Source organism: Schistocerca gregaria, chromosome 1, assembly GCF_023897955.1.
Source record: "Schistocerca gregaria isolate iqSchGreg1 chromosome 1, iqSchGreg1.2, whole genome shotgun sequence".
Classification (NCBI taxonomy): domain Eukaryota; kingdom Metazoa; phylum Arthropoda; class Insecta; order Orthoptera; family Acrididae; genus Schistocerca; species Schistocerca gregaria.
Window position 1 is genome coordinate 997,615,933 of NC_064920.1, and position 243,793 is coordinate 997,859,725.

At 43.2% G+C, this 243,793-nt stretch overlaps 1 protein-coding gene across 1 annotated transcript; it reads left to right on the forward strand.

Moving 5' to 3' along the window:
* Positions 1 to 95,252: 95,252 nt before the first annotated feature.
* LOC126312183 (phospholipase B1, membrane-associated-like) lies at positions 95,253 to 243,248 on the forward strand. The gene is made up of 8 exons (XM_049992239.1): positions 95,253 to 95,305; positions 136,482 to 136,689; positions 186,378 to 186,591; positions 187,086 to 187,312; positions 195,311 to 195,473; positions 225,676 to 225,830; positions 229,620 to 229,785; positions 242,742 to 243,248. The coding sequence occupies exons 2-8, from the start codon at positions 136,486 to 136,488 to the stop codon at positions 242,918 to 242,920; spliced, it is 1,308 nt and encodes a 435-aa protein (XP_049848196.1). The 5' UTR covers positions 95,253 to 95,305; positions 136,482 to 136,485; the 3' UTR covers positions 242,921 to 243,248.
* Positions 243,249 to 243,793: the final 545 nt, after the last annotated feature.

The window sequence follows — 243,793 nt, forward strand, 5'->3', positions numbered from 1 at the left end:
GCAAGCAGTGAAGGAAACAAAAGAAAAAATTGGAGTAGGTATTAAAATGCATGGAGAAGAAATAAAAACTTCGAGGTTCGCCGATGACATTGTAATTCTGTCAGAGACGGCAAAGGACTTGGAAGAGCAGTTGAACGGAATGGACAGTGTCTTGAAAAGAGGATATAAGATGAACATCAACAAAAGCAAAACGAGGATAATGGAATGCAGTCAAATTAAATCGGGTGATGCTGGGGGAATTAGATTAGGAAATGAGACACTTAAAGTAGTAAAGGAGTTTTGCTATTTAGGAAGTAAAATAACTGATGATGGTCGAAGTAGAGAGGATATAAAATGTAGACTGGCAATGGCAAGGAAAGCGTTTCTGAAGAAAAGAAATTTGTTTACATCGAGTATAGATTTATGTATCAGGAAGTCGTTTCTGAAAGTATTTGTTTAGAGTGTAGCCATGTATGGAAGTGAAACATGAACGATAACTAGTTTGGACAAGAAGAGAATAGAAGCTTTCGAAATGTGGTGCTACAGAAGAATGCTGAAGATTAGATGGGTAGATCACGTAACTAATGAGGAGGTATTGAATAGGATTGGGGAGAAGAGAAGTTTGTGGCACAACTTGACTATAAGAAGGGATCGGTTGGTAGGACATGTTTTGAGGCATCAAGGGATCACAAATTTAGCATTGGAGGGCAGCGTGGAGGGTAAAAATCGTAGAGGGAGACCAAGAAATGAATACACTAAGCAGATTCAGAAGGATGTAGGTTGCAATAGGTACTGGGAGATGAAGCAGCTTGCACAGGATAGAGTAGCATGGAGAGCTGCATCAAACCAGTCTCAGGACTGAAGACAACAACAACAACAACAACATCTCTCCGAAGGGTTTCTTGACGGATGATAAGCTGAAATAAGAATGTGACTTATATATTCATCTTCAACAAAAGCTTTCCATACTCCAGAAGTAAATTGAGTCCCATTGTCTGACAAGATTTTCTGAGGTTTTGCAACCCTGCCAAAATAGTCTCCTCTGATTTTTGAAATAATGCTCTTACTGTTTGCCTTGCGAAGAGGGTATAACTTCATGAATTTTGAAAAAACATCAACCATAAGAAAAATGTAGCAATAGCCTCCTCTGGTCTTCGGTAATGGTCCATATAAGTCGACAGCGACTAACTCGTGTTGTTCTTTTGGTAAGATGTTTTGCATCAATCCTCGACAAGTTTGGTTGGATACTTTTACTCTTTGGCACCTGTCACAACCCGTCAAAATTTTTCTATCCCTCCTGGCTATGTTGTTAAAGTACGCATTTTCTTGGATTTTCTGGATACACTTTTGAATCCCACAATGACCAAAACTTTCATGAATGTACTTGATGAGTATATTGATGTACTGTTCAGGCCAACATAATTTCCATACATCGTTATCCACACTGTTTCTCTTGAATAGAATCCCCTTATAGATTTTCTAATATTCTCCCACTTTTTCATGTCCCTTTTTCTTTAAATAACTTTTGACCAGTTTACAGTTCTCATCGTGGTTCTGATTCCGTCGGATGTCATTACAAATGTCTCTGATATCTTGTTCATTGTCCACCCCTCTTAAATACATAATTTTGAATTCTTTTTCACATTCCCCACTGTCATCTTCAAAGTCACCCCCCACAGGTAGTCTAGATAAAGCATCAGTAACTACATTATCGGGTCCTCTAAGATATTTTATTGAGTAATTAAATTGTTGTAACAAGAGTGCCCACCTGGTAATCCTTCCATGACGCAACCTACATTCTTGAATATAAATTAATGCCTTATGGTCTGTGTAGACAACTACCTGGTTTCCCAATAAATAATTTCTGAATTTAGAAAATGCCCAGTAAATGGCCAAAAGCTCTTTCTCGGTGACAGTGTATTGCCTCTCATGTTTTTTCAAGGTTCGACTAGCAAAAGCAATAGACCTGTGTTCTATTTTCCCATTTATATTTACTTCTTGGAAAAGGTGAGCACCTAGGCCATAATCTCTACTATCTGCCATAATGCAAAAAGGTAAACTTAAATCAGGACGGTACAAAATTTGACTGTTACATAACTGTGTTTTTTATTTCTTCAAAAGCAGCTTCACATTCCTGATCCCAAACCCACATTGCGTTTTCCTTCAGCAATCTGTTAAGACTTGGAGCATTTAGAGCTTGGGTACTAATGAACTTTCTGTAGTAACCGCACATCCCGAAAAATGACTTTAGTTGTTTCTTGGTCTTTGGAATTGGGAATTTTGCAATTGCCTCGAGTTTTTCAGGATCTGGCAAAATACCTTCCTCAGAAATACTGTGCCCCAGAAACTTCAATTTTTTCATACCAAACTTACATTTAGATAATTTAAGTGACATTCCCCCTTTCCTTAATCTATTGCAAACCTCCCTCAAAGTATTAACATGTTCTTCCCAAGTTTCTCCAGTGATCAAAATGTCATCTACATACACAGTTAATTTTGATAAAAGATCTTTTCCCAAAACAAAGTCAAGTGCTCTAATGAATTCGGCTACTGAGACATTCAGCCCAAATGGTACCACACAATACTGGTAACATCTTCTCCCATACAAGAAGGCAGTATACTTTCTGGAATCATTTTCTAATTCTACTTGGTGAAATCCTGATGTGAGATCTAAACTGGTCATGTATTTCATTCTTTCAAATTTATGAAGTAATTCGTCTATATTCTCGGGATGATCGGTTTCTCTTTCCAGATACTTATTTAGATGTCTTGAATCTAGTACAAGCCTGACACTGCCATCACGTTTTGCAAACACTACCAAAGGATTATTGTATTGGCTCTTACTTCTCTCAATGATGCCCCACTCTTCCATCTTTTGAAGTTCCTTTTCTACATCTTTTCTCTTTGCAATGGGTACACTATAAGGTTTTATAAAGAATGGCTCATGTGGTTTTAATCTGAGTTTACATTGATAATTCTTTACTCTGCCAGGTCTATCATCAAAAACATCACAGTAATTCCACAATAATCTTTCTACCTCTACCTTCTGTTCTTGGTTCAAATTATCTGATTCCCGTAATTTTTCTTGAACTGTATCCCCATATTCTCCATCATCATAATCCTCAGTAATTTCCTCTACACAATAACCACTGTCTTTAGAAAATGTAACGTCCCTAATTTCAATTCCCTTATCAGCACAGTTTTGAACCGACATGTCAGTACTGGAACATACTCTCGTCTTAGGATCAATAAAGGTAAACAAACTCTTTTCCCAATCAAATGCTGCATTAGCTTTTAATATCCAGTCCACACCCAACAGTACATTCTCATTTAGATCACTTATTACAAGACATCCTTGAGTAAACTGTACATCATTTATACTGAAGGACAACAACACCTGTCTATTAACAATTTTGCTCAATTTGCCGGTAATGCCTCTAATTTTTATTCCAACAACTGGTAATTCAACAAAGTCAGGATCATGCTTAATTATATCTCTTAATTTGCTTGAAATGGCACTAATTGCACTCCCTGTGTCAATCAAACAATACCCTTCCCAACCTGCAGCTTTAATTTTTATGTATGGACTACCAATAGTGGTGTTTTCCCTTTCTTCCTGTTCTTCATACAAAAGATCTTCTGCTATCTCATCATACCTCTGTTCCATATTTAGATTTTCTTTATTAGGCAATACTTTCTTCAAACTTCTAGGTCTACTGGAATTTACTGGAATGTCTGGATTACTATTTACCTCACACACATCCTGACTAGTACCCCGTTTGATGATTTCATTAGGCTTAAAAGCAGAAACTGGTTCACAAATTTCCCTTAATTTGATCTTAACATCATTGTCATCACTGTAATCTTTAAATTTGTCCCAAACAGATTTCAAAATAATCTCAGATGCATCAGCACAATCAACCCCCCTTTCTCCTGATGTATTACTAAGCTGAACTGGCACAATCTGATTCTCATGTGGAATGTAGTTAGAGTTCCTGGCACAACTATTCTCAACACTATTGCTTATAACATCCTCCTTAACTTCAACATAAACTATTCCATCCAATTCACCATCAAAATCTTCTAGTACATAATCACCATTAGCCTTAACATCAACATTATCATCATCATTGCCTGAGCTTACACTACAAACACTACTAGTATCACCAACATTACTCACAACACCATCTTCACCAACCAGATCCACATGAATATCAGACTTTCCAGAAACTTCAGCACGAACATCATTATGACAGCTTACATCTAAAACATCACCACACATAAGTTTGTACAATACAAAATTATCAAAGTTATCCTTACCTTTCATTTCAGCATTAGGTGCTTCTTCTTGATTAAATAAATTTGCAATTATATCATCTTCTAAGCCTACTTCATCAAAGGTAGCCTGGTTCCTATTACAGTTGTTTCTAGTATTTTCTCTGATGACATTCCAAAATTTCCTGTCAAATTTAATTTTTTCATTACCTCTATCTACAGATCGATCATAAGCATACTGTCTATACTGGTTAGGTCTCTGATTATAGTGCTGTCTGTTCTGGGTGAAATTAGCCTGATTTTGAAAATTCCTTGCCCCAAACTGACAGACTCCCAGTGGAGCATTTAGTCGTTTAAAGGCCTGTGTCTGTCGTTTCCCTGCCTCGGGTTACCTTCTCTCATGTCATTACCCCAGGACCTGTTTCGATTTTCCCATTCTCTGTTTGAATTAAAGTGCTGATCATTCCTACCAAAATTTCTTCTGTCATTGCTATTATAATTATCCCTGTTGCTGTTAAAGTTTCTTCATTCACTATTATTGTTATTATTTCCACGGTTCGGTTCCCACCCTCTGTGTGATGAACCTACAAAGTCGTTAAATCTGTTGTTTTGTTCAAAGGCTCTATCAAGTTTGCCCACATATTTCAAGAATTGTTCTATGGACTCATCTGGACCATATACTAAACCCCATTGTACTCTTTTCGGAAGTCTCCGTTTTAGTGCATCAATTTGAGTTAGCTCATCAAATGGCTTATCCAGATGCACTAATTTTTGCAACTGTTTTTGACAATAGGCTTTCATTGACCCATCAGATTCCCTGTAACTAGGACCATTCAAGAATTCACTTTTGATTCGAGCTTGCTCAGTTTCAGACCAAAATTTGGTTAGAAAACATTTTTCGAAATCTTCAAAGGACATTTCCGCGGAACAATTCTGATTGGCCCACGAAAGCGCCTCACCATCAAGTAATTTCTTTACAAATTTTATCTTAACACTATCTGTCATTATGGACGTGAACTGCTCCTTGCAGAATTGCATGAAGTCTTTTGGGTGTATATTCTTGTCACCGGGATAAGTTTTAATGGGAAAATTTCCCCATACCCCATTACAACTATTACTAAAACCTTTTTGCAACATAGTTTCTTGTATTTTTACAAACTTTCTGTCTACAGTTTTTTCGACATTACCTACTCTACTACAAATTTCTGTGACCTTTTTGTCAGAATCAGATTTGAAAGATTCAATTTCGCTTTCAAAAAATCGTTTTGTCTGGTCAAATTCATTTCTCAATTGAGAATTTTCCTCATTTACAAAATCAACAACTTTTTTTAGTTTTGACTGGTTATTTGAAATTTCGTTACTTAAATCAGTTTCAAGGACAGAAATTTTGCTCTCAACTGTGTCCACACGACAACTAAGTTCTTTTTGGTTTGACTCAAAAGTAATTCGCCATTCTACGAGAACCTGATTAGTGTGAGCAATCTGTTCTGTATTTGAATTTATTTCTGATTTTAAATCACACACAGCCTTCGAAATCGACCTGTCCATCTGTTGTTGTGTCTGTTCAATTTGTTGACGTAATTCGGTACGAGAATCGTCCATCTTCGAGTTTGTGTTATCCAACTTCGAGTTTAACTCTGAAAACATTTGTTTTAACATTTCCAACATTCCTACACTGTCAGAAGCACTTTCCCTAATAGGTGTACTCGCTACACCGCTGTCAGTACTGAAATCTGCGTCTTTTTTCATTATTTTAGGAAGCAGCTACTTATCTTAGTGTCCGTCGGCGGTCGTTGGTGTCCGTGTTTTGCGAAATTTCTTCAATTCCAGGATAGTTTCGCTCGGTTGATTCACTCCTCTTCTTGTGACCCCAGAATCGACGTATTTACTTCTGAAGAATGACTGGTCCGTCGTATATCCTCTTCTTGTGGTCCCAAAACAGACGTATTTTCTTCTTGTGATCCCAGAAGAGACGTATTTTATTTTGAAGAATCACTGGGTGGTCGTCATATTCTCTGCTCCCTCCACCAAATTATAACATTTAAGCTCCTCAACACCAAATTAAAACGTTCCACTTCAATTTGTTTGCACTTATAGCGATCCCAGCTTCCTCAACCAAATTAAAACGTTGCATTAGGAGGTGTCTGCTTCGTGCAAAAGGTCTTGAGTTCATATTGACGACAACAAGTAATTCTTCATTACAGACGTTTATTTACAAACAGAACTGACAGACTTCACAGACTCAACAACTGACTCTCCGAGCTAACCGCACTGCATATCCGAACTGGCAACTGACAACTCCTAGGTGTATTAATATCTTTCCAAACAATGAGAGTCTTTGACAATGTTTTGTTTACAATTCGATAGCAATTCACGACTTAAAACTAAATTAGACATTACAGAATTTTAGTACAGATTAAAGTAAGTAAAACGATCAGTACATATAAATTCTTACAAGCATAATTTCCAAATAGATTTTATAACATTTTTCTACCAGCTTCTGTATAACCTTCACCAGATTTGTCCCATGCTTCCAGAAATATCTTGACATTTGATTCTGGATATTTCTTGAGTGATTTAGAACTATTTATATGTAAAATGATTTAAATCGTGTTTCAAAACGTAAATAAATCTTTTTAGCAATATTTCTTGATACAAATCGTCTTTCGAAATTAGGTTATGAAACAGTTTTCACAAGTTTTCGTATTTTTGCGATCATAATATAGAATTTCTCCATAGAAAGTTCCAGAAGTGTGCATTAAACGTTCATTTACAGAGTTTCTCTTTAGCTGGTGAGTTTTTAAAAGTATCTTGTCCATATTATACGAAATAATTTAGCTCAAAACTGATAATTTATACAATTAATCAGAGCTACAGCAAACAGTGAGTCTTTCTTTTACAAAATGAAATATAATTACAAAATTGAATGAAAATAGGTTACTAACACTAATATATATTTACATTAATTCTATTTTTGTTCTTTCTGTGCAAAATGTCCTAATATTGACACAGTACAATATTTAAACATCACCAAAGTTTCCCTTTACATTTTGCATATCTGTATCGACATCCCCTAAAAGTCTACAGTATCGAATACTTCAATATGTTCCAATATGTCCTGTAATGTTACAAGGGGAAATATGACTTTGGCGCAAATTGTGCCCTCCGCCACACACCGATTGGTGGCTAGCGTAGTATGTATTTAGGTGTAGCAAACCAGTTACTAGCGAGACTTTCACTCCATTGGTATCGGTCATGCAGACATAATGACCAGACACAGAGGTCAAATGTCCAAAAGATAGTTATTTAACGCCAGCAACACGTCATTATAGCAGGTTAGATGGTCATTTGCCCTCTATCCAGAGGGGTCAGCGGTCCTGTCCACATCGTTGTGTTTCAGTTATGGACGGTTTTCTCCGCATCTGTATTTCTCATCAGTGCTAGAACGCCTTAAGCCGCGGAGATTGGATGTATGAAGTTATTACTCCGTATTGTAGTTTGTACAATGACATTCTGGGTGCTGACATACTGCACCGTATGCACTGCTAGTTATGGCTCTGCTTGCTGCGTGGCTCTGAATTATGAGCATTGACCTGCTTTTGCAATACTGGCACTCTTTGCATGCTCTAGATTATGATTGTGACACACGGTTTGACTCATACTTGATTCTATTACCGTCTGTGTCGAGCATAGCTTCGAAAATTTTGTCAGGGTTGCTGTGCAGCACGCATGAAAACATACATTAATCATAATGCCACAGAGTCCATATTAAACTATATCTAGGGAGTGGTAAAATGTTTGTGTAAATACCCCTTGTATCATTCGACATTGATTATAAAGAAATCTGTAAAGTCCTTTTAGTTATGTGCACAAGTAAAAATGTTTAAGATGGAAATAAAAATGACAGAGTAGATAATAGACTTTACCTAGGGAGGTTCAATAAGATCATTGTTAGGTTTCTCAGGGAGTCAAGTTTTGGAGAAGAATTCTGATAAATTTTACGAGTCAGCTCAAACGGGAGATGAGCAAGTTATCACGATTTGTGCCAAACATAATATTACTGCGCATGCACATATTAATGACAAATTCATTCGCAGTGTACGGATTCTTCCCTACAGTTGTGCTCATGGTTATATGTAAATTCAGACTTGGACTGAAGTTTTTGAAAACTGTTGAAATGAGTATGTGTTTTTCTAAAGTAGAGTTAAATTGGTTTTGAATAGGATTTTAAAGCAAACTGGTGGTTATCATTATAAGAATTTTGGTTGTAGACTGTTTATGTAAATATTTCATTTTTTAAATGAGTAAAAATTGGAAAATTGTACTGAAATCCAGGAGGATCTGCAGCGAATTGACGCATGGTTCAGGGAATGGCAATTGAATCTCAATGTAGACAAGTGTATTGTGCTGCGACTACATAGAAAGATAGTTCCCTTATCATTTAGCTACAAAACTGGAAGCAGTAAATTCCATAAATTATCTGGGAGTAGGCATTAGGAGTGATTTAAAATGGAATGATCATATAAAGTTGATCGTCGGTAAAGCAGATGCCAGACTGAGATTCATTGGAAGAATCCTGAGGAAATGCAATCCGAAAACAATTGATGTAGGTTACAGTACCCTTGTTCGGCCACTGCTTGAATATTGCTCAGCAGTGTGGGATCCGTACCAGATAGGGCTGATAGAAGAGATATAGAACATCCAACGGAGAGCAGCGCGTTTCATTACAGGATCATTTAGTAATCGCGAAAGTGGAAGACTCTGCAGGAGAGACGCTCAGTAGCTCGGTATGCGCTTTTGTTAAAGTTTAGAGAACATACCTTCACCGAAGAATCAAGCAGTATATTGCTCCCTCCTACGTATATCTCGCGAAGAGACCATGAGGATAAAATCAGAGAGATTAGAGCCCGCACAGCAGCATACCGACAATCCTTCTTTCCACGAACAATACGAGACTGGAATAGAAGGGAGAACCGATAGAGGTACTCAGGGTACTCTCCGCCACACAACGTCAGGTGACTTGCGGAGTATAGATGTAGATGTAGATAGATGTAGATGTAGAAGTAGTTGTTCCACTGGTAGTTATGCTTATACTTAATTTGTGGCACTAAACTGAGTCAGACTGTTCAGAACATTTTGCTGTCTTCAGTTTGACTTGTTTTTAGGAATAGTTTATTGTTCAAGTAAAACTGCACTTCGTATTGATCTTGACTCAAGGTGTTAATAAATGAATAAATGTTCAAATATTACTCTGAACTCAATCAATCGATTCCATCCTTTTACCCTGGCAACCGAAGCCACCACACTATCAATGGCTAAAAAAATTCAGCAGTTATCATGTGAGTAGCTGACCATCAGTGAAGACAATCAAGACAGACTTACGATGTAAGTTGCTGATAAACAGTGAAGACAATCAAAACAGAAGCTGAAATGGAATTATTACAAGGTGTGCAGAGGCAAAAACCATGCAGTTTGAAATCCGAAGTACGAGAACCAGAAGAAGCTCCTGTACAATGACCAGCTGGGTGGATGATTGGGGAATCATTCTTTCCCACTACCAAGATACAAAAAAAAGACATCTGCTAAACCTACACTGAATAAACCCTTGCAATAACTGCCAAAAAGAAACTTATTCCTTTTGAAGAAAGGAAAAAGCAAGTGTTTGTAGCAGCATTCTAGCGGTGCAACGGGCCACAAGTGGAAAAATCACTGACATGACTTTGACAAAGGACAGATCATTAGGGCCTGGTGTCTGGCGACAAACATCTCGGAAATAGCGGTCGGCTGAATGTGTGCAACTGCCCTGAGTATCTATGAAAAATGATTGAAGGATGGTGAAACCACGAGTCTGTGAGATGGTGTTGGGATCCCAGGCTTTGGAAAGCACGGTATGAGGCGACTAATAGTAGATCGGGAAGAGTACAGTGCTGCTTCTAGTGAAATGTATCGCAGCACAGCGCTTAGCGCACATTTTTGTACCTGGGGTTCTGTAGTAGATGGCCCAAACGCGTTCCCATGATGACTCTGCAACTTCGTCAGTTACGATTCCAGAGGGAATGAGATAATCGAGGTTGGACAGTGAATCAATGAAAATGTATCGTCTGATTGGATGAAAAACCGGGCCGTGTCCAGATAAGCAGTAATGCAGACAAACAGCTGCTTGAATAATGCACCACGTGCAGTCTGTTGGGGCAATGGTATGGAAAGCATATCTCTGAAATTCTCTGGGACTTCTGGTATTAATCGAAGTCACCACAATAACTGTTGACTGCGCAACAATATTACTGGAACATCTGCATCCACACATACTTGACGTCTTCCCCAACAGGATGCATGTGACAGGAGCAGAACTGTGTTACAGTGGCAGGTAGTTTAATTCTATCTCATGTAACTTGTTTAATGAAGGTAATTTTTATTTACTTAATTTACCATATGAGGAGCATGATAGTGAAACCACTTTGATGTCTTGGTTACCAAATTCGCCTGATGTGAGCCCAATGATGTGTAAAGTTGAGATGTTGGATCCTGTTAATATATGATGAAATGGAATTTGCCCAGTAAAACCCCCAGCATCTCCCACTCCTCACTCCCACGCTCCCTTCACATTTAATATGTGTTCATGTTGTGTACCCAATGGCAACATGAACCATTACGCCAGGTGCTGAGCCCACGAGACGATGATGAATGCAGTTTGGTAATGTTTGTTCTCCTCTGATTTCCATACATGCACATTTCCACTGTAGGGCAGTATTAGGAAACAGTACTCGTATGAACAGAGGATTTGGGGCCACTCGTCCTGTGGCGGCGCCCTTCTCTCTGCTGCTACTTCCGTGTGGTGTCCAGACGACGGACATTGTGACAGATACTAGACTCTGAGCTGATGTTTAAGTGACGTTGGTGGATACCAAGGTGACGGACAGGTGCGGCACCCCGTAATAAGGGCTGCTATACACCCAATAGGCGAGTCCCGACCTCTAGCCCCCTGTTATGGAGGGCTACCATCCACTCGGATCTCTGAGCGGGAAGCTATAAAATCCGAAAAGGGAAATGAAAAGGCTCAGTCTACATGCAGTTGGGGTCATTGAAATGATATGGAAAGAAGACAAGGATTTCTCGTCAGATGAGTATACGATAATTTGAACAGCAGCAGAAAATGGTATAACGGATAGAGTTCGTTATGAATAGGAAGGTAGGGTTCAAATGGCTCTGAGCACTATAGGAAGGTAAAGCAGAGAGTGTTTTACTGTGAGCAGTTCAGTGATAAGGTTGTTCTTATCACAATCGGCAGCAAACCACCATCGTCAACGATAGTTCAGGTACACATGCTGATGTCGCAAGCTGAAGATGAAGAGATAGAGAAAGCATATGAGGATATTGAAAGGGTATTAGGTAAGGGGAGATGAAAATCTAGTAGTCATGGAGGACAGTAATGCAGTTGGAGGGGAAGGAGTAGAAGAAAGGTTACTGGAGAATATGGGTTTGGTTTTAGGAACGAGAAAGGAAAAAGACTAAATGAGTTGTGTAACAAATTTCAGTTAGCGATAGCGAAGGCTCTTTTCAAGAATCACAAGAGGAGGAGATGTATTTGGAAATGGCCGGGTGATAAGGGAAAACTTCAGTTAGATTACGTTATGGTCAGACAGAGATTCCGAAATCAGATATATGAGCAGATGTGGACTCAGATTACAATGTAGTAGTGATGGAGAGCAGGCTGAAGTTGAAGAGAGTAGTCAAGAAGTGGGATACGGAAGTACTGCGGAATCACGAGATACGCTTGAAGTTATCTAAGGCTACAGATAGAGCAATAAGGAATAGCTCAGTAGGCAGTACACTCGAAGAGGAATGTACATCTGTAAAAAGGGCAATTACAGGAGTAGGAAAGAAAAATACATGTACAAAGAAGGTTACTGTGTGAAACCATGGGTAACAGAAGACGTACTTCAGTTGATCGATGAGAAAAGGAAGTACAAAAATGTTCAGGGAAATTCAGGAATACAGAAATACAAGTTTACTGACGAATGACATAAGTAGGAAGAGCATGGAAGCTAAGACGAAATGGGTGCATGACAAATGTGAAGAAATTGAAAAAGGAATGATTGTCAGAAGGATTGACTTAGAATATAGGAAAGTCAAAATAACCTCAGGTGAAATTAAGAGCAAGTGTGGTAACATTAAGAGTGCAACGGGAATTCCACTATTAAATGCAGAGGAGAGAGCGGATCAGGAGATACGGGATCCAGTATTAGAATCAGAATTTAAAATAGCTTTGGAGGACTTAAATTCAAGTAAGGCAGAAGGGATAGATAAAATTCCATCAGAATTTCTAAAATCATTGGGGGAAATGGCAACAAAACGACTATTCACGTTGGTTTGTAGAATGTATGAGTCTGGCGACACACCATCTGACTTTCGGTAAAATATCATCCACATAATTCAGAAGACGGCAAGACCTGACAAGTGCGAGAATTATCGCACAATCAGCTTAACAGCTCATGTATCCAAGTTGCTGACCGGATCAATATGCAGGAGAATGGAAAAGAAAATTGTGGAGGTGTCAGATGACGATCAGTTTGCTTTTAGGAAAGATAAAAGGCACCAGGGAGGGAATTCTGACGTTGCGGTTGATAATGGAAGCAAGGCTAAAGACAAATCAAGACACATTCATGGGATTTGTTGACCTGGAAAAAGCGTTCGTCAATGTCAAATGGTGCAAAATATTCGAAATTCTGAGAAAAATAGGGTTAAGCTATAGGGAGAGACGAGTAATATACAATATGTGCAGGAGTGGACGACCAAGAACAAAGTTCTCGGATTAATAAGGGTGTAAGACAGGGAGGTTGTCTTTCGTCCCTACTGTTCAATCTGCACATCGCAATGATGGAAATAAAAGAAAGGTTCAGGAGCTGAATCAAAATTTAAGATAAAACGATATCAGTGACACGATTCGCTGATGACATTGCTGTCCTGAGTGAAAGTGAAGAAAAGTGAAGAAGAATTACACGCTCTGCTGAATGGAATTAACAGTCCAATAAGTATAGATTATGGATTAAGAATAAATAGAAGAAAGACGAAAATAATGAGAAGTATCAGAAATGAGAACAGCGAGAAACTTAACATCAGGATTGATGGTCACGAAGTAGATGAAGTTAAGGAAGTCTGCTACCTAGGTAGTAGAATAACTAATGGCGAACGGGGCAAGGAGGACATCAAAATCAGACTGGAAAAAAGGGCCTTCTTGGCCAAGAGAAGTCTATTAGTATCAAACATAGGCGTTAGTTTGAGGAAGAAACTGCTGAGAATGTACATTTGGAGCACAGAATTCCGTGTAGTTAAACGTAATCCTTGGAAAAACCGGAACACAAAAGAATCGAAGCATTTGAGATATGGTGCTACAGAAGAATGTTGAAAATTAGGTGGCCTGATAACGTAAGGAACCAGGAGGTGGAAAACACTGACAAGGAGAAGGGATAGGATGATAGGACAGCTGCAAAGACATCAGAGAATAACTTCCATGGCACTAGAGGGAGCCGTAGAGGGTAAAAACTGTAGAGGTTGACAGAGATTGGAATAAATCCTGCAAATAATTGAGGACGTAGGTTACAAGTGCTACTCTGAGGAGAGTAAGTTTGCACAGGCGAGGAAATCGTGGCTGGCCGCATCAAACCAGTCAGAAGACACCACTGAATATCTTGAAAAAGCTGCTCTGATGTCTTTGTGATTGGACCCACTTACTCAGAGGCTGTCGCCAAATATAGGCGGCTGTAAGGCACATTCCATGCCTACATGTTACCTGTAATAGAGAGCTGCGTGAACTGAGACTCGGGTCCCTCCATAGGGGAGGGATGCTGCTAATAATTATAAGTAGTATGCCAATAAGTGGACATTACGTGCCTACGGAATTTGGTAATTGGCCAGGACCATGGTTAGAGGATCAGGTGACGTTCCTAATTGTGGGAATCACTAAAACAGAGTGCCTTAGGCTGTGAGCAAAGGACACGATATAATCCTGATATACTGCATGGCGAATTACCAATATGGGTGTTTCATACCACCACGTTCCTAGTAAAATAGTGTCACGGGCGAACTTAGCAGCTCAAACGTGCAGTGGTTTGCTTATGCTACCTCAGTGGTTATTTGTCAAACATTGCTGAACACCTAGTTGACACAAGTAATGCTACACCATGTCATAATACGAACAGAAGAGTAACATTGCAAGGTCATTTGAGGATTTGGGTAATGCAGTGGCATGGGATTCTAAAGCATTTGAGACCTTTATTGGTCAAGATGAAGTTTCTTGGCATATTTCACAGTGTCTACGCAAGAGGCTATTAGGAACTATCCAATCCCAGAGGCTTGGGCAACGGACGTTCTATGGTATATATCAAGATGTGCAGTAGAGGTTGCACTACAATCCTCGATCGGGAGTTGTCGATGTGGCGAGAGAAATCTTGCTGACATGAGCACCTTTCTTCTTGGAAGGGGAATATAGGATAACTGCTGGGGAAACCGTTTGAGGTATCAGACCACACATGCAAGTAACTAGTGTTTGAGTTCTTTTTGAGGGGTAGGATTAGCCACTTGGCAGACTGCACAGTGGCTATCCACGTTCAGGCCCGAAACTCCCTTATCCATGGTTCTCATGTCGTAGATATTCTCAGACAGTAATAGAAGAAATTGTGCTTCAAGAATCCGCGTTCCCTTGGGAGACTGTACGGTGGTTACCCTGGTTGCTGTATGACACTGTCCTATCCCTGGTCTTCATGGTAATAGGCGATATCAGACAATAACACTGGTACAGTACTCGTTGTACTTCAAGGACTCTGGGCAGTTACTTGTCAAACGTTGTGGGATCGATAAATCTATAACAGCAGTAAATGTTCTAATTCCCAGACCAGTCCATGTGGTACTTGACACTTGTCTAAGGACGTGTGGGTAACTTTTGGTGTAGTTGGGCTAAACCGGATGAGCCTGAAGGTGCCTGTGCTCGACAGTGGGAAAGTCTGGTCAAGTGAGAATTACAGATTACAATATCGACACGTTGCTCGCTGTACAGATACTGATTCTGAGTGATCAGCTAGGTGGCACACCGTCCACGTCCGCCTCCACGGGCACTGACTCTCTGTTCAGATGCAAAGAGTGTTCCTCATTGAGGGTCGGGCGAGGTAGTTCATTACCACAGAAGAAGCTAGGTAGTGGGGCCCTCCACCAAAAGTGATTCATCGCCACAATAGTAACAAGGCAGTAGCAATACATTTGTGCATTTATTTATAAGTATCGGGAAGCAGGTTGCGCTTAAAATCCATAGATTTATTACAGACATTTGACCAGTTACTATCAAATTAGACAGTTACCACGAAACTGTTTAGTAAATGTTACAGTTTTACATGAGCATACCATCCAACACGTACAAGTCCGTGTGGAGACTTGTTACATTTGAGACCACCCCATTTCGTAACTCAAGGAAAGTGACTTAGTGTTCGATCTTATGCGGCCGTGTCAACAAGATGTCTGTTCTCTCGGGCGTGTCTTGATCTCTTGCATAGCGTTGAGTATAGCCGTGCTGAACTCGTCGATTACGAGGGTCGTTCAATAAGTAATGCCGCACATCTTTTTAAAAAGTCATTAATGTACATAGACAAACGTCCCTGTTCAAAAAATGGATCTGAGCGCTATTTAACTTCTGAGGTCATCAGTCCCCTAGAACGTAGAACTACTTAAACCTAAATAACCTAACGACATCATACACATCCATGCCCGAGGCAGAATTCGAGCCTGCGACCGTAGCGGTCTCGCGGTTCTAGACTGTAGCGCCTATAACCGCTCTGCCACCCCGGCCGGCAAACGTCCTTGTTGGTGCTTCACATTTGATGTTTGTTCTCTGCAGCGTTGAAGCTTCGAACCGTTTTGGCAGATTGCAGAGCCTTAGTACAGCGTCAAAATTGCGTCTACATACGACTCACGTTACAAGCAGCGTGCTGTTATTGAACTCTTATGTGCAGAAGAAGAAACCGGGATCAGCATCCATAAACGTGTGTGTGCAGTGTAGGGCCTTGCTGCAGTTGATAGGAGTACAGTTGGGCGGTGGATAAAGAAAGTTACAGCCTTAGGAAATGCAGAGACAATGGCTCGATGATCAGCCATGCTCGAGACCTCCTGTCACAACCACTGCTCCAGAAATGCAGAATCGTGCGGATGCCGTTATACGTACCGACAGGTGCATCACAACTCGATGATTGGCTCTACAGCATTGTAAGTGCGTTTGCAATGATCGAGACACTCGGATATTCAAAGAGGTGCTCACAATGAGTTTCACAAATGCACATAGCGGACCACAACATTCAAAGAAAAGCAATTTCATTTGAATTGTTGGAGCGTTTTGAGACCGACGGAGAGACCTTTCTGTCACGAATCGTTACGGGGGACGAAAGCTGGGTGCACCACTTTGCGTCAGAAACAAAAAGGCATTCCGTGGAGTGGCATCATCCTCATTCACCACAAAAGGAGAAATTCAAGACAACCCCCTCCGCCGGAAAAGTCATGGGAACAGACTTCTGAGTTTGTGATGGCGTCATTCTCGTGGATGTGATGCCAAGAGGGTCAACCATCAATTCAGGAGTCATACGTGAAGAGTCTGAATAAACTCAAGAACCGTTTACCACTTGTTCGAACGGACAAGAATCCAATAGAAATCTTCCTCCAATACGATAATGCATGCTCACACACAACTCTAAGAAGCTGGGAACAAATCGTAAAGTTGTGTTGGACATCATTGCCTCACCCAACATACACTCCAGACCTGGTACCCTCGGACTTCCATCTGTTTGGGCCGCTTAAAGATTCTCTACGGCGAACACACTTCGAAGACGACGAGATTGTCAGTCATGCAGTGAAAACACGGCTACGCCTACAGGACAAGAACTTTTATCAGCAGGGGATACATGTTCTTCCACAACGATGCCGTACGGCAATAGAACGGAGGGAGACTACGAAGAAAAATAGGACAAGGACAAGACATGGTGTTTTATATTTTCACCAAATTCTGGCTCTTAACAATAAATATGTTCTGTGGAAAAAAAATGTGGGGCGTTACTTATTGAACAACTCTCGTACATATTCGCTTAAAATTCTTGAGCTTTCGTCCATGACCAGTAGCAATTTCCTTGATCGATAAACTGCAGGTTCGATACACTACAGTCCTGCCACTGCCGAATTGCGACACGTGCTGGCAGACGTTTCTCCTCTTCACACTAACTCATTACCCAAGTGCAATATTTCTCCATGAGAAACTTGTACGTAATCTGCCCTTATATACAGATTGTAGAAGGTGTTTCACCTATTTACTTCATTCTGTTATCATTTTCATTTCCGAGCATGCAGTACACTTCAAGCCGTTAATGCGTCAGGATTGGCCAGGAGGGGAAAGCAGTAGGCACCCGTTGAGGTGAAGAATGAAACACTGTTTAAACTGTATGAAGTTTTAATGCCGTAAAGAAAGGCAGGCCTGGAGAAGCCGCCGAGACTGAATGGGCAGCCTTCCAAGAGAGCAGGTGAGGAGGGCGTCTGATCGGTTTGGAAGCTGCCAGCAGAAGAGAGCGAACGGCGTCTCCGCTCCCGGCAGCTGGCAGTGGTTCCATCCCCACTTGACCACCTCCAAGCCTCCCCATTGGTCGGTCAGATCGTGAGGCGCGCAGTTCTGTAGCGTTCCCTCGTCAGCAACACGTGAGTTTCGCTGCTGATGGTTCAACACGTGAGTTTCAGGGTGGTTCTATCCATTTCTGGGCAACGTGACTGAGACGCTGCAACTTACCGCCAGGCAGAAGGCACTGACAAACATCAAGCGAAAAAATAAAAATCAAACTTTCTAGTAATAAATCCATTCAGTATGGGCCCTCACTGTACAATGCCATTTTGACGTCTGTTTCACGCCTCCTGTGCAGTGATGCAATTTTAATTGCTAGCAATGCATTTGCGGAAGATGATATACGGATGAATGACTGAATGAGTAAGGGAAATAAACGTTCGTGATTATAACAGGATGAAGCTCAGTCACATACTTGAAAACGTTATATTGAAAGTAACAAGGACGACAGTTTACGCTCTTACTTCTTGGCCGTAATACACTCCTGGAAATGGAAAAAAAGAACACATTGACACCGGTGTGTCAGACTCACCATACTTGCTCCGGACACTGCTAGAGGGATGTACAAGCAATGATCACACGCACGGCACAGCGGACACACCAGGAACCGCGGTGTTGGCCGTCGAATGGCGCCAGCTGCGCAGCATTTGTGCACCGCCGCCGTCAGTGTCAGCCAGTTTGCCGTGGCACTCGGAGTTCCATCGCAGTCTTTAACACTGGTAGCATGCCGCGACAGCAGTTGACGGACTTTGAGCGAGGGCGTATAGTGGGCATGCGGGAGGCCGGGTGGACGTACCTCCGAATTGCTCAACATGTGGGGCGTGAGGTCTCCACAGTACATCGATGTTGTCGCCAGTGGTCGGCGGAAGGTGCACGTGCCCGTCGACCTGGGACCGGACCGCGGCGTCGCACGGATGCACGCCAAGACCGTAGGATCCTACGCAGTGCCGTAGGGGACCGCACCGCCACTTCCCAGCAAATTAGGGACACTGTTGCTCCTGGGGTATCGGCGAGGACCATTCGCAACCGTCTCCATGAAGCTGGGCTACGGTCCCGCACACCGTTAGGCCGTCTTCCGCTCACGCCCCAACCTCGTGCAGCCCGCCTCCAGTGGTGTCGCGACAGGCGTGAATGGAGGGACGAATGGAGACGTGTCGTCTTCAGTGATGAGAGTCGCTTCTGCCTTGGTGCCAATGATGGTCGTATGCGTGTTTGGCGCCGTGCAGGTGAGCGCCACAATCAGGACTGCATACGACCGAGGCACACAGGGCCAACACCCGGCATCATGGTGTGGGGAGCGATCTCCTACACTGGCCGTACACCTCTGGTGATCGTCGAGGGGACACTGAATAGTGCACGGTACATCCAAACCGTCATCGAACCCATCGTTCTACCATTCCTAGACCGGCAAGGGAACTTGCTGTTCCAACAGGACAATGCACGTCCGCATGTATCCCGTGCCACCCAACGTGCTCTAGACGGTGTAAGTCAACTACCCTGGCCAGCAAGATCTCCGGATCTGTCCCCTATTGAGCATGTTTGGCACTGGATGAAGCGTCGTCTCACGCGGTCTGCACGTCCAGCACGCACGCTGGTCCAACTGAGGCGCCAGGTGGAAATGGCATGGCAAGCCGTTCCACAGGACTACTTCCAGCATCTCTACGATCGTCTCCATGGGAGAATAGCAGCCTGCATTGCTCCGAAATGTGGATATACTCTGTACTAGTGCCGACATTGTGCATGCTCTGTTGCCTGTGTCTATGTGCCTGTGGTTCTGTCAGTGTGATCATGTGATGTATCTGACCCCAGGAATGTGTCAATAAAGTTTCCCCTTCCTGGGACAATGAATTCACGGTGTTCTTATTTCAATTTCCAGGAGTGTGTTTAAGGATGTTGTTGTTGTTGTTGTCTTCATTCCTGAGACTGGTTTGATGCAGCTCTCGATGCTACTCTACCCTGTGCAAGCTTCTTCATGTCCCAGTACTTACTGCAACCTAACAGACTCGACTGCGAAGGCTGCAGTGGAAGAAAATGAGGGAGGGGGCATTGTATGTTATTCTTCTTCCGCCTGCATACCCTCACGTGGAGTGGTAACAGGCACGCGAGTCGTTATCACCTCGTGCATGGCTCGGCGCATTAGGCGTATGAGTGAGCATGTCGGCTGAGCGACGTTCCTCTCTTATCAGATACGCGCTTTTCGCTTCCAACGGCCGTCAGCACTGAGTCGACTGAGTCTCCAGGTGTCGTTTTCCATCACGTTTTCAACAGACTGTGGTCGGTATATTGTTTCTTGGCACAACGGAATACTTGTTTCAGTAATGCATTTGTTATTCTCTCAGTCATTCACTCTGACACACGTACTGTTCCGCACAATCTACCAAGAAGAAAAGTCTTCGGAAATGCGGAACTAATCATAAAATGTACCAAATGCACTCTTATAAAAATGTTTGTTAGTAGCACCTAAAATACAGGGTGTTACAAAAAGGTACGGCCAGACTTTCAGGAAACATTCCTCACACACAAATAAAGAAATGATGTTATGTGGACATGTGTCCGGAAACGCTTAATTTCCATGATAGAGCTCATTTTAGTTTCGTCAGTATGTACTGTACTTCCTCGATTCACCTCCAGTTGGCCCAATTGAAGGAAGGTAATGTTGACTTCCGTGCTTGTGTTGACATGCGACTCATTCCTCTACAGTACTAGCATCAAGCACATCAGTACGTAACATCAACAGGTTAGTGTTTAACACGAACGTGGTTTTGCAGTCAGTGCAATGTTTACAAATACTGAGTTGGCAGATGCCCATTTGATGTATGAATTAGCAAGGGGCAATAGCCGTGGCGCGTTATGTTTGTATCGAGACACATTTCCAGAACGAAGGTGTAGCGACAAGAAGACGTTCCAAGCAATTGATCGGCGTCTTAGGGAGCACGGAACATTCCAGCCTATGACTCGTGATTGGGGAAGATCTAGAACGACGAGGACACCTGCAATGGACGAGGAAATTCTTCGTGCAGTTGACCATAACCATAATGTCAGCATGAGAGAAGTTGCTGCTGTACAAGGTAACATTGACCACGTCACTGTATGGAGAGTGCTACGGGAGAACCAGTTGTTTCCGTACCATGTACAGCCTGTGCAGGAACTATCAGCAGCTGATTGGCCTCCACGGGTACACTTCTGCGAATGGTTCATCCAACACTGTGTCAATCCTCATTTCAGTGCAAATGTTGTCTTTACGGATGAGACTCCATTCCAATGTGATCAAACTGTAGATTTTCACAATCAACATGTGTGGGCTGACGAGAGTCCGCACGCCATTATGCAATCACGTCATCAACACAGATTTTCTGTGAACGTTTGTGCAGGCATTGTTGGTGATGTCTTGATTGGGCCCCATGTTCTTCCATCTACGCTCAATGGAGCACGTTATCATTATTTCATACGGGATACTCTACCTGTGAAGCTAGAACATGTGCCTTTACAAGTACGACACAACATGTGGTTCATGCACGATGGAGCTCCTGCACATTTCAGTCGAAGTGTTCGTACGCTTGTCAACATCAGATTCGGTGACCGATGTATTGGTAGAGGCGCACCAATTCCATGGCCTCCACGCTCTCCTGACTTCAACCTTCTTGACTTTTATTTATGGGGGCATTTGAAAGCTCTTGTCTACGCAACCTCGGTACCAAATGTAGAGACTCTTCATGCTCGTATTGTGGACGGTTGTGATACAATACGCCATTCTCCAGGGATGCATCAGCACATCAGGGATTCTATGCGACGGAGGGTGGATGCATGTATCCTCGCTAACGTAGGAGATTTTGAACATTTACTGTAACAAAGTGTTTGAAGTCACGCTGGTACGTTCTGTTGCTGTGTGTTTCCATTCCATGATTAATGTGATTTGAAGAGAAGTAATAAAATGAGCTTAACATGAAAAGTAAGCGTTTCCGGACACATGTCCACATAACATATTTTCTTTCTTTGTGTGGAGGAATGTTTTCCGAAAGTTTGGCCGTACTTTTTTGTAACACCCTATATAAGTTACTGAAACAAGGTTTCTGTTGAGCGACATAACGACGAAAGGAAAAAAAATAGCTTTATGACTCTAACTTTAGTATTTTTCTAGGTGATCTCAGAATGTTAACTCTAGTTGCTAAATTAATTCTATTGAGCATGCACGTTTTTGGCATGTTATCAAGCATTTTGTCAATCATAATTAACCATCAACACGAGTAAAATAAATAACGAAAATTCATAGTCGGCGCACAAGCGATGGGACACAACACCTCCGAAGTAGCGATGAAGTGGGGATTTTCCCTTACGACCGTGTCACGAGTGTACCGTGAATATCAGGATTTCGGTAAAACATCAAATGTGCGACATCGCTGCGGCCGGAAAAAGATTCTACAAGAGAGGGACCAACGACGACTGAAGAGAATCGTTCAACGTGACAGAAGTGCAACCCTTCCGCAAAATTTCTGTTGATTTCAATGCTGGGCCATCGACAAGTGCCAGTGTGCGAACCATTCAACGAAACATCATCCATATGGCCTTTCGGAGCCGAAGGTCTACTCGTGTACCCTTGATGACTGCGCTACACAAAGCTTTACGCCTCGCCTGGACCCGTTAACACCGACATTGGACTGTCGGTGACTGAAAACATGTTGCCTTGTCGGACGAGTCTCGCTTGAAATTGTATGGACGGACGTGTACGGGTATGGAGACAACCTCATAAACCCATGGACCCTGCTTGTCAGCAGGTAGAGGCTATAACAAGTGACACGTACGTAAGCATCCTGTCTGATCACCTGCTTCCATTAATGTGCGTTGTGCATTCCGACGGACTTGCGCAGTTCCAGCAGAACAATGCGACACCCTTACACGTCCAGAATTGCTACAGTGTGGCTCCAAGAACACTCTTCTGAGTTCAAACACTTCCGTCGGCCACCAGACTCCCCAGACATGAACATTATTGAGCGTATCTGGGATGCCTTGCAACATGCTGTTAGAAGAGATCTCTATTACCGTCGTACTCTTACGGATTTATGGACAGCTCTGTAGGATTCATGGTGTCAGTTCCCTCCAGCATTACTTCAGAAGTTAGTCGAGTCCATGCCAAGTCGTGTTGTGGCACTTCTGCGTTCTCGAGGGAACTCGACACGATATTAGGCAGTTGTACCAGTTTCTTTGGTTCTTCAGTGTATCATTGTACGACACATAGCTCAGGAGATGTCACGTAAAATACTGAGACGCAGGTTTGTAGACTACAGGTCGTCTCCTGTGAACGGAGTAAAACAACAAATTTACATTACTTCTGCACGGCTTTAATACTAATTTATTTTCAAATTGCCATCTTAATGTTAAGTTGCTGTTCCGTTGTTAGGGATGAATGAGGAAACCGAATGCTATTGAAGATTTGCTCAACGTGTTTGGCAGTAAACCGAATATGGCAGTTGCCTGGAGTTGTTCATATTTTCTATGTGAAGGCCACAGTGGAGACGTTGGAGAATTTCTGGTACTTTGGAATTATTGGTGGTCTTACAAGAATTTGGGCTTTAAAAGATTTTAGTAATTGTATCATGCTAGATATTTTACAGAATGTTTGATTGTTGTACTAAAAGTGATTCTTCAATTGCTCCCGGCGTATTTGTTGATCGATCAGTGCACGGCTTCATTGCCGGTCCGTATGTTCAACGAGCACAATAATTCGGCCATCAGGTGCGTTGATGAACTGAGCTCCCGAAGACGCGCAGCCGACTTATATCCCCTACCACCGCAGGCCGTTCCCTCCGCTGTCCGCGCCCGAGGACGTACGTCGGCTGTCGCGGGCACGCTTGCGTAGACGTCTGTTGTACCATCGTTGTAGTTGCTCACTCCGCCTTGGTCGCCAGATCTTTCTGTTTGCTGAACATATTCTTAATTTGACCCAGTACTGGTTCCGAAGACTTGATGAGAGCTCAGATCTCAAGGCACCTGACGATGGCGACATGTTGAAATATTGGTAGCCCGTGGGACACTATGGACTGACAGTACATCTGTGGAGTTTTCGATCATTGTGCTACATGTTCTAACTATTAAATGTTAGCTGTTGTTATATTTAATTTGTGCTTCGGTAACTGCTTCATGATTAGTATTAGACTTTAACTGTGTCGACTCTAAATCTTCTGGGAGCTGTTTACCAATTTGCGTTGTGATGTTAATACAGCAAAACTTTATTAATTAAAATTGTCCTCAGATTAATATTATTTAATGTTACTTATGGATTTGAAAATAAATGTGAATTGAAAAATGCAACCTTTATGTAAATTAACACAGCCCACCAAGCCAATTCTCCCTCGTAAGTTTATAGTTTCCTGATATGTGTTTTGTCGTTCAGCACAACCATAAACTGGGGCTCAGTACGTAAAACAAATGATTGGATCTACTTTCGTTTTCATTTACGGAGAAATTTAGCAAATTTATCCAAGGAATCAATGTAAATTTTAACTGCTGTTAGGTGTTCGAATAAAACGAATATTTTCTGAAAGCATGCTGAATGTGATAACAAGTGCGACAGACAGTCATCCTGACCCCACTTATATTGTTCGTGTGCTGTTTTATATGCGTTACTACTCACTAATTAATTTTGTATGACACGAATCGTGTCAATGTTCACTGTTCTCCACAAATTACGCACGTCTAATATGTGATTTCAGAATATAGTTGCGCTAAGATCTTAGGGACGGAGAAGTACACCTTCAATCTAGATGTATGCAATAAGATTAAGTTGTGACACAAAGTCGCACAGGAGGCATGTGACCATAATACGGGGTGAACAAGGACGCCTCCTACAAAATTTCGGAGACTGATCAGGGATACACAGGGTGATTAAAAAAGAAAGATCAGGTTGCAATTGTTTGTTACTGACAAACTGTGAAAGTTAGAAACACATTGCGCATATCACTGGGTAGAGGAAGGTTCAAAGTTTTATGTTCGCAGACACAGTATACCATACACTCAACACGAACACTATGCGTGACTCGATGAACATCGAAACGGTAGTCCATTTCATTCCACACACAAATCAACAGGTTGCTGCTTATTGAATCGACAGCTTCAATAATTCGGCTTCTCAGCTCTTGAAGAGTCGTGCCGTAGGAGGGACGAAGACCGAGTTGTATATGTATCCTCCTAGAAAAAATTGCAAGGTGTGAGGTACGCTGACCTATGAGAACGGAAGAAATGAACACGGCCTTATTGTCCATTTCTAACAGTTCAAAGCCGTGATATGTGTTGTTAAGATAAACGCCGTTTCTCAAGGTGAAATTGAGGTGGCGCAGTCATGGTTCACATGGTCCTAAGCACTGTGGGACTTAACACCTGAGGTCATCAGTCCCCTAGACTTAGAACTACTGAACCTAACTAACCTAAGGACATCACACGCATCCATGACCGAGGCAGGATTCGAACTTGCGACCGTAGCAGCGGCTCAGTGATGCATAAAAATGAAATCACTGGTATCTTTGTGAAATTGCGAAAGCAACCAATTTTGCAACTTGTCCAGGTATGACATTCCTATCAAAGTCTCCTTCGCAAAACTCTGTGAACCAAAACGGTACAAAACACATTCAGTTCCCCGTGAATCTCTTTAATGTTCGACGACGACAACGTCAGGATTTTGTGAACCCCAAATTCTTATTTTATGACAACTTACTTTGCCCGATGGATGAAACGTCGGTTCGTCCGGAAAGGTGAGACGTTCGGAAAAATTGTCCTCTTGCATATACTAGAGAACTGAAACGCAAAATTCGTACCTTCTGTTATGGTCGCCGGGACGCAGTTGCTGCAGTAACTGGGAGGCTTCGTAAGCTGGCGTCGCTTCAGAACACGCCACGCCATTGTTTGAAAAGATGAAATTCCTGGTCTGCCTGACTTGTGGACTTCCGAGGGCTCCGTCTGAATGCAGTTCGGATACGGTCAACATTTTCATCACACGCGCGTGACGGACCAGTGCTCTATCCTTTCCATATCCAATTTCCAAACATTTTGTATGCCAGTCATAAATCTCATCGTGCAGAGGCGGCATCTTGCTGAATCGACACGGAATGCATGGTGCACTTGACAATGGATTTACTTGGTGCAAATACCAACACAGAAAATGATTTCTCTTATGGTGTTGCTACAAACGAGGAACAGCACACATGTGTCAAAATTTTGCACCATCCCTTATCCAGTTATGTTCACAACATATTTACGTCTGTTATAGTTTGTGTGTGGTAAATACACTACTGGCCATTAAAATTGCTTCACCAAGAAGAAATGCAGATGGTAAACGGGTATTTACTGTACAGGACTAATATATTATACTAGAACTGACATGTGATTACATTTTCACACAATTTGGGTGCATACATCCTGCGACATCAGTACCCAGAACAACCACATCAGGCCGTAATAACGGCCTTGATTCTCCTGGGCATTGAGTCAAACAAAGCTAGGATGGCGTGTACAGGTACAGCTGCCCATGCAGCTTCAACACGATACCACAGTTCATCAAGAGTAGTTAAAAAATGGTTCAAATGGCTCTGAGCACTATGAGACTTAACGTCTGAGGTCATCAGTCCCCTAGAACATAGAACTACTTAAACCTAGGTAACCTAAGAACATCACACACATCCATGCCCGAGGCAGGATTCGAACCTGCGACCGTAGCGGTCGCGCGGTTCCGGCCTGTAGCGCCTAGAACCGATCGGCCACCCCGGCCGGCTATGACGATTAGTGACTGGCGTATTGTGACGAGCCAGTTGTTCGGCCACCATTGACCAGACATTTTCAGTTGGTGAGAGATCCCAAGAATGTGCTGGCCAGAGCAGCAGTCGAACATTTTCTGTATCAGAAATGCCCGTACAGGATGAGTAACATGCGGCCGTGCATTATCCTGCTGAAATGTAAGGTTTCGCAGGGATCGAATGGAGAGTAGAGCCACGGGTCGTAGCACATCTGAAATGTGACGTCCACTGTTCAAAGTGCCGTCAATGCGAACAAGAGGTGACCGAGACGTGTAACCAATGGTACTCCATACCATCACGCCGGGTGATACGGAAGTAAGCGATGACGAATACACGCTTCCAATGTGCGTTCACCGCGATGTCGCCAAACACGGATTCGACCATCATGATGCTGTAAACAGAATCTGTATTCATCCGAAAAAAAGACGTTATGCCATTCGTGCACCCACGTTCGTCGTTGAGTACACCATCGCAGGCGCTCCTGTCTGTGATGCAGCATTAAGGGTAACGGCAGCCATGGTCTCCGAGCTGATAGTCCGTGCTGCTGCAAACGTCGCCTAGCTGTTCGTGCAGATGGTAGTTGTCTTGCAAACGACCCCATATGTTGACTCATGGATCGAGACGTGGCTGCACGATCCGTTACAGCCATGCGGATAAGATGCCTGTCATCTCGACTGCTAGTGATACGAGGCCGTTGGGAGCCAGCACGACGTTCCGTATTACCCTTCTGAACCCACCGATTCCATATGCTGTTAACAGTGTTTGGATCTCGACCAACGCGAGCAGCAATGTCGCGTTACGATAAACCGCAATCGCGATAGGCTAGAATCCGACCTTTATCAACGTCGGAAACGTGGTGGTACGCATTTCTCCTCCTTACACGAGGGATCACAACGACGTTTCACCAGGAAATGCCGGTCAACTGCTGTTTGTGTATAAGAAATACACTCCTGGAAATGGAAAAAATAACACATTGACACCGGTGTGTCAGACCCACCATACTTGCTCCGGACACTGCGAGAGGGCTGTACAAGCAATGATCACATGCACGGCACAGCGGACACACCAGGAACCGCGGTGTTGGCCGTCGAATGGCGCTAGCTGCGCAGCATTTGTGCACCGCCGCCGTCAGTGTCAGCCAGTTTGCAGTGGTATCCGGAGCTCCATCGCAGTCTTTAACACTGGTAGCATGCCGCGACAGCGTGGACGTGAACCGTATGTGCAGTTGACGGACTTTGAGCGAGGGCGTATAGTGGGCACGCGGGAGGCCGGGTGGACGTACCGCCGAATTGCTCAACACGTGGGGCGTGAGGTCTCCACAGTACATCGATGTTGTCGCCAGTGGTCGGCGGAAGGTGCACGTGCCCGTCGACCTGGGACCGGACCGCAGCGTCGCACGGATGCACGCCAAGACCGTAGGATCCTACGCAGTGCCGTAGGGGACCGCACCGCCACTTCCCAGCAAATTAGGGACACTGTTGCTCCTGGGGTATCGGCGAGGACCATTCGCAACCGTCTCCATGAAGCTGGGCTACAGTACCGCACACCGTTAGGCCATCTTCCGCTCACGCCCCAACATCGTGCAGCCCGCCTCCAGTGGTGTCGCGACAGGCGTGAATGGAGAGACGAATGGAGACGTGTCGTCTTCAGCGATGAGAGTCGCTTCTGCCTTGGTGCCAATGATGGTCGTATGCGTGTTTGGCGTCGTGCAGGTGAGCGCCACAATCAGGACTGCATACGAACGAGGCACACAGGGCCAACACCCGGCATCATGGTGTGGGGAGCGATCTCCTACACTGGCCGTACACCTCTGGTGATCGTCGAGGGGACACTGAATAGTGCACGGTACATCGAAACCGTCATCGAACCCATCGTTCTACCATTCCTAGACCGGCAAGGGAACTTGCTGTTCCAACAGGACAATGCACGTCCGCATGTATCCCGTGCCACCCAACGTGCTCTAGAAGGTGTAAGTCAACTACCCTGGCCAGCAAGATATCCGGATCTGTCCCCCATTTAGCATGTTTGGGACTGGATGAAGCGTCGTCTCACGCGGTCTGCACGTCCAGCACGAACGCTGGTCCAACTGAGGCGCCAGGTGGAAATGGCATGGCAAACCGTTCCACAGGACTACATCCAGCATCTCTACGATCGTCTCCATGGGAGAATAGCAGCCTGCATTGCTGCGAAAGGTGGATATACACTGTACTAGTGCCGACATTGTGCATGCTCTGTTGCCTGTGTCTATGTGCCTGTGGTTCTGTCAGTGTGATCATGTGATGTATCTGACCCCAGGAATGTGTCAATAAAGTTTCCCCTTCCTGGGACAATGAATTCACGGTGTTCTTATTTCAATTTCCAGGAGTGTAGGTTGGAAACTTTCCTCATGTCAGCATGTTGTAGGTGTCGCCACCGGCGCCAGCCTTGTGCGAATGCTCTAGCACAAACGGCCGACAGCTTAATTGAAATGTATCCCACACCAAGTGTCTCAACATTAACGCCACAACAAGAAAATTCACCCACAGTGACGCTAGTCTCCCTACAATCACAACTGGCAGACTTGACCGCACAGGTAGCTGCATTACAAACAACAGCCAAAGGCCACGCCGCTGATGGTCACGAAGTCGTGATCGATCACCATCGCTACAGAACTTATGGTGGTACCACAAGACATTTGGTAATGATGCACGAAAGTGTACGCCACCTTGCAAGTGGAAACACGAAGCAGACACCGTTGCAGCGATAACTTATAGTGCAAACACTCGCCGACTTTTTGTGATAGACCGCGAAACAAAACTACAGTTTCTCGTCGATACAGGCGCAGAAGTGTCCGTATATCCAGCAAACCGCCTATCACGCCGGAGCTGCGACGTCTGTTACCTATACGCCGCCAATGACTCCAAAATTAAAACATACGGTCGAGTAACATTATTCCTTAACTTGGGGCTACGCTGTGTGTTTGAATGGCAATTTACAGTGGCAGATATATCACAACCTATTATCGGAGCAGATTTTTTGTCCTTCTACTACTTACTGCAAGATCTGCGACGTCAGCGACTAATAGATTTGACTACTAGTCAGCATACAACAGGAAAAGTCCGTTGTCTCACACCACTAGAGGTACGCACAGTCACAGGCGACACACCATATATACGATTACTGAAAGGATACCCCGAGATCACACACCAATCGCCTACTCTCCCACCAGTCAAGCATACAACCGTCCACCACATTTTGACCACGCCAGGGCCGCCAACTCACGCTCGGCCTAGACGTTTAACGGCCGAAAAGCTAAAAGTGGTAAAGCAGGAATTTCGCAGCATGCTGTCACAAGGTATCTGCAGAGTTTCTAGTAGCAGTTGGGCATCCCCAATTCACATCGTGCCTGAAAAGAAAAATGGATGACGCCCATGCGGTGACTATCGCCAACTCAATGCAAGGACCATTCCAGACCAGTACCCAGTTCCTCATTAAGAAGACTTTTCTGCAAATGTTCACGGTAAGACTATATTTTGTACCATTGATCTAGTTCGAGCTTACTATCAGATCCCTATAGCTGCAGAAGACATTCCTAAAACAGCGGTGACAACACCATTCGGTCTATTTGAATTCACCCGAATGCCATTCTGACTATGTAATGCCGCTCAGACCTTCGAACGTTTTATAGATGAAGTTACAAGAGATTTAGATTTTTGCTATGTGTATATAGATGATTTGTTGGTGATGTATACATGAGAAGAGGAGCACTTACAGCATTTGGCACAAGTGATTGACCGCCTATGCACACATGGACTAGTAATTAATCCTGCCAAGTGTGTTTTTGGTGAGAAAGAGACCACTTTCTAGGATATTTAGTGAATGCACAGGTCATTCGACCGCCACATAGTAAAGTAGAGGCCATAAACAAGTACCCCCGCCCTGCCACAGTCAAAGAATTACGACGATTCATTGAAGTAGTGAATTTCTACCAACACTTCATTCGCAATCATGCACTGATAACTACACCATTGAATGAAATACTTAAAGGCGCACCTAAACCTAGCCACAGTGTGCACTGGACTATCGAGGCGGACACTGCGTTTCACGCTAAAAAAAAAAGCTACAGCAGAGGCTGCGCAATTAGCACACACGGTCGCGCATGCTCCACTCGCTCTCACTGTTGATGCTTCGTCCACTGCCATTGGTGCCGTACTTCAGCAACAAATTGATCAGTTATGGCAGCCCACTGCATTTTATAGTCATAAGTTGCCACCATCTCAGCAACGTTGGGCAACATATGACCGTGAGCTGTACGCAGGTTATGCGGCAGTATAAAAATTCAGACACGCATTGGAAGTGCGACAGTTCACGATTTACACAGATCACAAACCGCTTACCTATGCCTTTAAGTAAAGCCAGAGAAAGTATCGCCCAGGCAGCTGCGACTCTTAGATTATATCAGCCAGTTCACGACCAGCATTGTGTATGTGGAAGGGAAGCTAAATGTTCCAACTGATGCACTTTCTCGCATAGAAGCAGTGTCCACAGTATCAGATGTCATCGCACAGGTGGAAGCAGTGACAAAGGCCATTTATTACGACGTCCTCACGCATGCGCAACAATGTGATAGTGTTTGCGTGATCTATTGCAACAAGACAAAGGATTGAAGCTACAGCTAGTGACAGTTCCTGAAGCAAGCATTGAGTTGTGCTGTGACGTAGCAGGAGGAAAGATATGTCCATTTGTGCCACAGCAATTCAGAACACAGGCAACTGCATCAATGCACAATCTGTCACACCCAGGAGTAAGAGCCACATTCAGATTGGTCAAACAAAAATTTGTATGGCCATGTATACACACAGACTGTAAAACATTTGTGAAGCAATGCTTGACGTGCCAGAGGAATAAAATCACACAGCACGTCAGGGCACCATTAGGCACATTTCTTCCACCAAATCAGAGTTTTGACCATGTGCATGTTGACATCATCGGCCCACTCTCGACATCGGAAGGCTACAGTTATTGCCTCACGGTGATTGACAGATTTACTAGTTGGCCTGAGGCATTTCCAATGAAGGACATCACTGCAGAAACTATAGCTCAAACATCTTTTCGTGGTTGGATTGCCCGGTTTGGAGTTCCACTGAGAATTACAACTGATCAAGGACGACAATTTGAAGCCTACGTTTTCAAAGCATTGGCTACGTTATTAGGTACGAAACGCATACGCACCACGGCATACCACCCCGCATCAAGTGGCATGGTTGAGCGTCTTTTTCGACAGTTAAAGGGAGCACTGAGATGTCACACAACACCAAATTGGACAGAGACACTACCTATCGTACTTTTGGGTCTACGAACGTCATTCAGAAGTGATCTGAAAGCAACAGTAGCAGAACTGGTGTATGGATAAACGTTACGCCTACCTGGAGAATTTCTGCACAGAACGTCACATGATACAATCACAGCCTCAGAATTCGCCACAAGATTAAGAGAGCATATACGCCAATTGAGACCAACAATGCCCAGACACCAGCTTGGAAGACACTCGTTCGTTTTTGCGGAGCTGGACAAGTGCACGCATGTGTTCTTACGCAATGATACTGTGCGTAAACCACTGCAGCCACCATATGACGGACCATATCTGGTAGTCAGTAGGGATACCAATACTTTCAGCATAATGATTAACGGTACACCCACTACAGTTGCAGTGGATCGTATCAAGCCTGCATTTCTGGACGCAACAGACACTACAGATACCGCTGAACACAGACCAGAGAAGACAGGAGAATCTACAAGATGTGTTCCTATACCCCATGAACACACCACATCGCTCAGCGAACACCAGTCACTGCAACACCAAGACCGACGTCGAGGACTACTGCACCACTCCCTGACACAACCACTGACACACGTGACGCACCGCCCGGTTTCAAGAAATTACAAGAGCTGGACCGCGTGTGAAATTTAATCTGCGGTATCGTTAGCATTAAAGGGGGGAGTGACCTATTTCTGACAATCGATCCCTACAAGTGTACAGTGCTTCATAAACATTCCGTGAAGTGTTAATTTACGAGCAGTGATATAGTTATTCTTTGACTTAGCTTTAGTTAGTTATTCCGTGCTGTTCATGTCTACACAATTCATTCATGTGTGTAGTGTTCAGTTATTGTTAAATGTATGTGGGAATAAAAGAATTGTTTTCTCCAACACTCACAAACTATTCGTTTATGGGTTTTGGATATAGACCATCATCAGAACATAAGATAAAGTAACATAATACAGAGTATCGTGTCCCATGAGCTCAGTCTTAAAAATAGTGCCCAACTGATTTATGCAATAAATTTAAATTCTCCAGCGTGAATGTTGAAATCTCACGCTGTATATCACTGGTGTCCTCAGCTTAAGGTCGTCGTTGGAGAAAATACAGCTGTAGCTTCGCAGAGGACAACACGTCGTATTTATTCAGAACAGCAGGAGGACACTAAGGTGACGATGCATACATGAATACCAACGCCCTTTGGAGAACGACTCGTTTACGTGTACGGAAGGAAGCCGTTGCAGGAAGCGTAATGCAGTGCATAAATTTTTAGTCAGAAGCAACTTACTTCTGTTCGTATTATATTCATAGTTTATTTGCTTGAGTTTCTCGCTTCTGAAGCCAAATGCATGTATTCGTAGTTAACTCGTTCCGAAAAATGAATTTTTCCGTCTCCTCTTCGTCAGCTGCTGTTCTTAGACTTTCCAAAGCCAGAATAACTTCATCAAATTGGATTTCTATGTTACACACCAATTAACAAATTAGAGTTTTCCAACCACTTTAGGCGCAGCAGCACACTCTCGCTTTCCAAATGTAACGGTTGTTTCCCGATACCCTATCCTCGGTATGCTCGCATAATTTTGTGCTTTGTTCGAGTTGGCTTGTGAATTAGTGATGAGACACTGGCCGCGAACGTGAAAGTTTCAGCTGAATGCAAACGACCGGACCACCTGGCAACATTCCAGAGTCACAAATCCCTACGGAAGTATTGGAGAAGCAGGCCGGCAGGTCGGTTGTCGGTTCCTGACGGAGCCCAGTCAGCCGTATAGGCGGGTGTAATACGTTGAAATACGATTATCTGCTAAAAGCGCGTAATAAAAGTGGGTTATATAATTACATATACATCTGATTACATACTCCGCTGGCCACCGTACGACCCGTGACGGAAGGTGCCCTTTATCTCTACTTGTCTCTTCCTTTCCTATTCCACTCGCATACAGAGTGAGAGAAAAACGAATATCGGTGTTCCTCCGTGTGAGCCCTAGATTCTCGTACCTTATCCTCGTGGTATTTATGCTAAATGTATGTTGGCAGCAGTAGGACTCTTCTGCAGTTAGCTTCAAATCCCGGGTTCCTTAAATTTCCTCAATAGTGTCTCCGGGAGAGGACTGCCTAGGGGTAGATAATCATGAGAAAAAGATTGACTAAACGACGGAAGGATAACGTTCTACGATTCAGGTGGGAGGAATATCAGAAGCTTGAACGTGGTAGGGAAGCTAGAAAATCTGATAAACAAAACGCAGAGGCTCAATCTAGATACAGTAGGCTCAGTGAGATGAAATAGAAAGAAAACAAGGAATAAGATGAGTATAGGGTAAGATGAGTAATAGGGTAATATCAACAACAGCGGGAAATGGCATAATGGGAATAGGATTCGTTGTGAATATGAAGGTAGGGCAGAGAGTGTGTTGCTGTGAACAGTTCAGTGATAGGGCCGTCACAATCGACAGCAAACCAACATCGGCAACGATAGTTCAGGTATACATGCTGAATCGCAAGCTGAAGATGAAGAGATAGAGACAAAATATGAGGATATCGAAAGGGTAATACGCTACGTAATGGGAGATGAAAATCCAATTTCAGAGGACACTGAAATGCAGCTGTAGGGGAAGGAGTAGAAGAAAACATTACAGAAGAATATGGGCTTGGGACACGGAATGAGAGACGAGGAAGACTAATTCAGTTCTGTAATAAATTTCAGATAGTAATAGCGAATACTCTGTTCAAGAATCACAAGAGGAGGTGGCGTACATGGAAAAGTCCGGGTAATACGGGTGATCAGACAGAAATTCCGAAATCAGATAATGGATTGCAAGGCTTACACAGGATCAGATATAGACTCAGATCACAGTGTAGTAGTGATGAAGTTTAAGAGATTAGTCAGGAAGAATCAATAAGCAACGAAGTGGGATAGTGAAGTACTAAGGAAAGACGAGATATGCTTGAAGCTCTCTAAGGCTATAGATACAGCAATAAGGAATAGCTCAGTAGGCTGCACAGTTGAAGAGGAATGGACATCTCTAAAACGGGCAATCACAGAAGGTAGAAAGAAAAACATAGATACAAAGAAGGGAACTGAGAAGAAACCGTGAGTAACAGATGAAGTACTTCAGTTGATCGGTAACGAAGGTAGTACAAATATGTTCAGGGAAATTCAGGAATAAAGAAATACAAGACGCTGTGGGATGAAATAGATAAGAAGTGCAGGGATGTTAAGATAAAAGGGCTGCATGAAAAACGTGAAGAAATCGAAAAAGAAATTATTGTTCGAATTACTGCCTCTGCATATAGGAAAGTGTAAACAGCCTTCGGTGACATTAAAAGAAAGGGTGGTAAAATGAAGACTGAAACGGGAATTCCACTGTTAAATGCAGAGGAGAGAGCAGATAGATGGAAACAATACACTGAAAGCCTCTATGAGTGAGAAGATGTGTCTGATGTGATAGAAGAAGAAACAGGAGTCGATTTAGAAGAGATAGGGGATCCAGTATTAGAATCGGAATTTAAAAGAGCTTTGGAGGACTTACGGTCAAAGGCAGAAGGGATAGATAACATCCCATCAGAATTTCTAAAATCATTAGGGGAAGTGGCAACAAAACGACTATTCACGTTCATGTGTAAAATGTATGAGTCTGGCAACATGCCATCTGACTTTCGCATAAATATCATCCACACAGTTCAGAAGACTGAGAGCTGACAGGTGAGAGAGTGATAGCACAATCAGCTTACCAGTCCATGCATCCAAGTTGCTGACAAGAAAAATGTACAGAAGAATCGAAAAGGAAATTGAGGATGCGTTAGATGAGGATCAGTTTGCTTTAGGAAAGGTAAAGGCACGAGAGAGGCAATTATGCCGTTGCGGTTGACAATGGAAGCAAGACTGAAGAAAAATCAAGTCAAAGGATTTTTCGACCTGGAAAAAGCGTTAGACAATGTAAAATGGGGCAAGATGTTCGAAATTATGAGAAAAATAGGGTTAAGCTATAGGGAGAGACGGATAATATACAATATGTGTAAGAGCCAATTGGAATAATAAGAGAGGACGACCAAGGACGAAGTGCCCGGATTAAAAAGAGTGTAAGACAAGAGTGTAGTCTTTCATCCCTACTTTTCAGTCTGTACATCAAAGAAGCAATGATCGAAATGAAAAAAAGGTTCAGGAGTAAAATTACAATTGAAGGTGAGAGGATATCAATGTAACGATTCACTGATGACATTAGTATCCTGAGTGAAAATGAAGAAGAATTAGGCTAATGAGTATAGACTTGGTACTGAGAGTAAATCTGAGAAAGATGACAGTAACGGAAAGTACCCGGAATGAGAACAACGAGAAACTTAACGTCAGGATTGGTGGTCATGAGGTAGATGAAATAAACGAATTCTCTACCTAGGCAGCAAAATAACTAATGAGGGACGGATCAAGGGGGACATCACAAGCAGACTATCGATGGAAAAAAATAGCGGTCCTGGCCACGAGGAGTCTACTAGTATCAAATACAGGCATTAATTTGAGCAAGAAATTTCTGAGAATGCACTACTGGAGCACAGCATCGTATGGTAGTGAAACGTGGACTGTGAGAAAACCGAAACAGAAGAGAATCGAAGCATTTGAGATATGGTGCTACAACCGAATGTTGAAATTTATGTGGACTGATAGAGTAAGGAGCGAGGAGGTTCTGCACAGAATCGTAGAGGAAAGGAATATGTGGAAAACACTGACAAGGTGAAGGGACAGGACGATAGGACATCTGTTAAGACATGAAGGAATGACTTCCATGGTAGTAGAGGGAGCTGCAGATGGCAAAAAACTGAAGACGAAGACAGAGATTGGATTACATCCAGCAAATAGTTGAGGACGTAGGTTGCAAGTACTGCTCTGAGATGAAGAGGTTGGCACAGGAGAGGAATTCGTGGTGGGCCACTCAGACCAGTCAGAAGACTGATAAATAAAAAAACAAGAAGAAAAAAATGTGTTTCGCGGAGAGAACGTCGCCTTTTCTTTCCAGGGATTCTCATTTGAGTTCCCAAAGCATCTCCGTAACATTTGGGTCCTGTTCTCACCTGCCGGTAACAAATCTAGCATCACGCCTCTGAATTGCTTCGATGTCTTCTTCTAATCCGACCTGGTGCGGATCCCAAACACTCGAACAGTACTCAAGGATAGGTCGCACTAGTGTATTATAAGCGGTCTTCTTTGCAGACGGAGCACAGTTTCCTAGAATTCAGCCAAAAAACCGAAGCCAACAATTCGCCTTCCCCATCACAGTACTCAGATGCTCGTTCCATGTCATATTGCTTCACAATGTAATCCGCAGATATTTAAACGACGAGACTGTGTCGAGCACGACATCACTAACGCTGTATACAAACATTACGGGTTTTAACTTTCATTATCTCCATGTAGAGCCATTCATCACACCAACTAGAAATTCTAACTGAGAATATGTTCAAGGATTCTGCAGGAAACCGATCTTAGAGTTATTGGTCTGTAACTTTGCGGGTCCGTTCTTGTATCCTTCTCACATACAGGAGTCTCATGCTCTTTTTTTCAGTCGCCTGGAACTTTCTGCTGGGCAGAGATTCGCAATAAATGCAAGCTAAGTAAGGGGACATTCCTGTATACTACTCTTTGCAAAACCGAACTGGGATTCCATTCAGAACTGGCGACTTATTAGTTTTCAACTTTTTCAGTTGTTACTCTGCGTCAGGAATGCTCATTACTATGTCGTCGATAACGAACTCTATGCGATGGTCAAACGACGGTATTTTTGTAGGATTCTCATGCGTGAACGTTTTATTAAACTCGTAATTTAAAACTTGGGCTTTTGTTTCGCTGCCTTCAGCTACCACACCAGACTGGTTAACGAACGAGTTACGAATGGAAGCCTTAGACCTGCTTAGCGATTTCACATAGAACCAGAATTTTCTTGGCTTCTCTACCAGGTCTTTCATTATGGTATGACGGTGGTATTTGCATGCTGCACGCATAGAGTGCAACAGCATTTGCTTTCTAAGCATTTTCTGAATTTCGTTATTAAACCACAGTGGGTCATTTCCTTCCTTAATTCGCTTATTAGGCACATACTTGTCCGGAGCACGATTTACAGTGTGTTTAACCTTTTGCCATGGTTCCTCTTCGTCCATCATACTGGAACTAAATGATTGCATTTCATTGTCTAAGTGTGGTGCTAATGACTGCTTATCTGCTCTCACTCGGTAGGTTACAGTAACCTCGAACTACATACGGACTATCTAAAGTCGTTCTAATGGATCTACCGTCTTCTTTGCGAAAAGACTACTAACAGACTCAACACTGACAATCGATCCGTTGCTCTCAAGTAAGGGCTGTATAACGTTGCAGTCTGGCTAACTAGCGGTAGAGCTGTATATATTGATGTTATATAAAAAATCTATTTGGGCTGCGTTGAAATCCCACCGAGTGCGTATTATTTGTCCCGATCACGTCAGGCAATTGCGTGCTCCCCGGCTACACGTATGGATATATCAGTTCCTATTCCGGTATTAATCATAGCTTCAGTACATATACAACACCAATATCTCCACTAAAGTTTTTCAGTCTGCTTGAGCCTAATAGTTCGTAAAAGAGATAATTTGTTAGTGCAGCAAAGAGTACTTATGGACGTCGCGTTCCTTGGACAATCATTGTCTTCGCACAGATAATTATTTACTGAGTACACAATGCTGAATGGATTGAAAGAAGTTAATAAATCAGTAATAACACTGAATGCCGGTTTATTGCACTATTTTGACATCCTAACATTGCCGTAAGGCAGTAGCTTTTCCTATCTGGATGGAATTAATGACGTATACTTCAGTCCAAGATATTATACAAGTTCCAGAGTCCATTAACTGATTTCACGAAAGTTAATTCTTTTTTTACAATTCGGTTTCAAAGTTCAGTCTCTATATCGGACCATCATTAATAGTTTCTAACTTCAGGTAATGTCCAGTCATTTATTGAAAATATTCAATTTAAGACAATTTCGAATCTTTCACTATCTGAATACCACGTGATATCCTATTTGAAGTAACTAATTTACTTCTTACAAGTTCAGTGCGTCGTAGCAGATCGCAAATCTTTAGCGTTCAAAAAACAATCTCATCGTGCCCACGTATGCGGGCACACGCTGAGGTACGACTTGCTCCGGCAAACTCTCGTAACATAGTAACAGTTCATGGCTCTTTCTTAGGTATTACACACCATTCTCAAAGAGTACTCATAAGGGGTATTCTTTGAGACCGTTCGTCCTACTCTGTAATTTATAATTACGACACTTTGCGATCTACTATGATTTTATTTTGAAACTAATGGGAATCTATCTCTTTCTTTGTTTCTTTTTCAAAACACTAAGCTACTTGGTACTGAATTTCTTTTCTATCTAGGTGCTACTATTCAAGCAACATTATTCAAAAAAGGACTTTGTTTCCTGTCCTTTTTTTCATTTATGAAATTTGGAACTTGATTTTGCGGACTTTTGGGCTTTGGGGTACTATTTTTATATTCTTCAATTTTCGTCCAGAGGAAGCGGCGTTACAGCTGCTAAGCTAATTAAGAACATTACAAAAGTTAATGCTGTTGTCACGTTACTTACACTCGTCAGTTAAGCGAATGTTGCTTGTGCTTTCTCGTTTCCTCGGGAAGAACCTACGTATTGTATGGCACAAGGAACATGGGATATAGCATCCCATGAAAATGTAACAAAAAACTTATTCAGACTAGACAGGTTTCGTTTCATTTTAAGGCAATTTCTGTTGTCACCATAACTACTATGGTTTTCTTACAACTCTGTTTGGCGAGGTCACAAATAGTTCTCATATTTTTAACTACAATTATTAAACCGTTCTCACGCTTTAAATTCTGTTATTACTCACGTTCAAAAATGGCTCTGAGCACTATGGGACTTAACATCTCAGGTCAACAGTCCCCTAGACTTAGAACTACTTAAATCTAACCAATCTAAGGACATCATACACATCCATGCCCGAGGCAGGATTCGAACCTGCGACAGTAGCGGTCCCGCGGTTCCAGACTGAAGCGCCTAGAACCGCTCGGCCACCAACGGCCGGCTATTACCCACCTCTCCAGCTCATACTTCGTCTCCTACCATTGTCGTGCAAACAAACAGATGGACGATTTATATGACTGACGCGGACTATGTTTTCACGGTTTATAAATCAATATTCATTTTGTGGATTTTGTTTAGTGGTGTGAGTTGGGTGGTCATGAGTGGTTGTGTTATACTGTGTTTGTGATGGCTAAAGAGGCTTTATTATTTACCTACTAGACGTTTTACTAGTTTAAACAGCCTATGGTTGCTATTGTATGTTTGGTAGTTTACTGTTTATTGCATTTCAAAGATTTATTTTTAATTTTGAAATTGTCTTTTACGTTTTGAGATTTTTTCTTGCCGAATCAGATTATATTCATTTCCGTCTTTAATATGTCAGGAGCGTGACTTTTACTAGTCAGAGATATTCTGCGAATACTGAAAGGCTTGTACGATATTTCGACGCTCTTTGTATCTTACTTCAAATGTCCTGCCGATTGGTCCTGTGCACTGAGCATCACAGCTGTTAAATCAAAGTTGGTAAATTCCACATTTTTGGTGCATGTCAGTGTCATCCTCCTTCTCAATACACTTACGTATGGAAATATCATTTTCGTAGGCTATGTTTATTCTCTGTTTCTTCGGGTATTGTCAGTTCACCGTGTCAGTTTGTTTCCATATGTGAGTGTGTCCCTCCTCGTGTGGTGACCTTTAGCTTTTGTGACATCGTTGAGCGTAGTGGTGTTGGTATTATCTGTGTTTCTCACGAGTGTTGTGCGTTACTAGATCTCTGTGGTGTTGTGATTTAGTTGTTTATGACTTCTCATTATCACCCACCATAGACCGCAATAAAAAGAATTGACAAAGCAATAAATAGCTCACATACACACATATATAAACACACACACACACACACACACACACGACGCATGCACCACGCACATGCACCAGTTAAGGTATGTCAAAAAAAAAAAAAAGGTTGGTCAAGCGCAGCCATACACTGAACAGCCAAAGAAACTGGTACACCTACCGAGTATCGTGCAGGGCCCTTGCTATAAAGTTATTTGTTTATGGTCCATTTAAATTTGAATAACTTTTTTGCTTTAAAATTTTCACATATTCGTACTATTTTCTGTAGATGTAAAGTAAAGTGTGCTATACTGGGGTTTGAAGATATTTGCATTGTGAGTAATGTATATAAAATACTATGTAAATTGTTTATTACGTTGTATAATTTTCTGATAACATTTTGTATCTAAAAATATCTGTGTGTATAAATTGTTCATGATGATGTGAATTTCACAATTTAAGAAATGCTCACGCTTAGGAACAATATTAGAAATAGGTGTTATGTAAAAATCTGTGTGCTGTTGTTTGAAACGAAAGTGGCTCTGGGGAGTGGAAAATATGGCAAGGCCGAATTAGCGCGTTACATAGAGCAAGGGCGGGAAGCAGGTCACACAGTCTGTAAGCAGAAGTGATTGATAAGCCCAAAGCGATTCTATCAGACAATGAGGCACAATTTACTTCTAAGTTGTGGAATGAAGGCATCGCAAGTAATGGGGTCGAAGTGATCAATAAATCAGCTTACTGTCCGGCTGGAAATCCCGCTGAGAGGTATATGCGCGAGCTAGGCCGACTTTGCCGTACCTATTGCCACCACAACCATAGAGCATGGGGCAAATATGTAGCAGAATTTGAGAGAATTATGAGCACCATGAGACACGAGTCTACGGGGTTTTCTCCAGAGGAAATCCTGTTAGATGACAGAAGTAAAAGTTTAGTGGAAGAGATAATCAAATTCCCTCCACGGATTGACAATAGTATTGGTGTGAAAAAAGATCGTTTGCGAGAAATAATGAAGCTAAAAGCCGATGCTCTCATACGTCGTCATGACGCTAAAGCACGTTTTGCTAAGTTTGCAATCGAAGACTTAGTACTTGCAAAAGCTCATGAGAAATCGAGCGAGATAGACAATGATATCTCTAAATTTAAGTTTGTTTATAATGGACTGTATAAAGTCATTGGTATATCTCACACAAATACTAATTGCTTTGAGTATCCAAGCTCTGGAAAACTATTAGGTATATGGAACATTGTAGACTTGAAATTGTACCAACCTAAGATTGATTAATACTACAGAATGGGTAATTTGTACAGTATGTAAATATAAAGTGTAAGATTTAACGATTTCCTAGGTTGCCATGCTTTTCCATGACCAAGAGGTCATTAAAGAAGTTGTAATTAATAAGTAATTAATTTTGATTAAATGATTTAAGAGTAACTGATTATTAATCAATTGAAAAATCCAAGCTGCTAGTTTAAGTTTTCAGCTGAGTCACAGTAGATTAAGGAATGTAAATATGATTATGGAACTAGCCGTAATATTTTATGAATGTGTATTTTACTAGTCATTGACCATGTACTTAGACGCTGTTTTACGTTTCAGGCTAGTACATGCGTGTGATGATGGACAATGTTGAGTTATCCATTGTGATAGTATTAATGGACCCCTTGAGATTACTCGGGAGTGAGTTTTTCCGAAAGAATTCAGTGAAACGGACGTTCTGGAAATGCCCTTACACAGGCGAGTGAGATCAAGCGTGCCGCAAGGGCGGGCGCAACAGTTCTGGCGAGGCGGAGCCGCTGTCGGCTCTTGTGAGGTCGGCATTCTTTGTACTTGCGGGTACGGAAGGCGGAGTTGTTTTTCTTCCCGGACAGCTGATGTGAAAGAATTCTGCTGTCAATATTTTTTTTCGATCTGCTGTATATTATTTCCTTGTTTAGCGTTAAGTGGACTCTCATGACGAGAATATTAATTATGAAAATGTTATATAAAATGTGTATTCTATGTAATTAATTATTAATTTGCGTATTTTGATATACCTGTTTTTTATGACCATGTACTCTGGTTAAGTTTGTAAATAGTATTCCATTTCTCGATACTTTTAGGAAATTTCCTGATTTAGACTAGCAGAACTAAATGGCTCTGAGCACTGTGGGACTTAACATCTGAGGTCATCAGTCCCCTAGAACTTAGAACTACTTAAACCTAACTAACCTAAGGACATCACACACATCAATGCCCGAGGCAGGATTCGAACCTGTGACTGTAGCGGTCGCGTGGTTCCAGACTGAAGCGCCGAGAACTGCACGGCCACACCGGCCGGCGAATAGCTATGAATTTTAATATATTGTCAACCTGTTTTCTTTTTTGTAAGATGACAGACTGGAATAAGGTCAGGAGTGTCTCCACTCAATTATTATGGTCTACAAAACTGGTTTAATGTTAATTAGCCTAATGCTAAATTTTCTTGATATTTTGAGCAAATGCAGTTCAGCTGTTTTTCTTCCTTTTGGGGTCATTTTCTGAATCTGTTTAGGTTACACGAACATCCTCAGACAATGTGCGGCACGTGTAACGCCGGAAATGCATATCCTCCTATTTCCATCTATTGTAATGTACATTTTTTTTCCTTATTTTGTTACCTGAAGATATGAAATTTCTGTGTCTTTTTATATTGTAAGTGTTATATATATATATATATATATATATATATATATATATATATATATATATATATATATATATATATATATATATATATATGTCGATGTATAATTGGTGTCTTGTGTAAATATTATTTGTATTTTTACGCTGGGTCTGGCCTAGGGAAAACTATGCTATCGAACGATTACACCGATAGTTCGTGTGGAGAACCAAAGTGTTTAGGATATTTGGTAGTGTGAACTCTGCCGCATGGAGCGCGGGCAGAGGAAGTCTGGCTGGAGCAGGGCGTTGTGACGCTGCCGCGAGTTGCCGCGCTTTCGGGATTTGGCAGCATGTAATTGCTCTAGACTTGCTCTAATAGTTTCTGACACGGTGTCGCCGACGGGAAACATTAGCTGGCGCACATCAAGAGCCCGTTTCGCCTGGTGACCGTGTCGAGAAGAAGGCGCGCCCACATTCAGCTTCTGCAACAGCGACGGCCGACAATGAGTGACGGTCGCCGCTTCCCCGACCGACGATTTCAAACCTTCAATCAACCAACAAGAAAGACTGGAAGCACATAAAGTTTTAGAACCGCATGGCACACCTCAGCTTTTGCCTCACAAAATTACAGCAACTTAGCATGAACCTTTGTTGCTCATTGTCCCAATTGCATTACCAAGCAGGGTCCCTTCCTTTTCCGGAATGAACCCGAGTGTCGTTGAAATTCGAACGCCAGCATTAAAGTAATATCATTCCGTTTCACTGCTTTTATTTCAAAGTTCAGTTAAAGTATTCATAGCTGGCTACAATATTTAGATTACACAAACACAAATTAAGAGTCCGAATTTTGTTAATTGTTCAGAACCATTGAATTCAAGTTCAAAGTTAAATCTCTTATTTCTAAATTGCGTAGATTCAAGTAGCTTTTGAAAGGATTGTTGAGGTAGCCGAAGACTAACCTTATTTTATTTAATTTCGTAGTGCTTCAGAAACAAAGTTCACTGTTAATTTCAGTCACTAAATTAACTTTCAATTTTCCGGTTTTATTAATTATTTTGCTAAATTAAGTCAGAGTGTAGCGAAATTTATTACTTCTGACAAACATTCAGTTTTCACAAAACACGTGTCAACCTTCAGTTGCCACGCTTTTAGTGCTAATTATATGTGCATTAATCTTTCTTTTTCAGTTATTATAATAACTGACGACCGCAATTTTCCCCAAATCTCAAATATCTAATTAACGCCATTTAATTGTTAACGTAACGACCGCACATTTATTTTCTTTATTAATTTTACTCTTTTCTCAAAATTAATTTCGACCAATTTCATTTGCATTTTTCCTTTCTTTTAGATGTAACAATTTCCTCCCTCTTTACCAACAAATTAACTTCGGTGACGATTGCTTTTTCCAAATTTCCATTAGGTGCACGCGGTTTAATTTTTCACTGTCATTAAGGTCGATAAGTGAGGGGGAGGTTACCATCTTCAGAGGCTTTAACGACTTAAAAAGCAGTTTCAAGTTCAGCAAGCCGAACTGCTGTACTATGTATCCACGCAACAGCCGGTTTTTGCCGTCATCAGACCGCTACCTAAGACAGAAGAGGCACGCCAGTGTATTTATGAAACTTTTAATGGGGAAGAGTTGGTGGTGATGGTGTTAATTAGTATTAAGGCTTGTAACTTACCTCATTTTAAAATCACGAAGACGACTATAATAGGAAAAAGACTGAAATTAGACAAGTTGTGGGGCTTAGGACTAAATAAAAAAGCTCTGTAACATACGTCGGCGCGACTTCGCGATCGCAGGTTCAAATCCTGCCTCGGGCATGGATGTGTGTGATGTCCTTAGGCTACTTAGGTTTAAGTAGTTCTAAGTTCTAGGGGACTGATGACCTCTGAAGTTAAGTGTCATAGTTCTCAGAGCCATTTGAACCATTTTTGAACACAAGCGACAAACATTTCTGTATATGTATTCGCATCGTCTGCTACACTGAACTGGCATCAAACATTTCGCATTGTGCGTTTGCATCAAGAGCTGCGCTACAAGTGAAAAGAAAGAATTAACGATATGAGGTGCTGAATTGATAAGATTAATAAGCGACTAAGACAACGACGTAGTCGTGACTGGTAGACAAAGACATAGCATAGAAAACGTAGGAGAATGGCATGCATGCTGTGTGAGCTGAATTTAGAATACGGTTCTCGTTTCTGTAATTTCACTGGGATTTCACCGTCTGATGTTGAAATTCTGATGATTATAGGGGCCAATTGTTTCAGGAGACAAATTTCAAAAAAGCAATTCCTGTGAAGTAACGACTTGCTGTTACTCTTCGTTTTTTGCCAACAGGAGATTTAGTATCAAAGCCTTGCATATTAGTCTCACATTTCAAAGCCTTCCATATTTCAAATAGTTCCTGCAGTTTGAGAAGCTTTGATTGAAGGACTGAAGAACTAACTATACATAATCACAGTTAATAGCACTGTAGCACGCGTTTAATTGACCATATATTTATTTTTATTTTCATAATAAAATTGATCCAAATTACCAGTTTCAATAAAGAAAACTTCTTCAGCCTGAATGTTACTCACACTCCCAGTGATTGTGACGGGGGATTCTGCAACTGATGATCCCCCTGCCACATCCACGTTTACTGCTGATTGCTGCCTCCTACATACATTCATTCTGCGTCATAGAAAGCGTCGTAATTTTTGTTCTTGTTGTTGTTGTTGTCGTCACCGCCCTTTCAGAGGGCGGCAGCTCACGTAACTTGCTGACGATAAATTTTTCCAAAGTCAGATAACGAATACTATTGTCTTTGTTGTTGTTGCTTCGGTTTTGAGAAAAGAGTGTCTTTAATTACATCACTCCTGCTGGTGCCAAGTAATGCAGCAATTTTTTGTAGGGAGATATGATTCTGTTAATAATTTTATTACTATGATTTCGAAAATTCTAGAGGCAATCCTCTGTCTCATAGAGAGCGATAAGTTCGTAAATTTTGCTTCTAGTTCACTCCATTTCGTAAAGGACACACGGGAACACAACAAGCAGTACTACAGACAGAGCAAAACCAAACACTAGCACTGCTTACCGGTATTTAGTGTTAACAGCCCACGAGTAACGTTCCTTTAATTTGTACCGACACGACCGTGAAACACTGGTTTTGTGTTGGCAACATGCTGACAACTTGTTGGGAACATTGATAGTCTAATAACATACGCGAAGAATTTTGCGAACAATACTGAAGAACATGTTTCGAACTCAGTGTAAACGCGCCTTTAGATAGCGGTATGATGACGTCACGAACCGACCGTTGCGTGAATAGATATAAATAGTTCGGCTTGCTGTGCTTGTCTACGAAAGTAACTGCTTTCTACGTCGTTAAACCGACTGAAGATCTCTACATCAATGGAAACGTAATAGTAGGCAGACAATTATGCCCATAAAACGTATATGTCAGGAATAACGCAGATACCCGTCGTGAGAGCCTGCATTACGTGATTAAATAGCTGATGGGGACTATCCGAGTGGCGTAGGCTCCGCTGATATTTGTTTCGCCATCTGCCATCTCTCATTGTCATAATTTTGATTATAACCAACAACTAACAATAACAGGCCTAACAGCATCTCCGCACAGTACCAAATTCCTAGGTGAGCAGATACATTGTCAGCTGTTATGGGGAGCCCACCTTCAGGATCTTGTCCAAATACTGAACGCTGCTGTATTTATCACCTGCAAAGTTTATGCAATAATTGATAGTCCAGTACGGGAATTACTCCGCTTTGCTTACTTTCTTTTGCTTATGACATACGGAACTGTATTGTGGCATAACTCTTCACATTTTGTAAAAGGTATTTTTGGCTCATGAAGGGGGAGTTCGATCAATGTGTGGTGTAAGTTTACGAAACTCTTGTCGACTCCTGTATAGGAGTTTAGGAATTCTGACATTTGCTTCGCAGTATACAGTTTCGTTGGCGTCGTTTAATGTCAACAGTATGAGTATAATCCCAAGAATTAGTGGCTTTGGTTTAGTTATTGCCAGGCAAAAATTCAGTCAGTGTTTGAATGGCCCCTCCTTGATTCTTGTACAGATATATATACCGTATTCTGCTGCATCTATTTTCAATAAGCTACAACAAGAGTTAAAAAATCTTAGCAGTAACCCTTGCGCTTTCAGTTATAAATTGAAGAATTTTGTCATGGCTCACTGCTGTTCTGTTGGGGATCTCGTGGAAAAAATTTAAGCAAATTGCTTTTTTGTACTGGTTACACTAATATTTACAGGGTATCCTCAATTAAAGATTCTGCTTCTAAATGCTGTAGAAAGAAAACTATTGTTCAGAATAACGTCAAATTTGAACAGTATATTATTGACACAGGGGAAACACCATGAAAAAAATTAATGATAATTTGACCAATAAATGGAACTGTAACGCGCAACATGACTACCTCTATGAAAAATCGCGAGCTTTCAGTAAAATTCTTTTACGAGAACGGTGACTATGCGTCTGAAGCCCAGCAAAAGTTCCGGAAACTCAGGGTATGCTAAGAGGCATTAGTCCGATGTTTGCTAATGGTCTGGAGAAAATCATTACGAAATTCGAAAAGACAAGTTCTTTTGGTGTGCAATGCGGCAGAGGGAATAAAGCAGCTGACCAGAGTGTGTTGAAGATGGGGCCACAGCGTTGTAGGAGGGGTCGAGTGGTGGTGTGCTAACATGCAGTGTACGCAGAATTGCCCGAAAGTAGGACGATGCACAAAATCCTACGAAACATTCTGCGCTGCTATTCATACATAGTCACCCATGTTCAGGAGATGCTTCCTGCTGACCTGCCAGCAAGGCAAATTTTCGCTCTGAAATTTCTTGCTCGCATGAAAGTGGCCAGTGAACGGTCACGGAACATTCTGTGGACAGATTTCCATCTTCAAGGAATATCAATACATAGAATTGCAGAATATGAGCAACGGAAAATCTGCACGCACATCAGCGAGAACCACTCTATTCTGTAAATGGGACAGTGTGGTAAAGGTTCACGGCATCGTTTATCGTAGCGCCGTATTTTTTCGAGGAGTTGAGTCCTGTGGGTCTTGTTTCCTGTAGCGTCACTGGTAAACGCTATGAGGCCCTTTTACACACATGCGTCATTCCAACCCTTCAACAGCATGGGTGTGTAGGTAGGATCATTTTTATCTATAAAATGTGCACATTGCACAGCTAGTGAAGTGGCTGTTGCAGAGGCATTTAGGACATGCTAGAAGTGTCAACCGTGATTTCCGAACAGCCGAACCGTCCAGATCACCTGATTTTTAATCCGTGTAACTTCCGGCTGTGGGGTTATTTGAAAGTGCTGCGTTCAGTGCTTCAATTACGAACGTAGCTGAACTGAAGGTAGTTGTTGCCCAACGCATTCTGAATGTAACCCCAGAGACATTCTGATATGTTGTGAGACATGCAGTTTCTCGATTTCAACTTGTGCTAGAAAACGGTGGACAGCATGTTAAACATGACTTGTGCTAGTGTCACGCAAGTTATAATCGATGCTTTTTATGCTGTTTCTGTGCCCAGGACAACTAAAAACCGATGAAATTTTACTTTTTAAGCGTTTTTTGGCCTCATGACTATATTAAAAACCGGTTTTCCCATGTCTAGCACGACGTTGTCTTGTAAACGTACCCATCTGTTGACTCAGGGATCGAGACGTGGCTGCACGTGCACATTAACAGACACTACGATCTGTCTATACGTATCATCGACTGTTTCTTTATTTTCCCACAGTAAATCCTCGTCTATATCCAGGTCATTCCAGAAAAAACCACCCGGCTTTGATCATAAATCCGACTTATCTGGAGACTTTTTCAGCCTGTGTTCACATACAGTTTTAATTTTAACACGTTTGTCCTGGGGCTTAGTCTGTAACTTCGCCGTCAATACCGAAACGTTATACGGTCGGACGGTAGCAGTGTGGGTTGCGCTGATCCAGAGGGAGTAATTGCAGATACTACTGGTCACATTCCTCCAGGTAGATTTCAGTTACTGAAAGACAGACCTGGTATCGTAATTATGCCAGTAACAGGAGTGAAAATTATCGGTGCTACTGGGAAGGCCAGTAAACCGGTCACAAAACAGATTTTGTCAACTTCGAGACATGTGGGGCACGATTTAAAGAAGAGTTTGTCGCCGTGTGAGACTTAACTACGGAAGTAATTATTTGATTAGATTGGCTATTAAAGTACCGTGCAGTGATTAATTGCGAAAGCAAAACTTTGACATGTACGCCACAAGATTAGTTTTGACGAGGCAGGAGATGGTGTGTATAGGCAATACCAGCCTATACACATTGTCAACTGGCCGGATGCCATTGACGTAGGTATGAATTTGAACTACTGTACGGTGAGGAATCTCGGCATTGACATTGTGTAGAAAGTGAATTGGAAAGTATTGTAGACGGTGTGTCAAACGTAACACATGAACAAAGACGAGGCCTGTATGAAGTAATAATGAGGAATAAGAGTGTGTTTTCAGACAAACCGGGACTTGTGGAAGGATATACATGCAAGTTGCATGTAATTCCGCACGAACCATTCTTCGTGAGACCGTATGCTATACCGCTGTCCTAAAAGGAAGCAGTGCAACGGGAGATAGATAAGGTGATTGAATGGGGATTGATTGAAAGAAGTACGAGTCCATACAATAACGGTTTGGTCATTGTAGGAAAATGGGATGGTTGTGTGCGTATTGTGATTGACGCACGCACGTTGAATAGGGTCGTTCAACGTGAAACAGGCAGACCAGAGAGTATGGAGAATTTGCAACACGCTTTCAATGTCCGTTCATCGTGATGTCGCCAAACACGGATGCGACCATCATGATGCTGTAAACAGAGCCTGGATTCATCTGAAAAAATGACGTTTTGCCATTCGTGCACCCAGGTTCGTCGCTGAGTACACCATCGGAGGCGCTCCTGTCTGTTCAAAATGGTTCAAAGGGCTCTGAGCACTATGGGACTTAACATCTATGGCCATCAGTGCGCTAGAACTTAGAACTACTTAAACCTAACTAACCTAAGGACATCACACAAGACCTAACTAACAGTGCCACTACTATTGACTACTAAACTTGCTTCTCCTTCTACAGAGTTTTGAAAATGGAACTTCAATTATGGATGCCCTATGCTCAGCATGTTGTCTACATAGGACTCGTGCAAATTTTGTTATTTTATTATTACAATTTCTGAAGTATATCGACACTAGACATACTCGTCTTGAGGGAGTGCTCGCGATCGTTACTTATACAAAACTGTTCGAATTCAGTCTCCAGATCGCTTTCCATTGTTGCTATACCGTCAGTTTCGGACCAGCTGCTAATCTTCAGACCCTTTAAGAAAAACATGTGGTTCCAACAGGTTGAAATTAGCAGTTTCAATTAAATTTTTTGAAATAGATATGAAGATGGGCAGCTGGCCTGAAACCGGCCAATAATTGAAAATAAAGGAAAGCGATCAGGAGACTGTATTTGGACAGTTTTTCTGAAATAATTTTATGTACTGAGGCGCTTCATGACTACATAGATTGGCTCTTCACTTTTGTCCTATGGAGCTGGACCTGTAAGTAAATACAGAAATACAAGTGTACATCTCTCAAGGAGACGTCGTCTTAATATAGCACTTTCCGTGCAGACGAAACGGTTTGTGTGTTTAAATGAAGCAGAGGGCAGTTTTGCAGCTACTGTCAGGCTCCCACTAGCGGACAGGCCTATTACAGAGAAGCCAGACGAAGAGTGCCTCACAACGTCCCATTGTTTCCTGAGTCCTACTTTCTTGACATGGAAATACAGTATAGGTGGAACTCTTTTCCATAGTGAAAGCAGCCCCCATAGGGGAGTAAACTCCTAGGAAAAATTCTGGTCCTATTGGCCGGGGGATCGGCGCGGTGTTGGTATCTTACTCCGGTAAAAACACGATTTGCTGTGTTTCCCAGAGAGGAAAAAAACCGTGTCGATCAAAAGGGGATCGAATATGGTTAAGAACAAGACCTCTGATTTATGGAGTATGGAATGTACGGGAATTGGCAAGAAAAACTGAGAATATAATCAAAGAAATGGAAGTACTGAAAAGGTATACTCTCGTAATGACAGAAGGGAAAAAGAAAGGATATGGACAAGAAATGATTGGAGAGAGTATTCTGTTTTGGGGTGGAGTGGAGAAGACTGGAAGAGCAAAGTCGGAGGTTAGCACTTTTTTAAGAAGGAAAAGGAGAAAGAAAGATTTAATTAACTGGAAGGTAGTGGTATGTTCGTATGGAACCAAACTGCTGAGGTCATTGGTAGCTAGACTTAAGCACTGCTTAACCTAACTTAAAGTAACTTACGCAAATTTTGATTACGAACAATCCGCCAAATAAGCCAGGAGTGGAAATACCGTTGTCACAGCTATTGCCTACCTACAGTGAGGCTGAAACAACATAAGGTTTAAATACTCAGAGGAGTTTGCCCGTTTCCGCCAGCACACAGATAAGGGAAACAACACGTCGAGAATATCAACCGGCAATACCGCACGGTGAAGCAACACACAATTAGTCTTTCCGTAACTCCTTAGGAAACAGTAAAACACAATAAAATCCAACATTAGCCAAGCCAGAGCATCGAAATTACATTCAATATGACAAGAAGCTGTTCAGTATGTAGAGCAAAAGTTCTTTAAGAAGTCAATCAATACGAGCATTAAGAGGCAGCAACAGGAAAAATATAGACCCATGCTCATAAATTAAGGATAATGCTGATACATGGTGAAACAAAGCTCTGGAGGACGGTTTGCGGGTTTAAATCAACTCGGGGTACGACCATGCGGTGCATTTGACCTGCGGTTGTCGCACGGTGGCGCTGGGAGCAGTCCACATAAGCAGAGGTGTGTTGGTGCATGTCAGAGTACGGTGCAGCGAGTAAGTGTGCAGACGTGCTAATGATGACTGTGTTGAAAATGGCTCAAAGAACACATATTGATGACGTTATGAGGGGTACAATGCTAGGGCGGCTGGAGGCTGGTCAAACACAGCAGGTCGTTGCACGGGCCCTCCGTGTGCCACAGAGTGTGATCTCATGATTATGGCAACGATTCCAGCAGACAGGAAACGTGTCCAGGCGCTGCAGTACGGGACGTCCACAGTGTACAACACCCAAGAGGACCGAAATCTCACCATCAGAGCCCGCAGACGGCCACGGAGTACTGCAGGTAGCCTTGTTCGGGACCTTACCGCAGCCACTGGAACAGTTGTCTCCAGACGCACAGTCTAAAGACGACTGAACAGACATGGTTTATTATTCCAGGGACCTGCAAGGTGCATTCCACTGACCGCTGGTCAGAGGAGAGCCCAGGACACAGTACATGGTCATTGGAACAGTGGTCCCAGGTTATGTTCACGGACGAGTCCACGTATAGTGTGAACAGTGGTTCTCGTCGGGTTTTCATCTGGCGTGAATTAGATACCAACCCCTTGATGTCCTTGAAAGGGATATGTATAGAGGTCGTGGTTTGATGGTGTGGGGTGGGATTAGGATTGGTGCACGTACACCCCGGCATGTCTTTGATAGAAAAACTGTAACAGGTCAGGTGTGTCCCGACGTCATTTTGCACCAGTATGTCTGCCTTTTCAGGGGTGCAGTGGGTCCCACCTCCTGATGGATGATAACGCACGGCCCCACTGAGCTGCCATAGTGCAGGAGTACCTTGAAACAGAAGATACGAGGCGAATAGAGTGGCCTGCCTGTTCTCCAGACGTAAACCCCATCGAGCACGTCTGGAATGCTTTCCGTCGACGTATCGCTGCACGTCTTCAAACCCCTACGACACTTCAGGAGCTCCGACAGATACTGGTGCAAGAACGAGAGGCTATACCTCGGCAGCTGCTCGACCCCCTGATCCAGAATATGCCAACCAATTGTGCGGCCTGTGTACGTGTGCGTGATGATCTTATCCCATACTGATGTAGGGGCATATGCACAGGAAACATGGCGTTTTGTACCACTTGTGTTTTGGACCGTTTTCTCAACTTATCACCAGTACCGTGGACTTACAGATGTGTGTCGTGCGACCACATTAATACTTCTTTGGCGCTGTCAATGTCAACATTTACTACTGTACTTTAATCGTAAATTTATGTACTATAAAACAGCCAAATTAATCTTTAGAGCTGTCAGCCAACTTTAAAGGTATTCCTAAGGCCGTCAGCCCATTTTAAAATGCATATGCTGATGACGCTCTTGGTCATTTGAAGAGCGAAACCGGTAAATAAAAATGCTAAGTGCGACTTGTGGCTGTTTTCGAAAATTTACATTAATACATCATCACCATTATTGCAAACTCGTTTGTGGTTGTCACGTGGAAAACTATGTAGACATGCTGATTATTTCATTAAAAATTTATAAACTTCTGAACACGATTGTGCCACTACAAATCTTTCTCTCCACTACATATACGCGCCGGAAGTATTGTTTCAGAAATTTCTTGCTTAGCACATAGGTATTATTTGTCACCATTTTGTTCATGGACGTAACGTGGAAAAAGTGGCGATTTCGATGTAGTCAGGTTCGCTTCACGTGGTGTGCTGTTATTTCCTCTGCTTTGAGTGAATTTTGAAGAAAATCTCATTTTAGAGTCTTAGCCTGCCCTAAATTTCTGGAAATATGTTAGTGCATTATAGCGTTAACCAAAGTAACTTTCCTGAGATCTCTGTGCGAAATATCTTCCTCAGATAAACATCAGTGGTCACATATTCTGCAAGTAAACAGAAAGATTCAAGACATATGGGGTGTCCCAGGAAGAATGGTCAGTAATCAGGAGCGTGACGGGAACGTTCATTTCAAGCAAAAAGTTCATATGGACATGTGCCCTATTTCGAAAGGTTTCCAATAAAGAACACATTTTGTTGTGGTTGGCAGGAGAGCCAACACCGTGTTCCTAGAGGAGGCCGAAAGGCACGCGTTTTAGCTCACGCAGGCTGGCCTGAGGTCTGGAACAGGACCAGGAAATTAGAATTTAGAAAAACGGTCGTAGCTGGTGGAATACTTAACTTTAATCCATTAATGATGAACGTCGCTGGTGACAGTACATGACTCACAATATCAATGGTAACTGCATATGGCGCCTTGCTAGGTCGTAGCAAATAACGTAGCTGAAGGCTGTGCTAACTGTCGTCTCGGCAAATGAGAGTGTAGAAATCAGTGAACCATCGCTAGCAAAGTCGGCTGTACAACTGGGGCGAGTGCTAGGAAGTGTATCTAGACCTGCCGTGTGGCGGCGCTCGGTCTGCAATCACTGATAGTGGCGACACGCGGGTCCGACGTATACTAACGGACCGCGGCCGATTTAAAAGCTACCACCTAGCAAGCGTAGTGTCTGGCGGTGACACCACACATTTAATGTACTTATTTGTGTTTTTGAGCTAGTGACGCGCACTTAGGTGTCTTACCCAGAGAATTTGGTTGACGTTTTCTTCTAGCCAAACATACCTCGTTGCTTTTACCCTCTTGGCAAGGGAGCCCTTTCTGTCATTAAACTAGTCCTTTCAATTCGCAGTTTTCAATTGTGTGTTGCGAGTGAAGTACTGCACGATGCTGAGTGATCAGAGAGAAGCATCGATGAACTGTGCCTGTACGCACGGTGGCTGAATTTTCACACGTATACACTAAAGAGGAACATGCCCAATGGTGTATGTTCACTGTTTCTGCGATGGTTGTGCTCCTGCTGCTGTAGAAGAATACTGTCATCACTTTCCTACGCGTCGAATTCCTGAGCGTGACGTGTACGACAATGCTTACAATTAGAGTTGTATGTTAAAAATAAGCATCTTTCAATTGTACTTAGTAAATAGCATGTTGTAGTGATCTGTATATGTTGTAAAGCACCTTGATTCTGAAGACGTTACGGGCAAACTTGTCGCCTCGACTCGTTACGGAAATAATTTGCAGGCCGATGTAGGAGTAACGAAATCTTGACATCATAAAACGCTTAGTTATATTCATATGTTGTTGTGCACGTACTGTCGTAGAAGTGAGCGGCAGGGAGTGCGGGGTTGGGTAGAAAGCGAGCCGCTAATTGGGTGGTGCGAATGTTGTAGCCAATCAGAATTCTGAGCGACGAAGATGACGACCCACCACGACAAATGGAAATTTTCAGACGTGCTAATAACACTGTTAGTTCTTATTGGTTTCCTCAGTTATTTTGGTGGTTGAAATGGACAGAACCGTTTTTAAAGGAGAACGGCTTGGATCAAGCCGGTGATAGATCTGACCTTGCTTGGACTCAAAATTCACGGTTTACGTCAGCGAGTGTGTTGAATATTCTTCGAAAGTCTTGGCGGTAAAGAGACAGAGCATTCACTTCTTAAAAATTAACACAGTTACCGGATGTAAAATTGTGTCGGGTATTATAATTTTTTGTCGGTATTAAATCAGAGGACAGATCTTATAAACGTCATTGATGACTAATAGGGCGTAGATAAATAATTAAATCCATAGGGATTTCGTAGTGAATTGGTTGTACGCAAGAAGGATTAATTGTCGTTTTGCGGTTTTTGATAGTTGGAAATATTTACTCGTTCTGAGTTCGACTAACACCAGATTTCACTGTGTATATTCGCTTCATCAAGGAATGTTGAGACGAGTTACGAACAGCGTTATTAACCATTTAATGAAAAAATCAGTGCTAAGTGTCTGACGCCTTGAACACTTTACGGGAGAAATGTTAGGAGCCAACACCTGAAGAGGCTGAGATTTTTGCTTGCATTTGTTAAATGTTGGGGCAAAGTGGTGGTGGTGGTCACTTTTTTTTTAGTTATTTAGTCTCAGTAGTTATTTCGAGACACACAGACATTCGTGCACGTTGGCTATCGAATATAATGTCACTGAAAGAAATAAAGAACATATTCCTTATAGAAACAAATCAGTCTCCAGATTTCGATGTTTTTCTCTAGAAAAATATTGACTCTGAGGAAAAAAATACATCGTTTGGTGTTTTACGCTACGTCAAGGAATTCTTAACTTCTGGCCATCTTGGGTTCGGGTCATATTCAGAGTCGGTGATATGAATGTTGATTCGCAATTAACGAGAAAAAGTTACAACTGAGTTATTTAGGCGTTCAGTGCTTGACTGACGAGAATTTGAAAATGGTAAATTAAAACCTTTTAAGGAGAGGGTAGTGAGGGACAAAGCATGTTAAAGAAAAGAAGACTACTTACATATTTGGTGACAGATGGAGCCACCTCTTCGGGCTTACGTAGTTTCATAGTACTACGGTACGCCGGCCGCGTTGGGCGTGCGGTTCTAGGCACTTCAGTTCGGAACCGCGTGACTGCTACGGTCGCAGGTTCGAATCCTGCCTCGGGTGTGGATGTGTGTGATGTTCTTAGGTTAGTTAGGTTTAAGTAGTTCTAAGTTCTAGGGGACTGATGACCTCAAATGTTGAGTCCCATAGTGCTCAGAGCCATTTGAACCATTTAGTACTACGGTGCAATATTGAGATACGGATGAAGATTCACTGACTGAAATAATTCACAAAAAAAAGCTTTCTTTCTATTTAGACTATTATAGAGCAATGACGATATATATATATATATATATATATATATATATATATATATATATATATATGTGTGTGTGTGTGTGTGTGTGTGTGTGTGTGTGTGACACCATATGCTGATTCTGTAGGATGGGCATACAAATCGATTTACAGCCAACGATACGGCAAATGTTGTCATTGCTGTCAATATTCTCCCCAAATATAAGAAAAAATAGCATTATATTAATCACGTACTATTATTTGTTTTTAAATCTTAAAACTGGAATTATTGACTTGCATACGGCAGCAGACGCGTTGTTATTAGAGTGTTAAGACGATTGCTTAGCGATAATGTTTTGGGAAGAAGAAACGTACTTCGCAAATTAATAAAGTATTAACTCACTTCGTTTATAATTTATTGAACTTGTACATGACAGTACATTGTCAAGATATATTTTTAGATACCATTATAGAAAGTGTTGGCCTCTGATTTGACTTTGAAAGGCAACAGGGTGTACACTTCGAGTAGCATTACAGTGTGTAAACGTGACAATGTACTGAATAATAAAGAAAATAAATAACAATGTACATTTACTGTGTTTTATCTCGGAAACTGTCCAAAATGGGGCATAAGTCCGTATGAAGTTTTTGCTTCAAATGATCGTTCCTATTATATCCCTCAATATTGACCATTCTTTGTGGGACACCCTGTTTAGTAAGTACAGCGATAGCCATGAGGTCGAGTGCATGCACCATCAGCAGCAACAGTTTCTGTTTCTGCACAGCATTTATTTTAATCTTCGTTTCCATTTGCTTCTGAGAAGAAGTAAACTGTGTCTGCGGATTTAACTGTGCCAGCTAGTGTAGATTCACTTATTCTAAACTTTAGTTAATTGGTATTGTGTGAGCTGACTTTCTAGTGCAGCTTCAAACCACCGTAATCACTACTGCAGCATTATTTAGTCTGTATAAGTCTTTGTTCTCACGTGCTTCTGGGAAGAAGTGAATAGTACATTCAGCTATGTTGGCAAGTCTCGATTAACTTACTACAAATTGGTATTTTCCGAGCGGTAGTGTGTATGAGAAGACTTTGAATTTTCTGAATTACATCTAACGATTGCTTGGGTTGACGAACGTACATTAAAGATGGATGGGGACCGTGACTGTTTTGTACGGATGTAGGGGAAGTAGGCTGCAGTCTGGAAACAGCCGGAAAATGTGTTGGCCACGGTGGACAGGATCCGTGGTGATGCCCTCAACTGTGGTAGCGTTGGGGATCATGAAACGGATGCTCTGAAGATTATGCTGCCGATAGTGTTGCCTGGTACTCCTGATAGTGCAGTGCATTCCGATTAGGTTTTCATGGGCAGTGAATAGTGAAAAGTGGCAGGGTCGAAAATATTTGCACAGAACTCGAAAGGGGGTTCTGGCGGCACACCTCTCTGCTTATAGGTATTGCTCACAGGAGAGCCTGTTCGTTCTGGAGACGATCTTTCTTAAGGGTTCAGACTAGTGCAGAGGTTGGGTTCGATGGTCATTGGGCGCTCCAGTCTTAGGTGACCGATGGAGCCCGTTAGGGAAGTAGCCGGCTGGAGGGAAAAGAAGGCCAATGTCCACTCTGTCACATCCAAGATGCGGAGTAGGTTAAGCCGGCAGCAACTGAGCACCCTAGTTGCATGCATACAGCTACAAATCGTACGTCATGTTGGCAAGAATAACTCCTTCCTTCTGGGTTCGGATGCCACCGTGGAAGGTCGAGCTTAAACCAGAGTCTATGACGAGTCTATGACGATCTCAAATGAGGATTTCACAACGTCTGCCACAGAGTGGACATTTGTAGGACCACTTTTAATAGGTCAGGCTTGCACTTCACGCAGGAAACCGTGACTAGGGTAGCGGGGTACGAGTGGTAGAATATTTATCTTTTGTATTTTTTTTATTTAAAGGAAAGATAAATCAGATTTAACATACGTTCTGAATTCAGACAGAGAAGAATGTAAGCCCATTTTGTTGCCGTGCTCCGTGACTTCCAGAAGTCATTCGATGCAGTTCTACACTGCTACCTAAGAAATTAGAGACAAGCGTACAGAACACGAAACCCACTATGTGGCTGAAGAGTTCCTAGCATACGCGACACAGCATGTCTTTCTTAACGTAGAGAAATCTTCGGACGTGAAAGTAGCTTCGGGTGTAACGCAAGGGAATGTTATAATACTACTACTTCTCAATATACATATAAATGATCTAGTGAGTGGCGTCGGATGTTCTATGATGCTGAACTATATGACTGGAAGTTAACCACCATCATAACGTATAGAGCATAAAAAGGTAGAAAGAGACCTTTTTGTATGATTACGCAGTTGTTGAAAAATCATTGGAAGCAATATCTTCCATTACATATCTGAAAATATGTGTGCAGAGCGATTTAAAGTGGAACGATCGCGTGAAGCTAAACGTAGGTAAACCAGACTGTGATTAATTGGAAGAATTCAGGAAGTGTACTCCACTCACAAAGGAGGTAGCTCATAAAACCCTCCTTCGACCAATAGTGAATATTGCTCGTCAGTCTGGGATACGTACCAGATATGATTCATAGAGAAAATAGAGAAGATCCAAAGAAAAGCAGCACTTTTCATTGCAGATTCATTTAGTCAGCATGAAAGTGTCTCGGAGATACTCAGCCAACTAGGGTGCCGAACGCCAAAAGAGAGATACTGTTCTACGGTATGGTGGACTGTTAAAATTCAGTGACTCTACGTTTCTAGATGAGTCAACCAGTATATTGCTTCCTCGTATGTGTATCTCGCAACAAAATGAAGCAGTTAAAATTAGTTGGATCTCTACATCTACGTGATTACTCTGCTATTCACATTAAAGTGCCTGGCAGAGGGTTCAATGAACCACCTTCAAGCTGTCTCTCCACCGTTCCGCTCTCGATTTGCATACGGGAAAAACGAACACTTAAATTTCTCTGTGCGAGCCTTGATTTCTCTTATTTTATCATGATGATCATTTCTCCCTATGTAGGTGGGTGCCAACAGAATATTTTCGCAATCGGAGGAGAAAACTGGTGACTGAAATTTCGTGAGAAGATCCCGTCGCAACGAAAGACGCCATTGTTTTAATGATTGTCACTCCAATTCACGTATCACGTCTGTGACACTATCTCCCCTATTTCGCGATAATACAAAATGGGCTGCCCTTTTTTGTACTTTTACGATGTCATCCGTCAGTCGCAACTGATGCGGAGCCCTCACCGCACAGCAATACTCCAGAAAAGGGCCGACAAGCGTGGTGCTAGCAGTCTCTTTAGTAGACCTGCTGCACCTTCAAAGTGTTCTGCCAATGAATCGCAGTCTTTGGTTTTCTCTACCCATAATTTTATCTGCGTGATCGTTCCAATTTAGGTTATTTGTAATTGTAATTCCTAAGTATTTAGTTTAATTTACAGCCTTCAGATTTGTGTGACTTGTCGCGTAATCGAAATTTCTTTCAGTACTCACGCCAATAACTTCACACTTTTCCTTATTCAGGGTCAATTGCCACTTTTCGCACCATACTGATATCTTATCTAAATGGTTTTGCATGTGGTTTTATCACCTGATGACTTTACAAGACGGCAAATGACAGCATCATCTGCAAACAATCTAAGACGGCTACTCAGATTGTCTCCTGTGACGTTAATATAGATCAGGAACAATAGGGGGCCTATAACACTTCCTTTGGGAACGCCGGACATTAATTCTATTTTACTCTATGACTTTCCGTCTACATCTCATACGGATTCTTACCATTAATCGTTCTTCTTGGTGTCCATTGGTGACTGGAGGAGGAAATGGGGCAAATTACGGCGGTACACAAATTATCCTCCACTACACGCCGTGAAGTGGCAAGCGGAGTATCGATGTGGAGCCCGGATAATAACTTTTTTGCACTGTCACTCAATTGGTATAAAGTGACTAATTAATCAAATGACTGAAGGCTTCTGTTCTAACGTTTATCCCGACTCGTCAATGAACCTAAGGGAGGGATGCTGTGCGCGCCAGCTGTGATTCGTGTGATCTTTTTTCTGGGTGTTTATGTGGACTGTTCGTGCACTCTAGTTTTCGTAGCAGAAAGTTGGACCAATCGAGCATTTGCCCATATGAACACGAAAATCTTGCAAAAACAACACCCTGGATGGTCAGTGCACCAAACAAACTTCCATTACTCCATTGTGTGAATTCGATCGTATCTAGTTCACCTCCGTATCTTGCGAAGCAACGCTTTGTGCTTTAAGCTTTATGAGTTGATCACTTAAATAATTTAAGGATAATCATTTCAGACTTAAAACAGCTATTATTTAGTCATCACAAGAGAATTTTCTTAACCCCATGACTTACCTTAGAGTATAATTAAAACTGAAAAAATCTTTTTTCTAAACAATTATTTCTTCCGCTAATCGTCGGCGGCTACAACTGGTGTCCAGTGACAATCATGACACTTATAAAATGGTTCATTTTATTGTAAGGGCCAAACTAAGCCTACGTCTTCGAATGCCTGTTTGTAAGGAATCCTGTAACTAAAATAGAAAATTTCAGTTCATTCGAGGTAAAGTATTGCGTATGGGTAACTGTGCACTCGTACTTCCTTAGGAGTTGGATATTGCTGTAACTATTTCACAAATGTTGGAATTGAGAAGGAATATGATTTTTAATGGCAGATTGGTTTTGCAGATGAGTGTATATTTCGAGGTTAATGTTACTTATTATAGAGGATATAGTAATAAAAATGTTCTGCGACTGTCAAATTTTGTGGTGGATTGGATATTCGTTGGATTTATTGACATATTCCAATTTCGCTTTCTTTCCCACTAGTTTACTTAATTACAAGAAGGACCTCGGGGGAGGTCACTAAATTGTGTCCACAACGAGCCGTACACGGAAGTTGACCGACGCCAATGGAGTTCCGCCTTTAACGATCTCATTAGTGACCGTTGCTTCGTCAGCATAACAGCTGCTTTTGACACTTAGTGAGCGTCATTCTCGCGCCGTCAACCCTTCTACACCTGGAGGTCACATCTTAATAGCATCTGCGCACTTTTTCAACCAAAAGCTGTATGCAAAAGGCATTTTGTTGTAGGTAGGATTTCCGCCTGACGCTTTAACGGGGAATGAGGTGCTATTAAGCGTTTTAGCAGAAATAATCAAATAGATAAGTCACTGATATTATCAATGCAATATCGTGAACCAAATACAATTCAAGCGCGGAGACCATGGGGTATAATTTAGCGATAAAATGTGGAATGAGCTAAATTCGGCCTGTTATCTATTTCGCTCCTCAGCTGAATAATTAAATTTCCCCGCTTTTATGATCGTTCATAAGGCGAATCCTGGGAGTAATAAGATAAATAATAACGTGCGAAACTGATTAATAATGTAAAACACATTACTGAAAGGTAATTTAAATCAAGCAGATGGCTGCGTCAGCTCCTAGATAGGTTGCAAAAAAATTCAGACTTTTGTTTTACCAGGGGAAATGTTCATACGAAGTTTCCCTGAAAACGGCTGTAAAATGAAAACGTCTGGTATCGTCCGTTTCGAACCCGGATCCTAGACATTCTCTCACAAAGTCCTTACTACCTGGCATATGTGAAGGAAGAAGAAGGAAGATTCGGTTTAACATCCCGTCGACAGCGAGGTCCTTAGAAGTGAGCACAACCTCGGATTGTGTCAAGGATGGGCCATGAAATCGTCTGTGCTCTTTCAAAGTAACAATCCCGGCATTTGCGATATAGGGAAATCAGGGAAAACTTAAATCTGGATGGTCAGACGCGGGTTTGAAACGCCATCCTCACTAATGCAAGTCCAGTGTGCTAACCACTGCGCCACCTCGCTCGGGGAAGACATTCGAGCGAACATTGTAGAGCTATTCAATACTTGCTCTCACAAATTTCATTCCAAAGTGCTCGAGTAACGTATTGAGCACAGCTATCAGACACATTGTTCTTCAGTTTTTCTGAGTTACTCGTTAGCAAAGAGAGATGCCCAACCATTTGCACTACTGGCCATTAAAATTGCTACACCAAGAAGAAATGCAGTTGATAAACGGGTATTCATTGGACAAATATAATATACGAGAACTGACATGTGATTACATTTTCACGCAATTTGGGTGCAAAGATTATGAGAAATCAGTACCCAGAACAACCACCTCTGGCCATAATAACGGCCTTGATACGCCTGGGCATTGAGTCAAACAGAGCTTGGATGGCATGTACAGGTACAGCTGCCTATGCAGCTTCAACACGATACCACAGTTCATCAAGAGTAGTGACTGGCATATTGTGACGAGCCAGTTGCTCGGCCACCATTGACCAGACGTTTTGGTGAGAGACCTGGAGAATGTGCTGGCCAGGGCAGCAGCCGAACATTTCATGTATCCAGAAAGGCCCGTACAGGACCTACAACATGCAGTCGTACATTATCCTGCTGAAATGTAGGGCTTCGCAGGGATCGAATGAAGGGTAGAGCCACGGGTCGTAACACATCTGAAATGTAACGTCCACTGTTCAAAGTGCCGTCAATGCGAACAAGAGGTGACCGAGACGTGTAACCAATGACACCCCATACCATCACACTCGGTGATGCGCTAGTATGGCGATGACGAATACACGCTTCCAATGTGCGTTCACCTCGATGTCGCCAAACACGGATGTGTCCATCATGATGCTGCAGACAGAACCTGGATTCGACGGAAAAAAATGACGTTTGCCATTCGTGCAGCCAGGTTCGTCGTTGAGTACACGATCGCAGGCGCTCCTGTCTGTGATGCAGCGTCAAGGGTAACCGCAGCCATGGTCTACGAGCTGATAGTCCATGCTCCTGCAAACGTCGTCGAACTGTTCGTGCAGATGGTTGTTGTCTTGCAAACGTCCCCATCTGTTGACTGAGGCATCGAGACGTGGCTGCACGGTCCGTTACAGCCATGCGGATAAGATGCCTGTCATCTCGACTGCTACTGATACGAGACCGTTGGGATCCAGCACGGCGTACCGTATTACCCTCCTGAACCCACCGATTCCGCATTCTGCTAACAGTCATTGGATCTTGACCAACGCGAGCAGCAATGTCGCGATACGATAAACCGCCTTCGCGATAGGCTACAATCTGACCTTTATCAAAGCCGGAAACGTGATCGTACGCATTTCTCTTTCTTACAGGACGCATCACAACAACGTTTCACCCAGCAATGCCGGCCAACTGATGTTTGTGTACGCAAAATCGGTTGGAAACGTTCCTCGTATTAGCACGTTGTCGGTGTCGCCACCGGCGCCAACCTTGTGTGAATGCTCTGAAAAGCTAATCATTTGTTTATATTCTTCCTGTCGGTTAAGTTTCGCGTGTGTAGCACGTCATCTTCGTGGTGTAGCAATTTTAATGGCCAGTAGTGTAAATCTGTTGTGGAGTTCGATTGCTGTTTGCAGTGGGCTAAAAAATAAATGTTTCATTACAGCTGCTACTGATTTACTTCTAGTTTCAGTTTTGTAGCAGGAAGAGTGCTCAGAGAAAGGGCTTACCTTGCTCAACAGGTTTTAAAAGTGACGTCGCTTAGCAGAAGGGTGTCACGTATGGTACAACGTAGTGGCAAAGAAGCAACGCTCATGATTATGACAACACATAATGACAAACAATCAAACACAGTCCGGTCTCATTAATGTGACCGCTGCCTATGTTCTACATCAACTTGCAATAACCACTTACAGACGGAAGATGGCAGCACTAGCTGCGTGTCGGGTGAACGCGGAAAACAGTGCAGTCGTTGTCGTAGCGCGGAAACGAAGTGACTTACCTGATGTCTAGCAGAGCATGACTATTGGCTTTCAGGCCAAGGATGGAAGCATTTCTGAAACGGCTACATTTATAAACTCTTCGCGTATGCGGCGAAACCGACGCCTAGACAACTGTGGTATACCACCAGCCGTAGATGACGAGGGTGAACGATGCCTGAGGATATGTATTTGGGCAAATAGACGTGCAACTGTTGTGCAACCGACCGCCGACATTAACAGCAATCGTCGGAAGGGTCCGGCATGGAGGGAGCGATTTCGTGGCATTCCCTGGATGATCTCGTCATTCCGGCAGTCATACTAGACCAAAACAAGTATGCGTCTGTCATTTAGACCACGTCTACCACTACATCCAGTTTGTTTTTTCCCGGCGCGATGGCATCTACGTGCAGGATAATGAAACGTGTCACACAGCGTGGTTCGAATAGCATCAGGATGAGTTCGCTATACTCCCTGGCCACCAAACTCTCCGGATTTATACTCAATCAAGAATCACTAGGATCACTCGGTCGGGCTGTTCGCGCCACGGATCCTCTGCGAAGAAACCTAGATCAGCTAGGCACGGTACTGGAGTCGGCGTGGCCCAACATCCCTCTCCGCACTTTGCAGTTCCTCACCGACTCTGTTCCTGCACGTTTCTCAGCGGACCACGCTGCCGAAGGTGGCTATTCAGGCTGTGACAGAAGCTGACATTAATGTGACTGGACAGGAAGTTCAAATATGGATTTATTCGATGAATGTAAGTCAAGGAGCTGCTGTTGTTTGGTATGAAATATGTGTAATTTACAAACATGTGTGTCAAATACACTCCTGGAAATTGAAATAAGAACACCTTGAATTCATTGTCCCAGGAAGGGGAAACTTTATTGACACATTCCTGGGGTCAGATACATCACATGAACACACTGACAGAACCACAGGCACATAGACACAGGCAACAGAGCATGCACAATGTCGGCACTAGTACAGTGTATATCCACCTTTCGCAGCAATGCAGGCTGCTATTCTCCCATGGAGACGATCGTAGAGATTCTGGATGTAGTCCTGTGGAACGGCTTGTCATGCCATTTCCACCTGGCGCCTCAGTTGCACCAGCGTTCGTGCTGGACGTGCAGACCGCGTGAGACAACGCTTCATCCAGTCCCAAACACGCTCAATGCGGGACAGATCCGGAGATTTTGCTGGCCAGGGTAGTTGTCTTACACCTTCTAGAGCACGTTGGGTGGCACGGGATACATGCGGACGTGCATTGTCCTGTTGGAACAGCAAGTTCCCTTGCCGGTCTAGGAATGGTAGAACGATGGGTTCGATGACGGTTTGGATGTACCGTGCACTATTCAGTGTCCCCTCAACGATCACCAGAGGTGTACGGCCAGTGTAGGAGATCGCTCCCCACACCATGATGCCGGGTGTTGGCCCTGTGTGCCTCGGTCGTATGCAGTCCTGATTGTAGCGCTCACCTGCACGGCGCCAAACACGCATACGACCATCATTGGCACCAAGGCAGAAGCGACTCTCATCGCTGAAGACGACATGTCTCCATTCGTCCCTCCATTCACGCCTGTCGCGACACCACTGGAGGCGGGCTGCACGATGTTGGGGCGTGAGCGGAATACGGCCTAACGGTGTGCGGGACCGTAGCCCAGCTTCATGGAGACGGTTGCGAATGGTCCTCGCCGATACCCCAGGAGCAACAGTGTCCCTAATTTGCTGGGAAGTGGCGGTGCGGTCCCCTACGGCACTGCGTAGGATCCTACGGTCTTGGCGTGCATCCGTGCGTCGCTGCGGTGCGGTCCCAGGTCGACGGACACGTGCACCTTCCGCCGACCACTGGCGACAACATCGATGTACTGTGGGGACCTCACGCCCCACGTGTTGAGCAATTCGGCGGTACGTCCACCCAGCCTCCCGCATGCCCACTATACGCCCTCTCTCAAAGTCCGTCAACTGCACATACGGTTCACGTCCACGCTATCGCGGCATGCTACCAGTGTTAAAGACTGCGATGGAGCTCCGTATACCACGGCAAACTGGCTGACACTGACGGCGGCGGTGCACAAATGCTGCGCAGATAGCGCCATTCGACGGCCAACACCGCGGTTCCTGGTATGTCCGCTGTGCCGTGCGTGTGATCATTGCTTGTACAGCCCTGTCGCAGTGTCCGGAGCAAGTATGGTGGGTCTGACACACCGGTGTCAATGTGTTATTTTTTTCCATTTCCAGGAGTGTATATTGTCCATTCTAGACACAGTACAGCTTGAAATATTCGTTTTGGGTTACTGAACTCTCACCAAGTTTTGTATTCTCTAACAACTGTATAATTTTGGCCTTAAGGATTTTAGGTACTCCATATTATCAGTCCGAAGGAGAAAATAGTGGTAGTGTTAACACCCCAAATATAGAACCCATAATGAGCACCCTTTTGTTGCAAAAGAAATACCAAATTTAGTCATCCTGACACTGAAGGCAGCCCCTGACATCAAAGTTTACACTCTTGTCAGTTTGATTAGCAGGGATGTTATATAAATAGTTATGATTATCATAAAAAAGGTCCGAATGAAAGAATGCCATGTGATACCAAACCGAAAAAATTTAAAGAAAGGATTCAAAAATTATTGTTTACTGAGGTTAAAACCCAGACTATAAATCGACCAAAGATAACGTTTACCCTAGAAGAGAGTTGTAGCCGCATCGAGCTGTACGTTCGCTGTGACTACACTGTAACTCAGCAATGGAGATGTTAACTTCTCTTCTCTCTTGTACTTGGTCAATACTAGTATGCATGTTAAGAGCTACTAGATTTTTTAAAAACAGATCTGAAGCTTAAAGTTTTACGATAAAGACTGGAAGTATCAGTCAAAAGTCGGACTAAAGTAGAATCACCTTTACCGTCTGGACGAATAACGGGATTTTGATGAATGTGACAGAAAATGAATCGTGTGATTACTGATTTGTGATGGGACTTAGCCTTCGTGATACTTAATAGTCACGAACATCAAAGGACACGGAAAGAGACTGATCGCCGACATAAACTTGATTATTATACTTGAGTAGGCTACAGCTAATTGCAATCACGAAGAAATTACCATTTCGCCGTATTGTCAGAAGTTAATGTCAAAGTCAAAATTACTGATGTTAACGGATATAATTCCCTAAACGACATATCGGTGTGTGTGCTCAGCGTAGGGGCAGTCAATAATTCAACTTTAACTCTCCGTGTCGTCTATATCATTTCATGGACATTTAAAGTGTATTCGTGAAATTAACTGATTATTCTGATAACATAATAGTGTCAAGTGAATTAGTGATAACTTGAATGTGAACTGCAATAACTGTAGACCATAACTGCGTCGCATTCTGAACATTGTTCGAGGGTATGTTATCTCTGAAGTTACGACGTTCAGTTGTTGAATACACAATGCAGTGACGCCTTGACGACGGAATAATATTTAACTTAACATCCTCGGAAAATTTACAATGTGGCCTCGGATTGGGTGATGGAATAATGATTCAAGTCACTAAATTGTAACGTTTGAATAACCATTCTCAAACCGGGTATAAAAACTATAGTCAGCAAGTTCGTTTGAACTGAAGGGTCTGTCGCGAACACGCAAGGGTCGTTTGGTCATTTCAGATCAGTGGAGGCATCGCGTTATCGAGTGGTGCAGTCGCTACATTTATAAGTGGAGAAGATCGGCAGACAACAAACACAACTGCTTTCATTACAAACAAGGGCGGCGTAAACTCTCCAGCGTGCTGCTTCACCGAGACAGTGATACCAATTTCGCCAAACCACGCGAGAAGTTTTTTCTAACAGTTACAGATTGGCGTTGTCGTGATCGACGGGCGACGTTCAACATTATCTCGACTGGGACACCCATCACCATCGAGCCTAGAGAGAACAGCGCCACACAGTGCATACGGAGAAGTGATAACAGAATGTAAGACGGTGTTCTGTCGTTCACGGGATAGATGCAGCATTCAACCGCCCTTTAAAATGAGTAAATGTACCCTCCAAAAATGGTTCTATTATGAGGATGAAGATTTGCAAGGTGCCAGATTGCACGAGCGGACGAAAAACTGTGAGTGCGAAGGCATTAAATTTCTATGAAAACGTGAAATATCTAAATTTACGTGGCCAGTTTTCTTGTTTAGCTAAGACATGGATTCACGTGCGTCACACTGCAAGTAAATATTGGCAGAGTGACAATGTGCGAGAGAGGTTGTTTAACAGAAATATGGATCATCATTTAATTTTTCTAGTCATTTAGTATATGACATCGTTCCCCTTGTAAGAATAGCAAAGTTGACATTATAGCTCTCCCTGAAATATAAAAAGGGCCAGCCGCTTAAGGTGGTTGCAAAGTAGAATTAAGTCTGGTGGCATTGTTGGATGGAAGACCATGACGTGTATCCTCGTCAGTACAAAATATTTCGAGACTGGATTTAAAGAAATAGATAATAATGATTTCAGGTGTTCTACTAAGTTGCTCCCAACCTCCTCCCAGTTGAATTCAAGGCACAAAACTTTCATACAGCCATGTGAAGCCGACAGAAAGGTCCTTGTTATGGATGATGTTCAACTCGCGCATCACATTGGCTTTAGTGCCGTTTATATTGTCAAAGGATTGACCATTCATGGGACACTCTGCAGTTTGTCGTTCTGTCTTAGATGCTTACTCAAAACACAAAGTCTCGTCTCCCGCAACGATTTATTTTCGGAAAGCAGCTGACGGCGTTACGCATTTCACCCACTTCGCGGAAGACTAATAATTTATCTTGATAGGAATGGTACAGGAATGTTGCGAGTTTTCATGTTAAAACAAAGTGAAAGTGTCGAAATGAATCATTACAATTATTAAAAATACTGCTAAATATCGTGGAAGAGTAGTTTTCAGTTTCGCAAGGATTGTTTTGTGTGAAGCGATTCACGTGATAATTAAAGTTCATAAGCCAAAGCCTAGTAAAGGATAACTGATTAAAGTTCCTGTTTGAAGCGACAATTTCCAATTCTTATTAAAATCATTCCACAAGGCATTAAATGTCATAGTGAAACACTGGTTAGCCGACGGAAGTGGCCAAGCGGTTCTAGGCGGTACAGTTCGGAACCGGGCGACCGCTACGGTCGCAGGTTCGAATGCTGCCTCGGGCATGGATGTATGTGATGTCCTTAGGTTAGTTAGGTTTAAGTAGTTCTAAGTTCTAGGGGACTGATGACCTCATAAGTTAAGTTCCATAGTGCTCAGAGCCATTTGAACCACTTGAAACACTGGTTACAGCAGTTCAAAAGCCTGCATCAATCATACATGCATCACGCCTTTGTAACTGATGTTTTGTGTATCTATTGTTTCTTTCTCTACGTGTTCTGATTGACGCTAAAAGTGGCATACGACAAATGTGTTAATAGACAGAACATTTTTAGAGTCCCCGTTTTTGATTAGTCAGAGTAATGATAATTATATTTTGAAAGTCAGTGTAGAGCTCGTTAATTAAAATTTTGAAACATCTGTGTGCTTGAAAGTATTATTTACAAAAACTGTATTGAGCTACCACAGATTCAGGACCGCCATATGTAACTCGTGTTCTTCGCAGTGAAAAAGCTTCTACACATTCCATGAAAGCAAAAAGTGTTAGCGTAGTTTGGTAACTATATCATAATTACTGATAATCAGTGATGAAGTTTCAGAGCCACCACATAACAATATTATCTGTGCTTTTCCAGTGTCAAGTGCCACAGTGTAATTAGCATTATTCTTTAAACACTAAAGCAGGCAGTGTACGTTAGTGTGAAATAACTTATTGCCACTATACTTAACCAGATAGCAATTTCACGTAAGACTCATTACTTTGCTAACACATTGTTTTTCGTATCCAAATTCCAAACAGATTTCCCAGTGAAGCGGAGTTGAATTAAGTAATTATTTTGCTTTGTTAGTTGTACATTTACTTGAAATTACTTTTGCCTAGAGCGACCGTATTCATATACATGACCACAGCTATACTTTTCAGCTATAATACTTTTGGTTCGATTTCCGCTAGAACAACTTCCGCATCCTTTCAATACGTAACCCTTCAGATGATGAATCAATGGTCCGACTACTTTCCGTTAATACACGATCACGGCCAGCCTTAAATCCTGTCAAATGTGTAGCATGGAGGATGGAGCTGCCTAGAATGTTATAAGTCGAGATCTGCGGGACTAGCTTTTCTCTTTTTGCAAACATTCTCCACAATGTTTTTAAGCCTTGATGTAGAGAAGTTGGTCCATTGCTATTCGTGCCACAACAGCGTTTACACGCTACGGTTGCAAGTCCTCTAACTGTCTGCTCACAATTGACTATCGGTATGTACATATGTTGTTTACAGTTGTTAGTTCAATCTGCCGGCCGCGGTGGCTGAGCGGTTCTAGGCGCTTCAGTCCGGAACCGCACGACCGCTACGGCCGCAGGTTCGAATCCTGCCTCAGGCATGGATGTGTGTGATGTTCTTAGATTAGTTAGGTTTAAGTAGTTCTAAGTTCTAGGGGATTGATGACCTCAGCAGTTAAGTCCCATAGTGCTCAGAGCCATTTGAACCATTTTGAACCAGTTCAACCTGTCACCGTAGTTACTGTGCTGGCGTCTGTTGTATGTCAGGAATGAAATCAGTCTGTGAACTTTTTCACAGTGTAGGTTAAGATTAATCGGAAAGCTTTCCTTTTTGCGGGAGGATTGGCAGCCTTCCTTCTGAAAATGACTGTTGTGTGGTACGTGTACTAGCTGAGAACTTGATGGTCACGTGTGGAGTGATTGTGCTATTGACACCAGTGAGAGAGCGTGGAGTGGGTGAAAACTGGTGTCGGCACATACCGTACTCGTCTCGAACAGCGCTATGGAATCAGTCAGACTCGCCCTTGTACCGGCTGAAATTAATAGTGTGACATGCCTTCTTTCCTTGAGACTTCGGTGGGGAATTCAGCGCAGGATGTGGGTGTAGCCTGATTTGTTAGCATGTGGTGGTATCGGTAAGGCAGAATATCCTATAGAAAAGGAAAGACGGGCAGACGTCTAAGAGAGAGAGAGAGAGAGAGAGAGAGGACACCATGTGCTGCTGGGACTGCACAAACCAACTTCCGCGATGTCGACATCAGGCATTCCGCGAGCGGTTGCGGACGGCCGCGACGAATAGTGAAGCGCTCTTGGGCAGCGTGTTTACACTGAGAATGTTGGACTGCTGTTCTTTTGCAGGCTTATTTACCCAGAGGCGTCAGCTTTTTGTGCAGAGTGGTTAGGTGAGCTGCGGTCGAAGTCATTCACCTTGGGTCAAAATTATTTGGCGCGCTGGGACTGGAATCAGTGAGTTTGCCTGCGATTTGCAGTTCAGCGGCGTGTGGTTTTTGAAAGCGAGAGAGGAAATCAGTTGCAGTTGAAAGCCTTGAGTCATTATGAGGCGCGAATTCAACCTGAAGAGCAGGAAGCTTACTGGTCGACATTGGTACGGATCCGGATTCGCGAGCAAAATCTGGTATGACTGCATTTTATTGACTCTGAAGAAAATTTTAAATTAGGTGAATAGATTTTCAAGGTGCTATTCCAACCTGGCGCAGAAATTCTGGAACATAGTTCCGTCTTAGTTTTACACATAGAAGACTTTTATTTTTATTTTACTTTGTTTTATTTTTTTGCAAATTTCAACCGGCCCATAAGGGCAGGTCATTGGCTAAAAGGTCAACCATTTTTATATGTACATATTACCGTATCACACAATATGAGCTATACAATCAACCTTTTTCTGACTCCGTCTAGCATCTATGCAATACGTAGACAGTAAAGATACTTTTATGACTCAAATCCGTGCCCGAAGTGCTATTCGCAACTGCGACCTTCGTTTTACGAAGTAATGCATCCATCCCGATACGACGCAAATCACCAACATGCGAGGATTCAGTGGAGTACTCTGATCAAAGTATTACTGTGGTGTTGCTTTGTGGGGAACTCTTTTTATAGAATGTTTAAGAGACTGGAACTAGTTTGAAAAGGTGTGAAATCGAAGTAGGAGCTTAAAGAGTTACGCCAATTTCCTTCACATGTTTAGCTGATCAGAAACAAGATGAAGTAATCTGAGCACACATGAATTCGGGAAAGATGACGATTTCTATATTGCATGTGTACTCTGCAATACAAACATACCAATGTAAGCCAAAACAGCATTTAAACTACATTTGAGTTACATTTGATTCGGATGTTAAATTACTAATAACAGAGAGATCTTCAGGGACACGAAGAAAGCAGGAGGTAGAATGGATATACAGAATTCAGTTACTGAATTTGTTCAACAGAAAGACTTGCAAAGTTATGGACATCTTAAAAGAAAGCTTGAAGAAGCACTTCCAAAATGTGCAATGGATATGAAATACAGGTAGAAGAAAATAAAAAGAGATGACTGCCTAATACTGTACATTTATGTTGCAGGTCAGTAAATCTGTTAGTAAAATAATTATGTAACATTTCATGATAAAACTTCCCGCCTATGCTACACAATTACAAATGTAAGCTACGAGCCCCAACGAGAACATCGGAAACTTGCTGGACAGGAGATATTAAATTCGTCTACATGGGGCTGCACGTGTCAGTTTGTTTTCTGTTTTCACTGCTGTTTATTGCATTGTAAAAGAACAGTAAGTATGTGTTTGCGGAGTGTACAATATCGTCACGCGCGTAAATCTTGCTGTCGGAGTGCCTCATTTGACTTCTAATAACTTGGCACATAAATTATTACCATTCTGCGCCTGCAGTGGCAATGTAGAATGAAAAAAATGGAAACGAGCGTGTGGCGCCCTTGGCCGGGAGGCTCCTTTCGGGCCAGGTCCTGCCGCCGTGATGCTGATCTTATTACATTCGACGCCACACTAGGCGACCTGCGCTTCGGATGGGGATGAGATGATGATGAAGACAACACAACACCCAGTCCCTGAGCGGAGAAAATGCTCGACACAGCCAGGAATCGCTGGCCACTCAGCTATCTGGGCGGACAATCTAGAATGATTCGCGTTATATTAAAAATTGGATAAAGGAACTTAATACGTATACTACTTTTACTGCATCGTCGACACAATTATTTAAAAGCACATTACAGGATAAACGTCTCAAAGAAAACTTTATATATCCGGGCAAATGTTGGAAAATCCTCGCAGCACAGTTTCGCTTTTCTGAAACTGTTTTAGACCAGAATAAACATTTGTAAAAGTGTCTTCTCTGCTTTTGTGGGATAATACTCCAAGAGTTCACTGCTAATGGATACTGAGTTATGAGTGATAATGGCGGGACAATTAATACGTGACCGTCTGACATTGATTGAATTGCCAGAAAATGAGATAGACCATTAGGTTAAGGTTGAAAGTCTTTTCAATGCTGTGCTGCGAGTAGAATTTGAATTTTCTTGATGTCCTGTGCTTGCTAAGTATCTTACCCCGGTTGGAAAACGGATGTTTTCAGACTGCTTTCGATCTAGCCTTCACCTCTCAACAGTGTCAGGAGACGCCTCTAATGGGACGTGGTTCGGATTGCACGTTAGACTGTAGATCCCTTTTCGCCGGATGAATAATACCTGAGACAGAGTAGGCACATGTAAGTCACGGAAGTGTCGTGCTATTCAAAAGCTTGCACTGTGGCATTGAGCTTGGCATTGTTCACTGAAAGTGAAAGTTCTATGTACTGACTTGACAGAAAATCGTAAGAGATTTTGATCTTATGTCAAAGCGGTAGGTGGATCAAAACAAAATGTCCAGAGACTCTGTGACCAAAATGGTACTGAAACAGAGGATGACAGACTAAAGGCCGAAATACTAAATGTCTTTTTCCAAAGCTGTTTCACAGAGGAAAACTGCACTGTAGTTCCTTCTCTAGATTGTCGCACAGATGACAAAATGGTAGATATCGAAATAGACGACAGAGGGACTGAGAAACAATTAAAATCGCTCAAAAGAGGAAAGGCCGCTGAACCTGATGGGACACCAGTTCGATTTTACGCAGAGTACGCGAAGGAACTTGTTCCCTCCCCTCTTGCAGTGGTGTACCGTAGGTCTCTAGAAGAGCGTAGCGTTCTAAAGGATTTGAAAAGGGCTCAGGTCATCCCCGTTTTCAAGAAGGAACGTCGAAGAGATGTGCAGAACTATAGACCTATATCTCTAACGTCGGTCAGTTGTAGAATTTTGGAACATGCATTATGTTCGAGTATAATGACTTTTATGGAGACTAGAAATCTACTCTGTAGGAATCAGCATGGGTATCGAAAAAGACGATCGTGTGAAACCCAGCTCGCGCTATTCGTCCACGAGACTCAGAGGGCCATAGACACGGGTTCACAGGTAGATGCCGTGTTTCTTGACTTCCGCAAGATGTTCGATACAGTTCCCCACAGTCGTTTAATGAACAAAGTGAGAGCGTATGGACTGTCTGACCAATAGTGTGATTGGATTGAAGAGTTCCTAGATATCAGAACTCAGCATGTCATTCTCAATGCATAGAAGTCTTTCGAAGTGAGAGTGATTTCAGGTGTGCCGCAGGGGAGTGTCGTAGGACCGTTGCTATTCACAATATACATAAAAGACCTTGTGGATGACATCGGAAGTTCACTGAGGCTTTTTGCGGATGATGCTATGGTATATCGAAAGGTTGTAACAATGGAAAATTGTACTGAATTGCAGGAGGATCTACAGCGAATTGACGCATGGTGCAGGGAATGGCAATTCATTCTCAATGTAGACAAGTGTAATGTGCTACGAATACGTAGAAAGAAAGAGCCCTTGTCATTTAGCTACAATGTAGTAGGTTAGCAACTGGAAGCAGTTAATTCCATAAATTATCTGGGAGTACGCATTAGGAGTGATTTAAAGTGGAATGATCCTATAAAGATGCCAGACTGAGATTGATTGGAAGAATCCTAAGGAAATGCAGTCCGAAAACAAAGGAAGTAGGTTACGGTACGCTTGTTCCCCCACTGGTTGAATATTGCTCAGCAGTGTGGGATCCGTACCAGATAGCGTTGATAGAAGAGATAGAGAAGATCCAACGGAGAGCAGCCCGCTTCGTTACAGGATCATTTAGTAATCGCGAAAGCGTTACGGAGATGATAGATAAACTCCAGTGGAAGACTCTGCAGGAGAGACGCTCAGTAGCTGGGTACGGGCTTATGTTGAAGTTTCGAGAACATACCTTCACCGAGGAGTCAAGCAGTATATGCTCCCTCCTACGTATATCTCGCGAAGAGACCATGATGATAAAATCAGAGAGATTAGAGCACACACAGAGGCCTACCGACAATCCTTCCTTCCACGAACAATACGAGACGGTAACAGAAAGGAGAACCGATAGAGATACTCAAGGTTCAATCCGCCACACACCGTCAGGTGGCTTGCGGAGGATGGATGTAGATGTAGTATGTACAATACTTTAGCTATAATACTACAACGTTTCGGATCCCGATGTGAGTCTTCATACACTTCCTACAATCATGCTTGCTTATCCGTTCAAAACAGCTGGAAAAGAAGTGCGGCACGCACGTACGCCTTTGACAAACAATCACCTCGAATATGTTTGTGTTTCAACCCGCTACGTGCTATGTGGTGAAGAAACGAGTGCTGCTTACTGTTTTGACTTACTTGGGTGTTGTCGTGCAGTTCAACAGCTCAAGGTTCCCGCGACCGTGAGCTCACCGTCAGAACAGACGTCTTGCATACTGAAGTCGTAATGTATGGAGAGCTTTTCTACCTATCGTTGGCGTTTGTCCCGTGTCGTCACGAGGTCCGCTTTGCCGCTTGCGGCATGACTGCCAACTCTTGAGAAGGACGGTACGTTAGACGTTACAATCACTATAGAGGTTTAAAAAAAATAGCCCGTGGAAAGTATGAACACCCATATCTTTCAGTACGAGCTCTGATTTCCCTTATTTTATCGTGGTGATCATTCCTCCCTATGTAGGTCGGTGTCAACAGAATATTTTCGCAATCCGGAGGAGAAGGTTGGTGATTACAATTTCGTGAGAAGATTCCGTTGCAACGAAAAACGCCTTTCTTTTAATGATTTCCAGCCCAAATCCTGTATAATTTCTGTGACACTCTCTCCCATATTTCGCGATAATACAAAACGTGCTGTAGTTGCAACGTATTGAGCAGAAGTTGCAATGTATTGCAAGTGATAGGTATATCAGAACTGAAAAAATACCTTTTATCGCCTTTCGACAATATGTGAAACAGTTTTGTGAAGTATTTTTCATGAACACTGTTTCACCATATCACCCAGCCATAGGTCCGTTTAGCATTCGCCTGCAGGGGCGTAAAGTAATAGACCTTCTGCAAATTTAGGACAGTACAAAGTCAGATGTCAATTAACTCGAGTGATTAGAACTTTATTAGGGATGAAAAGTGCTCAAATACTCATCTTGCTATCCTGATTTGGATGTTAACTGTTTAGATGTAACTCCCTAAATCAGAGGAACTGAACATTGGGTTTACTCCTTAAAAACCTCTCCTTGCACCCTTGTATTGCCCTCAACGTCGAGGCAAAGGAATGCAGATTACGTTTTAGCATCCCTTCGTCAAAGAGATTATTGGAGACAGATTTGACAATACTGCTGAAGAAAAACCACTGGGTCGTGCTGAAGGGACCGTCCTGTCATCTGTCGTGCGAACTAGAGAGGACTTAAATCTAGATGGTCAACAAGAACTTGAAGACAACTCTTCTCGAATGCCAATCCAGTCTGTAAACCACTGCGAAACCTCAGATGGCACTCAAATTTTAGGCTGCTATGCGGGTAGATTCTGTTGACGGTAAATTAAAATACTGTGTTGCACATTGTCCAGTCACATTAAGGTGACCAGATGTCAGAAGGCTGAATAATCAACTTTTGCATCGCAGATCGCTGCGAGACGATGCAGCAAGAAAGTCAGTGAGATTCTGGAAGGTATCGACAAGTATGTCACTTACAGTGCCGTGGTCAGCTGCGGTAGGCGGTTGTGGATCCATGGTACAAAACCCTGATCTAGATGGTCCCACAGATTCTCGACTGGGTTTTAATCCGTATAGTCTGAGGACCTGGACAGTACGGTAAACTCATCCTGTTGCTCTTCTAACCATGTACGTTCACTCCGAGCTGTGTGACACGTTGCATTGTCCTGCTGATAAATGCCATCGTGATATGGGAAAAAAGAGCTGCATATATGAGTGGAGGCTTATCTCACTAGGAGTAAGATAGATACTGCCTACAGGAAAATTAAAGAGCCCTTTGGAGAAAAGAGAACCACTTCTATGAATATCAAGAGCACAGATGGAAACCCAGTTCTAAGCAAAGACGGGAAAACAGAAAGGTGGAAGGAGTATATAGAGGGTCTATACAAGGGCGATGTACTTGAGGACAATATTACGGAAATGGAAGAGGAGGTAGATGAAGATGAAAGGGGAATATGATACTGCGTGAAGAGTTTGGCAGGACACTGAAAGACCTTAGTCGAAACAAGGCCCCGGGAGTAGACAACATTCCATTAGAACTACTGACAGCCTTGGGAGAGCCACTCATGACAAAACTCTACCATCTGGTGAGCAAGATGTATGAGACAGGCGAAATACCCTCAGATTTCAAGAAGAATATAATAATTCCAATCCCAAAGAAAGCAGATACTGACAGGTGTGAAAATTACGGAACTATCAGTTTAATAAGTCACAGTTGCAAAATGCTAACGCGAATTCTTTACAGATGAATGGAAAAACTGGTAGAAGCTGACCTCGGGGAAGATCAGTTTGGATTCCGTAGAAATGTTGGAACACGTGAAGCAATACTGACCCTTCGACTTATCTTAGAAGAAAGATTAAGGAAAGGCAAACCTACGTTTCTACAATGTTGACTGGAATACTCTCTTTCAAATTCTGAAGGTGGCGGGGATAAAATACAGGGAGCGAAAGGCTATTTACAATTCTTACAGAAACCAGATGGCAGTTATAAGAGGCGAGGGGCATGAAAGGGAAGCAGTGGTTGGGACGGGAGTGAGACAGGGCTGTAGCCTCTCCCCAATGTTATTCAATCTGTATATTGAGAAAGCAGTAAAAGAAATAAAAGAAAAATTCGGAGTAGGTATTAAAATCCATGGAGAAGAAATAAAAACTTTGAGGTTCGCCGATGACATTGTAATTGTCAGAGACAGCAAAGGACTTGGAACAGCAGTTGAACGGAATGGACAGTGCCTTGAAAGGAGGATATAAGATGAACATCAACAAAAGTAAAACGAGGATAATGGAATGTAGTCGAGTTAACTCGGGTGATGCTGAGGGAATTAGATTAGGAAATGAGACACTTAAAATAGCAAAGGCGTTTTGCTATTTGGGGAGCAAAATAACAGTTGATGGTCGAAGTAGAGAGGATATAAAATGTAGACTGGCAATGGCAAGGAAAGCGTTTCTGAAGAAGAGCAATTTGTTATCATCGAGTATAGATTTAAGTGTCAGGAATTCGTTTCTGAAAGTATTTGTATGGAGTGTAGCCATGTATGGAAGTAAAACATGGACGGTAAATAGTTTGAACAAGAAGAGAATAGAAGCTTTCGAAATGTGGTGCTACGGAAGAACGCTGAAGATTAGATGGGTAGATCACATAACTAACCAGGAAGTATTGAATAGAATTGGGGAGGAGTTTGTGGCACAACTTGACAAGAAGGGCCCGGTTGGTAGGACATGTTCTGAGGCATCAAGGGATCACAAATTTAGCATTGGAGGGCAGCGTGGAGGGTAAAAATCGTAGAGGGCGACCAAGAGATGAATACACTAAGCAGATTCGGAAGGATGTAGGTTGCAGTAAGTACTGGGAGATGAAGAAGCTTGCACATGATAGAGTAGTATGGAGAGCTGCATCAAACCAGTTTCAGGACTGGAGACAACAACAACAACACATAGGAGTGGACATGGTCCCCAAGTGTTGATGCATCCACTGTGCCTTTCAGAATGACGAGATCACCCACGGAATGCCACGAAAACATTCGTGACACACAACATTCCTTCCTCCGATCTGAATTCATTGTTTTTAGACGTTACACGCCGTATGCTCCATTGGCCATCTATCTGCTGGAGCACCTGTTGGTATTCAGTGGACGACCATTTACGGTACTGGCGTGCAAATTCCAGCCTGTTTCGCCCATGAACAGCTGTCAGAATGGGCGCCTGAACCAAGTGCCTTCTGCAGAGACCCAAACACGCCAGATTTTGCTGAACCGTCTTTGAGGAGACACTATCGGGACGTCCTTAGTTTATCCGGGCGGTCAGGTGCTCAACAGTTGTACGTCTATTCACCAGTATACACCCCGGGAGCGGTCGTGCACCCCCGTCATCTATGGCCCGTCATTCACCGGTTTTGGTTAGCGCTGTTTTTTCTGCACGGTATCATTTAACCTAGGCGGGACACGGAGAGTTTACATACTTTGCTGTTTCGGAAATGGTTCCATCCTTGGCCGAAAGACTATGATCATGCCCATTTGTACTTCAAATAAACAGCTGCATTTACGCATTATGAAGACGACTGCACTGTCCCTCTTCCCCCCTCCTCAATACCCTTTACATACCTTCCACTGTTAGTGCTTTCATCTGTCGACAGCAAATTGTTATTGTTGCATGTCGGCGTCGAACGTAGGAGGTGATCAGATTAACCTGACTGGACCGTCTAGAAAGATACGATGTAGCTGTGGTAGAACAAAGAATTATTTTAAACTCATGAGATTCGGGCTCGAATTACAACCAGGAAATCACTGTTTATGAATTTTTCGTGTATTTTGTATAATACAGATGGATACTAGAACATTCCTGTACAACTACCTTAGAATTTCTCCTTTACTATTGGTGGAACTTTTAGGGTCTGTTCTGAAGCATGTCACCGATCGTTCGATTCTGGCAGCATAGAGAATTGCTACAAACGTATTTTGATAGTCATCGCAACAAACTTCGTTCCCTCAATCGTTGGCACATAGTAAAGCAGTCCATTTGGGCTTGAGTATCATTCTGCGATCAAAGGCATTTATTGGCATTCAGTGCCAGGCATGATAAAATTCTGTACGCATTCATTTAAAGCACAGGACTGTCGGCATCATTCGTTCCGTCATCTCGTAGTTATAGCTGTCCTCTCCAGAGCTACATGTGAGTATCCCACAGGCAACTGATGCTACTCGAAAAACTGGATCCTCTTCGACCCTTCTGTACAGCCAAATTTTCAAAACTGTCCCCTTAAAGTGTTCATTCTCGGAAATTGTAGCCATTGATATTCTTGAAATATCTTTGACCAAAAATGCTATGGCGATGATTGCTCCAAGGCTAGCGCCTGGGGGCCACTGTCGATACGCTATTATTACACCGAAAGATCACACATGCCAGTCCCAACTTCAGTTTTCAACTCCCTAATGTAGTGACAAATATAGAGTTTTTATGTAACGCGTGTAGCGTTAAATGAATCAACTGAGATTTCAACTTTTGTAACTAAAATTATGCAACATCAAGCCGATCTCAAATAGCTGGCCGGTGGGTAAGGAATTTATTATGTAATTATGGTATTTGAAGCTTTGATAATACAAGATGTTCCTGGAGGAACGATCAATATTCAGGGTTATAAAAGGAATGATCAGTAGAAGGCAAAAGTCTAACCAACATGGGCTCTAAATGCATACCTTAAGGATTACGAGCACTTTTTCATCTTCGCTACTGTAAAGCGTAACTCTTCTAATGAACAAGTGCTCGTAGCTCTTAAGGTATGCATTTTGGAGTCCATGTATACTAGACAATTTTTTTCTTGTTTAGGTCCGTACTACCTCCTCCGAAAGTATGGAAAGCAAAGAGCCTGCATAATGATCGTTCCAGTCATATGCCTGAATACTGTCCATTCCTCCTTGGATACTCTCTGTAAAAGACTGATGCATCTGTTATTTGATGTCTAGATTTAATGATGTCAATTCCCTAGGTTTTAATAATATCGAGGTGTACTGCGCCCAAATAAAGTTCATCATGTCATGCGAAAAGTGTGTTCATATGTCATATCTATGTCATTCCCAGGTAATCACTGATTCTCTTCGTAGCCTACAGCCCTATGAATTATGCTTTGCCTTTCATCATTCCATTATTTTTATCAAATAGTGTGCTACACTGTAGTCGGCAACTGTGGCCGAGCGGTTCTAGGCGCTTTAGTCCGGAACCGCGATGCTGCAACGGTCGCAGGTTCGAATCCTGCTTCGGGCATGGATGTGTGTGATGTCCTTAGATTAGTCAGATTTAAGTAGTTCTATGTCTAGGGGACTGATGACTTCAGATGTTAAAGCCCATAGTGCTCAGAGCCATTTGAAACATTTTTGTGCTACAGTGTAAAACCGAAGGCTATGAATGAGACACTTTTCGAGTTAGGGTCTATTTATTTATTTTTCTCGATTCTCTACTCAGGTGAGTCTAAAGTCCCATGCCTTGTGTCTCCTGTTACAAATTTCACCGTACGTTTTTCAGATTCTGGACCGACGGTAGCAACTAGTAGCAAGCTTCGTTCAATATTTATCTGCACTGAAATTACGCCAGTGTCGTGGACTTCCCGTCAGGAAAGTACTGACTGTCTCTCTGTCTCTCTCTGTCACGCCAGTGTCGTGGACTTCCCGTCAGAAAGTACTGACTGTCTCTCTCTCTCTCTCTCTCTCTCTCTCTTCATTTTACTCATTACAAGTACGCTCAAAGCAAAAAAAGAGTATGTCACCACTAGGGTAATTTCTTTTTTACTTCTCCATTTGTTTTTCCTGCTACTGTTTTTCTTTTGTTTAGACGCTCTGTCTAGCTGCAACATTTCATCAACAACGACCCAGTAGGCCCCTAGTTGTTGAAAGAGCTGCTAATCTCTTTCTTTCAAACAGGATTTCAACATTCTTGTGACGCTCGTATCCCTAGAGGCAGAGTGGCAAGTCTGAAGCAAGTGGAACCATTGAATTCACCTTGTGGCGTCTACTGGTATATGACACAACTGGTTTTCGAGTAATCATGAAAATAGCCTTCAGCTACTTGATTGGCAGTGGGCCTTCAAGATCACGGGGCAGTGGTACTTTGTTCTTAGGAATCTGGCGCAGTCGTGCAGAGAGATAGAATAATGTGAGGAGGTATCGTGTCTTCTAGATTGCTGTGTAAGTATGAACAACAGACAAGTCTCATCTGCCTTTAGATTCTTGTGGTCCTCTAAAAATGTAACGACAGAGCTCCCGCGAATGCATTGCCTTGTGGAGGAGCTGTTAAATTGTTGTGACAGATGCGAGATACAATGTGTAATTGCGCACGGAATACATTTAGCTCGCTCACGTAACAGTTTGTACTAGCCATCACAGTGCAGCCAAGAGGAGTTCAGTGCTTCCTCGAACATCAAATCTTTTTGAGTACGGGAAGTGACAAGTGCACGCTTTTCTCGTAGGGTGGAGGAGTGGTTGCTACTCCCCCATCCAGACGCCTTGATCAAAGACAACGATCATGTGTGATCTGTGCCTGTATGTGAGGCTTCAGCTATTAGAACACTGTTTCTTATATACCGGGTGATCAAAAAGTCAGTATAAATTTGAAAACTTAATAAACCACGGAATAATGTAGATAGAGAGGTAAAAATTGACACACATGCTTGGAATGACATGGGGTTTTATTAGAACAAAAAAAAACAACAAAGTATTGCTAGACGCGTGAAAGATCTCTTGCGCGCGTCGTTTGGTGATGATCGTGTGCTCAGCCGCCACTTTCGTCATGCTTGGCCTCCCAGGTCCCCAGACCTCAGTCCGTGCGATTATTGGCTTTGGGGTTACCTGAAGTCGCAAGTGTATCGTGATCGACCGACATCTCTAGGGATGCTGAAAGACAACATCCGACGCCAATGCCCCACCATAACTCCGGACATGCTTTACAATACTGTTCACAACATTATTCCTCGACTACAGCTATTGTTGAGGAATGATGGACATATTGAGTATTTCCTATAAAGAACATCATCTCTGCTTTGACTTACTTTGTTATGCTAATTATTGCTATTCTGATCAGATGAAGCGCCATTTGTCGGACATTTTTTGAACGTTTGTATTTTTTTGTTCTAATAAAACCCCATGTCATTCCAAGCATGTGGGTCAATTTGTACCTCTCTATCTACATTGTTCCGTGATTTATTCAGTTTTCAAATTTATACTCACTTTTTGATCACCCAGTATATATGTAAATTAGATGGCGATGGATGAGAATGCTATTGTTGTACCTGTCCTTTGATAGGGTGTGATTTTTTTAAACGTGTTCTTCATTTTTTATCTAAGGAGCAGAGAGGGCTGCCTGACATCCGGACCGCAAAAGAGTGAGATCTTTTTCAGGAAAATTTCCCCGCAGGCTGAAGAGTGGAGCAGACGAGTTCCCAGTCGGCAGTATTATCATATTCAGCATTTGGCTTACAACCAATCAACAACAGAACAAGGGACTGGAAGAAATTCGTGATTTATTGCTGGGCAACTGTTCTTCATTCACACAGACAACAACCAGATATTTGTGTGACTATCTGTGTGTGTAATGTGTCCGACAGTGTAATAATAAGCTCAGTTTTATTAAATTTTTACCCTTTTATTAAGTGACTACATGAAAGATCAAGCAGGGGAACACGGAACACTTTACAGGTCTCTTGTGATCAAGGGAGAGTCACTTTCAGACTAGCAATTACAATCGCTTAATAATGAAAAGATATCAAGGCCAGTTGAGACATCTATAAGATTCTAAAAAGATTATACGAAAGGAGTGTTCTTCTTCTAGCACCAGTTTATCTTAGATCTCTGGAGCAACGAAAGGTACGTAGTGATTGGAAAAAGCACATGCTTTATGCTCAAGAAATATGACTTTACGTGGATCCCACAATCACAGATCTTGCGAAACTCGGCTCGTTCTATCCCTTCGTGAGATGCATAACGCAGTAGGTAAAAGTTCTCAGATCGATGTAATCCAGCACTTCCGTATAGAGAAAAAAAATCGGAGCTTACCGAGTGTCAGGCCAATTTGCGATTGGATTCAACATTTCCTTGCAGCCCAGAACTCATCCCGTTGCTCCTAAAGAAACAAAATCAAGAGATGTAAAGATAATTTCCGTAGTACCTCAAGGAAGCGTGATGAGACCGGTACTGTTCCCAAGGTATACAGAAGAGATGGAGGGAAGCGTTGGAAGCTCTTTAAGACTGCTCGCAGATGCTGCTGCTGCCTATAAGAAAGTAGCAACGCCAGAAAGCAGTATCGATTTGCAGAGTGCCTTGCAGAGGATTGATGAATGGTGCAGGCTCTGGCAATTGACAATAACGTATCTGAATGTAAAATACTCGTACGACGCTTACATAGAAACAGAAATCCATTAATGTACAACTACACTATTGATGACAAACTACTGCAAACAGTATTTACCGTAAAATATCTATGAGTGACTATTTAGAGCGCCCTCAAGTGGTGCAAACAACATGAAGCAAATAGAAGGAAAAGCAGATGCTACGCTGACATTCATTCGCAGAATTTTAAGGAAATGTAACTCATCTACGAATAAACTTTACAAGGAGCTTCTACGTCTGATTATTGACTGTAGTTCATCAGTAAGCGACCATTAGCAGGTGTGACTGGCAGAGGAGATAGAGACGATCCAATACAGAGCGGCGCTTTTCGTCAGGGGGTCGTTTAGTTGACGTGAGAGCGTTACCGACATGCTCAACAAATTCCACTGGCAGACGGTACAAGAGAGGCGTTGAGCATCACGGGGAGGTTTACTACTCAAATTTCAAGAGAGCAGTTTTCGGGAACAATCGGACGACATATCAATTTCTCCTACATACATCTCACGAAATGATTATAACGAAAATTCGAGAAATTAGAGCCAATACAGAGGCTTACCATCTCTCTTCCCACATGCCGATCGTGAGTAGTAGAGGGTAGCAGAGATCAGTTAGTAGTACCACAAGTACCCTCCGCCGCACACCGTTAGATAAGTTGGTGGTGGAGATGTACACAGGATTCCGCCACTAGCTTGCCGAGCTTTTTGAGGTTAAAGGCGTGGTCGTGATGCTATATGAGAAAACAACAGTTTGATTTTACAAATACTTTTAGAATTTTTGCTCTTAATATTTATTGAGTAATGCTAATAGTCGCAGTGGAATTTGAATGTAAGGTGGTCATCTAGATTTATTCATATTTTCAATAATGTTTTATGTTATTCCATAACTGACGATACATTTTAGGAATCGTTATCTCAGTTTTTATACAAAATGAAGAATTACCGCGTAAATCACAGTTTGCTTTTATTTTTTATTAACGGCTACCTTTTTCGATCTGCCCTACAGATCATGCATAGGTCTAATTTGGAAAAAAAGACGACGAAATAAGAATTACAAATGTCTTCCACTTTCCATTTTATTTTGTCACCTCTTTTGCAGTTCCAACTTAGACATAAAGATGATCTGTAGGGGAGATCGAGTCGGAATTATGACCCATTTCATTTATTAGTGTTTAGTATTATTGTGAATAATTATGAAATTTCATATGCTAAAACTCGAACATTATTTTGAATAAATGTACCTAATTAGAACTGTCGATCACCACGTTCTGATTCTTGCTGTAATCCAGTTTCGACGTTATATTCTTTCATTCCCTTTACAGAGAAACATTTCTAGTCGCAGACGTACTTGCTGTTTGGCGAGAGAAACGGTGGTGGTGAAAATTTCCTCAGTTCACGGGGTTCGAGCTGTCTACCTCTGGATCGACGGTTGGTACACAAACTTGAGTTTGTAATCTCGTCCACTGAGGAACGTTGGAGTAGGAAGGTAAGCGTCTCAGGAAACAGGTTTAACAGCGAAGTCTTTCCGTCTAGTGTTCTGACCATTTCTCCAATCAGCTTGACTGCAGTCCCAGTAGTATTGTAGGGCAGAATGGAACATCTACGTCACGGAACACCTTGATGGACAGCTTCTACAAATCAGCAAAATCTCGGAAATTGCAGGTTTAGGTATTAATGTGAATATTTTCGAAAATGTCTTTTTCTCATCGTCGTGATCTTTATCATATACATCACGCACTGCGGCCTTTCATCCCTTCCGTTTCCTTCAAAATGCTCAAGCCATCTCTTCATTGGCCTCCCTCAAGATCTTTTCCCTGTTGTTTTATACTGTTTTATGGCTTTAATCATTCTTGCATCTGGCACGGGCTGTATGATCTTTCCATTTTAACTGATATCGTTTTATTATGTCGAATATATTTTGCATATTCAGTTCAGCTGTCGTCATTTCTCTTTTTTCCATCAAAGCCCATGTACAGATGGCGGTAGTATCGCATACACGAGGTTTAAAAGGGCAGCGCAAGGGCGAAGCACTCATTTCTACCAAGGTAATCCATGTGAAAAGGCTTACGACGTAATTATTATTATTTTTTTTTTAGTTATCAGTCTACTGACTGGTTTGATGCGGCCCGCCACAAATTCTTCTCCTGTCCTGACCTCTTCATCTCAGAGTAGCACTTGCAACCTACGTCCTCAATTATTTGCTTGACGTATTCCAATCTCTGTTTTCCTCTACAGTTTTTGCCCTCTTCAGCTCCCTCTAGTACCATGGAAGTCATTCCCTCATGTCTTAGCAGATGTCCTATCATCCTGTCCCTTCTCCTTATCAGTGTTTTCCACATATTCCTTTCCTCTCCGATTCTGCGCAGAACCTCCTCATTCCTTACCATATCAGTCCACCTAATTTTCAACATTCGTCTATAGCACCACATCTCAAATGCTTCGCTTCTCTTCTGTTCCGGTTTTCCCACAGTCCATGTTTCATTACCATACAATGCTGTACTCCAGACGTACATCCTCAGAAATTTATTTCTCAAATTAAGGCCGGTATTTGATATTAGTACACTTCTCTAGGCCAGAAATGCCTTTTTGCCATAGCGAGTCTGCTTTTGATGTCCTCCTTGCTCCGTCCGTCATTGGTTATTTTACTGCCTAGGTAGCAGAATTCCTTAACTTCATTGACTTCGTGACCATCAATCCTGATGTTAAGTTTCTCGCTGTTCTCATTTCTACTACTTCTCCTTACCTTCGTCTTTCTCCGATTTACTCTCAAACCATACTGTGTACTCATTAGATTGTTCATTCCGTTCAGCACATCATTTAATTCTTCTTCACTTTCACTCAGGATAGCAATGTCATCAGAGAATCGTATCATTGATATCCTTTCACCTTGTATTTTAATTCCACTCCTGAACCTTTCTTTTATTTCCATCATTGCTTCCTCGATGTACAGATTGAAGAGTAGGGGCGAAAGGCTACAGCCTTGTCCTACACCCTTCTTAATACGAGCACTTCGTTCTTGAACGTCCACTCTTACTATTCCCTCTTGGTTGTTGTACATATTGTATATGACCCGTCTCTCCCTATAGCTTATCCCTACTTTTTTCAGAAACTCGAACAGCTTGCACCATTTTATATTGTCGAACGCTTTTTCTAGGTCGACAAATCCAATGAACGTGTCTTGATTTTTCTTTAGCCTTGCTTCCATTATTAGCCGTAACGCCAGAATTGTCTCTTCGTGCCTTTACTTTTCCTAAAGCCAAACTGATCGTCACCTAGCGCATTCTCAATTTTCTTTTCCATTCTTCTGTATATTATTCTTGTAAGCAGCTTCGATGCATGAGCTGTTAAGCTGATTGTGCGATAATTCTCGCACTTGTCACCTCTTGCCACCTTCAGAATTGTGTGGATGATGCTTTTCCGAAAGTCAGATGGTATGTCGCCAGACTCATATATTCTACACACCAACGTGAATAGTCGTTTTGTTGCCACTTCCCCTAATGATTTTAGAAATTCTGATGGAATGTTTCTATCCCTTCTGCCTTATTTGACCGTAAGTCCTCCAAAGCTCTTTTAAATTCCGATTCTAATACTGGATCCCCTGTTTCTTCTTCTATCACATCAGACAAATCTTCACCCTCATAGAGGCTTTCAATGTATTCTTTCCACCTATCTGCTCTCTGCTCTGCATTTAACAGTGGAATTCCCGTTGCACTCTTAATGTTACCATCGTTGCTTTTAATGTCACCAAAGGTTGTTTTGACTTTCCTGTATGCTGAGTCTGTCCTTCCGACAATCATATCTTCTTCGATGTCTTCACATTTTTCCTGCAGCCATTTCGTCTTAGCTTCCCTGCACTTCCTATTTATTTCATTCCTCAGCGACTTGTATTTCTGTATTCCTGATTTTCCCGGACATGTTTGCACTTCCTCCTTTCATCAATCAACTGAAGTATTTCTTCTGTTACCCATGGTTTCTTCGCAGCTACCTCCTTTGTATCTATGTTTTCCTTCCCAACTTCTGTGATGTCCCTTTTTAGAGACGTCCATTCCTCTTCAACTGTGTTGCCTACTGCGCTATTCCTTATTGCTGTATCTATAGCGTTAGAGAACTTCAAACGTATCTCCTCATTCCTTAGAACTTCAGTGTCCCACTTCTTAGCGTATTGATTCTTCCTGACTAATGTCTTGAACTTCAGCCTACTCTTCATCACTACTACACTCCTGGAAATGGAAAAAAGAGCACATTGACACCGGTGTGTCAGACCCACCATACTTGCTCCGGACACTGCGAGAGGGCTGTACAAGCAATGATCACACACACGGCACAGCGGACCGCGGTGTTGGCCGTCGAATGGCGCTAGCTGCGCAGCATTTGTGCACCGCCGCCGTCAGTGTCAGCCAGTTTGCAGTGGCATACGGAGCTCCATCGCAGTCTTTAACACTGGTAGCTGCCGCGACAGCGTGGACGTGAACGGTATGTGCAGTTGACGGACTTTGAGCGAGGGCGTATAGTGGGCATGCGGGAGGCCGTGTGGACGTACCGCCGAATTGCTCAACACGTGGGACGTGAGGTCTCCACAGCACATCGATGTTGTCGCCAGTGGTCGGCGGAAGGTGCACGTGCCCGTCGACCTGGGACCGGACCGCAGCGACGCACGGATGCACGCCAAGACCGTAGGATCCTACGCAGTGCCGTAGGGGACCGCACCGCCACTTCCCAGCAAATTAGGGACACTGTTGCTCCTGGGGTATCGGCGAGGACCATTCGCAACCGTCGACATGAAGCTGGGGTACGGTCCCGCACACCGTTAGGCCGTCTTCCGCTCACGCCCCAACATCGTGCAGCCCGCCTCCAGTGGTGTCGCGACAGGCGTGAATGGAGGGACGAATGGAGACATGTCGTCATCAGCGATGAGAGTCGCTTCTGCCTTGGTGCCATTGATGGTCGTATGCGTGTTTGGCGCCGTGCAGGTGAGCGCCACAATCAGGACTGCATACGACCGAGGCACACAGGGCCAACACCCGGCATCATGGTGTGGGGAGCGATCTCCTACACTGGCCGTACACCTCTGGTGATCGTCGAGGGGACACTGAATAGTGTACGGTACATCCAGACCGTCATCGAACCCATCGTTCTACCATTCCTAGACCGGCAAGGGAACTTGCTGTTCCAACAGGACAAGGCACGTCCGCATGTATCCCGTGCCACCCAATGTGCTCTAGAAGGTGTAAGTCAACTACCCTGGCCAGCAAGATCTCCGGATCTGTCCCCCATTGAGCATGTTTGGGACTGGATGAAGCGTCGTCTCAAGCGGTCTGCACGTCCAGCACGAACGCTGGCCCAACTGAGGCGCCAGGTGGAAATGGCATGGCAAGCCGTTCCACAGGACTACATCCAGCATCTCTACGATCGTCTCCATGGGAGAATAGCAGCCTGTATTGCTGCGAAAGGTGGATATACACTGTACTAGTGCCGACATTGTGCATGCTCTGTTGCCTGTGTCTATGTGCCTGTGGTTCTGTCAGTGTGATCATGTGATGTATCTGACCCCAGGAATGTGTCAATAAAGTTTCCCCTTCCTGGGACAATGAATTCACGGTGTTCTTATTTCAGTTTCCAGGAGTGTATATTGTGATCTGAGTCTGTATCTGCTCCTGGGTACGCCTTACTATCCAGTATCTGATTTCGGAATCTCTGTCTGACCATGATGTAATCTAATTGAAATCTTCCCGTATATCCCGGCCTTTTGCAAGTATACCTCCTCCTCTTGTGAGTCTTGAACAGGGTATTCGCTATTACTAGCTGAAACTTGTTACAGAGGTCAATTAGTCTTTCTCCTCTTTCATTCCTTGTCCCAAGCCCATATGCTCCTGTAACGTTTTCTTCTACTCCTTCCCCTACAACTGCATTCCAGTCGCCCATGACTATTAGATTTTCGTCCCCCTTTACATAATGCATTACCCTTTCAATATCCTCATACACTTTCTCTATCTGTTCATCTTCAGCTTTCGACGTCGGCATGTATACCTGAACTATCGTTGTCGGTGTTGGTCTGCTGTCGATTTTGATTAGAACAACCCGGTCACTGAACTGTTCACAGTAACACACTCTCTGCCCTACCTTCCTATTCATAACGAATCCTACATCTGTTACACCATTTTCTGCTGCTGTTGATATTACCCGATACTCATCTGACCAGAAATCCTTGTCTTCCTTCCACTTCACTTCACTGTCCCCTACTATATCTTTATTGAGCCTTTGCATTTCCCTTTCCAGATTTTCTAGTTTCCCTACCACGTTCAAGCTTCTGACATTCCACGCCCCGACTCGTAGAACATTATCCTTTCGTTGATTATTCAATCTTTTTCTCATGGTAACCTCCCCTTTGGCAATCCCCTCCCGGAGATCCGAATGGGGGACTATTCCGGAATCTTTTGCCATTGGAGAGATCATCATGACACTTCTTCAACTACAGTCTACATGTCCTGTGGATACACGTTACGTGCCTTTAATGCAGTGGTTTCCATTGCCTTCTGCATCCTCATGTCGTTGATCATTGCTAATTCTTCCCAGCCCTAGGACAAGAGAGTGCCCTGAACCTCTATCCGCTCCTCCGCCCTCTTTGACAAGGCCGTCGGCAGAATGAAGGTGACTTCTTATGCCGGAAGTCTTCGGCCACCAATGCTGATTATTTATCAAAATGTTGGCAGTGGCGGGGATCGAACCCGGGACCGAAGACATTTTGATCATGAATCAAAGACGCTTCCCCTAGACCACGGTACATAACGGAAATCAACAATCCTTGAACACGGAACGGTAGGTGGCACTAGATGTATGGGGCATTCTGTTTCGGAAGTCGTTAGAGAATTCATTGTTGCGAGACCCATAGTGTCAAGTGTGCGCCGAAAACACCAAATTTCGGGCATTAACTTCTCACTACGGACAATACCGAAGACCTTCACTTGATGAGTGAGAGCACCGGCGTTTGGGTTTGCTGTCACTGCTCAAAAATGGCTCAGAGCACTATGGGACTTAACATCTGAGGTCATCAGTCCTCTAGAACCTAGAACAACTTGAACCTAACTAACCTAAGGACATCACACACATCCATGCCCGAGGCAGGATTCGAACCTGCGACCGTAGCGGTCGCGGGGTTCCACACTGAAGTGCTTAGAACCTCTCGGCCACCCTGGCCGGCCTTTCCCAATGTTCTGTGTAAAGTTCCACAGAAAGAATTGAACAGCTCAGTTCTAACTTTTTTTTGTATTTCAGTGTTTGTCCTGCATGTAATACTGCCCTACAAATATTTAAATTTATTAACTTGCTGTATGCTCTGTTTGTCACTGTGAGTCTCAACTCGCGTGGTCTGGTGTCCTAAAAATGCCATTGATTTTGTGTTTGTGATGGAAACGTCTTACTTAAGACAGATTCTTGTAAGTCGTTTTCACTGTGACCAACAATTACTTTCTCTTCAGCAAGAGATGGTGGGCTAACATCCACATCGCTAATTTTAAAATGTTTTATTGCCTGTACCCAAGTTCTGGTTAAATCGTCGAGATACATATTAAAAAGAGTGGGTGAGAGAGCACACCCTTGTCTAACTCGCTGGATTATTTTAGCCATATTATGTCTGTTACCTGCTATTATTATCTGTATTTTGCAATTCGTATATAAGCCCTGTACAGCTCTTATAAAGTTAGATGGAATCCCTCTGTTTCTTAAAGTTTCCCACAGTTTGTTTCGATATATTCCATCAAACGCCATTTAGTAGTCAACGGAGGCAAGAAAAATTGCCAAACTGAATTCACGATGTTTTTCTGCCTTTTCGAATACTGTGATGGGCATCAGATAATACTGCATCATCGATTGGCGATAGCCGTTAAAATTCTTGCATACAATTGATAACGTGAATTAAGAAGGTTTCTGTGACATAATCATAGAATCACCCTGTAACTATACACACAGATACAAGCGGGAGCCCCTACAGCGCCCTGTAGCATCATTGGATCTCTTTTTCCGGACACAGGTTCTTATTCTCATTTTGGTGCTCAGGACATCTTCTACACCCCCTCGAAGTTTGTCGATGTAATTTTGAAACAATCTCTGCAGCCACTCTGCCAGTGCGTATTCATAAAATCGAGTATTCTTATTTTTGCAGTGTTTGGGGTTTACTTTATCCGTTCTACATTGATTTTGTCACATCTTGAAAGACTGCTCTTTCTAGACTTGATTCCATCTTGTAGTTCCTCCAACATTATTAAGCCTACGTTCGTATCTCGCTCAGGCACGACCATCTGCATATCTTTGACACTCGTACATACACACATTAATCCTAGTTCTATAGATCATGAATACGACATTTCGTAATAATGTGGAACGCGTTCCTTTAACATAAGTTTTCTTTACAGAAAACTATTAATTAATTAATTTAATTTTAATTTTATTTTTTTATTTTAATTTTATTTTTTACGGTTACTACTTCATATCTAAGAATTCATGTATTGAGTAGAAGAAGTTGTCATTAAGAAATTATTTTAATTTGCTTTTAAATGTTGGTTGACTATCTGTCAGACTTTTAATGCTATTTGGCAAATGACCAAAGATTTTTTGTGGCAGCATAGTTCACCCCTTTCTGTGTCAAAGTGAGATTTAATCCAGAATAGTGCATATTATCCTTTCTTCTAGTGTTGTAGCTATGCACGTCCAGAATATCTTATAGTATATGTATTGTAACCAATTATATTCAGTTGTTGTCTTTATTTGCAAATGTCCTTATACCAACATCTTCAACTTTTGTAGCCCTGTCGATCTCAATTGCGTATTATATTACGGTATCTTGATAATTTTTGCTTTTGGACCGTGTAATGACAACTGAATGAAACATACATAGAGGGCCGGCCGCGGTTGTCTAGCGGTTCAGGCGCTCAGTCCGGAACCGCGGGACTGCTACTGTCGCAGGTTCGAATCCTGCCTCGGGCATGGATGTGTGTGATGTCCTTACGTTAGGGTTAAGTAGTTCTAAGTTCTAGGGGACTGATGACCACAGATGTTAAGTTCCATAGTGCTCAGAGCCTTTTGAACCATACATACAGGAACAGATCACAGATACCACAAAAATTAATTCAATAGTGGGCAATAACGTTCGATATTTGGCAATAACATTCGACAGTTGGCAACACAGACCAAAACAAAACATCACAACAAGTGTTCACTCCCTAGTGCTGTTAAGCCTGAGACACAAAATTTCAAATGGTAGTTGTAATAAGTAGAACAACAGCGCAAAAATTGGAGTAAAGACAAACGATGTAGAACAACATCCACGAAAGGTATAAGTAGAACTTAAAATTATTACCGCATTATAGAAAAGCAAACTTGCAGGATCGTGTATATCATTATCTCAAGTGTAAACTATATAATGTAAACAGAAATGTATACATACTCCAGGCCACTGAATATGCCCTGCAAAGAATAAAGACGAAAGGGGTACGGCTCAAAACCTGTGTTTCATTCAGTTGTAATGTAAATGTAAATGTCGTGTGACTAGGGCCTCCCGTCGGGTAGACCGTTCGCCAGTTGCAAGTGTTTCGATTTGACGCCACTTCGGAGATTTGCGTGTCGACAGGGATGAAATGATGATGATGATGAGGACAACACAACACCCAGTCCCTGAGCGGAGAAAATCTCCGACACTGTCGGGAAACGAACCCGGGCCCTTAGGAATGAAATTCTGTTGCGCTGATCACTCAGGTACCGGAGGCGGACATTCTGCTGTAATTAGACGACCCAAGAGTAAAAATTATCACCATACCGTAATGTCCTTATTTTCTTTGTGCTTTTCTGAAATGCGGAAATTTTGCTTTTGGAATCCTGTTCCACAGGGCCGTTTACGGAGCCCGCGGAGTAGCTGGTCGACAATGAAGCGGGCAGGGCGTTTGCGTCCGGGGAGCCGTGGCATTGCCTGGCCTTGGCATGGAAATCACCAGCGCGCTGCCCACCGCCGTCGCGCTGTCAGTCCTGCGCGAGGCGTCTTCCGGATCGCCCGACGAGGTAAGCTGCTCCAGGCTCCTGGCTTCTGGCGCCCCGGCGCACCGGCAGACCACCCCGCACGTCACACTGCCCTCACCAACAATGTCTTTCGGCGCAACCACCTGCAGTCACCTATATCCAGTGGTCCCGCCATAGGCCTTATATTTTGACCCAGCCGGCCGCTGTGGCCGAGGGGTTCTAGGCGCGACCGCTACGGTCGCGGGCTCCAATCCTGCCTCGGGCATGGACGTGTGTGATGTCCTTAGGTTAGTTAGGTTTAAGTAGTTCTAAGTTCTAGGGGACTGATGACCTCAGAAGTTAAGTCCCATAGTGCTCAGAGCCATTTGAGTCATTTTATTTTGACCCAACTTTTCATCATGGGATTTGTTTTTGTCGTATTGCATTTTCTTGAACGACACGATCGTACGACGTTATTAACGAAAACTTGCACCGCAAAACTTGCGAAAATGGAAAGTGTTATTGATGTGCAGTTTTCACAGAATGCATTGGTAATCACGGGCTCGCATCATTAGTCAGTAAACAGATTGTATTACTACTTAGGAAGTGCACTTTTTGTGCAAAAATACACTTTTTAAATGGAACAGTGCATATTGACATTAGCAAACAAAAAGTAGGGTAAAGTAGAAAGTCATTGTTGTTTGTGGCGGGATTCTAGTGCGAATCGTTTACGAGATATAATATTTTGAAGTTTGCACACCGACACTTGTTTGTACCACTCGACATGCGTAGTTTTTAGGTACGATATTGTTATGTTTGCTTACAGTGTGCTTATGTGTCCCTTGTGTCCACTGCGACTTGCTGATCTGCGCGTTTGAATTGGAGCTGTAGGTCGTGAGTGGACGATGGGATATATTGTTCAAATGGTTCTGAGCACTTTGGGACTTAACATCTTAGGTGATCAGTCCCCTAGAACTTTGAACTACCTAAACCTAACTAACCCAAGGACATCACACACATCCATGCCCGAGGCAGAATTCGAACCTGCGACAGTAGCAGCCCGCGGTTCCGGACTGAATGGGATATAAAAAGGCAGAAAAAGCCGATATGCTATTGGTCTATGTAGGGTGTAGGAAGAAAGCAGTTCGTTCTTGTACGGTGTTTATGCAAAGTGTCCTAACAGACGTCAACCACATCGTCTGTTATTTATCAACCTCTTCAACCAGTTACGTGAAAGTGGTGGTGTAACACCTAGACGACGTGACAGAAGGAAACAAGTGTCGATAGAAGACGTGGAAATTAATGTTCTAGCTGCTGTTGCAGTTGATCCTCACGTTAGCTGTGTAATGTCTCTTTCTGCTATAAGTTATATGAGGGATTCTATGAAGTTCGTGAAGTTAAATTTCGTAAAGCTATCTTTCATAAAACCTCGTAAGAAAGAAATACAAAATGCAATATTATATTTACAGGTTGCCAAATTTAACTTTAAATTCTGATTGAAAACGAGCTCCAGGCTCCCTGCAAATAATATCAGATGCGTTAGCATAATAAAATTTAATCAAAGAGTGTTGTTGGGTTGTTTTTGGGGAAGGAGACCATAGCGCGAGATCATCGGTCTCATCGGATCAGGGAAGGACGGGGAAGGAAGAGGGCCGTGTCCTTTGAAAGGAACTATCGCGGCATTTGCCTGGAGCGATTTAGGGAAATCACGGAAAACCTAGATGAGGATGGCTGGACACGGGATTGAACCGTCATCCTCCCGAATGTGAGTCCAGTGTTTAATCACTGCTCCACCTCGCTCGGTATGCAGAGAGGCACCTGACCTATAATACATTGTATCACTGAAAATAGTCACTTTATGATAAAATAAATCTTGTGGTTTGATGATAATTTTGATAGTATTTTTAAATAAGTACTTCTGCTCCGGCTTCGTCGTATTTCCTGTGGAAATAAGAAGCTTAAATGTGCCCCGTAATGGCGGCCAACTTTCTCAGTCAAAGATGATCGCAGCTAGCTTCGCAGCAGCTACAAAAACTCTTGCGTTATAACAAATGTGGCGTGGGTTCCTTAAATGATTATTCTGCACTCCAGATTAGTTTATTATATTTTCGTAACTCCTTTACACATCAATTACGTTTTAGTAATGAAACGAGAGCAAGACAAAAGCTATCGCAATACAGTCGTACCTTCTGCACTCAAACAATAGCTAAGACACAAGAAAACATCAGAAGATGCCTAAGTTCATTGTCTTCCAGTCCTATAACAAAGATTATAGTGTTCAGCTCTTTAGATTATACAAATGATCTCATATCACGGAGAAAATGTCTTTTTTTCTATTATCACAATCGATAAATTATCTTTAAAGTTTTTTCGTCACTTTGTCCGTATCACAATTGGGCATTAAAGGTCACACAACATTACGCATGTATAGTTCTTTTGTCGTTATTTATATTGTTCATGTCAAATATACGGAGCCGCGCGGGGTTAGCGGAGCAGTCTCATGCGCTACAGTCATGCTCCCTCGGGCATGGGTGTATGTGTTTGTCCTTAGGATAATTTAGGTTAACTAGTGTGTGAGCTTACAGACTGATGACCTTAGCAGTTAAGTCCCATAAGATTTCACACATATTTGAGCATTTTTTTTAAATATATGGAAAGGGACAATGTAGGTTCCGCGCAATCGCATGAGGAAGTGGCACGAATCAGGGAGGTGTCCTATGCATTTACCATCGTCATAGATTCTATCCCTATTACATCTCTCTCGACCAAGAGCTGCATGGAAGAGCAGAATCGTGTTAATTTCTGTACTTGGGCATTGAGGCAAGATACTCCAGATGCATCGTGTATCTTGTTTAGTGATGAAACCACATTTACCAATCATGGGATGGTGAATCATCAGCTCATAGGCCCGTTTTTCATGGAAGGAGCACCGAACTCGCACAAGCATCGCAGCCTGATAACAGGCTATCTTCCACTGATGCTAGGAGAGGTTCTTCTGCATACCAGGAGGAATGTGTAGCACCAACATGATAGCTGTCCGGACCATACTGCGCCAGGCGTTACAGCGCGTCTTCACGAATTGTTTCCAGATCTTTGGTTCGGAGGCTGAGGACCTGTACCTGGGGCAGCCCGTTCCCCGGGTTTGACGCCTGTAGTTTCTGTGGGGAAAACTGAAAGATGCTGTCTGTGAGGACATAATAACAACACCCGATGGTATGCAGTCTGCCCGGACATCTCAGCTGAACCAGACTGGAAGCACCCCTGCCGGTGGTCATTTTGTACAAAACCTGTGGTGATCAGTATTGTCGTTACTGGTCAGAATCCACGTAACTAGTGTATGCTCTTGTTGTTTATGTGTGCACCACAGGCACTGTACAAGTGTAGGCGTGGAAATTTTTCAAATTAATGTCTCGTAAACGATTCGCATTAGAATTCTGTAACAAACACCACTGACATTCTGATTTACCCTGCTTTTAGTTTGTTAACGACAATAGGCATTGTTCCATTTAAAAAGAGTATGTTTCCACAAAAAATGAACTTTCTAGGTATTATTATAAGCTATTGATTGGCTAACAGTATCAGCTCCACACTACCAATCCATTCTGTGAAAACCGCACATCAATAGCACTTTGCATTTCCTCAATACTTGCGAAGCAAGTCGTAGCTGATTCAACCCTCTACATCTTCAGAGTGCCTCACATTAAAACGATCACGTTTCTCAACAGCAAAGTGGCTTAGATATCGATTTCGCCTAAAATATATTTTTAGAACAGTTCGTGTCGGTCGTTACCAGTGAAGTTTGATAGAGCAGATATTACTGAGAAAATAAACCAATGAAAATGTACAGTTATCTTCGATTGTTCCGCGGATAACAGAGCTGTATACGTTCATTGATACCATTAGAAAAGGAAGATTACGGCTGAAATTCCTGTCGACAGCAAATCCTTTTCGCCACACGCTACAAAGTGGTTAGCGGAGTGTTGATCCTAAGTCACTGCCGCTACTTATTTATTCAAACAGTGGCTTATTCAGTCTCACAAAACAGACTTTGCTATTTATAGAAGTGGTTACCAGCTTTCGAACGTGGAGTTGTACCGTTTAGTTAGGACACGCTGATTGGCTCAAACGGCTCTGAGCACTATGCTATTTAACTTCTGAGGTCATCAGTCGCCTATAACTTAGAACTAATTAAACCTAACTAACCTAAGGACATCACACACATCCATGCCCGAGGCAGCATACGCTGATTGGTTCTGAGCTTTCAAGCTCAATACATCCAAAGGATCGAGCGTAAAAAAGTCGGGAAGGTCAAATGTCATCCAAGTATAATGTTACTGAGAAATTAATATAGGAGTCAAGTCCGTCTGTTACGGATGGGCACTTTCAGCGGATATTATCAGAATATGTTTTATGGATTAGGTTATGGTAGGTGCTGTATTATCGTCCTGCAAATGTAGGACAGGATACCTTGATTACTGTTGTAAAAGCTTTCACTTGAGTTATGAGATGCAGAAGATATAGGAGACACAACACCCATTTTCAAATACACCAGAGAAAAAAATATCTAAATTATATAATTTTAGGTACTTGAAATAACTTCATGCTCATTATTCCCTCCTATTTCATTTCCGTTGTCTGATTTGAAATTTTGATAAAAGCGATGGTGAAGGGAAGATACCAACTACAACATCGACATTCCGCCACAGAGTTTAGCAGCTCTGATGGGCCTGCCATTGAAATACTTTGATTTCAGATCAGTGTCATTTATTTTCTGTGCCTTATCTTTGCCCTTCTTCAGACGTACTGTTGTATGTGAATAGTAAATAGACTATATGCCTCCCCCCTACCTGCAATCTTAGAAGATGTCCTTTCGGAAACTACAAGGATTTTTGTTTCTTTTGTTAGCTTCTTTATTAATGAAGCTAAACTAACAAAATCCTCTTTCTAGTTTTCCAAAAATGTAGCGAACGGATTGCTTTTCCTTGCACTTCGGATAAGGTTTGTCCGTACTTGAGGGTTGTAAACGTATTTTGTACGTCACTAATATTTCAATTACACCAAAATCTGAATCACAAGACAATCAGGCATTGTAAATGTATTCTTCGTTATAAGGGAATTATCACTTTCCGTGTTAGCCATGTTGGTCGATTAGCCATGTTCGTAGATTAGCCATGTTGGTCGATTAGATAGTCAGTCAGCCTGTCGGAACCTATGGATCAGAGAGGCGTGGGACACCCTCTTCTTCCACACGGAACCTTGAGACTATTTTGTGAGCCCTGTTGCCTTCTCCTTTTTAATATGTAAATGGAGCTATTCCACATTTTGGTAGCCCAATAAACTGTCGCCAGACGAACCCAGCTGACATAATACGCATATGGTTCAATTTTCACCAAACTGTTGGACACCTCATTATTTCACTAAACCCTTCAATAGATGAGACGGAATTTTTGTGGTATTTCGTACTGATTGCCTCCGAAAAGTTAAAAATGCTTACTGGAGACTATGGAGAAGCCATAAGTAGCGTCATAACCATTTTACCGGACGTGCTAGTTTCAAAGTTACTTCAGACTCCAAGTTTATGGAGATCGGTCAGTGACATTTTGAAATTATAAGGAAGTCCATCAGGCTGCTCACGTAGTACAAATGGCAGAGCACGTCCCAGGCACTACAGGTACGTCACTTCGAGTCCCGGTACGCGCATTCATTGTGTCACAAAAGAAACTGAGAGCGACTGCTTCAAAATGTACGCATGAATACAGCTGTAATATGGTTCAATTAAATAACGCGAAATAAGTACAGAGGTAATGACATTGTCATGAAGAGGCATCCGATTCGTGTCAGGTTTGTCATATCTGTTCAAGAGCATTACAGAAAACAGAAAGACGGAGAGGAATGAATTTATGATGCTTTTAGTTAGGATAGCATCCTTAGAGAGGGGTAAAAGAACATGACAGTATCTTATCTACAATTGCACATACACATAACACAGTGGCCAGCGTGATGAAATTCAGAGACAAGATTACATACAGCAAAGCACAGATTTTCATTTCATCAACGGACCACGCGTGAAAGGATCAGTAAAAGATAACACGAAACAAGTTGTCTATCATCATAGACGGCGCAAAATAGAGAATTATCAATACACATGTGGATCTGAAATATCTTGACGAACTTTGAATTATACAGGGTGGTCCATTGATCGTGACCAGGCCAAATATCTCACGAAATAAGCGTCAAACGAAAAAACTACAAAGAACGAAACTTGTCTAGCTTGAAAGGGGAAACCAGATGACGCTTTGGTTGGCTCGCTAGATGGCGCTGCCATAGGTCAAACGAATATCAACTGCGTTCTTTTAAATAGGAACCCCCATTCGCTTTGTGATAAATGGAGCTGTAATAGTCACAAACATATGGCTCACAAGTTTAGACGAACAGTTGGTTGCAGGTAGGTTTTTTAAATTAAAATACAGATCGTAGGTACGTTTGAACATTTTATTTCGGTTGTTACAATGTGATACACGTACCTTTGTGAATTTATCATTTCTGAGAACGCGTGCTGTTACGGCGTGATTACCTGTAAATACAACATCAATGCAATAAATGCTCAAAGTGATGTCCGCCAACCTCAATGCAGTTGGCAATAAGCGTAACTACATTTCTCTCAACAACGAGTAGTTCGCCTTCCTTAATGTTCGCACATACATTGACAATGCGCTGACGCATGTTGTCAGGAGTTGTCGGTGGATCACGATAGCAAATATCCTTCAACTTTCCCCACAGAAAGAAATCCAGCGACGTCAGATCCGGTGAACGTGCGGGCCATGGTATGGTGCTTCGACTACCAATCCACACGTAATGAAATATGCTATTCAATACCGCTTCAACCGCACGCAAGCTATGTGCCGGACATCCATCAAGTTGGAAGTACATCGCCATTCTGTCATGCAGTGAAACATCTTGTAGTAACATCGGTAGAACAATCCTTAGGAGGGCCAATTATCTTTCCTCCCATACCCACCAAGGTCGCTGATGTTCCACTTGTCGCAGCCAACGTGGATTTTCCGTTGGCGGCCGCGATGGTCTAGCGGTTCTAGGCGCTCAGTCAGGAACCGCGCGACTGCTACGGTCGCAGGTTCGAATCCTGCCTCGGGCATGGATGTGGGTGATGTCCTTAGGTTAGTTAGGTTTAAGTAGTTCTAAGTTCTAGGGGACTTATGACCACAGATGTTGAGTCCCATAGTGCTCAGAGCCATTTGAACTATTTGATTTTCCGTTGCCCAATAGTGCATATTATGCCGGTTTACGTTACCGCTGTTGGTGAATGACGCTTCGTCGCTGAATATAACGCGTGCAAAAAATCTGTTATCGTACCGTAATTTCTCTTGTGCCCAGTGACAGAACTGTACACGACGTTCAAACTCGTCCCCATGCAATTCCTGGTGCATAGAAATATGGTAAGGGTGCAATCGATGTTGATGTAACATTCGCAACACCGACGTTTTTGAGATTCCAGATTCTCGAGTAATTTGTCTGCTACTAATGTGAGGATTAGCTGCGACAGCGGCTAAAACACCTACTTGGGTATCATCATTTGTTGCAGATCGTGGTTGACGTTTCACATGTGGCTGAACACTTCCTGTTTCCTTAAATAACGTAACTATCCTGCGAACTGATGATTTCGTCCAGGATACCTAGCAGCATGGAAGTGAAACATGGACAATAAATAGTTTGGACAAGAAGAGAATAGAAGCTTTCGAAATGTGGTGCTACAGAAGAATGCTGAAGATTAGATGGGTAGATCATATAACTAACGAGGAGGTACTGAATACGATTGGGGAGAAAGAAGTTTGTGGCACAACTTGACTAGAAGAAGGGATCGGTTGGTAGGACATGTTCTGAGGCATCAAGGGATCACCAATTTAGTACTGAAGGGCAGCGTGGAGGTTAAAAATCGTAGAGGGAGACCAAGAGATGAATACACTAAGCAGATTCAGAAGGATGTAGGTTGCAGTAGGTACTGGGATATGAAGATGCTTGCACATGATAGAGTGGCATGGAGAGCTGCATCAAACCAGTCTCAGGACTGAAGGCCACAACAACAACAACCTAGCAGCATACATATCACACGCCCGTTGGGCATTTTGGTCACAATAGCCACACATCAGTACGATATCGACCTTTTCCGCAGTTGGTAAACGGTCTAGTTTAACACGGGTAATGCATCACGAAGCAAATACCGATCGCACTGGCGGAATGTTACGTGATACCACGTACTTATATGTTTTCTATTACAGCGCCATCTATCACAAAGCGAAAAAAGTGGTCCAACTAAGACATTCATATTTCTTTACGTACTACATAAATATGTAATAAAATATGGGGATTCCTATTTAAATGACCTATGGCAGCTTCATCTAGCGGGCCAACCATAGCGCCATCTGGTTTCCCCCATCAAGCTAGACGAGTTTCGTTCTTCGTAGTTTTTTCGTTTGATGCTTATTTCGTGAGATATTTGGCATGGTCACTATCAATGGCCCACCATGTATAGTTTTATCTGATATGATTAACAGAAACAATTTTTGTCTCTTAAGTTTGTCATTGGAATGGAACCTTGGTGTTCCTCTTCCACAGTAGTATTTCAGATGTAAAAAGCGAATGAAAATTTTTCCGGTGTCTTGAGGACGCAGGTTTCTTGGTTCTCCATCACAAAGTATTGATGAATTCCGGACTTATCTTCTTGCGATCTCCATGAGATGACGGTCTGTACAGACTCGTCAGAATTTCGCAGTGTATCAACGAAGTAACTCCGTCATTGATGACCCGAAACTTCCTAACCTTCTAACTATGCACCGGACCAAGGACACGAATCCAGACTCTTGAAACCCCGAAACAAACGTTTATCAACGGGCAAAGTGTTTATAACTCAGTACCTCTCTCTTTGCAGGAGCATCGCTCAAGAAAGAAAATGCTCTGAGTTCATGTTCTGGTCCATGAAGATTGCATGGAAATATATATGCAGAGTAAATGTTAGTGCAGAGCGAAAGATCCGTCCTAGAAATAACTAACTGGCTGTGGCAGACCATTTCCATCAAATACAACCCCACAGAAGAGCCATGAATGTCCGATCTGTTTCGGGGGCAATAGGAAGGTAGTGGCAGATTAAAGTTTCAAAGTGAGATTCACTTGCATACTCAGTTCTTTAGAGCATGTGCGTCTCAACTGGAGACGTCTTGTCTGTGAATCGGTCCTGCAAACATTTTTTTATCTGACAGGAATTCCAAAGAACCTCGCATGATTTACCGAGCCACACGAGTGTCGCAGAAGTACCAGAAAGTTTAATGATGAAATAGGAGAAATTAAGATGCATTCAAATCGCACAGGTAATCAATTTCTGCACGTAAAACGTGTGAACGGAAGAGAAAGGCGCCGGCATGGTGCTAGTGTGATAATACACAAACACTGGTTTGCAGATTAAATGTGTAGACGGAAATGTCATATGATGCTTTTACCGCTGGTGTGGTTTCCTTCAGCCCACTTTCACAGGAATAAACAGTAACATTTTGTTTCTCCGTGAAGTATCTTTTCATTGGCATCGTAATGAAGTTTCTCCGTTTATTTTGGATAGCTTCTGTGCACTTCATCATGCATTAGAACAACCGTTACTTTAGGCTTAGGTTTCGTCATGTGGAAAAATACGGTATTCTAGGTTCGGTTAGCTACATATCGTTTCCTTTTGACGTTTGTGAGTATGCGTACATTATGAAAATGTTCTTTGGGAGATGGTGAGAGTAAAGTCGTCGGGACTCAGCGATGAATGAACGAACTATTTCGGCTAGAGTTCAGATAATATCTCAAACTTCATTACAGATAAAGACTGGTTGTCAGACTGGGATTCCAACACATATTCTTGCAAATAGTGGAAGTATTGGGGCCTGCCCAAAAGCTCCTAGCTGCCATTACTCCGCCCTTGGTATGGGTACTGACTGCGAAAGACAAGTATACTACGTCAAGCTGCGGCCTAGCAAGCTGTTTTAAACTGTAAGAAAGCTTCATCGGAGCTTACAGTTTGCTGCAGAGGGAAGAATCAGCCTGAAGGTTTATTGTTTCTAAGTTGTCGATCCAACCCATGAAGTACGGTAGAATGTGGATAAACTCCACGCTGTTATTCACTTCTTCTGCCACGAGCTGAATCTTAGTTCCCTAGAATAGAAACAGAGATTTTTAACGTAGTCGTGGAATCTATTTTAGATCCCTAATTACGTCATAATAAATTAATACAATAATTACGTCATAATAGAAATATTACATAATAACATAATGCCATGATAATAAACATGATTTTCTTCCAAGGTATAAAACGCCCTCTTGAATCAAGGTCACTAAAAGAAGGCAGATAAGACGTTCTAAGACTTTGAACCCAATCCCGTAGGTAATCGTTGAGAAGCACAATAGAAAGTGTGCACTTTTCTAGTGCGCTTCATCTTCATGGCATTACCGAGAGCCGGCCGGTGTGCCCGAGCGTTTCTAGCCGCTTCAGTCTGGAACGGCACGACCGCTACGGTCGCAGGTGGAATCCTGCCTCGGGCATGGATGTGTGCGATGTCCTTATGTTAGTTAGGTATAAGTAGTTCTAAGTTCTATGGGACTGATGGCCTCAGATGTTAAGTCCCATAGTGCTCAGAGCCATTTGAACCATTTGTATTACCGAGAGTTGGTAAACATTACGGATGGCTTCTGCATGACATGTAAACAAGTCTTCCCAAGAGCAGATAAAAATGCTAGTTTGACATACCTCGTTAAACACAGTTACCGAACAAGCATAACGTGCACTGCAGCAAGATATAAAACTGGAATGGATACATAGGCAAACTGATAAAGAGAAAGACTAAAGATGATGACATAAAACAAAGACAAAAGCAAATCACATAATGAGATTACACAAACTTTTTTGATTACGTGAATTGATTCCTATCTCTCTTTTCACTTCCATTAGAAAGCAGTAAATTTTTTTATATGCCAAGACTGTGGTTGCCAATAAAGTTGGCATAGACGCTGGTAACTGTATTTCTTACTCACAGCATTACTTAGCAACACTGATGTAAGATTCCAACGGCTGACGCATCCACTTCGCCACAGTTACGAAGTGGATGCGGTGTAGGTGGTGCGCAAATTGACAGTTTTGAACTTCAACCGCTCTATGCTAACTGCAGATTTCTGTGAAGGTGTGGTTGGTGGCACTGGGTTATTTGTGTGTAGTATTTCCCTTCAGTTGTCCGGGTAGCTTGCCATTCTTTGCCACACTCAATCTGAATCCTGCAGATCTATAATGGATCATCCGCTGGAACCTGTGTATAGTCTTCTGTACCTGAAAACATCACTACCGTGGCAAGAGTGTCGTTGCTCAGGACACTGTTGTGAGATTTAATCCAGTACATGGACACTCTGCGTTCTTACCTTTCCTGATAGTTTTCGTTTGTATTATCTCGTGGGCCATCGACGAAGGTACTTACAGAGCGTGAGCGCAGATTTAGAGTCCGAGAGGATGATAATATTTTCCTCCGGTTCCGTACAGCAGTGCTTAAGGACTTCCAAGATGGCCGTAAGGTTTGCTTTCATTATTGTAATTTCCTTTGGCAGCTTGTGCTTAAATCCTATTTGCGCGTAATTATCATAGGAGGAGCTTTCTGTTCTCTCTTGGTTCTTTGATGTATCTTTGTAGAGTATCCCCGCCTGTGAATATTGAGCTCGGAGCTCGAGCATGGGATGATTTGAAATAGTTAAAGAAACTGGGAGATTAGATCTCAATTCAGATTCAACGACATTACCTAATCAACTCATTCAGGCATGAGCAGTCGTGCAGACATCCAACGCGCGGTATTGTCTCTATACATTCATTGATCCGTTAAAACATAATTTTCTTGACAAGTTATTATGTGTGTGCCATACTTTGTAGCTGACTCTTTACATTTTTAATATATTTCCTCAAAATTATCAATACAGTCAGCAGAACAGCACACTGCTTTCATCACAAAGTTCAAGACGTGGGATTCTCTAATAATAAGACGTGTCATTATACTTTTTTTGTCATTTGTAGCTCAGATTTTGTGATATTATTGCTAGCAGAATGCTGTTTTCGCCAACGGCCTTGCTTCAGTGATAACATCGGTTCTCCCCAGATCGCCGAAGTTAAGCGCTGTCGGGATTGGCTAGCACTTGGATGGGTGACCGTCCGGTCTGCCTAGAGCTGCTGGCAAGCGGGGTGCACTCAGCCCTTGTGAGGCAAATTGAGAAGCTACTTGATTGAGAAGTAGCGGCTCCAGCCACGAAAACTGACAACGGCCGGGAGAGCGGTGTGGTTACACGCCCCTCCATATCCGCATCTAGTGACGCCTATAGGCTGAAGATGACACTGCTGTTAGTCAGTACTGTTAGGGTCTTTCGAGGCATGTTCGGACGGAGAGAGAGAACGAGAGAGAGAGAGAGAGAGAGAGAGAGAGAGAGAGAATGCTGTTGTCGAGAGTAAAAAATTGGTACATAGAATTTCTATCTCAGATGTTGAGAGTATGAAAGCCACGCTAGGATGTGTTTGCGGAAACGAGCCCACCAATACATTCCTAACGATCGGATATCGTATGCGCTACGCCAGTTTGACAGTTTCCTGGTCAACAGGCTGTGTGCCGAGGTAAATTCAATATCTGTCCTCAGTGTAATATGGCGTGACAGTGCAAGCGTCTTGAATGGTGATGTTCTGCCGTTTTAAGACATGTAGTTGGTTTTGGAGTTCTGAAGCTTATTTTCCCACAACATAACTCAATGAACAACAACGAAACAGCGAATGGCATTGAATACGATTTAATCAAATATCATAACAGCGATTAGAAAGTTCTTGCAAAGATCTACCACCATTTCTAGTATTTATTAAGTACTGTAAAACGTAACAACTGTATCTGATCTGTCATAGCCACTGAGAGTACACACAGATGTGAGAGGTGAGACAAGCCAAAAAAAAAGAAAAAAAGAAAGGAGAGGGAGAGAGAGAGGCATGTACTAGATTATGAGCGATACACAATGTATCTACGTTGGATAATTCTTTGTATCCGACCTCTGTGGCATTAGGTAATGAATTCTGGGTAGGACTGACTTCCGAGCAGCTGTTCCCTTAAATGATCGTGAATTACGAGGCATGGGCAAGCTTTGCTGACCCGCGGTCTTGATTCATAGCCTCACTTAAACTGGCGGGCTGCCTGCTCACATGACGCAACAGCAGCGGTTCTAGCACAAAAAGTCACAAATTTAGAGTTCGTGACGTTAATGTTGATCGGGTAAAGCATCTCTGTGAATGGCACCCCTTTCCTGACACGTCACGCCAACAGATTGTGCCTCACAACACACGGTTTTGCTAGTATATTCATTTTGTTAGGACCCCATCTTCGGATGTTTACTCATCGTGAACATTGCACCTTTACTTCCGACCTTTTTTCTTCAAACTTCCGTTGTAAAGATCTGTAGTGCTCACGACTCATAAATAAATGTCATCATCTGAAGATGGGTTGCTGGGCATCTTGAAATGCAGCATGGAAAAATAATTGCCTATAAAAGCAACTAGTACAGCTAATGCAAACGCGTACTCATTTGTTTTCCGCATCTACTCCCATACCACTGAACCCATTTCTACCAAATTTGGTACACATATCACTTGGACATAATCCTTGTAAGATTAAGAACCACCTACCTATCAAAGCTGTGGAGGTTGGAGTGAAAAAGCATTGTAGCCCAAGAAATAGGAATATCTACATTTTAGTCGTCCGGTATCTGAGACCAAGAGCACTTAGTGACATGTAACAAATTTTATTTATAATTTCAAGGCCTTACGAAACTTTTTCTCGTTGACAACTCCCATAGACTGATGAAAGGAAAAAGTTCATCGCTTACTACGTTTTCGCCTGTTGACGGAGTAAAGCTGCCTCATGAACCATGAAGTTTTAATTCGTTACTTCTTTACTACTAACTTCATTCGGTTTACATTTTGCATACGGTATCCACATATACCACTGAATGTATCAGCAAAATTATGCCAGTATAGGAAACATAGTTCAAGAGGTATGATGCCGTAAACAATGAGATCCTGAAAAACTGCCGCATCATGCATGACGTTTAAATGTACTACTTCTTTGCTGCTAACTCTCTCTTCAATACATTCCGCAGACTGTATCCACATATGACCCTGAATGTGCATCAAAAATATATCATATTCAAGAAATACGACGTTCTGTGTGAAAATGAAGCTACACGGGGAAATGCAATAGTGATACAGGTATTATGAAATATGTTTCACATATGTGAATTGTATTTGACATTTGTGTACACGAGCAAAGCCGCGGATAGCTAGCTCATCCTACTCCCCTTGGAAGGATTTCTACCAAATTTGGTATACGTATTAGTTAAGATGTTGAAAGAAATACTTTGGCGGTGAGAACTACCAGCGTCCTATTGGGGTGAAAAGTGATAACATGGTGACAGAAGAGACGAGGAGGAGATGGAAACACAAAGAGGGGGATGGAGGAAATGGAAACGGACGTTGGCGATGGGGGAGAATGAATTGGACGGAAAGAGGGGAGAGAGAAATGAGCAGGGGAAAGCAGTAGATGGACAGAGAAATGAAAGAGTTGGACAGAGGCAGGGGGGTGGATGAGATGGCACCGAGAGTGGGAGGAGGAGATAAGCAGAGAGAGGACGATGATTAAATTGACAGAGAGGGGAAAGGAGGAGGTGGACAGAGAAAGGAAAGAGGGGGGGGGGGGGACTGTGAGAGAAGAAAGAAGATGAGATGAACAGCGAGAGTGGGGAGGAAGAGAAGGCACTGAGAGGGGGAGTAGGAGGTGAACGGTAAGAGGGCTAGTAAATGGGCAGAGAGGGGAGAAAGGGAGGTGTACAGAGAATGGGGGGGGGGGGGGTGAAGTATAGAAGGAAGCAATCTGACCAACAGAAGATTGGGAAAAATACATACCCATCAACGCCGGGTACTCAGCTAGCTCATTATAAATTACCTACATTTTCGACAGTTGCGGAGTTTTAATGCATCCACAACGGACAAGAACTGTTTGCTTATGTTAATACGGGAAAGTCTGTGATTTCATTAAATTCGTTTTTTTTTTTGTCTAACAACTTAGACATAAATTTATGGAGCGTGTGCTTTCTCCGTTGCTTCTAGTCACGTATCAGTCGATTCATTTTAGTTTTGTTGAACTTACCTCTACGAAGTATCTGTCTCCTTACCTCCTCGTATCTGAACAGTTAACAACCAGAGTTATCAATTTTGAATCCAAAATTGATCGGGCCCAGAATTTCTCCCCATTACTGCACCCCCTATTAACAAATTAAATAACCTTTTGCATCCCCAAATACAAATCAATGGATCGTGTTTCTTGTGATGATGATTCACTGACGATTTTACTCAAATATCCTGTCTGATAAAACCTCGTCTTACCTTTACCTCACTTTGAAACCCTTCAGGAAGTGCTATAAGTGCTTTTCTTTACTCTTCTTTGCTTCTGCCATACTGGTTACATTGCTCCAAGGTTCGCCAAAGGAACAACTGAGTCGTTGCTACTTTCACTGAGCATATAGTCTCACGAAATGATCTTGTAGAGATTAGAGACGCGAACATCATCAAAATTTCGAGTGTGGAGAACTAACCTGAAAGAAGATCGACAAGAAAGACTGTTGAAATAATCTATGTTTGCATTTTTCTCGTGCTATGCAAAAGCAATCTGGACGTGTGATATAGTTGTTGGTGTCTTGCTGGATATGCTGAAACTGTACTTTAGCATTTAGTTATATTTCGAAAGCAAACTCTGCTGTCATCACTAGTCTCTAATGCATGGAAAACAAGAGCTCTGTTCGCAAATGTGTTTACCGTATGATAAAAATGTACATTTTCATTTTCTTGTCTTTTCCGTCAGTTTTCTACCCCGGCAGTACTCTTGAATCATTACAACGTCGAAAAGTAAGAAACGAGATGTTCTGAAACAACTAGTGACAAATTTTACGACGTTGAAAAAGTCATGTAACCATGTGTAGTTTTGTAACTGCGGATGGCTTTATCGCGACGGAACTTCGACATAAGATGCAAAACCGATACGGCACAAACAGCGCCAAGACCAAGCAAATATTTCCGATATCTCGTTTTCCTTCACCAAAAGACCACACACAGTACACAGGGCATATGTTGCGGGAAACTGTTACATGTTTGTTCCAATGAAATGGAATATACTTATAGGTCTATCTCATTTTTATTTTGATGTGTATATTTAGTATGTAGGCAACCCCAAGAAAACTTTGTCTGTGGCACATCATTATGGTTCGAGAGCTTCACTGTTCATTTGTTTTCGTACTTTGGTTTGCAGCAGTTGAACTGATTTTATGGAGAGGAAGTGCACTTACACAGTTTGCTTCAGAGAAGATACTTTTTTTCTGTAACTTAGAAAATTGTCAGTTAAAGGTATATTTGGGCAAACGTGAGAAACGTAGCTATGAACGTAGTTTATTTAGTTACTTTCCACAGGGTTACAACACAATATTTTAAACAACTTATTTTTTTCTCTAATGTATCTGACGTATTTTAACCGACTCTGTACAAATTAATTTATATCAAATTTCTGTCAGATTTGGTTAGGGAGTTAGAAACCTCCAAAGATTTAAAGTGTGTGCACAGTTTTTAAAGTGTATGCAACACGCTTTATACACAGTAGTGGGTGTAATGGAGCGACATGTACAGTTTTTCTTGGAAATATCCGTGTGTAGCAAGTTTAATTCAATTTCTTGGGGCGTTGTAGAGTTCTCTGACCCATCCTCACTACTAAGGATGCTAAGAGTGTCTTAACGCCAACTTTTTCCAGCACATGAACCACATGGATACTCTTATTAAAGTCTAGCGACGTGCGCATCTTTCCGTTCAATGGAGAGTGTTGGTATGGCACTTTTAAAATTAATTATTAAGGTGGTTTATTCTAAATACAAACCTCTAGGTCGTGGTTAATCGATTTCTCCACGGTGCCCTCTCTTCCAGGACTCCGGCTAGCAATGTTCGAGATTTTTGTGAGGTGTTCAGAAAGTAGGAGACAGGTATTGTCAGAAAAGGATCTGAGTAGTGTTAAACAAGTACTGCTGTGACTGTTGCCGGCCGAAGTGGCCGTGCGGTTCTAGGCGCTGCAGTCTGGAACCGCGAGACCACTACGGTCGCAGGTTCGAATCCTGCCTCGGGCATGGATGTGTGTGATGTCCTTAGGTTAGTTAGGCTTAAGTAGTTCTAAGTTCTAGGGGACTAATGACCTCAGACGTTGAGTCCCATACCTGCTCAGAGACATTTTTGCTGTGACTGTTAAAAAATTTTGTTCATAGACATGATCGGTTTCGCAAACTATACTTGCATCATGAGATATTTACAGCCAATCCATATAAACTATCTGTTTAAAAGCCGGGAGAAGTACATTCACCGACATTCTCGTTAAGTTATTTAACATTTAAGAAACAGAAATTTAAGAATTTCTAGCACGCAAATTTCAAACACCTTAATCAGAATTTTGGGGAATATGCTTATTTCGGCTTAAAGACAGATCACTTTTGTGGACTGACTATAAACACCTGATGATGCAAGTACAGTTTGCAAAGCGGGTCCTGTCTTTGTATAAAGATTTTTAGCAGTCACCGTGGTCCTTGTTATTCAACATGGAATATTTGGAATGTGGATACCGTAAACACAAAATGTTATGTTCAGTCTACGTTGTTCCTGAAAACCTCAGTCGGTAAGCGTATTATCCACAAAGGAGAAGTTCTGGGTTTGGGTCCCCGTCTAACACGCTGCTTTTTTCTGCCACGTAATTTAAGTGCGGGAATCCCTTTCCAGGCTCACAATGACAACCGTGAGGGTTCATTCAATACTTGGCCTTGGGTGAGCGGGATTGCAGCAGCTGTAAACAACCGCAGCGTGAGTGGGAAAGAAGAACTCGTGTTAATGACTCAGCCACCGACTTGCATCGTCGATAACTTCCCTATGTTCATCTTAACCAGTAAATAATGGGTATCCTCGGTAGCTTACGTGTCTTTATAACACTAGAGACGTCTGCAGAGAAGAAGACACAGTTCATAATACTGACAGTTTTAGTTAAATCTGATTTATTTCTCAAGATTTCTTAGTTCAGTTTAACATAAATCATGTCCCTTGATTTTCCGTTCTTGTTATTCACTCTCATTGAACATTCTGTGTATTAATCATCTTTCCCTACAACATATACTGTATATATCTTTCTGAGAACTTCAGACAACTTGCACCGTTTTACGCTGTCCGACAGGCCAACAGATCCGGTAAATGCGTCTCGATGCCTAAAGCATCAAGCGTGACATCAGAGCTACATCTCTGGTTCTACACACTAATCTATGATTGCTATTTCGCTTCATGGTTTCAGAAATCCCTAAGCGACTTTGTCTACGTATTGTATGGAAAATAAAACTCAGGAACTGTTGGTGACTATCAGTTTGGCTTTGGGAAGGGTAAAGGCGCGAGAGACGAAGTTCTGACGGTGATTTTAAAAAGGTTGTAAGACATAGATACACTCTTTTGCCCCCATTGTTCAGTCTATACACCGAAGAAGCAATGACGGAAATAAAAGAAGGATTTTAAGAGTAGGATTAAAATTCATGGTGAAAGGATATCAATGATAAGCATCGTGGATGACATTTCTATCCTCAGTGAAAATGAGGAAATGTTACAGGATGTGTTGAACGGAATGGACTTTCCAAGTAAAGAATATGGATCGAGAGTAAATCAGAGAAAGAGGGAAGTAATGAAAAGTAGCAGAAATGCGAACAGCATGAAGTATAACATCAGCATTGGTGATCACGAAGTTGTTGAAGTCAAGGCAGCAAAATAATCAATGACTGACGGAGCAAGGTAGACTTGAAAACAAGATTAGCACTGGTAAAAAAGTCATTCTCGGCCAAGAGAAGTCTGCCAGTATCAAACATAGACCTTAATTTGGAAATTTCTGAGAATGTACGTTTGGAGCACAGCATTGTACCATAGAATGGACATGGACTGTAGTAAAAGCGGAACAGAAGAGAATCGAAGCATTAGAGATGTTGTGCTACAGAAGAATATTTGAGAGTTGAAAATTAGGTGGACTGATAAGATAAGGAATGAGGAGGTTCTCTGAAGAATCGAAGAGGATAGAGATATATATGAAATACTGACAGGAAGGGGGAATAGGATGATAGGATATCTGTTAAAACATCAGGGAATAACTTCCTTGGTACTAAGGGAACTGTAGAGGGTAAAAACTGTAGTGTAAGACAGACATTGGAATATGTCGACCTAATAATCTAGGACGTAGTTTGCAAGAGTTACTTCAAGATGAAAAGGTTGGAACAGGAGAGGAATTCGTGGAGGGCAGCATCAAACCAGTCAGAAGAGTATGACAGAAAAAGCATATTGTGACTAGAGTTTGTAGTAAAGAAATAATACGCCCTCTCGATTATCCGTGCGGTCTAACGCACGGCTTTCCGGATTGGTTCAATTTCAAATGGCTCTGAGCACTATGGGACTTAACTTCTGAGGTCATCAGGCCCCTAGAACTTAGAACTACTTAAACCTAACTAACCTAAGGACATCACACACATCCACGCCCGAGGCATGATTCGAACCTGCGACCGTAGCGGTCCCGCGGTTCCAGACTGTAGCGCCTAGAACCGCTCGGTCACTCCGGCCGGCCTTTCCGGATTGGGAAGGAGCGCCTGGTCCCTGGCAACGAATCAACCCGACGGACTTGTGTCGAGGTCTGGTGAGCCAGCCAGTCTGTGGATGGTTTTTTGGTGGTTTTCCATCTGCCTCGGCGAATGCGGTCTGGTTCCCCTTATTCCGCCTCAGCTACACTATGTCGGCGATTACTGCGCATGTTCTCCATGCACTCGAACACCACAATTACTCAACCACGCAAACATTGGGGTTACACTGTCTGGTGTGAGACGTTCTCTGCCTGGGCGGGGGGGAGGAGGGGGGTGTCCAGCAGGGGCCAAACCGCGCAATTACTCTGGCTTCGGTGTGGGGTGAAGTGGACTGCGATAGCCGTGGTGGGGTTGTGGACCACTGCGGCAGCGGCGTGGGCGGAGCCTCTCCGTCGTTTCTAGGCTACCGGTTAAAATACAATATAATACAAAGAGATAATAAATTAAAGTGTGATGCTCGATGCGGCAGTTTTACTGCATGAGCAGAAAAAAATGTAGTAAGCGATACACGTTTTTCATTATTTTGTGCGGGATGTCAACAAGAAAAATTTTGTCAAGGTTTCAAATTGACTTTAAAGTTTGCTACAAGTAGTTAAGTGCTCTCACTCTCAAATACGGGACACATAGAATCTTACTATTTGCGTGTTGTGGGCTAACCTTCTTTCCCACCCCACCCCTACCCCTTTGATAAGTAAGTGGTTCTTACCCTCACAGCGTTTCTTTCCGGAGAATAAGTGCTATGGGTGGCTAGTGTGGTTGAAATCTGTCCAACAGTTTTGTAGGCATGTGGATTATTCTTACATACATCTACTTTTATATTGTAAGGGGCAATCAAAAACATTCTGTTCGAAAGAATCGGTATGTCAATCAGGCAAAGCCGCCTTGAACTTTGAGGCAATCATCCCATGGCCACACCACCTTGAGGATACCCGTTTGGTAAAACACCGTCTCTTGGTGCGTGAAGAAGGTGGCAACTGCCTGCTGTACATCCTCATCCGACGGAGGCAGTCGAAACTTCAAAGCCTTTTTTTAAGGGACCGAAGGTGTGATAATCGCATGGGAGACATCGGGAATATAGAGCTGGTGCTCGGGTGTCTCCCACTTGAGGTGGCGTGATGGATGGGGTAGACTTCCGAGACCGACTGACGTTTTGTATCGATTCGCTACTCTTCATTCTCCAATGAACCTCTACCGGTGTTTGTCCTTCGGCGACCAAGAAAAGCAGCACGTTGGTTCTGTTTGGATGCATTTGGCAATAACGTCGTCATAGATCACGTGTTCGTATTTATGGCACGTCGGCAAGTTAGGAATGCGCTCTGCCTACATGTCGGTGCTTATATACCTGCATCGGAGTCGCAATACGTCGCATACACAGAGCAGCAACTCACTCATATGGCAAATGTTTGTTCGCGAAAAACTACGTTGCATCAATTCGAAATTTGCTTTAGGCAACTGAGGGAAATTACCGAAAGTCTAAAGCCGGAAAGTTGCAGGGATTTCAACCAACATCTTACCCATTGCGAGTAAACTGATCGAAACAGTGAGCCATCTCATTTGGTAAAGACTGACCCGAGGATCTAGTCAAAACCGAGATGCGACCGCCAAAATCCTCCTGCGCTACCCGGAACACAGAAATTTGCGTCAATTACTTTGGGAAAAAGTTTCACTAGCACAACACAGGGAATCGCTGCTGCCCTTCACGGGCTTCTGAGCGCAGAACAGCGCCCGGGACAGACGTAACGGCCGCAAGCGTAACCTTAAACCACGAGGAGAGCAATCGTGACTTGCACCTAGGCTCAATGCTCGAAGAGGTGTGTGAAAAACTTCTGCGAGAATCGTTAAGCGACATCTATCGGCTCCTGCCTAACGTTAAAGAGCGGTATTATCGAGGCGAGTCCCCTGCCCTGCGATAATTAGTGTGACTCGTGGTGTGATGAGCGGGCAGAATCTCTTGGTAAGCGCTCAGCAGCAGACATCAAATACACTACTGGCCATTAAGATTGCTACACCACGAAGATGACGTGCTACAGACGCGAAATTTAACCGATAAGAAAAAGATGCTGTGATATGCAAATGATTAGCTTTTCAGAGCATTCACACAAGGTTGGCGCCGGTAGCGACACATGAAACGTGCTACCCTGAGGAAATTTTCCAACCGATTTCTCATACACAAACAGCAGTTGAACGGCGTTGCCTGGCGAAACGTTGTTGGTACGCATTTCTCCTCCTTACACGAGGCATCACACCACGTTTCCGACTTTGATAAAGGTCGGATTGTAGCCTATCGCGATTCCGGTTTATCGTATCGCGACATTGCTACTCGCGTTGGTCGAGATCCAATGACTGTTAGCAGAATATGGAAACGGTGGTTTCAGAAGGGTAATAAGGAACTCCGTGCTGGATCCCAACGGCCTGGTATCACTAGCAGTCGAGATGACAGGCATCTTATCCGCATGGCTGTGACGGATCGTGCAGCCACGTCTCGATCCCTGAGTCAACAGATGGGGACGTTTGCGAGACAACAACCATCTGCACGAACAGCAGCAGCATGGACTATCAACTCGGAGACCATGGCTGCGGTTACCCTTGACTATGCATCACAGACAGGAGCGCCTGCGATGGTGTATTCAACGACGAACCTGGGTGCACGAATGACAAAACGTCATTTTTTCGGATGAATCCAGGTTCTGTTTACAGCATCGTGATCGTCGCATCCGTGTTTGGCGACATCGTGGTGAACGCACATTGGAAGCGTGTATTCGTCATCACCATACTGGCGTATCACCAGGCGTGATGGAATGGCATGCCATTGGTTACACGTCTCGGTCACCTCTTGTTCGCATTGGCAGCACTTTGAACAGTGGACGTTACATTTCAGTTGTGTTACGACCCATGGGTCCACCCTTCATTCGATCCCTGCGAAATCCTACATTTCAGCTGGATAATGCACGCCGCATGTTGCAGGTCCTGTACGGGCCTTTCTGGATACAGAATATGTTCGACTGCTGCCCTGGCCAACACATTCTCCAGATCTCTCACCAATTGAAAACGTCTGGTCAATGGTGGCCGAGCAACTGGCTCGTCACAATACGCCAGTCACTACTCTTGATGAACTGTAGTATCGTGTTGAAGCTGCATGGGCAGCTGTACCTGTACACGCTATCCAAGCTCTGTTTGACTCAATTCCCAGGCGTATGAAGGCCGTTATTACGGCCAGAGGTGATTGTTCTGGGTACTGATTTCACAGGATCTATGCACCCAAATTTTGTGAAAATGTAATCACATGTCAGTTCTAGTAGAGTATATTTGTCCAATGAATACCCGTTATCATCTGCATTTCTTCTTGGTGTAGCAATTTTAATGGCCAGTAGTGTAAAAACGGCGGTCGGTCAACACATTATGCCAGAAGAGTGGGATAGAAACAAGGCTATTATGATGACGGAGGTAATTAAAAAATTATTCAAGCACTCCTGCAGTTCCTCTGAATCAGGGAACTCGACTTGCCTAAAGAAGAGAAGGGAACCATTGAAATACGCAGAGTTTCTAAACTGCGTTTCTAATAACTTTATCGATATCACCCTAGCACGATATCAAAATACTTACTTTGCACAAAACAGCGAAAGTTCCATGACCGAGTGAAGTGACATAGTGGTACTTCGCTGGAGTCACATTCTGGAGTATGGCGGATCGAATCTCTAAATCGCTTAAGATGTCGTACCGATTTCTTTCCTCTACCTTCCATAATAGAAACTTTGTTCCGTCTCTAACGGTTTCGTCTTCTACGAGACGTCGACCCTAAACGTCCTCCCTTCCCTCATTCAATTCCTCTGCGAGTAGGAGAATGCAGAAACCGAAAAAAAAACAGTTACGTGTCACCGTGAAAACAAGTCGATCAGGGGCATTTCAGCCCCTCTAAAGCTACCCAAGTGTATTGTTGTTGATGTGACTGTGATGTGACAATGAAGTAAAAACGCGAAGGAACAACCAGAGCTACACAAAGACCAGGCTGACATCGTGGTACCGAAAGACAGGGACCGTCGAACAGAGGACAGTTGAAAAAAACGGCATGAAATCAGCCTAAGGAATCACTCGTGAATTCCAAAGTCGTACCAGCAGCGCACGTAGCACAATGACTGCGTAGGAAGTTAAAAATAATGTGGTACAATGCTCGAGCAGCTCATCATAAACTAACAATTTTAAGAGTAAGATTTTAAGAGTAACGCGACTGGACGGTCGATGACAGGAAGCAAGGGATTTTGAGTGATGAATCACGCTCTGCCCAGTGACAATCCGATAGAAGGATTTGGTTTGGCGAATGACTGGAGAAAGTTACCTGCTATTATGTGTAGTGCCAACAATGAAGTACTGAACAGGTGGTGTTATTGCGTGGGGGAGTTTCTTGTGATTATCCAGTACCCATCTGACGGCCGGGGTGGCCGAGCGGTTCTAGGCGCTAAGTCTCGAACCGCGCGACCGCTAAGTTCGCAGGTTCTAATCCTACCTCGGGCATGGATGAGTGTGATTTCCTTAGGTTAGACAGGTTTAATTAGTTCTAAGATCTAGGGGACTGATGACCTCAGATGTTAAGTCCCATAGTGCTCAGAGCCATGTGAACCATTTGAGCCAGTGCCCATACTATTGCGTTTAAGAAAATTCCACGGCACATTTCACATCACTGTGTACTGCGTACTGCTGAGGAACAGTTCGGAGACGTTTACTGTTTGGATCAGCATGAAAATGCACCATTCTAAAAGGGCAAATTACGTCCCGAGAAATTTTTAGGAAAACCCTCACATGGAAGGACTTTATCACAAGTTGTTTAACAAAATTTACCGTTTGATTTCAAACACAAATATATATTTCTCTTAATCTTTCACAATACAACAATTTAATGAAATAATTAATTAATAAAATTAAGTTACTAAAAACCATCAATTAATTTAGAAATTACTTTACCATCTCATGATTATATAGTGTGACTCAAATTAATGACATCAGAATCAAGGTTCACAGGTTAGCTGATGCTCAGAATAAAAACCAGCTCTAAGCACAACTGGTTGAATAATAAATTATACCCTTTAAGAAAATAACCTGATCAAAATTACGAGAGTAATTGACATTTGTCAGTGTTGCCTTAGATAAATAAGTCAGAACAATATAATTAAGGGAAGACAAGGCCTCTAAAAATATTAATCAACGCAGTAACAGACCAGATGCACGAACTTCAGTAGACAACTTCTTGTAACATGAGCAGCAAATAAGTTTTAGACGGCGCTGTGGTCGAGCGGTTCTAGACGCTTCAGACCCGACCCGCGATGCTGTTACTGTCGCAGGTTCGAATGCTGCCTCGAGCATGGATGTGTGTGATGTTCTTAGGTTAGTGAGGTTTAAGTAGTTCTAAGTCTAGGGGACTGATGACCTCACATGTTAAGTCCCATAGTGCTTAGAGCCAATTGAACCATTTTTAAAATACGTTTTAGTTATTACATGGAGTAATGAAGGCCCAAGAACAGTTTCCAACCACGGTGAACAACAGCTTTGCCAGTTAGCTGAGTGGACTAGTTGCAGCAGGGACAACGTGTGGACGGAGTCCCTCTGGAATGGTTACTTTCAACAAAGTATGTCACACCATGTCTAGGTGTCACTTCCGGATAACAGATAGGTGGACTGACCAGTGAGACCCTCTCAGCGTCCCAAGCGTGGGCGGTTAACGCAAAGAAGGTAGCCCCAAGCGAGCAAGTACATTAATAACGTGGATGGAAGGCAGACGTACGCCACAAAAGTTATTAGTCCAGATACCAGAGGGAAAATTCGCATTAGATTCAAATGGCTCTGAGCACTATGGAACTCAACTGCTGTGGTCATTAGTCCCCTAGAACTTAGAACTACTTAAACCTAACTAACCTAAGGACATCACACACATCCATGCCCGAGGCAGGATTCGAACCTGCGACCATAGCAGTCGCACGGTTGCGGACTGCGCGCCTAGAACTGCGAGACCACCGCGGCCGGCCTCGCATTAGGTGCACAGAGGGATAGGCCAAATTGGAACAGCAGTGGGAATATTAAATTTTCCTTAGCAAAACCTTCCACCAGCCCACTAAGCTTGGTACTGACACAAATTTAAGCAGTCGCCCGAAGTACTTGGTCATTACTGCCTTGAAACCTCAATAACATGAAAAACCTTACAAACGCGAGAAAATGCAATCAATGTGCTGACTAGTCAGCACAAGAAATTTATAAAAAATCTTAAACATATAAATTGCAATAAAATATTAGCTACATCGCTAAGACATGCAATGTTGCTCAGCACGCTACACGTAAAATTCCAGATCAAGGGGCAAACTAAGCTTCAATATTTTAGTGGTTACAACATTTCCAGGAGTGAGCCCAAGAGCAAATAACACATTATGTACACCCAGCGGAATAACAGTATAGCGATGTAACGGTAGTTTAAACTTAGCGATCCACGTGGGCAACACTATAAAAAAAATGGTTCAAATGGCTCCGAGCACTATGGGACTTAACATCTAAGGTCATCAGTCCTCTAGAACTTAGAACTACTTAAACCTAACTAACCTAAGGACATCACACAACACCCAGTCATAACGAGGCAGAGAAAATCCCTGACCCCGCCGGGAATCGAACCCGGGAACCCGGGCGCGAGAAGCGAGAACGCTACCGCACGACGACGAGCTGCGGACGGCAACAATGGAACACACCAAGCTTTCCATCAGTTTTCAATGCAAATAAATGCATAAATTTAAAACAAATCATTCACATGCAAACTTAAACAGAGCCAAATCAAGCGAAGACAGTCATTTAAAATACAACCCCAAGCCAGCTCTCAGCGACGCCGGCAATACAGATGCAGCGGGAATCAATTACAATTGATTTCAGTACGGTAATAACTTCACATCCACAAGATCGGCTTGGATTACAAGTCTTTCTTTAATATTATGCGATAATCCATTAAACACAATACTTCATATTTTTTTTCTGCTGCGTTTGATGCTGCAGTATAGCTGTTTTTGTGCAATGGCAGCGTACACATTTTTAGATATTACTATTAATAAAAACTGTATCTCTGGCCCAATATGAATTGGAAAATATTACAAGACGCCGATTTCAGTTTATTGAGATTACTCTTTTTAATACTTTTAGCATTAAGTGACTGTTAAAAGAACTTGTATGATTTTTTTCATCAATGGCGTCTCTACAATAATGAGCCTACACAAAATGGCCAGGGCAACATTTAATTGTTATGTAACTGAATCAAATGCAGGATAGGTACTCGCTAATGACAAAAACACATATTACCATTATTAATTTCATATTTATAGAACAAAATGCTATTATTACTACAGATAATTGTATCAGTTAAAGACCGTGAACAATGAGCGGCCGTCAGCTAGAACATCAGAATCGATAAAGCAATGAAAGAAAAAAAAAAGAAAAACTACGCTCATCCTTATTCTACAACAGGACAAAGGTCATAATACAAATTGCTATTCTGAGAGCGCAGATCAAGCTTCCATTGTTGAGTATCGGTAGCTTATTTATACTACTTTTAACCGGAGGCTATGCTATATGGCTTGCTCAGAATCCCGATATGAACCTGATGGTATGAATTAGAACATAGACTTCACTCCAGATCCCATCGTTCAAGATCGCTACCTTCTCTGGTTTACGATCTTGTAGAATAATGTAGAATACTCCTCCAGGTACATTCAGTTACCTCACTGAGAGTTTCTACAGCAGAGTTCATGCAGTCATAAAGACGAACGGTGTTCTTACCACACATGACGAGTAACAAAAAATGGCTCTGAGCACTATGCGACTTAACTTCTGAGGTCATCAGTAGCCTAGAACTTAGAACTAATTAAACCTAACTAACCTAAGGACATTACACACATCCATGCCCGAGGCAAGATTCGAACCTGCGACCGTAGCGGTCGCGCGGTTCCATACTGTAGCGCCTAGAACCGGACGGCCACTCCGGCCGGCGACGAGTAACAGGCGTCCGGGTACTTTTGATTAGAATGCGCATGTGTGCAGTTTGTGCCATGAATGAGCTCCTTCTGAATGGTTCCTTCTGAATCTTCTTCAGCTACGAATCAAGTTTCATTTAGTTTCTTTCTAAATGAACAGTTTCGTAGATTATATCCACTGTTAAGCGAGATCATTATAACCACGAACCTGATATCGATATAAAACCGTTAAGGCGATAGCAGCCTCACCTGCCATGAAATTACTGCTGGTCAGCACATGCACGGTGGATGTAGTAGCAATGGACGAGCTGTACGTTTGTAGAATGGGGAAGGCCCGCGGTCTGTCCGAGTTTGACCGGGGGCACATTGTGACGGCCAGGGGACTCGAAAAGAACGTTTCGCAAACTGCACGACTTGTCGGGTGCTCGAAGATCGCTGTGGTGAGTGTCTTCAACTCTTGGCGAAACCAAGGTGAAACCACTTCCGGACGTCGTAATGTTGGGCGGCCATCCCTCGTTGCAGATGTCGGACGTTGTAGGTTGGGCACACTGGTAAAATAGGCCAGACGGGGAACTGTCCCGGAACTAACATCACCCTTTAATGCTGGGCTGAGTACAAGTGCGTGTGAACACACAGTGCACCGAACGCTCCTAACGATGGCCCTCCGCAGCTGACGACCCATGCATGTGCCAGTGTTAACACCACAATATCGGCATCTACGACGATCGTGTTTCCCGACAGCATTGGCGCTTTTCAACAAGATAATCCGCCAGGTCAAAAGTCCAGGCGTATGATGGAGCGGTTCGAGGACGTAGTGGCCATTTCCAATGGATGTGCTAGTTCGTTCAACTCGTCAGATCTGAGCCCGATCGAACACGTCTGGGATGTGACTGAACGTGGCTTCGGAACTCATCACCCCCTCCCCGGAATTAACGGGAATTAGGTAACTTGTGTGGGCAGATTGGTGCCACCTCCCTCCACTGATCTATCAGGGCCTCACTGCCTCCACGTCACGGCGCGTCTTCGCTTTATCCGTGTCACAGATCGACGTTCCCGCTAGTAGGCAGGAGATCATAAACTTCTGGCTGATCAGTGTACATACAATTAATATAAATATTTATGTCTCACCACATCAAATTAAATCATGTAAAGCACACGGCAGAGGGACTATTGAGGCCAGGAAATTTATATATATACACATACTGTGTAATAATGTAGGACAAAATACATCAAAACAGCGTAATTTCACTTCTGTTCCCCCCTAATTACAGTTTAACTAGGTGAAAACTGCCCTGCGAAGACAGGTGCGTACTTCATCATTAGTAAATAAACAGACTGTTTTGGAAAAAAAAGGAGCGTGTTTAACGCAATGAATTGTTGGCTGTGATCATGTTAGATAATCATTCGAATATTAACCACACACAAAAATACTCTTCAACCTTTTTACTACTGTTTAGCGATTATGTTGCTCAATTCTTGAGGATTAAGAAGCCGCTTCAGATATATTTAATCTTTTTACTATCAGATCACAACCGGTTTCGTGGAAGTGAAAACCACATCCTCAGGTGACATATATTAAGCCAAAAGAGCTAAGTAGCCCAGAATATGAGGCCCAACATTCGTTGTCAGACCAGACCAATAAACCACTAAATTACGGTATGTCAGTGAATCAAAATCATCAGGACGTAGGGACACAAATCCAAAATGGTCGATGGAACCACAGCTCCAGTCTATGTACAATCCCGGAACAGGAACGACTGTTTAGGATTTGGATACGTATGTCCGGCTGGTTGTGACTGACTAACGTACCGCCATTAAGCGATTTTTATTGGTTTGATCTGACAGTGAACGGCAGGTTCCACTTTACAGGCTACTTAGCTCTTGTGACTTATTACATGTAATCTGAGGCTGTGGTTTTCGGTGCCACAAAACCGGTAGTTATCTGATAATAAGGAGATTAAATAGAGCTAAAGCAGCTTCTTAATCACCGAGATGATTAGTCACATATGTAGTTGCCACGTAGAGAGTAAAAACTCTAGGGGAAGACTGAGATTGGAATATATCCAGTAAATAATTGAGGATTTAGCGCACAAATGCTACAGTGAGCTGGTGCCATAGAAATAAGAGCAATAAAACTAAGGTATATTTTACAGGCTGAATTAATAAATGACAAAAGCCTGTACAAGGAGGATAGCACACTTCGTTAATAGGGACCGAACACTCGAAAACAGATGTGAAAACTACATTCTAAGCCATGCTTTACATAATGAATAAAGTGTCCGATTGGTTTTGAAAGACTTTTTTGTGAATGAGACGTAAGTCCACGAAGCTAGAAGTGATTCAAGCAGCTTGTGACCCTGCGTTAATAAAAGTAAACGCATTCATCTTTCGCAAGTATCAATTACGGGATGCATTAGTGAAACTCACTACTGATTTACACACGTAAAAAAAAGTTTTGCATCATCCCGGTTCCCAGAACTCATGATGACAGACGTTGGTATGGATATTGTATCACAGACACAGTCCCCCCGCCCAAAGATGTAAACAACTATGCATGAGTAGCGCCTATTAGACGGAGGGGGTCAGACAGCCCATCAGTTCCAGTCATTCCACCAGGAAGGAGGAACACGGCACGTGTTGCCTGTAGTATAACCATGCCTAGACGGTCAATACCGCGGTTCGATTGCGTCCACATTGTTACTTTCTGCCAGGAAGTGTTCTCAACAAGGGAAGTGTCCAGGCCTGTCGGAGTGAACCAAAGCAATGTTGTTCGGACATGGAAGAGATACAGAAAGACAGGAACTGTCAATGACATGCCTCGCTCAGGCCGCCCAAGGGCTACCACTGCAGTCGCTCAGGCCGCCCAAGGGCTACCACTGCAGGTGATGACCGCTACCTACGGATTATGACTCGGAGGAACCCTGACAGCAACGCCACCATGTTCAATAATGCAGCCACACGACGTCTGTTACGACTCAAGCTGTGCGCAATGTGCTGCATGATGCGCAACTTAATTCCCAACGTCCATGGCGAGGTCCACCTTTGCAACCACGACACCATGCAGCGCGGTACAGGTGCGCCCAACAACATGCCGAATGGACCCCTCAGGATTGGCATCACGTTCTCTTCACAGACGAATGTCGCATATGCCTTCAACCAGACAATCGTTGGAGACGTGTTTGGAGGCAATCCGGTCAGGTCGAACGCCCTAGACAGACTGTCCAGCGAGTGCAGCAAGGTGGAGGTTCCGTGCTGTTTTGGGGTGGCATTATATGGGGCCGACGTACGCCGGTGGTGGCCATAGAAGGCGCCGTAGTGGCTGTGCGATACGTGGATGCCATCCTTCGACCGATAGTGCAACCAAATCGGCAGCATATTGGCGAGGCATTCGTCTGCATGGACGACAATTCGCGGCCCCATCGTGCACATGTTGTGAATGAATTCCTTCAAGATAACGTCATCGCTCGACTAAAGTAGCCAGCATTTTTTACAGATATGAACCCTATCGAACGTACCTGAGATAGATTGAAAAGGGCTGTTTGTGGACGAGATGACCCACCAACTGCTCTAAGGGACAACCAGGACCAACATGCCTTAATGAACTTGAGGATAGTATGCCACGACGAATACAGGCATGCATCAATGCGTGAGGACGTGCTACTGGGTATTAGAGGGACCAGTGTGTACAGCAATCTGGACCACTACCTGTGAAGGTCTCCCTATATGGTGGTACAACATGCAATTGTGGTTTTCTTGAGCAATGAAAAGGGCAGAAATGATGTTTATGTTGACCTCTATTCAAATTTTCTGTACAATTTTCGTAAGTCTCGTAACCGAGGTAATGCAGAACTTTTTTTTGATATTTATATTTACTTTGGAAACATAAATCAGTAACTGGAAAGTACTATGTAAGGCTTTCGACCAACATTTATGAGACTGAGCCTGAATTTTGAAGTAAATAAAAGTAATGTTTGATCAAGACAAAGGCAATTTGCTGATGGGGAAAATCGAGAGGTTCTCCAGAAATGGAGATCTCATATTTCCATCATCTTCCAGTATCTGAGGAAATATCTGCCTGGTAAACGGTAACTACAACTGTAGTCTGATTCATTTATTTTTTTATTTATTGCTTAACTTGACTAGCTATTTAGTAAACACGGTTGTGGTAACCCATAAGTTGTTACTTTCTATTTGTGGATGACTGGTTTTGATCCACTACAGAGATGATCATCAGATCTACATTCCTCGGTGGTAGTAGGAATCTCTGGTGTGGAACAGGTCTGTCCATGCTGACGATGAGATCACTGCTCAGCAACGATTTGCTTGCGACCATGGCCGGCCGCTGTGGCCGTGCGGTTCTAGGCGCTACAGTCTGGAGCCGAGCGACCGCTACGGTCTCAGGTTCGAATCCTGCCTCGGGCTTGGATGTGTGTAATGTCCTTAGGTTAGTTAGTTTTAATTAGTCCTAAGTTCTAGGCGACTGATGACCTCAGAAGTTAGTGCTCAGAGCCATTTGAACCATTTGAACCATGCGACCATGACTGTGTTTATTAAATAATTTAAATACTGTTAGGTCGTTGTTTTCTGGAAGCATGTTCCAAAAAATTTTAACCTGATTAGGTCAGGACCTTAACGCCCTCTCTTACATATAACCAGGAAAAAACATAAAGCAAAGATATTACAAAAATTTCCCAATAAAAATAATAATAATAAAGGGAATTTTAGAATGATACAGATTAGCTTAGCACATGTGAAGCTATGGTAAAGTTGTGACATAAAGTCACGTAGAAGGCTAGTGATCATTCTAGTAAATATGCGTAGATCTCTAGTTAAGCTGGCTAGGTCGCATTAAGTCACACAACAGGTGAAGAATGACTTCAGCGACTACAAAGTGAGCATGGCACGTTTCGGAATTACTTCCATCTTCAGAAATCCAAGTGCAAAGAAAGCACAACTGTTAACTCTCTTATCCTTGTGCTATCTTTGGCCTTGGGTTTTTGATCATGGAGATAATTCAGAAACACAGCATGCAGTCTTTATGATAATAAAGTAATTCCCCCTTGTTGTAAGACATTTTATGCGGCCTAGCCAGCTTAATTACTTATCTACTCATATCTGAAGCCGCGTTAATTATTATTAGAAGTGAATTGGATAAAGGAAGATGAGAAGACTGAAGTGACAGAGACAGTGACTGTTAGAAATGAACAGAGTATAAACAGAGAACTGTGACGACAAGGGGTAGGGAAAAATTGTGGGGGAGGGGTCTAACGAGAGTGAGCTGCACAGAAATGGGAGAGATGGCTATAGTGATAAAGGGTGGACCTGTCTTTGAGGGCAAGTAATTTCTGACAAGTTTTAAGGAAGATTGTTTCATGGTCGGGTTCCTCTTACAGTAAATGATTTAGAGAACATCGCAGTGTTATGTGGTGGTAAAGGGAGAATTTTACTTTGTTGAGAACGAATATTTCTGCTGTGCAGCCGCGGAGGGTAGCCATGCGGTCTAGGGCGACTTGCCATGGTTCGCGCGGTTCTCCCCGTCGGAGATTCGAGTCCTCCCTTGGGTATCGGGGTGTGTGTCGTCGTTAGTGTATGTTAGTTTATGTAAGAATAAGTAGTGTGTAAGCCTAGGGACCGATGACCTCAGCAGTTTGGTCCCATAGAATGTTACCATAAATTTACAATTTCTGTTGTGCTGATCAGACAGTAAAGTAAGAGTTAAATAAGAATGACTGCAGTGATTGAGAAGGCGATAGAGTAAACATAGTCTCTATGTTTATCAGCACGTAGCCACGATAATTGGTTCAAATGGCTCTGAGCTCTATGGGGCTTACATCTGAGGTCATCAGTCCCCTAGAACTTAGAACTACTTAAACCTAACTAACCTAAGGACGTCACACACATCCATGCCCGAAGCAGGACTCGAACCTGCGACCGTAGCGATCGCGCGGTTCCAGACTGTAGCGCCCAGAACCTCTCAGCCACCTCGAACGGCCACGATAATTGCTCGTCGGCTTGTGTGATATGGTCGGCAACTGTATCGCACACAAGCATTCACCGCCAGTTCCAGCCTGTGTGAGCTTTCGTACGAAAGTCCTTGAGGATGAAATCAGCACAGTCATGTATGGAGAGTGTCTCTACGGACTTTTTAAGCTCGAAAGGAAATATTTCTTTATATTCGTGTAGTGTGTGCAGTGACGCTGACACCTTGTTACAGACTACAGTTGTGTGTTCAGTCTATTGCGCACTTACCAGAATAGCCATTTAGGAATGGAATACACTTACTTTTACTTTAGCAAGCGTTTTCACTTATTAGCAGCTACCTGTTCTCAGGTGCCACAAAATTATGTCCTGCCAATTTTCTTCTCTCTTTTCTAAGGCTTTGACTGTGGTTTCCTTCCACGTTACCCTGGCCTCCCTCGGCTCCTTCTCCCTAGCGGAGACCAGTTCACAAATCACTGCGGCCATCCTTGTTCTTCTGTCGGTCCATACCATCACAGCGCATGAGTATCAGTGCTATCTGTGGCTGCTTCTACTGTGTCCCTCTCCATTCTTACATATTCATTCTTCAGTCGACCCAAGTTCGTCGCTCTCACGTTCCGCCGTAAACCGTCCATTTCGACAGCATCAATTTCCCCCCTTTGTGTCTCGTTCAGTGTTAAACACTCTAAGCCATATGTCAGAACGCTTTCAATTGCAGCACGATTATCAAACGCAGATACTTGAACTCTTCGACATTTCTTACTCTGCCAGATTCAAAATGCAAATTCTCACCTTGTCCACTTCCAACAACAAGATATTCTGGTTGATCCATATTCACTGTTGGCTCTCATTGTTTATAAGCATCCATTTACTTTCTCATCTGATACACGGCATCAGCCTTATCCAGAGGCATGAGTATTTGATCGTCAGAAAACAATAATGAACGTAAATTTAGACGCTGTAGTGTCACACCCATACATACTCACTGTCTATTTCAGTGACCAAGAACGACATCTAAACACCAATTAAATAAGTCTGGTGATTTATAACATCATTGTCTTATTTATTTATTTGATTAAAACTTTCCAACGTCTTACAACTTTCAGAACTGCCTCGCATTGGTTGTACGAGGGTTATTCGGAAAGTAATGGCTCAAATGGCTCTGAGTACTATAGGACTTAACTTCTGGGGTCATCAGTCCCCTAGCACTTAGAACTACTTAAACCTAACTTACCTAAGGACATCACACACATCCATGCCCGAGACAGGATTCGAATTATAGCGCCTAGAACCGCTCGGCCACTCCGGCCGGCATTCGGAAAGTAAGGAACGATCGGTCGCGAAATCGAAAATACAGTGAAAATCTGATGAAGCTTAGCACAGATGTGTTTCGTACTATGTCTAGTACGCCCGCCGATCACATCATGTCGCTCTTTTCTGAGCTCACAGTGAGACCGTAAAGATGGCTAGATTTATCGTCTACCGCCAAGTATGAGGGTCTGGCGAAAAATTTCGCCTGAAGCTATGCAATCTATATAACTGTCATGTGGTTCGTTCTACACAATTCTCGGCCGCACTCCACAGGGGAAATGAAGATGCTCCTGCAGCTTTTTCGATGGGAAGTGTTAGGTCACTCACAATACAGCCCGTGATTGGCTACCGCGGAGGTTCATCTCTGCTCAAATGAACCGCTGGCTACGAAGACAATATTTTGACACAGACAACGAGCTGCAGTCCAGAGTAGAAAATCGTCGAAAGGCACTGGCGGCTGTCTCCTATAATGTGGGAATTAAAAAGTTGATACAACGCTACGAGAGATGTCTAAGTCTGAGCGGCTAGAGAAGTAGCTGGAAGGTGTAGCTAACCGTTGCAAATAAAACAGTTTTGTTTTCACTGTGGTTTCCATTTCGCGACCTATCGTCCCTTACTCCCCGAATAACGCTTGTACATCCTTTTCACCAACTCTATTCATAATCCACCCGCTCACAATTTTTTTCCCCAGTACTATCCGTAGTAATCACCTTGGCACAGAATAAGAGGCCTTTTCTAAATCAAGAAAGATCCAACGCATATCTCGATTATTTGCGATCATTTACTGATACATCTTCCGCACACAAAAGATATTATGAACATAGCTTTTCACAGTGGAAGAACCAGACTGTTCCAGCGATACAACAATCTGTACATTCTTTCCAATCTGTTCTTTAGTATATTACTGAATAACCTACTCAAGTTGGATATTGCGCGTACAACGAAGCGACAAATGTCATGGGATACCTTTTATACGTGTCGGAACACCTTTTTCCCAGATTAGCGCAGCCGCCTCCATGGCCTGGACTCTACAAGTCGTTGGGAATCCCCCGCTGAAACTGAGCCCTGTTACCTCTGTAGCCGTCCGTAAATCCGAAAGTGTTGCCGGTGTAGGATTTTATGCACGCACTGACTCTCGACTATCTGCCGTAAGCGTTCGATCAGCGTAGCCAAGCCATTCACTCTAGCTGTCCAGAATATCCTTCAAACCAATCGCAAACAACTGCTGCTCGGTGACATGGTGCGTCATCATCCATACAAATTCGATCGTTGCTTGGGAACATGACGTCCATGAAGGGGTGCAAATGTTATTCAAGTAGCCGCACATGCAGAGCACGCAGTCCATTCTGTGTACACACAGCCCACAACACTATGGAGCGACCGCCAACTTACGCAGTGCCTCATTGACAACTTGGGTGCATGGCTTCGTCGGGTCTGCGACACACTCGAAACCTACCATCAGCTCTTAGCAACTGAAATCGGGTCTCATCTGGCTAGGCCACAGTTTTCCAGTCGCCTTGGGTCCAACCGATACCGTCACGAGCCCAGAATAGGCGCTGCAGATGATTAGGAAAGGCACTCGCATCGATCTCGCCGCACTGTACTAACAGACACGTTGGTCGTACGTCTCACATCGATTTCTGCTGTTATTTCACGCAGTGTTACTTGTCTGTCAACACTGGCAACTCTACGCAAACGCCGCTGCTCTCAGTCGTTAAGTGAAGGCCGTCGGCCACTGCTTTGTCCGTGGTGAGAGGTAATGTCTCATATTTGATATTCTCAGCACACTCTTGACACTGTGGATCTCGCAATATTGAATACCATAGCGAATTCCGAAATAGAGTATTTCATGCATCTAGCTCTAGTTACCATTCTGCGTTCAGTGTCTGTCAAGGGCAACACACCGTGGCTCAGGTCGAAAAAAAATCGATTTTCGGTCTTCATCATGTTTCGATAGTTTAAGGTTTTATTCAAGTACTCTGAAAAGGATTTTTCGGAAAAAAAAATTTCCGAGCAATTAAAGAGCATTTTCCTACCACGTGTGTTTATGTGGCACGCCCACTTTTCTGAACCCACTTTTCTGCATGTATTTTAGATCTTTATATCCCCTACATTTCACGTTAGAGATTTTTTTTTACTCCTGAATGTGCTGAATATCCTTGGAATGCAACGGTCGGTATTCTTTTGTTTCTGATGTTTGTAAACAATACGGATTTGTTCAAGTGTGATTGCGAGTAAATGTTATAGAAAACTTGCAGGTATACTGTGGACAGGCAATTAGGAGAAATAAAGAAAATCTGGAGGCAATGAAGAGAGATGTTGGGGCCATATTCTTCCATAAGTCCTCAACTGATGACAGGCCGTGTCATGGATTGTGTCCATAAGGAGAAAATTCGTGGTGCAAATACAATAGGGCTCAGGCAACTGGAGAATCTTATTCTCATCAGCGTTCTCTTCCTGCTGCTGTTATTACAACAATTAAACCTATTTTCAGAGACTTGTCTCATCCTGAACCTCTAAGGAAATGTCTGTATGGGCAAACACAGAACCCAAATGAATGTTTCAGCAGCATAAATTTGGAACCGCCTTCCTAGAACTGTATTTGTAGGCATGCATACAATACAACATTCAGTTGTGGTAATATAGGAAAGTGTTGGGTACTGAAAGAGCTGGGAATTAATCCTGGTGAAAATATGATCACTGGGTTGCAACATTGCGATAAAATGACGATAGCCGATGCAGACAGGTCTGCTGCATCTGATATGGCCATGAAAGAAAGACAACCATCCAGGAAGCTGAAAAATAAGCTGGAAGATCTGCTAGAGGCCAAAGAAGGGCCATCACATGCAGCAGTTTTAATTAACTGGAAGTAACAAATTTCAAAAGTTTTTTCTTTAAAGTAAATTTCCCGCAAACTAAAATTTTCAGTAAATATGCCCCATTATATCAGATACTATCATAGATAAATGAATGAAATTATCAGAGACTCTGCATAACATAAAAAGCCACCTCTGGTACTACATTCATTAATATTTCCACATTAGAAAGTTCACAAACAATATGTTCTACATCTACATCTACATCGATACTACGCAAGCCACCTGACGGTGTGTAGCACAGGGTACCTAGAGTACCTCTATCGGTTCCCCCTTCTATTCCAGTCTCGTATTGTTCGTGAAAAGAAGGATTGTCGGTATGCTTCTGTGTGGGCTCTAATCCCTCTGATTTTATCCTCATGGTCTCTTCGCGAGATATACGTAAGAGGGAGAAATATACTGCTTGACTCTTCGGTGAAGGTATGTTCTCGAAACTTCAACAAAATCCCGTACCGAGCTACTGAGTGTCTCTCCTGCAGAGTCTTCCACTGGAGTTTATCTAACATCTCCGTAACGCTTTCGCGATTACTAAATGATCCTGTAACGAAGCGCGCTGCTCTCCGTTGGATCTTCTCCATGTCTTCTATCAACCCTATCTGGTACGGATCCCACACTGATGAGCAATATTCAGGCAGTGGGCGAACAAGCGTACTGTAACCTAGTTCCTTTGTTTTCGGATTGCATTTCCTTAGGATTCTTCCAATGAATCTCGGTCTGGCATGTGCTTTACCAACGATCAACTTTATTTCATCATTCCATTTTAAATCACTCCTAATGCCTACTCCCAGATAATTTATGGAATTCACTGCTTCCAGTTGCGGACCTGCTATATTGTAGCTAAATGATAAGGGATCTATCTTTCTGTGTATTCGCATCACATTACACTTGTCTACATTGAGATTTAATTGCCATTCCCTGCAGCACGCGTGAATTCGCTGCAGATCCTCCTGCTTTTCAGCACAATTTTCCAATGTTAGAACCTCTCGATATACCACAGCATAATCCGCAAAAAGCCTCAGTGAACTTTAGATGTCATCCACAGGGTCATGTATGTATATTGTGAATAGCAACGGTCCTACGACACTCCCCTGCGGCACACCTGAAATCATTCTTACTTCCGAAGACTTCTCTCCATTGAGAATGACATGCTGCCTTCTGTTACATAGGAACTCTTCAATTCAGTCACACAATTGGTCTGATAGTCCATATGCTCTTACTTTGTTCATTAAACGACTGTGGGGAACTGTATTGAACGCCTTGCGGTAGTCAAGAAACACGGCATCTACCTGTGAACCCGTGTCTATGGCCCTCTGAGTCTCGTGGACGAATAGCGCTAGCTGGGTTTTACACGACCGTCTTTTTCGAAACCCCTGCTGATTCCTACAGAGTAGATTTCTAGTTCTTTCTGCAGAAAAACTAAATATTTTTTGTTAATAAATTTGAAAAAGTATTTCTTAAAAACTGCAAAGTGAATAAAGTAGATTTTAGTAGAGTTGACTCTATTAGCATCATGTAACATGCAGTACAAATAAGGTCCTGCATAAAATAGTTTTTTTCAGAAATGGGTTAAATACTTGCCTAAATTAACATGGGTTATATAGACAGGGTGTGGTCCGCTTAATTCCCGTCGTGCGGCCGCAATCACCCGAGTACAAATGACAGCTGCGCCAATGCACTGCCCTTTTATATCTTATACAGGGTGTTACAAAAAGGTACGGACAAACTTTCAGGAAACATTCCTCACACACAAATAAAGAAAAGATGTTATGTGGACATGTGTCCGGAAACGGTTAATTTCCATGTTAGAGCTCATTTTAGTTTCGTCAGTATGTACTGTACGTCCTCGATTTATCGCTAGTTGGCCCAATTGAAGGAAGGTAATGTTGACTTCGGTGCTTGTGATGACATGCGACTCAGTGCTCTACAGTACTAGCATCAAGCACATCAGTATGTAGCAGCAACAGGTTAGTGTTCATCACGAACGTGGTTTTGCAGTCAGTGCAATGTTTACAAATGCGGAGTTGGCAGATGCCCATTTGATGTATGGATTAGCACGGGGCAATAGCCGTTGCGAGGTACGTTTGTATCGAGACAGATTTCCAGAACGGGGTTGTCCCGGCAGGAAAACGTTCGAAGCAATTGATCGACGTCTTAGGGAGCACGGAACATTCCTGCCTATGACTCGCGACTGGGGAAGACCTAGAACGACGAGGACACCTGCAATGGACGATGCAAATCTACATGCGGTTGACCCTAATGTCAGCGTCAGAGAAGTTGCTGCTGCACAAGGTAACGTCACTGTATGGAGAGTGCTACGGGAGAACCAGTTGTTTCCTTACCATGTACATACAGCGTGTGCAGGCACCATCAGCAGCTGACTGGCCTCCACGGGTACACTTCTGCCAATGGTTCATCCAACAATGTGTCAATCCTCATTTGAGTGCAAATGTTCTCTTTACGGATGAGGCTTCATTCCAACGTGATCAAATTGTAAATTTTCACAATCAACATGTGTGGGCGGACGAGAATCCGCACGAAATTGTGCAATCACGTCATCAACACAGATTTTCTTTGAACGTTTGGGCAGGCATTGTTGGTGATGTCTTGATTGGGCCCCATGTTCTACGCTCAATGGAGCACGTTTCCATGATTTCATACGGGATTCTCTACCTGTGCTGCTAGAACATGTGCCTTTACGACACAACATGTGATATATGCACGATGGAGCTCCTGCACATTTCAGTCGAAGTGTTCGTACGCTTCTCTACAACAGATTCGGTGACCGATGGATTGGTAGAGGCGGACCAATTCAATGGCCTCCACGCTCTCCTGACCTTAACCCTCTTGACTTTCATTTATGGGGGCATTTGAAAGCTCTTGTCTACGCAACCCCGGTACCAAATGTAGAGACTCTTCGTGCTCGTATTGTGGACAGCTGTGATACAATACGCCATTCTCTAGGGCTGCATCAGCGCATCAGGGATTCCATGCGAAGGAGGGTGGATGCATGTATCCTCACTAACGGAGGACATTTTGAACATTTCCTGTAACAAAGTGTTTGAAGTCACGCTGTTACGTTCTGTTGCTGTGTGTTTCCATTCCATGATTAATGTGATTTGAAGAGAAGTAATAAAATGAGCTCTAACATGGAAAGTAAGCGTTTCCGGACACATGTCCACATAACATGTTTTGTTTCTTTGTGTGTGAGGAATGTTTCCTCAAAGTTTGGCCGTACCTTTCTGTAACACCCTGTATAATCGAGTTGCTGGCAGGAGGTAGGTGACAGTGGCGTTGCGGTTACAGGAGGATGCGTGTGGCGGAGGGTGCTGCGCTGGTGCTGTGCTGTTGGGCCGTGGCTGCGCACGCGCAGAGCCGGCAGCAGCGGCTGCTGCGGCGGCCGTCTTCTCCCAGAGCGCTGCTCGGCTACTACGAGGCGCTGCGGGAGGCGGTCGCCAAGGCGGTGGCACCACGCAACCGGCTCGACAGACTGCGCGACGCGCAGAAGCTCAACGTGAGTAGTCCTGCGGTTCCTGTTTGTGCCAGCAGTGCCATGCCAACCAAAGGAGGATGCTTTGTGGTCCTTACAAAACATAGGTCCAGGCTGTGATGGCTTCGGTTACACAGCTGGAAGCTGCAGTGGATGGGCACCACTGTTGTGGGGCGACAGTGGGGATTCAGCGGATACAGTTCCGCACTGTCGCCTGATAAACAAGGTAAGAGCATACGGAATATCAGACCGGCTGTGTGGCTGGATTGAAGAGTTTCTAGCAAACAGAACAGAGCATGTTGTTCTCAATGGAGAGACGTCTACAGACGTTAAAGTAACCTCTGGCGTACAACAGGGGAAAGTTATGGGACCATTGCTTTTCACAGTATATATAGATGACCTAGTACATAGTGTCGGAAGTTCCATGCGGCTTTTCGCGGATGATGCTGTAGTGTACAGAGAAGTTGCAGCATTAGAAAATTGCAGCGAAATGCAGGAAGATCTGCAGCGGATAGGCACTTGGTGCAGGGAGTGGCAACTGACACTTAACATAGACAAATGTAATGTATTGCGAATATATAGAAAGAAGGATCCTTTATTGTATGATTATATGATAGCGGAAAAAACACTGGTAAAATATCTGGGAGTACGCGTACGGAACGATTTGAAGTGGAATGATCATATAAAATTAATTGTTGGTAAGGCAGGTGCCAGGTTGAGATTCATTGTGAGAGTCCTTAGGAAATGTAGTCCATCAACAAAGGAGGTGGCTTCTAAAACACTCGTTCTACCTATACTTGAGTATTGCTCATCAGTGTAGGATCCGTACCAGGTCGGGTTGACAGAGGAGGTAGAGAAGATCCAAAGAAGAGCGCCGCTTTTCGTCACAGGGTTATTTGGTAAGCGTGATAGCGTTACGGAGATGTTTAGCAAACTCAAGTGGCAGACTCTGAGAGAGAGGCTCTCTGCATCGCGGTGTAGCTTGCTGTCAAGGTTTCGAGAGGGTGTGTTTCTGGATGAGGTATCGAATATATTGCTTCCCACTACTTATACCTCCCGAGGAGATCATGAATGTAAAATTAGGGAGATTCGAGAGCGCATTGAGACTTTCCGGGAGTCGTTCTTCCTGCGACCCATAAGCGAGTGGAACATGAAAGGGAGGCAATGACAGTGGCACGTAAAGTGCACTCCGCCACACACCGTTGGGTGGTTTGCGGAGTATAAATGTAGATGTAGATGTAGACTTCTAGCACGTCCGATCGGTCCTCACCGGTGGCCAGCCTAGTTACTGCTCGCACTGAGCTTGACTCCTCACCCATGGTCGAATGGGAGGTCGCCTCAGCGCGTGGCAGGCGGTGAAAGGCTGCCTAGGGAGCTGCGTGTAAGGCTTCTCGGGTTATCTGATAATGAGGTTCCAGGTTCTGTCTGTAGCCGACACTGTCGCTCAGCCAGATGCAGTCGCCTGTTCTGTTTCAGAGGAAATCTCTCAGCCTGCGAGATCCAGGCAGTCAAAAAGCGTGGGATTTTTGGTAGATGGGAGCTCCAATTTTAAGCGCCTTAAGGAGCCCCATAGGGACATGGCTGCCAAGAAGGTGAAGAAAGTCGTCTTCGGTTCATTGGTAGAGTTTTGAGAAGATGTGGTTCATCTGTAAAGGAGACCGCTTATAAAACACCAATACGACCTATTCTTGAGTACTGCTCCAGCGTTTGGGATTGAGTGAGGACATAGAAGCAATTCAGAGGCGGGCTGGTAGATTTGTTACTGGTAGGATTGATCATCATGCGAGTATTACGGAAATGCTTCAGGAATTCGGGTGGGAGTCTCTGGAAGAAACGAGGCGTTCTTTTCGTGAATCGCTACTGAGTAAATTTAAAGAACTAGTATTTGAGGCTGACTGCAGTACAATTTTACTGCCACCAACTTATATTTCGCGGAAAGGCCACAAAGATAAGATAAGAGATTAGGGCTCGTACAGAGGCATATAGGCAGTCATTTTTCCCTCGTTCTGTTTGGGTGGAACAGGGAGAGAAGATGCTAGTTGTGGTACGAGGTACCCTCCGTCACGCACCATATCGTGGATAGCGGAGTATGTATGAAGATGTAGATGTGTTGTTCCAATAGGATCCTGCTCGCCCACCCGTGAAACTCAGCGTGCCGAAGCAGAGTTACTAAACACAGCCTTCCGAAATTCGCTTACCGAAGGAGACGCAGTAAATATTCCAGAACTGGAATCAAGAACAGCTGCCAATATGACTTACGTAGAAGTAGATATCCTCGGAGTAGTGAAGCGTCTTAAATCACTTAACAAAAGCAAGTCTTCTGGTCCAGACGGTGTACAAGTCAGGCTCCTTTCAGAGTATGCTGATACAATAGCTCCATTCTTAACAATCGTATGCAAGTGTTCGCTCGACGAAAGATTCGTACCCAAAGACTAGAAAGTTACACAGGTAACACCAATATTCAAGACAGATATAGGAGTAATCCACTAAATTACAGGCCGATATCATTAACGTTGATATGCAGCAGCATTTTGGAACGTACATTGTGTTCGATCATTATGAAGTACCTCGAAGTAAATGGTCTATTGACACGCAGTCGCCGGCCGCGGTGGCCGAGCGGTTCTAGGCGCTTCAGTCCGGAACTGCGTGACCGCTACGGTCGCAAGTTCGAATCCTGCCTCGCGCATGGATGTGTGTCCTATTCTTAGGTTGGTTACGTTTAAGTAGATCAAAGTTCTAGGGGTCTGATGATCTCAGATGTTAAGTCGCATAGATCTCAGAGCCATTTTTGACACACTGTCAACACGGATTTAGAAAACAACGTTCTTGTGAAACACAACTAGCTCTTTAATCACACAAATTGTTGAGTGTTACTGAAAGGGATTTCAAATTGTTTGCGTATTTCTAGATTTTCAGGAGGCTTTAGACACTGTACCACACAAGCGACTTTGCAGTGAAATTGCTTGCTTACTTCTGTTAAGTGACTGGATTCGTGATTTGCTTGTCGGAGAGGTCACAGTTCGTAGAAACAGACGGAAAGTCATCGAATGAAACAGATGTGATTTATGATTTCTGGAGTACCTCGTTTCTTGGCGGAAGTAGAGCTGTGAGGACGGGGCGAGAGTCGTGGTTGCGTAACTCAGATGGTAGCCGGCACTGTAGCTCAGCATGTTCGGTCAGAGAGCCAGTTGGCCTCTGTAATAAAGAAACCGAGTGCAAGGACCAACAAACGAACTTGAAGGGATGTCATGTGACGTCCGCAACGACCCAACACAACGATCAACAACGAACAAAATGAAAAAAAAGATGGTAGAGCACTTTCCCACGAAAGGCAAAGGTCCCGAGTTCGAGTCTCGGTCCGGCACTCAGTTTTAATCTGCCAGGCAGTTTCATATCAGCGCACACTCCGCTGCAGAGTGAAAATCATTATGAATACTTGCCTTCATTGGTTCTTGAGCAACACAAACCTAGAGCTAATGTGACCAAATCTTTCCAACAGCTGCAGCAACAGCAGTTATAAAGCTTGACTTAATAAACTAGTAAAATTCCTCAAATCTTTGAGCAGCTGATACCAATAAAACTTTTAGTTTAGATAGAACAAATGGACTTCTTAACGTTTATAGGCAACAAATATATTAAGACGAAAGAACAAAAGAACGTAAACAGGAAAAAATAATACTAATTATTGTAGACCATTGAATAAGCTACTTAAAACCTGATCGCACCATTGACAATTACAGAGAAAAAGAATTTTAGCTGCAATTTACTTGGTCAGAAAAGTTTTACAAAACTTCAATTTCAATAATTGGTAAACTGACTCAGTTCGAAACAATGAACAGTTTACCCGGGTCGCTGCCCAAAGTGCAACGTCGCAACTTCCATGATCTGTCCAGACCTAAACACCTTCGCTCAAATACAATATTTTCAATTACCACGTTACTTTAAGAACCCTTACTCCTGGTGGCGGCCTACCAGACTGAAGTCACATGCACAGGGAAATACAGTGCGAGCCACGCTCTGTGCCAGGGCCCCTTACAATACAGACACACGCAGGTTAACTTCTCTAACAGAGGAAACCACCATAAATTATGCACCATTGGTAAGGCGATCGTATAATCCAGACTTTTTTATTTTATTTATTTATTTTCTAACTATGAATTAATCCAGTGGTATCAATTTGGAAAGCAGTGATGCACAATTACATACACAGTTAAATGCCGTGCTAACTGACTGCGCAATGCCTGGCCGCACAGTCGTGAAACTGGAAAATCAGTCATTAAGTCGCTTCACTTTAAATGCGAGCTGAATTCCTACATTGCTTAGGCAAATTTAAACTTCCATAGCATTGAGGTCGACCGAGCAGCTTTCGCTGGAAGTTATCGAAACATAGTTCTCAAGACGGTACTTGAATTAGTGAGTGCAACTGAACAGGGCGTAGCAACACTGTCTTCACAGGAACTAGAAAACCTAGCTGATGCTCACCCGTTATGGACCAGCGGAAAGCCGTTACGATCACGGTGCTCAGGTTGACATGGCCACGACTGCCAAACCCACGCCTTCCTTCGACCTGGCGTTGGTTGTTGTGCACTACGGTGCACTTCCTCCACTACGACGGCAATATCTGTCACGTCGTCTCTCTCCGCGGGCTTCTGATTTAACCCGAGCCCAGCTTCGCCCTCTACCACGGCTTAAGAAGGCATTTTCATAATGCGCAGATGCCCTCTGACCACAGTTAGTCGCTCCAAAGATTCTCAGCGTCGTTGACAACCGATAAGTCGGCTACGACAGTGTCAATCTTCAGGTGCAACCAAATAATTATGACAACATAAATGTGAGGCGATCGGGCCAGTCATATATGGCAGACCACAGACACGCCCAAAAAAATAAAAACCGCAGAGGAGCATAGTACCAGCAACTACAGTTCTCGCCTGGGCAGTAGGACGCGGAAGTCACTTCCGTGTCAGGCGGGCGCTGTGGTTGCTGGTACTACGCTGCTCCCACGTGTTTGTTTAACTTGGGTGTCATACCCAATGAGTGACTACCCCGACCGCCGCACATTTATGTTTTCATAATTATTTGGTGGCACCTGAAGATGAAGCTTTAAGCTTCGAAACTGGCCGTGGAATCTCCTGCAGGAGAGCTTATGTAAAGTTTGGAAGGTAGGAGACGAGGTACTGGCAGAAGTGAAGCTGTGAGGACGGGCGTGAGTCGTGCTTGGGTAGCTCAGATGGTAGAGCACTTGCCCGCGAAAGGCGAAGATCCCGAGTTCGATTCTCGGTCCAGCACACAGTTTTAATTTGCCAGGAAGTTTCATGTACCATTCGTGTTCGTTGGAGCTCATCTCGGGCGACCTGGGTGACCGAATCATTCAGTCGAACTGTCCAGAATGTTCTTCAAACAAATCGTGAACAACTGTGGCCCAGTGACATGGCTCATTGTCATCTGTATAAATTACATCGTTGTTTGCGGACAAGTAGCCGATCACACCCCTTTCAGTAAATGATCGGTTCAGTTGGACTAGAAGACACAGTCCGTTCCATATAAACACAGCGCACACCATTACGGACGCATCATCAGCTTGCACAGTGCCTATTTCACCACTTGCATCCATGTCTTCGTGATGTCTGTGTCACACTAGAATACCATCAGCTATTACCAGCTAAAATCGGGACTCATCTGACTAGACCACGGTTTTTCACTCTTGTAGGGTCCAACCGGTATGGCCACGTGCTCAGTAGAGGCGCTGCAGGCGATGTCGTGCTGTTAGCAAAGGCACTCGCTTCGGTCGTCTGCTGCCACAGCCCATTAACGCCAAATTTCGCCGCCGTGTCCTAATGGATACGTTCGTCGCACGTCCCACATTGATTTCTGCGGTTCACGCAGTTTTCTTACCTATTAACGCTGACAACTCGACTTCAAGGTCGCCTCTCTCGGTCGCTAAATGAGAGCCGTCGGCCACTGTGTTGTCCGTGGTGTGACGTAATGACTGAAATTTGGTATTCCCGGCACACTCTTGACATTGTGGATCTCGAAATATTCAATTCCCTAACGATTTCATAAATGGAATGTCTCTTGCGTCTAACTCCACTACCATTCCGCATTCACAGTCTATTAATTCCCGTCGTGCTGCCATGAACACGTGGGAAACTTTTTCACATGAATCACCAGAGTACAAATTACAACTCTGCCTATGCACGCCCTTTCTTACCTCCTGTAGGCGATACTATCGCCATCTGTATATGTGCATATCGCGGTCCCATTACGTTTGTTATTCAGTGTATAGTGAATGGCCGGAATTAAAATTTTAAAATGTTGTCATAATCTACTCATTAAGAAGGATGATCGTAAATTATCGCAATAACGCAAGAGGTCGAGTATTACAGTCAGAAATCGTGTACATGTTTTGAGGCAGCCAAAGTCTCGGCGCGTAAATTACCCACTCTATATTCATCCAGTACTAGAGGATGAAAGCACTTAACGACTTCAGTCAAACTTTACACATACTGTCAAAACTTTACGAAACTTTCAGTCGCTGACCAATCTTCTCCCCAACCCGAACCATCTCCTTCTCCAAATGATCAAAGAAAAAAATTATTACCTCCTGCATTTTAGATGTTCCTACAGTAAATCTTCAGCATCAGGCATCGCGTTATAATTTACTGCTAACTCCAATTGCAACACTCCTTGCAGACAGTCTCCACATGTACCACTGAACCCACGTGCAAATTGCATCATTGTACGACATATGGTTTAGGACATGCGTGATTAAACTAGCTTTTCTTAGATGGAGCGCCAGTTCCCGAGCATATATTCATCCAGGAGTGATCATGGGAAGCGACTTACAACGAACTTCAAACAAAATATTAAACATTTTCTAATCTGTTTCTCGCTTACATGCTTAATGTCAAATATTTAACGTATTAATTCATCTGTGAAGTCACCAGAAACTGGAAGCTGTTTTATACATAGATTTCTTAAAAAATCGCGGCTAGTGGGTTTCCTGGTGTGTTCTTAGGAGTGTACTCTTTCAGTTTTGTTTAAATAATCCATTGTTCCTATTTGGTTTGTAATCAAATGACGAACAGTCTTATGCAAATATGTTTTGACAACATTATTTTGACAGCCGCCCACAATATGCTGAATGAACTTGATTGAACTCAGCCAGTGTAGCATCACAGTTCAGATACGTGTGAGTGTAGTGAGGTTAGAGTTTCCCGATCATGCAGATGTTACTTACGTGTAGGGTCGTGCTGATAGCAATGGACGCAGGGCACCATAGATGTATCGAAAATCTTTTCCAGGCTGACAGCAACCAAACTACCGCGAATTCAGTGATTTCAGGTAACTTGCGATGGAAGGCTTGTGTAAAACGATAAATCGTGGTTCCAGGTAGTCCAAAAATCGGCTATTCCACTGTCGTTGAGAAGCGAATTCAGTAGTTTGTTGCCATAAATGTAGGACTGGGGTTTAAGTACCCATCGTCGACGAGTTCATTCAAGACGAGCACAAGTGGTTGGGAGAGAAAATCCTAGTGCATTCTTTTCAAAGGAACCATCCTGGGTTTTACCTTAAGTGTTAAGGATAACGAGGGAAACTTTAATCTGAGCAGTCGGTAGGGGGCTTGATCCCCCGTCCTCCTGGGAGCGAGTCCAGTGTCTTACAGAACGCCACCTCGCTCCGTAGCGGTACAACACGTCTGTCAGCCAAAGTACCGCATGGACGATATTAAAAGGGTAGCCTGGATATCCATATCAGGTTCTATTTGTACGGGCTTTCGTGCGTAGCCACTACCAAAAATGGTTCAGATGGCTCGGAGCAGTATGCGACTTAACTTCCGAGGTCATCAGTCACCTAGAACTTAGAACTAATTAAACCTAACTAACCTAAGGGTATCACATACACACATCCATGCCCGAGGCAGGATTCGAACCTGCGACCGTAGCGATCGCTCGGCTCCAGACTGCAGCGCCTAGAACCTCACGGCCACTCCGGCCGGCTAGCCACTACCCACAACACGTAAATCTCTACCTGTGGTGCCGCCAGAAAGCTGCTGATTCGTTGTTTGTTTCCTCCATGCACATTACAAATGATTGAACCAACGATGATTAGGATTAATTTGCGGGATGGTACTGCTGATAATGTAGATACATCTCTTACAAAGTCGTTTTACAGGTAGTGTATACAGGAATCCTGTTCCGGATGATGTACCTCACGTTATTTACAGATAGGAGAAGCCGGTACATCATTCACCAGACTACTTTGGAACAACTGACAGATTTCTAATGAACACTTCGCAAATAGCCTAGAATTTATGAATAACTGCAATACGTCACTGTACGACGTGTTCAAACGTACTTTCGTGATGGTGGAAAATATTTGAATTTTACTACGATTCACTTCTGTAAATGAGTAGTTATAAGCCTCGTATTCACAGCTTTGCACATATATTAGAGAATTATTGTTGCAATGTGTTTGTGTTTATCTAAATACCCTTTATAGACTTCGAAAACTGTTGTCTTACACGAAAAAAGAAAAAGTGTCTGGTAAACATGCGCTCTAAAATGCATACCTAAAAAGCTGTGAGCACTTGTTCATCTTAGATACTGCAAAACACATCTCGTCCACTACAAGCTCTTTGCTTTCCACACTTTGGAAGGAGATAATACGGACCAAAACAATAAAAAACACGTCCGGCAAACACGGGCTCTAAAGTGCATACGTTAACAGGTAGGAGCACTTGTTCAATAGAAGAGATGTGTTTTACAGTAGGGAAGATGAGAAAGAACTAATGTCTCTTAGAGTACGGATTTTAGAGCACATGTTGAATCTTACCCCTTGAAAAATTTGTAAATGACTGCTGATAAACCTCTACGTTATTTGATTTTCAAACAGCTGAGCAAAACTGAACGCACTCAGACATTTCTCTCTTTACTTAGTCTGATCATCACTAAACTGACACACAATATTTTTAGCGGAACGCAGTCTGACTTTCAATAGGCCCCACAAAAGAATGGCCCTGACTAACAATAACCTATAGCTTTCATGAATCACTTACCTCACAAAAATCTTCGTTACTCGAAATACTGCAATACAGCGAGCGGCAATACTGCCAGCTAAATTAAAGATTCTAACTTCTGAAGTCACTAACTACTGATAGGCATAGTTAGCAAATGAAAGATTTTGATAGAGAACAAACAATGTATTTCTCTTAATAGTCTTCAAAAGTCATAATACATATATCAGTTCATGACGTCCGGTCTCAAAACTCTGTCATCTCTCTCCCCACATCCACCAACTGCTGGCGGCACACCTCCAACTGCGCAACGCTACGCGCTGTTCACATCCAACTGCTCAACACTACAATATCGAATATTTCAACAGTGCCAACCAGCCACAGACTGCACACAGCACAGTCAGTGATTTTCATACACAGCGCTACGTGGCCTTACCAACATAAAAACCTAAACAGCCTACTTACAATGTTTACCGGATACTTTTCCATGTTTTGATCTACAATCCTCCTCCCGAAATATGGAAAGCATAGAACTTGTAGTAGGTGTTTTTGACAGCATCGAAGATGAAAAATTGTTCATAGTTCTTAAGGAATTCTTTTTACAGCCCATGTCATATTTTATGTTGTTTTGATTTAAGGAAGGAATCCTCAAATTCTGTAAAGAGAGTTCACTTACACTCAGTTATACATACGTTTATTGAATCGTGTAAATCCATGACAACCTATAAAGCGATTTCAGACATAGAACGGATTTGTCGTCAAGGGAAAGTACTCTCTGCATCGTTAAGTGTAAACAGTATGTGGTTGAACATGTGTATAACTTTACTACGGACCCATACGCATTTTTTTTTTCGGTTATCCGTGACGATGGCAAGGGAGATTCGAAGAAAACTGATATAGTGCATGCTGTACAAGCTACGGCCGAACATAAAGTGAAACCCAGTGAATCACTTCAAGTGTTTTATGGCCATTTCTACATGGGATGAGTGTTCAATGGACTGAATTGTGACTGATGAATCGTCAACTGGAAATGTAAAGAAGAATACATTTGCACATGGGCCTTTGAGAAATACTACTTTTCTTTGGTTTCATACTGACCTGCATTTCTTAACCAAGATTACAGGTGAGTACATGAACATGTCGGAATAATAGTGAGTACATGAATATATGGGAATAATACCTAATGACTTAACTAATAGAACTGGATGAGGTACAGTTGAAACCTCGAAATTTATGCTTAAACTTCTAGTTATGTAACATTACATTGTAACACTCTTATTATGTAATTTTTCAGCATAATACTCTGAACGTAGAATATAAGATTCTAATTGTGATTTCCGAGTAATGTTTAAGATTTGTAGTCTGGGTACTGTGAAATGAATACAATATTGCTTTGAAAATTCGTGAATATTAAACGTGCCTGTACGATACTATGAAGGCACAAACTGTGAAGGTACAGACTATACCGAATGCAATAGGCTCAAAATAATAGGAAGTTTGACCTAGCATTTGTGACTGATAACTTTTCAACAATCAAGGCTTTGATACTGACTGACGTATAGAACAACCACATGCAGCTATCGATACCAATCTGATTCTGCATAGAACAATCCGAACAATATTTTATCGTGCTCCTGATGAATGCAGTTCCATTCGCAATGTTCCCTCGGAGAGTGGTTGAGATCGACCTGCTTCACTGATCGGATAAAGTCCTGTCAGGGTAGAAACCGTGACATTTATCTCCACTGCGGGTGGCTTAGGATCTTTTTAGGCCTGCTGTTTCCTACGCCGTGTTACACGACTGCGAACGGTACATCCTCCTCTGTAGACACGCTGGAAAGTTTGCTTTGATACACCAACAAATCCGGAAAATGTAGTGATGGACGCTTTCAAACGCTAGGTTCTAAGTTCTACGGGACTGATGACCTCAGTTGTTAAGTCCCATAGTGCTCAGAACCATTTGAACCATTTGATAATACTATAATTTTTTATGTTTGTGCATGTAAACTGCGCTTGCATCAGAAGTACTGGCTTTGGTACATAAAAGCGCGATCAGCTATTTTTATTACATATTAAAATGCAATTTATATTTTCTATGGTTATAAAATAAACAGTGAACTAACTCTGTTTGCTGTGTGGCTCTAATTACGTCCAACGCAAATAAACAAACGAAAACAAAGGGAAGTCGTCTGCTTCCTTTTTTCCTCTTTTACAGTTTTGTTTCTTTTCCTACCGGTACTACCAATACTTACCGTAGTCGCACCATTTACTACGTCAATTATGTATTGCAGCAAAACTACCAAACCGAAGTTTTGGCAGAGCGCAACTCTAACAAGAACTGTTGTAGGTGTAGAGAAGGCCTCCATCAGCAGTTCACTCAGCGCTACAGAGCAAAGTTTATGTTGATTTGTCACTACGTGCGCCAAGGTGTCGAGGAGAGCGCAGCAATTGCTCTTACTCACTCTCAAGGCTTCACAAGTGCTTACATCTGAATAAAGGGAGACTTAACAAAAGCAGCTGGACGCTGAAGTGGCTATGACGACGTTCGTGGAATATCTATTTTGGCTGCTTCACTCTGAATAGGAAATGAGATACGTAATAAGAAGATCATAAACTGTGGCCTTGGGTGAGGTTCCCTTCGCCTTATGGATAATTAAGAAGTTACGAATCATCGCTTGGACAATCTAGACAGTTTAACTGGGAGTACCCATCTACATCCGTTTACGTGCAGTAATTTGCTATGACTAACTTTCAGTATTACTGACACTTTTGTCAATCGTGTCAATTTTGAGATGGTAGGGTTGCTAGGCTGCTAAGTGGAAAGCAGCTGGATGAAAAAATTGATACAGTACCTGTTACTTTATTTAACAACAAGATCAAAGTTAAAAACAACACGAAGTTTTAGCTCTCTTGATGGTCCAGACGCACACTTAACAAAAACAGTTTACACCTTGTTAACTTTTGCGCTCTGGCAAACACTCAGAATAAGGAGGGCACAAGCAATAAAATATGAAAAATAATTGTAACTGTTAGCCGCTTTAAACTGCAATAGAATAATGAAACACAGTAATTAAAAAAGCGCCTTGACGGCGACCAATGCGTTTAAATACAATTTTAAAACACTTGAAATTAGTAGCTCATCCTAGTCGGCAACCAAGATAAACAAAATTAAATAAAAGTCGCATCTGCCAACCAGCTGTGACAGCGGTCCGATTAAAAGGCCAAGACAAGAAACATCCAAATCTAACTATTCGCCTCAAGCAGCTCTTGAACAGAAAGCTTTAGGAAACAAGGCCACCGGGCTATCTTTTAAGGCTTTAAATTTCTTACAATGGCAATGCCCAGAACAGACGCTGCCTGTAACACACCAAAAGTGGTTAACCTTTTAAATACTACTTCGACAGACACACAGAATTAATTACTTTTGAATACATTATGGGAGTAGCAGTGATCAATGAGTTACAAATATTTACTATTAAAAACAGTCTTGATCACGATTTATTTATTAAGGTGACTGGTTTCGACCACTACTGTGGTCATCTTCAGACCATTGAGTAGGAACCTCTTTCTGCTGGAGAATCACTACTCCAGCAGAAAGAGGTTCCTACTCAATGGTCTGAAGATGACCACAGTAGTGGTCGAAACCAGTCACCTTAATAAATAAATCTTGATCAAGACTGTTTTTAATAGTAAACACAGAATTAAATTTGAACTTAAATATAAAAAGAACATCAAATATTAGTCTTAAGATATTTAAATGAAGAAAATAAAAATTACACCAAAGAGCAGTCATTAAAGAGCCATCAGTGTGAGGGGCCACAAAAGCATAAATGCCTTTTAAGGCCGAAGTTCCATAGAACAAGTGAAAAGTCAAGTGATGATAATCCTGAGCAGTACTTCTGTCAGTGGCACCGACCGCACGCAATTTTTTGTACAATGTAAACACAAATAAAACATATTACATACGGACAATGTCCACTCACCGGTCTACACAATGTATACTGACAAGGAAGGCAATCCTCCGCCAAATGGAAGGCACGACTTTCTATGAAAATTTAACAAGAAGTAACACACTTGCTCTTTACAAGAACGTCAACATAACCGATGCGCCCACACCGGTCGGGACCACACAAAATTACACCACAATGTGTCTCAATAACCCGTATAGCAAAATGTTATGCAGAACACAGAGATGCTCCAAAATTCTCCTCCCTACCTCGTGATGGTTGTAAAGCAGGTGCTCACCTTAGTTTCCACTTAGTTCCTGGGTGCAATTAAGACCGAACATACTCAGGGATACAAACAGTGACTCGCCGTTGCCCAAGCAGGAAGCAAACAGCCACTTCCAACGGTCAACGGTTAACGAGTCCGCCTCATACACCAAGCAGACCCAACTGACGAATACAGCCCCTCGCCCGTAAGATGGGTACGTTAGCAAAATATCGCCCACAAGTATCGGTACTGCTGTGGATGAACAACCAGCCCTTCACCGTAGGTCACACGCTGGTGTTTATTCTCGCGAAGCACTACCTCGCTGCCCCTTAACGGGACGCCTGAGCCGAGTGTCCCAGGCTATGGGCCATAGACGTAACGAGAGAGGCGCAGATGTCGATTCATTCCCTTACATTTGTGTGAATCCTACGCCGGAGAGTATCTGTAGACCATATGACAGAGGTACTGACAGACTGCATTGAGCAGCTTTTGGGGCCAGCGTAGTCAACACTATAAGAGTTTAGAGGACGTGCAGAACGCACACAAATTTGGATCTATCTTTCACGACTTATGTGATTTGTCGTTACATGCTTTTAGTTGATGAATAATCATTGCTGTCTGAGGAGAAAAGGTATAGGAAACAGACGTTCCGTAGCACATCAGAATATTCCCATCGATGTAGAACAACCTTGAACTTATAAATAAAAATTTAGAACTTACTAGTTGGTGTGGTATAGTAGGCATTCATTTCAACTAGAATATCATGCCTTTACACAAGATATACACTCCTGGAAATGGAAAAAAGAACACATTGACACCGGTGTGTCAGACCCACCATACTTGCCCCGGACACTGCGAGAGGGCTGTACAAGCAATGATCACACGCACGGTACAGCGGACACACCAGGAACCGCGGTGTTGGCCGTCGAATGGCGCTAGTTGCGCAGCATTTGTGCACCGCCGCCGTCAGTGTCAGCCAGTTTCCCGTGGCATAAGGAGCTCCACTGCAGTCTTTAACACTGGTAGCACGCCGCGACAGCGTGGACGTGAACCGTATGTGCAGTTAACGGACTTTGAGCGAGGGCGTATAGTGGGCATGCGAGAGGCCGGGTGGACGTACCGCCGAATTGCTCAACTCGTGGGGCGTGAGGTCTCCACAGTACATCGATGTTGTCGCCAGTGGTCGGCGGAAGGTGCACGTGCCCGTCGACCTGGGACCGGACCGCAGCGACGCACGGATGCACGCCAAGACCGTAGGATCCTACGCAGTGCCGTAGGGGACCGCACCGCCACTTCCCAGCAAATTAGGGACACTGTTGCTCCTGGGGTATCGGCGAGGACCATTAGCAACCGTCTCCATGAAGCTGGGCTACGGTCCCGCACACCGTTAGGCCGTCTTCCGCTCACGCCCCAACATCGTGCAGCCCGCCTCCAGTGGTGTCGCGACAGGCGTGAATGGAGGGACGAATGGAGACGTGTCGTCTTCAGCTATGAGAGTCGCTTCTGCCTTGGTGCCAATGACGGTCGTATGCGTGTTTGGCGCCGTGCAGGTGAGCGCCACGATCAGGACTGCATACGACAGAGGCACACAGGGCCAACACCCGGCATCATGGTGTGGGGAGCGATCTCCTACACTGGCCGTACACCTCTGGTGATCGTCGAGGGGACACTGAATAGTGCACGGTACATCCAAACCGTCATCGAACCCATCGTTCTACCATTCCTAGACCGGCAAGGGAACTTGCTGTTCCAACAGGACAATGCACGTCCGCATGTATCCCGTGCCACCCAACGTGCTCTAGAAGGTGTAAGTCAACTACCCTGGCCAGCAAGATCTCCGGATCTGTCCCCCATTGAGCATGTTTGGGACTGGATGAAGCGTCGTCTCACGCGGTCTGCACGTCCAGCACGAACGCTGGTCTAACTGAGGCGCCAGGTGGAAATGGCATGGCGAGCCGTTCCACAGGACTACATCCAGCATCTCTACGATCGTCTCCATGGGAGAATAGCAGCCTGCATTGCTGCGAAAGGTGGATATACACTGTACTAGTGCCGACATTGTGCATGTTCTGTTGCCTGTGTCTATGTGTCTGTGGTTCTGTCAGTGTGATCATGTGATGTATCTGACCCCAGGAATGTATCAATAAAATTTCCCCTTCCTGGGACAATGAATTCACGGTGTTCTTATTTCGATTTCCAGGAGTGTAGTTTGTTGAATATACCATTGGTGGAAGAAATAAGAACCAGGAAATTGCCTGACCAATGCGAAATCGTATTTCAGCGGTCAGCGACCTACATAGAATAGAGTAAATGTTACTTAGTCCCAGTATGCTAACTTACAAGTTTTTAATTACGATTACGATGGTGGTTCACTGAATGAAGCTCAACTCCAGCCATAGGATGTACAGATAACGGTGCGAAGCAACGCTTGACGATGGTGTATTGTGGTTTTCGTACCTTGAAAGTCTCACTAGCTATTGTATCAAACTGTGAATTTCGCTATGTTTCCATATAGTTTGGCATTATCCGAAACATGTCTACATGTACAGCTACATGTTTGCTCTGCAATTCACAACAAAGTGCGTGGCAGAGGGTTTATCAAACAAACGTCAAGCTATTTCTCTATCGACATGCGGGAAAAACGAGCACTAAAATCTTTCTGTGCGAGCTCTAATTTCTCTTACGTTATCATGATGACCATTTCTCCAACACAATATGTTCGAAATCGGAAGAGAAAGTTGGTGACTGAAGGCTCACGAGACGATCCTGCCGCAACGAAAGGCGCATTTCTTTAATGATTGCCACCCCAATTCACGTATCAGGTCCGTGGCACTCTCTCCCCTAATTCGCGATTATACAAAACGAAACGAGCTGCACGGTTTTGAATTTCTGGATGTCCCCCGTTAGTCTCATTTGGCTATGTTCTACGCTCGACGCTCTACTCTCTACAACAATTTTTCAGGTCACTCTGTGACTGACAAGTATCACAATCTGGCTTAGAATTTTTGGGTTACGATACGCTTCTCATGTCTTGAGTTGCGTCCTGAAGTTAAAGAGTGGAAAACTACAACCGTCGCAAGAACTTTGCATATTTGTGAGTGTACGTCTACCTGTAGATATCACAAGTTTTCAAACAGGCATCTCGCATTTGTTATGACACAAAAGAGGAAAAATGATAAAGAGGACTGTGAAAGTGCTGGAAAGTGACCTTCACACTTTTCGTAGTCAGTAATAACTCATTGCAATTCTACCTCTAGCAAAACGGAAATAAATTGCGATTTGGACGGTTACTTTTCATTGTCATGTCAGGTACAATATCTTATATTCCAACACGTTGACACAATTTCTTGTATTTAGTTTGCTTTAATATTATGATGAGTCACATTACCATTGAGGTTTGGAGGCACAGATACTATGAAAATTTTGAAGACAAGTCAAATCACGTTTTCAAATAATATAAAACTGGTTTACATAGTTAAAAATCAGAGAAATATATTCCCCATTTCTGGACTTGAAACATATACACTCTTTATTTGTATAGTTTTTTGATTGATATACTTGATGTGCCGTTCTTCAATTCCATTGCATATAATAACCTGGAGCTTTCACTGATCAGCTAGAACATTATGCCCAACTGCCTACTACCGATATAAACCCGTCCAGACTATACCGGCCTCTCCTGGCGAGAATTGGCTGCTAGTCAGACATGTGCGAGATGCGTGTAATATCAGTGAGCGTACTGTCCGTTTGTAGAATGGGGAAGGCGCGCTATCAATCTGAGTTTGACCGAGAGCAGATTGGGATGGGCCGGTGGCTCGGCACGGGCATTTCGGTGTCGAAACCACGTCCAGGCGTCGTGAAGTTTGGCGGCTACTCCTCATTACAGATGTCGGACCTCGTAGGTGGCATACTGGTAACACAGGACAGACTGCGAACTGTGGCGAAACTAACATCAGACTTTAGTGCTGTGCTGAGTACAAGAGTGTCTGAACACAGTGCACAAAAAACTCCTGACGAAGGGGTCTGCGGGCGACGACCCATGTATGTGCCAGTATTAATAACACGACATCGGCAACTACGACACACATGGGCAAATGATCATTGCCACTGACCGTTGGTGTAGTGGCGGAGCGTTGCGTGGTCTGGTCAATCCCGATACCTTCTTCATCATGCTGATGGGAGGTCGCGAATTCGTCATCTTCCAGGGGAACAGCTCCTTGACACCTGTACGGCGGTACAGGGACAAACTGGCAGCGGCTCCATTATGCTGTGGGCAAAATTCACTTGGGCATCCATAGGTGCAGTGCAGCTTGTACAAAGCACAAGGACAGTAAAGGAGTATCGTACACTGGTTGCAGATGACGTACAACTTTTCATGAGGTTGATGTTTCCGGAAGGCAGTGGTATTTTTCAGCAAGATAATGCGCAGTGTCACAAGGCCACGAGTGCGATGGAGTGGTTCGAGGAACACATTATTGAGTTCCAGTTGATGTGCTAGCAACCAGCTCGCCAGATCTGCACCGGAGGGTACACATGTGCGATGCGTTTGAACGTGGCGTCAGAGTTCATGGCCCCACTCCCTGGTATTTGGGGAAATTAGATAGACTGTGTGTGTAGATGCGGTGCCAACTCCCTGCAGCGACCTGCCAAGGCCTCACTGCTTCCATGCCACGATGCATCTCCACTCTTATCCGTGCCAAAGATGGACATATCGGCTATTAGACAGGTGGTCAAAATGTTGTGGCTGATCAACGTATACTCCTAGCAATGACAATAAAGTTGTTGTAATTTAAAACGTTCTACAGGTCATCTGAAAGTACTCCAGTTGTCATCCGATAGTAGTATTATTGTAAGTTATAGCCGACGAAAGTTTAAAACAGGAAAATAGACAGGAAAATAGGTATGTTACATGTACATGTGTATGAGAATTCACTGTAGGGTCTGCTTTAGTATGCCATGTCCCAAAAATTTTACAAGACAAGGCGGATGTTCATTCTTATCTCCATGATACAAGCCTCCATAGCTGATGCCATTAAAATTGCTACACCAAGAAGAAATGCAGATGATAAATGGGTATTCATAGGACAAATATATTGTACTAGAACTGACATGTGATTACATTTTCACTCAATTTGGGTGCATAGATCCTAAGAAATCAGTACCCAGAACAACCACCTCTGGCTGTAATAATGGCCTTGATACGCGTGGGCATTGAGTCAAACAGAGCTTGGATGGCGTGTACAGGTACAGCTGTCCATACAGCTTCAACACGATACCACAGTTCATCAAGAGTAGTGACTCGCGTATTGTGACGAGCCAGTTGCTCGGCCACCATTGACCAGACGTTTTCAATTGGTGAGAGATCTGGAGAATGTGCTGGCCAGGGCAGCAGTCGAACATTTTCGGTATGCAGAAAGGCAGTGGACCTGCAACATGCGGCCGTACATTATCCTGCTGAACTGTAGGGTTTCGCAGGGATCGAATGAAGGGTAGGGCCACGGGTCGTAACACATCTGAAACGTAACGTCCACTGTTCAAAGTGCCGTCAATGCGAACAAAAGGTTATGAAACGTCCCCTTAGAAAAATTATACATGACTGTGCTTAAACTGACACACAGTATTTTTTAGCGCAACGCAATCTGCCTTTTAATAATCCCTACAAAAGAATGGCCCTGACTAACATTAACCTATACGTTTCACAAATCACTTAGCTCACAAAAATCTTGGTTACTCGAACTACTGCAATACAGCGAGCGCCACTACTGCCAGCTAAATAAAAGATTCAAACTACGGAAGGCACTAACTACTGATAGGCATAGTTAGCAAATGAAAGATTATAATACAGAACAATCAGTGTATTTACCTTAATAGTCAGAATATATATATCAGTTCATGACACCAATTCATACAAATTTCAAAACTCCGCCATCTCTCTCCCCACGTCCACCACTGCTGGCGGCTCACCTCCAACTGCGCAACGCTACGCGCTGTTAACATCCAGCTGCCCAACGCTACGATGACGAGTATTACAACAATGCCAAGCAGCCACAGACTGCACACGGCACAGCCAGTGATTTTCGTACAGAGCGCTACATGACGTTACCAATAAAAAAACCTAAACAGCCTACTTACAAGGTGACCGAGACATGTAACCAATGTCACCCCATATCATCACACCGGGTCATACGCCAGTAGGGCGATGACGAATACACACTTCCAATGTGCGTTCACCGCGATGTCGCCAAACACGGATGCGACCATCATGATGCTGTAAACAGAACCAGGATTCATTCGAAAAAATGACATTTTGCCATTGGTGCACCTAGGTTCGTCGTTGAGTACACCATCGCAGGCGCTCCTGTCTATGATGCAGCATCAAGCATAACCGCAGCCATGGTCTCCGAGCTGATAGTCAATGCTGCTGCAAACGTCGTCGAACTGTTCGTGCAGATGGTTGTTGTTTGCAAACGTCCCCATCTGTTGACTCAGGGATAGGAACGTGGCTGCACGATCCGTTAGAGCCATACGGATAAGATGCCTGTCATCTCGACTGCTAGTGATACGAGGCCGTTGGGATCCAGCACGGCGTTCCGTATTACCCTCCTGAACCCACCGATTCCATATTCTGCTAACAGTCATTGGTCCTCGACCAACGGGAGCAGCAATGTCGCGATACGAGAAACCGCAATCGCGATAGGCTACAATCCGACCCTTATCAAAGTCGGAAACGTGATGGTACGCATTTCTCCTGGCATCAGAACAACGTTTCACCAGGCAACGCCGGGCAATTGCTCTTTGTGTATGAGAAATCCGTTGGAAACTTTCCTCATGTCAGCACGTTGTAGGTGTCGCCACCGGCGCCAACCCTGTGTGAATGCTCTGATAAGCTAATCATTTGCATATCACAGCATCTTCTTCCTGTCGGTTAAATTTGGCGTCTGTAGCACGTCATTTTCGTGGTGTAGCAATTTTAATGGCAGTAGATTACTATCTCGTGGTAACGAAATGTTGCTCCCACAAAATTACATTTCCTTCTAGTGTAGCACAAATTGTAGGTAGTCATGTTGACAGTATGCTGCTGTTTGATGATCTTTAGTCTGATATACAGGGTGTTAAGAAAAGAATTTTATATTTTGAAAGTTTGTAGTATGGACCGAAACAAGACAAAAATCTCCTGTGAACATGAGCTCTAAATGCATACCTTAAGGGCTATGAAGACGGGCTCATCTTCGCTGCTGTGAATCACGTCTCTTTACTATAAACTCTTTGCTGCTACAAACGACCTAGTGAATGCAGTAAACAAATGACGACACATTCATCTGTACAGTGGGGGCAAAATTTTCCATTATGTGCCGTATCTCACTGTTAACAGTACTCTTTCCCAATATCAAAATATATATGCTGTTCGATTACAAGTGGAGCAGGACAGCAGCTTTAGCGAGTGCCCTATGTTTTTATGGTGTTTGTCTTACTGATGAGAGCTTAACAATAAGTCTCTCAGGGGTCTTTGTGCTGTTTTCACTGACGTAAGATCCCACAACCAAGGAAAACCGCTGTCAACGGTTTACAATCCGTCATGAGGTAGAAATTGGAGTATAAGTAAATATGAAGTTCCTTGATGGCATAATAGATAGCCACAGGTTTTTCTATTTGGAAATAATTACTCTGTATTAGAAAGATCGTTTGACGTGCATAAACAAGTAACTTTTCTAAGCTATCGGGATTTCTGTGTACTAAGACTGCACCTAGACCATACTGGGAAGCATATTGTACAAAATAGGGTTTTTCTAGGAGTAGAGGTTACTAGTCAGGATCAGAACTGAGCTTGCGTTTTAATATCTGGATCGCATGTTCACATAACTCGAGTGAATTGAAATATAAATCCATCTAGAATAAATTTTTTGACAGGTGAGTGGTGGCTGGAGTTTGTGGACAAAATATAAAAACTGAACTTAGCTTAAAGCGCCAGTAGTTCAGTCAAATTCCTAGGTCATAGTAGGGCTTAAAGCGCCAGTAGTTCAGTCAAATTTCTAGGTCATAGTAGACAATCAATCACAGCAAAACGGGTCTGTGAAGGTGATATTCGATGCACTTAAACGTTTTATATCTGCAGGAACTTGTCTTATCTTCTCTAATTTTTCCCTTTAGACGTAAGTCGTTTTCTCTTTCCAGTAGCCTCACTTATGCCAGTCTAAAACTGTTAACTCCTAATCATCCATTACTCGATAAAATGGTTCAAATGGCTCTAAGCACTATGGGACCTAACATCTGAGGTCATCAGTTCCCTAGACTTAGAACTACTTAAACCTAACTAACCTAAGGACATTAGACATATCTATGCCCGAGGGAGGATTCGAGCCTACGACCGTAGCAGCAGCGCGGTTCCAGACTGAAGCGCCTAGAACCGCTCGGACACAGCTACCGGCCGTTACTCGATAATTATACAGTATAATCCTATGACAAAGGCCGCCATAACATTTTATTTTTTCAAAGGGGCTCACATTAATACCGTCTTTGTCCATATGTCACTGATCATTGTTTTAACATGCCTGTACCACTGAAGACTTCTGCTGTCCAGTCTGCTCACGATGGAGAGCGTCATTTCCATTTCTCCATGTTTTTGATGTTTCGATCTTATCTTCTCGGGTGACTTGTCGGGCATCTTCTTTTAAAATCTAATTCCACGGTCCTGATCTTGTCCCTTCTTTTACTCGTAAGTGCCCACGTTTTTGCATTTTTGGACCATAAGTAACTTCATTCTCAGTAATATACCTGTTTAGTCTCTTGACTAATGCTGTTGTTCAAATCAGTACATGTAGGGACAAAGTCGCTCTGTACATTGCTGCTTAGATCTCGGTATTTTCTTCACAGGTGTCGTCATTGTTTGTAATAGAACTTAAATATTTAAAATATTCAAATTTTTAGTTTCTTATCTTTGAGCGCACTTTTTTACCGATACACAAGTATTCCGTCTTTTCTAAATTAATTTTTAGACCTCGCCTTGTGCATTTCTTCTGGAATTTATCCAGCATATATTCCATTTCCTGCCTGCTGTTGAGAACCATTATTTTGTTGTGTGCAGAAAGTAGTGATTACGTTCTACCCTGTCCAACTAACATACACATTCCTAAAAAATTGTTGTATCATGCCTCCAACGCTTGGAATCTGTATATGCTGGAAAGTAATAGGGATAGACTGCAATCTAGCTGAAAACCTTTGGTGTTCTTAAAGCTTTCTATGATTCTGTTGTCCATCTTTTTTTGTTTTGTTTTTGTTTCTCTCTTTGCAAGTATATTAATCCATTTATCCTATACTTTTAGTCTCTTCATGGCAGGTGCAATCTTATATCTTGGGATGCTATCGTATGTTTTTTTCCAAATCCATGAAAGTCATGTGCGTCCTCTTGTTACTAACACTGTTCTTTTCTCCTGGCAATGGGCGCTATCCATACTCGATCTGTCAGCCTAAAGCCACTTTGTTCTCTGAAAAAATTATCATATTCGGTTCAGTCCTTTCCTCCTTTTTATGGACGTTACTAATAAAGGTCATGTTTCACTCTCTAGGTATATCTTTCCCTCATTATATTTTATTAAAATAATTTGCATATATTCTGCTATCTTTTCCATATTTTCAGAGTTCAATTATAACGTTTCCTGGATCAGGAGCATTGTTACTTTTTGCCCTCTTTATACCTTTCATCAAATCTTTCCTTGTTATTGCCTCCTCTTTCACATTAGAAAATCAACTTTTTTTTATAAAATACTTGCAACAGTTAAGTGTAATGTGTTATCCACTGAGCTCTTGAAATCACCCATATCGTGTTTTGGTCGCTTGTATTACTTCTCATATTCTTTAGGTTTCTCAAGCCTCAATGGATTTTTTGTAGTCAATGGCATCATCAATTCGTATACATACGTCTTCCTAGTTTGACAGTTTCTCCTTCTTTTACCATCGCTTTGACCGCATTTTTTAAAACAACGCATTCTTTTCCGGAGTAAACCGTCTTATCTGATAATCATTTGAGATAGACTTTTTTCATCTCCATAATCAAAAATTATAAACCCTCGCTGAGCCTTTCCACATATTTCTTCCGCCTGCTCTCAATCTTTATATCTTATGCAGCTGCTCGGGTGCTAGCGAACTTCGAAATATTTCGGTTTTTGTAATTCTGTTTCAAATGTACTTTCCATAGCATTGTAAGTTACTTCTTCAGATTTTATTCCTGGCATTCGCCTAACACGATAATGTCATCTCGATAGTTAGTATTGAACGAAAGAAGCTGTAAGCTGGTCAATAAATTTCCGTAAACTGCCGATGCACTGGCTGCCCTAAATGGAAGGTGTGGAGATCGGTGAAGTCGTCCCTGCACCGATTTTTCCTTCACAGATTCAACAATAGCGGTTTTTAAATCGAAAAATCGTTTCAGGCATGCTCCTTGTCTTAAAAAATTGACTTTGCTGTAATATATTAAGTATCCATAGTTCCAACAAAAAATATTGCAGCTGTCAGCGGAATTATGCGCAACTTTAGAGATTTTATTATTCGTACCGCCAATTTCCTCAAGTGCTAAATTCGTGCAAATCAGAAACAAGATGCTTCTTAATGTACAGAAGAATGAATCCCATCTGTCGAACGTTGTAATCTTTTGCTCTTTATTGCGAACTACATCTTTAAAATGTTTCTGCATGGTGTTGTAATACCGTTCAAAGCAAGTTTGCAGTACGCGTCGGTTATGTGACTGCATAATATATCTCGAGAATTCTTATGTCCCTCTTCTGTCAATATCCTCATTTTTAAAGTGTTGTGACGACAAATCACTAGTACCTCTTTTCGTGCAAATAGCCGCTGTTTCTGTGAACGTCCTCCATGCGACGAACAAATAGCGAGAGGTAAACACAGCTGACACGACGTTTCTGCGGAACTGAAGACAGTCGTGCTGTTCCGGGTACTAGAGATAAGGACGAACAAAGTCGACACACTCTGGCTTTTGCCCTCTCGTGCGATGCACACCCCGCCCGCGTGAAGTTTGGCACGCCGTGGCCGGCCCTGTTTTAATTGTTCTTTGATATCTAGTTTTACCATAGCGAGCGTTAATCGAACCCTACAATATTTTGGAGCTCAGGAACGCATCTATGCTACATGTGGCTCAAAACTATTGGCACAACGTAGACCGGATGCGGACGTAGTTGAAAATCCTCGGAACACACCTTCCGGCATCTGTCTCCACTGCTCTCTGTTACCGTATGGACACCAGAGCGCGCGACTCATAGGTGCGTTTACTGTGGACATTACAATACGCTGATGATGTGATACTTCCGGCAGACCCACGAAGAGTCTTAAAACTCACGTCAAAAAATGATCCGATCGTCTGCAAAGATTTGGTCTCTGTTTAGACATCCCCAGGACTGAGTACCTCGAAGCGATTCCATCTCCTGGAACTATATAAATTAATGGAGTTTCTCTCGCCAAGGTGGACACATATCGCTATCTATGAACTCGTCTACCAACAGCTGTATGAATAACGATATGCGAGCAGGAAACTGAGTGATGTGGATGCGATTCAGAGACGTCACTGTTGTGCTTTATGGTGAGAAGATTTCTATCCACCTAACATCAAAGATATACCGCACAATGGTGAGGCCAGTTGCATCATACAGTACTGTTAGCCCACATTCGAAAGTGCTGGATATTCATTAAATGTTATGAAAGTGCAGATACTGAGAACATCATCAGATATTTCTCTGCTCGTCCATATCAACAGTACACAAATGAAAAAACCATCTAAAGTGACTCCCATCACAGAGAAGATGTAAGAATGGAGGCTTTGTTGGTATGGACACAACATGCGGTCTCTACCCAGTTCATTTATCAGGACAACCCATTCTCTCACTTTTGAAATCAAGAGAAAGGGTGGAAGATCTAAGTTACGGTGGATGGACAACATAAACCGAGATCTAAGATCAATAATCCTAAACCCACAGGAAGCGTCCGATCGTTAGAAATGGCGTGCAATGACCGAAAGAGCGAATCTCATTCCAGGGGGAATGCGGTAGGAAGAAGAAGAAGAAGAAGCAGAAGCAGAAGTGTCGATATCAACTGGAAAAAATGGCCAGTGTTGCAGATTTCTTACAGTGTCTGTTTCAGTCTGGATAACGCTACTTTCTAAAGCTGCTGCCTACATCATAGATTCAATGAGAGAATGGTGGCGCAGTACCATACATGCTGCCACAGGAAGTACAAAGCCCACAAAAAGGAAAATGACACCGCTGGTGGACATGAAAACACTGCCGGTACAACCGACATGCTTGTCGGTGTCACGGCGAAAATGTTGTCAGCTGGCCGCATTGTGTCCTTTCTAAGTTGTTTCAGTGCGACGCCGATGCCGTGGTGGCACTACTTGTCTCCCCTCCCCCCCCCCCTCCCCCCCCCCCCCTCACCACTGGCCAAGGCAGGCGTAACTGGAGTTGCTGCTCTGACGATAATGATTGGTTTGTGGGGCACTCAATTGCGCTTTCGTCGGCGACCGTACAAAGTCCCAATTTTTACCTAGTTCATATTTTTTACTCAGTCAAATCTAGCCACAGTCGCAAATGATGATGATGATGACTATGAAATGACGAGGACAACACAAACACCCAGTCCCCGGGCAGAGAAAATCCACAACTCGGTCGGGAATCGAACCAGGGACCCCGTGATCCAGAGACAGCAACTCTAGCCAATAGAAATCGAGCTGCGGACAGCTGCTGTGACGTACGAGAAACAGAGCTCTTCTGTGGAACACTGGAGGAGGATGACAGCCAAGATTCCTGTACTATTCCGGTACCTTTGCTTGTTGTCACATTTGTGAAATGTTCAGTTGTGAAAATAGCAAAACCTGCGTAAAACGTAGGATGTGTTGCAGAGAGGTGCTCTACAGTTTGAAAGCCTCGTGAGGAAAATGCATTGCGTGCAGCTCTATAACGCACTTGACCAACGAGTCCACACATGAAACTTGCTAATTACGAAAATAACAGGTGAGTATTTGTGGTTTATAGTCACGGTTGAAGCATGTCACGTTAAGAAGTTATGGAAAATCTTTCTTGGTGTTCCTTGAAACGTACTGTGATGTTCTGCAGCCTGCTATGACCAATAACTGTGTAAAGTGGAACATATACCTCAAAATTCTGCCACCAAATCGAGGAGCAGCTGGAAGCTGAACTTTTCATGGATCAGAAATGTCGTATCTGCTTCTCTCCAAGAATGCCTGACGATGACGAACAGCTACCTGATAGTACACGGCAGCGGTACTTCCAGCTACACTTGTCTTGATTGCTGTCATTCATGTTTACTGCTCTGAGTGACATTTGGTGCTCAAGTGGGCAGGTGAATCTGACGGGACTTCCCGTAACTGTGTTGGGTTCTATAACATCTGGCATGTTGTTAAGGACCGTTGGTAGCTTGGAGACTCTGCGGAGAACAGATGTACCGTATGTCTCAGCCTGGCAAGTTCCTTAATCCTAGGAACGCTTTGTTTGTTCCCATCTGATTTAATAAATAAGATTTTTGTATCAGATATCTTGTGCTGTCATATTTGAGTGGAAATAAGGGGAGGAAACTTCGCACTATATATTCACAAGGTAAGTGTAGCAACCCAGGACTTCAGACCTGCAACTGAATAATTGGGTACACTTCGCCTCCACTCTGTGGACAATGTGTATTGAACTTGAATTGAAATCCTTTATATTTACTGTGGTTTTCATTCTCCGCCTCTGATGTCTCTTGCTAAATAGTTTCCTCTTTTCTACAATAGATCTGTCAAACAAACAACTGTGCCCAATAGTTGGAAGGCAGCACAGGTCATCCCGCTCTATAAGAAGTGTAGCGTAAAGTAATACACAAAATTACCATCCCACATGCTTGACATCCTACTGTTTCATAATTTTATAACATATTATGAGTTTAAAAGTAATTAAGTATCTCGAACGTGGGGACCATGGATCATAAGCAAACCAACTTGCGCTTTTGTTAACACAAATTTCTGAAACACATGGATCAAGGTAGTCACGTTGGTGCAGTGTGTGTTGACTTCCGAAAAGCATCTGAATGAGCATAAAACTAACTATTATAGTCGTAAGTATGATCGTATGATCAAGCGAAACATGTGACTGCTTGAGAACGTCTTAGTGTAGAGGAAGCACTATTTCATATCGAATGGAAAGTCATCGGCATATTTAGAAGTAACTTCAGACGTGCCTCAGGTAAGTATGTTGGGACCTTTGCTGTTCATATTGTAGATTAATAGAAGCTTCAGACTTTCTGCAGCTGTCACAGTTATCTACAAAGCGGACATAAGAGAGAAGCTCTCAGGAGACACGCTCGGACGTCAGTGTAACTTCGTATACGAATACACTACCGGCGGTTATGTAAATCTTTAGAATTTTTTTTTTTTGAAATTTGTGTTAAGTTCCTATGGGACCAAACTGCTAATGTCATCGGTCTCTAGGTTTACAGACTACTTAATTGAACTTACACTAACTTACGCTTAGGACAACACACCCATGCCCGAGGGAGGACTCGAACATTCGACGGTAGTAACCACGCACCGTGGCAAGAAGCCTGAGATCTCACGGCTACCCCACGCGGCTGAATGATTAGAGATGCAATGTTATTTGACGGGTAGCACGGCAGTCAGACTACTGCATATAGTGTTGACGATGTTAAGAGTTGGTATTAGACATGTTGGTCCGTTGCTGAGTTATGAGTATGAAGGACACGGAGATGCCCCGCACTCGTGTTAGAAAGATTTATCAGCACCTGACAGAGTTTAGATGGAGTCTCATTGGGGGTCACTCTTTGGCCGTCTGGTGGACTCGTGCATTATAGATATTTTTGATGTGACAGTAATCCTATGTTGGACTCTATGGGAACTTGAGGGCAAGCATACTCGTCATCAAGTTTGGAGTGACGCTGTCGACGGGAGAATGGCGTCGTGTTGTTTTCGGTCATGAATCCCAGATCTTCGTTACCCCGGATGACCATCGCTGGCGAGTATGGCAGCAGCCTGGGGGGGGGGGGGGGGGGGGACGTCGCATTCTTCCAATGGTCTGTAGAGGCACAGCGCTATTACTCGTAGCGCCTTACCGTGGGAAGCCCTAGGGTACGATTTCAGGGAGCAGCCGGTAGTGAGTGACGGATCTCTGACGGCACAGTGGTATGTCACGGACAGCCTGCGTCGTCACGTGTTACCTTTAATGCGAGAGAATCGCAGTGACATTTTTCAACAGGACGATGTTCACCGACGCGTGGCACGTTTCTCAAGCAACGGTTTGTATGCACTCCGTCGTCAGGCCACGTGTGGCCTACCGGGACCATCGGACCGCCGTGTCATCCTCAGAGGAGGATGCGGATAGGAGGGGCGTGGCGTGCGGGATTAGCCGAGCGGTCTAGGGTGCTGCTGTCTTGGACTGTGCGGCTGGTCCCTGCGGAGGTTTGAGTCCTCCCTCGGGCATGGGTGTGTGTTTGTCCTTAGGATAAGTTAGGTTAAGTAGTGTATAAGCTTAGGAATTGATGACCTTAGCAGTTAAGTCCCATAAGATTTCACATACATTTGAACGTTTTCTTTTTGAGGGGCGTGGGGTCAGCACACCGCTCTCCCGGTCGTTATGATGGTATTCTTGACCGAAGCCGCTACTATTCGGTCGAGTAGCTCCTCAGTTGGCATCACGAGGCTGAGTGCACCGCGAAAAATGGCAACACCGCATGGCGGCTGGATGGTCACCCATCCAAATGCCGGCCACGCCCAACAACGCTGAACTTCGGTGATCTCATGGTAACCGGTGTATCCACTGCGAACTGTTTGCATAAGTGCTGAGGAACTCCCGTGGCCGGCGAGATTCCCAGAGGTGTACCCGACAGAACATGCGGGACCAGATCGGAAGTCACTTCACTCCCACTGTCCCATATATGTTATGAAGGACTTTGTAGACCAGCTTGCCTCAGGATAGGATATAACGGACTTCTCAATTGAATCTGTTTGGTCCCCTCCCCCATATCAACCAACCTTAATCGAACCAGTGGAGTATCCAGACCAGAGGAGATGCAACGTTATATTGGAAAGTGGGTTCTTAGTGCCAAGTTCTCTGTAAATCTGACTCTTGGCTGCAATAAAGTCAGATTCTTCTCCTCTTCCCGATGCTTCATTTCTTTTGATAGGTGGAGATATTAACGTACTGCTTGGTAACGCTGCACAAATTTTCCGTCAGATCTTGATAAGATTTTGAAGTGATACAAAGACTGGCAGCTTCATTTATACGTTCAGAAATGTAAAACTGTAGTAAATGAAAAAAAATGCCTCGCTAGACTACAATATCAAAAAGTCACACGTAGAATTGTGCAACTCATACAAATACCTGGACGTAACAATTTATTAGGATATGGAACAGAAATATTACATAGTGCCAGGCGTAGATAAAGCCGTTGGCAGTTATGTTAAATGGTGTGATACTAGCGAACTGCAATCAATCCATAAAGGGAATTGGTGTAAAATACTTGTGGGTGCCATCCTAGAATATTGATCAGTTGCATGGGATCCGTAAGAAATAGAAAAGTGGCCATTTTGCGTGAACGGACAGCGGGTAGAGCGAATGATCACAGCTGCTTCGACTCACGTCACGCTGATGCTGGAAAAACTGAACTGCCAAGAGCTTAAAGATAGACGCAAACTATCCCGTGAAAGCCTGCTTAGGAAGTTTCAAAAAACAAGCTTTATCCATTTAATGTCACTTGTAAAAGTGTATACCACTCGTCATACATGTTACGGCCTACTTTATTTACTACAGAAAATCGATTTTAACGGTATTAATATATTCAAAATAGTTTCTCTGATAGGTGTGAATACTATTTGTATGTTTCTATGGTGGTAAGTTTGAGATGCTGGTGAAAAAGAGAATAATGGCAAAAATATTAACAAATGATCTTCGACGAACTCGTCTGCAGAGCTGGTTTTGTGTCCAGTTAGCATTTGTCACCTGTGGATTACTGATTTGACGACTTCTGATATACATGATGGTACGTGTAGTTCACAGGAACATTTCATACGTTACGGGAATAGCATGTAAGCATATTTAAATCGTGTGTAGGCATACGAGGTGCGACAATAAAGTAATGAGACTGATGTTTTAAGTCAAGTTTAGTGTTGTTTCCTTCAAAGTAGTTCCCTCCTGATAGCACACACTTTTTTCAGAGCTTCTGCCATTGATGGTAACATTTCTGGAACTGATATTCTGTAATATCCTCCAAGACCCTCGTCATAGCTTTTTGGACATCTTGTGATGTTTGAAAATGGTCTCCCTCGACCGCCGTTATGACTCTTCGAAATATAAAAAAGTCGCTCGGAGCGGTATCTGGTGAACAAGGTGGCTGTGGTAGTATTGCAATTTGTTTTGAGGTTAAAAACTGCTGTACTGACAGAACAGTACGGGATGGCACATTGTCGAGATGCAGAAGCCAGTTATCAGCAATGTTGGCACAGACACGAAGAACTCTTTTACGAAGTCTTTCTAAAATTTCTTTGTAGTAATATCGGTTATGTCTGTCCAGGAGGCACCCACTTTTTATGAACAATTCCCTTGGAATCAAAGAAGTGCACAAGCATGCATTTCACTTTTGAAATTGACATGCGCCAACTTTGGCGTTTTGTCTCTGGATCGTACTGAAAAAAAAAAAAAAACTTTCATCACCAGTTACAACACGGCTCAACAATTCAGGATTGATTTCCGTTTGATCTAACAGATCGGCTGCCACATTTTTGCGTGTTTCTCGCTGTTGTGGTGTGAGATTTTTGGGGACCATTTTGGCACTTATCTTTCTCAGTCTGGCGTTGAATTAATTCGTTTCATCCCTCTACCAGATTGCACAACAAAAAAACCTGTCTATTCGAATTTTCGACTCATTTTCTGCAGACCCACGGCAGTCATCGGACCAACGCATTTTTTCAAACCCTTCAGTGTCCAGAACTTCTGCAGGGCGACGTGTGCACAGTCATCATTCTTGCAGTACAGCTTTACAAGCAGGACACGATCCTGCATTGAGACAGTCATGGCGAACGTGCAGGCACGAAAGGAGGAAAAGCCGTGTACCCGGCGTGTTTATACCAACTTCAAGGAGTCGTGCGCATGGCAGGTGTTTTAATTTACGTATTCCGACACAAGCAGCGCTGTCTATTGATCAATTTTCACACTATTTTTTTCTTCTACTATTTTTCCCCACTTTCTGATAATATTCCTTTGCAACTCGACGTCATTCTGACCAGTGGTGTTATTTATACAGAGTTTTGAAAGTTCAACTTTAATTATAATCGCTCTGCACAAGAAATGGAGGACAGTGCAATACACTTTCTGATCTAAAATACGGGCACCACTATGTAATTCAGAATAGATCAGTACTTATTCGAGAGGTGGACTCGCCAGAAGGAAAGGAGACGGCGAATACAGTGTTGTAAATAGACAAGCAGTAACAGCAGAATTGGTTAACCTGTGCGCGTGCCTTCAGTGTCTTCTTTGTGTTTTAAGAATCGCCAACTGTGTTTTTTAACTTTATGTCTACTTTTTTAATTGTCCCCCCATGAACGTCTCCATATCAGTGTATTTTTACCTCCATTATCTCCCCTTACTCTGTTTTGTGTCCCCCCTTTTTTATCGCCTTATATGTAACATTTTATTCTTGTATTAGTTGTTTTGTCACTTGGCTGAAGAGCAGCGGCTAGTGCCGCTGACATCCCTCCCCTGCCCACATGGGGCAGGGGAATGAAATTACAATAAAGAAAAAAAAACCAGCAGATTTGGTGAGTGAAGAGAGTTCACTAACGTCGAAAGTGGGCTAATCATTGGATGTCGCCTGAGACGTTTCAGCCCTTCTAAAGCTGCCCATGTGGACTGCTGGTGATGTAATTGTGAAGTGGAAACGCGAAGAACAAACACAGTTAAACAAAGACCAAGCAGGTCCAATGTAATGACGAACTGGGACCTTCGAGCACTGCGAAAACTGACTGTAAAACATCGCATGAAATCAGCGGAAGGAATCATTTATGAGTTCCAGAGTGCTACCAGCAGTCCAGCTAGCACAATGACAGTGCGTAGGGCATTAAAACGGATTATCTATAACGATCGAGCAGCTCCTCATAAGCCACACACTTCTGTAGTCAGTGCAATGCGTCGATTGAGGTTTAGTAAAGAGTAACGCCTTTGGGCAATAGATGACTAGAAACAAGATATATGCAGTGTTGAATGACGGTATTAAAACTAAACTCCGCCCGAACAGGCCATGGAGGCCCAACGGTACCGACCCTCTGCCGCGTCACATACGTTACTGGATGCGGATATGGAGAGGGATGTGGACAGCAAACCGCTCTCCCGGTCATATCTCAGTTTACGGGACCGGAGCCGCTACTTCTCGACCAAGTCACTCCTCAGTTTGCCTCACAAGGACTGAGTGCACCCCGCTTGCCAACAGCGCTCGGCAGACCGGATGGTCATCTAAGTGCTAGCCCAGGCCGACAGCGCTTAACTTTGGTGATCTGATAGGAACAGCTGTTACCACCGCGGCACGGCCGTTTGCTGATGAATGACGGCATACCATATGGAAGTAATATGTAAGAAAAAATGTTCAGTTGTGTGTGAAATCTTATGGGACATAACTGCTAAGGTCATCAGTCCATAAGCTTACACACTACTTAACCTAAAGTATCCTAAGGACAAACACACACACCCATGCCCGAGGGAGGACTCGAACCTCCGCCAGGACCGCGCGGCTAAGATGTAAGGGTCTGAGTTTGGCGAATGCCTGTAGAACGTTATCTGCCGTCATGTGTAGTGCCAACAGTGAGATACAAAGGAGGTTGTGTTACGTTACTGAGGAGTTTTGCGTGGTTATGTTGTGGTCCTTTTACTGTTCATAAAAAATTATAATGAGGAGCGACATGAAAATATCTTTCAACATCAAGTACTGCGTACAGTACCAAGAACAGACCGAAAGTGATGATTGTTTTAGTCAGCATGACAATGTACCCTGTCATAAAGCGGTATCTTTGAGGGAATAGTTTCGGGGCGAAAAGACAGACATTTCTGAAACTGACCGGCCTCTCCAGAGTGACGACCTGAAACCAGAAGAACACCATTGGATCTTTGTTGATCCATTATGGACCATGGGACAACGGCTGACATGCGTTTCTTGATGCAATAATTTACAACAGCCGTGTGTATCATAGTAGTTTTTTATGGGCTTCTAATGTGCTAATAGTTTCGGCATTACATTGATGCCATCTTCACGCCCCACACGTCATAGTCGTAAAATCGCTATACACGGATGGAGCCATATAACTGGATCCGTGAATCAAATCGCTATGTAACAGCTCTTGCTGTGTCGCCTGGCCTCCAGACCCCAGCGTCTCACATCAACATCTTCTTTGGTTTTGGCTTCTGAGGAAGTATGGGCTATCGTTACGTTCAGACACCTCACTGAAAGTGTGGCCAGCAAAGTTGGTGCCGTCAAAAGCCGAAGTGGGACACACGCCATATTAATGTCCACATGGAGGTTTCCGGATGCATTTGATCAGACAGTATACTCTTACTTCTCGGCGGCGATATTATTACCTGCAACATTTTTTAGTAGTAAACTGCACCGTTACTGGTACGTGCAGTTGGAGGTGACACTCAAGACTGTTAGGTTGTGCATCAGTACCAGTGGTCAAAAACGTGCTGATTAGCTAACTTACGTGACGTCATAAGGAAGGCGTTGGAGTCTGTGAACAGTGCCATAACATTCGTAACTTTTCTTTCGCTGCAGGAGACGTCACTCACCTCTTGGCTACTGATTTGTAAATAGAAGACCTGACAGTAAATGGAGCTTCGGCTTTGTGCAAGTGAAGTACGTTAAGAAACCAAGATCTAGTGTGGTCACGCTCGAATGTGGTGACAGACTGATACATAGTGTAGCTATAAAGTAGATTGGACGGTAATGGTCCGAAGACAATGAATATAACTCTGAATTATGGGTGGTCCTAGGTTAGTTGTGACTATCAATCCTTAGGTTTTGTTTTGCTTAGAAAGTGGTAGTTAGTTGTGTCCATAGGTCAGCTGACGCTAGCAGTTTGAGGTTATTGCTCTTTGTTGTCATCTGAGAAATAAGTAAGTAGAAACTAAACTACAAAACAGTGTGTATTTCTTTTGCAAACGTGATGAAAAAATGGTCATGAGTACAGTGACGTCCGTGAAACGTTTTACGAACATTCAACATCCTTCTCGACAAGACATTTGCAAATGAAGTTTGATTTGGTGAGACTGGATCGGGACCGGAGCTTCCTCATCGGTTGGGCAAAGTCTGCTACTGTGGAAGAGGATCTTGATGTTGCAGCCCCGTGTTTTGTGCATTCACTGACTAAATCTCGAAGAATAGTGTCCAAGAATATGGAATGGTAAGGGTGAGTCTACGAGGGTTCGTAAAATGGCTACAGTGAGACAGTGTATGCCTACTGCAGTTCAATGCCTAGATGAAAATTTCGGACAGGCATATGCAGTTCTGCAAGTTGTACACAACCGGACCAGATGCCGATCCGAATTTTTATAAAATTATTCTCTGGAGTGATTTTCAGAGTGAATGACAAGATGAAGAGAGGCAACTTTGTCAGGTGGGATTCTGCGAATACCCTTGCGGCGATGAGTGTATGGGCACGAGTTTTCAGCGGTGGGTTACTAGGGCCGTTTTCTCTGACCACTGTCAAATCTGTAGCTTACCGAGATACGCTTCAACAAGTGTTGTTAGAACTGGAAACTAATCTACTTTTTGAAAATCTGCAGCTAGTTAAGGAAAAGCTGATGTGACAACAAGATGAAGCATCTCCACATTATGGACCTGTTGCGAGAGACTTCCTAAATGAAAACGACTGTGAATGGATGGGCACAAAGGGTATTAGTGTCTGGCCTCCTTGATGCTCAGATACCATACTCATGAATTTTTCACTGCGGGCTATACAAATTAATGAAGTTTATTCCGTCAAGATTCGTGATAGTGAGAATTTGAAGGAACGAGTCCGACAAGAATTTGAAAATCTACAGGCCCGCAAGATTTTCGACAAAATTTGTAAATTACTGTTGAAAAGATGCAATGTTTACTTAGAACAGCATGGAAACAACTTTGAGCATTTTCTATAGGTTCATTGAACTGTACACGTGTTTCTGTGTTGATAATAAGTTTATATTTTCATTTGTACAGCATTAATAACTGTACCAGAAGCATTTTCGACAACTGACGTGTCGTCCACCCTGTATTTGTAGCTTATTTGTAGCACGTACGATGTTTTAGGTTATTAGGTTAATCAGAAAACAGCGGGACATAATGTCATTATATAGTTTTCTTCGGAGGTTGTAAGGTTGCAACACTGCTAAATTTCAAATAAATACTAACACGGAGCAATTGACAGGTTCAAATGGGTCAGAGCACTATGGGACTTAACATCTGAGGTCACCAGTGCCCTAGAACTTAGAACTACTTAAACCTAATTAATCTAAGGACATCACACACATCCATGCCCGAGGCAGGATTCGAACCTGCGACCGTAGCGGTCGCGCGGTTCCAGACTGAAGCGTCTAGTACCGCTCGCTCTCACCGGCCGGCGCAGTTGACAGGTTCGAATATCTACTAACACAGAGCAACTGACAGGTTTCTGCTCGACAGATAAGGATAATTCCCAAGATAAGTGTAAGAAGTATTTCTCATCCAGTACTCAGTCACCATCCTGCACTTGCCGAACGCCTCGGAGAGGCACCTTGATGCAGCTGCAGCTGAGAGAAGCGACCTTTGCATATACAATTGTAGATCGTGATGGTGTTTGCAATCTTTCCTTGAGGTTGTGAAAGTGTTGACTTTATAAACAGGACTGTAAAAAACTAAAGTTACTGAACAGTGATTGAACTGAAGTACACTGTATACGGAATACTTACTCAGACTTCATTACCTTGCGTTTGTTTTAGTATTATTTCCTCATTCGATTCCAAACAGTCTCTGTCCAGTTAAATGTAGATTTAGTGTCTAATCAGCATTGTTATAGGTTCCTGAAGTTTTCTTGTAGCAGCATGCTAGTGTTTGCTAAACAAATAGTTATTCAGTTTTAAGTCGCCGCACTTTTATCAATATTCTTCTTTATGTTCTGTTCCTGGTTACTACCGCACGCTTAGCGCACTTTTTATTATATAGTATTTTCATCGGCGTCCTCAGTGAAGTTTCGGGAGCGACCATCACGGTTTATACTCTTACGGGACTGCTGAGAGGACGCAGACCAAAGTACACACATGTAGGAAATCCTTGGTTCAACAAAACCCGACGCTTCCTTTACGCATGCAGATGTTGCATCTTCTCTGCGCTAAAGAAAGCTAAAAAATGTCACACGCTCAAGTGCTATACCTATCGAAGTGCTCACCACATCGGAGTCGAATTACCTAATAAATCACGCCATTTTCGGGAAAGCAGCGCTGCTCTGAATACTACGTATACACTGCCGGAGGAAAAGAATTAGTTTACACGGAAAGACGACATTTTAATTTGATGATGGCATATGCCGCCTGGGGATAGGAGATGTATTGATAATGGTGTGCTGGATGGAGTGGCCGAGCGGTTCTAGGCGCTACATCCTGGAACCGCGCGACCGTTACGGTCGTAGGTTCGAATCCTACCTCGGGCATGGATGTCGTTAGGATAGTTAGTATAAGTAGTTCTAAGTTCTAGGGGACTGATGACCTCAGAAGTTAAGTCCAATAGTGCTCAGAGCCATTTGAACGATTTGATAATGGTGTCAAAGTCGCCCGCCAACAGATAGCATAACGATACAGCTACCAGAGTCCCGTCTGTGTCTACTCCACTGTTAATGACGTGTCGACACGTCTGAGATCACATGGCCTCCTGTTTGTGCTGTGGTAGCTGTACGATTTGCCATGCTGTCTTTACAGTGCGGCGATCCTGGTGGGCATCTGTGCTGCGTGGACGTGCAAAATCTCGTCTACGGGTGTACGAATGTTGACGCGACCACTGATACCAGCATTGATGCACAACTGACGCAACACGAGCACAGGAATACACACCTCTAGTCCGTCTTCCGCTCACTCCACAGTATAAATGTGCACTGCTCCACTTGTGCCGTGCAAATGTTCAAATGTGTGTGAAATCTTATGGGACTTAACTGCTAAGGTCATCAGTCCCTAAGGTTACACGCTACGTAACCTAAACTATCCTAAGGACAAACACACACACCCATGCCCGAGGGAGGACTCGAACCTCCGCCGGGACCAGCCCCACAGTCCATGACTATAGCGCTTTAGACCGCTCGGCTTATCACACGCGGCACTTGTGCCGTCAGAGGACCACTTGAAATGGCACGCCGTGGACTTCAGCGATGAAAGCACACTATGTCTGCGCCCAAACGATGATTGTTTGCGCATGTGGCGCAGACTTGGTGATCACTGTCTCGTATACTGCATTCGTCCAAGACACACTGGCTCCACCCAGGCCTTATGGTCTGGGACGCAGTCTACTACAGCTCTCGTTCGCCTTTGTTGTTTGTGGAAGGCACGCTAACCAGCTCTCGGTACGTGCAGAACCTTGTTAGATCCGTTCTTTTGTCGTTCTTGCAACAGGAAGGCGTAACATTGCAGAGCGATATGGAGTGGGAGAAGCATGTAATGGCAGTTGTGGGGAAGGCGGATAGTCGTCTTCGGTTCATTGGTAGAATTTTGGGAAGATGTGGTTCATCTGTAAAGGAGACCGCTTATAAAACACTAATACGACCTATTCTTGAGTACTCCTCGAGAGTTTGGGATACCTGTCAGGTCGGATTGAGGGAGGACAAAGAAGCAATTCAGAGGCGAGCTGCTAGATTTGTTATTGATAGGTTTGATCCTCACGCGAATGTTACGGAAATGCTTCAGGAACTCGGATGGGAGTCTCTAGAGGAAAGGAGGCGTTCTTCTCGTGAATTGCTACTGAGGAAATTAAGAGAACCAACATTTGAGCCTGACTGCTGTACAATTTTAGTGCTGCCAACTTACATTTCGCGGAAAGACCAAAAAGATAAGATAAGAGAGATTAGGGCTCGTACAGAGGCATATAGGCAGTCATTATCGCCTTGTTCTGTTTGGGAGTGGAACAGGGAGAGAAGATGCTAGTTGTGGTACGAGGTACCCTCCGCCACGCACCGTATGGTGGACTGCGGAGTATGTATGTAGATGCAGATGTGTTGTTCCAACCGGATCCTGCTCGCCCACCCGTGAAACTCAGCGTGCTGTGCAAGACGTCCAGCAACTTTCTTGGCCAGCAATATCTCTGGACTTGTCTCGATTCGAGCACGTGTGGGATATGATCGGACGAGAAGTTGCTCGTGCGACTTACCAACCAACAATTCTTAAGAAACTACTAGAACAGATCGAGCAGGATAGTACTCGCTATCTATGCGATGGACTGGATGCCAGAGCCAGTTCTTTATTGCCGTCCGTGGAGGCTACACTACTTACTAACATGGGTGTTTCAGCATGGGTCAGTACGTGATACCTCAGAAACCCTTGTGCTATTGAACTGCAATTGCAATCACTTCATTTATTCCACATTCCCTTCTGCAACAATAAATCTTGAGTGAATTGGAAACCTATAAGAGGTTGTACTAATTTTTTTCCAGTACTGTATATATAGTAAGTTTATCTAGTCCAATGGTTTCAATTTTGTAAGCACGGAAATCAAGTAGAAACTATTACGTGTGCTATAACTATGGAAATCTGCAGTTTATCACAAGCTTGTGTTACCAGATTTAAGAAAAATGCCCATTTTCCGATCTTATTTTTTTGACGTTCTTGAGAATGAAGCAAAAGAAATAAGTATTGGTTTGTAACATGATGTCAATTGTGCTCTTCCCGCTAATAGCACAAAATGAAAGCCATTATGTTCCTTGCCTTGTAGATCAAAGATATATATTCGCTGGAATAAAATGGGAAGGTGTTTCACAGACGAAATGTTAGATGATTTTGATTTTAAAAAAGTTGTTTCAATAGAAACTGCGAAGTTCATTATCTTCAATAAAGACGGCCAACCTATTTGCTATCTCACCTAAAATACGGCATGGAAAACTCAAGCGCTCTCGGACGGAAATATAGCCAGGTAAATGCGCAGACTCCTTTTTCGCTAGGCTCCCACAAATTAAACCGTAACGGCGACTTCCCACTCCCTCTACACACTTCAGTCGTAACTCCATCGGTCTCTGCAGACGAAATCCTAATCTTTGGTAAAGCTGAAGTTGTGAAAAATAATCGGCACTGTCATACACAGCAAGAAACTCCGAGATGCGCTGGACTTAACGACTCTACAGTTTCATAGCACGTTCTGAATATTCTTCAATATTTAGTCAATCAGTTATAGCACACTCCCCCTTCCCAGGACAAAAGCAATTTACACAGTCTTTTTGCGTATAGAGTAATAAACGCGTGAAAGTGTGAGAAAGTCTTATAAAATTTTGTGTTGCGCTTTTCTGAGGTGGTACATAGGTACCGGGCCGTTATTTACGTAGTGGGATGTGACAAACCACCTGAAAACAACCGGCTGGCCGGTACATCGACCCCTTGTAGGGAAGCAGTCTACTCACGCCGTATAAAATTTACATCAGTCTTTCCATTGTGTGCCAGCCAGTCCGCTGTAACTAGCTCTGACGTCATAAATGTTGCGCAATACTTTAAAATGAAGTAAATAACCTGAAACGTTTCTAGCATGTCAGAAGTAATACTAAATCAGTATGTACTTTATATCAGTTCAATAACTTTAACCGCTTTCGAAATTTGGACGTTTTTCTGTAAAAAACGTTGGCGCAACAGAAAAGAGCTAGAAACATAAAAATTTATATTTAGATTCCTTTTGCATAATAATTTAGTAGAAATAGTATTCTGGATCTCACAAATTAAGATTTTAGTTGAAATTCATGATTTTCTGGTTTTTGTCTTAAAAATTAAGGAAGCAAGATAGATTAAGTAGGCGAATAAATAAGGCTAGGATGTTTAAATTTAAGTAGAAGGGAGATCCGCTACAATCATAAACATGTGAGAAGTTTCAACGGAATAACTATAAAACTATAGCAAAAGCGTATCTCCAAAGAGCAAGTTCAGAGCTCGTCTACTGCGTGTAGTGTAATTAAATTAATTCTCTCGTCCAAAATATTGGACTTAGCCACGTCAGACATTTATTATGATTACTTACCTGTGTGCTGACTGCACATTTAAATTGAGAGCTTCATCGGCCATCAGAAAAGGAAGCAATGATTTATTTAATAACTTAAAGTGGTGCATTACTAGCCCAGCGGCTAGTCAGGACAGCGGATTTATTCAGGCGTTCCCTTAGCCGTCCGCACCGCGGCTTTATATATAAGAACGCTGCGCGTGAAAAAACGCCCCAATTATCTCCAGACGCTGATCAGCGCACCATCTGTGCCGGGAGTCGCGTCGCGTCGGTATCATTGCTTTAAACAGCCTCGGATGCCGTAATAAGTTACTTGGGATAGGCGTAGCCAAGAAATCATTTTCGAGTGAAGTGTTAACTCTGGGATGACTTTGATGATCTATCTTCAGTTCGCGTATGTCGTATTTTCACGTGCCGCCGCGGGACAGACATTCTACCATTATTTAGCGTGGCGTTTGATGAACATTATCATCAAATCAAAGCGAGCATTCACTTAAGCATTTAATTTGAACAGTTATAGTTCCATCAGCGCATTAGACTCTGAACTGCTCTGGTAGTTGGATTGTGTGGATTCTTTTTGGCCTGTGACTTTCAGAATATAGTGAACATTTTTGAAGGTGTTTGATTATGAATCCCAGACAATTTCCTAATTCCTCGGAGCTATAAGCTGTGGCTATAAGTGTATTTCACAGTTGAAGTGGGCACTAGGAATTCTAATTACAGGCTTCACGTTTTGTTAATCTTTTTCTGGTTGCCAATATTGTAGTTAGAGAGCCAGTGTTGAGAACGGCAACAACAGCATTAAATAAATCATAGGAACATTTTAATAACAACAAAATTTCCACCCGCCGCCCCACATATGGTGCCGGGAAAGACATTGCACAAAACATTTCCATCAATAACAATTATTTCCATACGCCGCCCCACATATGTTGCTAATCGGCCGGGAAATGCGTGTTTTCTACATGACATTCATTTATTCAATTGCAAATTTCCATACGCCGCCCCACACCCTCGTCGCTAGTCTACTGGGCAGATTTTATCTAGGGGTACATCCCAACCTGGAAGCGGCCGAATTAACATGACCAAACCCCGGGAACGTCAGCCTAACTTCTTGATCTGTTAGATGCTGTTCTGCTTAACTTAAGGACGACATAAATACAAGTTTAATAATACTTAAGTGCGTTTTTAAATGCGTGAGAGCTCTCGAAGTCACACGACAAAATTAAGACCTTTAGTAGGTACCTCTCCGGTGACATTTTGAGTTCCCGTGGGCCCTACACAGAGCTGAGCTTCGCGAAGTATGGTGCACAAGGCGACTAGTGTGACATTTAAGATGCCTGAATTATATTTCTCTTTGGCCGCTGCATGAGATCAGCGTGAATATAGCGCCAGAATGGGGCTGTGACCACAGTGCGCGTGTATTGGCGAGCGGTTATGGTGCCCTTTTGTGATGTTCTTAATTCCAACGTTGCCTGGGAAGTGCATTTGGACGACTCCAAAAAGAAAATAATCGATAAACTGGCAGCGGGGTGAAGTGTGATGACAACTGTGGCCCAGGAGTTTGGTAATGCTCATTGCAGCGTTTGACGTGCATGGGGAGCGTCCGAACCAATGGCACTGCTGCCCAAATGAGAGGAGGTGGTAAACTACGGTCAACTGCAGCAGCAGACAATCGCTACATTGAGCAACACTCAAAAAGGGACCCACTTCAAATGCCGTTTGTAATTCCTACCACAATTAAGAGGACTGCACGCACGCAATAAGGCGACTGCATACGCCTGGTCCTCTTGCACCACGATCAGTACGCCATATTCCATTGATATCCGCACATTGGTGGCGCCGTTTACGATGGTGCCAAGAGCACTGGAACTGGACAGGATTGGGGTCACACGCTCTCTTTGGAAGAGTGCGTATACAGTCTGACTACTGATTCTAGACGTATCTCCATGTGGTGACAGGTGAGAACTCTTAATGCACCCAGGTGGTCCAGGTGTTATGGCGTGGGGAGGCATAATATTGCCTGGGTGGACTGAGCTTGAAATCTTTGAACACAGCACACGGACCTGATCAGATTTGTTCTGACAGTGTACTCTTTCCCAATGTTCATTATTACAACCGCGCTGGTGGAAGAATGGAACACTTTACCACAAGAGCTCCTTATCAATTCTGTGGCCAGCATGGGAGCACGTTGCAGAGCCTACATTGCTATTCGTGATCACCACACACCCTTTTAAGAACCACGATGTAGACCATCAAAAATCGTGGTGACTTCAGTGTAATTTTTGTCTTTGAATAAAACTGTCATTTTTCATCGTGACATTGTATCCTACACAGTTGCAGTTCTTACTGTGTATGGTCCAAGTTTCATCAAGTAATGTTACTTGACAATGACACATCATCCGAAAGTTACTTTCATCCTTGCACAGCACTGTATTTTGGTAGCCCCACAGGTCTATTACAATATTCGAGCACTTTGCTTCTTGTCAAACTGATACGATCATAACCATTATGTGGCAGTTCCACTCACATCAGCCATACATGTATTATAAAAACGGATGTACGTCATATGTTTGCATGTATGTTCCACATCGCCTCCTAAACCACTGCACCGATTTCAACCAAACTTGGTACACGTATCACTTACTGTCTGGAAATATCACTCTAGGGATAAGAACAACCTACCTATCAAATGAGTGGAAGTGGGAATGAAAAAGCAGGGTACCCCATGACACGTGAATACCCATATTTTAGTCGTACAATATTTGAGAATGAGAGCCCTTAGTGGCTTGCAACAAACTCTACCCATAACTGAAAACCTTTACGAAGGCTTTTCTCGCTAACAACCCCCACAAAATAATGCAACGAAAAAAGGTTATCACCTACTATGTTTTTCGCTGTTCTCATTTCTCAGTCAGCATCAACATATTACGCTGAAAGAGCCTAGAAAAACGTATCACTATATGACACGTAGTTTAAGAGACTCAACCTTATAAGAATACCCGAGGTCTAGGCGTAGCGTCTTTGATTCATAATCAAAACGTTTTCGGTCTCGGGTTCGATCCCCGCCACAGCTTAAATTTTTATAAATAATCAGAATTGGCGGCCGAAGACTTCCGGCATAAGAAGTCAGCCTCATTCTTCCAAGGGCCTTGTAAAAGAGGGCGGAGGAGCGGATAGAGGTTCAGGGCACTCTCTTGTCCTAGGGGCGGGAAATTGCCCCTAAACACGGAAGAATCAGCAATGATCAACGACATGATGATGCAGAAGGCAATGAAAACCACTGCGTTAAAGACACGTAACGTGTATCCGCAGGACATGTGGCCTGTAGTTGAAGAAGTGTCATTATGATCTCGCCATTGGCAAAAGATTCCGGAATAGTCCCCCATTCGGATCTCCGGGAGGCGACTGCCAAGGGGGAGGTTACCATGAGAAAAAGATTGAATAATCAACGAAAGGATAATGTTCTACGAGTCGGGGCGTGGAATGTCAGAAGCTTGAACGTGGTAGGGAAACAAGAAAATCTGAAAAGGGAAGTGCAAAGGCTCAATCTAGATATAGTAGGGGTCAGTGAAGTGAAGTGGAAGGAAGACAAGGATTTCTGGTCAGATGAGTATCGGGTAATATCAACAGCAGCAGAAAATTGTATAACAGGTGTAGGATTCGTTATGAATAGGAAGGTAGGGCAGAGGGTGTGTTACTGTGAACATTTCAGTGACCAGGTTGTTCCAATCAGAATCGACAGCAGACCAACATCGACAACGATAGTTCAGGTATACATGCCGACGTCGCAAGCTGAAGATGAACAGATAGAGAAAGTGTATGAGGATACTGAAAGGGTAATGCAGTATGTAAAGGGGGACGAAAATCTAATAGTCATGGGCGACTGGAATGCAGTTGCAGGGAAGGACAAGGAATGAAAGAGGAGAAAGACTAATTGATTTCTGTAACAAGTTTCAGCTAGTAATAGCGAATACCTTGTTCAAGAATCACAAGAGGAGGAGGTATACTTGGAAAAGGCCGGGAGATACGGGAAGATTTCAATTAGATTACATCATGGTCAGACAGAGATTCCGAAATCAGTTACTGGATTGTAAGGCGTACCCAGGAACAGATATAGACTCAGATCACAATATAGTAGTGATGAAGAGTAGGCTGAAGTTCAAGACATTAGTCCGGAATAATCAATACGCTAAGAAGTAGGATATGGAAGCTCTAAGGAATGACGAGATACGTTTGAAGTTCTCTAACGCTATAGATACAGCAATAAGGAATAGCGCAGTAGGCAACACAGTTGAAGAGGAATGGACGTCTCTAAAAAGGCCATCACAGAAGTTGGGAAGGAAAATATAGGTACAAAGAAGGTAGCTGCGAAGAAACCATGGGTAACAGAAGAAATACTTCAGTTGATTGATGAAAGGAGGAAGTACAAACATGTTGCGGGAAAATCAGGAATGCAGAAATACAAGTCGCTGAGGAATGAAATAAATAGGAAGTTCAGGGAAGCTAAGACGGCTGCAGGAAAAATGCGAAGACATCGAGCAAGATATGATTGTCGGAAGGACAGACTCAGCATACAGGAAAGTCAAAACAACTTTTGGTGACATTAAAAGCAACGGTGGTAACATTAAGAGTGCAACGGGAATTCCACTGTTAAATGCAGACGAGAGAGCAGATAGGTGGAAAGAATACATTGAAAGCCTCTATGAGGGTGACGATTTGTCTGATGTGATAGAAGAAGAAACAGGAGTCGATTTAGAAGAGATAGGGGATCCAGTATTAGAATCGGAATTTAAAAGAGCTTTGGATGACTTACGGTCAAATAAGGCAGAAGGGATAGATAACATTCCATCAGAATTTCTAAAATCATTAGGGAAAGTGGCAACAAAACGACTATTCACGTTGGTGTGTAGAATATATGAGTCTGGCGACATACCATGTGACTTTCGGAAAAGCATCATCCACACAATTCCGAAGACGGCAAGAGCTGACTAGTACGAGAATTATCGCACAATCAGCTTAACAGCTCATGCATCGAAGCTCCTTACAAGAATAATATATAGAAGAATGGAAAAGAAAATTGAGAATACGCTAGATGACGATCAGTTTGGCTTTAGGAAAAGTAAAGGCACGAGAGAGGCAATTCTGACGTTACGGCTAATAATGGAAGCAAGGCTGAAGAAAAATCAAGACACGTTCATAGGATTTGTCGACCTGGAAAAAGCGTTCGACAATATAAAATGGTGCACGCTGTTCAAGATTCAGAAAAAAGTAGGGGTAAGCTATAGGGAGAGACGGGTCATATACAATATGTACAACAACCAAGAGGGAATAATAAGAGTGGACGATCAAGAACGAAGTGCTCGTATTAAGAAGGGTGTAAGACAAGGCCGTAGCCTTTCGCTCCTACTCTTCAATCTGTACATCGAGGAAGCAATGATGGAAATAAAAGAAAGGTTCAGGAGTGGAATTAAAATACAAGGTGAAAGGATATCAATGATACGATTCGCTGATGACATTGCTATCCTGAGTGAAAGTGAAGAAGAATTAAATGATCTGGTGAACGAATGAACAGTTTAATGAGTACACAGTATGGTTTGAGAGTAAATCGGAGAAAGACGAAGGTAATGAGAAGTAGTAGATATGAGAACAGGATTGATGGTCACGAAGTCAATGAAGTTAAGGAATTCTGCTACCTAGGCAGTAAAATAACCAATGACGGATGGAGCAAGGAGGACATCAAAAGCAGACTCGCTATGGCAAAAAAGGCATATCTGGCCAAGAGAAGTCTACTAATATCAAATACCGGCCTTAATTTGAGGAAGAAATTTCTGAGGATGTACGTCAGAGTACAGCATTCTATGGTAGTGAAACGTGGACTGTGGGAAAACCGGAACAGAAGAGAATCGAAGCATTTGAGATGTGCTATAGACGAATGTTGAAAATTAGGTGGACTGATAAGGTAAGGAATGAGGAGGTTCTACACAGAATCGGAGAGGAAAGGAATATGTGGAAAACACTGATAAGGAGAAGGGACAGGATGATAGGACATCTGCTAAGGCATGAGGGAATGACTTCCATGGTACTAGAGGGAGCTGTAGAAGGCAAAAACTGTAGAGGAAGACAGAGATTGGAATACATCAAGCAAATAATTGAGGATGTAGGTTGCAAGTGCTACTCTGAGATTAAGAGGTTAGCATAGGGGAGGAATTCGTGGCGGGCCGCATCAAACCAGTCAGTAAACTGATGACAAAAAAAAAATCGGGATGCATGAAAATGAGACTGCAGAGCGAAATCCGCTAGATATACGGGTGAAATGTGTGTACAAGTGCGAGTGAATTGCTTTAAATATATGCAAAAAGTATCTGGCATGTGCATACATAGGAAAAGACACTGGTAAAAAGCCAAGAAAATTTCACACGTATGTGGTAATAGTTACCATCTTAATAGTTACCATCTGGAAAGAATAGTGTGGGATAAGAAACACTAGCCTCTTATTGCAACAGGGGTGATAACATGGAGAGAGGTGAGGGAAGTAGAGGGTGGGGAATGGAGAAGATAGACACAGATAGGCGATGAGGAGGATATGGATAGAGAGGGAGGGAGAAACGGGTAAAGAGAAGGGACAGGAGGAGATAGAAGCAGGTAGTTGATGAGGAGAAAACGAATAGTGAGGGAGAGGGGGAAATGGGCAGAGAGAGAGAAGAGGAGGTGGACAGCGAAAGAAATGAGGAGGAAATGGATAGAGATGGGGGAGGGGGGCAGAAGAGGTAGACACAAAATTAGGAGGAGGAGATGGACAGGGAAGGGGAAGGAGAAAATGGACAGAGGAACAGAAGATGAGGAGATGGACAACGAGGAGGGGATGATAAGATGGACAGAGGAGGAAGGAGCAAATGTACAAAGCGGTTTGAATAAATGGACAGAGGAAGGAAAGAGGAGGAGATGGTCAAAGAGAGGAGGACAGTGGAACAGTGGAAGGGATGAGGAGGAGATGTGCAAAGAGAGGGGAGGAGGAGACGAATTTAGACAGAGGGGGGAAGGAGCAGATGGACAGAGGTGGAGGGACAGATGGACAGAAAGAGGAACTAGGATTAGACGAACAGAAAGGGGTGTAGGAGGAGATAAATAGAGGTACAGGAAGCGCCAGACAGAGTGAGGGTCGAGGCCATGGACAGAGAGAAGGAGGGACTGAAGTAATAGAAGACTGGAACACATACATATCGTAGCAATGCCCGGTACGGTACTCAGTTAGCAGACCGATAAAAGGATATTGTGATACGACAGGAGAAAGAGAAGAGGAGGAGATGGGCACAGAGAAGGGGAGGATAAAATGGACAGAGAAGTAAGGAGTAAGTTAACACAGGGGTTGGAGTAAGTGAACGGAGCAAGTAAAGAGGAGCAAATGGTCAGACAGGGAGGACAGAGGAACGGTGAAACGGGTGAGAAGGTGATGTGCAAAGAGAGAGGGAGGAGGAAAGTTCAGAATACTTCAGTAGCCCGTAATTTATTTTCTAACGGATTAAGTACATAACTACGATTTTTTTAAGTGACCTTCCCAATATAGGAACTCTTTAGAAACCCAAACTGACTTAGACAATGTTTATTCATAGCCGAGTTGTTAAGAAGGCGCTTGAGTGTTACTTTTCTAAAATTTTTGAGATTACTGGAGAAATTATATCGGAAGGATTTACTTCTTTCTCAGAAGTGGTTCAACATACTTCAGCCAATCGGCAAATGTTCCAGTGATATATTACCGCTTACACAAATAACACTAAACTCAGTAAAACACTCATTAATTAATTATAGGTCGCAAATTATAACGTGCAATCAAAGAGAAACAAGTCTGAGTCAGTGAAACGAAAACCGCTGAAGGGATCATAAGACCATCGCCTGCGGAAGAATGTATTGTCCCTATCAGAGGGCCGAAGCGCCAAACTCTCCGCTAGTGGGACATGGGCGCACGTCTGCGTGACGACAGAGTGAGAAAATGCACACGTCGATCGTCCACTATACTCATTCGCGCTGAAAACTGGAAAATGGAGGCTTTAAAGGAAGAGAAAAAGGGTGGAGCGTGTTCCTGACAGAGGAAGAGTGCGGGGAACAGAGATCCGTCAACGAATGGCACAAACATACGAAGAACACTGCATGTCCGTTGCAAGGGCCAGCCGGCCGGTGTGGCCCAGCGGTTCTAGGTGGTCCATGCCTCGGGCATGGATGTGTGTGACGTCCTTATGTTAGTTAGGTTTAAGTAGTTCTGAATTCTAGGGGACTGATGACTTCAGATGTTAAGTCGCATAGTGCTCAGAGTCATTTGAACCATTTTTACAAGACCCAAGGAGAGGTAAAAGCGATTCAAAGGAGGACGGATGTTGTTGGCTAATGACGCGAGATCTAGAAAGCTCTCATTACTGGACACCGTCGAGCTACGTTTTCAGCCATTGCCCGAGAGGTGGGATTGAACATCGAAGTTGGAACGGACATACAGTGCTCTCCATACAATTGTGCCATTGTTCGTTTAATGTCCATTCGTCGCACTCCTTCCGCTGTAATGAAATGTAGCATGCCTCTTTTCTCTTCTTTTGAAGCCTTCATTTCTCGGTTTTCGGCACTAATGAGGGCAACTGGCGATCGACGTATGTACATATTCACTCTGTGGTCACGTGGATGTGTGTCCATGTCCCTCTAGTGACGAGTTCGGAGCTTCAGCACCTTCTTCCTTAGGCAATGGAATTACAATCAGTGCGGTGATTTTGAATTTACAGCCTCCGGCTCATTTTTTTTTCGAATGTCCATTGCAAAACTCGCTCCAAAAGTATTTCATGCATCTTCAGGTATGAACGTAAACATAACATCAGCATGTGGCGTAGGTGAAAATAGGACTGCCTATCTAAAGGTGCGTTAGATATTTTTGGTGCCAATTTTATTGCCGGCTGGGGTGGCCGAGCGTTTCTAGGCACTACAATCTGGAACTGCTCGACCGCTACGATCGCAGGGTCGAATCCTGCCTCGTGGATGGATGTGTGTGATGTCCTTAGGTTAGTTAGGTTTAAGTAGTTCTAAGTTCTAGGGGACTTATGACCTCAGAAGTTAAGTCCCACAGTGCTCACAGCCATTTTTGAAGCAATTTTATTTTGTCTGTCCTGTACAAGTGTAAATAGAGTCTTGAATGTTACTTGCGGTATCAGAAGTAACTGGAGCAGACAGACATTCCATAAGCGGCTGCGCTGACTGCTGTTGGGCGTGCCTGCAGATGCTGCAGCCGGAGGTGCCCTCGGACCGGCCCTTCCCGTGCGACACCCGCCTCGGCCGCTCGCCCTCGCCCCCGGACTCTGTGCACCGCCTGCGGCCCGGAGACGTCGACGTCGTCGCCGCACTGGGCGACAGCCTCACCGCCGGCTACGGCAACGTCGCCTCCAACCTGCTGCAGGTCGCTATCGAGAATAAGGGCATGTCCTGGTCCATTGGTAAGGGCGCCTGTGTTTCGTCACGTAGCAAGTACTCTTACAACATTCTTTTTATTTCTTATTTTGGGGGAAAGCTAACCGCAAAGAACTTAAGATTACTTCCCTTTTTTTCTCATTCGCTGTTTATGGTGCAAGTTAATGGTTTGTTTTAAACATTTATTGATTATCGACGATGTCCATTTTGTAAAATGTCATACATACTTGCCGCAGAAACTTCATCACTGCACCTCTCGAACAATCATCTTCGGTCACCCTTTTGATGCACATGGTGTGTCATTAGTAGCTAATATTTTTGATGTCATAATTAACACTTTCAAATGGGCCCTACTAAAGACTGATCCTGCGACCTCGCACTCAAGGCGTTCCTTGTCAGTTCTAGATCTTTTAGTGTCTGTGTAATTTTGACCCTAAAAATTTGTGACACCCCATATTACTCAAGAGGCACAGCAGGTGTTTTTTTCCCCTTTCTAATAAGCCATGATTTGTTGTGCCAGGAGGCGAGGGCAGCTGGCGGCAGTTCCTGACGCTGCCCAACATCCTGAAGGAGTTCAACCCTCGGCTGGTGGGCTACTCGCTCAACGACTCGCTGTCGCACCAGCACGCGTCGCAGTTCAACGTGGCCGAGGGCGGCGCCATGAGCCGCGACCTGCCATGGCAGGCGAGCCTGCTCGTCCGGCGCATGCGCGCCCACCCCCAGGTCGACGTCAGCAGGCACTGGAAGGTGCGTCACCGGCTCCGCTTCCCCAATCTCTGTGTGCTCAACACTCGTTCACCCAATACAAAAGCTATTTTTTTAAACCCCGATCGATAGGAAAATTAAAATCACAGTGAGAATCCAGTGAAGCTTTACGCAGATATGTTGTGAAATGTTTCTAGTATGCACGTTCATCGCGTACTGTGGCACTTCCCAGTTCTGAGTGCACAAAGAGCAAGTAAAGGGGCCTAGAAAATATCTCCTGCCAGACGTGAATTTCTGCTGAGGTACTGATTTGATGGAGCCCACATACCGTAACAGTCTTGCGTTTCCTTCTTCAAGATATTTCTCCGATGCGTACTTCAGGGGCAACGAAGACATTCCTGAAGCGTTTCCGGTAGGAAGTGTACCGACCATACAGCTGGGAGGTGCCTGAATGTGGTTTTCATTTCTTCAGTATCTCAACCGCTAGCTATGATGACGGCATTTTGGCGCAGACCAACGTAGGAAATTGGCGGATTTCACAACTGGCTGCGTTGTCTGACGAGGGTACTGGAAAGTTGACACCACGCTAGGACAAGTGTCCAAGCTGCAGTGACGACTATATAGAGAAGTAACTGGAACGTGTAGCTAAATGTTGCAAATAAAACGGTTTTGATTTTCACTGTGATTTCCATTTCGCGACCGATCGGTTGGTTGAAAAAAATAGCCCTCGTATAATTTAGCGTTAAGCGGCAATCTTAACGTCTCATTATTTTGAATGATCAAATATGTCATCTCAAGAGCCTTAAAGCCCTCGTTAGAAGTTCTGAACTATTAATTTCGGTGATGAGCTACACGATTAAGTCGTGTGAGCTGTTGGTGTTTGAGTGTGAGATAGTCATCAGGGGTATCACGTCAGACTGACGTCTTTCCGATCTGAGGAAATTCTCTCTGGATTCCAGCGGCTATCTGATTTGGTGAAGGCTGCCGGTCTTGCTTACGAGATGAAGGCAGAGCTCACCATCTGCAGCATCGTTGACAGAACCGACTGCGGACCTTTGGTGCAGAGCCGGGTGGAGGGTCTGAATCAGAGGCTCAGGCGGTTTTGCGACCGTATTGGCTGCAGATTACTTGACTTGCGCCATAGGGTGGTGGGGTTTCGGGTTCCGCTGAATAGGTCAGGAGTTCACTACACTCAGCTGGCGGCTACACGGATAGCGGAGGCTGTGTGGCGTGGACTGGGCGGTTTTTTAGGTTAGAAGGCCTCGGGAAAGTGCGGGATGGGCTGCAATGTCAAAGGGTGCTTGGCAATTACAGGACGTGCTTGGATCAAGGAACAGTCGGAATTATAGTTCTAAATTGTTGTAGTTGCACTGGAAAAGTCCCTGAGCTTCAAGCGCTAATAGAAAGCACAGAAGCTGATATCGTTATAGGTACAGAAAGCTGGCTAAAGCCTGAAATAAGTTCTGCAGAAATTTTTACGAAATCTCAGACGGTGTTCAGGAAAGAGAGATTAGGCAGAATTGGTGGTGGAGTGTTTGTGTCTGTCAGTAGCGGTTTATCTTGTAGTGAAGTCGAAGTAGATACTCTGTGCGAATTGGTATGGGTGGAGGTTATACTTAACAGCCGAATTAAGTTAATAACGGGCTCCTTCTACCGACCCCCAGACTCCGATGACACAGTTGCGGAACAGTTCAGAGAAAGTTTGAGTCTCGTAACAAATAAATACCCCACTCATACGCTTATAGTTGGTGGGGACTTCAACCTACCCTCGGTATGTTGCCAAAAATACTTGTTCAAAACCGGTGGTAGGCAGAAAACGTCTTCCGAGATTGTCCTAAATGCTTTCTCCGAAAATTATTTCGAGCAGTTAGTCCACGAACCCACGCGAATTGTAAATGGTTGCGAAAATACACTTGACCTCTTAGCCACAAACAATCCAGAGCTGATAGAGAGCATCATGACTGATACAGGGATTAGTGATCACAAGGTCGTTGTAGCTAGGCTCAATACCATTTCTTCCAAATCCATCAGAAACAAACGCAAAATAATTTTATTTAAAAAAGCGGATAAAGTGTCACTGAAGCCTTCCTAAAAGACAATTTCCATTCCTTCCGAACTGACTATGCGAATGTAGACGAGATGTGGCTCAAATTCAAAGATATAGTAGCAACAGCAATTGAGATATTCATACCTCATAAATTGGTAAGAGATGGAACGGATCCCCCGTGGTACACAAAAAAGGTCCGAACGCTGTTGCAGAGGCAACGGAAAAAGCTTTCGAAGTTCAGAAGAACGCGAAATCCCGAAGGTGGGCTAAAATTTACAGACGCGCGAAATTTGGCACGTACTTCGATGCGAGATGCTTTTAATAGGTTCCACAACCAAACATTGTCTCGAAATTTGGTAGAAAATCCGAAGAAATTCTGGTCGTATGTAAAGTACACAAGCGGCAAGACGCAGTCAATATCTTCGCTGCGTAGTGCCGATGGTACTGTTATCGACGACTGTGCCGCTAAAGCGGAGTTATTGAACGCAGTTTTCCGAAATTCCTTCACCAGGTAAGACGAATGGAATATTCCAGAATTTGAAACACGAACATCTGCTAGCATGAGTTTCTTAGAAGTAGATACCTTAGGGGTTGCGAAGCAACTCAAATCTCTTGATACGGGCAAGTCTTCAGATCCAGATTATATGCCGATTAGGTTCCTTTCAGATTACGCTGATACTATAGCTCCCTACTTAGCACTCATATACAACCGGTCCTCACCGATAGATCTGTACCTACAGATTGGAAAATTGCGCAGGTTGCACCAGTGTTCAAGAAGGGTAGTAGGAGTAATCCATTTAACTACAGACCTATATCATTGACGTCGGTTTGCAGTAGGGTTTTGGAGCATATACTGTATTCAAACATTATGAATCACCTCGAAGGGAACGATCTATTGACACGTAATCAGCATGGCTTCAGAAAACATCGCTCTTGTGCAACGCAGCTAGCTCTTTATTCGCACAAAGTAATGGCCGCTAGCGACAGGGGATCTAAAGTTGATTCCGTATATCTAGATTTCCGGAAAGCGTTTGACACCGTTCCCCACAAGCGACTTCTAATCAAGCTGCGGAGCTATGGGGTATCGTCTCAGTTGTGCGACTGGATTCGTGATTTCCTGTCAGAAAAGATCGCAGTTCGTAGTAATAGACGGCAAATCATCGAGTAAAACTGAAGTGATATCAGGTGTTCCCCAGGGAAGCGTCCTGGGACCTCTGCTGTTCCTGATCTATATAAATGACCTGGGTGACAATCTGAGCAGTTCTCTTAGATTGTTCGCAGATGATGCTGTAATTTACTGTCTAGTAAGGTCATCCGAAGACCAGTATCAGTTGCAAAGCGATTTAGAAAAGATTGCTGTATGGTGTGTCAGGTGGCAGTTGACGCTAAATAACGAAAAGTGTGAGATGATCCACATGAGTTCCAAAAGAAATCCGTTGGAATTCGATTACTCGATAAATAGTACAATTCTCAAGGCTGTCAATTCAACTAAGTACCTGGGTGTTAAAATTACGAACTACTTCAGATGGAAGGACCACATAGATAATAATGTCGGGAAGGCGAGCCAAAGGTTGTGTTTCATTGGCAGGACACTTAGAAGATGCAACAAGTCCACTAAAGAGACAGCTTACACTACACTCGTTCGTCCTCTGTTAGAATATTGCTGCGCGGTGTGGGATCCTTACCAGGTGGGATTGACGGAGGACATCGAAAGGGTGCAAAAAAGGGCAGCTCGTTTTGTATTATCACATTATAGGGGAGAGAGTGTGGCAGATATGATACACGAGTTGGGATGGAAGTCATTACAGCATAGACGTTTTTCGTCGCGGCGAGACCTTTTTACGAAATTTCAGTCACCAACTTTCTCTTCCGAATGCGAAAATATTTTGTTGAGCCCAACCTACATAGGTAAGAATGATCATCAAAATAAAATAAGAGAAATCAGAGCTCGAACAGAAAGGTTTAGGTGTTCGTTTTTCCCGCTCGCTGTTCGGGAGTGGAATAGTAGAGAGATAGTATGATTGTGGTTCGATGAACCCTCTGACAAGCACTTAAATGTGAATTGCAGAGTAGTCATGTAGATGTAGATGTAGATGATTGGACTTCCAACTACCCCATAACGCTGCGATTGTCTGGACCTAACAGTTACTGAATCGACGTTCGTGTCCAGTAGCAATCTTTCTTTGAACTCCAACTGCAGCAACAGTCAGATATTCGACGCTGTAGACGTTTGTGAGCTCCTAAGATCCAGCCATAGGAGACCCTGTGATCAAATAACAGAAATTATTTTTCCCGTGAATGATGTGCACTGCTATTTACTGACCAAATTGTCTGCTAGCCACCAACTATGGGGCTAGATTATGATTCATTGTGAAGATCATGTAGTTACACACTGTTAGATTCACAACATCACTATGTACGAGAAATAAGCGCTATGCAATGATAGTAAAGCTACAATGAATTAATCAGATACGGAGATAAAGTACATTTGAATTAAAGGCACTGTATTTAATAGAGCAAACAGGAATAATTTTCTCTCTGGATTGTCGAAGACAAGCCTACTTCAGGGGTCAGAATTATGTTGACTTACTGAGTATCAATGACTAGCATAATTTTACAAAAATCGTGAAATACAGCGTTAAAGACGTGGAACCATTTCATTTTAATAGGAAGAAATCGGCGAGTAATTAAAACGAACCTGGGTAAAACTATTTTCTGGTGGAAATAGGGAGAATAAAGGAGACAAATTTCAATTGCAAGTGTAGTGATTGTATTATAGTACAAGAAACAGCTTCATCACGGCACACGTTTCATACAGCTGTTGTATTGTTGAACAAGCATATGATGCGCTACGTATACTACATACGTTATTTTCTATTTTTTTAAATGCTTGTCACTTTGATGTTTGTTCCAGATGTGGACAACACTATTTCGGGACATGACATCGCTGGCGTAACCTAAAAAACAACTTTCACGTTTCACAGGAATGTTTAATGTAGCAATTGATGTTTGACTAAGATAGGCACTTGATGAAGACTCCTGGCTGCCGAAGTGTGTTGTACCAATAAATATTCGACTGTAAAAGTAACGGAAGTTTAAATGTGTCATTCTGTAAGTAATGCAATTCATGGTTTACTAGAACATCCTTTTCTTGATTTAAATAAAAGTTGCTCTTAGAAGTAGATTGTTGCTGCCTCTAGGAAATAGCGTCTTGTTGCTTCACCTTAAAGCGTGTCCTCAGTATTATTTAGAAACTGTGATGGTAGTGTACACTGTTGGTGACTGCATTCGTTCGTATTTCTATACATTATCGTGATTATCAATACATTATCGTGATTGTCGTCCCCAAATAACAAACATCAATTACAAGTTATGAGTGTGCATATTTTAAACTACTTTCTAGTGGAATGTGTTCTTAATGGACATGATATTACAATATGCGGTGCTATTCCATAGTTTTTACGGAGCCACAGCAGTCCCCCGTAGGCTAACACAATGATACTCAGTTATCACAGTCTGCTGTCCCTTCCTTCAACAAGGAAAAAGTGACATCTATTTTTAAGAGAAGAAGAAAGGTCCGGAAAAGCAAGGGTTTCCTCGGTACGTCCACATTTTCTACCTGGTCGACGTACTGGCCGTGTGTACGTTCATTTCCTGCAACATGAGCCAAAAGACAATTGGGATGGTATTTTTTATGATTAAAGGACGGGTTCGAAAATGGTTCAAATGGCTCTGAGCACTATGGGACTTTACAGCTATGGTCGTCAGTCCGCTAGAACCTAGAACTACTTAAACCTAACTAACCTAACGACATCACACAACACCCAGTCATCACGAGGCAGAGAAAATCCCTGACCCCGCCAGGAATCGAACCCGGGAACCCGGGCTAAAGGATGGGTATGTGGTACATATACGATGTTGAGCCGACTCATTTCCGTGTGGCTGCTCGTAAAAATGTAGCACGAATCTTTGACGAATCGTGCCATGCCAATACTATGGTTTTCCAGGTCCCCCGACTTCAGCCAATTGGCTTTTTGTGTGTGAGGATATTTAAAGGTTTTGGTGCATTACAACCCTATTGGTAGTATCGATGGGCCGAGCAAACGCATTACGTATAGTTGTCAATTCATTCAAAACGTGTCTGGTATATTTGAAAGTGTACAGGCATCGACGAAGAGATTTGTTGATGACAGCCTTCATGTAACGATGGCTGTGTGGAACCCTTATTGTAATGAGTTTGTCCTCAAGTGCATACCTGCAGTAGGGATGGTCGAGGACTCTGTTATAAGGTTTCATATACCTAGTGGTAACTCATCACATCGGAGAGACCATTGGTCTTAGGACCTGTGTTCATTAGGATTATTTGCTTCTTACATTGTTGTGTAGTCGCCCCTTTCATTTGTCCCTGTAAGAGTCAAACATCCTGCATAAGATTTGGATAACTGTATAACAAAAGAAGATATAGCAGGGGATGAAACAAGGTTTTGTGTATTCAACAATAATTAATTCATTCTGCTGGTTGTTGAGCTCCTAGGCTGTGGATTATACCACTTCTGTGGATTATATTATTTTAAGAAACACAGCAACCAGCCCTATTTATGCATTTTTTTATACCAATATGCGTTCTGGTCTTTCACCCTTCTTCAACTGGCGTAATGCATATTTGAATTGTCAGTTAGTACATTGTTAAAACATCGATAGCAGTTTAGTTGCTACAGCTGGCTTTCTCTGCTTCTTGTTAATCCGATTTTCGTGTTTACAGATGTACCACAAACACTTTCTCACTTGTATCGTGTAGCAGAACAGCGCAGTATCCGCCATGTTGCAGTCGGCATAATTAAACACTAAAGAATTGGCTGGTTGTTGTACTTCTTAAAACAATAGATTTTATGTATTCTGTATATTTTTAATGTTTGCATGGACTAAATCTTGAGAAAGTGTAAGAGGATAATATTATTTTAATTATAGCGCTAACGTAAAAACTATTTGATATGCTGATGTTGAACTTATTATACAAAGAACCGAAAGTATTTTCCTATAGCAATATTGAGGTGTCACTGAATTTACAAACTATATAGACCATAGCAAAAAAGGAGGAGTCTTTGAGAGTGCAGATCAAGGACGTTCCATCTACAAGTATAATGACTAGTTGTAACAATAAAACAAAAGGAATGGTTCTCCTGCATATAGATCCAGTTGGAACCTCACCTTAAAAACATTATTAATTATTGTGCTGGTAAACCCCTTACCTTATTTGATTTTCAAACAGCTGAACAGAAATGAACGTACTCAGACATTTCTCTCTTTACTTATTCTGATCAACACTAAACTGACACACAATATTTTAGCGCAACGCAATCTGACTTTCAATAATCCCTACTAAAGAATGGCCCTGACTAACAATAACCTATATGTTTCACAAATCACTTACCTCACAAAAATCTTCGTTACTCGAACTACTGCAGTACAGCGAGCGCCACTACTGCCAGCTAAATAAAAGATTCAAACTACGGAAGTCACTAACTACTGATAGGCACAGTTAGCAAATGAAAGATTTTGATAGAGAACAAACATTATGTTTACCTTAATAATATTCAAAAGTCATTATATATATATATATATCAGTTTATGATATCCAGTACTAGAAATTTACTCTTTCTGATGGACACACGTCCAGATCGTCTGCTCTCAAAATTCTGCCATCTCTCTCCCCACATCTACCACTGCTGGCGGCTCACCTCCAACTGCGCAACTGTACGCGCTGTTCACATCCAACTGCCAAACACTACAATACGAAATATTCCAACAATGCAAATCAGCCGCAGACTACACACTGCACAGTCAGTGATTTTCATACAGAGCGCTATGTGACGTTACCAACATAAAACCTGAACAGCCTACTTACACAGTGTATTCCAAAAGCGTGTTCAATAGTTATACCGTCGAACAAATGTGCAGACAGACATGAAACATGTTGAAATGTTTCGTTATAGATGGTAACGATACTGATCGGTGGCAACGACTTCTGCATCGACATGTGCTACGAAGGGAAGGCGGCCGGCGCGGTCGAGAACCACCGCCGTGAGTTGATGGAGACGCTGGACTACCTGCGAGCCAACCTGCCACGTACCATCGTCAACCTGGTGGTCGCTCCTCGCAAGTATCCGACTTTGTTTCTGTTTAAAATGTCACCTAACACACGCCTTCGTCCTCTTGTGCTGTTAATTGATGAATACCTACCTCTCACATGGCAACATAAAGACATACGACGATGACATATGAGGGCATGCTGAAATGCAAGTATCAGAATTTTTATGTGAAAAATCTTAAAGCTTTTTAAATAAAACGAACATTATTAAAATTCTACATCTTTTTATGCATGTCTACATATTTATTTCTCTTTACATAGTCACTCCTGCGATGAACACATTTCCCCAAACGAGAGACCAGTTTGTTGATGTAGTTACTATAGAATGTTTGACTATGTTGACGGAACCACAACTTCACCTCTGCTTCCACCGCTTCATCACTATCAAAGAGAAGTCGTCAAAGGTGTTCTTTAAGTTTTAGAAACAGATAAAAATCGTTCTTCGGATTCTTGCGGAAGTCTCAGACTTTGCATGTGGCCTGGCATTTTCATGCAGAAGGAGTGGGTGCGCCGTGTGTGGACGAACTCTTCGAATTCGAAAGTCAGTTACAGCACGCTGTTTCACACGCGGCGACATAGTTATGTGATACACCGCCATGTTATACGTTCTAGTGGAAGAGGGCTGCAAAAAATTAGACATGATGTGCAAAGATTTAGAAAGTTAATAACGTCTGTTTTATTTAAAAATTCTTGAGAATTATCACATAAAGAATTCGGAGGCTTTACTTTTCAGCACGCCCTCGTACACTACTGGCCATTAAAACTGCTACACCACGAAGGTGACGTGCTACAGACTCGAAATTTAACCGACAGGAAGAAGATGCTGTGATATGCAAATGATAAGCTTTTCAGAGCATTCAAACAAGGTTGGCGCCGATGGTGACACCTACAACTTGCTGACATGAGGAAAGTTTCCAACCGATTTCTCATACACAAACAGCAGTTGACCAGCGTTGCCTAGTGAAACGTTGTTGTGATGCCTCGTGTAAGGAGGAGACATGCGTACCATCACGTTTCCGACTTTGATAAAGGTCGGATTGTAGCCTATCGCGATTGCGGTTTATCGTATCGCGGCATTGCTGCTCGCATTGGTCGAGATCCAATGGCTGGTAGCAGAATATGGAATCGGTGGGTTCAGGAGGGTAATACGGAACGCCGTGCTGGATCCCAAGGCCTCGTATCACTAGCAGTCGAGATGACAGGCATCTTATCCGTATGGCTGTAACGGATCGTGCAGGCACATCTCGATCCCAGAGTCAACAGATGGGGGCGTTTGCAAGACAACAACCACCTGCGCGAACAGTTCGACGACGTTTGCAGCAGCATGGACTATCAGCTCAGAGACCATGGCTGCGGTTACCCTAGACGCTGCATCACAGTCAGGAGCGCCTGTGATGGTGTACTCAACGACGAACCTGGCTGCACGAATGGCAAAACGTCATTTTTTCGGATGAATCCAGGTTCTGTTTACACCATCATGATGGTCGCATCCGTGTTTGGCGACATCCCGGTGAACGCACATTGGAAGAGTGTATTCGTCATCGCCATACTGGCGTATCACCCGGCGTGATGGTATGGGGTGCCATTGGTTACACGTCTCGGTCACTTCTTGTTCGCATTGAAGGCACTTTCAACAGTGGACGTTACATTTCAGATGTGTTATGACCCGTGGCTCTACCCCTCGTTCGATCCCTTTGAAACCCTACATTTCAGCAGGATAATGCACGGCCACATGTTGCAGATCCTGTACGGACCTTCCTGGATACAAAAAATATTCGACTGCTGCCCTGGCGAGCACATTCTCCAGATCTCTCACCAACTGAAAACGTCTGGTCAATGGTGGCCGAGCAAGAGTCACTACTCTTGATGAACTGTCGTATCGTGTTGAAGCTGCATGGGCAGCTGTACCTGTACTCGCCATCCAAGCTCTCTTTGAATCAATTCCCAGGAGTATGAAGGCTTTTATCACGACCAGGGGTGGTTGTTCTGGGTACTGATTTCTCTGGGTCTATGTACCCAAATTGCGTGAAAATGTAATCACATGTCAGTTCTAGTATAATATATTTGTCCAATGAATACCCGTTTATCATCTGCATTTCTTCTTGGTGTAGCGATTTTAATGGCCAGTAGTGTATCTCCCACCGAAGTGGCGAAACATCTAAACGCTGGCACCAAGGCAAGATGAACGTCTTTTCTAGTATTTTACAACACAGACAAAAATTAAGCTGAGCCCGTTGTTGCGTTACACATTAAGGGGAGCCACCCGCAGTCAGGAGACGGTGCTGAATATCCTGAATAAGCGGCACTGGTTGAGGGGTCGGGGTAATTCGACCAGAGCCATCGTCTGTGGGTTGATGCGCAACTCGCTAATGTTGCGTCAAATAAAGAGCCTTGCACTAGGCGACCGAACAACCCAAGACGGAGTCTCTTGGCCAAAAATGCAATACTATTCTTTCATTTCATCGTCTCAAGAGTGGATTTATTTTCGGGATTTATTAGTGACCTGCCACCAATTGCATATGAGCAGCGGTTACGATATAACCCCTGCGAACTGCACGAAGATTACCCACGAAGCTGTCACATACCATTTCTTCTCTAGTTTTTCGGAGACTCCCTAGGATACCAGGCGTCTATGGCAGCATGATTTGTGCTATAGAGGGTTGCATGAGCGTGCTCGATGCGTAGTCATCACACGATGCGAGAGTAGTCTTGCAAACACAAACATTACAACTATAGACAACATTTTTGTTGATTTCTGTGAATTCGATTAATAAAAGAATGCTGATTACTGATACAGTTGTTTGAGGACTTGGGCTATGTGATGGCGTGCGATTCACGAGCAATAGAGTTTTTTTTGTGACGGCTCAGTCCCTTGGCAGATATCACTATGTTTCTCCCACAAAACATCGGGAACCACTCAGTCCCAAGAAGGCAACGGGCGTTCTTCGGTAGGAAGAAGGTGTCAAATGTCGACAGAGGAATTCTGCGTACAGAAGTATCTTCCTACTGCGACGGGAAACAAGCAGTATTTGAAGAGGAGGTCCTGTGAGATGTTAGACCATGCATGGGAATCTACTTCAGGACGCGATTCAACTCTTTTTCATACTGCGGGGCTATTACCCATAAAACGTTCTGTAACTACACTATCCCTGGGGTAACATTTATTTTCAGACGGTATGATGCGTGTGGTGGGGCTAACTACAAGCGCCCCCGACAGTTATTAGTCTTGTGTTGCGGTAAAATACTTCGACACGATAGTAATATTTCATCTTTAAGTCCCGCCAACCGGGGAGTTGCCATGTGTCTAATACCTTGGTGGAATTTGGGTGTAACTGGGCAAAATCCGGTGAGCCGGAGGACACCGGGCCTCTTCAGTGGGTAAGTCTGGCCAACTGCTTTCTGCAGCCTCCTACGGACTACAGTTGGACACGGTGCTTAGTGTACAGACACCGTCGGTGAACGATACAACCCAACTGCACCGCCGCTACGATAGTCTTTCGCGGACACTGGCTGAAAACATTGCTTTTGTGCAATGGCAATCAGTGCTCCTCTTCGGAGGGTTGGTTCAAATGGCTCTGAGCACTATGCGACTTAACTTCTGAGGTCATCAGTCGCCTATAACTTCGAACTAATTAAACCTAACTAACTTAAGGACATCACACACATCCATGCCCGAGGCAGGATTCGAACCTGCGACCGTAGCGGTCGCTCGGCTCCAGACTGTAGCGCGTAGAACCGCGCGGCCACTCCGGTCGGCTCTTCGGAGGGTTCTTTCCCTATTAGGAGGTCGTTTTCCCTGACCATGACCGTAGGTGGTGTGTGGAACTATGCAGTGAAGTTTGTGTCCTAACACCTCCCCCCCCCCCCCCCCCCCCCCCCAACACCCGCCCGTCACAGAGGCATATGATTATCAGAAAATCTATAACAGCCTGGTTGCTAAAAATTTCTATACACTCAGTAGTGTAGGGAGGCATTTTGCCTGAGATTACTTCTCATAAGGGAATTCTACTGCAAGGTGACATTTCGAAAAATCGGTACAGATAAACGGTTCTGAACAGCGTAACAAATGATACACTATGTGAAAGGTGATCTCCCAACGTTTTTTTTAAATGCCCTCGCAACTTCTTTTAAGGACGTTTGTAATGTTCCATGCATCCTTCCTTTGTCACATAGCATGAATATAATGAGTAGTCCGATTATGCCCATACTCGACGCAGCACGCCAGGAGAGGTGGTAAGAGCAGATGTTTTGATGTGGTGTCGCATTATCTTCGAGATTCTGTGGTAGACGTGGAACGTAAACGCTGTCCTTAATGTAACCCCTGCAATAAAAAGTCGCAAGTTACCAAATATGGCGACCGCGATGGGCCTCGAATAGTGCTAGTTCTGGGGTCGCACTACACTCTATCCAGCGACGTCTGATTCAGGTAATCTCGTCCACAGTTGTGGAATGTGAAGAGGACGCCATTTTGTTAATGGATGAAATCCCGGTTATCAGTTTCAAGTTGTGGCATGAGCCACAGTTGCAGCACGTTGAGGTAAATGCTACCATTTTCAGTAACTGAGGCCGGCGGCGCAACTGTCCGCGGTTTTCTGAAAATGCCAGCACCACGTTGAAAATAACTCTGAGAGTTTGTCTTTCACCTACTGTATCATATGTTACTCTACATTTAACCTTTTACTTAAAACGATTTTTAAAATGTTCTATGGACTTTGTAATTACCCAGTACAATGGCCTGAGTAATAAAGGTTGCCATTTACGGAACTGACAGGTAACTGAGCAACTTCACTGTCTGAATGACTGTGCCTATGTTGCACTGCATCACTATCCGATTTGTACTAAACCTGGACATCATTCTGAGATAGAAGAGTGTAATTTTTCTTCCATGGGCATGTCAGCGAGCCAGCTACAGATACATAAGACGTTTTCAGAGCCATAACGTAGGTAATTCGTATGCTCTACAAGTGTGTTGTATGCCTGTCACATAATGGTGACTGTAATCTGAAAAGTGGAAGTTGCCTCGAAGGCACGTTGTTTCACTAACGCTGTAAAGTGATAACGGATGACATTTTGTCATGAAAGAAACCGTAGACGTATAATTTTCAAATATATTTCTGGTAATGGTCTGTTTCAGATTGGCATAAATGATAACTCAAAGATCATCTTCATATATAAAATAAATATAAAATATTAGTTAGCATCTATTTCAGGAGGAAATATAGATAGAAAATGTTATACGCGATTAATCTTGAGCTGCGAAAAGTCGAAAATTTTGAATAAGGACACTGATAAACTGTAAAGTAAGAGGAACTGCATTACAGCAGATTTGCAAAAACATTCGGTGGTATCAAGCATTTTACTAAGCCGACACTGTGTCATACTGACTATGAGGGAGGGGGGTAGGTGGAGATACTACCTAAAAGTTTTTATAAGACATGCAGTAAACTTAATTTAAAATTCTGCATCACGTCAATGAATTTATTTGTCCTATAAATTTATCCTAAATGTACTGAATTTCTTTGTTTGAACGAGTGACTGTTACCAGATATTGCGTTGTTGCCAACAATATGGACATCACATCCCACGTGTTTGGATGATGTTCCAGGTACATCATCACTGTGTTTGAGCTCAGAAAACTTTTTTGCTCACAAGCGCGCAAACGCGGTTATAAAAACAAGAAATTCAGTGATTCACTACTATCAAATATTTACTATTAGTTTCATGCAAATAATTAACATCTAGTTTTGCTCCCCGACAGTTTCACAGAACGTGTTCACTGCTGTTTGGAAACCCATCACGTTTCGTACATACACATTAGGGCCACAATTACTGACACCCAAACCATCATAATTTGGTCGGCATATCGACTGATGTATACCGACCCATTTTTAGGAAAACCTCTCTATGTACGTTGTGGAATGTTAAGAAAATTCATGAAATGCGAATTAATATTTTTGAAAGACTTAATCGATCCCTTTTGATTTGTGGTTCTGGTGAAAAAAAATAACCAAAATTTTCATCTTTCATCTCTTCTTTCATCATATTAACAGCGTCGAATAGCGAAAATATTGTTACAGTGCAACTGATTTTGTTCATCTACATCTATGTCTACATCATCCTGTAAACCACTACGAAGCATTTGGCAGAGGGTTCGTCCCATTGTATCAGTTATTAGGATTTCTTCCCTTTCCATTCACTTTTGGAGCGCAGGAAGGATGATTGTTTCTACATTTACATGGATACTCTGCAAATCACATTTAAGTGACTGGTAGAGGGTTCATCGAACAACTTTCACAATTCTCTACTATTCCAATCCTGTATAGGGCGCGGGAAGAACGAACACCTATATCTTTCCGTACGAGCTCTTAATTCCCTTATTTTATCATGGTGATCGTTCCTTCCTATGTAGATCTGTGCCAACAAGATATTTTCGCATTCGGAGAAGAAAGTTGGTGATTGTAATTTCGTGATAATATTCCGCCTCCCATTTCGCGATAATACAAAAGGTGCTGCCCTTCCTTGAATCTTTCCATGTACTCCATAAATCCTATCTGGTAAGGAACCCACATCGCGCAGCAGTATTTTAAAAGAGGACGGAGAAGCGTAGTGTAGGCAGTCTCCTTAGTAGATCTGTTACATTTTCTAAGTGTCCTAAAGTAAAACGCAGTCTTTGGTTTGCCTTCCCCACAACATTTTATATGTGTTCATTCCAATTTAAGTTGTTCGTAATTGTAATTCCTAGGTATTTAGTTGAATTTACGGTGTTAGATATGACTAATTTATCCTGTAACGGAAGTTTAACGGATTCCTTTTAGCACTAATGTGGATTACTTCACACTTTTCGTTATTTAGAGTCAACTGCCAATTTTCGCACCACACAGTTACCTTTTCTAAATTGTTTTGCAATTTGTTTTGACATTCTGATGCCTTTATTAGTCGATAAACGACAGTGTCATCTACTAACAAGCTAAGAGGACTGCTAATATAGTCTCCCAAACCGTTTATATAGCTAAGGAACAGCAAAGGGCCTATAACACTACCTTGGGCAATTCCAGAAATCACTTCTATTTTATTCGATGACTTGCCGTCAATTACTACAAACTGTGACCTCGCTGACATGCAATAACGAATCCCGTTACATAACTGAGGCGATATCCCATAAGCACGCAATTTTACTACAAGCCACTTGTGTGGTAGAAATCCATAAATATGGAATAAATCTGAAATCCATTGTCAGTAGCACTCAACACTTCATACGAGTAAAGAGCTAGTAGAGTTTCACAAAAACGATGTCTTTTAAATCTATGTTGACTGTGTGTCAATAGAACGTTTTCTTAGAGGTAATTCATAATGTTCGAACACAATACAAGTTCCAAAATCCTGCTGCATATCGACGTTAATAATATGTGCCTGTAATTTAATGGGTTACTCCTACCACCTTTCTTCAATATTGGTGTGACCTGTGCAACTTTCCAGTCTTTGGGTACGGATCTGTGCATAGTGTAATTATTCTAATCTTATTCTCACGATCCCTATGTGAGCTATACGTAAGGGGTTGTAGTACATTCCGATAGTCATCATTTAAAGCAAGTTCTTGAAACATTGTTAGTCTGTAGTTCAGTTTCTTCAGCGTCTCTGTGACACTCGGCCACATGCCAAACAAACCTGTGACCATTCGTGATTCTCTTCACTGCATATGTTCAGTATCCCCTGTTAGTCCTATTTGGTACCGTTCCCACGCACTGGAGCAATTTTCTTGAATGGGTCACAAAATTAATTTGTAAGCAGTCTCCTTTGTAGACTGATTGCACTTATCTAATTTTCTACCAATAAATCGATGTCTAACACTCGCTTTGCCCACGACTTAGACTGTGATATCATTGCACTTCATATCCCTACAAAGTGTTACACGCATTTATTTGTCCAACTGTGACTCGCAGATATTATACTCAGAGAATACTACGTTTTTTCGTTTTGTTGTGAGCACAGTTTTACATTTCTTAACATTTCAATCAAGTTGCTAGTCGTTACACCACTTTGAAATCTTATCAGATATCACTATTTATGCAGCTTCTTTCAGACAGTATTTCATTATAGATAACGTCATCTGTAGAAAGTCTATGTGTACTATTGATATTGTCCGCTAGGTCATTAACATATAACATGTGCAGCAAGGGTCCCAACACACTTCCCTCGGGCAGAACCGAAATTAATTCTTTATTGACGATGACTGTCTATTCAAGATAGCATGCTGCGTCCTCCCTACCCAAAAGTTCTTAATCCAGTCACTTGATACACCATATAAGGATAAGGGTGGTTCTGAGTCCAGAAATAAAGAAATACTGCATCTATCTGACCTCCTTTCTCCGACGTTTTCAGTATGTCATGTGACAAAAATGTGATTTGGGTTTCACATGATCAATGCTTTCGGAATCCGTGTTGGTTGGCAAGGCAGAGATCTTTCTGTTTCAGGTACATCACTGTGTTTGAGCTCAGAATATGTTATAAGATTCTACAAAAAAACGATGTGAATGATATTGGGTGGTAGTTTTGTGGATCAAGCTACTACTCATCTTGTATACTGGTGTGACCAGTGCTTTCTTCCAACAACTAGATACGGTTTTCTGTTCGAGGGATATACAATAGATTATAGTTAGAAGAGGGGCTAAGTCAGCGGCAAATTTGGTATAGAATATGATAGTGATTCCACCAGGCCCTGGAGCTTCGTTTAATTTTAACAGTTTACTTGTTTCTCAACACCACTGACACTAGCACTTGTTTCACTCATCTTTTCAGTAGTACGAGGATTAAATTTGGGGAAATTTTCTTGGGTTTTCCTTTGCAACGGAACATTTGAAAACGGATTTGAGCATTTCAGCTTTTTCTTTGCTAACTGCAGTTTCAGTTTCTGTCTCATTCGTTAGGAACTGACATTACATTTGGTGCCCCTAATAGTCTTTACATACTACCAGATTTTCTTTGGATTTTGTGAAAAATCATTTGACAGTATTCTGCTACGGCATTCACTGAAGGCTTCAAGCATTGCTTTCTTAACAGCCAAATGCAAATTATTCAGCGTCTCTCCATGTATATTCCTGTGCTTTGTTTTACATCTATTATGCAGTAGTATTTGTTTGTTTAGAAGTTTCTTTACAGTGACTTTACACCGTCTAAGGTCCCTTCTATAACCAACTGTCCTTATAGGTACATATCTATCCAGTGCATAGTCAACTATCCTTTTATTCTTGGCCATAGTTCCTAAACATCCTCCTAACCTGTACTGAAAGTATCAAGTTCCTCATTGAGATAACACAATGCTGATTCTTTTTATCCACTGTACTGAACATATACACTCCTGGAAATTGAAATAAGAACACCGTGAATTCATTGTCCCAGGAAGGGGAAACTTTATTGACACATTCCTGGGGTCTGATACATCACATGATCACACCGACAGAACCACAGGCACGTAGACACAGGCAATAGAGCATGCACAATGTCGGCACTAGTACAGTATATATCCACCTTTCGCAGCAATGCAGGCTGCTATTCTCCCATGGAGACGATCGTAGAGATGCTGGATGTAGTCCTGTGGAACGGCTTGCCATGCCATTTCCACCTGGCGCCTCAGTTGGACCAGCGTTCGTGCTGGACGTGCAGACCGCGTGAGACGACGCTTCATCCATCCCAAACATGCTCAATGGGGGACAGATCCGGAGATCTTGCTGGACAGGGTAGTTGACTTACACCTTCTAGAGGACGTTGGGTGGCACGGGATACATGCGGACGTGCATTGTCCTGTTGGAACAGCAAGTTCCCTTGCCGGTCTAGGAATGGTAGAACGATGGTTCGATGACGGTTTGGTTGTACCGTGCACTATTCAGTGTCCCCTCGACGATCACCAGAGGTGTACGGCCAGTGTAGGAGATCGCTCCCCACAAGATGATGCCGGGTGTTGGCCCTGTGTGCCTCGGTCGTATGCAGTCCTGATTGTGGCGCTCACCTGCACGGTGCCAAACACGCATACGACCATCATTGGCACCAAGGCAGAAGCGACTCTCATCGCTGAAGACGACACGTCTCCATTCGTCCCTCCATTCACGCCTGTCGCGATACCACTGGAGGCGGGCTGCACGATGTTGGGGCGTGAGCGGAAGACGGCCTAACGGTGCGCGGGACCGTAGCCCAGCTTCATGGAGACGGTTGCGATTGGTCCTCGCCGATACCCCAGGAGCAACAGTGTCCCTAATTTGCTGGGAAGTGGCGGTGCGGTCCCCTACGGCACTGCGTAGGATCCTACGGTCTTGGCGTGCATCCGTGCGTCGCTGCGGTCCGGTCCCAGGTCGACGGGCACGTGCACCTTCCGCCGACCACTGGCGACAACATCGATGTACTGTGGAGACCTCACGCCCCACGTGTTGAGCAATTCGGCGGTACGTCCACCCGGCCTCCCGCATGCCCACTATACGCCCTCGCTCAAAGTCCGTCAACTGCACATACGGTTCACGTCCACGCTGTCGCGGCATGCTACCAGTGTTAAGGACTGCGATGGAGCTCCGTATGCCACAGCAAACTGGCTGACACTGACGGCGGCGGTGCACAAATGCTGCGCAGCTAGCGCCATTCGACGGCCAACACCGCGGTTCCTGGTGTGTCCGCTGTGCCGTGGGTGTGATCATTGCTTGTACAGCCCTCTCGCAGTGTCCGGAGCAAGTATGGTGGGTCTGACACACCGGTGTCAATGTGTTCTTTTTTCCATTTCCAGGAGTGTATATCTTTCTGTTTGTTTTAGTTACCTTTTGTAATTCTGCTATTATTGTTGCCACAAGCAAAGTGGTTCAAATGGCTCTAAGCTCTATTAGACTTGACACCTGAGGTCATCAGTCCCCTAGACTTAGATCTACTTAAACCTAACTAACCTAGTGGCATCACACACATCCACGTCCGAGGCAGGATTCGAACCTGCGACCGTAGCAGCCACGTGGTTCCGTACTGGAGCGCCTAGAATCGCTCGGTCACAATTGCCGGCTTGCTCGAACATGTCACTGCCACTGATACTATTTTCAGCTGGACATTGTTGAGGAGGTAGACGTCAGATCTATTTGTTGCTATTAGATCGAATATATTTCCATCTTGGGTAGGGTTCCGAACTATCTGCTTTAGGTACCGTAGTTTTCAGAGACGGCATTTAGTAGAGTTCCATAGGATATCTTAACACGCGCACTAGTAACAAAACTGTAATTTTCCCATTTGATTGTTGGACGATTAAAGTCTCCACAGATGATTACAGTATGATTGTGTAACTTATGTACAAGCGAACTGAGGTTTTCTATAAAGTTTTCGGTTACATCATGAGATGAATGTGGTGGGCAATAGAAGGATCCAGCTTTAATTTTGTGCCCATCTCTGATACTGAGTCTTGCCCAAACAATCTCACACAAACTTTCAGTTTCTATCTCGATGGATTTAAGTTTCTTGTCTACAGAGACAAATACACCACCTCCTTTCCCCATTATGTTCTCCTTTCGATATACAGTTAAATTTTCCCCAGAAATCTAATTGTTTCATTTTAGGTTTAAATGAGCTTTCTATACTTAGTATTACGTGATCTTTACTGCTTTTCAGGAATACTTCGAACATTGGCATTTTGTTCCGAATGCTTCGGCAGTTAACCACAATGATTTTAATTCTGTTATTGTGAGAGGCATTTCTTTGATTTACTCTGATAGTTCTAGATTTCCAACAACTATCGTAATCTGGACTGGAAGTCCTTTAATCTAAAAAAAGGCACTGCCTGCACCCCACACATAGTCAGCTAGCTGGATAACAGCCTCTGACGTGTAGTGCACAGCTGACCCATTTAGGGTGGCCCAACAGTTCTCAACAATTTGCGCAAGTCCCGGAAGTCGCAGACAGGATTGTCACAGAACCATTTAAGTCCCTGATTTAGACCTTCCATACGACTCTGAACCAAGATGAAAATACCGTTTGTGGGGACTCCGTGTCCAACGCTGGTCGTCTCAACCTTTTCTGCCAATCTCTGGAATGATCCAAGTGTGACCTCGGAGCTCTGACGACAGGCATCATTTGTTCCTTTGTTAGCCACAATCTGCACTTGGTTGCACCCTGCTCCCTCAATGGCAGCCGGAATGGCCTCGCCAACATGTTCAATTAGGACCCCAGGCATACACACCGAGTGCACCTAGTGTCGTTTCCTGTTCCTGGTTGCCATTTCCCTAAAGGATACGATCACTCTCCGTACATTTGAAATGGCGACGGTTAACAGACCCCACCCTTTTGCCTCCTCTTTACAATGGACAAAATAGGTTTCCCCAAAACAGGAGTAGTGAGTCTCACTGGCTTCGTTTCTTGGTTTTAGTTTCAGTGAAGGACAGGACTTCGAATCCTTTCATTAGGGGAATTGGTACAACATCCCGAGAGCTCCTTGGTCCCCGTCCACTAAGTTCATACATATCTTAGGTAAATGTGAAGCTAATGCGATTTTAAGGAGTAGTATTACCACAGTAAAGGAGAAACTGTCGTGGGCTAGTGTGTCGGAGACTTTGAGTGAGCTCCCTCGTTGAGACTGTCACTGTCACACGGCTGCATCTATCACGGTCTTGACGAGTCAGGGAAGTCTGGAAGTTAGAAACTGAGAGTACTTGCATACCACAAGGAGATAAAGAATACTAGATCCATTTTTTTGAATTCTTCCAACAGTAAAATTTTTAAGCGTTAGAAAAACTATAAATGTTGATTGTGTGATAACAGCCGGCCGTTGTAGCCGAGCGGTTCTAGGCGCTTCAGTCAGCAACCGCGCTGCTGCTACGGTCGCAGTTTCGAATCCTGCCTTGGGCATGGGTGTGAGTGATGTCCTTAGGTTAATTAGTTTTAAGTAGTTCTAAGTCTAGGGGACTGATGACTTCAGGTGTCAAGTCCCATAGTGCTTAGAGCCATTTGAACCACTTTGATTGTGGTAAAAATAATAGCAGAATTACAAAAGTTAATTAAAACAAACAGAAAGATATATATCTTCAGTACAGTAGATAAAAAGAATCAGCATTGTGTTATCTCAATGAGGAACTTGATACTTTCAGTACAGGGTAGGAGGATGTTGAGGAACTATGGCTCAAGAATAAAAGGATAGTTGACTATGCATTGGACAGATATGTACCTATAAGGACAGTTAGTAATAGTAGGGACCCTCCACGGTGTACAGTCACTGTAAAGAAACATCTAAACAAACAAATACTACTGCATAATAGATGTAAAACAAAGCACAGGAATATACATGGAGAGGCGCTGAATAAATTGCATTTGGCTGTTAAGAAAGCAATGCCTGAAGCCTTCAGTGAATACAGTAGCAGAATACTGTCAAATGATTTTTCACACAATCCAAAGAAAATCTGGTCTTATGTAAAGACTATTAGGGGCACCCAAAGTTATGTCAGTCCCTAACGAATGAGACCGAAACTGAAACTGCAGTTAGCAAAGAAAAAGCTGAAATTCTCAACTCCGTTTTCAAATGTTCCGTTACAAAGGAAAACCCAAGAGAATTGCCCCAAATTTAATCCTCGTACTACTGAAAAGATGAGTGAAACAAGTACTAGTGTCAGTGGTGTTGAGAAGCAACTAAACTGTTAAAATTAAACGAAGCTCCAGGGCCTGGTGGAATCACTGTCATATGCTGTACCCAATTTGCCGCTGACTTAGCCCCCTTCTAACTATAATCTATTGTATATCCCTCGAACAAAAAACCGTATCTAGTTGTTGGAAGAAAGCACTGGTCACGCCCGTATACAAGATGACACTGTCGTTTATCGACTAATAAAGGCATCAGAATTTCAAAACAAATTGCAAAACGATTTAGAAAAGGTAACTGTGTGGCGCGAAAATTGGCAGTTGACTCTAAATAACGAAAAGTGTGAAGTAATCCACATTAGTCCCATAGTGCTCAGAGCCATTTGAACCATTTTTGTGATAACAGTCTCTATGTTAAGCTTCGAAACTGCACGATGATGGTACTGAAAACTATGGCACACAGTATTTTTATTCTCCATCACAGGAGTCATTTTTGTGCCGTCATAGTCTCACGAGCTACGTGAGCCGACGCGACTGTAAACCGTATGTAGTACCAAGGTCTTGATGCTGGTCATCAAGTGCCATCTTGGCACGACGTCCGCCGTTAGCCGCGTAACTGTACGGCCTCCAGAATACAGATCAGTAATCCCTCTATCCACCTGCTGCTATCCACAGTGCGAACTCCTGACTCAGCTCCTCCCTATTGTGCCGTCTTGTTGGTAACAGCACTTAACGGCGTACTAGGAAATATAAGTAGTATTCAATAACAAGTAAGGCATGGTTTCACATTTACATTAAAACTCAAGTTGTGTCTACATAATTACAGGGTGTTTCAAAAATGACCGGTATATTTGAAACGGCAATAAAAACTAAACGAGCAGCGATAGAAATACACCGTTTGTTGCAATATGCTTCGGACAACAGTACATTTTCAGGCGGACAAACTTTCGAAATTACAGTAGTTACAATTTTCAACAACAGATGGCGCTGCAAGTGATGTGAAAGATATAGCATTTGGTTTACTGAAGAAGCTTATTTCTACCTGGACGGCTTCGTCAATAAACAGAACTGGCGCATATGGGGAATCGAAAAGCCCCATGTTGCAGTTCCATCGTCCCTGCATCATCAAAAAGTACTGGTCTGGGCCGCCATTTCTTCCAAAGGAATCATTGGCCCAATTTTCAGATCCGAAACGATTACTGCATCACGCTACCTGGACATTCTTCGTGAATTTGTGGCGGTACAAACTGCCTTAGAAGACACTGCGAACACCTCGTGGTTTATGCAAGATGGTGCCCGGCCACATCGCACGGCCTACGTCTTTAATTTCCTGAACGAATATGTCGATGATCGTGTGGTTGCTTTGGGCTATCCGAAACATACAGGACGCGGCGTGGATTGGCCTCCCTATTCTCCAGACATGAACCCCTGTGACTTCTTTCTGTGGGGACACTTGAAAGACCAGGTGTTCCGCCAGAATCCAGAAACAATTGAACAGCTGAAGCAGTACATCTCATCTGCATGTGAAGCCATTCCGCCAGACACGTTGTCGAAGGTTTCGGGTAATTGAATGAGACTACGCCATATTATTGCTACGCATGGTGGATATGTGGAAAATATCGTACTATAGAGTTTCCCAGACCGCAGCGCCATCTGTTGTTGACAATTGTAACTACTGTAATTTCGAAAGTTTGTCTGCCTGAAAATGTACTGTTGTCCCAAGCATAATGCAACAAACGGTGTATTTCTATCGCTGCTCGTTTAGTTTGTATTGCCGTTTCAAATATACCGGTCATTTTTGAAACACCCAGTATATTTACCTCACAGCAACACTCGTATGATACTCTTTATGTTTGTCCCTTGATCTCAACATTGCAAGATTGTTATTCCACAGAATTTACCTAAGTAGGTATTTCAATGCTGGGAAAAGCGCTTTATTTGCATTCTAAGGTGCTTTCATAAGTGATGTAAAAACGTCATAAATTAGAAATATTGTTTATTCTATTATTTCTACTTTTAGTGTCTTTACAATAAAATACTGTATTTGTCATCATCCTCATCACTGTCTTCAACGATCAGTCTTTGTGGCCTGTTGCGCCTCAGAATTGTTCAAAGTGCCGTCAATGCGAACAAGAGGTGACTGAGACGTGTAACCAATGCCGCCCCATATCATCATGCCTGGCGATGATCAGTACACGCTTCCAATGTGCGTTCACCACGATGTCGCCACACAGGCATGCGACCATCATGATGCTGTATACAGAACCTGGATTCATCCAAAAAAAATGACGTTTTGCCATTTGTGCACCCAGATTTGTCACTGAGTACAACATCACAGGCGCTCCTGTCTGTGATGCAACGTCAAGCGTAACCGCAGCCATGGTCTCCGAGCTGATAGTCCATGCTGCTGCAAACGTCGTCGAACTGTTCGTGCAGATGGTTGTTGTCTTGCAAACGTCCCCACCTCATGACTCAGGGATCGAGACGTGTCTGCACGATCCGTAACAGTCCTGCGCATAAGATGCCTGTCATCTCGACTGCTAGTGATACGAGGCCGTTGGGATCCAGCACGGCATTCCGTATTAGCCTCCTGAGCCCACCGGTTCCATATTCTGCTAACAGTCATTGGATCTCGACCAAGGTGAGCAGCAATGTCGCGATAGGATAAACCGCAATTGTGATAGGCTACAATCCGACCTTTATCAAAGTCGGAAACGTGATGGTACGCATTTCTCCTCCTTACACGACGCTTCATAACAACGTTTCACCAGGTAACACCGGTCAATTGCTCCTTGTGTATGAGAAATCGGTGGGAAACTTTCCTCATGTCAACACGTTGTAGGTGTCACCACCGGCGCCAACCTTGTGTGAATGCTCTGAAAAGGTAATCATTTGCAAATCACAGCATCTTCTTCGTGGCGGTTAAATTTCGCGTCTGTAGCACGTCATCTTCGTGGTGTAGCAATTTTAATGGCAAGTAGTGTACATCCGACGCCAAATTGGACAACCTACGTGCCGGATGGGGATGAAATGATGATGAAGATAGCACAACACCCAGTCCCTGAGCGGAGAAAATTCCCGACCCAGCCGGAATCGAACCCGGGCCCGTAGGACGGCAAACCGTCACGCTGACCACTCAGTTATCGGGGCGGACATTATGACCAGATCATAAGCAACTAGCAGCATGATGAAATTAAAATTATCACTTGTTAAGTCCTCGATTTAGACAACTATTTACAAATTATATCGTTCTTATAAGCAACGAATAGGGAGGGGAGGCTGTGTAGCTGGGCTGTTACATTACGACGGTTTTTGCTTCACTTTTCTCCTTGAATTTAATAATCAACTTAATGCAAGTGCTGATCATTTAGGGAAGCGGGTGATGACACCGTTGACTGACAACAATGATTGTTAAGAGATCACAAACTGTAAGTTTTATTAAGGATACTCGAGAATTATGAGCACCTTTAACTAAACAAAGCTAAGCCACGTTACACATACACCATATGTTGCCGATTGCGTTCGCGCTAAAACTTGACCTGAACGGAGCGCGGCGCGCCTAACAGTGCCAGCTATTTGAACTCAGCTACCAGATTTGTTCGCTGCAACTACCACACTCGTGCTCGTGGCAAGCGGCAAGAATGAAAAGCATTGCCTGCGATCGCAGATTATTTCGTATCTATAACCTCAACTAAACTGGAGGTAGCTGTAATACACACCCTGTGGCCCGCCGGATCGCTAACTTTACCGTTTAAATTAACAACTGATTTCAAATATCTTGCCGTGTGATGATACGGTATCCTCACATGTTCTTGCTTTCATGTAATCAACCATTTACAAATGATATAGTCATTATAAAGAGTGAAAAGTGTGGGGACATTGGACAGTGGTGCCTACACGCTGGATAGATCACACTGTATTTGTAGAGTAACAAAATTCCTGTCGTTGTTTTTGGAACTTTTGCGCCATATTTGTATTTACAGATTACATCGAGGTTCACCTCTATTAACTACGTGACGCTCTGCAAGGTGCCAAATTAGGAGATGAACAATAGGCTGTTTCAGAAGTAAACATTGATTACAGAAGACATTATCTTCTACATCAGTGGTTTCCAACGTGGGGGTAACTGCCCCCTGAGTGGTAAAATGATATTTTCTGAAGGGTAAATAAACGATTCAGTAATGTTTTGGTCTCGAAACTTATTTTCAAAAGATCATTATTATTATCATCATCAGTGTTTCGTAAACCTGTAGTACTGATTAAATAAGTTACTAATAACTACATTTTTATTTCAGGTACGAGCATTAACGTGTGAGACAATGTGGTAGAGGTTAAATCCTGTGAAACGAATGTATGAACTTCATCTTCCTTGTTCCACACATAGTCCACCTACTGCACATATAATTTGTATCATCCACTGTGACAGTAAAATTGACACATATATGCTTAAATGTCTCATAAAAATGCCTTTTGGAGTAGTATGTAGTTCCCACAATGGACCATAAACTTCTTCATTATTTACTTCACTACAATAAACGATCTAATTGGGATCACAATACAGCAGTTATTACGTAACGGCTGCTACGCGAAGTATTGGCAGCCTAAAGCCTTCCAGTTTCTACTATTTCAGGAGAAAGGGTCCAAGAATCTAGTGGTACACAAGCTGTAGACATAGTGTACATTCATAAATGTGTTTGTTTTTAAAATGGGGTTACAGAGTGTGAGGAAAGCAATTGTGGATAGTTAGCTTTATTTTCTGCAGAGGAGTTGTAGGTAACAGTCGCGATGCCCTGAAAATTACTTAATCTTTCTATAAATGCAAATATAATGTTGTCAGAATAAAGCAGTACCAACTGTCTCGTCGACTCATTGTTTCGGGATTTAATATAAAACTAAATATTATTTATCTTCCATCATTTTACAATGTAAAAGCTTTCAAAGAAAATTCTTTTTCATTATGAAGTTCAGTTGGACGTCAATGTTGTTGATGATGTAGGGAGGGGATGAGTATTAGGCAATGTCTGGGTACACTCACAGGAAATAGTTTCAGAAAAGTTGGAAACCACTGTTCCGCATGAATGACGTTAGAAACTTGTGTGAGTTTTGGGTTACGGATCGTAGCTGGAAGTTCACCTTGGCGCCAATTGCGGGTAGCTGGTTCACTTGGCTGTCGGTAGATGGCTACCTGATGCAGCTGGAGCGCTTCGCTGCTCGCTAGCTAGCCGGCCACTGCGTCTGAGCGTTTCTAGGAGCGTCAGTCCGGAAACGCGCTGCTGCTACGCTCGCAGGTTCGAACCCTGCCTCGGGCATGGATGTGTGTGTTGTCCTTAGGTTAGTTAGGTTTAGGTAGTTCTAAGTCTAGGAGACTGACGACCTCAGATGTTAAGTCCTATAGTGCTCAAAGCCATTTGAACCATTTTTTTGCTCGCTTGCTCATCCGCTCGTTACCCGATGTGCGACGAGTCGAAATGGCAATAACCACAGCAAAAAAGAAAGAAAAACATTTAGCGTCCTCTTTTCAAATGTTACAATTTAGTTACAAGTGTGCAGCGTGATTTTGGCAGAGAGTACACTATCCCAACTCATATAGCTCGAATAATTCGACGATGATACGTACACATCTCGTAATGCCAAGTTGCATCCACAGCTGATTGATCTCATGGAATGTGATTTTTTATGGGAATCTATGAAAAATTCCAAGCATTTTGGCGAACTACGAAGTCGCAAAGTAACAGCACTTAATGCAGGAAAATGGCTCTGAGCACTATGGGACTCAACTGTTGAGGTCATAAGTCCCCTAGAACTTAGAACTACTTAAACCTAACTAACCTAAGGACATCACACACATCCATGCCCCAGGCAGGATTCGAACCTGCGACCGTAGCAGTCGCGCGGGTCCGGACTGTAGCGCCTAGAACCGCTCGGCCACTACGGCCGGCACTTAATGCAGGAACTCCCATTATTTTCGCATAAGTATGGAATGAGTTTAACTACCTCCTGGATGTTTGTCGAGCGCTCGGTTCAGGGCACGTTGATCATTCGTGAGAGATAAATGAAAACAATGACTCTACGCTTAAAATAAACCACATGACTGTATGTACATGTATGTAATACGTATATCCACTTAAAATTTGGTGTTTATTTTGCAAATAAAAATTTGTAGTTCTGTGAATAAGTTAAAGTTGATCTCCATTTATGTAAAATAGGAAGTCTGGCACAAGCGGATGATCTTGGTTATAAATGCTGTAAGTCTCAGCAGTTTTGATTGTCAGTATCAGTAACTTTCATAAACACGACTGGAATATGAAGTTGTTTTGCTGTACCTTTCTAAATTTTGGTTTCTGGTTCTTCGTTATGCTTAGTGCCAGGTAGTACTTTCTGCGAAAATTGTAACGTCAGGAATCAGCATGCACTATTTGATCCTATTAGAGGATTTTTGCATGGGATATGCCCACCTTACGCCTTTATGACGACTTTAGCTCTGCCGGGTACGCTACCAGTGAAATAAATGGAAGTCTTTGGAGGAAACGTAGCACATTCATCCTCAGGAGCTGAAACCAGCAGGGTAGAGGTGTAGATGGGAATAGAAGGTTGATGGGCGAGGCGTTCTCGCAACCCACAGCGGAGATTTTCAACTCCCGGGTAATGGATGTTTGTGTTGTCCTCTTCATTTCATCATCATTCGGGAAAAATGGCGAAACTGGAAAGTGAAAAAATTGCGAATTTGTACGGACGCTGATAATCAAGCTGTTGAGTGCCCACAAACCAAAATCGTCATCATCATCAACCTATAGGTATCATACTGAGGTGACAAAAGTCATCGGATATGGATACGCACAAGTACAAATAGCGGTGTGATCTCTTCACATAAAACTTCCGGGCTGATAGGCCGTGGTCGAAGTATAAAACTCTCTCCTGACGTTTCGTCACCGAATGCGGGAGAAATCCTCGGAGGTAAGGCGGCGAACTGCGGTGTGATCTGTTACCCAAAGTATAAAAGGACAGTGTATTTAAAGAACAGTTGTCTGTACTCAGATGTTTTAGGTGAAAAGGTTTCCGATCTGATTATGGCCGGATGACGGGAATTAACAGACTTTGGACGTGGAATTGTAGCTGGGGCTAGTCGCATGGGAAATTTCATTTCGAAAATTGTTTTTCTCTTCCTACTTTTTTTTGAGTCATCGGTCTTCTGACTGGGTCAATGCGGTCCGCTACGAACTCCTCTCCTGTACCAACATCTTCATCTCATAACAGCAACCTACGTCCTCAATTATTTGCTGGATGTATTCCAGTGCCCGTGTTCGTCTAAAGTTTTTACCCTCTACAGCTCACTCTAGTGCCATGGATGTTATTCCCTGATGTCTTAGCACATGTCCTGTCATCCTATACCTTCTCCTTGCCAGTGTTTTCCACATATTCCTTTCCTCTCCGATTCTCCGCAGAACCTCCTCATTCCTTACCTTATCAGTCCACCTAATGTTCAACAGTCGTCTGCAGTACCTCGTCTCAAACGCTTCGATTCTCCTCTGTTTCGGTTTTCCCACAGTCCATGTTTCACTACTATAAGCCTGTGATTGATACTAATAGACTTCTCTTGGCCAGGAATGCCCTTTTTGCCGGAGCTCGTCTGCTTATGATATCCTCGTTGCTCCATCAGTCATTGATTATTTTGCATCCTAGATAGCAGAATTCCTTATGTTCTTCTGCTTCGTGATCATAAATCCTGATGTTAAGTTGCTCGCTGTTCTCATTTTGCTACTCCTCATTACTTTCGTTTATCTTCGATTTACTTTCAGTCCATATTCTCTACTCGTTATACTGTTCATTCCTTTCAACAGGTCATGTAATTCTTCTCCACTTTCACTGAGGACAACAATGTCAACAGCGAATCGCCACATTGACATCCTTTCACCTTGAATATTAATTCCACTCCTGAACCGTTCTGTTATTTTCGTCATTGCTTCTTCGATGTATAGATTGAACAGTAGCAGCGAAAGATCAAATCCCTATCTTGCACCCTTTTTTAATACGAGCATTTCGTTCTAGGTCGGAAATCGTTAGGGAATTCAATGTTCCTAGATCCACTGTGACAAAGCTATGCCGGGAATAGCAAATTTTAGGCATTACCTCTCATCATGGATAACGCAGTGGCCGATGGCCTCCCCTTAACGACAGAGAGCAGCAGCCTTTGCGTAGAGTTGTCAGTGCTAACCGACAAGCAACACTGCGTGGAACATCCGCAGAAATCGATGTGAGATGTACGGCGTACGTATCTGTTAGGACAGTGTGGCGAAATGTGGAGTTAAAGGGCTATGGTTCCAGGGGTCCGCGACCGACGCGAGTGCCTTTGCTACCAAACCCTAGACGATTAAAAACACGTGGCCTAGTCAGATGAATCCGGACTACAGTAGGTAAGAGCTGATAGTAGGTCTGAGTGTGGCGCAGAGTACACCAAGCCGAGGACCCAAGTTGTCAACAAGGCACTATGCAAGCCGGTGGTTTCTCCATAACATCTACATGTTAACTCTGGTATTCACAGTACAGTGCCTGGCAGAGTGTGTGCCGGTCGCTGTGGCTGAGTGGTTCTAGGCGCGTCAGTACGGAACCGTGCAGCTGCTGGGTTCGCAGGTTCGAATCCTGCCTCGGGCATGGATGTGTGTGATGTCCTTAGGTTAGTTAGGTTTAAGTAGTTCTAAGTTCTGGGCACTGATGACCTCAGATGATAAGTCCCATAGTGCTCAGAGCCATTTGAACCATTTGAACAATGCGCCAATTGACCGGGGCTTAATTAGCGCGATTAGTTTGAGAAACACTTTGGACGTTCGAACGTGACGTTCCGTTGGCAGTCGCTAAATCGAAACCCTTCTACCGTATTGCCAAGGTAGCGTGATAAACCACGATGAAACACACGTCCAATTGCGTCGGTCTTCACAACACCTCAAGAATCGCTTGGCATTAGTTACAGAAATGTATGGCATATGACGAACTGATCGACCACTGTACTGCAGTCTTCTTGTCCCCCTATGCACAATCATTGTGCTAAATGGACTGCTGGTAGCACTTTTGAACTGACGAGTGATTCCTCCCGCTGACACAACGTTATTTTTTACTATCACCACGTGTAATTCTCAGCAGTCCTCGTCTGTCAGCATGAGGTCTACCTTGTCTTGGTTTAGCTGCGATCGAGTTTCCACTTCACAATTAAATCGCAAACACCCGATTTGGGCAGATTTAGAAGCTCTGAGACTTCCATGGATTTTTTACTCAGGTAACATCCAATGACATGTTGAGTTTCGAACTCACTGGCTCTTTGCCGGCCAATTCTGCTGAAATTGCTTCTCTGTTGACAACAGAATGCTCCTCGACTCCTTTCATACTGGCGGGACAGCTTCTCACGACATCTAGTGGTCAGTTTCGCTTTGTTGCAAGTGTCTGGATGCTTTTGATCAGACAATGCATTTACACGCCATTGAAAGCAATACTGTTGTTTAACACTTCGTGCATAATGGTAAGGAGAGGTGGGCAACAGAGCTGTGCGGCAACTATTGTCGCATGACAGCAGAACAGTAAACAGAAGATTTATTTAACTTGTGTTTCTACAAGCGTATGAAGATAGATAGATATTCAGTGATCACAGGACCTGCAGACCACGCGATGCTTCCACAAATTGCCTCCATTCCTTCCTGTTTTGTGCCCGGTTCCTCCAGGTGTCTTCAATTCCCAGGGCTGCTAGGTCCTTCGCCAGGTCGTCCATCCAGCGCTGCCTTGGTCGTCCAATGGGGCGTTTGGTGTTTGATTTCCCCTCTGGTGCCATCTTAGCCTGTCTTCCATCTGGAATACAGGCTGCATTGCCCACCAATTGCATTCTTTTGCACTTTATCTTCTGTAGGATATTTGGTTGTCGCATCAGATGGTGGATTTCCTCGATTCTCCTCCCCCTCCATTCTTCGTTATCTAAAACTGGTCCCCATATCTTCCTCATTACTCTTCTTTCAAATATTAGTAGTTTTTTCCTTCCTCAGTCATGCTCCATGTTTCGCAACCGTACATTACTGCTGGGCATATCACTGTGTTGTAGATTTTCATCTTAGTGTTTACTGAGATCGATTTAGAGCCAAGCGTCTCCCTGAGGGAATGCATGCATTACGTTCGTGTTAAACCAAGATCCCAAGTATTTGAACTGGTCTACTCTCTTAAACCTCTTGCCATCTATCTCAACAAATTCTACCTGCTCTTGTCTTCTTCCCAATTTCATGAACTCAGTTTTGTCTCGATTCACTTCGAGCCCAACCTTCTGTACATTATTGTCCATTTTCTGCTACATCTCTTTCAACACGTCCTTTGATTCACTTTACAGAACTATGTCATCTACATATGTGAGACAATTGAAGTTACCGTCCATCTCTACTCCAGCCCACTCTTGTTGCCTACACTCTCTTATTACTTTCTCTAAGATGACATTGAACAGAACACATGAGAGAGCATCCTCTTGTCTGAGGCCTGTCTCAGTCGAAATGTTTCTGATGTGGCTCCTCGGAAACGTATTGCTGCCTTTGACCCTTCCATACAAGCTTGCGCCATTCTCACTACCTTCTCAGGGATTCTGAAGTGCCAGAAGGTGTGGCCGTGCGGTTCTATGCGCGTGACCACTACGGTCGCAGGTTCGAATCCTGCCTTGGGCATGGATGTGTGTGATGTCCTTAGGTTAGTTGGGTTTAAGTAGTTCTAAGTTCTAGGGGACTGATGACCTCAGATGTTAAGTCCCATAGTGATCAGATCCATTTCAACCATTTTTTGATTCTGAAGTCCCGCATTGCATTGTATAGGCTATTCCTTTGGATGCTGTCATATGCACGTTGAAAATCGACGAGCAGGCTATAGATATCTTTATTGTATTCCCAATGTTTTTCAAACAATTGTCTTAGTGTGAAAATGTGATCTATTGGCTATTGGTTTGGTCGAAAGCCATCTTAGTACTCCTGTATGTTGTTCTCTATCAATGGTTGCAATTTTCTGAGGATAATGTTGGACAGCAGCTTTATATGTTACATTCAACAAGCTGATTCCTCTGTAGTTACCGCATTCCATTTTGCTTCCCTTCTTGTATTTTGGGCATATTATAGCCAATTTTTATTCTTCTGGCAGTCTCTCCTCCCATGTCAACTGGATCAGTTTATATATCTCTAAGTGTAAGCTCTCACCTCCCTCCTTGATTAATTCTGATATTATTCCGTCTTTCCCTTAGGCTTTGTTGTTTCTGAGTCCTATGATTGCGATTTTCACGTCTTCTTCATTAACTTACCATTCTTCTTCATCTTTCCTTTCCTCTGTAGTGTTTGCGGGTAAAATCCCGTCTTGGTCTGGGCGATTCAACAGATCTGAGAAGTATTCTTTCCATCTTTCTACAATTCTATGGACAGCGCTATAGCCACAGAGTCATGGACGCCAGGTCGTATAGAGGAGCCGACTGTGCGTCAGACCACTTCCTCATTGTGTGCAGGCTTAAACTCATGTTCAACTACATGCATAACAAGAAGGGGACTCTAGAACCTGCTTTGAATGTTGAGAAACAACGAAAAAGTGCCATTAAAGAACAACATGCTATAGAAATCAAAAACCACTTTGAGGTCCTAGAGTCACTAGAACGAAGAGAGAACGTGGAGGAAAGGTGGAAATAAATAAATTCCACGGTACTAAGTGTAGCGGAGGATATATTGGGAAGAAAGAAGATAATGAAGAAGAGGAAATGGTTCAACGAGACATGCCAGAAGGCTACAGAAAAGAGAAGCAAGATGAGAGAGACGTGGCTAGCTGACAGGGAGAATGAGCAGAAAAGGGAACATTTTATCGATATCAGAAGGGAGACAAAGCGAATCCTAAGAGCAGAGAAGAGAATATATCTAACCAGTTTGCTAGAAAAAGTTGAGGCAGAGAGCCAAAGCAATAACTCAAGGCAATTCTTCCAATACAGAAAAAAAAGAAAAAATCGGAAACGTGGATTTCAGAGCCTAACTTTTTTCATTAGAGATAAGAATTGCAACTTGATAAGTGACAAGGAAATAATTTTACAAAGCGTATGAAGACTCATTACAAATAATGTAGCAAGAAATAGAATCCAGCTTTCTCAGTGTTAACAAGGATGAGGCTCTCTGAATTATAGCACGAAAGATGGTGTTGGAGCCGCGACTGTGTGGAGTCTCACGTAGCATCACGTAGAGAAGCACTACTGGGCATCTGGCTGCCACTGGCAGTCCCAAATCGCAACAACAGAGAGCGGACATGCGCCACTGTATCTGTTGGATCCCACAGGACTGCTATTGGCATCTGATGGAAACTTTCAATTCCATTACCAACTTAGACACTCGTGGGGTGGCATCGATACATGATACCACACACAAACATCTTATATGTAACATATTGGAGAAGATCTAACGCAACAGTCACAAGAGACGAGTAATTCCTGATCATACTAATGCTGCAGATTCTACCACCTTTAAGCCACTGGCTGTGTGAGATAACTAGAAGAGGGCGTCTGTACTTACGAAGAGTGAGACTACACCCATACGAGAGGTATCCAGAAGGGAAAGGTTCGAAACAACACTGTGGGAATAGTTGGAGTACTTATTCAAAATTAATCACCAGAAGTCTGAGCAGAACTGTCCCACTATTTGTCGAGCCGAAGGATTCCATGTTCCCAGAATCCCTGTGGCTGCGACAGGGTTCAGTCCTCCACTTTGCCCTCCAGTTCGTTGTCTGTATTGAAGCGCTTCCCTCTGAGAGCTATTTTGAGCACACATGGAATCGCAGGGTGACATGTCCATGCTATAGAGCTGATACTGAACCTGCTCCCGCTTGAGCGTCGCCACTGTGGGACATGTAGACGCGCATTATCAATCCCTGCATGAGCAGCGCAGGTTGTTTGCTCTTGATGGACTTGCGTAGGCTACGGAGCGCCTCAGGATGCACGTCACTTTTAACGGTTTTTCCTTGCTCGAGGAATTCGATGAGTACCAGACCTCGGGCGTCAAAGAAGACGGAGGGTATCACCTGCCTGCCTGCTGAGGGCACACCTCTAAATTTTTTAGGGGGAGACGACATTCTGGTCTCTCTACCTTGTACCAAAGCGACATATGCAAATTTAAGTCAGTTTGGTTATTAAGCAGTTCCGTACTTTTCAATTTGAGCACTCCTTCCTGGATAACCGCAGTTGTAGAATACCATCGAATTATAATTTACAGGACGAACTGCAGCGCGAAGGTGACAAACTGATGACAAGTGAGACAGAAGTAGTCAACTGACTGAGCGGCTTTTTTTTTTTGTTATTCACAGTTATGAAAATTTTTAAGCACTGTTCGGAATGTGGAATGTTCAGACAAGTACGGTGACAATACGCACCGATGGTCGATATTTGCTGCTTCATCTGCAGGCGCATTATGTATGACATAATCGAGTACCAGGTGTAGAATTCCTGTAGGTTGTATGTATCCGACTGCTCATACTAAACATATTGCGTAAACAGCGGTTAATAATAAAATCAACATTGCTCTAAATTGTTTGACCTTTCGTTCTTCCATTCACAGCACCGGATTCACACCTGGTGTCCATAATTCTAACTATTCTGTTTCCAGAGTAAATCGGTTGCGCATTAAAGCCGTAGAATATTTATCAAGTTTTGTTGAGTTACGGACCTCTGTGAGTAGATTCAATTTAATCATAACCACCCGATAGTTAAGAGAAGGATTAACGCAGCTGCACTTTCTGTACAGGGGACCCATAAGACACAATTTTAGAGATACAAGCTGTTTCTAAACGCCACTGACACTAATATCTCTATTAGTCTACTTTTCAGTGGTGCTAAAATTAAACCAGGGCAGTACTATCAAACTTTCGTTGTAAAGGACATTTAGAAACGAAGTCCAGCATTTCTCCTTTTAATTCTACATCTACATCCATACTCCGCAAGTCACCTGACGGTGTGTGGCGGAGGGTACCTTAAGTACCTCTATCGGTTCTCCCTTATTCCAGTCTCTTGTTGTTCGTGGAAAGAAGGATTGTCGGTACGTCTCTGTGTGGTCTCTAATCTCTCTGATTTTATCCTCATGGTGTCTTCGCGAGATATACGCAGGAGGGAGCAATATACTGCTTCACTCTTCGCTGAAGGTATATTCCCGAAACTTCAACAAAAGCCCGTACCGAGCTACTGAGCGTCTTCCACTGGAGTTTATCTAACATCTCCGTAAAGCTTCCTGTAAGGAAGCGCGCTGTTCTCCGTTGGATCTTCTCTATCTCTTCTATCAACCCTATCTGGTTTGGATCCCACACATGTGAGCAGTATTCAATCAGTGGGCGCATAAGTGTACTGTAACCTACTTCCTTTGTTTTTGGACTGCATTTCATTGAATTACTCCAATGAACCTCAGTCTGGCATCTGCTTTACCAATGATCAATTTTATATGGTCGCTCCATTTTAAATCACTCCTAATGCCTACTCCCAGATAATTTCTACAATTAACTGCTTCCAGTTGCTGATCTGCTATATTGTAGCTAAATGGTAAAGAATCTTTCTTTCCGTGTATTCGCAGCACATTACACTTGTCTACATTGAGATGCAATTGCCATTCCCTGCACCATGCGTCAATTCGCTGCAGATCTTCCTGCATTTCAGTACACTTTTCCATTGTTACAACCTCTCGATATACTAGAGCATCATCCGCAAAAAGAATCTGTGAACTTCCGATGTCATCCACCAGGTCATTTATGCATATTGTGAATAGCAACGGTCCTATGACACTCCCCTGCGGCACACCTGAAATCACTCCTACTTCGGAAGACTTCTCTCCATTGAGGATGACATGTTGCGTTCTGTTATCTAGGAACTCTTCAATCCAATCACAGAATTGGTCTGGTAGTCCATATGCTCTTACTTTGTTCATTAAACGACTGTGGGGAACTGTATCAAACGCCTTGCGGAAGTCAAGAAACACTGCATCTACCTAGGAGCCCGTGTCTATGGCCCTCCGAGTCTCGTGGACGAATAGCACGAACTGGGTTTCACACGATCGTCTTTTTCGAAACCCATACTGATTCCTGCAGAGTAGATTTCTAGTCTCCAGAAAAATCATTATACTCGAATATAATGCGTGTTCTAAGATTCTACAACTGATCGACGTTAGAAATGTAGGTCTATAGTTCTGCACATCTGTTCGACGTCCCTTCTTGGAAACGGGGATGACCTGTGCCCTTTACCAATCTTTTGGAACGCTACGCTCTTCTAGAGACCTACGGCACACCGCTGCAAGAAGGGGGTCAAGTTCTTTCGCGTACACTGTGAAAAATCGAACACGTATCCCATTAGGTCCAGCGGCCTTTCCTCTTTTGAGCGATTTTAATTGTTTCTCTATCTCTCTGTCGTTTATTTCGATACCTACCATTTTGTCATCTGTGCGAGAATCTAGAGAAGGAACTACAGTGCAGTCTTCCTCTGTGAAACAGCTTTGGAAAAAGACATTTAGTATTTCGGCCTTTAGTCTGTCATCCTCTGTTTCAGTACCATTTTGGTCACAGTATCTGCATATTTTGTTTTGATCCACCTACCGCTTTGACATAAGACCAAAATTTCTTAGGTTTTTCTGCCAAGGCAGTACATAGAATATTACTTTCGAATTCATTGAACGCCTCTCTCATAGCCCTCCTCACACTACATTTCGCTTCGCGTAATTTTTGTTTGTCTGCAAGGCTTTGGCTATGTTTATGTTTGGTGTGAAGTTCACTTTGCTTCCGTAGCAGTTTCCTAACTTGGTTGTTGTTCCACGGTGGCTCTTTTCCACCTCTTACGATCTCACTTGGCACATTCTCGTCTATTGCATATTATACGATGGTTTTGAACTTTGTCCATGATCCTCAACACTATCTGTACTTCAGATAAAACTTTTTTGTGTTGAAATCTGTTTTTTTCCACTTTTGCTAAACAGAAAAATCTTCCTACCTTTTTTAATATTTCTATTTACGGCTGAAATCACCGATGCTGTAACCGCTTTATCATCGCTGATTCCCTGTTCTGCGTTAACTGTTTCAAATAGTTGGGGCCTGTTTGTCACCAGAAGGCCTAGTAAGCTCTTACAAGGAGTCGGTTCTCTGTTTAACTGCGCAAGGTAGTTTTCAGATAATGCACTTCAAAAAATTCACTGAATTTTTTTTTCTCTGCCACCCGTTTTAAACCTTTGAGTCTCCCAGTTTATATTTGGTAAATTAAAATCTCCACCCAAAAGTATAACATTGTCGGGAAATCTACGCTAAATATTTTCCAAATTATCCTTCAGGTGCTCAGCCACAACAGCTGCTAAGCCAGGGGGTCTATACAGACATCCAGTTACCATGTTTGAACCTGCTTTAACCGTGACCTTCACCCAAACTATTTCACATTTCGGATCTCCGTCCATTCTTTGGGGTTCCCTATAACCAAATCCTAGACGGTTACGTATTATCATGGTGTTCAAGTCCATAGTGAATAAAAAATTGGTGGAATAATGGAAGTAACTTTTTTCACTTTTCCGTATGCTGGCTGACAATAACTGGAGAACTTAAATCGTCGGCACAAAGTATAGAATGCGAGTGTGTGCGTGTTGACAGATCTGCGGATCCTGGTGGAAGCCGAGGACATGCCCGGGAGGTGCTGGCTGACGCACCACGTGGAGTGCCCCTGCCTGATGGGGTCGCGCTTCCAGGCGCAGCGGCAGCAGTTCTTCGACATCATGTCCCGCTGGCAGCAGGCCGACCTCGACGTGGTGAGTGCCCTCGCCGAGCGCGACAACAACAATGGAAAGTAGTCGCACTGGAAGCTCCATCTTTTATATCTTACGAAGGTGAAGCTCAGGTTGTCGAGTCTAAACCCTCTCGTACTCCAGACACCTGTATTCAAGGACCAGGGGAATTGTGTAATTATTTAGAAAACGATTCCACCTTGTAGGTCGCTTCATTTTAAGATGACCGAGCTGCTACAGTAATTAAACAAACTGAAAAAGTATTTGGGAAGAGCGTGTAAAACAACTGGCAACTACGAAATTAGCAGTGTACCGATAATGTTACATCTGTGAAACAAATTAGATATGGCCATGACTGAAACTTCCTGGCAGATTAAAACTGTGTGCCTGACCGAGACTCGAACTCGGGATCTTTGCTTTTCGCGGGCAAGTGCTCACCACTTGCCCGGGAGAGGCAAAGGTCCCGAGTTCGAGTCTCGGTCCGGCACACAGTTTTAATCTGCCAGGAAGTTTCATATTAGCGCACACTCCGCTGCAGAGTTAAAATCTCATTCTGGATGACCATGACTGTGTACTAATGGTTAAGACAATATCAAAACAAATGGAAATCGAACCAAGTATCTGTAATTACGAAAAAGAAGCGATCTCCAGCCTAATTAGGCAAAGCTGTACCAAGTGATAGCATTGTTCATAAAGAAAGTTAACGATTGGTATTCACTTTACTAGATATTGAAATTCTATTTTTGATTAGAGGACACGAGACAGTAGTATACTTTACCAAGCATTTGACAAGAACAACAAAGAAGTGATATTAAATGTTTTGCCAACAACTGGTTCTCAAAAGCACTTACTATCTGTAAAGTATAGTAGGAAGCCAATGATCATTGCAGGCAGATACTTATGTGGACAAGAAGTTCTTTTATCAGCTTCATTACTAGAGAATACTCTCATTGAAATAATTTACGGTCAGTTGTATTCTCTATTTTGATGACTATTTGTTTCCTTAAGGATCATTCACTTCTTTACAGTATATACCTCAAATTAAATAAGCAAAGCACTCCGTCTTCGTGCCACAAGTGCTCTATCGGGACCATCCGATCGCCGTGTCATCCTCAGGTGAGAATGCGGATAGGCGGAGCCTGTGTCAGCACACCACTCTATCAGTCGTTATGATGGTTTTCTGTGGCTGGAGCTGCTACTATTCGGTCGAATAGCTCCACAATTGGCATCACGAGGCTGAGTGCCCTCCGAGAAATGTCAAAAGCGCATGACGGCACGGATGGTCACCCATACAATTTTCTCCATTTTCACAAGTTCACTGACAACGTTCACTATCGATGGCTGCCAAACAAATACTACTAAACAATGTGACGTCTTCAAACTTGAAACATATGCTTCATATATGGTATACTTTCTAATCCAGAGATATTTTGCAACAACCACTGCCATCTCTCGGTCAGGCCAGGTAGTTATGACACCATCCTCGTATGTGTATTGTGATGTTAGACCAATACGGGTGACTAGTGAGCTATAAGAGTGGACCTGAAAGCTCTAGTGTTGTCAGGAGAAATAAATAGATAAATAAATAAATGGGAGAGGTCTCATGTTACTCTTTCAATAATCCAAATTCAGAGTTCTTACTTCTTTAATGCCGTTATTCCAGTTTGCTCTTACGTCAGTAGGCCCATGCATGACAAATTTCGTCGGCAACCGTTTCCTTCTCATAAAGTGGGTAAAACAATCGTGTTTATTACTAAAAACTGACATCCAGTACATAATATAGCAAGGCGAATGTTCTCCCCTATCCGTAGACAGTATGTAAACGTCTAGACCTCTCTTGAGTTAGCGCTGAGATGGTTCCCGCCATTTCCATGACCAATGGGGCGTTGAGCCAATGGAGAGTGCAGTTGAGGACGGAGGTGGCTCTTATTGTTGCGGGGGCATTTTTGTATAATGTCTTAGGCCCACTTATTGTGGCTGCGGTGTTCATATAAATACAGTATTCGTGTTGAGCAAGCATTGCCGTTTCTTATATGACTTCGTGATGAGTAAGCTGTGGACACCCCTGTAATCCAAGGTCCCAACAGCTGTGTTCGCAGGGCTGCACGCAACGTTCCTAGTTTGGAGAACGCCCTAGTACCTTATCTCACCTTGAATGGCCCGCTACATTGTGCGATCGTAATCGAATAGAAATTATGTGGAGTTATTTGGAACAACGGATTAACGTAGCAGTCAAGATCGCTGCTATTTCCCAGAAATATTGCAACATCTCCTAATATAAAATCAACTGTTTAAATTGAAAATTAAACATGTTTATTCTACATTGAATTACTGACCAATTCTTGCGCTATGCTCCCGCTCCAGTTTTCTCTTAACCTTATCTTTAATATGATGAGCTCCATGCTGTCCTTAAAAGAGGCCACAAATTTGGTTGATGACACATCTACTGGGAGCTCATTAGCGAAGAACAGGTTCATTGTTTTTTCTGTAGTAGTATTCATAACGTGTGTTACAATCAGACGGTGTTATACCCGAGGAATAATGTAATTTGAGACGATTCCCTCGATTTGCTGCTATCATTCTGATTGATCTTATGATCAAGATGAACGCTCTTGCAATATATTGTGTTGTAATTACAGTATATTACACAGTAAATATATATTTGTCCACTATGCCTTCATTGTGACCGAGGAAGTGCCGGTAATAAAATAAAGACTCGGTAATCTTCCATAGCCAAAACTTGTTTTTAGTTAGATCGCGTTCTTACTAGTAAAAACTAGTTTATACTGAGCCACTTCATCCAAACGCGTTTTGCCTAGTTAAAAATAGTTTTAACTGACTCTCGCTTTTAGTCAGCAGTAAATTCTCCAATAATATTGGGGAGATCTGGTTTTGCTCTGTCAATAACAGGAATCGGTGTAATTATATTGTCACTGATATCTATAGTGGCGTGCATTGAATCTGAAGCCACCTTCATTCTTTTTCTTGTTGAAACTAGTTGTTACTGATAGCCTTAGTTACAACTAGAGTTTACTGCTGGTCAAAAGCGAAAGTCAGTTAAAATTAGTTTTAACTAGTCCTAACGCGTTTTGACGAAGTGGCTCATTAAAAACTAGTTTCAACTAGTAAGAACGCATTCAAATTGAAAAGTGTTTTTGAGTGGTTTTCCACAGACGTAAACCACTGACGATGATAGCTGCGAGACCACTGACTTGCGTCAACGTTCGGTGGTTCGATGGGAGTCAAGACGATAAAAAAATGGCTCTGAGCACTATGGGACTTAACACCTGAGGTCATCAGTCCCCTAGAACTTAGAACTACTTAAAACTAACTAACCTAAGGACATCACACACATCCATATCCGAGGCAGGATTCGAACCTGCAACCGTAGCGGTCGCGCGGTTCCAGACTTAAGCGCCAGAACCGCTCGGCCAAGACGATCGTTTTCTATTCGTGCATCACATTTATTTGGCATAAAATGAAACAGTTGAGTATTAAAATGGAAAGCTTTTCCGACCGTCAACTGTTGGGCATAATAAGTTTTCTAGAAGTTGTAAACTTCTTTCTGTGGTATCTTGCCAAAACGGTTACCATGTTGATAGATGATTATAATTCTAACCTGAGTTGATGTATGTGACAGAAGCAACCATATGAGACTTCCCATCTATAGAATATGGAAAGCAGTGGAATATTCAGTAAGGTGGATAAGAAACTGTCCTTGAGGCCACAACTCTCTATTTACATGTCCTAGGATCCACTGCCGAGCTATGATGTGTGCAGTTTAAAGTCTCTCTCTCTGTCTCTTGTTAACAGGCAATAGATAAAAGGTACGCGGGAATGGAAGATTTCGCCGTGGTAGCACAGCCGTTCCTGCTGAACGCTTCTTTCCTGACGGTGAACACCTCCAGTGGTCCTCGAACCGACTTCACTGTTCTGTCGCAGGACTGTTTCCACTTGAGCCAGAAAGGTGACGCTCTAGGTAAGTTGGCTTGTATTCATCATCTTATGGACGGAGAAAATGTACAGTGTAAATTACTATTAAATGGGCTAGTGAATAGGATGGAGTACCTTTTGAAAATATGTCTTTTAGTTTACTTACTCAGTTACTCACCTTGCCCAGAGTAGACCTTTACACACGCTCTCACAGTTATTCGTTGATTGAAGTCTTTATGCTACCAGATTTCAGGGAATCAGCTCAATCATTAGGTGTATCTGTGACTTAACATAAAACAATATCTCCAAACTGCAAGACCATAAACAAACTAACAGTAACACAGGAAAACGATAATTGCGGTCAGAGAAACCCACTGCGGCGGAGCGGTGCGGAGTTTCTGCGAATTAAGTTCCACTCACCTTGTGGTGAATGTCTTCTCACACGCACGCCTCTTTGAAGTTACTGAAATGGAGCTCTTAGCCGGAAAAAGTTACCGAAAAAAAACAGCTATACATCTCGAAACCAAAAGTTGCACTAAAAATTGTTTTGTGGGTGGAAGGATAGTAATAGATAAATGACAGTATTTATATACTAGAATTTCCTTTTATTACTGTAAGCTTTCGTACACCAGTTACTACCAAGCCTTACTTTAAACTATACAAAATTTGAGAAGTCCACACGCACGCACCATTCATAACCGTAGACAGTTTATGGTAATTATCAGTTATCCTTCGCAGAGAGTTTAAAATGGATAGTATCTTTAAGAATATCTCGCTCAAATATTGCTATAATCAGACTCCCGTAACAAAATATTCACGTTCGCGGGTAAGCAACACGCCACCTTGAATATAGTTATTTAAAAAGCCAACAAAAATTCTGAATTTCATACCGTGCATCGTTAAATGGAACTCTCTTCCATACTTTACGGCACTTCTGACATATTGCTATCTAAATATGACATTATTAATAACTGTAATCGGAGCACCTATAAATAGATCTTACCACTATGAAGTGCAAGCCCCGATTTTACTCGTCTCTCTACACAAAAGCAGCTTCTAGTTCCCAAAATACGCGTGAATATTGTAATTTGTGATTGGCACAGAAACATCACAGCCAATCGGAAAGGAGCATCAAACTCGCTCAATCCCATGCCTGTATACTGAACCAATCAACGTTTGTCACTGAATCTAAACAGTAAATTAACATAAGTAATTTTTAAAACCCAAAAATATAAAATTAACTACATCTTAACAATACTACTTCACCGAAATCATGATCTCATTTCCCCAGAGCCACAAACTGATGAAATAGTTTATAATAAATTCCACGATACAAATGACTAACACACACGTTATTCTCGAACATTCCTAACGAGACCAGTTACTTCAATATATAGTATAAAAGCTTTGCATAAAGCGGTATTTCATATTCGCCCCTTCATTTAGTTTCATCACTAAGTGCAAGTATAACAGTAATTATCATCATCATTATTTAAGACTGATTATGCCTTTCAGCGTTCAGTCTGGAGCATAGCCCCCTTATAAAATTCCTCCATGATTCCTTATTCAGTGCTAACATTGGTGCCTCTTCTGATGATAAACCTATTACTTCAAAATCATTCTTAACCGAATCCAGATACCTTCTCCTTGGTCTGCCCCGACTTCTCCTACCCTCTACTGCTGAACCCCTGAGCCTCTTGGGTAACCTTGCTTCCCCCATGTGTGTAACATGACCCCACCATCTAAGCCTGTTTGCCCTGAGTGCTACATCTATAGAGTTCATTGCCAGTTTTCCTCATTGTGGACACCCTCCTATCATAGTTCCCATCTACTAGTACCTGCAATCATCCTAGCTACTTTCATATCCGTAACCTCAACCTTGTTGATAAGCTAACCTGAATCCACCCAGCTTTCGCTCCCATACAACAAATTTGGTCGGAAGATTGAACGGCGCACAGATAACTTAGTCTTGGTACTGACTTCCTTCTTGCAGAAGAGAGTAGATAGTAGCTGAGCGCTCACTGCATTAGCTTTGCTACATCTCGCTTCCAGTTCTTTCACTATGTTGCCATTCTGTGAGAATATGCATCCTAAGTACTTGAAACCGTCCACCTGTTCTAACTTTGTTCCTCCTATTTGGCACTCAATCCGTTCATATTTCTTTCCCACTGACATTACTTTCGTTTTGGAGATGCTAATCTTCATACCATAGTTCTTACATTTCTGATCTAGCACTGAAATGTTACTTTGCAAACCTTCAGTCGAATCTGCCATCACAACTAAGTCATCCGCATATGCATGACTGCTTATTTTGTGTTCACATGTCTTCATCTCACCCAGACAGTCTATTGTTTTCAACATATGGTCCATAAATAATATGAACAACGGTGGAGACAGGTTGCAGCCTTGTCTTACCCCTGAAACTACTCTGAAACATGAACTCAATTTACCGTCAACTCTAACTGCTGCCTGACTATCCATGTAAAGACCTTTAATTGCTTGCAAAAGCTTGCCTCCTATTCCATAATCTCGTAGAACAGACAATACCTTCCTCCTACAAACCCGGTCATATGCCTTTTCTAGATCTATAAAGCATAGATACAATTCCCTGTTCCACTCATAAAACTTCTCCATTATTTGCTGTAAGCTAAAGATCTGGTCCTGACAACCTCTAAGAGGCCTAAACCCACACTGATTTTCATCCAATTGGTCCTCAACTAATACTCGCACTTTCCTTCCAACAATACCTCAGAAGATTTTACCCACAACGCTGATTAAAGAGATACCTCTGTAGTTGTTACAATCTTTTCTGTTTCCATGTTTAAAGATTGGTGTGATTACTGCTTTTGTCCAGTGTGATCGGACCTGTCCCGACTCCCAGGCCATTTGAATTACCCTGTGTAGCCATTTAAGACCTGACATTCCACTGTATTTGATGAGTTCCGACTTAATTTCATCCACCCCAGCTGCTTTATTGCACTGCAGTCTATTTACCATTTTCTCCACTTCCTCAAATGTGATCCTATTTCCATCATCATTCCTATCCCATTCTACCTCGTAATCTGAAACATTGCTGATCGTATTTTCACCTACATTGAGAAACTCTTCAAAATATTCCCTCCATCTACCCAAGGCATCCGCATGATTCACCAGCAGTTTTCCTGACCTGTCCAAAATACTTGTCATTTCCTTTTCATTTCCATTTCGAAAACTGCTAATTACACTCCATAATGGTTTTCCAACAGCTTGACCCATAGTTTCCAACCTGTTTCCAAAGTCTTCCCAAGATTTCTTCTTGGATGCTGCAATTATCTATTTGGCTTTGTTTCTTTCTTCAACATAACTTTCTCTGTCTATCTGAGTTCTAGTATGCAGCCACTTTTGATACGCCTTCTTTTTCCTTTTACAGGTTGCCTTCACTGTATCATTCCACCAAGCTGTTTGCTTCATCCTACTTTTACACACTACTGTTCCAAGACATTCTTTAGCCACTTCTAGCACTGTGTGCCTGTACTTTGTCAGTTCCTTTTCCAATGACTGTAATTGACTACATTCAACTAATTTATACCTTTTTGAGATCGCTGTTATGTACTTGTGCCTGATTTCCTTATCCTGAAGTTTCTCCACTCTTATCCTCCTACATATGGATCTGACCTCCTGCACTTTCGGCCTCACAATCCCAATTTCACTGCAGATTAAATAATGATCAGTGTCATCAAAGAATCTCCTGAATATACGTGTGTCCCTCTCAGCCTTCCTGAATTCCTGATCTGTTATTATATAGTCAATGACATATCTGGTTCCCCTGCCTTCCCAAGTATACCGGTGAATGTTTTTATGTTTGAAAAAGGAGTTTTTGACTACTAAGCCCATACTGGCACAGAAATCCAAGAGTTGTTTCCCGTTCCTGTTGGCCTCCATATCCTCTCTAATTTTACCCATAACCTTCTCATACCCTTGTATTCGATTTCCAATCCTGGCGTTAAAATCACCCTTGAGCAGAAAACTGTCCTTTACTCTAACAACTACATCAATGAGTGCCTCATAAAAACTATCCATCTTATCTTGATCTGTCCCTTCACAACGCGAATATAGTGACACAATCCTAATTTTCTTGCTAGACACTGTCAAATCAATCGACATCAGTCGTTCGTTTACATACCTTACTGCAACCACGCTGGGTTCCATTTCTTTCCTGATGTAAAGCCCTACACCCCATTGTGCTATTCCTGCTTTGACTCCTGACAGGTAGCCCTTGTATTCTCCCACTTCTCTTCTTTCTCACCCCTTACCCGAATGTCACTAACAGCTAAAACGTCCAGTCCCATCTTACTTGCAGCCTCTGCCAGCTCTACCTTCGTCCCAGGGTAGCCCCCATTGATATTAATGACTCCCCATCTCATTACCATTTGTTGCCAAGTCGTATCTTAGGAGTCTCTGGTTTGTCAGTTAGAGGTGGGACTCCGTCACATCCAAAGGTCCGAGGCATTTTGCTCTGATTGTTGTCAGCATCATATTTAAAGTACCAGGGATGCAGGTTGCTAGCCTTGCTTGCCCCGAGTCCCATTGAGTTTTACCCTTAACGGCTGAGGGAGTAACCGGTGGATTTGGTAGTCTTTGCCATATGAGCACAAAGGTGACCACGACTCAGAATATGTCCGAGATGCCCAGCCTTATTCAAAAGTAGCTGGTATCCCGACTGTCGGGACCACTTACTTGCCCACTCAGACGTTGCCCGTAGCTCATGAACTAGGACATGACTACAGGAACCCACACCATGAACCACAACAGTAATTATTAGAAAATTTAATAAACAGAACTGCAAATAATGCAGAAAATATTTTAAGCGCAGCTGAAACAGTGTCCGTCAGCTAGTGACCTCTACCAGATCGTATAGGAACTACACCCACTCGGGCATCTGGCGCCACCTGTCCTACGATTGACCCATACTGCACGCCTGTTCACGTCTGACAACAGACTTGATGTAAAGCTTAAGCCACATCACTCCACTGAGCATACCTATAAATAGTAGGTCGAAGTGTCCATTTCAAAGCGAACTTGGAAGGCAACACCTCTGCCGTACATAGCTCGTCAGACTGATACCCAAACGTGTCCGCGCAACAAGCACCTTTCAATTCTAACTGACGTTAAGTCACCCTCAACCTGAAAGTGCCGGCGAAAGGGTGTGGAGTCTAAATATATCGAATAAAGCCAGATTAGCCACTATCTGGGAGGCAGCAAGCTGCAAACAGTAGGCTAAAAACTATTTATCGTGTAACTACACTTACGAAAGGACCAATCGATCAAAATGTTTTTGTAGGACATTGGAGGACAGCACGCAAACAACATCCAACTGCAACAATGGAACTACTCCACAAGTATCATAAACTGAGAAACCACTACACCTGAAAGACGACGCTACTACGCAGCAGCTAACTTACCAACTTACCGAACACTCGCACAGTGCACCAAAACATCTGGTTTGCAAACTGAAGGAAAACCGAGCAGTGGTGCTGAAGGCAACACTGTGGTAAACACGCAACTACAACTAACCTATTAGACTAATACCAATCAGGTTTCCGTAAACACTGCCTTAATAAAGGTAACAGATGATGTGAAGAGCGCCTTGGTTGCACACGATGCGACTATTATGTGCTTATTAGATTCTGTAATGAAATAATTAGCAACCAGTTGCATATAAGAAATTTAACTTAGTTTTCTACCTTAGAAGGTTAGTGCCTTCTGAAGAAGGGCACTAAGTACCCTATGCCGATCAAGAAATTAAATTTGTTACATGCAGCAGGTTGCTTATCGTTTCATTTTGCAATACTACTGTTCCCGAAGATGGATAAAATACCATTCTTAAATTCCTGCCAGCCAAACCTCTGAAACATTGAGTTCGAATATTACTTCCCAACCTTAGCATCCTAAATTTCTCGTCAAGTGTAGTGCAATACTTTTTCTCGTACCTGCCGTAGTATCCGGCCTGCCCCATGGTTCATTAGTTTTGGCTACTGCAAATACCACATGAATGCTGATAACCCCTAGTTGTATCTAATTGCAAAACCAGTAAACCTGAAGACAGCTATCGAGAATATCAATATTGACCCCTGTGCACTCTCAGAATGGGCACAGAATATAGGGGTTAAAGATCAATCCATCCAATACTCAAGTGGTACTTGTGGCTGACTCTAGAGCCATTAGATCCTACATGCGACAAATATCAACATCTCTGCTTCAGCAAACAGTCTAGGAGTAATAATAGATGAAAATCTATATTGGACTGAGCACGTAACTGCAGTGTGCAAGAAGTCATCAGCATCCTTACATGACCTACAAAAACATAAAGAGCTATTCCCTGTAGACCCGAGAAAGAAACCTACACCATTTATAATTCAAATTATTTATTACAGTGAAGTTATCGGGGAAGGTATTTCTAAGGAAATCTCACAGCGCCTGGAAGTGGTTATGAATGCCTGTGTTTGTTATGTATGTGTCGATCACGTCTCACGATCATATCCAGAGCTGTCCCGACTGAGTGCAGACAAGCGCAGAGATTTTTATACCCTCTGTCTTCTCTGCTGTCTTATCGACGTTCACTCTCCCTCGTATCTCTTCTCGACCTTAAGACTCTTGTCCCAATAACATGGCAGAGATATCCGATCACATCAGAGAAAAGTCATATCTGTCCCACTCCATCGTTCAGCCACTTTTTCGAAGTCCTTCTCTGAGGTAGGAACCCGACACTGGAATACCTCCCGCATTGTACAGTATTGGAGAACTGAATAACGTCTCTAGCTTCAGACGACGGTTAATGACATATCTACTGAAGTAACAATAACGAATACCGTTGTCCCTGTACGCACTCGTTACTCCTGTATGTCCTTCTTTTCCAAACGGATCTCCCATCTCCCCCATTTCCCAATATTCTTACCTCCAGCAGTCCCCTGAAATTTCCTTTCCCCATAAATCACTACATCATAAAACATCTGTTTTGTACATCTAAAAACTCTTTTTATGTCTGTCACTATCATCATTGTCACCATTATTATTATCCCGGAATGAGATTTTCACTCTGCAGTGGAGTGTGTGTTGATATGAAACTTCCTGGCAGATTAAAACTGTGTGTCGTACCGAGACTCGAACTCGGGACCTTTGCCTTTCGCGGGAAAGTGCGGACAAGTTTGAATCTCGGCCCGGCAGACAGTTTTAAACTGCCAGGAAATTTTATTATTATTATTATTATTATTATTATTATTATTATTATCAGTGTCAGTGACAGGAGCAACAGTATAGAAGTGCAGCCAGTGCAGCCAGCATTAACGTTGTTCGTACATAGCATTAGTTGCGTTTTCTCTACACACACTCAAATTTGTCATACTAAAATTGTTATCTCTAATGTAACTACAACGGAAAATAGGTACAGTATGTGTGATACCCTGGACCGATGTAAGACCGGACCTGACAGCCCTATGAGATCACATTAAATAAGTAAATAAATAAAAACAAAACCTTCAATCATAAATAACTGTATATCTGTAGCGGATGTGTTAATCATGAACAATATATACAGGGTGTTTGGGGAGGAAAGGTCAATATTTTAAACAGTGATAGTACAAGTAATTCTGAACAAAAAATGACGTATGAACATAGGTCCGCAAATGCTTCGTTATGGAGGTATGCGTACTGAAAGGAACTTCAATTCCACAAAATTGATGTGCACAACCTGAACCTATAGCTAATACAACTGGTCCATAACGTGACTTTCTTGAAAACAATGCACGGGTACATGCCATGTTTAGCTATGCAACCTACATGACCATGTGACGTACGTAGCACAATCACCCGTTGTTTGCACAGTTGTGCCGTGTACGCCGCATTGTATAATGTACCGGCGACAAAAAAAAAAAAAAAAAAAAAAAAGAGGTTCAAATGGCTCTGAGCACTATGGGACTTAACATCTGTGGTCATCAGTCCCCTAGAACTACTTAAACCTAACTATCGTAAGGACATCACACAACACCCAGCCATCACGAGGCAGAGAAAATGGCTGACCCCAACGGGAATCGAACCCGGGAACCCGGGCGTGGGAAGCGAGAACGCTACCGCACGACCACGAGATGCGGGCTACCGACGACAGATCGGTTAGCTGTGTAGTGTATGGTGTTAACTATGTTCGTACAAGCTCTGCTAACAATGCCACACTTCTACAGTAATGAGGAACAAGCAGATATGGTGTATGTGGCTTCTGCGACGGTAGTGCTACCGCTGCAAGAGAAGAATACCACAGGCGCTTTCTGACTCGACCATTACCTGACCGCAGGGCGTTTAACAAAGTGTTTATCACTTTGCGTGCAACAGGATCTCTTCCAAGAAGACGTTTTTCCTCCGATCGCGCACGTCCACAAGCTTTGCAACAACAGGAAGAAATTATCGCAAGTGTTGAGCGAAGTTCCAGCACGAGCATACGAAGAATGTCACTGCGTATGAATGTCCTACACACACGTGTGAGGGAAACATTACATGCGGAAACCTGTATCCAAATGGTTCAAATGGCTCTGAGCACTATGGGACTTAACTTCTGAGGTCATCAGTCCCCTAGAACTTAGAACTACTTAAACCTAACTAACCTAAGGACATCACACACACCCATGCCCGAGGCAGGATTTGAACCTGCGACCGTAGCAGTTTCGCGGTTCCAGACTGTAGCGCCTAGAACCGCTCGGCCACCCCGGCCGGCCGAAAACCTGCGTTCCTTGGAAAATTCATTTTTTGAATTATTGGAAGACGTTCCTTTCGCCAAGCGAACTGGAATGTACTTTAAACATGATGGCGCCTCTCCACATGTTACCTCACGTGTGAGAGACCATCTCAATCGCACCTACTCTAATCGCTGGATTAGCTGTTGCAGTGCTATTAATTGGCCTCCAAGATCACCTGACCTTACACCTTTAGATTTCTGTTTATGGGGTTGGATGATTCAAATGGTTCAAATGCCTCTGAGCACTATGACACTTAACTTCTGAGGTCATCAGTCCCCTAGAACTTAGAACTACTTAAACCTAACTAACGTAAAGACATCACACACATCCATGCCAGAGGCAGGATTCGAACCTACGACCGTAGCTGTCGCACGGTTCCAGACTGTAGCGCCTAGAACCTCTCGGCCATCCCGGCCGGCTTGGATGGATCAAATGGTTCAAATAGCTCTAAGCAGTATGGGACATAACATCTGAGCTCATCAATCCGCTCGACTTAGAACTACTTAAACCTAACTAACCTAAGGACGTCACATGCACCCATGGCCGACTTTGTGACCGAGCGGTTCTAGGCGCTTCAGTCTGGGACCGCGCTGCCGCTACGGTCACAGGTTCGAATACTGCCCCGGGCATGAATGTGTGTGATGTCCTTAGGTTAGTTAGATTTAAGTAATTCTATGTATAGGGCACTGCTGACCTCAGATGTTAAGTACCATAGTGCTTAGAGCCATTTTTGAACCCATCCATGCCCGAGGCAGGATTCGAACCTGCGACCATAGCAGCAGCGCGGTTCCGGACTGAAGCGCCTAGAACCGCTCGGCCACAGCGGCTGGCTACGGGGTTGGATGAAATCAGAGGTGCACTATGTAAGTACTCGAGATGAACTGCTTCGTTGCATGATGTACGCTGCTGAATTGATTAGGAACTAACCACAGGCAATTAAACAAGCAACACGTTTTCGCTAGAGTGCAAAAGTGCCTTGACGTGCACTGTGGGATATTCGAAATTGTTCTGTGAACTGTACAACATCTGTATGGTAACTGTTAAATCGGTTTGTAAAAGACTTGGTATGTCTTTTTCAACTGAATACATGAATGTTGTAATGCATTATGTACTGAATGCAAAGTAAATAAACATTATGTAAAATGTGTAACATAAATTTTAAATGCCCGTCAACAGCTGAAGGTTCTAGACGGCTGCAGGTCATCAATGGTGTCTGTTCTTTCGGACATGTCCGAAAGATCAGACACCATATCCATATAAGTATAAAGGAGGAACAGGTTTTTACACAGAACTTCCCACTTCAAAATACTAGAGAGAATTTTACGATGTCCCTGCGTTCAAGCCGTTAACTGATTAACTACATAACTTCTAAAAAGGTGATCATCGAATAACTAAACTCGTAAGTATATACAATAAGATGAACGTGGAAAGCGTCAGAAGTGCTATAGTTAAAAACCTAGGGTACGAGAGCAAATCACTGCAATTACACATATAGGACCAAAACAGTGATAATGGACACTGTGAAGTGAATGAAGTCTCTCACCCAAGCTAAAATATAATAGGCTCAGGACCTAAAACGTTGGCTCCTTAGGTGATGTACATTAATTATGTGAGCTCAAAATGTGAATGGTGGTGGGTGGTATGCGGCAGATCTCACCTAATCTCATCTCAAAGGGGCAATGAAAATCTCATGTCAGCTTCTTAACTGAGAGAATATACATTTTTAAAATGGACAACATTTTATTTCTATAATTAATCCTGAGTGTAGACAATATCACAGTGCTCAGCAATCTTTATGGATTCTGTGAACTAAACTGAATGCGTTACATATGTGCATGCCCGGGTTTCCTCGTTTTAAAACGAGTGCCGCACAGGTGTCAGATTTCATTCGGGGAATTCTCTGTCGCACTGACTAAAATCACTGCGCATTAGTCAGTGAGTCAGTCTTGACATTCTGCAACGAATATGAAACCTATGTTACTGTGCTCTACATGAATTTGTATCAAATGTCTCACAGTGCGTAAGTATAACGAGGAGTTTAAACATATGGCCCAGCAAGAATTTGATCGTCTGTGGAAGTAAAGGCGAAGTTCACCGACAAGTATTCTCTTAGTGATCATATAACTCAGGGGATTGGAAAGCTACTTAAAGATGCAGTTCAAAGGAAGGTACAAAGAATGTTGCCTTTCATCTGCAAACTATATAAAGATTCAGTGACGTTTAATGAGCCGGCCACGGTGGCCGAGCGGTTCTAGGCGCTTCAGTCCGGAACCGCGCGACTGCTACAGTCGCAGGTTCGAATCCTGCCTGGGGCATGGATGTATGTGATGTCCTTACGTTAGTTACGTTTAAGTAGTTCTAAGTCTAGGGGACTGATCACCTCAGATGTTAAGTCCCATAGTGCTTATAACCATTTGAATCATTTGAATTTGGCGTTTAATGAATATACACTCCTGGAAATGGAAAAAAGAACACATTGACACCGGTGTGTCAGACCCACCATACTTGCTCCGGACACTGCGAGAGGGCTGTACAAGCAATGATCACACGCATGGCACAGCGGACACACCAGGAACCGCGGTGTTGGCCGTCGAATGGCGCTAGCTGCGCAGCATTTGTGCACCGCCGCCGTCAGTGTCAGCCAGTTTGCCGTGGCATACGGAGCTCCACCGCAGTCTTTAACACTGGTAGCATGCCGCGACAGCGTGGACGTGAACCGTATGTGCAGTTGACGGACTTTGAGCGAGGGCGTATAGTGGTCATGCGGGAGGCCGGGTGGACGTACCGCCGAATTGCTCAACACGTGGGGCGTGAGGTCTCCACAGTACATCGATGTTGTCGCCAGTGGTCGGCGGAAGGTGCACGTGCCCGTCGACCTGGGACCGGACCGCAGCGACGCACGGATGCACGCCAAGACCGTAGGATCCTACGCAGTGCCGTAGGGGACCCCACCGCCACTTCCCAGCAAATTAGGGACACTGTTGCTCCTGGGGTATCGGCGAGGACCATTCACAACCGTCTCCATGAAGCTGGGCTACGGTCCCGCGCACCGTTAGGCCGTCTTCCGCTCACGCCCCAACATCGTGCAGCCTGCCTCCAGTGGTGTCGCGACAGGCGTGAATGGAGGGACGAATGGAGACGTGTCGTCTTCAGCGATGAGAGTCGCTTCTGCCTTGGTGCCAATGATGGTCGTATGCGTGTTTGGCGCCGTGCAGGTGAGCGCCACAATCAGGACTGCATACGACCGAGGCACACAGGGCCAACACCCGGCATCATGGTGTGGGGAGCGATCTCCTACACTGGCCGTACACCTCTGGTGATCGTCGAGGGGACACTGAATAGTGCACGGTACATCCAAACCGTCATCGAACCCATCGTTCTACCATTCCTAGACCGGCAAGGGAACTTGCTGTTCCAACAGGACAATGCACGTCCGCATGTATCCCGTGCCACTCAACGTGCTCTAGAAGGTGTAAGTCAACTACCCTGGCCAGCAAGATCTCCGGATCTGTCCCCCATTGAGCACGTTTGGGACTGGATGAAGCGTCGTCTCACGCGGTCTGCACGTCCAGCACGAACGCTGGTCCAACTGAGGCGCCAGGCGGAAATGGCATGGCAAGCCGTTCCACAGGACTACATCCAGCATCTCTACGATCGTCTCCATGGGAGAATAGCAGCCTGCATTGCTGCGAAAGGTGGATATACACTGTACTAGTGCCGACATTGTGCATGCTCTGTTGCCTGTGTCTATGTGCCTGTGGTTCTGTCAGTGTGATCATGTGATGTATCTGACCCCAGGAATGTGTCAATAAAGTTTCCCCTTCCTGGGACAATGAATTCACGGTGTTCTTATTTCAATTTCCAGGAGTGTATTATATACCAACAAAATGTTTGTTATTTGGGGATCAATACTATTTTCGGGAGCCTTTCTGTCTGTCTGTTTCTGCCCATGTGTCAAAAACATTGTCGAATACGCATAATAAATAAAACATGGATTTATTAAAGTGCTTTAATTAGTGTTTAACAAAATCATTCTTTTTTGTATGTTACCCGACTACTAGGTAAACCTCACTTCAGGATGGAGGTGGGAGGTTCCCACCAAATCTGACCAAGGGTGAAGGGCGAGTCACTTCACTTACTTAATGGATGACCTCTTATTAAACGTAGTCCTGAGTTGCTGAATATGCTGTTTTAGTTCTATGTTATCCCGACCTGAAACGTTTCTCGTTTGTGTTGGCAGCTGCAAACGCCCTGTGGAACAACCTGATGGAGCCTGTGGGCAACAAGTCTGTCGAGTGGCAGGAGACGTTCTCGCGCTTCCTGTGCCCCACGCAGCAGAGCCCCTACATCTACACCAACGAGAACAGCAGGCGGGGGGCGAGCAGTCGTCGGCGGCGGAGGCGGCAGCGCGGCCGGTGACCGCTGTGATGGACGCGGCCGAGCGCTGCTGTGTTTGGCCGCGTGACGTCGTGCTACCGACCGCGTCTCGTGCAGGCTACGATGTAGAAAGTGTAATTTAACTTATATTGTTTTTCTACTAGGTAAATTTGTTGCCACGTCCGGTCGCCTTTCTTAGCATGAGTGATTTCGACAAACAGAGCAGGGTTGTGTGATGTAAAAATGTATAAACTCCTATCTGTACTGAAAACAACATATTTCAAAATCTGTCTTCACGAAATAGACGGAAATTTGTTGTTTTATATGACTGTGCCAAATACGCTGTAATAAAAATTACAGTACTCCTCAATTGTTGGAGAATTTATTTTCCTTCCCTGTTTCGCAATCTAATGGTCGTTGTTTCCTTATCCAATACCATACCATATTTTACGGGCTATAAGACACACTTTTTTCTTCGAAAAATCGCCTCCTAAATTCAAGTGGTCTTATACTCGAAATCAATACAAAATGAAGTTTTTCTTTTTTTTAATTCCCACCAGTCTTAAAAACACACACACTTATTTACAATGAACACATTACTGCACTGAAATTGTGCAAAAGTTATATATAAAGTACGGCCAAACCTTCCATGTTAGAGCTCATTTTAGTTTCGTCAAGATGTACTGTACTTTCTCGATTTACCGCCATGATTTCATACGGGATACTCTACCTGTGCTGCTAGAACATGTGCCTTTACAAGTACGACACAACATGTGGTTCATGCACGATGGAGCTCCTGCACATTTCAGTCGAAGTGTTCGTACGCTTCTCAACAACAGATTCGGTGACCGATGGATTGGTAGAGGCGGGCCAATTCCGTAGCCTCCACGCTCTCCTGACCTCAACCCTCTTGAC

Bases quoted from the DNA above. Each gene is read 5' to 3' on its own strand.
- LOC126312183 (XM_049992239.1), top strand. From the start codon at position 136,486: ATGCGTGTGGCGGAGGGTGCTGCGCTGGTGCTGTGCTGTTGGGCCGTG. The intron at 136,690-186,377 runs GTGAGTAGTCCT...GCGTGCCTGCAG, and splicing joins GCGACGCGCAGAAGCTCAAC to ATGCTGCAGCCGGAGGTGCC. The intron at 225,831-229,619 runs GTGAGTGCCCTC...TCTTGTTAACAG, and splicing joins AGCAGGCCGACCTCGACGTG to GCAATAGATAAAAGGTACGC.